General features: G+C 43.2%; 3 protein-coding genes across 10 annotated transcripts; 1 reads left to right on the forward strand and 2 right to left on the reverse strand.

The window, feature by feature from the left end:
- The first annotated feature begins 25,982 nt into the window (after positions 1–25,982).
- LOC112260736 (multimerin-2) lies at positions 25,983–56,896 on the forward strand. 4 transcript variants are annotated; one of them, XM_042323345.1, is made up of 8 exons: positions 25,983–26,437; positions 39,239–39,361; positions 46,849–46,955; positions 47,236–47,316; positions 48,126–48,335; positions 51,778–52,214; positions 52,372–53,875; positions 54,289–56,896. In XM_042323345.1, exons 1-8 carry the CDS (start codon positions 26,070–26,072, stop codon positions 54,699–54,701), a joined length of 3,243 nt encoding a protein of 1,080 aa, XP_042179279.1. In that variant the 5' UTR covers positions 25,983–26,069; the 3' UTR covers positions 54,702–56,896. The 4 variants fall into 4 exon arrangements, with proteins under 4 accessions (XP_042179279.1, XP_042179277.1, XP_042179280.1 ...); XM_042323343.1 differs by having other exon boundaries at positions 25,984–26,437; positions 47,233–47,316; XM_042323346.1 differs by lacking the exon at positions 48,126–48,335 and having other exon boundaries at positions 25,984–26,437; positions 47,233–47,316.
- On the reverse strand, positions 56,745–118,711 carry LOC112253704 (bone morphogenetic protein receptor type-1A). 5 transcript variants are annotated; one of them, XM_024425685.2, is made up of 13 exons: positions 118,461–118,711; positions 105,964–106,101; positions 81,721–82,066; positions 66,194–66,353; positions 63,479–63,581; positions 62,476–62,575; positions 62,250–62,346; positions 61,864–62,002; positions 61,358–61,550; positions 60,834–61,131; positions 60,408–60,583; positions 59,220–59,350; positions 56,745–58,943 (listed from the first exon to the last, which is right to left on the reverse strand). In XM_024425685.2, the coding sequence occupies exons 3-13, from the start codon at positions 81,785–81,787 to the stop codon at positions 58,818–58,820; spliced, it is 1,590 nt and encodes a 529-aa protein (XP_024281453.1). In that variant the 5' UTR covers positions 81,788–82,066; positions 105,964–106,101; positions 118,461–118,711; the 3' UTR covers positions 56,745–58,817. The 5 variants fall into 5 exon arrangements, with proteins under 5 accessions (XP_024281453.1, XP_024281430.1, XP_024281438.1 ...); XM_024425662.2 differs by having other exon boundaries at positions 81,712–82,066; XM_024425670.2 differs by lacking the exon at positions 118,461–118,711 and adding an exon at positions 117,794–118,381 and having other exon boundaries at positions 81,712–82,066.
- Positions 118,712–119,140: 429 nt separating this feature from the next.
- On the reverse strand, positions 119,141–191,025 carry LOC112260745 (LIM domain-binding protein 3). The gene is made up of 18 exons (XM_042328177.1): positions 190,716–191,025; positions 171,147–171,298; positions 146,562–146,634; positions 144,106–144,128; positions 142,753–142,953; positions 139,910–140,076; positions 139,639–139,675; positions 138,929–139,036; positions 130,963–131,076; positions 130,028–130,156; positions 128,968–129,099; positions 126,543–126,602; positions 125,499–125,866; positions 125,042–125,399; positions 124,361–124,541; positions 124,130–124,250; positions 123,784–123,899; positions 119,141–123,660 (listed from the first exon to the last, which is right to left on the reverse strand). The coding sequence occupies exons 1-18, from the start codon at positions 190,809–190,811 to the stop codon at positions 123,571–123,573; spliced, it is 2,526 nt and encodes an 841-aa protein (XP_042184111.1). The 5' UTR covers positions 190,812–191,025; the 3' UTR covers positions 119,141–123,570.
- Positions 191,026–213,459: the final 22,434 nt, after the last annotated feature.

Genomic DNA, 213,459 nt, shown 5'->3' on the forward strand with positions numbered 1-213,459 from the left:
CTGGTGTGGCCACCAGCTGCATTAAGTACTGCAGTGCATCTCTTCCTCATGGACTGCATCAGATTTGCCAGTTCTTGCTGTAAGATGTTACCCCACTCTTCCACCAAGACACCTGCAAGTTCCCGGACATTTCTGTGGGGAATGGCCCGATCCAACAGGTCCCAGACGTGCTCAATGGAATTGAGATCCCGGGCTCTTCGCTGGCCATGGCAGAACATTGACATTCCTGTCTTGCAGGAAATCACAGACAGAATGAGCAGTATGGCTGGTGGCATTGTCATGCTGGAGGGTCATGTCAGGATGAGCCTGCAGGAAGGTCACCACATGAGGGAGGAGGATGTCTTCCCTGTAACGCACAGTGTTGAAATTGCCTGCAATGACAACAAGCCCAGTCCGATGATGCTGTGACACACAGCCCCAGCCATGACGGACCCTCTAAATCAATCCCGCTCCAGAGTACAGGCCTCGGTGTAACGCTCATTCCTTTCGAAATGTAAACGTGGATCTGACCATCACCCCGGTGAGACAAAACCACGACTCGTTACTGAAGAGCACTTTTTGCCAGTCCTGTCTGGTCCAGCGATGGTGGGTTTGTGCCCATAGGTGACGATGTTGCCGGTGATGTCTGGTGAGGACCTGCCTTACAACAGGCCTACAAGCCCTCAGTCCAGCCTTCCTCAGCCTATTGCGGACAGTCTGAGCACTGATGGAGGAATTGTGCGTTCCTGGTGTAACTCGGGCAGTTGTTGTTGCCATCCTGTGCAGGTGCTGTTACAAGTGGTCTGCCACTGCGAGGACGATCAGCTGTCCATCCTGTCTCCCTGTAGCTCTGTCTTAGGCGTCTCACAGTAGGGACATTGGAATTTATTGGCCTGGCCACATCTGCAGTCCTCGTCTCTCCTTGCTGCATGCCTAAGGCATATTCACGCAGATGAGCAGGGACCCTGGACATCTTTCTTTTTGTGTTTTTCAGACTCAGTAGAAAGGCCTCTTTAGTGTCCTAAGTTTTCATAACTGTGACATTAACTGCCTACTATCTGTAAGCTGTTAGTGTCTTAACGACCGTTCCACAGGTGCATGTTCATAAATAGTTTATGGTTCATTGACCAAGCATGGGAAACAGTGTTTTAAACCCTTTACAATGAAGATCTGTGAAGTTATTTGGATTTTTACGAATTATCTTTGAAAGACAGTTTCTTTTTTTGCTAAGTTTATAAGCTGGAAGTAGAAGCCTTATTGTTGTTGTCAATTAGTTTACTCCAATTAGGGGAGGGGTGGTAGGGTTGGTTGAAAATAATAAAGAACAAAAATAACAAACAAAAGCAGCACAAAAAAAAATGTATATGTTGTATGTACGTCCCACTATACACATTATATAATGCATAGCCCGTATACACACCACACTTACTTGTACATTGACAGGCAGGTTTTCCCCTAATAGAAATCGAGATGCCACTGCGATATTTCCCATTAATAATACAGAAAACCATAGAGGCACTAATGAGATTTAAGTGGCCGCTCTAATCCAGCTCGCTGTATTTGATCTCATTGGCAGCAGGAGGACAGGGAGGGGGAATGGATCATGAAGCCCAGAGCTATAATTAGCGCATGTGAAGTTAGTTACATATGGCTCCTCTCTACATCAAAGTGAATGGCAAAGAGAGCCCCTTTAGAGTGCTTTACCTGGAAAAGCTATCCATAATCATGGCACATACTAAAAGGTGGTGCAGATATAGTATCACATTTTTTTAAATGATGTAGAGATAAATTGTATATAAATACGGTTTCGTATATATTTGTGCTTCAGTTTAATACAGCTCCGGATGTTCTACAAGGAGAGTGCTGTGGTGTCGTTGAGGGAAAGACCGGAAAGTTTAATACAGCTCCGGATGTTCTACAAGGAGAGTGCTGTGGTGTCGTTGAGGGAAAGACCGGAAAGTTTAATACAGCTCCGGATGTTCTACAAGGAGAGTGCTGTGGTGTCGTTGAGGGAAAGACCGGAAAGTTTAATACAGCTCCGGATGTTCTACAAGGAGAGTGCTGTGGTGTCGTTGAGGGAAAGACCGGAAAGTTTAATACAGCTCCGGATGTTCTACAAGACACAAGAGGCATGTGGCAGGGTCTACAGTCAATCACGGACTACAGGAAGAAACCCAGCCCAGTCACGGACCAGGATGTCTTGCTCCCAGGCAGACTAAATAACTTTTTTGCCCGCTTTGAGGACAATACAGTGCCACTGACACGGCCTGCAACGGAAACATGCGGTCTCTCCTTCACTGCAGCCGAAGTGAGTAAGACATTTAAACGTGTTAACCCTCGCAAGGCTGCAGGCCCAGACGGCATCCCCAGCCGCGCCCTCAGAGCATGCGCAGACCAGCTGGCCGGTGTGTTTACGGACATATTCAATCAATCCCTATACCAGTCTGCTGTTCCCACATGCTTCAAGAGGGCCACCATTGTTCCTGTTCCCAAGAAAGCTAAGGTAACTGAGCTAAACGACTACCGCCCCGTAGCACTCACATGCGTCATCATGAAGTGCTTTGAGAGACTAGTCAAGGACCATATCACCTCCACCCTACCTGACACCCTTGACCCACTCCAATTTGCTTACCGCCCAAATAGGTCCACAGACGATGCAATCTCAACCACACTGCACACTGCCCTAACCCATCTGGACAAGAGGAATACCTATGTGAGAATGCTGTTCATCGACTACAGCTCGGCATTCAACACCATAGTACCCTCCAAGCTCGTCATCAAGCTCGAGACCCTGGGTCTCGACCCCGCCCTGTGCAACTGGGTACTGGACTTCCTGACGGGCCGCCCCAGGTGGTGAGGGTAGGCAACAACATCTCCTCCCCGCTGATCCTCAACACTGGGGCCCCACAAGGGTGCGTTCTGAGCCCTCTCCTGTACTCCCTGTTCACCCACGACTGCGTGGCCATGCACGCCTCCAACTCAATCATCAAGTTTGCGGACGACACAACAGTGGTAGGCTTGATTACCAACAACGACGAGACGGCCTACAGGGAGGAGGTGAGGGCCCTCGGAGTGTGGTGTCAGGAAAATAACCTCACACTCAACGTCAACAAAACTAAGGAGATGATTGTGGACTTCAGGAAACAGCAGAGGGAACACCCCCCATCCACATCGATGGAACAGTAGTGGAGAGGGTAGCAAGTTTTAAGTTCCTCGGCATACACATCACAGACAAACTGAATTGGTCCACTCACACAGACAGCATCGTGAGGAAGGCGCAGCAGCGCCTCTTCAACCTCAGGAGGCTGAAGAAATTCGGCTTGTCACCAAAAGCACTCACAAACTTCTACAGATGCACAATCGAGAGCATCCTGGCGGGCTGTATCACCGCCTGGTATGGCAACTGCACCGCCCTCAACCGTAAGGCTCTCCAGAGGGTAGTGTGGTCTGCACAACGCATCACCGGGGGCAAACTACCTGCCCTCCAGGACACCTACACCACCCGATGCTACAGGTAGGCCATAAAGATCATCAAGGACATCAACCACCCGAGCCACTGCCTGTTCACCCCGCTGTCATCCAGAAGGCGAGGTCAGTACAGGTGCATCAAAGCTGGGACCGAGAGACTGAAAAACAGCTTCTATCTCAAGGCCATCAGACTGTTAAACAGCCACCACTAACATTGAGTGGCTACTGCCAACACACTGTCAATGACACTGACTCTACTCCAGCCACTTTAATCATGGGAATTGATGGGAAATGATGTAAATATATCACTAGCCACTTTAAACAATGCTACCTTATATAATGTTACTGTTCCTACATTGTTCATCTCATATGCATACGTTGATACTGTACTCTATATCATCGACTGCATCCTTATGTAATACATGTATCACTAGCCACTTTAACTATGCCACTTGGTTTACATACTTATCTCATATGTATATACTGTACTCGATATCATCTACTGTATCTTGCCTATGCTGCTCTGTACCATCACTCATTCATATATCCTTATGTACATATTCTTTATCCCCTTACACTGTGTATAAGACAGTAGTTTTTTTTGGAATTGTTAGTTAGATTACTTGCTCGTTATTACTGCATTGTCGGAACTAGAAGCACAAGCATTTCGCTACACTCGCATTAACATCTGCTAACCATGTGTATGTGACAAATAAAATTTGATTTGATTTGATTTGATTTGATTTACAAGGAGAGTGCTGTGGTGTCGTTGAGGGAAAGACCGGAAAGTTTAATACAGCTCCGGATGTTCTACAAGGAGAGTGCTGTGGTGTCGTTGAGGGAAAGACCGGAAAGCGTAGAAATCAAAATCAAAATCAAATCAAATGTATTGGTCACATACACGTGTTTAACAGATGTTATTGCGGGTTTAGCGTAATGCTTGTGCGTCTAGCTCCGGCAGTGAAGTAATATCTAACATGTAATATCTAACAGTTTCACAACATATACCCAAAATACACGTAAATCTAAGTAAGGGATAGATTAAGAATATATACATATTTGTTAGAGATACAGTGACATAATATAGAATACAGTATATACATATGAGATGGGTGATGCAATATTTACACACAATTAAATTGACTAAAATACCGTAGAACCGTATAGAGTACAGTTTATACATAAGAGATGAGTAATGCAAGATACGGAGACATTATTAAAGTGGCCAGTAATTCCTAATCTATGTCTATAGGCAGCCGCTTCTTACAGTTGAAGTCGGACGTTCACATACACCTACGCCAAATACATTTAAACTCAGTTTTTCACAATTCCTGACATTTAATCTTAGTAAAAAAATCCCTGTCGTAGATCAGTTAGGATCACCACTTTATTTTAAGAATTTAAAATGACAGAATAATAGTAGAGTGAAGGATTTATTTCAGCTTTTATTTCTTTCATCACATTCCCAGAGGGTCAGAAGTTTACATACATCCAATTAGTATCTGGTAGCATTGCCTTTAAAATGTTTAACTTGGCTCAAACACTTCGGGAACCCTTGCACAAGCTTCCCACAATAAGTTGGGTGAATTTTGGCCCATTCCTCCTGACAGAGCTCGTGTAACTGAGTTAGGCTTGTAGGCCTCCTTGCTCGCACATGCTTTTTCAGTTCTGCCCACAAATTTTCTATAGAATTGAGGTCAGTGCTTTGTGATGGCCACACATTCCTTGACTTTGTTGTCCTTAAGCCATTTTGCCACAACTTTGGAAGTATACTTGGGGTCATTGTCCATTTGCGACCAGGCTTCAACTTGCTTCAAGATGTTGCCTCAATATATTCACATAGTTTTCCTACCTCATGATGCCATCTATTTTGTGAAGTGCACCAGTTCCTCCTGCAGCAAAGCACCCCACAACATGATGCTGCCACCCAGTGCTTCACGGTTGGGATGGTGTTCTTCGGCTTGCAAGCCTCCCCCTTTTTCCTCCAAACATAATGATGGTCATTATGCCAACAGGTCTATTTTTGTTTCATCAGACCAGAGGACATTTCTCCAGAAAGTACGATCTTTGTATCCCATGTGCAGTTGCAAACCGTAGTCTGGCTTTTTTATGGTGGTTTTGGAGCAGTGGCTTCTTCCTTGCTGAGCGGCCTTTCAGGTTATGTCGATATAGGACTCGTTTTACTGTGGATATAGATACGTTTGTACCTGTTTCCTCCAGCATCTTCACAAGGTCCATTGCTGGTTGTTCTGGGATTGATTTGCACTTTTCGCACCAAAGTACGTTATTGCTCCCAAGGATGAACCAGACTAGTGGAGGTCTACAAATATTTTTCTGATGTCTTGGCTGATTTCTTTAGATTTTCCCATGATGTCAAGCAAAAAGGCACTGAGTTTGAAGGTAGGCCTTGAAATACATCCACAGGTACACCTCCAATTGACTCAAATGATGTCAATTAGCCTATCAGAAGCTTCTAAAGCCATGACATCGTTTTCTGGATTTTTCCAAGCTGTTTAAAGGCACAGTCAACTTAGTGTATGTAAACTACTGATCCACTGGAATTGTGATGCAGTAAATTATAAGTGAAATAATCTGTCTGTGAACAATTGTTGGAAAAATTACTTGTGTCATTGCACTTGCCAAACAAGACATTTGTGGAGTGGTTGAAAAACAAGCTTTAATGACTCCAATCTAAGTGTATGTAAACTTCCGACCTCAACTGTATGTGCTAGTGATGGCTGTTTAGCAGTCGGATGGCCTTGAGATAGAAGCTGCTTTTCAGTCTCTCGGTGCCAGCTTTGATGCACCTGTACTGACCTCACCTTCAGGATGATAGCTGGATGAACAGGCAGTGGCTTGGGTGGTTGATGTCTTTGATGAGCTTTTTCTTCCTGTGGCATCAGGTGGTGTAGGTCCAGAAGGGCGGGAAGTTTGCCCCTGGTAATGTGTTGGGCAGAACGCACCACCCTCTGGAGAGCTTTGCAGTTGTGGGCGGTGCAGTTGCCATACCAGGCGGTGATACAACCCGACAGGATGCTCTCAATTGTGCATCTGTAAAAGTTTGTGAGGGTTTTAGGTGTTAAGCCAAATGTCTTTAGCCTTATGATGTTGAAGAGGCGCTGTTTCGCCTTCTTCACCACACTGTCTGTGTGGGTGGACCATTTCAGTTTGTCAGTGATGTGTATGCCAAGGAAATTGAAGCTTTCCACCTTCTCCACTGCAGTCCCATCGATGTGGATAGGGGGGTGCTCACTCTGCTGTTTCCTGAAGTCCACAATCATCTCCGTAGTTTTGTTGATGTTGAGTGAGAGGTTATTTTCCTGGCACCACACTCCCAGAGCCTTCACCTCCTCCCTGTAGGCTGTCTCATCGTTGATGGTAATCAAGCCTACTACTGTTGTGTCATCTTCAAACTTTATGATTGAGTTGTAGGCATGCTTGGTGAATAGGGAGTACAGGAGGGGGCTGAGCATTCACCCTTGTGGGGCCCCAGTGTTGAGGATCAGCAAAGAGGAGGTGTTGTTTCCTACCTTTACAACCTGGGGGCGACCCGTCAATAAGTCCAGGACACAGTTGCACAGGGTACGGTTCAGACCCAGGGCCTCGAGCTTGATGATGAGCTTGGAGGGTACTATGGTGTTGAATGCTGAGCTATAGTCAACGAACAGCATTCCTACATAGGTATGCCTCTTGTCCAGATGGGACAAGGCAATGTGAATTGTGGTGGTGATTGTGGATCTTTTGGGGTAGTAAGCAAATTGATGTGGGTCTAGGGTGGAGGAGATATGATTCTTGACTAGTCTCTCAAAGCACTTCATGATGACAGAGGTGAGTGCTACAGGGCGATAGTCAATTAGTTCAATTACCTTTGCTTTCTTAAGTACAGAGACAATGGTGGCCATCTTGAAGCATGTGGGGACTACAGACTGGGATAGGGAGAGATTGAATATACTGTATCTGTAAACACACCAGCCAACTGGTCTGCGCTAGGCTAGGGATACTGCGGCTAGGGATACCATGGCTAGGGGCAGCAGGTAGCCTAGTGGTTAGAGTGTTGGGCCATTAACCGAAAGGTAGCTGGATTGAATCCCAGAGCTGACCAGGTAAAAAACAAGGCAGTTAACCCACTGTTCCCCGGGAGGCTGTCATTGTAAATAAGAATATATTCTTAACTGACTTTCCTAGTACATTTTTAAAATTAAAATACCATCTGGGCCGGCAGCCTTAGAGGGTTAACATGCTTAAATGTCTTACTAACGTCGGCCTCAGAGAAGGAGAGCCCACTGTCCTTGATAGCGGGCCGCGTCGGTGGCACACTATTATCCTCAAAGCTAGCAAAGGTGGTGTTCAGCCTGTCCGGAAGCAAGACGTGGCTGGTTTTCCTTTTATAATCGGTGATTGTCTGTAGACCCTGCCACATAAGTCTGGTGTCTGAGACATTGAACTGGGACTCAACTTTGTCCCTATACCGACGTTTAGCCAGCTTGATTGCTTTGCGGAGGGAATAACTACACTGTTTGTATTCTTCCACATTCCCAGTCTTCTTGCCCTGGTTAAATGCGGAGGTTTGCGCTTTCAGTTTTGCGCGAATGCTCCCATCTATCCATGGTTTCTGGTTGGGGTAGGTTTTAATAGTCACAGTGGGTACAACATATCCTATGCACTTCCTGATAAACTCATTAACGTTTCGGTATATCTGTCAATATTATTTTCTGAAGATACTCTGAACATATCCCAGTCCGCATGATCAAAACAATCTTGAAGAGTGGATTCTGATTGGTCAGACCAGAGGTGAATAGTCCTTACCACGGGTGCTTCCTGTTTGAGTTTCTGCCTATAGGAGGGGAGGAGCAGGATGGAATCGTAGTCCGATTTGCCGAATGGAGGGTGGGGGAGGGCCTTCTATGCATTCTGAAAGGTAGTATAACAATGGCCGAGAGTTTTAGCAGCGTGGACAATCATTATGTTGATCGAATTTCAGGAGCCTTTTCCTCAAATTTGCTTTGTTGAAATCCCAAGCAACAATAAATGCAGCCTCAGGATATGTGGTTTCCTGTTTGCATAAAGTCCAGTGAAGTGCTTTGAGGGCCATCGTGGTATAGGTTTTTGGGGGGATATAGACCGCTGTGGCTATTATTGACAAATATTCTCTCAGGAAATAGTACGGTCGGCAATTGATTGTGAGATATTCTAGGTTGGGTGAACAGAAGGACTTGAGTTCCTGTATGTTATCACAGTTACACCATATGTCATTAATCATAAAACATATACCTCCACCCTTCTGCTTCCCGGAGAGCTGTTTGTTCCTGTCGGTGCGATGTACTGAGAACCCAACAGCCTTTACAAATTCAGACAGTATATCTCGAGAGAGCCATGTTTCCGTGAAGCAGAATATGTTACAATCTCTGGTGTCTCTCTGAAAAGCAACTCTCCCCATGAGCTCATCAACTTTATTATCCAGAGATTGGACATTAGAGAGTTATACTCGGGAGCGGTGGGTGGTGTGCACGCTTCCTAAGTCGGACCAGAAGACCGCCTCGAGTACCTCTCCTTCGCTGGCGTTGTTTTGAGTCAGCCTCTGGAATAAGTTAATTGCTCTGGGGAGAACAAACAAAGGATCTGCTCCAGGGAAGTCGTAATCCTGGTCGTAATGCTGGAAGTTCTGGTGAGTTACCTCCTCTCTAATATCCAATAGTTCATCCCGGCTGTGTGTAATGACACAAAACAATTCCTGAGCTAATAACGTAAAAAAATAGCACCTAAACAAACAAAATACTGCATAGTTTCCTAAAAGCTAGTCATGATGCTGCCATCTCCGTCAGCGCCATCTTCACAGACGGCAGGCAGGGTGGGGTGATAGGTCACGGCAGGAAGAAGAACTATGCGTTGCACATTATGTGTATGTGCAGCTGTTAGATAAGAAGGTCATGTAAGACATTTGAATATGGTGTGTTAAAGTAAGGAAAAATGTGTAAACCTGTTTGCATGTGTACCCAAGAAGTCTGGCTCAGGGACCCAGAGTTAGGCCTTTACCTGTAACATTCAGGACGGGGTTTAGGGTCATCATGACTCATCTCAACTCAACGTTATCAAGCAACAAACAGAGTTCCGTGACACTCCCCTCTGTGTCAGCAAGGAAGTAGGATGGGGATATTTTCTGCAGTGGTGTTACCGTTGAAGCAGATTAATGTCTGATTGTCTGTACTATGCGTGTGACGTGAATGTACGAATGAAACAGACATTGAATGAGAAAGAGAATTAAGGGGGAAAGGAGGGGCTGAGACAGACATTGCTGAGAGATGTTGAGGTAAGGTGTATGGGAGATTGGGGACTTGAAGTCGGCTAGGTTCGGGGTTATTGGGATAAGAGGGAATCGGAGACCCAGGGTTCTAGTCCCAGGGGTGTGGGTGTTAGAGGGTAAAGAGGCACCATCCTCAGGAGTAATGAATTGGTTCTATGGACACATTCAGACAACCAATGATCTTGTCTATTAATGACAACCAGAGGATTGCCTCCACTGTGATGATGGGTTTTACTGTATTGCCTACTCAGCTCTGGCCTTTGATATACAGTGTTGGTACAGAAGGCGTGCCAGACATTATCCCCTAACCACATTTGACCTCATGTTATTTAAAGTTAAAAGTAAAAATGATAACATCGAAAATAAGTATCCACTAATATCAATGGAAAGAACTTTGAGTTTGAGAAAATATCTTTGGATCTTTTTATTCAGGGGAAGGTTGATCTTTGTGATCAGAAGAAGTGGCCAATTGAAAAGCGAATAAAGAGCTGCAAATGGAGAGTGATAATTGGATCATTTTGCACCATTATCAGTGCTGTTGTAAATCAGTTTGTTGGCTCTTCGGCTCCACTGCAGTCGTCCATTTAAACTCGAACAGGCTGAATAAAGCTGACGTTTCACCCTGTGATCGGGTTTGTTGGCCAGATGCCTTATAAAGTCCCAGTTTTGCAGCTGTCTCCCTCCCCTCGTGTCCTGACTCCTGGGCAGAAAACAGGGTGACTCAGCGAATAACCTCTAGCAGTCAGCCCCAATACCCGACCAGCCTCCTCCAGCCAGCCACCTCTTTCTCTCCTTCATGCAGCCTCCATCTCTCCTCGGATTGGCTAAGGGCCAGCGCAGGGCTATTTTTAGAGGAGCTAATTTCTCGCATAACAATGAGAGAATGTATAGTGACATGGGCCCCTATGGGTCTCTGGATAGCAGATCGCCCACCCTACATGAGGTCAGAGGAGCAGTGACCAATACAGATCATGAGGCTCTCTGCGGTGTGTTGCTGTGAAATATCCCTCTCTTTACCCCTCCCGTCTCTCTCACCAGCTGGGAGTGGCCACAGGAGCCAAGGCCTATTGACCAAGACAGGAGAAGGAGAGTGATGGATGTCCACAATCTCCCCATCCACCACAAGCTGAGAGGAGCTGGCGATCAAGCAGACATACCGTGATTACAAGTCCTTCATCAGGATCCAGTTCTCCCCACCCTGTGATCTAAGCCTTTTATGTAGCTCATATTCAGTAGAGCATTTCAGATACAGTACACGACCTCTGCGTAGAGAACCCCAGCATGTTCCCAGTCCAGTCAAGCCTGGTCATGAGCCAGTATACTGTAACCAAGATCAGTCAGCTTTAGTTTTGAATTCTTTCTTCACCCGATTTGCTTGGAGAAGAAACAAAATGTTCCCAGAATATTTATGCCAAAATGGGTCAGCAAGTCGCACTGAAAACTCAATACAATTGAAGACATTTGAACTATGTAGCACTTGCAACCTAAGTGAACTGTCATTGGTCAAGTGGATTCTTTAGAAAATGAGGGCCAGAGGGCTGTTTTGAGTATATTGACTTATTAATCAGTATACTCTGTTGATTACGAGGGCCTGATTGAGGAGATTGTCCTGGTCAATCTATATCGCGAAAGCGTATATTTAAAGGTAATTTCTGATTGAGCCGAGGTTGATTGCAGTCTCCGCTAACACAAGAAGGTTGCCTTTAAATTTCAATCAAGCTGTAACGCTGAACTTCCGCTATATGGATTGAAGAGAGCCCTAAGCAGTGTTGGAAAAAGTACCCAATTGTCATACTTGAGTAAAAGTCTAGATAACTTAATAGAAAGTTACTCAAGTACCAGAAAAAGTCGGCCAGTAAAATTCTACTTGAGTAAAAGTCTAAAAGTATTTGGTTGTAAATATACTGAAGTATCAGAAGTAAAAGTACAAATAATTCCAAGTTTCTTATATAAAGCAAACCAGATGGTACAATATTTTTTAAATCTTATTTACATTTAGCCAGGGGCACACTCCTACAATCAGACATAATTTACAAACATTGCATTTGTGTTTAGTGAGTCCCCCAGATAAGAGGCAGTAGAGATGACCAGGGATGTTCTCTTGATAAGTGTGTGAATTGGACCATTTTCCTGTATTGCTAAGCATTCAAAATGTAATAGGTACATTTGGGTGTCAGCAAAAATACGTTATTTTCTTTAGGAATGTAGTGAAGTAAAAGTAAAAGTAGTAAAAAAAATATAAATAGTAAAGCAAAGTACAGATACCCCAAAAAACGACTTAAATTTAAAGTATTTTTTACTTAAGTACATTACACCACTGTCCCGAACCCACTACACTATCACACTTTCATGCTTATGATATTCCAAAAGGTAGGCCTGCTATATGTAAAACCTCAGATTAAAAATGAATAATAATCATTTCACCTTTATTTAACCAGGTAGGCCAGTTGAGAACAAGTTCTCATTTACAACTGCACCCTGGCTAAGATAAAGCAAAGCAGTGCGACAAAAACAACAACACAGAGTTACACATAAACAAATGTACAACCAATAACACAATAAAAAAATCTATGTTACAGTGTGTGCAAATGTAGAAGAGTAGGGAGGTAAGGCAATAAATAAGCCATAGAGGCTAAATAATTACAATTTAGCATTAACACTCGAGTGTCACACTGATCTGTTTCACATGTCCTTGTTATTGTCTCCACCCCCTCCAGGCGTCACTTGTTTCCCCCAGTGTATTTATCCCTGTGTTTCCTGTCTCTCTGTGCCAGTGTATTCATCCCTTTGTTTCCTGTCTCTCTGTGCCAGTGTATTCATCCCTTTGTTTCCTGTCTCTCTGTGCCAGTGTATTCATCCCTGTGTTTCCTGTCTCTCTGTGCCAGTGTATTCATCCCTTTGTTTCCTGTCTCTCTGTGCCAGTGTATTCATCCCTTTGTTTCCTGTCTCTCTGTGCCAGTGTATTCATCCCTTTGTTTCCTGTCTCTCTGTGCCAGTGTATTCATCCCTTTGTTTCCTGTCTCTCTGTGCCAGTGTATTCATCCCTTTGTTTCCTGTCTCTCTGTGCCAGTTCGTCTTGTAAGTCAACCAGCAGTTTTTCCCGTTCTCCTGCCTTTGCTATTCTCCTTTTTCTAGTCCTCCTGGTTTTGACCTTTGCCTGTGTCTGGACTCTGTTCCCGCCTGCCTGACCAGTCTGTTTGCCTTGACCTCGAGCCTGTCTGCCACTCTGTACCTCCTGGACTCTGAACTGGTTTTGACCTTTTGCCTGTCCACGACTATTCTCTTGCCTACTCCTTTTTTGGATTATTAAACATCTTAAACTCCAACCATCTGCCTCCTGTGTCTGCATCTGGGTCTCGCCTTGTGCCATGATATGGAGTGATAGATGTGCAGATGATGACGTGCAAGTAGCGATACTGGAGTATAAATAACAATATGGGGATGAGGTAGTTGAGTGGGCTATTTACAGATTGTCTGTGTACAGGCACAGTGATTGGTAAGCTGCTCTGACAGCTGATGCTTAAAGTTACAGAGGGAGATATAAGACTCCAGCTTCAGTGATGTTTGCAATTTGTTCCAGTCAATGGCAGCAGAGAACTGGAAGGAAAGGCAGCCAAAGGAAGTGTTGGCTTTGGAGTTGACCAGTGAAATATACCTGTTGGAGCGCGTGCTACAAGTGTTGCTATGGTTACCAGTGAGCTGAGATAAGGCAGGGCTTTACCTAGCAAAGACTTATAGATGACCGGGAGCCAGTGGATTTGGCAACGAATATGTAGTGAGGGCCAGCCAACGAGAGCATGCAGGTCGTGGTGTTGGGTAGTATATGAGGCTTTGGTGACAAAACGGATGGCACTGTGATAGACTACATCCAGTTTGCTGAGTAGAGTGTTGGAGGCTATTTTGTAAATGACATTGCTGAAGTCAAGGATTGGTAGGATAGTCAATTTTACGAGTGTATGTTTGGCAGCATGAGTGAAGGAGGCTTTGTTGTGAAATAGGAAGCCGATTCTAGATTTAATTTTCGATTGGAGATGCTTAATGTGAGTCTTGAAGGAGAGTTTACAGTCTAACCAGACACCTAGGTATTTGTAAATGTCCACATATTCTAAGTCAGAACCGTTCAGAGTAGTGATGCTAGTCGGGCGGGAGGGTGCGGGAAGCAATCGGTTGAAGAGCCATGGAAGGAGTGTTGTATGGCATTGAAGCTTGTTTGGAGGTTTGTTAAAACAGTGTCCAAAGAAGGGCCAGATGTACACAGAATGGTGTCGTCTGCGTAGAGGTGGATCAGAGAATCACCAGCAGCAAGAGCGAGATCATTGATATATACAGAGAAAAGAGTCATTCTGAGAATTGAACACTGTGGCACCCCCAATAGAGACGACCAGAGGTCCGGACAACAGGCCCTCCGATTTGACACACTGAACTCTATCTGCGAAGTAGTTGGTGAACCAGGCGAGGCAGTCATTTGAGAATCCAAGGCTATTTAGTCTGCCGATAAGAATGCGGTGATTGACAGAGTCGAAAGCCTTAGCCAGGTCGATGAAGACGGCTGCACAGTACTGTCTTTTATCGATGGCGGTTATGATATCGTTTAGGACCTTGAGCGTGGCTGAGGTGCACCCATAACCAGCTCGGAAACCAGATTGCATAGTGGAGGGATTCAAAATGGTTGATGATCTGTTTGTTAACTTGGCTTTCAAAGATTTTAGAAAGGCAGGGCAGGATGGATATAGGTCTATAACAGTTTGGGTCTAGAGTGTTCCCCCCTTTGAAGAGGGGGATGACAGCTTTACAATCTTTGGGGATCTCAGACGATGCGAAGAGAGGTTGAACAGGCTAGTAATAGGGGTGGCAACAATTTCGGTGGATCATTTTTGAAAGAGTGGGTCCAGATTGTCTAGCCCGGCTGATTTGTAGGGATCCAGATTTTGCAGCTCTTGATTTGGGTGAAGGAGAAGCGGGGAAGCTTGGGCAAGTTGCTGCAGGGGGTGCTGAGCTGTTGGCCGGGGTTGGGGTAGCCAGGTGGAAAGCATGGCCAGCCATAGAAAAATGCTTATTGAAATTTTCGATTATCGTGGATTATCAGTGGTGACAGTGTTTCCTAGCCTCAGTGCAGTGGGCAGCTGGGAAGAGGTGCTCTTATTCTCCATGGACTTTACAGTGTCCCAAAACATTTGGGAATTAGTGCTACAGGATGCAAATTTCTGTTTGAAAAAGCTAGCCTTAGCTGTCCTAACTGACTGAGTGTATTGGTTCCTGATTTCCCTGAAAAGTTGCATATCGCGGGGGCTATTTGATGCTAATGCAGAACGCCACAGGATGTTTTTATGCTGGTCAAGGGCAGTCAAGTCTGGGGTGAACCAAGGGCTATATCGGTTCTTATTTCTACATTTTTTGAATGGGGCATGCTTATTTAAGATGGTGAGGAAAGCACTTTTAAAGAGCAACCAGGCATCCTCTACTGACGGGATGAGGTCAATATCCTTCCAGGATACCCGGGCCAGGTCGATTAGAAAGGCCTGATCGCTGAAGCGTTTTAGGGAGCATTTGACAGTGATGAGGGGTCGTCGTTTGGCCGCGGACCCATTACGCACAAAGGCAATGAGGCAGTGATCGCTGAGATCCTGGTTGAAGACAGCAGAGGTGTATTTAGAGGGCAAGTTGGTCAGGATGATATCTAAGAGGGTGCCCATGGTTACTGATTTCGGGTTGCACATGATAGGTTCCTTGATCATTTGTGTGAGATTAAGGCCTAGACTGGGCCTAGATACTAATAGAGCTACAATACAAATCTTGGTGTGTGACAACCACTGCTTATTTCCAACAATCTGAAGGTGATTGAGTGCTGGAGTGCAACCTGAAAAACGATTCCTTACTTTTCCATGATACGCAACAAAACATTTGCATCTACAATCTGCTGTGTAAAAGTGTTATTGTCAAGATGTAAATTGGGGGTTCAATCATGTGGTTAAAAAATCCTGTGAAAGTTTGTTGTCTGTCTTTGGGAGTTCAAATCAAATCAAATCAAATTTTATTTGTCACATACACATGGTTAGCAGATGTTAATGCGAGTGTAGCGAAATGCTTGTGCTTCTAGTTCCGACAATGCAGTAATAACGAGCAAGTAATCTAACTAACAATTCCAAAAAAAAACTACTGTCTTATACACAGTGTAAGGGGATAAAGAATATGTACATAAGGATATATGAATGAGTGATGGTACAGAGCAGCATAGGCAAGATACAGTAGATGATATCGAGTACAGTATATACATATGAGATAAGTATGTAAACCAAGTGGCATAGTTAAAGTGGCTAGTGATACATGTATTACATAAGGATGCAGTCGATGATATAGAGTACAGTATCAACGTATGCATATGAGATGAACAATGTAGGGTAAGTAACATTATATAAGGTAGCATTGTTTAAAGTGGCTAGTGATATATTTACATAATTTCCCATCAATTCCCATGATTAAAGTGGCTGGAGTAGAGTCAGTGTCATTGACAGTGTGTTGGCAGTAGCCACTCAATGTTAGTGGTGGCTGTTTAACAGTCTGATGGCCTTGAGATAGAAGCTGTTTTTCAGTCTCTCGGTCCCAGCTTTGATGCACCTGTACTGACCTCGCCTTCTGGATGACAGCGGGGTGAACAGGCAGTGGCTCGGGTGGTTGATGTCCTTGATGATCTTTATGGCCTTCCTGTAGCATCGGGTGGTGTAGGTGTCCTGGAGGGCAGGTAGTTTGCCCCCGGTGATGCGTTGTGCAGACCTCACTACCCTCTGGAGAGCCTTACGGTTGAGGGCGGTGCAGTTGCCATACCAGGCGGTGATACAGCCCGCCAGGATGCTCTCGATTGTGCATCTGTAGAAGTTTGTGAGTGCTTTTGGTGACAAGCCGAATTTCTTCAGCCTCCTGAGGTTGAAGAGGCGCTGCTGCGCCTTCCTCACGATGCTGTCTGTGTGAGTGGACCAATTCAGTTTGTCTGTGATGTGTATGCCGAGGAACTTAAAACTTGCTACCCTCTCCACTACTGTTCCATCGATGTGGATGGGGGTGTTCCCTCTGCTGTTTCCTGAAGTCCACAATCATCTCCTTAGTTTTGTTGACGTTGAGTGTGAGGTTATTTTCCTGACACCACACTCCGAGGGCCCTCACCTCCTCCCTGTAGGCCGTCTCGTCGTTGTTGGTAATCAAGCCTACCACTGTTGTGTCGTCCGCAAACTTGATGATTGAGTTGGAGGCGTGCATGGCCACGCAGTCGTGGGTGAACAGGGAGTACAGGAGGGGGCTCAGAACGCACCCTTGTGGGGCCCCAGTGTTGAGGATCAGCGGGGAGGAGATGTTGTTGCCTACCCTCACCACCTGGGGGCGGCCCGTCAGGAAGTCCAGTACCCAGTTGCACAGGGCGGGGTCGAGACCCAGGGTCTCGAGCTTGATGACGAGCTTGGAGGGTACTATGGTGTTGAATGCCGAGCTGTAGTCGATGAACAGCATTCTCACATAGGTATTCCTCTTGTCCAGATGGGTTAGGGCAGTGTGCAGTGTGGTTGAGATTGCATCGTCTGTGGACCTATTTGGGCGGTAAGCAAATTGGAGTGGGTCAAGGGTGTCAGGTAGGGTGGAGGTGATATGGTCCTTGACTAGTCTCTCAAAGCACTTCATGATGACGGATGTGAGTGCTACGGGCGGTAGTCGTTTAGCTCAGTTACCTTAGCTTTCTTGGGAACAGGAACAATGGTGGCCCTCTTGAAGCATGTGGGAACAGCAGACTGGTATAGGGATTGGTTGAATATGTCCGTAAACACACCGGCCAGCTGGTCTGCGCATGCTCTGAGGGCGCGGCTGGGGATGCCGTCTGGGCCTGCAGCCTTGCGAGGGTTAACACGTTTAAATGTCTTACTCACTTCGGCTGCAGTGAAGGAGAGACCGCATGATTCCGTTGCAGGCCGTGTCAGTGGCACTGTATTGTCCTCAAAGCGGGCAAAAAGTTATTTAGTCTGCCTGGGAGCAAGACATCCTGGTCTGAGACTGGGCTGGGTTTCTTCCTGTAGTCCGTGATTGACTGTAGACCCTGCCACATACCTCTTGTGTCTGAGCCGTTGAATTGAGATTCTACTTTGTCTCTGTACTGGCGCTTAGCTTGTTTGATAGCCTTGCGGAGGGAATAGCTGCACTGTTTGTATTCAGTCATGTCACCAGACACCTTGCCCTGATTAAAAGCAGTGGTTCGTGCCTTCAGTTTCACACGAATGCTGCCATCAATCCACGGTTTCTGGTTAGGGAATGTTTTAATCGTTGCTATGGGAACGACATCTTCAACGCACGTTCTAATGAACTCGCACACCGTATCAGCGTATTCGTCAATGTTGTTGTCTGACGCAATACGAAACATCTCCCAGTCCACGTGATGGAAGCAGTCTTGGAGTGTGGAGTCAGCTTGGTCGGACCAGCGTTGGACAGACCTCAGCGTGGGAGCTTCTTGTTTTAGTTTCTGTCTGTAGGCAGGGATCAACAAAATGGAGTCGTGGTCAGCTTTTCCGAAAGGGGGCGGGGCAGGGCCTTATATGCGTCGCGGAAGTTAGAATAACAATGATCCAGGGTCTTTCCACCCCTGGTTGCGCAATCAATATGCTGATAAAATTTAGGGAGTCTTGTTTTCAGATTAGCCTTGTTAAAATCCCCAGCTACAATGAATGCAGCCTCCGGATAAATCGTTTCCAGTTTGCAGAGAGTTAAATAAAGTTCGTTCAGAGCCATCGATGTGTCTGCTTGGGGGGATATATACGGCTGTGATTATAATCGAAGAGAATTCTCTTGGTAGATAATGCGGTCTACATTTGATTGTGAGGAATTCTAAATCAGGTGAACAGAAGGATTTGAGTTCCTGTATGTTTCCTTCATCACACCATGTCACGTTGGCCATAAGGCATACGCCCCCGCCCGTCTTCTTACCAGAGAGATGTTTGTTTCTGTCGGCGCGATGCGTGGAGAAACCCGCTGGCTGCACCGCTTCGGATTGCGTCTCTCCAGTGAGCCATGTTTCCGTGAAGCAGAGAACGTTACAGTCTCTGATGTCCCTCTGGAATGCTACCCTTGCTCGGATTTCATCAACCTTGTTGTCAAGAGACTGGACATTGGCAAGAAGAATGCTGGGGAGTGGTGCACGATGTGCCCGTCTCCGGAGTCTGACCAGAAGACCGCTTCGTTTCCCTCTTTTTCTGAGTCGTTTTTTTTTTTGGTCGCTGCATGTGATCCACTCGGTTACACTGGTTGTAAGGCAGAACTCAGGATCCGCATCGCGAAAAACATATTCTTGGTCGTACTGATGGTGAGTTGACGCTGATCTTATATTCAGTAGTTCTTGTCGGCTGTATGTAAAGAAACCTAAGATGACCTGGGGTACTAGTGTAAGAAATAACACGTAAAAAAAAAAAAAAACTGCATAGTTTCCTAGGAACGCGAAGCGAGGCGGCCATCTCTGTCGGCGCCGGAAGTTCTATCTCTGGGCTGGGTTGCATGGGTTGCATGGGTTGCATGGGTTGCATGGGTTAATATATTTTTTGGGTCACGTTGTTGTGAAAACCAAAAATAACAAAACAGTCACATGGGGCGGCAGGTAGGCTGGTGTTTAGAGCATTGGGCCAGTAACCGAAAGGTTGCTAGATCGAATCCCTGAGATGACAAGGTAAACATATGTTGTTCTGCCCCTGAAAAGGCAGTTAACCCACTGTTCCAAGGCTGTTATTGTAAATTATAAGTTGTTCCTAACTGACTTGCCTGGTTAAATAAAGGTTAAAAATAAAAACACGGAAGGGCATCAATATAGGACCCATGCATCTGACGTCCCCCTCATGAAATGGAGAGGGAGGACCCATTAGAAGGTGGGTGCTAAATTACACACAGTGGTGGGTTGTAGCATTCTGATGTCCTCACCCAGGGGTAACTACTCAGGCCTACACACTGTTACGGCCCAAGTTCACTGTACATGGATACTGATACAACAATCCAACCGACAGAGGCACTGTATCAGTTCCCTAAGTCCAACAAAACAATGGCTATCAATGAAAGAGTCATGAAAATATGTTAGTTAAGTTTTGATCTGGCAGCAGATAATAACAGCTGAGGCAGCAGGATGTCAATACCATTTGGACTAATCATACCACTTCACGACTGCCCAGGTTCCTAAACAGACCCGCTCACCATTTGCCCATGTTATATCAGCACTAATAGAGCCAACTATAGTCTCTGAACCTCAACTCCAGGAATCCATAGAGCTACATTATTGTGTTGGTAATAAGCTAAAGCCACTTCACAGCTATTACTCAAGTCTCCCCATATCATTCTCCACTTTCGACTCCACTTCAGGGAGTGGGAGAGAATAATGCAGTGCACTCTCACTGTAGTAGCTACTGTAAATTGGATAGTGCAGTTAGATCAACAAGAATTGAAGCTTTTTGCCAATATAAGATATGTCTATGTCCTGGGAAATGTTCTTGTTAATTACAACCTCTTTCTAATCGCATTAGCCTACGTTAGCGCAACCGTCCCGTGGAAGGGACACCGATCCCAAAGAAGATTTCTTTTAAAGAGAAGACACCTGTATCATGTCAGATGTAGAGTTGAAATGTATTACATTTTGAGTTTGCATCCCAATATTAAACTTTATATACATCACAGAAGACTGAAATAATACAAAACTGTTTGACATAGAAACACAGTTTTTTTTCCAATCATGTTTATTAATGATAAAATGATGAAAAATATGAATTACATTCCACCCATGAGGGCACGTAGTAATTTGACTGCAGGAAAGGGCTACAATGCACTGGAACCTGTCATCAAATGTACACAATTCCCTATACAGTCATTAACACAATTAGACTCACACAGAGACCCAGACTACCTCATTAAACGTATATTGCATTTAGGAATATATGAATGTACACTATGCAGTGAAATGAGTTTCCTTGAGAAATATGATGACAAGGGAAATAGGTCGCTTTCTCTATTGTGGGTCCCATGTGGGACGACCCCTTTGGGACTCCTGTGGGGACTCCTTCCTAAAGGATAACATCAGTAACCCGGTACAGGAGATGCTTGAAATACCCCAAGGTTGTGTGACTCTCCCAAAACTTTTCTAACATAGCTGGAGACAAGCTAAATGTCCAACTTTGATTCTTTGTAACAGGCTTCCTTTTGTTCCACACATAGCCCACCCATACTGACGGTGAGATTTCTGGGCCCCACATGAATTAGAGAAAAGCATCCTCTTGGTGCCTTCGCTGTTTGGATGAGGAGTCCATGTGAAGTACTGGACCATTATAATCTAAATACATGAAAGCCCTCTAAAAAAAAACTGTCCAATTATGCACATGAGCAGTTTTCAATTAGAACTGCAGTGTTAGTTCAGTATTTTATGGGAAATCATTTAATCGAAAAAGACAAGCAAAACAAATGGTTCAAAGAATCTCACACGAGAAGTTTGAGGGTAGCCTATATTAGATTATAGTTTCTCAGGGAGTGCTAAATAATAACATTTTCCAATAGCCATATCAATGTCACTGTCCATGTTGCTGCGTGGCGCAGTGGGACACCGCTAGCAGACCGTGCTGGTGTCATGGCTGGCTGCTCTGAAGTAATATCTGTTGCGTCTCACGTAAAACATTTTATGGCCTTGTCTGCCTTCCTCGCCCTGCTGTAGCCCTGCTTTGCCGCTGCTGTACGACTATACACAGGTGCATGATGGGAGGGACTGCAGCGATGCGCTGGACTGCAGGGTGTGGTGGCTGCAGCCTTGGCATGGTGGGTCTGTCTGGAACTAACTGGCAGCAGGCCCACTATTTGGGCCTTTATGGATCACTGCTCTGAATGCAGGAATTTGGTGGAACTGGGAATAGGGCGAGGATCATTTTCTTGCAACCATGGGGAACTCTTTCTAGAGATCAGTTTGTCTTATTTGTTCCATGAAATGTGTTTGAGTGGGTTGTTAGAGTGACACAGCACAGGGGCTGCTGGATCTCGCATATGTCTCAATACAGCTGCATCTACCACAAACACAAGCACACATTAACAGACATTAGGACACTTCTCAGATCGTTTAGACCTAGGTGAAAGAATACCATGCCATTGTTTGAGGAGTACCATTGTTTGAGGAGAGTGCACCATTTTGAACATGAAAAGTTATTAATAAACAAATTAGGCACATTTGGGCAGTCTTCAGAAAAAAATCTTGAACAGAAATGCAATGTTTTGTTTGATCAGTCTAAAACTTTGCACATACACTGCTGCCATCAAGTGACCAAAATCTAAACTGCACCTGGGCTGGAATAATATATTTTGGCCTTTCTCTTGCATTTCAAAGATGATGCACAAAAAAAATACAATATAACGGTTGTTTTTTTCTTTGTATTATCTTTTACCAGATCTATTGTGTTATATTATCCTACATTCCTTTCACATTTCCAAAAAATTCAAAGTGTTTCTTTTCAAATGGTACCAAGAATATGCATATTCTTGCTTCTGGGCCTGAGCTACAGGCGGTTAGATTTGGGTATGTCATTTTTGGCGAATATTTAAAAAAAGGGGCGGATCCTTAAGAGCCATGTGTGTGAGGTGTACACATTTGTTTCAAAGTAGGTTTGTTTAAGACTACCAAGAAATACTCTGTGTGACCCAGATGTAGCCCACTGCAGTAAAAGGTTAAAGGGATACTTCATCCAAATTACAAAATTACACATTGGTTTCCTTTCCCTGTAAGTAGTTGGGGGCAAGGTATGGCAGCAATCCACACTTTGGTTAAGTTTCCCTGGCACTGTTTCCAAATGCTAATGCTAACAATACCATGTAAGTCATTGTACTGATATTAGCCAAATCATCTTTAACTGAATTTGTTGAGCTACACAATCAATTTGGAAATAACGTGCAAAAAATGCTACAATAGGTACCATGAATTGCATAGGATTTGTGCCAAAAATTCTAAAATGTTAGCATTTGAAAACACTGTCATGGAAACTAAACCAAAGGATGGTTGCTGTCCAATATCCCTTTTTCATATCTACCATTGGAAACCCATTGTAACATTACAACCACTGTTGATGGACAGGACATGCACTTTACACTACAGTACTTCATATACAGTTATACAGCTCTAAAAACATAATAACACAGAGATCAGTAATGACCAGAGCTCTCCCTCCTGGCCTGTCCCGTCTGGGCGACCTCTCTGTTGGTGGCCTGTTGATCCCCAGCCCCAGCTAGCCAAAGCGGCTGTCACCTCTCCCCCCAGGGTGTTTGGCAAAACAAGGCCCCGTCAGCTCTCTGCGTGTAAAACTAGTGCCACCTGCTGATGATACAGTGAACACTCACTCTGTCTTCATTTCTCTCTCAGCTCATAATTTACCATGTGGTAAAGCTGCTTGGCTGCAGCCAAGAACACCAAATTAAGTCTTTGATCACATGGACACCCGGCAGGGAGTGGCCCCACTACTAGAGCTCCACCTGGATGCAGACAAGGACAGTAAAACGATGTTGCTATGGAGAAGAAGAAAAACGTTTCCTTTCTTTTCGTCTTCAACAGTAAGAACCTAGTGCAGAATAGCTTACAGTGTCGAAGCGTCTTACTGTATTGTTTATCTTACTGTACTGTTTATGATCATGGTGGTCTCTCTATTTTAACGGGCTACAGTCTCTCCTCATACATAAGGGTGGGATTTCAGGTCCTGCTGCTACTAAAGAGTTACAGGGCTATCCACGTTAAGCACCTTAAGGAGCACCGTAAATCCTACTATGGCGAACAAGTCTGTCCCAAACACCGGGAAAGATAGTAACAGCAGCAGCACACATTCCAATGTCAACTCTTAAAGTTAGTGGGACACTGACACCGTCACCTCTCCGAGATCGTCGTGAGTAAGGTCTTTAATCAGGTCAACACCCCGCAAGGCTGTGGTGCCCGACGGTATTCCAGGGCGCATTCTCGAGCATGCTCGGGACATCTGGCAGGCATATTCATATTTAAGCCTCACCTTGTCCCAATCCGTAATCCCCACGTGTTTTATGATGACCACCATCGTTCCTGTTCCCAAGAACTCTTAAGGCTTCATGCCACAATGACTACCGGCCTGTAGCACTCACGTCTGTAATCACGAAGAGCTGTGAGTTGTGGCATGAAACTCCATCATCCCAGACACCCTGGACCCACCCCAATTTGCATACCGCCCCAACAGAGCCATAGATGACGCAATGTCAAGTCCTCTCCACACTGCCCTCGCCCACCGAGATGAGATACTTAATACCTATGTGAGAATGCTGTTCATTGACTACAGCTCAGCGTTCAACACCATTGTCCCCTCCAAGCTCGTCACCAAGCTTAGGACCCTGGGACTGAACACCTCCCTCTGCAACTGGACCCCGGATCCTGCCACGCTGGCCCACAGGGCTGTGTGCTTAGTGCCCTCCTGTACTCCCTGTTCACCCAGGACTGCGTGGCCACCCACGAATCCAACAGCGGATTGCTGATGACACGACGGCGGTGGGCCTGATCACAGCTTGTCTCCCCAAGCCAGAAGACCACTAAATAGCTAACTAAAAATCCTACAATGTGATTTTCTGGATTTTTTTTCTCATTTTGTCTGTCATAGTTGAAGTGTACCTATGATGAAAATTACAGGCTTCTCTCATCTTTTTAAGTGGGAAAACTTGCACAATTGGTGGCTGACTAAATACTTTTTTGCCCCACTGTAGATAACAAAATGCCTACACGGACTATCTGAGTTGACCGTTGTATTTTATTGTTTGCAATGTCTCTATGCACATCACAAGACTCTACACACACACCCACCCACATACAATCATCATATACGCTGTTGCTACTCTTTTTATCATATATCCTGACGCCTAGTCACCTTACCCCTATACATATCGACTTCTATCACTCCAGTGGCTCTCAAGGTGTGCAGCGGTCTAAGGCACTGTATCTCAATGCTAGAGGTGTCACTACAGATCCTGGTTTGATTCCAGGCTGTATCACAACCGGCCGTGATTGGGAGTCCCATAGGGTGGCGCACAATTGGCCCAGCGTCATGCGGGTTAGGGTTGGCCGGGGTAGGCCATCAATGTAAATAAGAAGTTGTTCTTAACTGACTTGTCTAGTTAAATGTGCACATTGTATATATGGTACTGGAACTGACTGTCCCTGTATATAGCATACTTTCTTATTTCTTATTTTTATTTCTTGTGTGTTTTTGTTCTACCTTATGCTATTTATAGTATTACATTGTTATTGATTACTGCATTGTTGGGTTTAGAGCTTGAAAGAAAGGCATTTCACTGTACTTTTGCACCTGACATTAAAAACTTGAAACTTAACATGGGAGTTACATCACTCAAATATTGGAACATCCATCGCCATGGCAGCAGATGTATGATAAACCGAAAAACAATAGTTTCAACTCAAACACTAACTCATCTGTGACCTAAACAACAATGTATAGTCATAACTAGGGAACTTTCAATAAATTCTTTGGTTTAATTCAACCCCGGTTGGAGGATTCTCGGAATCAGGAGGGAATTAGCAGTAAATTTGGAATCCTCCAACCAGGGAATTTATTGAAGTTCGCGGAATGTTGCAACCCTAGTCATAACATCATTCATCTTCCCACTATCTATTTAAAAACGGATTACTCATATGGGTCAGTGTGGGGGTCTGTGTGTGATTCTGATGCATAGAGACAGAGATAACTAGAGGGAAAAGTCTCTCCTATGCAGATACATTTGACTGATTCCCCCTATCCTCTGGTCAACAACCCTTTACACTCCTTTAAAAGCCATCCAATCTCCTGCTCTCTCTCCGCCCTAACATCCCTTTCCTGCACTCCGCCAGTCAGAGGAAGAGAGACAGAGGTGAGGTGATAAGAACATAAGAAATGAGCCGCTTCCTCACCGGCCCGGCTGGAGTATGTGTGTGTATGCGCGCGTGTGTGTGTGTGGTGAAGGTGGTGGTGTCGGGGGGGGGTCCTAACGGCATCTCCAGCCTGCGGGCCTGAGGGAGGGAGGGGATGGGTCGGTAGGAGGCTCATTTCCGAGGATTGTTAGAGGGCTTTGAAAAGGGCTTTGGGTGACTGGGGTGTGAGTGCATGTGTGTGTGAGGGGAACAGTGGGAGGGGACTCCTAGCCTGAGGAGGAGGAGGGTGACTTTTGAACATGGGGGCGGGGTATTTCCAAAACGTAACTCTTTAAAAACAAATAGCAGTCCCGGAGAGGTCTCAGACACTTTTGGCAGCTAGCTAGTGTGGATAGATCAGGACCAGGCAGCATAGCAGACATGACAACTGTGGGGGAACTGATGCTGCTGGTGCTGGGGCTGCTGGTGACAGCTCATTGTGAGGTCAGGGCCAGAGATCCAGAGGTGGAGGAAGAGGACCCAGGCCTGCCTCTGGAGAAAGAAGGCTTAGGTACCCAGGGGATGGGGGTAGGAGTCCATCCTGAACCTGGGGGGATTGACATTCCCCACCTCAGGACAGGACCCCGTGGCCACGAACCTGATGTGCCTGGATCTGCCCACCACCCTCTGGGGCATGGACCACATGGAAAACCCCATCAGGTTGGTCCTGGAAAAAAAAACCTGGGTCTGCTGCCCGAGGAGAGTGCTCCCCCACCAGGAGAGGGAGGGAGCTACCCAGCCCGCACTGGGTAAGTGTTTATTCACAGTAGCTAGCCACCTCTCAGCTGACAGACAGCCTGTGCAGACACGTATTTATAGGAGAAGGAAAACACAGGAACAACCACCTGTGGATTGACAAACACACACATGCACTTCGCAGCATGCACATCAAACAGAATATTAAATGTTTGGTCTACCAGCATGTGTGTAATAACAGCTACCACCATATCTGTGTGAAGCAGGGGTGCTGAGGGTGCTGCAGCAACCCCTGAAAAAAAGAAAAAAATGTATGTTTTTCTTCATAAAAGTAGGCAACAACAACAAAAAATCCCAGCACCCCCAAACATCTTCCCGGTGGCTATGGCTACTACCCACGTTAAGAACGTGGAGCAGCTCACATATACAGTTGAAGTCTGAAGTTTACATATACCTAGCTAAACACATTTAAAATCAGTTTTTCACAATTCCTGTCATTTAAACCTGGTAAAAAATCCCTGTCTTAGGTCAGTTAAGATCACCACTTTATTTTAAGAATGTGAAATGTCAGTATAATATAAGGCAGCGCCTGCTGCCTTCCTTATACTATAGTATAGTACAATATATAATGCTTTTTCAGTTCTGCCCATATATTTTCTCTAGGATTGAGGTCAGGGCTTTGTGATGGCCACTCAAATACCTTGACTTTGTTGTCCTTAAGCCTTTTTGCCACAACTTTGGAAGTATGCTTGGGGTCATTGTCCATTTGGAAGACCCATTTGTGACCAACCTTTAACTTCCTGACTGATGTCTTGAGATGTTGCTTCAATATATCCACATAATTTTCCTGCCTCATGATGTCATCTATTTTGTGAAGTGCATCAGTCCATCCCGCAGCAAAACACCCCACAACATGATGCTGCCACCCCATCCTTCACGGTTGGGATGGTGTTCTTCGGCTTGCAAACATCCCCCTTTATCCTCCAAACACAACAATGGTCATTATGGCCAAACAGTTCTATTTTTGTTTCATCAGACCAGAGGACATTTCTCCAGAAAGTACGATCTTTGTCCCCATGTGCAGTTGCAAACCGTTTTCTGGCTTTTTTATGGCGGTTTTGGAGCAGTGGCTTCTTCCTTGCTGAGTGGCCTTTCAGGTTATGTTGATATAAGACTCGTTTTACTCTGGATATAGATACTTTTGTACCCGTTTCCTCCAGCATCTTCACAAGGTCCTTTGCTGTTGTTCTCGAATTGATATGCACCAAAGTACGTTCATCTCTAGGAGACAGAATGAGTCTCCTTCCTGAGGGGTATGACGGCTGCATGGTCCCATGGTGTTTATACTTGCGTACTATTGTTTGTACAGATGAACGTGGTACCTTCAGGCGTTTGAAAATTGCTCCCAAGGATGAACCAGACTAGTGGAGGTCCACATTTGTTTTCTGAGGTCTTTGCTCATTTATTTAGATTTTCCCATGATGTCAAGCAAAGAGGCACTGAGTTTGAAGGTAGGCCTTGAAATACATCCACAGGTACACCTCCAATGGACTCAAATTATGTCAATTAGCCTATCATTAGCTTCTAAAGTCATGACATCATTTTCTGGATTTTTCCAAGCTGTTTAAAGGCACAGTCAACTTAGTGAATGTAAACTTCTGACCCACTGGAATTGTGATACAGTGAATTATATGTGAAACAATCTGTCTGTAAACAATTGTTGGAAAAATTACTTGTGTCATTACTTGTGTCATATACTTGTGTCATTGAACTAACTAACCGACTTGTCAATACCAGAGGTGGGACCAAGTCATTGTTTTACAAGTAAATCTCAAGTCTTAGCACTCAAGTCCCAAGTCAAGTTACAAGTCAAGACAGGCAAGTCCAAGTCAAGTCTCTAGTCAAGATTGTCAAGTATCAAGTCCTAAACTTTGAGTTTTGAGTCCTAAACAAGTCATAATGTGCTCTTTACCAAATGTAATACCATTTCATATTTTTAACAAGAGTACGTTAGTATATTACATTTACGCAAATCATGAATGCTTTTAAAAATATCTATATATTTATTACTTTCCAAATAAACGTTATATTTCCATGGAAATACATGGGTAGCTATGAGAAAGACACCCTCCCCAATAGTGATCGACTATCGAGGATCGCTATGGGGAGCAATTCGGCAATGTAGACTTGTACACAATCGCCCAACACACACACACACTGTGTGGTTATAGTAGGCTGCTGTCCGGTCCTAACTGTAATCCGTTAAATGAAGAGTTGATGCGTTGCACACTTTTTTAATAGCATCGATTTTAATATTTGTGCTTGGGGAGGGGAGGGTATCAGGTCGAGTCAAAAGGCTCAAGTCCAAGTTAAGTCACGAGTCATTGGTGTTAAAGTCAAAGTCGAGTTGCAAGTCATCATATTTGTGACTCGAGTCTGACTCGAGTCCAAGTCATGTGACTCGAGTCCACACCTCTGGACAAAACTATAGTTTGTTAACAAGAAATTTGTGGAGTGGTTGAAAAACTAAGTTTTAATGACTCCAACCCCAAGTGTATGTAAACTTCAGACTTCAACTTTGTATGCAGTGCCCCAGAAATTTTTTTTTTTTTTTTGGGGGGGGGGGTCTTATCTCACCGCTACAATCAGCATGAAGCTTGAGCTGATGAGGTGAACTAAACCAAGGTAAAGTCTTTTAGTAAACTTTTACATGTGCCCTCCTCAGCAGAACTGCTGGGATTTCACTGCCTTGGTTTGGCTGGGCTTCTTGTTAATGTGCTCTCTCCAGTCCCACCTCACCAAAGTGTCGAAAGTAGGCACATGGTTTTCCTTACCCGAGCTTAATCAATCGCAATTCATCTTAATTGCATAGAAAGCCATAAGAGAGCAATAGGTTTCCTGCAGTTTGTGCTCAGAGCCCAGGCTGCCGGCGGAGCCTGATCTTTGCTCCAGAGCTGAGTTACTGGACATTTCATTATTCTAACCTGGATACATACATTAAATCAAATCAAATCAAATCAAATTTTATTTGTCACATACACATGGTTAGCAGATGTTAATGCGAGTGTAGCGAAATGCTTGTGCTTCTAGTTCCGACAATGCAGTAATAACGAGCAAGTAATCTAACTAACAATTCAAAAAAAAACTACTGTCATACACAGTGTAAGGGGATAAAGAATATGTACATAAGGATATATGAATGAGTGATGGTACAGAGCAGCATAGGCAAGATACAGTAGATGATATCGAGTACAGTATATACATATGAGATAAGTATGTAAACCAAGTGGCATAGTTAAAGTGGCTAGTGATACATGTATTACATAAGGATGCAGTCGATGATATAGAGTACAGTATCAACGTATGCATATGAGATGAACAATGTAGGGTAAGTAACATTATATAAGGTAGCATTGTTTAAAGTGGCTAGTGATATATTTACATCATTTCCCATCAATTCCCATGATTAAAGTGGCTGGAGTAGAGTCAGTGTCATTGACAGTGTGTTGGCAGTAGCCACTCAATGTTAGTGGTGGCTGTTTAACAGTCTGATGGCCTTGAGATAGAAGCTGTTTTTCAGTCTCTCGGTCCCAGCTTTGATGCACCTGTACTGGCCTCGCCTTCTGGATGGCAGCGGGGTGAACAGGCAGTGGCTCGGGTGGTTGATGTCCTTGATGATCTTTATGGCCTTCCTGTAGCATCGGGTGGTGTAGGTGTCCTGGAGGGCAGGTAGTTTGCCCCCGGTGATGCGTTGTGCAGACCTCACTACCCTCTGGAGAGCCTTACGGTTGAGGGCGGTGCAGTTGCCATACCAGGCGGTGATACAGCCCGCCAGGATGCTCTCGATTGTGCATCTGTAGAAGTTTGTGAGTGCTTTTGGTGACAAGCCAAATTTCTTCAGCCTCCTGAGGTTGAAGAGGCGCTGCTGCGCCTTCCTCACGATGCTGTCTGTGTGAGTGGACCAATTCAGTTTGTCTGTGATGTGTATGCCGAGGAACTTAAAACTTGCTACCCTCTCCACTACTGTTCCATCGATGTGGATGGGGGTGTTCCCTCTGCTGTTTCCTGAAGTCCACAATCATCTCCTTAGTTTTGTTGACGTTGAGTGTGAGGTTATTTTCCTGACACCACACTCCGAGGGCCCTCACCTCCTCCCTGTAGGCCGTCTCGTCGTTGTTGGTAATCAAGCCTACCACTGTTGTGTCGTCCGCAAACTTGATGATTGAGTTGGAGGCGTGCATGGCCACGCAGTCGTGGGTGAACAGGGAGTACAGGAGAGGGCTCAGAACGCACCCTTGTGGGGCCCCAGTGTTGAGGATCAGCGGGGAGGAGATGTTGTTGCCTACCCTCACCACCTGGGGGCGGCCCGTCAGGAAGTCCAGTACCCAGTTGCACAGGGCGGGGTCGAGACCCAGGGTCTCGAGCTTGATGACGAGCTTGGAGGGTACTATGGTGTTGAATGCCGAGCTGTAGTCGATGAACAGCATTCTCACATAGGTATTCCTCTTGTCCAGATGGGTTAGGGCAGTGTGCAGTGTGGTTGAGATTGCATCGTCTGTGGACCTATTTGGGCGGTAAGCAAATTGGAGTGGGTCAAGGGTGTCAGGTAGGGTGGAGGTGATATGGTCCTTGACTAGTCTCTCAAAGCACTTCATGATGACGGATGTGAGTGCTACGGGGCGGTAGTCGTTTAGCTCAGTTACCTTAGCTTTCTTGGGAACAGGAACAATGGTGGCCCTCTTGAAGCATGTGGGAACAGCAGACTGGTATAGGGATTGATTAAATATGTCCGTAAACACACCGGCCAGCTGGTCTGCGCATGCTCTGAGGGCGCGGCTGGGGACACCCTAAATTGCAGCGCAGCTAGCCTGATCCGCTGATAATGTGCTCCCTGAGGAGCTAGCTCAAACAGCTAGCGATTATCCCTCCTTAAGAACAGCCATTTAAACGTTTACTTAACGACATCGTTCAAAGAAGACCTTTTTCTTATGTGTCACCATCATTACTGTAATGGAGTTCAGGTTTGGGCCGGCCAGCGTGTAGCCTGTGATATCTCTGAGGGCCAGGTTTGATTGGATCCTCTTGTGCTGGAGGAGGTCAGTGAGAGGTTCACCCTGTGTGTGAAAAACTCTTACTCTGCAACAGAAAAAGTGAACTGTCTTTTGCAAACTCTCAACTCAACCAAGGTTCATGGTTCGACTGGATATGTGAGAGGTATGCATACAGTCCTTCCTCTTCAGTGTAAAAAGAATGAATCAATGTGCTTCGGCCTTGACGTCTGTAAACACATTGGTTGTTAACAAAAAGAAAATCGAGAAATTTCAATGACTGAATACCTCTGACATATGAAGAGCACTGACCGTGCAAAGGAAAAATTAAATTAACGATAAACGTGCAGTCCAACAAAGATGTATTAACAGATGAACAGAGTGGATATGTGAGAGGTATTCAGGCATTCAAGGATGACCAATACGGAAGGCTGTGAGGCCGAAACATTTCTTCTAAACCGTTAAAAAAATAAATTGTTTTTTTACAAACTTATATTTGTTCGCCAAGAGTGTGTGATACGTTTAGCATATGAATAACACTGATTTAAAGGTCAGATATCTCCATTTATTTTAGTGCTGAATGGTTTTCAGTTTAGTGTTATTGGCATGTTTTCATCCCCAGGGTGTAACAGCCCCTGTTGTTTTGGTGAGTGCTCAGGGTCTAGGTGATATATATACATATATATATATATGTGTGTGTGTGTGTGTGTGTGTGCATGGGCACGTATGTGTGTGTGTGTGCATGCGTGCGTGCGTACGTATGGGCAGGTATGTGTGTGCTACAGTGCTAGGATAATTCCCTCCTGTAGTGTAGACAGTGCGCTTCACTGCTGAGTCCGAGGCCGTTTCATTCTGCACACTTCTGGGCCCCCAAAATGCATGTGTTAGAACCCAGGTGGTGGGCGAGGAATGTGGATATACGAGGGGCGTTGGGATGGATGGTTCACGGCTGACGTGAGGCATTGGGTCTTTGGTACGCATGGGGAGCTCTGAAAGGCCACAGACAGCGAGGGAGTGAACTTGTAGACCTGTGTGGACTCCTACAATCTAGCTAGCAAAACAGAACAGAACTATGCAGAAGCAAAGAGGAGCAGAGCCAGACAACAGGCTAAACAACTCATTACAAGAACCCATAAAAACAGGAAGTATAAGGGAGGGGTAGTTTACTGCTTAAAGCTGTTTTCAACAATTCTGCTCAGATACGTAAATGCAACGCAGCTCATGCTAGTGTGGGATGTTACATCGGTGATGTCATCGCTAATGGCGAAGCTCCGTAGACATAATTAACAGTCGCTTAACGGCAATTATACTTTCTGCAAATGTCTTTCATCAAGCACTCTCATTAAAATCAACATAATAGTAAGAAAAGCTAAAGGAATGAAATCAAGACATGAAAGTGCAGCCCATGTCTAAAGCCTGGCCCTCCTGCTGGGGTCCATCGTGGGGCTCGGAGGTTGTACTGATGACCGTACGGATGACATGTACCAGCTCCAGCTTCAAGAGCGAAAACCTTCGCTCCCTTTCCATCCCTCAGTGGCCCTTCCCGGACCACTCGGAACGAGGTCATTCCCGACCCATCACCAACGCAGCCAATGGCTGTGTGTCCGGAATGGACTTGTGGAAAAGCCTGCTTGTTGCTGCTATGCTCTCACATCTCTCTAAAACATGTCCTAAAGGAATCAGCTTCGATTCCCAGTGTGCTCGGCCTCGCCGCTCAGCCACTGGCATTGGCACAAAGGCCTTTTGTGAACAGTCGGGTTTCAGAGTCCATGTCGACTCAATGGCTAACAGGACCCCCATACCCATCTGGTTATTTTCTCTTTTCGTTTCTGAATCAACATCATCTGCAGCAGTCATGGTCCTCTGCAGAATTGAAACACTTTGAACACTCTCCGACACAATGTGGCTTTTCTTGAAAGCAAAAAACAAAATCATAATAATGGCCACTTGTGCAGCATAAAGGGGATATTGTTATCCAGGCCAGCTGTACTGTATAAGAAACAAGCAAAGAAGAGTCCTGGCTTTGAAACCCAGCCAAAATAACATTGTAGATCTACTGTTAATATTAGTTCTTCATTTATCTTGCGAAAGGACTATCTGGTCTGGTGTTATTGGTACTATAAAACATCTATGAATTAGTTAAATGACATGACTCTTCAACAAGACTACAGAGCCTCTTAGCTTAGCTTAGTTAGCCCTTTTTGGAAACCTCAGCTCCTCCAACCCAGAGGCCTAATCAACCACCCAGGACACCATGATTAGACTGTGGGAGAGGGCAGTGTCCCTGTGGGAACACAGTCCTAGCATCATATCACCATAATAGAGAAACTCACCACCAAAGCTGTATGACAGAGCTGTATGAAGGTTTGTCCAGTGGATTTGCAGTGTGTGTATGTCTGTGGGTATACTGTGTGGTGGAGTGTCTCAGGATGGAGTAGGTTAGCGCTGCGTGAGAGCGTCAGATGCTTCCTTCCTGGTCGGAGCCAAAGAGGGGTGATGTTCTGGGAGTTGTAGGCCTACAGGAGGTATGACCACGGCTATTGTGCTCTCCCAGAGATGGCCCTTCAGGATTTCACAGCAGACCAGGAGGAAGCGAGACCGGGCAGCTCTGACTCAGATCTGCCAAGCTAGTAGCACAGTGGTGGGGTTGAGCATGGAAGGGACAGATATTGGACGTTGACAAATTGAAATTCACATTGACAAATTTGAATTTCCAATGAAAAAGTTCAACTTTGCAAGCAGTCGGTGGGAACCCTAATTCCTAGACTGTGAAAGCACATTGCCATTGGCTGGTAAGAATCCAGTATCCGCCTTCTTCTCAGCCAGAAAGGGAGTGCACATTTACCTTGGGAGGGCAGAAAGGGCAGACCTCAATGTTCTCACATTGTAAAAGTTTAATATTATTGTTCTACTGAACGAGGATGAACGAGGATGTTGCTCAAAATGTCCTTTGTTTTTGTATGGGAAGGGACACAGTCTTTCCTTGTATTTACTCTCTTATTTGCTTTCGAATGGCAATCGTCATGCACTGAAAACTTGTTAGACGAGCTTGTTTGCTGTGGCACTGTTTAGTCTGTGTAAGGGTGAACACCGTCGTAGAGCTGGAGGCTGTTAGGGGGTTCAGGAGACCTTGTTCTCTCAGTTTATGAAATATAAACTTAGTACTGGGTTGTGACACCCCTCCTCCCCACTCTTTATCCAGCAGGAGTTCCCCTCCTAAAGGGGGTTGTAGCTTACTGGGCCAAGAGAAAGACAGTTTTGGATCAGAGTGAGAAAAGGTGAAACATCTTGTAAAACGCCAACTGTCTCGTTTCTACACATTCTCTGTCTCTGCAGTGTAAAGTAAGTCTCAAAACGAACCGCAGTGGTATGTGTGTCTGTACAGTACATGAAGGACTTCGGCAACACTCTAATGTCAGGGCCACAACGATGCAGCCACTTGCTTGTTGCCTTGGAAACAGATGAAGTATTTTGGTTTAATCCTCTCCACTCCTCTGCAGCTGCACCCCTGGGATGTCAAGGCTCTTTGTTTGGTCTGGCCTGGACGCAGAAGTGGTGGAGTAGAGAGCCAATGACACAGACATGTTGAGAATTCCAATACAAGGTCCTGTGAGTCCCATGGGGGGGCTCTTAAGCTTGAATGGGTGTGCCAGAACAGATAAAGATTGTCCTTTTTCGGGAAACTCCTACTCAAGCACGCAGAGTTACTTAATTCAGCCTCCATACAATGCTACACACCACAGTGGAAGGGAGCGGTTTGGCAATCACTTTGGTAAGCCAGAAAAAACACCAAATCTGACATGTCACACTCTACCACGTCAGTTTGAGGGGCCCCAGGCCGACCTGTGTTTAGTAAACTCTGTCTCCTGATTGATGGGACAGAGGGGTGTGAGGTTTGTCTCAAACAGACTGGTCGAGACAGGGCCACCCAGGAGCAGTGAAATTCATCCCCCTCTGCACCTGTCTCACCTGGTGTCAGGGGCGAGATGACCCCTGCAGTGTTGTAGACTGACCCCTGGCTATCCTATACCTTCTCGAATGGGTTGCTTGGACAGTCTGGGTCTGAAGCATGTTAGCAAAGCTCAGTGCAGGTTTGTGCTGGTAAGGGAGGGTCAGAAGGGGAGAGCCGCTGTAGCAAATGAAGGTCAATGGGGGCCAAATGGAATAAGAAGGCATAATTAACCAGAAATGGAGATAAATAAATACCTGTGGAATTTGTTGAAATCAAATGGTATATTAAAGTGACTACAATTTCCCTGATTAGATATATGCAGACAGCAGTGTGAAGGTCCTGGCAAGAAAGACAGCCCATAGATGATGTCTTGGCCCAGTCAGTAGTTGCTATGTGCTGAGAAGGCCGAGTTGGAAGCAGGGGATGGTTCTTTCAGCACTACCCTGGAGAGAAGCCAGGCGGGTGACTCACCGTGCCAGGCCTGGGCACTGAAGCTGGCAGTAAAAGACCCATTATATAGTAATGAAGGGTAGATAGGGTCCAGGAGGGAGACTGTCAAACATAAAAAGCAATTCTAAAATAGAAAAGGGTTAAAAACGTCATAAGAAATGACGGCCACCGAAACAATACGTTCTTCAAGAGTCCGACAACACCCAAATAACGTTGCAACGACACCCAAATAAGGTTGGATGAAAAGGCAGATGCTGCTGAAATAGATTTTTATTTTTGGCACTGTTAAAAATAAATCAAAATGACTGTTAGATTATGGGAAGTCCAGTGGTCAGTGCCGGATGCTATGTTTGTAGCCTTGACCTGTAGAGACAGGAAGGAAAACCACAGAATTGCAAACAAGCAAACTGTGAGACAGCAGCAGTAGCAGCAGTCGTTGAGGGAGAGAGCGCCTATAATAGTATAGAAGAGAGAGAAACCTATAATAGTATAGAAGAACAACTCCAGGATGGAAGTTCTTCTTTGGCATCACCTTACATTTAAAGAGTGACATACACATACAATCTCACATGTAAAACAGTCAGTTCAGCATACTGCATACACGTAAAACAGTCAGTTCGGCATACTGCATACACGTAAAACAGTCCGTTCAGCATACTGCATACACGTAAAACAGTCAGTTCAGCATACTGCATACACGTAAAACAGTCAGTTCAGCATACTGCATACACGTAAAACAGTCAGTTCAGCATACACGTAAAACAGTCAGTTCAGCATACTGGTGTGGAACAGTCCGTTCAGCATACTGATGTTAAACAGTCAGTTCAGCATACTGCATTCTAAAACAGTCAGTTCAGCATACTAAAGAAAACAGTCAGTTCAGCATACACGTAAAACAGTCAGTTCAGCATACTGGTGTGGAGATGGCATCTATGCTGATGTTAATCCTTCGTTCCTCGCTGCTTCTGTCTCAGTAAAGACCTTTTTGCATACACGTAAAACAGTCAGTTCAGCATACTGCATACACGTAAAACAGTCAGTTCGGCATACTGCATACACGTAAAACAGTCAGTTCGGCATACTGCATACACGTAAAACAGTCAGTTCGGCATACTGCATACATGTAAAACAGTCAGTTCGGCATACACGTAAAATAGTCAGTTCGGCATACACGTAAAACAGTCAGTTCGGCATACACGTAAAACAGTCAGTTCGGCATACACGTAAAACAGTCAGTTCGGCATACACGTAAAACAGTCAGTTCGGCATACACGTAAAACAGTCAGTTCAGCATACACGTAAAACAGTCAGTTCAGCATACACGTAAAACAGTCAGTTCAGCATACTGCATACACGTAAAACAGTCAGTTCAGCATACTGCATACACGTAAAACAGTCAGTTCAGCATACTGCATACACGTAAAACAGTCAGTTCAGCATACAGCATACACGTAAAACAGTCAGTTCAGCATACACGTAAAACAGTCAGTTCAGCATACACGTAAAACAGTCAGTTCAGCATACACGTAAAACAGTCAGTTCAGCATACACGTAAAACAGTCAGTTCAGCATACACGTAAAACAGTCAGTTCAGCATACATGTAAAACAGTCAGTTCAGCATACACGTAAAACAGTCAGTTCAGCATACACGTAAAACAGTCAGTTCAGCATACACGTAAAACAGTCAGTTCAGCATACACGTAAAACAGTCAGTTCAGCATACACGTAAAACAGTCAGTTCAGCATACACGTAAAACAGTCAGTTCAGCATACAAGTAAAACAGTCAGTTCAGCATACTGCATTCACGTAAAACAGGACATGGATACATTCACTCACAACTGACAGCTGCCCCAATTGCACTGTTAAAATAGATCGACACGTACATATACCGATACAATTGACATTGCATTTAGTAGTCCATCACCTTCGTCTTGGCCATGGGCATGCTAAAGCACCAGCCAGAGGGAAGCCTTTTGAACTGAGGGTGTAGAAGGTGGGAGGAGGTCGCCAACGATGCCAAGAGTGTGCAAAGCTGTAATCAAGGCAAAGGGTGGCTACTTTGAAGAATCTCAAGTATAAAATATATTTTGATTTGTTTAACGCTTTTTTGGTTACTACATGATTCCATGTGTGTTATTTCATAGTTTTGATGTCTTCACTATTATTCTACAATGTATAAAATAGTACAAATAAAGAAAAACCCTGGAATGAGTAGGTGTGTCCAAACTTTTGACTGGTACTGTACCAGAATAATGGTAATCTGTCCAAACTCAGGTGGTAGATAGAATGGCCTGAATGATATGAGCATCTCATAGTCTCTGGTGAACACTTGTTCAATCACAATACACTGTGTGGCCCAAGTATTAACTACAAAGATACACAGCTGCCAGCTATTGATTTATGTGATGTTGTTTTGTCTCGATCTGCTCTGATTGCTGTGTATCCATTAATGTTCACATCAATATTGTCCTGCTTGAGCCACGTTTCTGTAAAGCAGATTGCTTGCTTTTCCCAAAGTCGTCTTCAAATTGAACCTTGGCCGCTAACTCATCCAGTTTATTATTCAGTGACCGTACATTTGTCATGGTGATCACTGGGAGCGGGTGACGGCTTCCCCACATTTGACATGGTGATCATTGGGAACGGGTGACGGCTTCCCCACATTTGACATGGTGATCACTGGGAGCGGGTGACGGCTTTCCCACATTTGACATGGTGATCACTGGGAGCGGGTGACGGCTTCCCCACATTTGACATGGTGATCACTGGGAGCGGGTGACGGCTTCCCCACATTTGACATGGTGATCACTGGGAGCGGGTGACGGCTTCCCCACATTTGACATGGTGATCACTGGGAGCGGGTGACGGCTTCCCCACATTTGACATGGTGATCACTGGGAGCGGGTGACGGCTTCCTCGCCTCCGTAGTCTGTTCCTGACACCACCGCTTGAGTCTCGCTTCCTCTTAGTTTCCGTTTTTGACTTTGTAGAACAACAATCAGGTAAGGCAAGGGTGTTTTCGAGGGTGCGAGCTTTATCTTGGAAAGAGAGCAGATTCTCACGGGTGTAACGTTAGGTGACGGTGGTTGTTTTACTCACTGGCTCCATACAATCTCCGTTTGTCATTGTAAAGCTTTTTGAATATTACAGCAATCAGGATGAACAGGGTCACACATGCCATGTACAATCCACTTTCAAACTTGCGACGCACTTGGGACTTAACAAAACAAAACAGAGCGATATAACTATAAACAAACGAACAGGGTCTGGCAGCAGCGCCGTGCCCCTAGAGGATGTAATATCTCTCCATAGATTCATCTCAACGGTCTCCCAGTTTCCGGTGTCATTACACACAGAGATTGCACAGTATCAAAGGAATGGCGCTGTCTCTTTCTCTTTCAGGAACTGGTGTGCATTCGTGCACCGCCGCATTGTCACCACGGCCGTCTCCTGTGGCACGGAGGAATACACCATCAAGTCTCAGAGCCCCTGTCCCAACGGCACACCTGACTGCCAGCTTGTCATGTGAGTTCATCCCAATGTGCATTCAAACGTCAGCTCAAACCACATACTAACAGTACAATGCATTATATTACAGATTGCATGATGCACACTCAGATTCTCCAATCTCCCACACACATCTTGTGTATTTTTGTATGTTTTATTTCAACTTTATTTCGTCAAGGAGTCAATACTGAGAGCAAGGCCTCTTTTACAGATGAGCCCTGACTGACAGAAAATACGCATCAAAATGTCAATACAAAATACAAAACACGCTCATAACAGACACACACATTCATTCATAATAAGGTCCTCAATCAGCTTTCTGAATTGCAATAGAGGCACCAGAACATCACATTTAAGAACATTTTGAAACTTGTTCCACATTTAAGATACATGAAAACTAAAAGCTCATTTACCTACAGGTGCATTCGGAAAGTATTCAGACCCCTTCCCCTTTTCCACATTTTGTTACGTTACAGCCTTATTCTAAAATGGATTAAATAATGTATTTTTCTCATCAATCAACAAACAATACCCCATAATGTCAAAGCGAAAACAGGTTTTTATACATTTTTGCGAATGTATAAAAAATATAAACAGCAATACCATTGTTTACATAAGTATTCAGACTCCAAATTGAGCTCCGGTGCGTCCCTCTCCATTCACAGCAAGCACATTAAGTGTGTGCCCTCAGGCCACTACTTTACTACCACATACTGTATCTACAACACAAAATGTATGTGTATGTGTGTGTGTGTGTGTGTGTCTCTTCACAGTCCACGCTGTTCCATAAGGTGCATTTTTATGTTTTTAAAATCTGATTTTACTGCATACATCAGTTATTTGATGTGGAATAGACTTCATGTAGTCATGGCTCTATGTAGTACTGTGCACCTCGCATAGTCTGTTCTGGACTTGGGGACTGTGAAGAGACCTTTGGTGGCATGTCTTGTGGGGTTTGCATGGGTGTCCAAGCTGTGTGCCAGTAGTTCAAATAGACAGCTCAGTGCAATCAACATGTCAATACCTCTCACATGTTATGATGAAGTCAATCTCTCCTCCACTTTGAGCCAGGAGAGATTGCCATGCATATTTTTAATGTTAGCTCTCTGTGTACATCCAAGGTCCAGCTATAATGCCCTGTTCTGAGCCAATAGCACATTTCCAAAGTCCCTCTTTGTGGCACCTGACCACACGACTGAACAGTAGTCCAGGTGTGACAAAACTAGAGCCAATAGGACCTGTCCTGTTGATAATGCTGTTAAGAAGGCAGAGCAGTGCTTTATTACAGACAGACTTCTCCCCATTTTAGCTACTGTTGTATAAATAATGTTTTGACCATGACAGTTTACAATCCAGGGTTACTCCAAGCAGTTTAGTCACCTCAACTTGTTCAATGTCCACGTTCTTTATTACAAGATTTAGCTGAGGTTTAGGGTTTAGTGAATGATTTGTCCCAAATACAATGCTTTTAGTTTTAGAAATATGTAGGACTAACTAATTCCTTGCCACCCACTCTGAAACTAACTGCAGCTTTTTGTTAAGTGTTGCAGTCATTTCAGTCGCTTTAGTAGCTAACGTGTATAGTGTTGAGTCAACCGCATACATAGACACCCTGGCTTTGCTTAATGCCAGTGGCATGTCGCTAGTAAAGATTGAAAAAAGTAAGGGGCCTAGACAGCTGCCCTGGGGAATTCCTGATTCTACCTGGATTTTGTTGGAGAGGCCTCCATTAAAGAACACCATCTGTGTCCTGTTAGACAGGTAACTCTTTATCCACAATAGGGGGTGTAAAGCCAGAACACATACGTTTTCCCAGCAGAAGACTATGATCGATAATGTCAAAAGCTGCATTGAAGTCTAACAAAACAGCCCCGCGGTATTTTTAGTGGCAGTCCTTTGTGTAAGTGCATGTTGAATGTCCTTCCCTTTAAGCACGCTGAAAGGGTGTTTCAATTTGTTCACTGTAAAATAGCATTGTATCTGATTGAACACAATTTTCCCCAAAAGTTTACTAAGGGTTGGTAACAGGCTGATTGGTTGGCTATTTGAACCAGTAAAGGGGGCTTTAATATTCTTGGGTAGCAGAATGACTTTGGCTTCCCTCTAGGCCTGAGGGCACGCACTTTCTAGAAGGTTTAAATTGAAGATATGGCCTCCCAAGTCCCTATGGTGAAGCATGGTGGTGGCAGCATCATGCTGTGGGGATGTTTTTCAGCGGCAGGGACTGGGAGACTAGTCAGGATCGAGGGAAAGGTGAACTGAGCAAAGTACAGAGAGATCCTTGATGAAAACATGCTCTAGAGCACTCAGGACCTTAGACTGGGGCGAAGGTTCACCTTCCAACAAGACAATGACCCTAAGCACACAGCCAAGACAACGCAGGAGTGGCTTCGGGACAAGTCTCTGAATGTCCTTGAGTGGCCCAGCCAGAGCCCGGACTTGCACCCGATCGAAAATCTCTGGAGACCTGAAAATAGCTATGCAGCAACGCTCCCCATCCAACCTGACAGAGCTTGAGAGGATCTGCAGAGAAGAATGGGAGAAACTCCCCAAATGCAGGTGTGCCAAGTTTGTAGCAGCATGCCCAAGAAGACTTGAGGCTGTAATTGCTGCCAATGGTGCTTCAACAGAGTACTGAGCAAAGGGTCTAAATACTTATGTAAATGTACAATTTAATTAAACAAAATATTTGAAATGTGCAAATAGACATATAAAAATGGCTAATCAACGAGGGCTATGGAAAATAGTGAAGGACATCACCTTCCATAGGCCTATTTATTTGGCAAGACAGCTGTGCATGGCTGCATCTCACTGTCGAAGACTATATGAAATGTTTTGGTTATTTGGCTCTTCTTTCACTTTTTTGTTTGTTGCGTTTGTCTACTGTTAATGTAACTAGCCTAAATATAGATTGTGTCATGACTTTATTGACCTGATATTTTGTGTACTTGGTACCACTGTTTTGTTCTGTTCACGTTCATTTGTACACATTCACAGTTATGTCAGTATTCAAAGCCAAACTGCTATTCAGTACTTTTGTTTGCAAGCATGAATAACTAGGCTACTACTTTCAGCATTTAGTTTGCATTATTTTGGTAAGACAGCTGTGTGTACGGCTGCATTCACATAGGCTGTTTGTAATAGGTGAATTACCCCATCTATCTGGTAGCGTATACTCATTACCAAAACGGCCTAGCTGTAGGGCGCTGTCCATTGTGCTGATACAGCGCGGCAAAGATTGGTGTGAAATCTGTAGTCTACCTGTCACTTCAAAAGCACTCAATGAACTCAATACAATTCCAACGCAAGAACCCCCAAAAATTGTGCCCCCTCGCCAGTTTCAACTGCCCCTTAGTCACTTTATCCTGGCCCTGGGTCTACTCCTGCGAGTACTGCCCATAACCGGCAGGTAAAATGAAATCAAACGCTGTGTGTGGTGCACCTCGGAAGGAACCACTTACTAGGGAGAATAGGGGGGCTTACTCTTTGCCTGGTCCAGTGAGTGTGCCCACTCCGCAAAATACCGCTGACAGATTTAAAAATAAAAAAATCTCAGGGGGCACTTGCCCTTGTGGCCATGAAGCCTCTGACTGTAACTAACACATATCATATGAAAACCCTATTACTACCACTGACATTACTACTGCCGCAAGTACCATTACTACTATTATTTCACAACCATCAATATTTCAAGACGAGCACGCACACCACATTTACTTCAGTAAATGGTATTTTTCTAGTTTTATTTTGTTCTTTTATTAGGATCCCCGTTATCTGTTGCTATTGCATCAGCTACTCTTCCTGGGGTCCACACAAAACATGACACAATACAGAATATTAATAGACAAGAACAGAGGTATGTGCATGTAAAATAAGAATAAGGTCCTGTACGGACATAAAGCTATAAAAACACAGAGACCTACACTCTTGGCCTAGATTCAGTAGCATCATCATACATACAGTACGTACAGGTAACTGCCAAAATAAAGGAAACGCCAACATAAAGTATCCTAGTAGGGCGATGGGCCACCACGAGCCAGAATAACTACAATGCGCCTTGGCGTAGATTCTACAACAATCTGGATCTCTATTGGAGGGATGCGACAACATGACAAGGTGAAAACTCTATCAATGTGCTCTTGAGCAAGGTACTTAACCCTAATTTGCTCCAGGGGCGGCATAGTGCCGTTCAATTGGATTAAATTGGATATTGATCATATTCCGACCTCTATTAGAAAAGGGGAGCGTCTTAAACAGCTAAACCAAAGGGACAGTTTTTGGATTTGCAAACTACAGGCCACTAAATACCCTGGTTTAAATAAAGATATGGATTTCTCACTTTTCCTGTCGGGTCGTGATGGGTCCTTTGCTGTCATCTAGTGGGCATATTGCTCTATTGCCCTCAGCTATGTTTAGACGGCTGTGGTCCATGTCTGATCTGGTGTGCTATAAAATAAATGGATCTCCTATTCTTACCACTTTGCCTAGTCATATTCAAGGTTAGCCCAACTTTTCTAGGGGTTATGATGCTTCTAGCCTTGATTTGCATTTTGATAACGTTTTACTTTTTAATGTGTAAAGTACTGCTTACTATGTGTTGGCCTTTTAACTCTAGAAGCATTGTCCTCTTCAAATCAGGGCTAATTGTACAACGCTGTTCAAAAGAGGACATTGTATTATCATATCTTTGTACTCCCTGGTGAAAGACATGCAGCGAAAACGCGTCAGTTATTAATCTTTGTTTCCATTTGACATGCCATAGAAATATTTGCTTAATTAACTTAGGAACCACACCTGTGTGGAAACACCTGCTTTCAATATACTTTGTAGCCCTCATTTACTTAAGCGTTTCCATTATTTGGGTTACCTTTGTGTCAGTTTACATCTACATACACCTTATTTAGGTCAGATAGGAGAGAGGCGTTGTGCAGTGAGTTGTTTTATTTGTTGATTTTTTTTAAAGCACATTTTACTGTTTGCTTGAGTAATTTGACGAGATGGAAGGGAGTTCCATGTAAACATGGCTCTGTATAACACTGTGCATTTCCTTAAATTAGTTTTTGGATTTGGGGACTACGAAGAGACCGCTGGTGTCATGTATGGTGGGGTTAAGCAGGTCTGTCCGAGCTGTATGTTATTTAATTATACAATATGGGATCTGTTACGGATGTGGTTCCTGCACAGGAACCAAATCAGCGGAAATTTCAGAGCGCCACCTATAGTACTCGATAAAACTCAAACTTTCATTAAAACACACACGCAAGATACTCATTTAAAGCTACACTCGTTGTGATTCTAGCCAACATGTCAGATTTGTAAAATGCTTTTCGGCGAAAGCATGAGAAGCTATTATCTGATCGCATGCACCCCCCGAAATACCTGAACAAGACCTAAACAAAAGATTTTGCAGTAGCCGGCGCTACACAAAACGCAGAAATAAAATATAAAACATTCATTACCTTTGACGAGCTTCTTTGTTGGCACTCCTATATGTCCCATAAACATCACAATTGGGTCTTTTTCCCGATTAAATCCGTCATTGTATCCCCAAAATGTCATTTTATGAAGACCGGTCTGATCCAGGAAAATTCACCTCTACAAGACGCAACGTCACTTTTTAAAATTAAAAAAGTTGACTATAAACTTTTACAAATCACTTCAAACTACTTTTGTAAACCAACTTTAGGCATTAATAAACGTTAATAATCGATCAAATTGATCACGGGGCGTTCTGTATTCGATAGCAGCAAGTCTTGAAATCATCGTCCATTTTTTCACTTTCATAACTTCCTCCGGTGCGCCCCAAGACAGGACGTGCCTATACGTCATCTCACCAAGGATAAACCAGCCATGATATGCCAGTACTGGTGACATCGTGTGGAAGCTGTAGGCATTGTAATCGGAACCTCATCTATTTTCTATCGCCTTAGACAATACATTGACTGGCGGATGAATATTTTTTTTGTGTTTTTGGTGAACAGTTTTCCCTGGGATTTTTACTCCTAAACACGTTCTGTTATAGCCACAGACACGATTTAACCAGTTTTAGAGACTTCAGAGTGTTTTCTATACACACATACTTATCATATGCATATACTATATTCCTGGCATGAGTAGCAGGACGTTGAAATGTTGCGCGATTTTTTACAAAAAGCTGCGAAAATTCGCATCATCCCTAACAGGTTTTAACACAGTCATTTTTCTCATATAAACAAGTAGTGATGCAGCACATTGTTCCTCTACTTTGAGCCAAGAGAGACCGGCATGCATCTTGTTGATATCGACCTTCTGTTTACAGTGAAGCGCAAGATGTGCTGCTCTGTTGTGGACCAGCAGCTGGTCTCCCGAGCTGCTTCTCTGCAGCTCCTGACCGTATAACTGGGCCGTAGATGTGGTAGAACCAGAGCCTGCAGGACTTGCTTGCTCGAACGTGGTGTTAAAGATGCACCATCACAGATAAAGCCCTCATCTTCACAAGAATAGAATCAAGATGCCTTGACCGTGATCATTTACAGTGTACGGTAACACCAATAAGTTTATTTGCCTCTGCTCAATATTCATTACCAGATTCAGCTGAGGTCTAGTAGTTAGGGAATAGTTTGTACCAAATACAATGCTTTCAGTCAGAATGTGAATTATGCCGTCCCATTCAGGGGTGTCTCAATTATTTTCAAGGGACCTCCTATGGTGCACACTTTATGTGCCCTAGTAAAGACCCCATGTAACAGTAATAATAGTTTAACATTTTTTTTAAGGTGGGTGGGTGGGGGGCATGAACACAACCAGATTGTCAAACAAATCACTTCAAAAAGTAGCCTGCCTGTCCGTCCACTCCAACAAAAAATATCCAGCATCCAAACCGTGCGCTGGTGCCATTTGATGAATGGAGAAAGAGATCTGTTACAAAGCACCAAAAAGTGTAATGACTTTTTCACTGACTGTCATTGGGTCTACACTCTTGTAGGCTGAATTAACTGATGTTTCTTGCTGACAAAATGACCTTTCTTGTAGAAATAAAACTTGGGACACCTGAAAAGGGGCTGAGATATGGGACTTTCCTGGGATGACAAGTGCAGCCTAATAACTGTGCAGCCATATGGAATATATATATTTTAAAACCATGACACAGAGGTGGGGGTGTACGTTTAATATGGAATAAGCTTTTATTTTAAAAATGTACCACTGTAGCAGTACAAATTGAATTTTAAACAAATAGGAGAATGATTAAATTTGCATTGTTTAGAATTCCCCCCCTCAAAAAAATTAAACTTTGTTGCATTTAGTGGGACTCATGTCTCATTAGGGGTTAAACAAAATTAGTTTGATAAGTTTACTGAGAACTGGCAGCAAGTTGATTGGTCGGATATTAGAGCTTAAGTAAGGGAGCTTTACCATTGTTGGGTAGTGGAATCACTTAAGCTTCTCTCCAGTACTCATATTAAAGTTATGGCAAATAGGAGTTGTAATCAGGTGTAAATCCAATGTTTTTTGGTTTGTGTGTTTAGGTACAAGCTCTCTACCCGGCCAGTGTACAGATTAAACCCGAAGATCTTCACCGCCTTGTTGTGGAGGTGCTGCACGGGACATGGAGGGGAGAACTGCGAGGAAACGGGTACTGATACAGAGCTACACACAACTGATGCACACATGGTATAAAAAGTAACCTTACAGTGCAATATGCCTCCACAGCCCTGCTCTAAATTGTCTCCTTTATCACTTGCAGAGTTTGGCTCTTGTTATCTCAAGTAGATTTCCTGTGTGTGAAATGGCCCTTAACTCTGCGAGAGGAACTGGCTGGAGAATTAACGTGTTTACGAAAACTGTGGAACCAATAAAAGTAACATCCTCCCTCTGTGCTCCTGCTCTCTTCCTCTATCTCCCTTCCCCAGTAGCTGATGGCCATATATCTGACTCTGCAGACCCCACAATGGCAGGACAACCACATCCAGGAGACACCGAGCCTCACCACACAGGTAGAGGTCTGCTCATCTGAGGGGGGAGTGACTGGGTAAGCTGCCCTTAATCAAATGCCCCGTGACGCCCTCTCTGACTCAAACTGAATAAACTGAGGAAATGCCAGTGGCCCAGGAGAGCAAGTGTTTGGGTAAATGCTATAGCAGGCTGTGTGGGATGTTCGTCACTTCCCGGGGGAGGGAGGAAAGGGTTTGTGAACCGTTCTCAGGACATCAAGCAAGGCCTTAAAAGGGGGTATCGACCCCATCCCAGCCTGCCCTAAGCCCTTCAACTATGTCTCTCATGTGTAGCTATGAGCCCAAACACACAGAGTCACCAGTACAAACACATTTGCAGGCATGAGAGAAAGAAAGACTGAAAACAGTCAGCAGCCTGAGACACTAGGGACCTAAAAAGAATCCTCTGCACTTTTGGGCCAGTTTTAGGTAACAAAGACGCAAAGTCCCTCGTTGTCGGCTGGTCCGCTCTCAGTCCCTCCGCGTCCCTTTTTGAGAGGGCTTCCTAAACCGTTGAGGGCTCACATATTGAATTCTTTACCACCACTGGAGTCAAATAGCTATTGTATTACACACACTAATCAAGCACACCCACAGGGTTGGCTGAAGTGGGGTGAGAAGTGGTGGCCAGAGAGCAAACCTAAGGCTATGTTTCTCAGGGTCGGGGGAGAGTCCAGTTCACATCAATAGATACAACAATGTGCCACTGGAGAAACAAGGATAAAATGTGGTTAAACATATTTACCTTGATAAAAGCCATGGTTGAAATCCCCCCTCCTAAAATTCTATCCATCTGTCTGTTATCTGTCTAGGCGCTCAGTCTAGACTCACCCACCAGCCTGAGTGGGAGCAGAATAACTTCCAGGTGTCTGAGAATCCTCTGTACGAAAGCCATCCCTCAGAGGCTGACAACAACGACACACACACAGATTCCCAAGAGCCCCCCTCATACCCTCACCATGGCGATGACCACCCCCACCACCCGCACCCCTACCACCGCCTGCAGGATTTCGATAATGGAGGTAAATTGGGACCCTAGAATCACCATGACTGTACTAAAATCATGATAATCACACTAGGCAAAAGTTAGGGAAAAGTTAGGAAGCCTGATGAAAATAAGTTATGTTAGGACCTCCAAGACCAGGATGGTGACTGTGCTTTAGGAGGTCGAATCTTTTCACCACTGCCAAAATCAGGGCCATGAAAAGGAGGCACGGTCATCATTGGCAACACCCCTAACACCATCTATCAACCTCTTTGGGACATGCAAAAACATGTTCACTCACTATCTCGTAGGCAATAACAAACCTGCAAGGAACGAGCCATTCAATGTCAATAGAAAACAACTTTGAAAATCAACAGAACTTTCAGACAGTAGCAAAATCATGTCTCTAAGCCCCCTGTTTGGCATGTTTACACTCCCAGCTCTTATTTATGCCCTACTGTCTGGTCAATTGCCTGTCTCATCCACATCCCCTGAGAGAATTGACTAGTGCAGTAAATAATCCAGTTGACCGGGGGGAGGCTTGACCGGGAGGGGTGGGGGGCAATTCCACGAACGCCTGCTTAGTGTCATCCCACCCCCTTCATTAGCTTCCTTCTCAGGAAATCCTCTTCCTTCTGGAAAAAATGCCCCCCCCATTCATTGTGTCCAGATGATGTAATCCACAATAGGATGGTGACTTAAGGGGCCTAATACACCATAGTGTGAGGTCTCGTATTCTAGCCACACATGGTGACATAGCCACAGGAAGTATGGGTGCTGGAGGGGCAGCAGCACCCCCTGGCAGTGAAATTGTAAAACTGCAAGGATTAAAAAAAAGATTTTTCATTGCATTGTTGATATAAATTATCATAAAACCTGAGATATTTACAGCCTATTTGGGCCCCATTCTACATGGAAAGCTCTCAGCTCTGTTTTGTAAGCAGTGCCCTCATGATATGCTATTATCTATTCAGTTGTGGGGGTTTGGAGTTTGATATGAGCTCTGCTGTACGGTGGACATTTAAGTTTGAGTCAGGTCTCTTTCGCCCCCTCTTCCATAAACAGCACATGAGTTTCAAGTTTGGGGAAGCAAATGTTAATCCTAAAAATGCCTGCAACCATCTAATCTAGGCATATAAAAAAGGGGAATCACAAATTATACAATAACCTGGAGAAAATGATTGTCCATGTGCCGATGACCCATAGCTGTGGGAAGTAGGGGTGCTGAGAGTGCTGCAGCATTCCCTGATAAATCAAAATCCCCCCCCCCAAATAGTGTGTGTGTGTATACACACATATATACACATACATACATACACCTATACACATACATACATACACACATATATACACACACACACTACTATATATACACACACTACTATATATATACACACTACTATATATATACACACTACTATACACATACATCCTACTATACACACATACACTACAAAAGTTTGGGGTTTACTTAGAAATGTCCTTGTTTTTGAAAGAAAAGTACATTTTTCTGTCCATTAAAATAACATCAAATTGATCAGAAATACAGTGTAGACATTGTTGATGTTGTAAATGACCATTGTAGCTGGAAATGGCAGATTTTCTTATGGAATATCAACATAGGCGTACAGAGGCCCATTATCAACATCCAATGGCACGTTGTGTTAGCTAATCCAAGTTTATAATTTTAAAAGGTTAATTGATCATTAGAAAATCCTTTTGCAATTATGTTAGCACAATAGCCTTCATTTCTCAGAACAAGAATAGACTGACGAGTTTCAGAAGAACGTTCTTTGTTTCTGGCCATTTTGAGCCTGTAATCGAACCCACAAATGCTGATAAATTGTTGTGCTGATTGAAGCAGCAGTAAAACTGTCCTTCTTTAGGCTAGTTGAGAATCTGGAGCATCAGTATTTGTGGGTTCGATTACAGGCTCAAAATAGCCAGAAGCAAAGAATTTTCTTCTGAGACTCATCAGTCTATTCTTGTTCTGAGAAATGAAGGCTATTCCATGCGAGAAATTGCCAAGAAACTGAAGATCTCGTACAGAGTGCTGTACTACTCCCATCACAGAACAGGGCAAACGGGCTCTAACCAGAATAGAAAGAGGAGTGGGAGGCCCTGGTGCACAACTGAGCAAGAGGACAAGTACATTAGTGTCTAGTTTAAGAAACATACGCCTCACAAGTCCTCAACTGGCAGCTTCATTAAATAGTACCCGCAAAACACCAGTCTCAACGTCAACAGTGAAGAGGCGACTCCGGGATGGATCCAGGGAGGGGGGCCTCTTCACTGTTCACGTTGAGACTGGTGTTTTGCGGGTACTATTTAAGAAGCTGAAACCGCGCTGACCAACTCCCTTCTCCCCTGATTGTTCAGTTTGACCAGGCGGCCAGCCCTAGGATGAGTCTTAGTGGTTCCAAACTTCTTCCATTTAAGAATGATGGAGGCCACTGATGCTGCAGACATTTTTTGATACCCTTCCCCAGATCTGTGCCTCGACACAATCCAATCGGAGCTCTATGGACAATTCCTTTGATCTCCTGGATGGGTTTTTGCTCTGACATGCACTGTCAACTGGGGGTCTGAATACTTTCCGAAGGCACTGTATATGTGGGTGGGGGAATTCAATGTCGCATATTCACTCACAGACGAGTATGCACGCACACATGCTTGTTTTACTATCGTTGTGGGGACCAAACCATTTATTCCTATTCAAAATCCTATTTTTCCTCAACTTAATTGTAAACCTAACCTCTAAGCCTAAAATAGCCCTTTTTCCATGTGAGGACTGGCAAAATGTTCCCACGTGTCTGAATTTTCGTTTACTATTCTTGAGAGGACTTCTGGTCAAGGATAGTAAAACCAAAAACGCACACACCCCCACACAATTTCTAGGAGGAATGTGAGAATCCCTGCAGCCTGTATCTTATAACTCTAAAAGGAACTGCTTCCATTAGGGCCGTCTCTGGGGTGCACTAACACTGCCACGAAACAAACCCATCCAACATTAAATCACTCTGCTTTCTTGTAAACAAAGAGGTCCAGTCAGGAAGAACAATACATTGGGGAAATTAAATTCCAAAATATTGGTCAGGAAATAGGAATAACACAGAGCATAGCTATATTTGGCAACTTGGCATTTTACTTTGGCTACATCAGCAAAAAAATAAATTATATTGTAGATTTCTTGGAACTAAAGCCTCTCATAACTGTTCCTGAGAACTAATGGCACAACTGATATGAATGAATAGCTTTTACAAGAGAATACATTCTAACAGGTTTTGAAAAGGAGCCTTGCTATGCTCCTATACACATTGGTTGGTGTACAGTTGTGGCGTCATCTCAGCCTTGTGCCCTGTTATGATTTACAAATGTAAAGTCGATATGTCTAAAACTGAAAATGAGTCTTGTTCTGAATCCTTCTACCGATTGACGTGAGTAAATATTATGCACTGACTTCCTGGTTTGTCTCTCAGATCCAATCATAGGTGAGGTGGAGGCTGTCGCTCTACTGCCCTATGCAGACTCCCTGTCTCCCCTCCCTCTGCCCCACATGATGGCCCTGCTGATGTCCCAGCTCCAGCCCATGTTGGATGGCTTCAACCGCACCTTGGAGCGTCTGACCTCGGAGGTCGGGGGTCTGTCCCAGGATGTGGCCCAGCTCCGGAGTGCTCAGTGGGAGGTAGAGGAGGAGGCCCTGCGGGGTGCAGGTGGCGGAGAGGGTCCCGAGGCCTTTGACGCTAAGCTGGAGCAGAGTTTCCAGGACATCAAGGAGGTGAGGAAGGAACTGGAGAGACAGAGAGCTGAGATGGCGGATCGGCTACACTCCCAGCATGCCATGCTGCACTATAACATCACCAACTTCAAGACAGACATCGACGCCAAGATCAAACACAACGACAAGATGTTACAGGTCAGTGAATCCCTCATGACGTGGTGATGAAACTATGTAATAATTCTTAACTTTGAGACTTAGTTTCTCACTTCGGTGTTAGTATCATACAACTTTAGACTTTTTATGGGCATTAAGTGAGAATGTTCTTCATGCCTTTCATATGTTTCCCGGGTAGGTTAATCTCGAGTCCCTGAATGCCACCCTGTCAGACATGAAGCTCGAGCAGGAGCATCTGAGTGAAGAGCTCCAGAGGGACCTGACCAGCCCAGGGGACAGGAGAGAACCCAACCAGGCCCAGCACCCTCCAGAGGACTCGGCAGTGTGGGAGTCTATCGCTCATCTGGACAGCAAGGTGGTCAACAACACAGGGAGGGTGAATGCCCTGGTTGAAGACTTGGAGATGTCCAGGACGTTGTCATTGGCTCTGAAGAGGGGCTTCCGAGGCCTCGAGGAGAACATTGCCCAAACGTGGAGGAACAGCCAGATTCAGTTCATGGAGACGGGCCTGGAGGTGGAGGCGGCTAAAGTAGCCGTGCTGAACCGCGTCAATGAGCTGGCCAGCAACCTAACCCTCCGCTGGGAGCAGCTGCAGGAGATGGAGACTGACATGGACTACCTGTACACACAGTTCTACAAGAACGTCAGCTCTGCCAGAGACTGTGACTGCAAGGCATTCACCGCCACCATCTCCCGCTTGGAGCAGGGACTGACCAACGTCACAGAGCTGGCCAACGACAACCGTCTGGCCCTGGATGGGAGTACCGATGCTGGGTCGGAGCGTTGGAGTCCCTCTGTGGAGGACATCTACCAGGGGTTGGATCACGTCAAGGCCTCCCTGGCCTTTGAGCAAGAGAAGAGCAGGACTCTCCACCACAATGTGACCCAGCTGCTGGCCTCCTTTCTGGGCATCCAGAGGGACATGCTCAGTCTGCGGGAGAGCGACGATTGGTTGGCGGGTGAGATGAGTCACCTCTCCAGCTCCTTCTTTTCTCTTTTGAACGATGCCATCCGCCACACCGACGTGCTGGAGATGCTCCTGGGAGAGGAGGTGATGGGGTTTATGGACTGGCCCCAAAGCAACCAGGAGGCCCACTCCATCCCTGCACTGCAGGAGAGGCTTCGCCACATGCAGGAACAGATCAGGGGCCAGAACCTCAGTCTCACCTCCCTGCTGGAGGCCGCCCGGGCAGAAGAGTTCCCGGCCTCAGACGAGCCCTCTGTGCTGGTAGACTTGGCCTCCCGCGGCCTGAAGAGGAGGAGTGGAGACCAGAGGAGTGACCACCTCGTGGTCTCAGCAGCCTCTGAGGACCGGCAAGACTATTCTGACAGTGACCTGTGGAGCCTTGAGAAAGCAGTGAAGGAGCTGGGGGAGAAGGTCCACAGGCTGGAGTACAGGCCTTGTACTGCCAGCTGCAACAACACCGAAGATGGCACCAAACTGCAGGCAGAGGTGGCCTGGCTGAGGAGGGGTTTAGAGAATCATTTGAGTCTCTTCAAGAACGTCTTCAGTAACTCAGAGGGATTGGCCGACTCAGAAAGCACCCTAGACTTGGACCAGCTGTGGGCCCTGATGAAGAGGAAGGAGGGGAAGAGACAGAGGAAGCGCAATAACAACAAAGAGGGAATCAAAGACCACATTGGAGAGAGAGAAAACCTTCGCAGCAGGAGGGATACATCAGGTAGGCCTCAATCTATGAAAGACAAAAACACTGTCATTATCTACCTCTCAATCAAGCTGGGCTACACTTCTTTCTAACATCCACGAAGACTGGAAGTTCACTTTAAACTCTGATCTATACATGTGAAACACCCTCAAGTCAGTGCTCGCAATGGGTTAAAACAGGGAGTCGCTTAGCATGACAGAGAATCAACCCAAGACTGCCCCCTGGTGAACCACAAATGTTTTAGTTCAGGCTTAAGTGGTCTAAGCAGAAGTATAGCGAGTGTCTATGGGTTAAACGCATTTTTCTACACCCGCAATAACATCTGCAAAATATGTGTATGCGACCAATATTTTTTTTTCCCCGATTTTTGATACCGCCCATGAAGTTAGCAGATAACAGCTGATAATTCCCTGTATGTTCTCTTTCAGTGCTATCTAAGCTGGGGGACAGTCCCCTTATGTTTCTGGCCAGAAGCATACAGCGCAGCAGACCAAGTGACAGCAGCCTCCTGGTGTTTGAGGACACATCGCTAAACCTGGGCCAGAGGTACTCAACTCACACTGGGATATTCCAAGCTCCTTTGGCAGGAATCTACCTCTTCACGCTGACGCTGAACTTTGAACCTGGCCCCTCGCTGTCTGGGCTGAGGAGAGAGAACAGGGAGCTGGCTGCCACTCTGCATCAGGACAAGATGGCATTGTTTGGCCCCGTCACCCGTGTGTGTCTCTTACAGCTGCAGCAGGGAGAGGAGCTCCGGGTTGAACTGTATGAGGGGACTCTGGTGACTGATGACCCCAAAGACAACGCCTTCGCTGGGCTTCTGCTCTATCAGACCACCTGAGGACGCCGGGGCTGCTCTGTATAGTCAGAGGAGAGATGTTGGCCTGAGAGCAATCAATCACTAGACTGACAGCTACTATGCCACCTGCGTTTCAATCTCTTACATTGATATTTGGGGGGGGGGAGTAGTATAAAACTTTGGCATATAGTATACCATTTAGAGTTATACTAGGTAGTTGTAAGGGAAACAGGAACATTTGAGCATTCTAGACCAAAAAACAATATTTATTGGAAACTCTTGACTTTCAGAATATAAAGGTGGGCTTCTTTAAGATATCACACTCCCTTCCATGCAACCACAATGCTGGCCTATCAAGCAACAAGGCAGTAACTGCTCATTTGGTCTGAAACGAGTTGGTCATTTTTGCTACAGAAAATACATGCTTAATCACGTGGACAAGTATCCTGCCTCTAGTTGTGTTTTGGAGAAAATGGGGGTCATGTTAGCAGTAACTGTATAAAGTTACTGTGAAACCAAGGTAAATAAAATTTTTAAAAATCTCAGTTCCGTGCTATGAGCAGTTCCTGCCTTTTTGCTTGGTAGGGCAGAATACAGGGCTTTCTGTGCTTTATGTCTTCAACATTTCTAATACAGAGCCGTGAAAAAGGATTTTCTCCCTTTCTAATTCTCTACTGTAGATATTTTAGATACTGAATGTTATCAGATCTTCAACCAAAACCTAATATTAGATAAAGGGAACCCGAGGGAACTAAATTATACATATTTTAATAAACAAAGTTATTCAACACCCAATTGCCCCTGTGTGAAAAAGTAATTGCCCCCTTACACTGAGTAACTGGTTGTGACACCTTTAGCTGCAATGACTGCAACCAAACGCTTCCTGTCGTTGCTGATCAGTCTCACGTCGCTGTGGAGGAATTTTGGCCCATTTTGCATTCAGAACTACTGTAACTCGCCGACATTTGTGGGTTTTCAAGCATGAACTGCTTGTTGCAAGTCCTGCCGCAACATCTCAAATGGGATTAGGTCTGGACTTTGACTAGGCCATTCCAAAACTTCAAATGTGTTGCTTTTTAGACATTCATGTAGACTTTAATTGTGTTTTGGATCATTGTTTTGCTGCACTTCAACTTCAGCTCACAGACAGATGGCTTGACATTCTCCTGTAGAATTCTGACACAATAGAAGGAACCATGAATTCTGCTTTAAGGCAAGTCGTCCAGGTCCTGAAGCAGAAAAGTATCCCCAAACCATCACGCTACCACCACCATGCATGACCGTTGGTATAAGGTTCTTACTGTAGAATGCAGTGTTTGGTTTTTGGCAGACATAATGGGACCCATGTCGTCCAAAAGAAGTTACACTTTTGAATCATCTGTCCATAGAACATTCTTCTAAGAGTCTTGATGATCATCTAGGAGCTTCCAGATGCCTTTTGGCAAACTTGAGTCAACTTTTTGGATGACATGGGTCCAGACCTAATCCCAAATAAGATGTTGTGGCAGGACTTGAAACGAGCAGTTCATGCTTGAAAACTCACAAATTCCGCTGAAATAAAAGCAGTTCTGAATGCAAAAGTGGGCCAAAATTCCTCCACAGCAACGTGAGACTGATCAGCAACGACAGGAAGCGTTTGGTTGCAGTCATTGCCGCTAAAGGTGTCACAACCAGTTACTCAGTGTAAGGGGGCAATTACTTTTTCTCACACAGGGGAATTGGGTTTTGCATAACTTTAATTAAATTAAATAAGTATATTTTGTTATTTGTAAACGCATGTTCCCTTTATCTATTATATTATGGTTTAAGATCTGATATAATTCAGTATCGAAAAGGGCAAATACCTTTTCATGGTACTGTACATGTATAAGGCCTCAGGTAGAGAAACAGACCCTTTTCTACATGACACCGGCTCCATACTGACGAGTTTTAAACTCTTATTACAGTACATCAATATGCCGTACCTTTCTCCTCCAGCAGATGGCAATGCTAGACACCTTTTCTGGTTTTAGGCTCGGTCTCCACAGTCAAACCAACAGTTAATTGGAAGGAAATGAAACAATAACCCAAGACCAGACCACAAAGTTGTGTACTAAAATAAGGTTATTTACTTTCAAATTGATACATTGGACAGGCTGTGTACAGAAACAGAATAGTTTTCTTTCCTTGGTAAAATCAAAAGGCACCTTTTAACCAGATGCTGTATAAAAACACATTAAAGATGTACATAGAGATTATTCTATATGGTTTTCTTGCATATTACAAAGAGGAAAACACTAGTTACTGCTCAGGTGAAATATTTCTTAAATATCTACCATTATGTACTGTTAGCTTAATTCACAAAGAAACTGTCCTGACACGCTAGGTTGCATGTGATTTCAGCGGACATGCACACTTAAACATGTGCGCAAAACCCACAAGCACTGCAAGATATTTTTTCAGAATTTGTATGGACACAAGGGAAGCAAAAGCAAACATTGGATAGATAAAGAGGCAGACACAATAGGAGCAGGGACTTGGAAGAAAAAGTTAAGAATACACTGGCCAAGACTTGGATCCTATGCAAGAGGGTTAAAGGGCACGATCTGCGTCTAGAGTTGAGGACAAGTGGTTCAGCCAAGGATATTATTTATGTATGTTTTCATTTCATACCTGTATGAAGTTCTAAATGTAGAAATGCAGTTCCTCTTGTGCTAAATGGTCATAAATGGGCTTGCACACAACCCCGAGGAAGCTTGATGGATCAACAAACGTCAATAGCATTACAGCTCTGGCTAACTAAATGTTTTTAGCACAAGTAAATATGCCATTTACCATAGCATTGAGTAAGCTATATAATTGTACATTAAGTTAGTAAAATATTGCATATTTTCTGAACTAATGTTGACTTGTGAGCCCTATGACAAACCTGACATGTAGGACCCCGGAAGACAAACCATTACTGCACAATGGTACAGTTCAACGGCTGAGCTCACATGATGTTTGGCAATATGAATGTTGGCCACTTATATATATATATATATTATCTGTAACTCAAAATAGAATGAAAAGCAAGAGAAGGGGGGAATTCATCTTAGATCTATGATTGTGGGCAAGAATCAGTGGGATGTGGGGACAGCAGAAATGTCAGATTAATCATTTTTAGAAAGGCCTAATTGATGTGTGCTCTCTAAGCTGCACACTTTTGCATAGGCTTCATGAGGGCCAAAATATGCCATTTTTGTGTTCTGAACTTTCCTCCCAGAAGACATACAGAATATAACACATATGAAGAAGAGGTAAGCATAGAGACATGATGGGACACAAACTCCCTATTCACAAATATCATTTGAATACAATTTTGCGTTAAATATGTTTCTTTTTAACCAGACGTCTTTTTTGACAAGTTACTGAGTTGAGGTTTGTTGTAGGAAGCACAGTGACAAGTTGATTTAAGGCAAGTCAGGTATCCCCTCTTACAACGTCCTTGGTTGACTGGATTGCTCATAGCTCTTGAAGCAGGTCCCGTTTGAAGCCCACTGGACGTGAATACCATTGCAGCATGTATTTTTTTTTTTGAGGCACGGCATCTATCGATACAATATATTTACATATTAAATTCACATAATTATAGTACCTTATTTCGTAATTACTCTACTTATGAGTCGAGATACATTTTAATATGGCAGGAGAAGACTGTCCTGAAGAGAAAAAATGTTGGCATAAAACGCTTACAGGCAAAAATCGAACATAATTGGCAGGTGGTGACGCTTGCGAGGGCAGTGTCTTGGTTTGAAGTGAGGCTCTAAGGTTCCTCCATCATATTCCTTTCTGCCCATCAACATGTGAGCAGGAAAATGCCATCCCCCTCCACACACAATGTCATGTTTTGACTTTCACAGAAAGCATTCAATGCAGCACGATAACCACAAACTCCTCTGGCCAGGGAGGGAATAAGGGAAAGAGCCTCTGGCAGCAGCATCTGTCCGTTGTGGTGATAGAGACTCATGGAGGCTAAGGCTCAATGCCCAAGGCCCAGTGACAACAGGGTCCTTTTTCTCCCATACCCTGTTCCTCCTCCCCTGCCAACTCAACAGAGGTGACACATTCAGCATTAGGACACACTGGGGAGTTCTGTCTCTAGGTCAGGCTGTGTTGAGTATGTAGGGGGGAAAAGGATCAAATCTTGATGTCCTGCGATTCTACCATTTTGGCCAAGGTCTTCTTGACTCGTAAGATGGTGAGGCGCGAGGCGGGGTTGTGGGCCCAGCACTCAGACATCAGCTTCAGCATGGCTCTCAGACACTGGAGAAAACACACACACACACACCCCGCTTTAGGAGTTTGGTCTAATTTAAATAACCTCTAAATACACAGTATTGCCTTGGCAGATTTGTACTTATTATAGTTTTTTTTTTTTAAGTACTAAATGCAAATGCTTTCATATGGGTTACAACTGGATAAAAGACAACCTTTGCCTTCTTTACTCATTTACATGTGTTTATGCATTGATCTTCAGGTTCTTTCTCAAGGGTCTCGTTACAGACAAAACCATATTTGCCCTGATAATTCAGGACTCACCTCGTCACCGTTCCACCTGTTGGACACGGTGGGCCGCAGCCCTTTCACACAAACCACCTCCAGCATGTCCTCAAAGGACGGCTCTGCCGGCACCATCTCATAGTAGGGCAGCTGGTGGTCCTCCACTATGCCTGAGAGAGGGAGATAGTGACACGTAAGCAAAGCGCAAAAGAACACCGGGTTCAACCATACCGTCAGTGTAGCGCTTTCCATAACCAGTTGAAATCTTAAGCCTATCTGGGTTTCTTTTTCTGTAGTGATTGGCAGGGCCTAAAAAAAACAGATTTTTGGCATTGGCGTGTAATAGGTTTGTTTTCACAAGCCATGTTGGCGGGTGGTCGGGGCTCCACAGCATTTCACTCACATTTGAGAATAAAAATAGAACTCTGCGCTCATTTATAGCTAAATAAATGCTTCAGAAGCTTTTCTCTAAGTGTTTCTGTCTTTTTGTTGCATAGCTAGTAGCTAATCATCACGCAAAGAACTACGAATCCTGTAGCATATGCCGCAGGACACACATCAACACTGCCTGGCTGGGAAGCAGCGCGCACTGTGATTGAAGAGCTGAAGATTACATTTTTAGATGCGCTGTGCACAGGCATAATAGTTGGTCTAATTTATTCGAAAGTCTACCTATGTGAGACTTTGTCCTTGTGTTTCTTGGCTTTTTACATTGTTTTGTTCACATGCTAGGTTGTTTTGAATTTTTGAGTTCGCTTCAGCGAAGACACATCGCGTTCTAGTCAGATTCTATCTGACAGGCACACGGTCACTGACAACTCCAGGGGCTATGTGCCATCATTGCCACGGTAACCTCCTGCCTTAAAGGGGCAGTTGAACAATATTCTCATTTGTAAAAATGTTGGTTAAAAGCCTAAGGGAACAAAAATGAAATAATATTTAGCAATTTAACACCCACCTTCTGACTAGTAATACATGTTGTTGTTCTTGGTTTTGTTATTTTGGCAGAAAATATATTTAGGCTGGTAAAGAATCTGAGTGGCTGGTAGATTTTTGGCTGGTTAAAAAAGAAGTTTGTTTCAGGTCCTGGTGACTGGTCTGGAATATCAGTATCAAATGCCTGTAGATTCGTGACTATAAGGAGTGTGTGCGTATACGCATCTATATCTGTGTGTATACACGTCTATGTCTGTGTGAGCATGCGCGCACGTGTCTATGTCCCCATACCTCCCGTTACACAGCGGCGGGCCATCTCCCAGATGATGAGGCTGTAGCTGTATATATCAGCCATGATGTAGGCCTGGAAGTGGTTCTTGTTCAGGGTCTCGCCCAACACCTCAGGGGCCATGTACCTCCGGGTCCCCACCCGCGTACTCAGAGGAACGTCCACCTCGTTGGTATCACTGACAAGAAAAGAACAGGAATTCACAGGGAAATGGTCAGTTGCTCCAGAAACAAAACTTCAGCACTGTTTAGAAGAGCGGCCATAAGTGAAAACATGGGTGCATTCATTAGCACACACCATAGCAAAACGTTTTGCATCACAAAATGATTGTTGCTTATTGGACAAGTTCATGTACTCCCTCCCTGCTCGTCAGTTTTCCTACGTTCAGTGCCTAATGAACACAACCTTGAGTAAAACATTCATTCTACCTGTTGAACTTGACAGCCAGACCCAGGTCAGCGATGCAGCAGGTTCCATTTTTCTTCATCAGGATGTTCTTGCTCTTGAGGTCTCGGTGGGCGATGGCCGGCTTGCCCTGGGTGCCGTAGATCTCCGTGTGGAGGTGGCACAGGGCACAGGCAGCGGAGTAGGCCAGTCGCAGCAGACTCTGGGTGTCCAGCGTGGTGAACTTCAGGTAGTCGTACAGGGAGCCGTTCTCATGGTAGTCTGTGATGAGGAGGAGCTGCGTGAAGGCCCCGGTACCCTTGATGTCTGCTGCTATGAACCCTGAGAGGGGTGAGAAGAGAGTTGAGGGGTGTTTAGTGCTATATTGAGATGTAGGCCTTGCCCTGAAACATGACTGTTGACCTCATGTATTAGGGCAAATGTAGGCCTAAAAGCACTCCAAGTCAATCAAGACTACATTAAAAACTTAGATTCAGACCATTTTAGATTTTAGAGGCAGAGACTGCAGTCTTCTTTACTACAAGCGAGTGGTAGGAACAAAGCTTACCCAGTATGTTCTCGTGCCTCATGAGGACAGTTTGGTAAATCTCAGTCTCTCTGAACCAGCTGGCCTCCTCCCGGGTGAAGAACACCTTGACGGCCACCTTCTCTCCCCGCCAGCGGCCCAGCCACACCTCGCCGTAGCGCCCCTTGCCGATCTGGCGTACCATCTGGATCTGCTTGGCAATGGTACGCTGCACCTACTCGACATACCAGGGAGAGGCATTGAGCATCAAGTGTGCCACAGATCATACCTACAACTTTGACCATTTGTTATTTTCTTAACGTGATATTCGCTGTTTCAAGCATAGATGTGTGCTAATGCTTTGTACGGCAGTGTTATAATTTTCAATTTTACTGAACCTACTATAAATCTAGTTATGACCAAAGACAAACACAAAAACAGCTGTTACACTTTCCTGGAAAGCAGAAAAGTCACATTCCATAGCCAAAGGCTTTCCATCCAGGCCACATGCTCCAATGCCCCTCCCTGTGTGGTGTGGGGGATCTTACCAGCAGGGGGAGCCCAGAGCCACTGCTAGAGGACTGGGACTGGTTAATGAGGTCTTTGAGAGACTCTCCCACAGGGATGAAGGCCTCGTCCTGCTCCAGGTCCCGGTGGTACCGCTGCCTCTCCATCTGCCACTTGTACCTGGCAGGAACACACACAGATCAGTACACAATGCTAAAGTTACAAAATGAACAAGAAGTGCTGTGAGGCAACAAGTAAATCATTATTAGAAAAGGGGTGAAACCGACTAATCTCAAAGAAATGCTTAAATGGCCCCAACAGTTCCCTTGTATTCTACCACCACGACTCAAGTCACTGTATATTAGAGACAGTACATTTGGGATCGCTCTCTTTCTGTTAACTAGTCCACTGTAATAGCCAGTCCTACCTGTAGTAACAGACTACCGTGATGCAGATGAGAGTGCAGCAGCACACAGTCATTGATATAAGGAAAGCCAGCCAATGGGCACTGCCAAAGTAGGTACCTGCAAAACAAAACAATTTGTGTTCCCAAATACAATTTCCGACCCAGAAAAACTAGTATAAGAATACCATAGTGGAGCCCATATACAGAGGTAAACAACAGTAGAGTAACAGTTGGCCCGGAGCCTCACCAGTGTCCATTGGGGGAGGTAATGTGGGCTGCAGGTCCCGATTACAGAAGTCTGTATCGCAGCATTCGATCGTTCGCCTTGTCTGAGCCCTGGGTGAATCCTGAAACAATGGTTTGTTGGCATATCAAGGGTTATTTAGAATGACTAAACAAGAACAAAATATGAATATTAGCTATAGACTCCGTGGCCAGTTTATGAGTTAACGTCTCTCCTACAGACAGTGAGTCAAGTGGCAGTGGCTTGCTATATAAAGCAAAGACGTCAAGGGATTCTGTTACTGCTTGATTGAATGTTAGAGCGTGGTATGATTGGCGGTGCCAGGCGCGCCGGATCTCAGTATCCCAGGAATGGCCACCATCCTGGGCTTTTCACGCACAACAGTGTCTAGGTTTGACCAAGAATGGTGCGACAATTTTTTTGAAATAAACATCCAGTCAGTGGCAGTCCTGTGCGCGAAAACAGCTCGTTGACGAGAGAGGTTGAAGTAGATTGGCAAGAATCGTGCAAGCTAACAGGCATGCCACAAACAGAAAAATGCAGTAGACAACCACACCGGGTTCCACTCCTATCAGTTAAAAATGAGAAGAAACTGCTCCAGTGGGAACGCAATCACCAACCCTGGACAATTTGCCTAGTGGAAAAACATTGCCTGGTCTGACGAATCCCGGTTCCTGTTACTTCATACTGATGGTAGAGTCAGGATTTGGCATAAGCAGCATGAGTCCATGGACCCATCCTGCCTGGTGTCAACGGTACAGGCTGATGGTGGTGGTGTGGAGAATATTCTCCTGGCACATGTTCAGTCCCTTGATACCAATTGAGCAGTGATTGGACGCTATGCCCCGAAGAATTCAGGCTGTTATGGATGCAGTGTCCAACCCGGTACTAAACTTGCTACTGAGTGTACATATGCATTCAATAATGACATTCATGTAACATGACATAATTGACATCCGTGTGTCCTTGTCTTGTCCTGCTCCCTCCATACAGACAACATGCTTACCTTGCATTGAAAATGTGAGCCTTCATACTTCATGCAGCCAGAGGTCAGAATAGCTTCTCCATTCTCGTCCTCCTCGATGATGGCAAAACACTGGCCATTCGTCCTACAATATACACATTCAATGACTACAGTTCCAAAACACACATAGGTTAGCGTTTTGACCAAACCTGCCATTCATCACAGACCCAAAAGTCAGAGTTGGAACAAACATCTAAATGAAAGATTCTGGTAATTTGGAATACTTTCAGCAAAAAGCTCAGAAAGTTGCTCTCACGAAGCAAAAGCGGTCCCCGAACATTGCGTACTACGTCACATATTTGCAGATATGTACGCCACGTCACATTCCTCTGTCTCTTGCTCTGCTGTGGGTGTATCATGTGCATCGTGCTAGCTGTCACTCATATGGCGAGGGGCTGAAGCTCATTTGTTGAACTAAAATTATTAGGGGCTGGCCCATGTGGGGGAAATGTAGGAAAATTGGCGCAGCACAGCTCCCAGAAAAACAGTCGCTATCAAACTAGTGATTGAGGTAAGACCGTAATTCTGCTCATACATTTTGCATGTATGAACGACACGTTGACACATCCAGCCCAAAGAGGGAGGTAGGGATGCACGATATGTCGGTGAACATATCGGAATCTGACGATATTAGTTAAAAATGCAAACATCGGATTCGGCCCGATGTCTAGTTTAAAGCCGATGTGAAAAACCGATGTCAAAGTTGACGTGCATACCTATATAACATAGGTACATGACGTAATGACGCCACGTAAAATGTTGCGCTACACGTGCAACACAGCATTCCTAACCTAGCCCACAATGTCTACTGTGTCGATTGAGCATTCAACAAGTCCAGCAGTCATTTGAAAGAATAAGAACATTTCAGCGAGACAACTCAAAGGTGATATCCATTAACGCCGGGAATTTGGAATCCATTGCCCTTGACAATCAACCGTTCTCTGTCGTGGGTGATGTTGGCTTTCGCGACTGGTCGAGCACTGGTACACACTAACATTACCAAGTGAGCTATTGTTCAGATGTTGCACAGTAACAGCGTCACTGCTATTAGCTTCACAACATACTATGGAACGCCAATTGGGTCTTTGCGTGTCAAAAAAGATAAAACATCAAATAACACTATTTGACGCTTAAAGCGTCAAGCTTTCAAAGTGTATAAGCTTTTAATTTGACACGTCAAATAACACAGTTCTATTATAGAATGTTGTGTGTTCTGAATTTGCATGTGCAAGCCAAGCGCCAGCACTACTATCAGTAGCACTGTCAATGCTGTACAAAAAAAGTCTGCAAACACCAGCCACAAACGATATGTTTACAATACCACGTTGATAATAAAGCATTATGTGTTCGACTGCAAATTTGGGGTAGCTAGCTCGCTTTAGCTTGGTACCTACCCAGCACCAACACAACCAGCCTGAAAACAAGGTTACAATTGGTCGAATCATGCCATATTTAGACTAGATGTTAAACAAGGTTGGAATGTGAAGCAATGGAATTGGGTATCAGTCTACTCAGTGACACCCACAGAACACAACTGTGAAGAGTTTACGCAAATATTAGCATTGTAGCTCTTATCACGGGACTGTGTCAGCTTATTGTGTGTATTGACATTCATATTCCACTGTATAGCTTTACCTAAAGATTGGGGATCAATGAAATGGGGTAACAGTCTACTCAATACCCAATATGTTTTTTCCCAACGTCCTCAGAGTTATCAGACTCCAAAACATCCACACAGTATTCATTTTCCTCTGGAATGGTGTTCAATACACATAGGTTGACAATAAATGTGTCTCAATTCACAGTTGTTTCAGAGTCCCGCAATAAGAGCTACGACGCTAATGTTCACTGGGTGTCACTGAGAAGACTGATACCTATGGATTGTGGATCAATGACATGGGGTAAGGCTGTACAGTGAAATAAGTATGCCCCAATGCAATTCTAAAGTATAATACATCCAGTGTGATTTCAACAGATTTGTTAAATTAACAAATTAGTGTCTTTTGTTGATTTTATATAACATTCCAACCTTCCGAATAGTGTTTTTTGACACGCAAAGACCCAAACGGCGTTCCATAGAAATCCTGGTTGAGAATGAAATGACTGAACAAACGAACAATGAAACAGCACAGCAAGTGAAAGAAAACGGTTTTGATGATGTTTTACTGGTAATGGAGACATACGTAAATGCCAACAAAACAACTTTTTGGTCAGTGTGGTGTGCGTGTAACCTTTATTTAACTAGGCAAGTCAGTTAAGAACAAATTATTATTTACAATGACGGCCTACCCCGGCCAAACAGGGACGACGCTGGGCCAATTGTGCGCCGCCCTATGGGACTCCCAATCACAGCCAGATGTGATACAGCCTGGATTCGAACCAGGGACTGTAGTGACGCCTCTTGCACTGAGATGCAGTGCCTTACACCACTGCGTCCATGTGTGTGTGTGATAACTATTTAACTGTCCTAGAATGCTTAAAAGGCCGCTAAAATTTTGAATATCGGTTATTGGCATCAGGTTTTTTGTCAAGGAAAATATTGGATATCGGTATCAGCCAAAAATATAATCATCGGTGCGTCACTAGCGGGAGGTTTTAAAAAGTATACTTAGTAGTTGCCAAAGTTACAGAGCATGTCTTTAAGGATTTGGCCTTTGGGAAAGTACAAAGTGTACAACGAGGTGGTTGGTCACTCACTCGCAGGTGTTATTTTTGTGGTCCTCTGGACAGTGGCCCGAGCAGTAGCAGCTCAGAAAGCGGGCGGCGTCCTCTGGGGCCACCGTGGGCCCGTCTCCAGGCTTCCTGGACTCGTGCTTGTGCCCGGTGCCATGGAGCATGTGGTCTGGATTCTGACCAGCTGGATGAGGAGAGACAGAAAGGGAGGAGAAGAGACAGGGCGAGAGAGAGAAAAACAGTTGTGTTTTATAATGACAGTAAAAATATCACAATCCATCATTCTTTCCTTCCATCTGTTTTAAGTGCACGCATCACCGTTGTCTGGCATACAGAACATATAAATACACTGTCACATTACTTATTCCACCACGTCTGGTTCGAAGAGTTACAGTAGTCAAATACTAGGCTGTGTAATCAGAGTAAACACAATAGCCTTACGGTTATTTTCAATCTGCTGTCCCACCCTCTATTGGTTTCTATCTGAGAGCGGTCTGCTCTGGTCCTGATTGGGTCCTCATCTGATGAACCTGATCCATATAAGGCCAGAGGGCTATTTATACACCATACTAGTGTCCAGCCAGGGCCATCAACATGGATGAGTGTAAGCAGAGCAGACCAGAGTATGAAAGGGCCAAGCCAACCACTGTTGTTCTCTCAGCACAACTTTAGCACCGTTGCCAATCTGATCGCAATTACATATGAAATTGAAAACAGTGTGGTTTTACTGGCGGAAAAATCGAATATTCATGCAGGCTATGATGTTGTGGTTCTTAATAATGGCAAGGTTTAGTACACAGCAAACGTTTACGGGTAAACTCAGTTTACGGTGGTTAAAGTAGCCGAGCGCTCACTGCCAGCGCTCTGTATTAACAGCGTCTAGAAAAGGGCATTGGCAACAAATCTAGACACATATTAAGGAGCCAGTCAGATCCATTAAGATTTGATACACGGCACCATGGGTACAAGGTCAGGAAAATAACATTTTAAAGAGCAACACGCTCATTTTAGGTCAAGTATCTTATGTTGTATTAAATGTGTACGAGCTCACAGTGTTAATCCTCCCATTAGTCTGACACTCCTGCCACCTCTCCTCATACCCTTTCTCCTGATCCCTTTTCCTCTCTCTCCCCTTTTATTTAACTAGGCAAGTCAGTTAAGAACAAATTCTTATTTAACAATGACGGCCTAGGAACAGTGGGCTAACTGCCTTGTTCAGGGGCAGAATGACAGTTTTTTACCTTGTCAGCTCGGGGATTCAAACTAGCAACCTTCCGGTTACTAGTCCAACACTAACCACTAGGCTACTTGCCGCCCCGATGCCCCCCTGCAATGCCGTGTCCCACTTTCCTTGTCATTTCACCTCTTGCCCTCTTTTTTTCCCAGTCCTACAACCTGTTGTTCTTCTCTTCCTTCTCTGTCCATATCCCGCTCTTCTTGACTTCCACCTCGTCCTAACACCCCCCCACCATTTCTCTGCCCCCTATTTATTTTCCTAGCCTCCTTGTCCTTTCACCTCTGCCTTCCCCCCAGTTCCCTTCCTCCCCCATGCTGCTCAGGAGAGTGAACCTGGGCTGTGGGCCTCATGAGCACAAAGAACAAAGTGATGTCTGTGTGTGGTGCTCGGCGCGGCTGCGGGCACTTCCTCTGGAGCATGACGCGACTCGAGCCTGCTCGAGTTCAGACATGTCTGCAGAGGGGCCAATCACCTGCAAAACCTACAATTTGAAACGTCTCGGCAGCAGGACAGCAACAGGGCAGACGTTTTTTTTCTCTCCCTGCTGCTGTTGTCTCCATCGCTGCATTCCTTTCCTAGACCCCATTAACTGGCTTCAGAGTTGTTGTTCTAGTCTTTCTCAGGGATATTTCCCTCGTTTTACAACCGAGTGTCCTGGAGGTTCTACATTCAGGCTGCATTCTCTGAGTAATTCCATTGGTAAATTACCATTAAAAAGGCAAGTGGAGTGATACAATAGCTTCTGCTGGGCTTCAGTTCCTTTTTACAGTTCATTTGTACACTGAACGCATACATAGAGACTCACTGGCATACTGATGTCAGCTAGCCTAACTGCAGAAATAGACTACCACAACTACAAATGCTTCACTTTAGGTACTGTACTTCAGCCAAGAGAATTTCCAAGAAATGTAATTGAAACCCCCAGAGGGTGGCAGGTAAAAAACCTGCCAGACATAACTTGGTTTTGGGATCCTAAACTAAAACGATTGCGAAACACTTCTACAAACACATAACAGCTGTATCGGGGGAAAAAAAGAAGCCTATTAGAACTCTATATTATTTCACTTCAACAACTAAAGCAAAGCTGATCACAACTTTCTTCACTAAGATGTTCTGTGCATAGAGAAGGGAGACTCACTAGAGTCCTCATTAATGTGTCAAGACGATATTTCACTAGGACATATTTATGAATCCCGAATGAGAAGGGAAATCAGTGTGGCAGAGGTTGTGAGCTCATAGCTGTATCATTAGAGCTGGAGTCCTAGGGCATAGAACAAACTATAATGTGTTGAACAAACAAAGGTGGCGGGGGCTACCGGTTACGGCAGCACCACCCTGAAAATAATTAAGTGCTAATGGAAACCTGAGCAGTCCTACAGTGAGATAGCAGAGCTGGCCTCGGGAAGCTGGGAACCAGGGGCTTTGAAGTCTGCCTTCTATCAGTGAAGGGGGAAAACGACACACAGATTACAGGACTCCAGAGTTCCGACATTCTCCTGGGTGGTGGGAATAGACTCACAGTCTCGCGGTTTCTTCGCTCTACATCCGTCAAACACTGTCTCTCTCACACATACACAAAGAAATAAAGCTCAGAAAAGGAGGCAGATAGTCTAGACCTCTTGCCATTGATATTACACACAGGAGATTTAAATCAAAATCATATCAGAAATTGTTCCGCTAATAAACTACGCTTAAGTGGTGGCATGGCCCAGGGCCCAGTTTGAGCTGGGCTGTCCCTTGCTGATGTCAGAGCTGTGTAGGGAGGCAGAGTGGAAACAAACACACAGCAGACTGGAACCGGATCAAATGGGCCAGGCCCCAAATAAAAACCAGAGCGCTATGGGTAGATGGCTCTTTCTCCCTTCCACACTCTCTCCTCCTGTCTCAGCTCCTTCGCTCTCCTTCTGGGAGCTGTGCCTGGTCTAGACTGGCTTAAGTCATGTTTGAGTGGGGGGGATTCAGGAGGCTCCCGACGCTTTGATGAGGTGATGAAAGCCTCTGGTAGTCCACATAAAACTGACACGTTTTTACTGCAGTCACTGGGGGCTGTGAGGACTTTTAAGGCCTCTCTCTCCATCTCATTGGAGTCAGAGAAAGCCATGTTGACAATACAAGATTTAAAGTTCAACATCAATCCCCAAAGAGCCTCAAAGCCCTTTTTGTTCCTATATGGCCTCGCTAGTGAAAACCCGGAGTACCTCTCTCCCCCCTCGACAAGGAGGCCTGTGATTGGCTGGGGAGCAGTGGCTGTCAGTGAGGCTGGAAATGGCTGCTGCTCTCTAACTCTGCCTCCACATGTGTGCTTAATTCTGCCGCCAGTCACGGCGGAGTCTGAGGTCTGGCAGAGCACGCCCAGTAATGAGCCTTTCCATCTCCAGTCAGCCACATGCTCTTAAGGGGCCAGCACACTCTGACGCTAACGAGCCACGCCATCTACAGGCAATGTAATGCATGGCTCTTAAAGGGCCAGCAGCAGAATTGTTTTTATTGTCAGATCCAGCCTTAAGAGTGCTGCGCCATGATCTAAACAGTGTTCCGAACTGGTTGTTCTACCAACAGGGGCCACTGTGGAGATGAGGCGAGTAATATGTCCTATACCTGCAATAGTGGTGCGCGGGTCAGCTGTTTGTTCACCTGCACCTGCCCGAAATTGCTAATAGACCATGCGCAAACAACTATGTGATCAAGTGAAAATCTGAGACACTGCAACCGACCCTAACCAGCTATTATAGAAACGCGCTGTAGGCTACAGTCAGGCACGGTGGAAAGGTTTTATGACAGGGGTTGCAGGATTTTCTTTGCCTGATGTAGATCTGTTTCTTCTTATAATTTCCGGCATTTTGGTAGGCTATTTGTAGTTAACTTGTCTATAATTAGATACATGTAGCTTCTCTTCTGTCATTGCCCTAGAAGACCAAATAAACCCTCGCTAGACCAGAATGTCAGAAAGCGATGGAATGAATGCTTCAATCTAGTTGACATCCATAAAGTTCTCGGTCATCTCTGCTTCTTTCACATTTCTGTTCGGCCTGGATGCATATTCACAGCGTGTGCGCGCGCACACATACACGGTTGAATTACTATAAGGTTTATTTCTAGGAAGGGACGCATAAAGGAATAATTCATATGTATTCACCCCGTTCAAGTCTAATTTTAGCCTACATTTGGTGTATAATTTCACTGAAAGAAATGCTTAATTCTGCAGGAGTTAATATTAAGACTATGGGAGTGGTTATAGACCTCAGTCAGTGTCCAGATATCAGTTTCCATTTAACTCATCTGAACAGTAGGGATAGTTTCCTTGACATGCCATAGGCCTATTTGAAGTTCCTGTCTTGTGACTGTCGAATTTGTACAGCGTTTCACAATCATCATAACCGACACTGCTATCAAGATCGAACCAACTGTCAAGTGTCTTCACTGACATTTTCAACCTCTACCTGACCGAGTCAGTAATACCTACATGTTTCAAGCAGACCACCATAGTCCCTGTGCTCAAGGAAGCGAAGGTAACCTGCCAAAATGATTACCACCGCGTAGCACTTACATCTGTAGCCATGAAGTGCTTTGGAAGGCTGGTCAAGGGTCACAACACCATCATCCCGGAAACCCTAGACCCGCCCCAATTTGCATACCATCCCAACAGATCCACAGATGACAATCTCAATCGCACTCCACACTGCCCTTTCCCACCTGGACAAAAGGAACATCTATGTGAGAATGCTGTTCATTGACTACAGCCCAGTGTTCAAAACCACATTGCCCACAAAGCTCATCACTAAGCTAAGGACCCTTGGGACTAAATACCTCCCTCTGCAACTGGATCCTGGACTTCCTGACGGGCCGCCCGCCTGGCGGTAAGGGTATGCAACATCTGCTGCGCTAAGCATCAACGCTGGGGCCCCCCAGGGGTGCGTGCTTAGTCCCCCTGTACTCCCTGTTCACCCACGACTTCATGGCCAAGCTCGACTCCAACACCATCATTGAACTTGCTGACGACACAACAGTGGTAGGAAGGCCTGATCACTGACAACAATGAGACAGCCTATAGGGAGGTCAGAGACCTGGCAGTGTGGTGCCAGGACAACAACCTCTCCCCCAACGTGAGCAAGACAAAGGAGATGATCGTGGATGACAGGAAAAGGAGGGCCAAATACGTCCCCCATTCATGTCGACAGGGCTATAGTGGTGCTACAGAGGGTAGTGCGTATGGCCCAGTACATGGGCGGCCAAGTTCTAGCCATCCAGGACCAATAAACTAGGCGGTGTCAGAGAAAGGCCCCAAAAAATTGTCAAAGACTCCAGTCACCCATGCCATAACCAAGTCTATGTCCAAAGGGTTCCTTAAGAACTTCAACCCCAAGCCATAAGACTGCAGAATAATAAATAAAAAGGCAACCTAGACAATTTGCATTGACCCCCCTCCCTCCCCCCATGTTTTTATACTCCTGCTACTTGCTGTTTATCATCTATGCATAGTCACTTTACCCCTACCTACATGTACAAATGACCGACTAACCTGTACCCCGCACATGGACTCCCCAATACCCCCTGTATATAGTCTGTTATTTTGTGTCGACATTTTTTTAACCAGTTTAATTTGTAAATATTTTCTTAACACTGCATCGTTGGTTAAGGGCTTGTAAGTAAGCATTTCACTGTATTCAGACCATGTGACACACAAATTTATCATCCTCTTTTACCACTTCCCCAAATCTTTCCCAATCACACATTATTTGGCCATTCATTCTCTCTTTTTCCCCCTCTCCATTTCATACCTTTTCTCTTATTGAATTAAACTTTTTTCCTCCGTATCAGCGTGAACGGTTCCTGCTCTTCCCAAAAGCATTTGGTGTATAGGCTATTCGGCACACATACAGGTAGGCTCTAAAGCCCAAGGCTTACACACTAATGCCAGACAGCCTCAAAAAATAAAAGCCTATAGCTTTAAATTGCACATTTTTAAAAAGGCATCGTTTTCTCTTTATTCATCCTGCCCGACACCCACCACCCTTCTTCCACACAATATTTCATGACCTTAAACCAGCCCCACAGATATAACCCCGCAGGACTGTGGGTTATGAGTCAACCTGCACATCACTAATCTGCATAAACACAGTAACTAAAACATGCCCTCCACTAAAATCTCAGGCAGGAGAAAATGTGTGCGCGCATGTGTGAGAGACAAATAGATGAGAGAAAAATTATACATCAGTTCACAGCAACTAACCCCAGAGACTATCAATGTCAGGTGGGTGATTCGGCAAGAAATAGTATGGAGGTATTAGCTGACAATTATATAAGTCATACAACAAGTGAGACACCCAATTTGAAGGCTCCCCTTTCAGCTCCATCATCACTTTCACAGTAGCAAAGGACACAGATATGTATACCGCTCACATTGTTCCTCAGGTTTGTGATGCAGACAATAGAAAAATGACAGGTGTTACCGTAACCTCTTGACCACAGTACATTTCAACACCACAAATCGAATACATTTTCTTCATATTAATCACTACAAGGCTTTTGTCCAAAACGTGGCAGGGGGGAGACCCACCTTTCCTTCCATCTGTTTTTGAGTGCTGTTGGAGAACTTCCTGAGAAGTTTATTCAACAACCCTTGTTACCCAGCAACAGTTGAGTACCTTGAAAAATATTTAACAAGTTGCTACAACCTCACACATGGAAAACAGAAAATAAAACTAGACCTATAAAACATGCATCTTTCCCCCTTGGTGAGACAACAGTGGAATTTTAATTGGTTTGTTGACACCTTTGGAACAAAAAAAAGTGAGTCTGAAAAGAGCATTCATAAGTTGGCACAGCAGGCCCCTTATACAGCCACCCTATTGCCCAGCATGCACCTCTGTCCCTGCCCCCTCTCTCCGTAACGCTTGGCATATGCCAGACCCCACACTCTCTCTCGCGTATCAGCTAGTGTGGTGCATTTTTTTTTAGAAAAGCGGTAGAGAGAAAGAAAAAAAAAAACTCTTGTAGGATTGAATTATTTCCGGAGAACAATGAATGTTTGGAGTGGTTTCTGCCCTGTAACGACTGGCAGTACAATAGAGGAAACGGTTAATGTGCAAAAAGGAACCCAGAGCGCCGACAATCAGTTCAACAGCTTCCTGTAGTGGGGGGTTTCTCCGACAAGTCACTACTGTCGATGACTAAGCTGCAAAGGAGGAAGGAAGGAGAGAGGCTAACCTGGCCCAGTGGGTACAGAGGCACTGTTTCACTGTACAGTATGCCTGGGACAAGGGCGACAGAGTCAACAGAGACTAATTAACAAAATGGCTCTGTGATAACAAAACACGGTCATAAATTCACAACTGATTCAGAGCTACGCTCTCTGAGACTAATCATCATACCTAACACTTGGACCAGCCTCGCCTTCCTCTTATCAGCTCGCTTGTGTGTGTTTGTGTGTGTGTGTACGCTCGCTCAAAGGCTCTGCTTTCAGAGTAATCAACTCCTGATACTTGCCTTAACATCTCATTGGCTGGTTAAAAGGTGACCTTTTACGAGCCTGAGAGCTGCATCTTTATGGTCATGGTTGGCTTTATGGCTGCCGGGTGAGTCACCGTGGAGGCCCAGCTGGGAAGGCAGTATGAGAGCAACAGTAGGAGCAGCTAGGGGAGCAGAGAGAGGCCCTTTTATGAGGCCCCGGCACATTAAGATAGCGCCATATCCTTCCGACATCAAACACGGCAGTACAAAACCAGCGTGATGCTAGAGTCTTCCGTGACTAAATTGTTTTTGTGATCGGAGCATATTCAGTGTCTTTTGGACACACATGTAGGCCTAATATTCCAATTTAAGGGCAAAATAAGGCAGAAAGCAAGCCTAGTGCTGTGATGATCTATCCACTGTATCCTGGGAACACCACATGACATTCAACATGTTCTAATCTCATTGAGAACAGGGCATTTTCCAAGTGGCGGGTACCATTCACTCCTCATGGGTGTTTCTGCACGTCATGGTAAACTTGGTATTGAGAGAAGGGACTGTGAGTTGCGCCTATGGTGTTTGGTCCCATTGGTTAGGTCCCCTAATTAGAATATAAAACAGTTCGAACCACCTGGGGGGTTACGGTAATATTCTTTAACTAGGTAGCTTAGGCCATGCATTTCTAAAGGCCCTGCATTTGCCGCTAATTCACTCTAATCACGGCCATTACAACAGCTTAAGATACTGATCTCTCCATAGTGAGGGGTGGGGGACCATGGATGACATGAAGGGGTAGCTTAAAGGCTGAAAAACCAAACTATTCATGCTAATTTAGTTTAACAATGTTTATCAAGCCCCTCCATATGTAATTGACAGATGAGTGTTTTAACAGTACTATTGCCTTCTGAAGTTAGTCTGGTCTTGGATTCATAAGGGAGATCAAATTAGAAATTGCAGGACAGATTGGGTTAAATTGTTACTAGCTATTCAGTATTAATCATACGAGAACAATGGGCAAATTGGACAACTGTTTATAATAAATATAAAATATTTGCCCTTTTAAAAACAGAGATTACGTTATAAATTCTCAAAGAGGACTGCCAGGTCATTGAACCTTGCACAGAAACAAGTCAACTTTCCACCAAAACAGCATATTAGAGCAGGGCTATTCAACTGGCGGCATGTGGACCAGATCCGTCCCGTTTATTAATTTATAATGGCCCTTTGATAAATGATGAACATTAAAAGATGCACTATGCAGAAACAAAACAAGCAAATATGATTTAGAGAATCATTGTACCATCTAAACAGTGAAATATATTTTCCGTAACCGAAACTGTTGTATTTTCAGCTGGTGTACAAAACCGAAAGTAAAACAGAAATATCGCTCATAGAACAGATCTACTGATTCTTAGACTTGCTTTCAATGACTGACAGATCTATAACTCACATTTCTATGTGAATTTGGTCAGGTCACCCAAAACCTTACATATTGCAGCTTTAAATGAAATAGCTGTAAAAAATGTTTTGTTCAGTTCAGTGCCAAAATGACAAGCACCATTGTGCCTAGCAGTTTTTAGCGTTTTTTTAGCACCTATGTGGCATGTCGATAATTTTTCTCATCATTTCAATTTGGCACTAGTGTTTGAACGGTTTAAACTACAAAAGATTATGACCCAACACGTACGTACGTCCCTTCTGTTTTCCTCTCTGAGGAAGGACTGGTTAGAAGAAAGTGGGACAAAAAAATGAATTGAATTCAAAAGCATACTTCCTTCAGACTGGAATTTGGCATTACCTGATTTGACATATCTTTGCATTATTTATTTAGATGATTAGTTTTCAGATGAATTTAAAATGACAAATTACTTTTAACCTCTGCGCACGGAACCCGTTAGCGGGCTGAAATTCCACAACATACGGTGGTCGCTACATAAATAGTCATATTAAACATTCATGCAAATACAAGTGTCTCACCTGTATCAAAAGCCTAGAATCTTGCTAATCCAACTGCGTTGTCAGATTAAAAAAAGGATTTACTGCGAAAGAATACGATGCGATTATCTGAGCATAGAGCCCCATAAAAAATAGCTTATTCAACCAGCACAGGCGCAACAAAATCACAAACGGCAATAAAATAAATCGTTTACCTTTGACGATGTTCGTCTGTTTGCAATTCCAATGTTCATTGTTAAACAATGAATGATCTTTTGTTTGATAAAATCAGTTTTTATAGCCTAACACGAAACATTTTGTGAACTGCTTGTGTAGTGAATTCCGTCTAATTCCATTTTCGACGACACATTCCAGGTAAATCACCCACACAGAACGTGACTTCTCCAGTCATGTTTGGTTTCATTGCAATCAACTGGTTTGTTTGTAACACAATCAAACTTGATGGGCAATTTCACGGGACGTATTGACTGAAAGAAACCGATTTGAAGACAACAAGTAATGGCATCATTGTGCACCAATGATTTGCCCGCTGTTCTCGTTGATTGACTGTCTTTTAACCCAATGACCACTAATCGTCTTGAAATCTAGCTGGGTAGATAGGCAATGAGCTGAGCTAAATGGCAATACGCCATGTTTATGTGTTGCAAGACCAACCCATGTAGTAAGCTTCAGCATAAAGAGAGTCATGCGCCATTGCATTTTCATACCGGAAGGAGAAACACATTACGCATTGCATTGTTTGGTGAACGCGCAGATTCAGCTGTTTATATATCAATCATTATGGCGACTAAGTCAAGTCTAGATATACAGATGTACACACAACTTTAGAATAAATTGATTGGGAAGGTGAGACAGATTGTTTTAGGACGCTTCATTTAGCGATTGTGGAGGAATATTTTTTGAACGGGAGAGGACATCGTTTTGGACTGGTAAGTTCTTATCATGCTAATGCCCTTGTTTGACATTAATAATAACATATTTTGTGATTTTTTTATTTTAGAAGCAATATATAAATATTTAAATGTCATGAAACGTGAGATGCGTGTCTGCCGCCCCACCCCAACCCACATGAAATAGCCTCAGGACCTGAGCCCTAGGACCATGCGTCAGGACTACCTGGCATGATGACTCCTTGCTGTCCCCAGTCCACCTGGCCTTGCCGCTGTTCCAGTTACAACTGTTCTACCTGTGGCTATGGAACCCTAAACTGTTCATTTTTACTCTTGAGGTGCTGTCCTGTTGCACCCTCTACAACCACTGTGATCTCCACCCGGCACAGCCAGAAGAGGACTGGCCACCCCTCATAGCCTGGTTCCTCTCTAGGTTTCTTCCTAGGTTTTTGCCTCTCTAGGGAGTTTTTCCTAGCCACCGTGCTTCTACACCTGCATTGCTTGCTCTTTGGGGTTTTAGGCTGGGGCTATATGAATAGATTTGATAGAGGACTGAGGGTCTTCCAAATATTTAAAGTGTGTAAATAGTTACATGTTATTTTGTATATATATATATATATAATACATATATATTTTTTTATCAATAATTATTATTTTTTCAAATTATTATTTTTTTTTCAAATTTTTTTTTTCCAAAATCAAATCAAATTTTATTTGTCACATACACATGGTTAGCAGATGTTAATGCGAGTGTAGCGAAATGCTTGTGCTTCTAGTTCCGACAATGCAGTAATAACGAACAAGTAATCTAACTAACAATTCCCCCCCCAAAAAACTACTTTCTTATACACAGTGTAAGGGGATAAAGAATATGTACATAAGGATATATGAATGAGTGATGGTACAGAGCAGCATAGGCAAGATACAGTAGATGATATCGAGTACAGTATATACATATGAGATGAGTATGTAAACCAAGTGGCATAGTTAAAGTGGCTAGTGATACATGTATTACATAAGGATGCAGTCGATGATATAGAGTACAGTATCTACGTATGCATATGAGATGAATAATGTAGGGTAAGTAACATTATATAAGGTAGCATTGTTTAAAGTGGCTAGTGATATATTTACATCATTTCCCATCAATTCCCATGATTAAAGTGGCTGGAGTAGAGTCAGTGTCATTGACAGTGTGTTGGCAGTAGCCACTCAATGTTAGTGGTGGCTGTTTAACAGTCTGATGGCCTTGAGATAGAAGCTGTTTTTCAGTCTCTCGGTCCCGGCTTTGATGCACCTGTACTGACCTCGCCTTCTGGATGACAGCGGGGTGAACAGGCAGTGGCTCGGGTGGTTGATGTCCTTGATGATCTTTATGGCCTTCCTGTAGCATCGGGTGGTGTAGGTGTCCTGGAGGGCAGGTAGTTTGCCCCCGGTGATGCGTTGTGCAGACCTCACTACCCTCTGGAGAGCCTTACGGTTGAGGGCGGTGCAGTTGCCATACCAGGCGGTGATACAGCCCGCCAGGATGCTCTCGATTGTGCATCTGTAGAAGTTTGTGAGTGCTTTTGGTGACAAGCCGAATTTCTTCAGCCTCCTGAGGTTGAAGAGGCGCTGCTGCGCCTTCCTCACGATGCTGTCTGTGTGAGTGGACCAATTCAGTTTGTCTGTGATGTGTATGCCGAGGAACTTAAAACTTGCTACCCTCTCCACTACTGTTCCATCGATGTGGATGGGGGTGTTCCCTCTGCTGTTTCCTGAAGTCCACAATCATCTCCTTAGTTTTGTTGACGTTGAGTGTGAGGTTATTTTCCTGACACCCCACTCCGAGGGCCCTCACCTCCTCCCTGTAGGCCGTCTCGTCGTTGTTGGTAATCAAGCCTACCACTGTTGTGTCGTCCGCAAACTTGATGATTGAGATGGAGGCGTGCGTGGCCACGCAGTCGTGGGTGAACAGGGAGTACAGGAGAGGGCTCAGAACGCACCCTTGTGGGGCCCCAGTGTTGAGGATCAGCGGGGAGGAGATGTTGTTGCCTACCCTCACCACCTGGGGGCAGCCCGTCAGGAAGTCCAGTACCCAGTTGCACAGGGCGGGGTCGAGACCCAGGGTCTCGAGCTTGATGACGAGCTTGGAGGGTACTATGGTGTTGAATGCCGAGCTGTAGTCGATGAACAGCATTCTCACATAGGTATTCCTCTTGTCCAGATGGGTTAGAGCAGTGTGCAGTGTGGTTGAGATTGCATCGTCTGTGGACCTATTTGGGCGGTAAGCAAATTGGAGTGGGTCAAGGGTGTCAGGTAGGGTGGAGGTGATATGGTCCTTGACTAGTCTCTCAAAGCACTTCATGATGACGGATGTGAGTGCTACGGGGCGGTAGTCGTTTAGCTCAGTTACCTTAGCTTTCTTGGGAACAGGAACAATGGTGGCCCTCTTGAAGCATGTGGGAACAGCAGACTGGTATAGGGATTGGTTGAATATGTCCGTAAACACACCGGCCAGCTGGTCTGCGCATGCTCTGAGGGCGCGGCTGGGGATGCCGTCTGGGCCTGCAGCCTTGCGAGGGTTAACACGTTTAAATGTCTTACTCACTTCGGCTGCAGTGAAGGAGAGACCGCATGTTTTCGTTGCAGGCCGTGTCAGTGGCACTGTTTTGTCCTCAAAGCGGGCAAAAAAGTTATTTAGTCTGCCTGGGAGCAAGACATCCTGGTCCGTGACTGTGCTGGGTTTCTTCCTGTAGTCCGTGATTGACTGTAGACCCTGCCACATGCCTCTTGTGTCTGAGCCGTTGAATTGAGATTCTACTTTGTCTCTGTACTGGCGCTTAGCTTGTTTGATAGCCTTGCGGAGGGAATAGCTGCACTGTTTGTATTCAGTCATGTTACCAGACACCTTGCCCTGATTAAAAGCAGTGGTTCGCGCCTTCAGTTCCACACGAATGCTGCCATCAATCCACGGTTTCTGGTTAGGGAATGTTTTAATCGTTGCTATGGGAACGACATCTTCAACGCACGTTCTAATGAACTCGCACACCGAATCAGCGTATTCGTCAATGTTGTTGTCTGACGCAATACGAAACATCTCCCAGTCCACGTGATGGAAGCAGTCTTGGAGTGTGGAGTCAGCTTGGTCGGACCAGCGTTGGACAGACCTCAGCGTGGGAGCTTCTTGTTTTAGTTTCTGTCTGTAGGCAGGGATCAACAAAATGGAGTCGTGGTCAGCTTTTCCGAAAGGGGGGGGGGCAGGGCCTTATATGCGTCGCAGAAGTTAGAGTAACAATGATCCAGGGTCTTTCCACCCCTGGATGCGCAATCGATATGCTGATAAAATTTAGGGAGTCTTGTTTTCAGATTAGCCTTGTTAAAATCCCCAGCTACAATGAATGCAGCCTCCGGATAAATCATTTCCAGTTTGCAGAGAGTTAAATAAAGTTCGTTCAGAGCCATCGATGTGTCTGCTTGGGGGGGATATATACGGCTGTGATTATAATCGAAGAGAATTCTCTTGGTAGATAATGCGGTCTACATTTGATTGTGAGGAATTCTAAATCAGGTGAACAGAAGGATTTGAGTTCCTGTATGTTTCTTTCATCACACCATGTCACGTTGGCCATAAGGCATACGCCCCCGCCCCTCTTCTTACCAGAAAGATGTTCGTTTCTGTCGGCGCGATGCGTGGAGAAACCCGCTGGCTGCACCGCTTCGGATTGCGTCTCTCCAGTTAGCCATGTTTCCGTGAAGCAGAGAACGTTACAGTCTCTGATGTCCCTCTGGAATGCTACCCTTGCTCGGATTTCATCAACCTTGTTGTCAAGAGACTGGACATTGGCAAGAAGAATGCTAGGGAGTGGTGCACGATGTGCCCGTCTCTGGAGTCTGACCAGAAGACCGCTTCGTTTCCCTCTTTTTCTGAGTCGTTTTTTTGGGTCGCTGCATGGGAACCATTCCGTGGCACTGGTTGTAAGGCAGAACACAGGATCCGCATCGCGAAAAACATATTCTTGGTCGTACTGATGGTGAGTTGACGCTGATCTTATATTCAGTAGTTCTTCTCGGCTGTATGTAATGAAACCTAAGATGACCTGGGGTACCAGTGTAAGAAATAACACGTAAAAAACAAAAAACTGCATAGTTTCCTAGGAACGCGAAGCGAGGCGGCCATCTCTGTCGGCGCCGGAAGTTCATTTTTTGGGGGGGTGTTAGAATACCATTATGGTATTTTATATATAATATATAATTTGGATGACTTGTGTGGGACACCTGGGTGACTTCATGATAAATGTCATGTAGCACACTCATTTTGGAAGTTATCATTCTGAAACTTTGCACAAGTACTGTTGCCCTCTTATATTTTTCAATGAAATTGTCCCCATTATCCTATCTGAATGTTTGTATTATCTTGTTAAATTTGAAAGATACAAAAGTAAAATAAAAAACGTATATTTTTTTCCATTGTTTTATCTAAACCAGATCTAGTGTGTGCTATTCTCCTACATTCAATTCACATTTACACAAAATTCATAGTGTTTTCTTTCAAATGGTACCAAGAATATGCATATCCTTGGTTCTGTGCTTGAGCTACAGGCTGTTAGATTTGGGTGTCTTCAGGCAGAAATTGCACAAAGTAGGGGGGGGGAGCTGCAAGAGGTTTTGAAATTAATAGTCTCACATATTTGGGTTGTACCTCGACTCACGTTGGTTGAGCGCCCTCCAATTCTTTCCTAATTCATTTTTGCAACATTTCATTTTAAGAAAAGCGCTTTACTGGTGTGTGCTCGTTGCCTTTTTTTATACAGTTCTACTGAAGAATAATCACATGTAGAAAATGTCTGGCACCTATGCAATTCACTATTTACATGTTTTTTTTTATTTTTTTTTTTACACCCTTTAAGAATATAGTTAAATCGCTCTGTATTAGAGTGTCCATCCAACTAAAGAGAATGGGAGGCACAGTGTGAGTTTGGGTGCAGTGGGATAACAGAGGACTATAATAACAGAGGAGCCAGTCTTACTTTGAATACCTTCAGCTCTGATCACCAGTAGGATGCAGAATCCCACCGTGGAAATGTAAGAGGGCATCCCTGTCATCCTGGCACAGTGACTTGTGGAGACTTGACTGGGCTGGACTGCTCTCTATGGGAGCTTGTTGGTCACCTCTGTAGGCTGATGGTGGGCCTAGTCCTGTCCCTTCCTGGTTCAGCACAGGTCGAAGAGGTGCAGAGTAGTTTTCCCCCGTTAGGGGGGAGTGGAGGTACGGGTGAATATGTATGGGGCAGGGAGAGAGGAGGGAGTGAGGGAGGATGGGTAAGATGGCAACAACAAAAAAAATCAAATCTTCTTTTTCACAAGCTCCCTCGGTCCAAAACCCTGGAAAATCAGAGAGAAAAGGAAAATATTGTTATAGAAGTACAGTGTAATCACACTTGATCATTTTATAGGCTGGTTTTCCTCACGCGTGTCACTGCAGAGAGTGGCATGCCCTCACAGCAATGTCATGATCAAGTTTAGAGAGGGCAGCGGGTTTGACACCGACAACAGACCCCTATTTGTCTTTGTGAGCCCTCGGCTGCAAGTTATCAGATTTGCTGAGCAATTTAGCACAACTCGGGAGGAAACATACAGGACTGTGGTGGATAGAGAATAATGCTCCTCTCAAACCGCACTGAGAAGAGCGACAGCATCAAAAGAGGGTAACATTACTCCCAACCAACAAATGGATTTCCACTGGAGACTTTCATGCCTCCAATCCTCCCAGTCAAGTAAAAGCAGAGTTTAAAAAGGACAAAATGGCAGACTAATCAAATAAGGTAGATACAGAGCACATCTTATTTAATCTAAAGACGGGTTACCGTGCCAGAACAGAATTATGCAGCAGCGACTTCCCAACCGATTACATATCAGCTCCTTTGCCCACAAACAGAACAGACAGAAAAACCACATATTTTATGCAAATAATAGCTATTGCGGAAGAAGTACCCAGCTGTCCTCTCTTTTAACTAAGCAGATTGCTTCCGATGTGATTCAAATCATGGCATCGTATGTCTGATGCAGAGGGTGCTGGGGAGGGGTAAATGGTGAGAAGGGTCTGAGGCTGATGTGTGACCCTGCTGACTCCTGACCGTACGCTTGGTTGATCAGAGGAGGACAATGCCAATGGGGCAAGGCAGGGCTCTCGGTCGCTCTAACCTCTAACGAACATGTGGGGTGACAACCAGCCTTGGACGATAACCCTCAAGAACCTAAAACTGCACTCGTTCATCCATTCTCCCCTTTTTGTTTTCCTTCCATTAGTGTGTGTGCTGTCCATCTTTGCCCTCTTGTTTTTTGCAGGCTTGACCTCGCAAATCCCGGTCAGGCTGGCGCTACTCTTGAATGGCTAAACATTCCCAAATTATTTGTTGAAGGATGTTCCGCAATTACCCGTGTTGGCCTCGCCCAGCGTTAATAACGAGATGTGTCTGTTCCCTTGTAGGCATGTGCGTCTCGCTGCAATTAGCGGCGCTGAGAAGGGGCCGTTCGAAGGGGGGGACAAATTAGCGGCGGAGCGGGCCGGTGTCTGTCACTTTTGATTTGCCCGAGGGGGACAAAGAGCCCCGACCTGTGCTCCACTTTTCACACATCCCTGACTGGGTAATGAGGGAACAAAGAAGGGCTCCTCGAGGCTGGGGGACAAGAGAGCCAACCAAGGTGTGTGCTCTCTGTGTGTGCGCGCATTACGTGAGGGATCGAGCGGGATAGATCAAATGGAAAAAAGGGAGAAGGAACAACTGTTAAGGGATGATGGTCAGGATGACAACTGTAGCAAGCAGTTCGTATCTCTTCGAGTGACTAAGCGTTTTACAATTCTTTCAATAACCGGTGTGCAGGTCCAATACTGAGAGAAATCAAGGGTAGAACTTTAAAGAGATTGCCTAATAAAATGTATAAGCAAACACATTGCATTAGCCCAAACGACAAAACACTGCAATGCAGTTATAAAACAAACAATCTCAGGCCTGGGAGAGGAGTTGCTACCCCTATCAGGTGGAGGCAAGATGAGGCATGCAGGGGAAAGGCCTGTTGTGAGCCCCCAAGCCAGGAAGCTGTCCCCATCACCCTTGACACGTACACTTCCCTTCCCAAACAAGAGATGAACAGGGCACACACACACACACACACAACAGCTGGGGCTGCTGATTGACATGGAGACGCACTATCAGTTACCCATTCAAAAACAGCAGCTAGAAACTAGAGTAGCTGGCAGCTTTTCTCTAAGATTAACACAAGCAACAAACAATGGAAAACAGACTAGTAAATCAACAAGGGCATAGACTACAGTTAAATAAGATACTTTTGTATGAATATGGCATTTTATAGAATGGTCCAGACACCTTTTTTGTCAGTTCACATGTTTGAGAAACTTACCCAAAACAGCAAATCAATTCCTCGTCCTCAGTGTGTAGTACGGGGGCACTGAAAAACCTGAACAAAGGCACCAAAACACCCAAATGCGTCCTTTCAGAAACAGCAACGCTCTCAGTATAGTGACACAGGTGTTTAGATGTTGCACACATGAAATTGTCATTCCGAACTTCAGCTGCAATGTTATATTCCCTATTGCGCGACTTGAGACGTTTCCCCTATCCAGCTATTCCATTATTCTTGTAGCCTGCTGCTACATATAACTGCCAAAATAAAGGCAACACCAACATAAAGCATCTTAATAGGGCGTTGGGCCACCACGAGCCGCCAGAACAGCTTCAATTTGCCTTGGCATAGATTCTACGTGTCTGGAAGTTCCTGTGGAAGCACCCCATGCTTTCAATGTACTTTGTATCCCTTGTTTACTCAATTATTTACTTTAAATTTGGCAGTTAAAAATAAAATGGACAGAGAGGTATCACTCGAGTCGCAACAAAATTGAATATAACATTGCGGATAAAGTTCAGAATGACTATTTAATGTGTCGCCATATTTGGGTGTTTTTGGAGCCTTTGTTCGTGTTTTCAGGGTCCCCATACTACACAATGAGAACGAAAAAGTGATTTTCTGCTTGGGGTAATTTTCAAAAAACATTTGAAATCACAAAAAAGGTGCCTGGACCCTTCTATAACATGCCGTTTCCATCAAAAATAGAGATTTGGTTGTAAAAAAAAAAAAAAGAAAGTCTAAGACAGGCAACAAGTACAAAAATAAATAAATAAATATTTAAAAAAGCATCTACAATCAAAGGAGAATGAGTTTAACATTGAGGTACTAAAAGAGTGGGCTTGGGAGGCTGAAGAGTTTGTTGTCCTGTAGTCTCGGACGATGCTGTCAGGTAACTTTCCCTGCAGAGTACAGACGTCCTAAGCAAGCACCACCTGTACTCTTATACATGGCTCAGGACTCAGCAAGGTCTTGTTGTGACTTGTCAGAGGCAGAGCTAGCAGACTATCAGTACAAAACAAATCCCCTTTTGTCTGGGTGAGAGCACTCGAGTCTGGGTTGATGTGGTGAATCATAATCAACACAGCATATGTTTGCCTGGTATTACTTATGACCCTCACACCTCAATTGTGGCCATCCAGGTAAAGCATCTTCCCCTAAAGAAACACTACTACCAAGAGCTACTGAAACGTGCAGACCTATAGGTAGTTGGAAGATTGCGTCACCACAGTCTTCTACCTTTTTGGGAGAGCTAGCCCTGTGCTCACTCCATTCCCACAGATGATGAAAGGGGGCATTGTCATGTGATGGTGGTGCCACCTGCATAGAATAATAACCCTTACACCAAACCCATGATGGTCAACTCCTTGGGAAAGGAATTCTGGGTCGCACAACTCAATGAATGCCAGGAAATCCAACGGCTGGAAATCCAAGGAGCGGCTACAGGCTGGACAACATTTTGAAAACACTCCTAATAGGTCTTTAAATCCCTTCTGGAGACTGACGTGAACTGATAAGGATCACTCCATTAGGTCAGAGACAACAATGGCCCTATTCCAACAATGAGAGATGAAGGCCAGTCTGAGGAACCGGGGCAAAAGAGATTTTTTACTTTCCAATTCACACTACATCCTTGCCTTACCATTCATTGAGGCTGGTAACGCAACATTCTTGGTCAGCAGCTAAAATTTACCATAAATATCATGTTAGCCACTAAGCACCTTTTCCTCTAAAACACATTAAAACACATTACAATATTGAATAATGAAACAAACCACAAGTAATTTTTCCAACAATTGTTTACAGATTATTTCACTGTATCACAATTCCACTGGGTCAGAAGTTTACATACACTACGCTACACATTACTGTCCCTTTTTCTTATGGCCGGGGGGCAGTATTGATTAGCTTGGATGAATATGGTGTCCAGAGTAAACTGGCTGCTACTCATGCCCAGAAGCTAAGATATGCATATTATTAGTAGATTTCGATAAAACACACTCTGAAGTTTCTAAAACTGTTTGAATGATGTCTGTGAGTATAACAGAACTCATATGGCAGGCAAAAACCTGAGAAAAGTCTTTGCCTATCCAATATACAGTGGAACATTTGGTCCGAGCTTCCACCAGATGTCAACAGTCTTTAGAACCTTGTTTCAAGCTTCTACTGTGGAGGGGGAGAGAATAAGAGCTGTTCCAATCAGGTGTCTGGCTGAAGGCCATGAGCTCTGTCTCACGCGCGCCCGTGAGAGTTAGCTGTGTTCCTTTTCCTTTCTAAAGACAAAGGAATTGTCCGGTTGGAACATTATTGAAGATTTATGATAAAAACATCCTAAAGATTGATTCTATACATCGTTTGACATGTTTCTACGAACTGTAATGGAAAGGTCCTCTGAACTAAGTGCCTGCCTCTTGTGAATTGTGAACTAAACTCGCAAACAAAACTGAGGTAAATTGACTTTATCGAACAACAAACATTTATTGTGGAACTGGGATTCCAGTGAGTGCATTCTGATGAAGATCAAAGGTAAGTTAATTTTTATAATGCTATTTCTGACTTCTGTTGACTCATGGCGGGTATCTGTATGGCTTGTTTTGGTCTCTGCGTGCTGTACTGAGATTATTGCATGGTGTGCTTTTTCCGTAAAGCTTTTTTGAAATCTGACACAGCGGTTGCATTAAGGAGAAGTATATCTTTAATTCCGTGTATAACACTTGTATTTTCATCAACATTTATGATGAGTATTTCTGTAAATTGATGTGGCTCTCTGCAAAATCACCGGATGTTTTGGAAGCATTACTGAACATGATGCGCCAATATAAACTGAGATTTTTGGATATAAATATGAACTTTTTCAAACACATACATGTATTGTGTAAGGGTTTTGACTGTTGTCAAATCGATCCCGTTAACGGGATTTCAGCCTTAAGTTAAAAAGCTTGAAAATTCCAGAAAATGTCTTTAGAAGCTTCTGATAGGCTAATTGACATCATTTAAGTCAAATGGAGGTGGACCTGTGGATGTATTTCAAGGCCTACCTTTGCTTGACATCATGGGAAAATCAAAAGAAATCAGCCAAGACCTCAGAAAAATAATTGTAGACCTCCACAAGTCTGGTTCATCCTTGGGAGCAATTTCCAAATGCCTGAAGGTACCACGTTCATCTGTACAAACAATAGTACGCAAGTATAAACACCATGGGACAACGCAGCCGTCATACCGCTAAGAAAGGAGACGCGTTCTGTCTCCTAGAGATAAGCGTACTTTGGTACGAAAAAATGTCAATCAATCCCAGAACAGCAGCAAAGGACCGTGTGAAGATGCTGGAGGAAACAGGTACAAAATTATCTATATCCAGAGTAAAACGAGTCCTATATCGACATAACCCGAAAGGCCACTCAGCAAGGAAGAAGCCACTGCTTCAAAACCGCCATAAAAATCCAGACTTCAGCTTGCAATTGCACATGGGGACAAAGATCATACTTCTGGCTGTTGAAATAAAAATAGAACTGTTTGGCCATAATGACCATTGTTATGTTTGGAGAAAAAGGGGGAGGCTTGCAAGCCGATGAACACCATCCCAACCATGAAGCACAGGGGTGGCAGCATCATGTTGTGGGGGTGCTTTGCTGCAGGAGGGACTGGTGCACTTCACAAAATAGACGGCATCATTAGGGGGAAAAATTACATGGATATATTGAAGCAACATCTCAAGACATCAGTCAGGAAGTTAAAGCTTGGTCGCAAATGGGTCTTCCAAATGGACAATGACCCCAAGCATACTTCCAAAGTTGCGGCAAAATGGCTGAAGGACAACAAAGTCAAGGTATTGGAGTGGCCATCACAAAGACCTGACCTCAATCCCATAGAAAAATGGTGGGCAAAACTGAAAAGGCTGTGCAAGCAAGGAGGCCTACAAACCTGACTCAGTTACACCAGCTCTGACAGGAGGAATGGGCCAAAATTCACACAACTTATTGTGGGAAGCTTGTGGAAGGCTACCCGAAACATTTGACCGAAGTTAAACAATTTAAAAGCAATGCTACCAGATACTAATTTAGTATATGTAAACTTCTGACCTACTGGGAATGTGATGAAAGAAATAAAAGCTGAAATAAATATTTCTCTGCTATTATTCTGACATTTCACAATCTTAAAATAAAGTTGTGATCCTAACTGACCTAAAACAGGGAATTTTTACTCAAATTAAATGTCAGGAATTGTGGAAAACTGAGTTTAAATGTATTTGGTTAAGGTGTATGTAAACTTCCGACTTCAACTGTATATACTGTATTCAATTCTATCTATTGCATCTTAGCCTATGCTGCTCTGAATTGCTCATCCCATATATTCTAATTCCTTTCCTTAGATTTGTGTGTATTAGGTCTTTTTTATGAAAATTGTTAGATATTACTTGTTAGATATTACTGCACTTTCGGAACTAGAAGCACAAGTATTTCGCTACACTCGCTATAACATCTGCTAAACACATGTATGTGACCAATAAAATGTGATAATACACAGCTTACTCCTGCTAGCTAAGTAACATGCTTCATGATCAAGTAATGTTAGCATATCAATATTGAGTAATGTTAGCATATCAATATTGAGCGTTAACCCCTCCCAAACAAATATAACATGTACAGTAACATTATCATACAGTGTCATTCATATAATATAGGCTACACAGTTAGATAAGGTTAGCAAGCGAGCTAGCTAGCTCAACAAAATACTTTGTCATGTTTAGCTATACCATTGCTAGATAGGCGCTATTAGGCTTTCCGTAAAATTTCAAATAAACACCTCGGAAATTAATTGATTAAATCACTGAACACAACAGGTGCTTAAATAAGCTAATATTATCTCTAATATTAGAGACAGGCTTCTATGAGCCAGGCGTCCATTTCGTCCATTGTTTAATTCCAGCATTTTAGTAAGATTCTTAATTTCCTGCACTGTGTTATCATTTTTACACCAGGTCACATTTATTTTGTCTTGGTATGGCTCTATTTCAACAAAAAACGTTTCCTTGACAATAATTATTCTCCTCTGACTGTGCATTTTCATCAGTTCTTTGACCATTTCTAGCGGTCTCGAAGTTGACTGTTTTTGTGTTTGTCCGTTACATAGCAGTTCTCAGCTGTTAGCAGCCAATGGCTAGCAGTTTCTTTCTGGCAATAAAAACAGATGATTGCCATTACTGAATTTCTTTATTTAACAAATCAAACATGAAACCTCAAAACAAAATCATGATAACCTCAAACAACTACTTTAGACCCACCGTTTATTTGAAATAGGTGTTTATTTTCTGAAATGTGTGCAATTGCATGGCTATTAAGAGGGACTGGCGCATATTTGAGGCTGAATAATTGAAGTTTTATGCTACACTAGCTACAGTATTAAAGTTACCTTAGAATAAACCAGGCTTAACTTTATCAATATCATGGAAGTCATGAGGTAAAAGCAAATTGTGACTTAAAACATTGATAATTCAATGGGGAATTGATTCTTGCCTGGATCTCGGTGGCAGCTCAGTGCAGTCAAGCAAACAAAAAAAAAAAACTGTTGAGATTTAAAGCTACGATGACAATTTCAGAACGTAACTGGCTGTTACAACAATTTCAGGTAAAAACTCAATAAAACAGGTTATAAAAAAGAGGAAAATGTCTGTACATTTCAGTCGTTTCAAAAACATTGCTATGCTATTACAATTTTTACTGTAAGAGTGTTGGCTCAACAAGACATTTCTGTTTACACTGCCTTGTTTAGATGGGAGCAACTGTCAAGTGAGTGTCCTGCGCTCCGGAGGTTGCGGTCGAGATGTTACAAGTACGCTAGTTTACATTCCATTATGTAGCCGAGAGTATTTTTGCGAAAAGTCTAGTAAATGTGGAAATCCTGTGATGGAAATGATAAAGAAATTCAACACCGCACAGTGCTTATTCTCAGGACAAGAACTAGCACATCTAGAAACTGTCTAACATGAGGTGAATTTGTAGTGATAGTGCACTCCCAAAGTATGAAACTCACTGACACATTTTGATTTTCCGACTGAACAATCCCTTAAAGCTGAACATGGCCGTATGGTAGGGCCAGAGTCGGGAATGATCTTGTCCAACCCTTGCCAAATGTATACAATTTTACAAACAACAATCTCAGGATTCTCTTTCATGTCAGCATATGAATGAATCCACTCGAACTGAGACCTGGTATAGAAACAACAGATGCTGCACCCCCACTCCCTCATATAGTAATAGCTCTGTAAAATGAGCCTGCAGCTGCATGCCTCCTTTGTGCTTGGGGGGGGGGTCGCAGACATCAATAATCCAACTCTAATGCCTCTCCGCTTCCTCCTCTGGAAAGCTGTAGGGGAGACCAGACATCAATAACCAACCTTAATGCATCTGCACTTCCCGTTCTGGAAGACAGCAATCTAACTGAAAACAAGGCGGCCTGATTGACTTCAATGCTTACTTTCCATCTCCTAAGCTCGAAAAATAAATGGACTAATATTGGGCGATTTAGTGGAGGGTAATAAGGTAGACTTGAGCAATATGGGCCTGGTGAATGGACAACAGAGACAAGGGGGTGTAAATGAGAAACACAACTAAACACTCTTGCTACATCCCTCTCACAGCCTTGGAAAGAGCTCTTCACTACAGCCCTGCTGCCATGTCATTTGTCCCCCCCCCATGCTCCTGCTCTTCCACTCTCTCTAGTTCGCACTACCTTGGCCCAGATCCCTGGCCTCTCCTGGGGCCCCTCCATGCAGGCAGCCTTCTCCCAGTGTCAGCGCCCTGCCCACATGCCTTTCAAGGCCTGCTAGACTGCAGGGCAGACTTTCTGGCTCCACTGCCATTGTTTGCTTGGCTGCTTTGCAACTCATCCAGGGAGTGGATTAGCATAAGAATACCCATCCACACTGAGCTGCCGCCTTTCCCTCCTTATCCATGACGTACTCTTCATCCTCTTCCTCATTTTCCTTCTCCACACTCTCCAGCATCTCTCCCTTCCTCATTGACAAATTTCAGAAGACAGTGCGTGAGTCCCTATTGGTAGGGAGATTTACTTCTGTGAGTAGGAGAAACAAAAGTTCATTTGCAGGGCAAAGTAACACCTGCCACTGCTCAAATACACCTAAAACCACACAGTGTATAGAAGTATAAGATTAATATTTGCCTAGCACTTTTGAACCTGTTTACACCTTTAACCTGATATAGCTAAAAAGATAGTTCAAACATCTCTACCGATGTTGCTCAAACAGAGTGTGTGAGGTAGGGTAAGTGTTTTATCATGACAGTATCACCAAGGAAACACTTTGCCTAACCTATGTGTCATAAACCATACATTGCTACCATAAACATGACAAATTATAACATCAATTAGGTTAGGGAGGACCACTAGAGGTACACAATGTCATAAGAATTGAGAAATAAGAGCGTGTGTGTCTAAAGTACACTACAAGATAGAGGCCTCAACTGTGATCTGACGCGTCACACCTGCCATTCCCATTTCACACAGTCAGTGTGACCAGGGCAGAACCTATGAAAAGGAGCTTGCAGAGGCTTTTTAACTCTAAAGATAGGCTAGGCAAATGTTGAAACAAAAACTTAACACTAAAATTTAAATCAGAAACCACGATGTTGTAGTCCACAGACAAATCCATTTGTTTAGAACTGTTGACCAAACTGAACTCAATGTGTGTTTTGCTTTAAAGCTTGTGAGGGAGATAAGTCTCCAGCTTTAGTGATTTTTTGTTGTTGTTGTTGTTTGTTTGCAGTTCATTCCTGTCATTGGCAGCAGATAACTGGAATGAGGCAACCAAAGGAAGAATTGGCTTTGGGGGTAACCAGTGAAATATACCTGCTGGAACGTGTGCCACGGGTGGGTGCTGCTATGATGACCAGTGAGCTGAGATAAGACGGTGCTATACCTAGCAGAGTCTTGTAGATGACCTGGAGCCAGTGGGTTTGGTGACGAGTATGAAGCGAGGGCCAGCCAACGAGAGCATACAGGTCGCAGTGGTGGGTAGTATATGGGGCTTTGGTGACAAAACGGATGGCACTGTGATGGACTGCATCCAATTTGTTGGGTAGAGTGTTGGAGCCTATTTTGCAAATGGCATCGCTGAAGTCGAGGATCGGTAGGATAGTCAGTTTTACGAGGGTATGTTTGGCAGTATGAGAAAAGGGTGCTTTTTTGCGAAATAGGAAGACAAAGAAATTATCAGTCTAACTTTAATGGTAGGTTTATTTGAACAGTGAGAGACAGAATAACAACAACAAAATCCAGAAAATGCATGTCAAAAATGTTATAAATTGATTTGCATTTTAATGAGGGTAATAAGTATTTGACCCCCTCTGCAAAACATGACTTAGTACTTGGTGGCAAAACCCTGGTTGGCAATCAGAGGTCAGACGTTTCTTGTAGTTGGCCACTAGGTTGGCACACATCTCAGGAGGGATTTTGTCCCACTCCTCTTTGCAGATCTTCTCCAAGTCATAAAGGTTTCGAGGTTGACGTTTGGCAAATTTAACCTTCAGCTCCCTATACATACTTTCTATGGGATTAATGTCTGGAGACTGGCTAGGCCACTCCAGGACCTTAATATGCTTCTTCTTGAGCCACTCCTTTGTTGCCTTGTTCGTGTGTTTTGGGTCATTGTCATGCTGGAATACCCATCCACGACCCATTTTCAATGCCCTGGCTGAGGGAAGGAGGTTCTCACCCAAGATTTGACGGTACATGGCCCCGTCCATCATCCCTTTGATGCGGTGAAGTTGTCCTGTCCCCTTAGCAGAAAAACACCCCCAAAGCATAATGTTTCCATCTCCATGTTTGACGGTGGGATGGTGTTCTTGGGGTCATAGGCAGCATTCCTCCTCCTCCAAACACGGCGAGTTGAGTTGATGCCAAAGAGCTTCAATTTGGTCTCATCTGACCACAACACTTTCACCCAGTTGTCCTCTGAATTGTTCAGATGTTCATTGGCAAACTTCAGAATAGAGGTCGACCGATTAATCGGAATGGCCGATTAATTAGGGCCGATTTCTATTTTTCATAACAATCGGGAATTAATATTTAAAAAAAAAAAATTCTACCTTTTATTTAACTTGGCAAGTCAGTTCACTTCGACGCAACCCATCCCTTAAGCGGGATAATTGTCATCAGCAACCGCTGAATAGCATAGCGCCTCAGTCAAATAATATTACTAAAAATATTCATGAAATCACAAGTGCAATATTGCAAAACACAGCTTGGCCTTTTGTTAATCCGCCTGTCGTCTCAGATTTTGAAATTATGCTTTACAGCGAAAGCAATCCAAGAGTTTGTAAGTTTATCGATTGCATGACAAAACATTAAGTACACTTAGCATCAGGTAGCTTGGTCACGAAAGTCAGAGAAGCCTTTGATCTTCGGATGTTTTCACTCACGAGACTCCCAGTTACACAACAAATGTTCCTTTTGTTCCATAAAGATTATTTTTACATCCAAAATACCTCTGTTTGTTTGGTGCATTATGTTCAGAAATCACTACAACGCAGACAAATTCCAAATAATATCCCGAATGTCCACAAAAACATTTCAAATGTTTTTTTATAATCAATCCTCAGGTTGTTTTTAAAATATATATTCGGTAATACATCAACCGAGTGTGTAGCTTTTTCCATAACACCGCGAGGAACAATGGCCGGTTTACTCAATTGTGCACCAACTCACTCTGAGAGCCCCCACCTCTCCACTTACGCAATGTGATCCTTCACGCTAATTTTTCAAAATAAAAGCATGAAACTATTTCTAAAGACTAATTCTAGCATCTGGTCATGAGAAATAGGCCATTTACTTTGGGAATGTTATTTTTCCAAAAATAAAAATAGTGCCCCCTAGCTTCAAGAGGTTAACTTCTTTGGGCTAGGGGGCAGTATTCGGAAGTTTAGATGAATGAGGTGCCCAAAGGTGCCTAAACTGCCTGTTACTCAGGCCCAGAAGCTAGGATATGCATATAAATTGGTAGTATTGGATAGAAAACTCCAAAGTCTCCAAAACTGTTAAAATAATGTCTGTGAGTATAACAGAAACCCAAGGACAATCCATCCAGATCTTTTTTTTCAGCTCACCCTTTGATTACTATGGCGGTCAATGGGACTATAAAAGGAATACCTCCCAGATTGCTGCTCCTAGGGCTTCCACTAGATGTCAACAGTCTTTAGAAAGATTTTCAGGCTTGTTTTTGAAAAATGTGCTAGAATTTATAGTTTTAGTAAGTGGCTCCCATTTTGGCTGTAGTGTTTGTTGCGTGTTCCGGTGAGTGTGCGTACTTGGTTATATATATCCGGTAATGGTCTCCGGTATTCTCCGTCTTAGATTATATTGTTTACTTTTTTGGGATATAAAGAAGGACTTTATCGAACAAAAGGGCAATTTGTTATGTAGCGGGGATTCTTGTGATTGCAACCAGATGAAGATCTTCAAAAGTAAGTCATTTATTTTATCGCTATTTCTAACTTTCGTGATGCCTCTGCTTGGTTGGAAAATGTATGTAATGCTTGTGTGTGGGGCGCTGTCCTCAGATAATCACATGGTGTGCTTTCACCTTTTTGAAATCTGACAATGCAGCTGGATTAACAAGAAGTTAAGCTTTGAAATGATGACATGATATTTTCATGAATGTTTAATATTACGATTTCTGTAATTTGAATTTCGCGCTCTGTAATTTCATCGGATGTTGTCGAGGTGCGACGCTAGCGTCCCAATGATCTGTAAGAAGTTAAGCACCAGCTGTCAGAGTAGCTCACAGATCACTGCACAGGTACATAGCCCATCTGTAAATAGCCCATCTGTAAATAGCCCATCCAACTACCTCATCCCCATACTGTATTCATTTATTTTTCTTGCTCCTTTGCACCCCAGTAACTCTACTTGCACATTCATCTTCTGCACATTCCACCATTCCAGTGTTGATTGCTATATTGTAATTACTTCACCACCATGGCCTATTTATTGCCTTACCTCCCTTATCCTACCTCATTTGCACATGCTGTATATGGACTTTTTCTACTGTATTATTGATTGTATGTTTGTTAGGTCCATGTGTAAGTCTGTGCTGTTGTATGTGTCAAACTGCTTTGCTTTATCTTGGCCAGGTCGCAGTTGCAAATGAGAACTTCTCAACTTGCCTACCTGGTTAAATAAAGGTGAAATAAAAAAATGAAGTGAGCCAGTGTTGTTCTCTCTGTGACCAGGCCTCCCAGGATCTGAGGTTATCCTTCACAGTCGCAGTCAATTACTGCAACCACAGCCAAAGCATAAGGCATGCTTACACACACACACACAGTGAACACACACACAGTGAACACACACACAGTGAACACACACACAGTGAACACACACACAGTGAACACACACACCACGGCTCACACGCATATGACACCCATGGACGAGTAGGCTACCCTATGATTAAACCACTCTACAGGGTAATTGACGTTTTACATCATGGTTTCAAATTGATATTAGGGTTGCCTGTGATCTTGATATTACCTCCTGAAATCTACTGAACACCCTCTGAACAAAACAGTGTTGACAACCTTGTTAAAATAGAGGCCCCCTTTAAGAAAGCAGAACATTTTAGAAAATACACAAGCATGCCAACTCAAAACCACTGTTGTTTAAATATTGTTTTTACTTTGACTAAGGCTTGGCTCCGGCAAGGTGCCCACTATTACTCCACCAACTCCCAGGAGCTGAGATATTCTGCCTGTTTATTTTCCATTACCTGCTCACACATTCCACTGGCAAGGGAGGGGAGAGGGGGAGTGGCAAGGTGCTGGGGAGAGGGGGAGTGACAAGGTGCTGATAAGAGCTGGAACCAGGCGGCGCTCCAGCACAGCAATCCTCCTGTGAGAAACCATCCACCCTGAGAGAGACAGATCCTCCCTACCAGAGCATGATCTGAACTAAGGCTTGTCAGGACAACAGGATCTGCTAGTACTCTGTCAGGAAAGCATCTCTCCCGCGGTCAATAGACTGACCTTGGAGATGGGAGGATGTGGGGCAAGTGATGCGTTTCATTACAACACACACTGGATCGTCATCAGGAATATACTGGGTATAGGCCTAGCAGTTCAGTGGTTTGAACTGACCACACCACATAGGCTAATCTGGAAACGCGTTAGGGGTTTAAGCTAAGCAAAGAGATGTATTCCATCCACCAACACTAGGCATGTGCATTTAACCTGCTCTATTTTTAGGATTTTGATATCGAACCATATTTAGAGGTATGGCTAGAGCCCTGCCTGAGTTTTGGCAGGGCACTGAATGCTAACGCTGCCACCGGGAGGCACCTTGCCTCATCTGGACCTGAACGGTTTGTCACAACTTTGTCTGAGACCAGGACAAATCAAAATCAAATTTACTTATATAGCCCTTCTTACATCATCTGATATATCAAAGTGCTGTACAGAAACCCAGCCTAAAACCCCAAACAGCAAGCAATGCAGGTGTAGAAGCACGGTGGCTAGGAAAAACTCCCTAGAAAGGCCAAAACCTAGGGAGATACCTAGACAACAATATCAATGCAATAAATTGCATACAATTAGTTTGTTGGCAATTATAATACTTACATTTTAGAGTATTTTTTTTGATTGATGATTCTGTGAAATTAACTTTGATAACAAGCCTAGTAGACAGTAAGCTAAAACAAGTTAGCTAGCTATCTATAGCTAGAGGACTCATGATATATCTCCAGGAGTGATAAGTAACATTTTTGTCTTCATATTTTGTTGTCTGGTATTTTTGCTAGCTAGGGCCATCTACTAGAGCCACCCATCTTCCCAGTAGCCTACATAGTAGGTGAACTGCTGACTGCTCATAACTCGCAGATGATTGTTGACACGTCCAGGATTAAGGGGCAGCGCAATTTGTGACTTGTTTTTGTTAAATCAGTGGCTGTATTGGAGGGGGAGTTGTTTCTTCTCTCCTAGGCAATCAGCAATTAGTACAGGGAGGTGTGCTCTTAACCTCTGCCAGGCAATTAGTGTTAGTACTTCAGCCTCCCCTGGTTTCTCAGCGACAGCTGTAAGCGGGGGTCATGTCAGTCTCGTTGGCAAAAGTGAGAACGTCGCAGAAACTAAGACAGTTCTGCCAAGGTGTTCAGTGGAATGCTCCACACCACTCTCACTTGAGTATTTTACCTAGTTTTTTTTATCTCATTTTCCAGCTTTGGCAACTATGCATGTTTTTTTCTATACCTGTTCGCTCTTCTCCCTGTAGGCGTTACAGATGCTCCCCACCCCTTGGCAATCCTAATTTAGTGTACCCTGCGCAACCTATGTGGAATTCTGAGTCTGTCAGCGTTCGGGAAACTGCTGATCTGCAGTCAAGAAAGTGGAGTTCATCTCAGCATATGCTGACCTTCAGTCCCTTGACTTTTTGACCCTTTCGGAGACATGGATTACCACAGAGAACACTGCTCCTCCAGCTGCTCTCTCTTCATCTACGTTGTCTCTCATAGTCCAAGAGCATTTGGTCATTGCAGTGGTGGCACCGGGCTTTTTTCTTTTCTCCCTCTCTCACCTGTCCATCTCCTCATTTGAGTTCCATGTGGTCACTATTACTTGTTCACTCAAGCTGAATAATGTTGTCATCTATTGCCCACCAGGTGCTCTTGGAGAGTTCCTCGATGAGCTTGACAAGCTAATTTCCCGACGATGGCTCACCGCTCTTCGTACTTGGACTTCAACCTTTCAACGTCTGCCTTCAAATAATTTATTTCCAAAGCTCTTTCCTCTCCTTGCCTTTTTAGCTCACCCTTCGCCAATCCCCCCCAACTCACAACGCAGGCAATTAGCTTGACTCATATTTACTAGAGGCTCTTCGCCTACTAATCTCACTGCAGCTCCCCCTTCCAGGTCTCTGATCCCTACTTTGTTTTCGTTGTCTCCCTTTCCAACCCTGGCCACTCAGCCCCTACCCAGATAATCATGCGCTGTCACAATTGCTCCCTCTCCTCTTCTATAGTATCATCTTTCCCTTCTGTTAAATCCTACTCCCTCCAGTCTCCCGATTCTGCCTCTCTAACCCTACTCTCCTCCCTTTCCGCATCCTATGACTCGCACTGTCCACTTTCAGGGCTGCGATTAGCTGAGCAAAAATTGAAAACTACATTTCCGGAGGACCTATCATCCTTTCACTCCCTCCGCTCTACCTTCTCTTCCACTGTATCCGGTCCTAAAGCCACTTTCTGTCATTATAAATTCACGTTTCTACCTCTAACCCTAGGGAACTACGTTCCACCTTATCCTCTAACTTCTCTAGGATAGGAGGCAGCATTCGGAATTTTGGATGAAAAGCATGCCCAAATGCTACTCATCCCCAGAAGATAAGATATGCATATAATTAGTAGATTTTGATAGAAAACACTGAAGTTTCTACAACTGTTCCAATCAGTATAACAGAACTTATTTGGTAGGCGAAACCCCAAGGACAAACCATTCAGATTTTTTTGAGGTCACTCGTTTCAATGGGTTTTCATTGGGAATCCAGATTTCTAAGGGACCTTCTTGCAGTTGCGGTTTTTCCTTTGTGTAATAAAGTAGTAAATGTTCAGAACGAGGCTAGAGTGAAGAGGACTCTTTGTTTGAAGCGTTTGACCTGAAAGCTAGCTACAGTTTGTTTCCTCCTGTATTGAACACAGATCAACCAGTCTTCAATTTTATTGATTATTTACATTAAAAAATACCTAAAGTTGTATTACAAAAGTAGTTTGAAATGTTTTGGCAAAGTTTACAGGTAACTTTTGAGATATTTTGTAGTCACGTTGCGCAAGTTGAAACCGGTGTTTTTCTGGATCAAACGGGCCAAATAAATGGATATGTCGACGGAATTAATCGAACAAAAGAACCATTTGTGATGTTTATGGGACATATTGGAGAGCCAACAAAAGAAGCTCGTCAAAGGCATGAATTATCTTTATTTCTGCATTTTGTGTCACGCCTGGAGGGTTGAAATGTGTGTGTCAGTTTACTATGGTGCCATCCTCAGATAATAGCATTGTTTGCTTTCGCCGAAAAGCCTTTTTGAAATCTGACATGTTGACTGGATTCACAACAAGTGTAGCTTTAATTTGGTATCTTGCATGTGTGATTTCATGAAAGTTAGATTGTTATAGTAAATTATTTGAATTTGGTGCTCTGCATCAGCCTATTAATTAGGAAAATAAAAAATGCCATTTTACTGGGCTATTCAAAATCATTGTAAGCTAACTCTTTAAGCTGCCCTGCACATTCAATGAACCAACAACATCACCTAGGCCTATGAGTTATTTCGGCAGACTCATGAATAGAACGTTTGGAGTGTAGCATAAGGTAACCATTACATCCAGTATGCATAATAACAGTCCACACAAAGGCAATTACTAGAAACAGTTCCATTTTGAAGTATAGGCTACATCAATTATGTACCAAAGACACCTTCATCTGTAATTTTTTCCTGACATGCGTAATATGTGGCAGGCTATATATTGTATAACGGCACAATCCTTATTTTAAGTCGGGTTGGGGGGGCTTGGGATGTAGGCTTATTCATATGCATATGCTCTGTGGGTGTTTTAAATTAATCACCACCTTAGAAAGCACTGTCCATTTCGTTGTGTTGGGCTTTGAAGCAACATCCACAATGACAATTTTTTCCACTCAGTTTCAACCTGATGAACTTTCTTCAAATTGATCAATCACAGTGAGGGGAGTTTTAAAAGCACACTACTGTTTTGATGCGATTTCCGATTGCATTTGCATTGATGTCAGAGTGGTTAGAGGGAAAATAGTAAACTGAGTACCATCAGCGAGTATACCAACCCATGTACAACTATTTGTTGAAATGTGCTTGGTCTCAAATGTTTAAAAAAATAATCTTGAAGATAACATTAATTTGCTTTGACTATAGTGTTCCATGTGCATGTGGGGCACAACAAAATAGAAACCAAACAAAGCATGTTCTCCATGACTCCCTTTCCCCCTCAGTGTCTCACTCACTCAATTGTCTTCTGACTGCTCCCTCTACACACGTGTGCTGAGTGTGCACACAAGCTCCCATTAGGCCTACAGAAATGCCTATAAAAACAGTGGGTATAAAAAAAGATCCTCTAACTGATAAGATACACATGCTACATTTTCTTGCCAAATGATGACAGTTTTATCACAAATTCAAAATGGACTGGTTGATTGAAGTAGGAAAATGTGTTCCAACAACTAGCTGCAGATTTGGAATAATTGTATCCCACCCATTGTCTGCGTATATTAAGTTACTTTGTGAACTGCTAGCGTCAATTAGAATGGGTTAGCCTAGGCCATAGCCCACTAAACATGCAGGTTCCACACTGAAAATATACAAAAACAGTTTGATAAGGACATAGGGTATTTTCATTAGAATTATTAAAGCTACAATGTCACTTTTTGGGTGACCAGCCCAAATTCACATAGAAACGCAAGTTATAGATCTGTCATTCTCATTGAAAGAAAGTCTAAGAAGCGGTAGATCTGTTATGTGCACTATTTCTATGCTTCCCTTGCTTAAGTTTAGTTTTTGCCTCTTACTTTCAGTTTTGTACACCAGCTTCAAAACAGCTGAAAACACACTATTTTGGGTTATGGAAAATATATTTCACTGTGGTTTAATTGGTACAATGAGTCTCTAGCAAACTGAAATTAGGTACACTTTTTGAATTTTAACAACCAAGTAAAGGGGGGGGTATCTGCATAGTGCATCTTTAAAGAAAAGCTCCACCTAAAACTATTTTGATATTTGTTACATTAGGCCATTGTGGATATGGTCCCACAATGTTTTCAAGATATGCAACTTTCAAAACACAGAAATATGGCCCGTATGATGCATCATATGATGCTGCGTTTTGCAAGAAAGTGCAATCCAACATTGTTTTATGATTATTTAAGTTAACAGTCAGCCGGAGAGCTGAACTAACCCAGCTTCCAGACAGATAATAAAAGTTCACAGTGAAGCGTTTTAGTGCAGATGGGTTTAATATACGATGCAGATAAGCAAGTATCTGATAATGGAACATCCCATAGAATTCTAGAAAAATACCACCTCTCACTAAAAAGGCTGTAACTCATTCACAGTAAAAAGTATTATTCTAATTTCAGATGTTAATGGCAGTTTGGGGGGGGAAAGGGTGTTATTTTTGTACAGGATACACATTTTCACAGGTCTTTTTTCTTGACTGATTACCATTTGATTTATGATATATATTGTATATCAAATAATTGTTTCAGGGCTGTTTCTCAGCTTTCAAAATATGCCTAATGTTTTAATGTAAAGTGCCTTCAGAAAGTATTCACACCACTTGACTTTCTTCCCATTTTGTTGTGCTAGTCAGAATTTGTTTGTTTTTTTGCTACTGGCCAACAAAGAAAGCCCCATAATGTCAAGGTGGAATAATGTATATACAGTACCAGTCAAAAGTTTGGACACACCTACTCATTCAAGGGTTTATTTTTACTATTTTCTACATTGTAGAATAATAGTGAAGACATCATAACCATGAAATAACACTGAATCATGTAACCAAATCAAAATATATTTTATATTTGAGATTCTTCAAATAGCCACCCTTTGCTCTGATAACAGCTTTGCACACTCTTGGCATTCTCTCAACCAGCTTAACCTGGAATGCTTTTCCAACAGTCTTGAGGGAGTTCCCACATATGCTGAGCACTTGTTAGCTGCTTTTCCTTCACTCTGTGATCCAACTCAACCCAAACCATCTCAATTGGGTTGTGGTCGGGTGATTGTGGAGGCTAGGTCATCTGATGCAGCCCTCCATCACTCTCCTTCTTGGTCAAATAGTCCTTACAACCCTGGAGGTGTGTTGGGTCATTATCCTGTTGAAAAACAAATTATAGTACGGCTATCACTAAGCACAAACCGGATGGGATGGTGTATCGCTGCAGAATGGGGTGGCAGGTAGCCTAGTGATTAGAGCATTGGTCCAGTAACTGAAAGGCTGCTAGATCAAATCCCTGAGGTGCCAAAGTAAAAATCTGTCATCCTGCCCCTGAATAAGGCAGGTAACCCACTGTATCCAGGCCGTCATTGTAAATACGAATTTATTCTTAATTGACTTGCCTAGTTAAAGGTTAATTATAAATAAATAAAACATGCTGTGGTAGCCTTGAATTCTAAATAAATCACTGACAGTGTCACCAGAAAGGCACACCCACACCATCACACCACCTCATCCATGCTTCATGGTGGGAACAACACATGCAGAGATCACCCATTCACCTACTCTGCATCTCAAAATACACAGCGGTTGGAACCAAAAAGGACAGATTTCCACCAGTCTCGTCCAAGCAGGTCTCTTCTTATTAGTGTCCTTTAGTTGTGATTTCTTTGCAGCAATTCGACCATGGGGGCTTGATTTGTAGTCTCCTTTGAACAGTTGATGCTGAGATGTGTCTGTTACTTGAACCCTGTGAAGCATTTATTTGAGCTGCAATCTGAGGTGCAGTTAACTCTAATGAAATGATCCTCTGCAGCGCAGGTAAATCTGGGTCTTCCTTTCCTGTGGCGGTCCTCATGATAACCAGTTTCATCTTAGGACTTGGTTTTTGCAACTGCACTTGAAGAAACTTTCAAAGTTCTTGAAATTTTGCAGATTGACTGACCTTTATGCCTTAAAGTAATGAACTGTTGTTTCTCTTTGCTTATTTAAGCTGTTCTTGCCATAATATGGACATGGTCTTTTACCAAATAGGGCTATCATCCCAGACATCCTGAACCCACACCAATTCCACATACCATAGGGCTGTGTGGAAAACCGTATTTTACAATACACTGGTATTGATGCACGGACCGGTTTGGGTTTTTACTTTACATTCTATAAATGGTATTTGAATGTTTGGTTTGTTACATGTGATACGCTGTGTGTACCTTACATTTTTATAGTTTACTTTGCTACTTGAGTCATCCCTCTCCATGCCGTTTTCCTCACAGACCTAGCCCTGCCCCATCACTCAAGGAACACATTTGTTCCTCCTCCATGGTCAATGTAGCCCATGCAACAATGTTGATGACAACAATGCTGTTTTCACTTTGCTTCTTAATATAAACCCACTAGTATTCTATAATTACACTATTATTTTGTTTATTACATCTGCAAACAGCTACTTTCTTTTCTTAGCAAGATGCACCTAAATACTTGTTAGCCGTAAATGCTAATCGCTAGTTATTACATTTCTTAGCTAACTAGCTAGCAAAATGAGTCAGAGCAAACATAATTAGCTATACAGAAATTGATGAAAATGCTGAAAAGTATTTTTAGTTGAATTGAACAGTATAAAACAAATCAGAATGGAGAAAGACCCATTGAAATCACTTAGAAATGTACTACTACATGTAGAACTTGTATTATTCAAAAACATAAAATAACGTCAAATACAGGCATACTATACCATTTACATTTTTGTTTTGTTTTTTGTTTTAATACTGTGATATATTTTGGCCATATCACCCAGCCCAAACTAGCATACCACCTCAACAGATCCACAGATGATGCAATCTCTATTGCACTCCACACTGCTCTCACCCACCGGGACAAAAGGAACACCTGTCAGAATGATGTTCATTGACTACAGCTCAGCAGTCAACACCATAATAACCAAGTTCAGGACCCTGGGACTGAACACCTCCAGCTGTAACTGGATCCGGAACCTCCTGACGTGCCGCCCCCAGGCGGTGAGGGTTGGCAACAACACATCTGTCAACACAGGAGCCCCTCAGGGGTGTGTGCTTAGTCGCCTCCTGTACTCCATGTTCACCCACAACTGCGTGGCCACGCACGACTCAAACCCCATCATCAAGTTTGCTGACGACACGATGTTGATAGGACTGATCACCGAAGATGAGGCAGCCTCTAGGTATGTCATCAGAGACCTGGCAGTGTGTGGTGCCAGGTCAACAACCTCAATGTCAGCGAGACAAAGGAGATGATTGTGGACTACAGGAACGGAGGGTTGAACACACCGCCATCCACATCGATGGGGCTGTAGTGAAGCGAGCCGAGAGCTTCAAGTTCCTTGGTGTCCACATCACTAAGGAATTAACATGTTCCACACACATCGACTACTGCGCAGAGCGAAGGTGGGCTAATCTAATCTATCCGGATAACTGCTAGCTTCTTCTGTCAACAAGTCAGAAGTCAGTGACTTCTAGAATTCACATATTTTTGGGAGCCTTCCAAAAAACAAGTACTGCATCCCCGTCAACAGGACCAATTTCTTTTTAGAACCAAACCAAGATTGGCTGTGGTTTGTCTTTCAAATGGGTAAAACAATGTGTCATAGCGGACAGAACAAGCAAAGTGGTGGACAGAGATGAGCACGAGCTAGAGAGATCCTATTGGCATGTTCTATCATTCATTTGCATATTTCTGTTAGTGAACACTGTGAGAGATACCTCAATATGCCTGCCTTCGCACTCCTAAACAAATACCTTTTTTTTTTTTTTACTTTGGCAAAGGGTAAAGTCTACAAAACTTAGTTCACTCTGTTCGTAACAGATTGTAGTTTTGGGAACAGAAAACTGTATTGAGAACAAATGTTTCATCGATGAGAAAATGTGCAGCGTCGGCCAAAATCCATTATGTTCCATCTTCTCCCACTGCCGGCCACTGGGCTACCTCTCACTACCATATTTGGTAGCGAGTGGAAACACCAAGCGGGTGCTTCACATTTATACATCTAGTGAAATATCTCTCATGGAGGAACACCCCCCCGACTCGACTAGCGTTGTCCCCTAAAACATTACCTCGGTTTCCTCACCTATCAACAAGGAGAGAAGATCCCACCCCTTCCTTTAGATCACACCATGCCTTAGAGCAGGTATCTGCAAATTGACCGCAAGAAGCTCAAATAGATATGACTAAAACATAAAACAGATTTCCAAAATTAAAATCGCTTGGAGCCGGCAATTGCTGGTGTTTTCAGTCTTACGTCCAACAGTTGAGGACACCTGCTTTAGAGTCCATGAGTGACTGGAGGCACAAATCCGGAAACTCACCCGCTCGCCTTAGTGTTGTTTAAAAACGAGGAGGTGAAAAACATTGGGTTCAACGTTCTCTGTGAACATATGGTAGTAATTTGCTTGAGTAGACTCCCTGACTCTGAAAGTTTGCCGGTGGAGTGCGTAAGCTCAGTCTTTTCTCTCTCTCAAACAAAAACAAAATAAAAGAACACATGTGCAACCGATCAGTTTATTATCTAATCTTTTATACATTTTTAACTTGAAATAAGACTAGGTGTCTTAATGTCAACAATACTTAGACCAAAACAAATAAATGCATACGAAATACTCCAGAAATTCCATTCTAGATCTCTTATGGCGGGTGTCACTCTACCCAAAGCAAACTTACAGATGTCTAGCCTAAACCTCCAGAAGCATGTGCAATCAGGTCCTTTCCTTCTCTTATTCCTCCAGTTATTAATCACATCAGTAGACAGCTCCAATAACCCAATCTGTGCCTGCAATTATGATGCAGGAAACCACCTGATTGGCCAGCTCTGCTGGGAGAGGTCAGGGGTTAATCTCCTTAGAGGGGTATAATCAGCTTTTGGAGGAATCACCGGTGCCCTCCAGAGAGAAATTAACATTTGTTTGTTAGGTAAGATAAAAAAAGGCTGAGATGGAATCCAAATAGAGATGCATTCACCAACCAAGCATGTGACCACAACACATCTTGCACAAATTACACACTGTATGGGGCTGAACATGCATCATCACAAGCATAATCCAGAGCAGGAGTCATCTCTCTGATTCACTGTAACAGCCATAGAGAGCAGTCTTACCTCACTGGGGGATCCATGGTGCAGGAGCATGTTGAGGATGCTTGTAGAGACCAGTGTTGGTGCTGGGGGTCATACAGATCCATAGGGATAAAGAACATAGACGCTGGCGATAGAAATCCAGCATGGCACCATGGAGACCTGAGCAGGAGAGGGTAAGAAACTCAAATTAGTCAAATGGGACTTACTGCGCTTCAAAGTGTGTCAATGTCAACGGCAGATGGGAACCACAAAACATGTCAGGTCGGGAAGGCTATTGATTGCATATCACAAGCCTTGGGACGTCTGGTTGAAAATAAAAACTATGATTTAGCTAAATATTTATTTTGTTTCTGCCCTGAGATTGTGCGCAAAACCCCTTTGGGTTAAGGAGGCTGGGGGGGTTGCTGGGCAACCCGAACGGTGGAGAGGTATCATTGCACAGCGCTGCAGACATCCTGTCACCGGGCCAGGAGCCCAGGGACCCAGCCGCAGTACACTACGACCACCATTGAGGGAAAGGAATTACACATCACTGCAGCCTATAACTTAGTTCTCACAACTTTAGAAGTCATTAGCAGTGCCGGATCGGTGCGCATGTGGAATTACCACCACTTCAGCATCACCGCCAGAAGGACGCTGCCAGAGAGAGACCGAGGCAAATTCCAACAGGAAGAGATAGGCCTACAACAAAAGTAGAGGACTATAGTGTCTGAAAAATAAAATGTGGGCGACTCATACATTGACTCACTTGTGTGATTAGTCAAGTCAATAACCTCGAGACCCACAGTAACACTGGCACGTTTTGGACTTATAACCCCTTTTAAACAGTGTGTTTGAGCTACAGGGTTGTTGCAGTGGATTTGTCCATTTGTTCCATTAGTCTATGATTAACGGGAGTTAGAGTGGCATTTGTGAGACAAGGGCGGATTGCGAAGACCGTTCTTGTCACAAAACATCTAAAGTCTGAACGGTTGGAGTTAAACTATTATGACCCATCTATGAAAAGCGGATACTCTCACGACCACGTAACCGGTTTCGCTCTAAGACGCTACCAAGCCACACAAGAGCCGTTAGAAAGTACGAGGTTCTTCTCCATAGAAGATCATAGGAAATCCCAGAACAGTGTCTATAATACTGAAATAAGCTCACATAGTTGCTGTCAAACTTCAGTTGTCACTCACAATTTCTGTACTTACAGCATTCATATGAATACATTTATCAGGTTTTTGCTTAGCAGACATTTTTTTGGGGGAAAGGGATTACATAAAATGTATTTAAGATTAGCCTTTCAAAAACAGATTTAGGCCTAGCCTACATGAACCTGAAAACATACTGAGGGGAAAAATGTTGGTCAATAGCTGGTATGATACCAGGGAATCCTCATCTAGCTGACAGAAATATCAGCAAAGACATCCCAACAGCACATTGGGACACACAAACATCTGATTTTAGACCGGGGAGGTGTTATTCCAAGGGGTGGGGGGGAGGACAGGGTGTCCCCATAAAACCTCCAATGAGTGGGCCACTGCAGGCCAGAGAAGCCCCCTACTGTGGCTGGGAGATAAGTGGAGCAGCATGGTCTGGATATGGCCCAGCAGCCAAGAACAGCTCTCAGCACCAACACAGGGGCTATTCTTCCACCAGGGAGAGCTCCTTGAGACTCAAAGGGGCCTTTATTTAGCCAGGGATATCAAAGTGAGTTTACATTCAAAACAGACAGCACGCGACAAACTCTTGCAGGGAAAATAAATGCACTATATCAAATAGAAATCTTAAATTCCTGCAAGCAAGAAACTTTATTCGGTTAGCTTAAAAGGCATTTGAGGGCACCAGAGCAAAGTCTAAAACACCCTCGTAAAAGGAAATAGTGCATTGAATGCCTACTGCAGTTATCTACTTTTAGGCCAAATTACAAGAAACGTGCCATTTGAAAGTGCTAGAGTGCAAACGGAATACAAATTGAAGAGAAAAAAAATCCATGGACACAGTGAGCAAGTTCAGAGTGAAAGGCAGCAGGGGGAGATCAGCTGTGCTCATCTGTTTACAATACTGCCTCTGCCTCAAATGTCTCCTCAACATGCCAGGGTCACTTAAGGGTGCAGCCGATAATTGGCAACTAACCGCGCTGGCTATTTATAAAGTCCTGAGAGAATGCAGGAATATATTCTGAGGTTGGGAGGTCTGTCACAGTGCAGGGGCATGGCTCCGGGGAAAGTTATTTTGAGTAAAAGCAACAATGCAGAGAGAAATGCAGGAAGCATTAAAATAGAGAACGAAAGTACTAGCTAGACATCTTGTAGTTCTACTCAAGTTTAAGTGCTATCATTAAGTTGGAGAGTTGGTCTCACATCTGTTGTGAAGTGGGAAATGCTTCAAGCGCCTTGTCACGTCATATGCAAATTCCTCACAAGCACTAGGTGTCAGGTGTTAAACTTCACTGTCTGACAGGATAGTTGTGTAACCGTCTTTGTCCTTCCTTACATAACGGAACAGAACTGTCAGCCAGGAGAGGGAACACTGCTGCCCAAAAGTGTGAGGAATCCCGCGGCACAGAAAAAACTAAAGTCAACAAACAAAAATAAACTTTATTGGGCTGATGTGTGAGTTTGTGTGCGTGTGTGAGACAGAGGCTCGAAAAAGGAAGTCGAAGTGAAGCATTTGGAGATTCCATCGCTGCAGTTAATTCCGTCAGCTTTAGCAAAACCAACAGAGTGGCACGAGAGCAGAGGCAAATGTGTCGAAGCTCAGAGGAGCGACTAATGCCATCAAAGTGAACGATCAGCCATAGCTAATTGAAATTAAGGACCATACAGGGGGAAGGAGAGTGGCTCCGGTCCGTTCACAGGGTCATCTCTGTGTAGGGGGTGTGTATGGGCCTACGCCAGCTTTCCCCCCCTCCTCTCTCAGCAACTCACCTTAAATCAAGTCCGCTTCCTTACAGGAATAATCAGCCTCCTGTTAACTAGCTACTTTAACCAAAGTCCTAACCTACATCTAGCTCAGTGTTTTCAACAAGCATATATTCACTTATTTTTCTCATATTTTTAGACCGCAAATTGACTGCAAGCCTAAAGTGATATAATATTTGACTAATGTCAAACCTTGATTACATTTGGGAACATTGTCCTGCGTACGGTGCCGTCTTTCGACTGGGACGTCCCGACTGCATGTGGTCATTCAAAATCCTATGGCGCTTATTGTAAGAGTAGGGGTGTTCAACCCGGTGTCATGGCTGAATTCCCAACCTGGCCACATTCCATCATGGCCACTAAAGTATCCCCCTCATTCCTAATTGGAATATATCACTCCTCACCTCTCCAACTGATAGTTTATGTGTGGTGAGAGTTCTGGCACAAAAATGGTTGCCATACATCACAGAGGGGGGTGCTACACATTGACGGTGGATGAAGTGAGTTCCCCCTCTTTTTTGCTAAGAAAACTTGGGGACCGCAGGCCACTAGTTGGGGAACCCTGAAGAGCTGAGTGAAATATATATATATTTTTTAGAAGCACTACTCACAGGCATAGCAGGTCTAATTTACTTTAAATAAAGTCTTGGTGTTTGTCCTTGTGTTTCTTGGCTATTTACATTGTGAACAAAACAATGTTATATTTCAATATTTAAGTTTTAACTGCTAGGGAAGAGAAGACAACAGACTACTTACTAGTCAGACTCAATCTCAAAAGGCAAAAAAAGTGACTGGAGTCATGTTACAGAGGCAGGTGAACATGTGTCAACGTTGATATTTAGGTTAAAAGACTCAGGTGACAAAAAATTAAAACAAAACAATATGCCACATTAATTCTTACTAGTTGTACATTTAGTGTTTTAGAAACATTAGAAAGCATGCTCATCGTTTGTTTGGTTGGTGTAATTTCAGTGAAAAAAAATATTTGGGCTGGTAAAAAAAATCGGAGTGGCTGGTAGATTAAAATAAAATAAAAATGTATCGACCTGCCACACGGCTGATGGACCAAAGAGTTAATGTTAGGCCCTGCTCCTTTCTCTGTTTTTATCCAATTTCATGTGTCATATTTTAAGACAGACATTCTGGTTGGAGTGGAGATGGGTCTTCCCACTGCATGTACCATCCATTATTGCTCAGGGGAAGAAAACAGAATTTATGCAAAAAGAATACCCCTGCACTTATCTAATTGACATTCAATTATACTCACAGTTGTGAGCATACCAGCTGACATTTGGACTAGGATACCAGCTGGTCTTAAATCAGTGATCAAGTTGTATTAACATTAGGCAAAACCGTCCTTCATGAAGAGTATGGAAAATATATCACAGGTCAAACAGAAACAATGACAGACGACTGCAATTTGAAAATGAAGCTATGAAAATGCAGGGCTATAGTGAACTTACTCAGCAATGTTTTCGTGTGTTTATCCATTTTAAACACTTGCCCGCCTAAATCCCATAAACAAGGGCCTACTAGATTTGTACTGCAGTGGTTCCTGACATAGCAATTAAAAGACTTGTGCATTTAACCTCTCAAAGAGGTAGTACAGCAAAGAAACAATAATCAGTACTACTTGTCAACAATTTTGGGGCGGCAGGTAGCCTAGTGGTTAGAGCTTTGGGCCAGTAACCGAAAGGTTGCTGGATCGATTCCCCGAGCAGAATCTGTCGTTCTGCCCCTGAATTAGGCATTGTTCCCCAGTAGGCCGTCATTGTAAATAAGAACTTGTTCTTAACTGACTTGGCTAGTTAAATAAAGGTGAAATAAAAATATGAACTAGGGATGTTAAAGGTATTAACTATTAAATTATAGGTTAATTTGCTTAATTCGTGGAATTAAATTGCTGTGTGTGTATTTTCATTAGTCGTTATGCATGTTATATCACATGCACACAGAGTTTGAGGAGAGGAATAGATCTGCGAGAGCAGATCCTCAAAAAGCTGGTACAGGAGTGAAACGTACTTTTGTAAGCTCAGTCATTGCACAACAAATATAAATTCTAAATGCAATCGCATGTTAAAAACAGTTTTGATGGCCAGGATTAAAAAGAGCTAAAACAAATGTATCTCACTCAGAATTAAAGCGCACCTCCCATTCGCCATTCCAGTGCTTAGTCAACGGTGGGAAGGCCATCAGTTTGCAACCACCACTTTGTGAGCTTGAAGCAGGATAAAAATCAGGGCTTGACTAACTTCTTTAGCCACTTATCTTTCAGACAAGTAGTAGATTTTTTCAAATTAACTTGTCCAAAAGGCTTAAATCACTTACCCCCCCCAAAAAATAAAATTAAATGTAATGCTATTTTTCCCACTGTTGTATGATGCAAGGAACCACTTTACAAAATAAAATTCATATTTTTTTTAACCTTAGAGAATCAAACCGAAATCTAGGCTAAACTGCCTATTACCTTCTCTGCATATTCGAGCCAGTTTCAAAATACAACACTGTTCCTGGAGGATGGTTGGCCACCCTTGGCACCCTATAAAATATTGTAACACTACAATTAGAACCAGGGTTTTCAGAAATTAATTCCCTCCAGGGTTCGAAATTAAGGGCGTCCCATCATCCCTGGGAGGCTAAAAATCTGTATAATATGAAGATATCCCTCTAGTGGTGTGGGGGCTGTGCTTTGGCAAGTGGGTGGGGTTATATCCTGCCTGTTTGTCTCCTGACCCCCTCCTGTCTCAGCCTCCAGTATTTATGCTGCAGTAGTTTGTGTGTCGGGGGGCTAGGGTCAGTCTGTTATATCTGGAGTATATCTCCTGTCTTATCCGGTGTCCTGTGTGAATTTAAGTATGCTCTCTCCAATTCTCTCTCTTTCTTTCTTTCTCTCTCTCTGAGGACCTGAGCCCTAGGACCATGCCTCAGGACTACCTGACTCCTTCTTGTCCCCAGTCCACCTGGCCGTGCTGCTGCTCCAGTTTCAACTGTTCTGCCTGCGGCTATGAAACCCTGACCTGTTCACTGGGATTACTATTATTTGACCATGCAGGTCATTTAAAAACATTTGATAATCTTGGCCATGTTCTGTTATAAACTCCACCCGGCACAGCCAGAAGAGGACTGGCCACCCCTCATAGCCTGGTTCCTCTCTAGGGAGTTTTTCCTAGTCACCGTGCTTCTACACCTGCATTGCTTGCTGTTTGGGGTTTTAGGCTGGGTTTCTGTACAGCACTTTGATATATCAGCTGATGTAAGAAGGGCTATATAAATACATTTGATTATTATATGGTTCAAAACAGACTGAGGCAAATCTAGGATGATAGATCCAAAATTCATACAACCACTGCACATTAAAACATTTTAAAAAGCAATGACACTGATGCAACAGATCAGACCGTTCAGCTTAAAATGTTGATAAAGATGTATTTCTTCATATCATAAGGTCAACAATGCGCACATGGCTTTGGGCTACACAGGAATGTTCCTAAATGCGTTCTCAAAAGTGCACCGCACTTTGGTTTCATGTGACAGAGCAGAGATTAAAAATATCCCTTAGAAAGGAGGGGAGATTTAAAGATGCATCAACTAACATGGGATACAAATATGACTAGGATTACACCTTTGAATGCTTAACAATAAAATAAAGTTAATTTCATATTAAGTATTAATAAAATATTCCCTCAACATTTCTATGGTCATATTTTGGTTGGGCTACTTTGAAGGTAAGATCTGCTTCATTAAAGGTTTTAAACACTTAAGTTAATGGTTAAATAGTTTTAAAACGAAGTTGGAATAGCAGCCGCCTTAACAGTAATTTTTTTGTACATAATCTTTCAGACAGTTTCCTATGACCGAAAAAGAGCTTCTAGACATCAAAACTGCGATCACTAACCTCGATTTGGATGAGGATTTCTACTGTTGAAGGACATATAGGTGAAGGACATAATACTCATCCTGGACCAGGCCCAAATCCGCGACACCGGGAGGAAGTGGCAGTGTTAAAGAGGCCGGCATGCTGGACACCTGACGAGACCATGTTGGTGAGTGAATAAACGCCTCTACTCTCCATTTTAACAGCGAAAGTGCAATCACTGGAAAATAAACTGGACGGGCTCCGTTCGAGACTATCATATAAAAGTGATCTGAAGAACTGTAATATCCTGTGTTTCACAGAGACGTAGCTACACAAGGACAAGGGAAATATAAATCTAGCTGGTTTCTCTGTTCATCAGCAAGACGGTAGTGTCAGGAAAGCTCGGGGGGTGTCTCTTAGCAACAGCTGGTGCACAATCTCTAATATTAAAGAAGTCTCAAGGTTGAGATAGAATACCTTATGATAAACTCTTAGTAAATAGTATGGTCTACAGTTTCTATATTTTTCATAGCTGTCTCTTTACCATCACAAACCGATGCTGGCACTAAGACCGCACTCAACGAGCTGTAAAGGACCATAAGCAAACAAGAAAATTCTCAGAGGCGGCGCTCCTAGGGGCCAGTGATTTTAATGCAGGAAAACTAAAATCCGTCTTACCTCATTTCTACCAGCACGTCACCTGTGCAGCTAGAGGCAAAAACATAAACTGTAGATCACCGTTACTCCACACACAAGCTCCATTTGGCAAATCTGACCATAACTATATCCTCCTGATTTTCGCTTACAAGCAAAAACTCTGAACAGGAAGTACCAGTGACGCACACGCTCAATATGGAAGTGGTGTGATGAAGCAGATGCTAAGCTACAGGACTGTTTCGCTAGCACAGACTGGAATATGTTCATGGACTCATCCCATGGCATTGAAGAGATTACGTCAGTCACCAGCTTTACTAATATGTGCATTGATGACGTTGTCCCCACAATGGCCATATGCACATATTCCAAACCTATGGATTACATGAAACATCTGCACTGAACTAAAGGCTAGAGCTGCCACTTCTTTTTTTCACTAATCAGAAGTTCATATGAAATCCCCCTACGCCCTTTGACAAATCACCAAACAGGCAAAGCTTCAATACAGAACTAAGATCGAATCCTACTACACCGGCTCAGACCTCGTCGGATGTGGCTGGGCTTACAAACGAACAATGATTACAAAAGGGAACCCCAGCAGAGAGCTGCCCAGTGATGCAAGCCTACCAGATGAGCCAAATGCCTTCTACGCTCGCTTCGAGGCATGCAACACTGAACTATGCATGAGAGAACCAGCTGTTCCAGGACGACTGTGTGATCACGCTCACCGTAGCCGATGTGATTGTCAACCTGTTAAAAAGGTCTTACAAGGCCGCAGGATGCGTACTCAGAGCATGCGCTGACCAGCTGGCAAGTGTCTTCACTGACATTGGGCATAGTCCATGTGCCCAAGAACGCCAAGGTAACCTGTCTAAATGACTATCGCCACATAGCACCTTAGCCATGAAATGCTTTAAAAGGCTGGCGATGGCTCACAACACCATCATCCCAGACCCATTCCAATTCACATACCACCCCCAACAGCTCCACAGATAACGCAATCTCTACTGCACTCAACACTGCCCTTTCCCACCTGGACAAAAAGAACACCTACTGCTGCATTTAACCAACGAGTAATGTGCAAATAACATTCAAATCTTGACACAGGGCCCTACAGTTTGCTGTGCGAGCTGGAATTTTGATTTAGGAGTACTAGTGATCCTATCAAAATGTAGGATTCTAATTGTATTATCTCAAATATTTTTCATTGTGCTCCTACATTTTTCAACTTGGGCGCACATGTAGTCCTGGTAAAGAAAGGTCAGCATAGAGCCCTGCAACATTGCATCATATGACAGACCTTAGGCATATTACTGAGGTATATCAACTGTTTTTACAAAGACAAAAGACACTAAAAATCTTCTTACCCATCCTCGGTTTACTGAATCCTCCAGTATTTGAATTCTCCAGGAACGCCATCCTTTTAGCTGCCTTCCACACATTATTTCAGATGCTGATCAGCCTCCATCACACAATGCATGTTTTTATAAATCCCAAGGCCCAAAATAATCATATTTTCTTGGTTCACAAAAAGGGAAGGGATTTCCCCCAAATAAAACTAAGTAAACAAACTGACCATGTCCACTTTCTCCATTAAAAGACAAAAACCTTTAAATAACCATCAGAACAATCTGTCCCTTGCCCTATTCATATTAGCTCTTCTAAAATTGTCACTCCGGTGGCTTTGTGTATTTAAAAGAAAGATCAATACCATTAAAAAGGACAACTGCAGCCTGAATGTAAACATCAAGACCAGTCATCCAGCAACTGTATAGAATAGGGGTGTTGTCAAACATACAGCAAGCAGGTGGTTTCAGTCTGAAATAGGCAGGTCAACGAAAGGCTGTTTGAATCAAAATGAATGAAAAACATTTGCACGTCTAGGTGTTCCAAGAAAATCCCTCTTCAACAAGCGCATTGAAGATGTAAACATTTGAAGACTAAAATGGTCACCCGCATACTGTATACTGTATACTGGAAAAACAAATAGGCTATTCCTTTACAGGCAACATGTTAATTGTTATACTATCTTTAAGTTGCAAGTAAAAGTGTACAGAATGAAAATGGATAAAATGTCAAGAGTATGAAATGCCCCGCATTAAGCAGTATTTCCAAAAGCCAGCGGGAATTGGTGCAGGTTTATACAGCCTGTGGTAGCAGAGCACCCCTAAACCTCCACAGCTGTCTGAAACAGTTCTCTGTGTACAGTCTAACGGTGACAGGTTAGAGTTAGTCTTTATCTGCTCTTCTAAGTTGGAGTCGGAGGTGGATCTGAGCGGTAGATCTCAGCTCGCATTTTGACTCAGTTATCTTGACTCAGAAAAGGTTGGTGACCACTGCTCTATCCTGATTGCCTAGTCACTTTTGACCCCCACCTGCATGTACATATTACCTCAATTACCTCGTGCTGCCGTTACATTAAAAAAAATGTTCCTACTTTTTAACTCTGCATTGTTGGGAAAGGGCTAGTAAGTTTTCTTCCACAGCTCAGCCACCCTGTCTCCAGGCTTGGGGGGGGGTGTAGGAGTGGGGGTTGACTCAGGGAGGCACAGCAGACAGAGGAACCCATTGGGATGTGAAACTTGATCCGTGTGCTACCCCCTCACTTTATCTCCACCACCTCGCCTGAGAGCCTTGGAGACTCCCTGAGCAATCTGATCCCTCACTGCCTATGAGATTGGAAATGCTTTCAGAGGAGAAAGACGGATGCAGGACAACAGAAGCAAGGCAGGGGAAAGACGCTCTTAAACTTAAAGGGATGTTAGAAAAACAAGCATTGTACATTTAAAAGTGCTTGAGAATGTTTTGCTTCTCTCTTTCACCGCACTCAGAACACTTGAGGCAAGTTCTGGTTTACGTTACAGACTTCAGTACTGAAACAACTTCAATTCTAGGAAATAAGTATCAATATTACCCACACCACCTACAACACACTAAGCATGGACTTTAGGGAAACAATGTAGGTTAGCCTATTTAATGAAAGTACATTAAAAAACATCTGATTTCCAACATGTAGACTAAGCCTACTTAAAAGTTCAACTGCAGTGGCAGCCGTCAAGCAGAGGCATGGGAGATAAAACAAATGGCCCATCATGAGTGATAATCATTCCATTATAAAAGGAGATAATTCCAGCTAGCAACATCCTGACAATGAGCAGTCCTCTGATCTGTGCATCACGTGTGCATAAATCATATCTGAATTATGCACAATTTACTGAACCCCATCCACATTTCTGTCTAACCCTCCATTATGTTCTCTCCAGACTTCAGGCAGTTACAGAGCTCTGGCTAATTAATCACACTCAGCTCCCGAGCAGGGCTAGACTCCTGCTATAATCACTGTGTTAGCCCACTGATCAAGATACTGTGTACACAATCATTGCTAGAGAGACTAGGCATAGGTCTATATGAACTATGAAGACATTCAGCTACGTTTAAATAGGGACAATTTGTCATGTGCTTGATTAGTTTTAATAGCTGAAGAAATCCTCACGCTTAGTTTGTTAGCCATTCTTCCTGGCCTAGTCTCACTCCCCCAATATTGGCATGTTTTATGGAGTATCCCAGTACCCACAGAAGGTAAAGATGTCTGGCATATGTATAATGTTAGACTTCAGACGCAATAATTTCCCCTCCACCTTTAGAAATACGCTTATACCCCATGCCGCTTAAAGTGAACAGTTTCACAGTCAGGGCTTCCATCTGGTTTTTGACCTCCCTATTTTCCAGAGCCCATTCACTCCAGAGTTGCCTTCAGCATTGGAAGGTGGGGAGCACAACGCATCATCCTCTCACTCCAGGCCCAAATTAAAACCAGCTTTTTTCAGGCGAGAAAAGCATGGCCAAAAATGGCCCATTCGTATGCAACCGACACCATGAGACGAGACACTGGGGAGTTTTCCCTGTAAAAAAAACCCAGACCTCTTGCTACTGACGTAGTGTGTGTATGGGTGTTTGTGTGTGTATTGCCAGATTTTAAAGTGTCTCACTGCCTCCAATACTTTCACACCATCAGTGTGGACTATATCACACGACGATGATTGACCAATTTACGATGTGCAATGATAGTCAACATGGAATAAAAATCCATTAACCTTCATGGTAGCCCCCCAGACACCCCTTTATTCAAACTGTGTGTGTGGTTATTGGCAGAAACGTGAGAGCTGACGTGAAGTCTAATTAAAGAGCAGGATGAATGCTTATTTGGGTGATTTGTTTAATTAACTTAATCCTTGTTATCAGTACGTTGTCCTAAACACTTGTTACAAAACACACTTACATTACAAGGAGGCCTACCATGAGCCAATGTACAGTTGTAATCCGTGAACTACTAACGTTAACTTAGCTAGTTAACTATGTATAATAAATTAACTCTAGGCTAGCCTAATAAGCTTTCAAGTAGTACAATGCAAAGATATGATTTAGAACTTACTTTTCAGAGGGAAAGTGAAAAACGTTATCTTGTCATCTAATTTGATACAAATGATTCCAAACCTCATCGCACTCAATCACTCGGTAAAATATGTTACAATGTCTCTGGAAGCGACACTTAACGTTAGTTACATGATACCGCTCTGTGCTAGCTAACTAGCAACCCACTAGCTAACAACTTTCATTGCGTAATGAGTGAATTGATTTGTAAAACAATTTAAACTTAGCAACTAGCAAATAATACCTTGGCTAACTATATACTAACCCATTCGGTCAATATCAAAGTTCAGTGTCAGGTTTGCTAGTAGAAGTACTTGCAAACGAGTAAGCTAGCCAAACAAATATATCTCGATACTTAGCTAGCTCGCTAACTAGCAAGTGGCTACGCTAAAATTAGCTAGCGCTAACAATCTAGCGAGGTAGTTTTCGCTTTCAAAACAAACTCTCGGAAACAAGTGGTTGTATTTAAACCGAAGCTAAAATGTTTAGCTAACTAGTTAATAAAATATAAACGTAATACACTTCCAAAATGAAGCCAGTGGCTAATTTGTGTTTTTTAGGTTTATTTTCTAGACGCAAAAACAAAACTTTTTCCAAGACAACAGCCAAAGCGAGGGCAGAATTAACAGGAGTATGACTGAGCCTGGTTAGATTTCATTCCACCTCACCTTTTTCTTCAGCAGATGTGGCAATCCTTTTGGTTCCGGGCGAGCACTCCTCTGTATCTTTCTATTTCGTCTTGAAGTTGCAAAAATGTGGTGTACATTTCCCAAACATGCAGTTTAACGTCGGCCCTGCTCTACTCGCTCTGCTTTTTTTGCCTCTGCCTATGTCATTTGATGAAACACGTAGACAGACCAACATTTTTCAATCACTGCAGCGAATGCACAACCATTTGAGGGGGACCGAGTTGCGGTAGGAGTATTTCTATGGAGAATTCAAGTATGTTCCAATTACCTCAGTGACGCCCCCTGGTGTAAATGGACATACCTATTATTTTTCATTGCCCTAATCTACTACAGTATATTCGTATTTGTTTGACACATGCATACAATAGTCTACTCACAAATAGAAGAGCGTGGAGAGTAAAAAGTCGGGGAAGAAGCGAGGAGAGGAGATGAGGAGCTTGAGAGGTATATAGAGAGAAGCTGGAGAAGCTGGTGAAAATTGAGAAAGAGGTGGACATAAGAGGGATTGAAAAACATGGATAAAGGAGAGATGATATGGAGAATAAAAAGGTGGAGGAGATAGATGAAGAGGAGGATAGGATATGAAGAATAAAGGTGAGAAGGAAGTGGAAGAATAAGGGTGAGAAGGAAGTGGAATAATACATTAAGGTGAAAGACAATGTTGTGAAATAAAATGTTTATTGACACATTTCAAAGATTCAAACCATCCTAGGGTCATTCCACCAATTCAGTGCCTTTTGAGAAGTGTAATTTAACATTGTCAAGCGCACATGTTCAAATTCATAAAAAACATGTTCTCATCTCAAGAGGTTTTTTAAATAACAAAAATGACTATAGAAAGGGCCTATTAAAGTGCCAAATAAATCGAATCAAAATAAAGTAACGGGGTTGATGATTTCTTCTTAAATCAACCATAAATCCCCTTGTGACAAGGGGAATGGATGCTTCTGTGCATCAGGGAGTGGCAAGTGAATATCAGCTTCATGAAAAAAAAATACAGGCTAGAAATGATTTAGCTATCTATGGGTAACAGTGTTGACGTGTTATGTTCGACCCGCTCAGTTTCCCACCACAAAACATCAGAAAATGGCCAAAAATAGTCAAACCATATCACCTGCTTTTAAACTATGATTTGACAATTAATGTTCAAACTTTCCTTAAAAAAAAATAGTTTAAAAGAAATTTAAAAGTTTCACCATATTAAAACAAAAGTTCAGTTCACATAACAGGGATCACCAAAATGAGGGACAGGAGTAAATGAATCAATAATCATGTGAAATAAATCATCTTCAAATTACTTTGTAAAAGCAACTAAAATAACTAGGACATTGATGGTGACACTTGGAGAAATGTTTTGAGTAAGTGGGTTGAAATCTTCCTAGAAGTGACACGGTTGACGGAGGGGCTGAATTTTGGCACTTTGGCACACACAAAATGCTGAATTTTGGCACTTTAGGTAGCCTTTATTCACATAAAAAAAAATATTTATTGGATTCTCCAAATGCTCGGTATTAAAAGGGCACTTCATTTAATATAACAGGCTTTTAAAATGTAATATTGTTGCACAAGTTCTACTTAAATATCAAACGGATGCAAGAGGCACCCATTTTGTGGAACGACCCCCTAGAGATACCAGCAGCCTCTCAACATTGACTCTGGTAATACAGGCATACTTGTGGTTGTAAAACAAAAACATAATGGTGATTCGTAGTCTTTGCTGAACAATATAAATTAAGGTCATGGTATTTAATAGGCTACAGCATGCATAAATTAAGGCCCTTCAAACATTGCCCAATCCAGGAAGTTCTCAAGAGAGACGAAATCAAGCACATTTCCTTCCCAAGATAGATACACACACACACACACACACACACACACACACACACCGTTAGACTCCTGTTAAATTCTTCAATCGTCAAGGTATATCCTTTCTCCATGTAACTCTGTTCTGATAGCAGTCAGATGCATTTCACTAAATAAAGCAATGCATAAAAAATGTTCCTATTTCTAAGTATAGTTCGTGTTATGGTAGTCCAGGCAGGGTGAGTCATTTGAAATATGGGGTTACAATCCAAACACATCAACGTTCCACATAAAAAAAGACATCGTCTATATAGACGATAGGGTTCCAAGTACAAATGCAGCAAGAGATGAACCACTAATTCAGGTGTTATTAATAAATGTACAACAGAACAATGACAACAACTCCATTCCTCCAACGCAGTCCATGCCAAAGAAAAAAAACATTGACGCCCTACAACTACTCAAAGATCAAAGCCATATTTCAGTTGCTGCTTCAAAAACACGAGTAAATCAACGATCCGATTTAAGAGTGCGGTTGTTATCTCATGCCATGTATATATCATCTATTCTAAAACAAAAATACTACTTGAGGAAAAAAAAATCACTTTCCCCGATCAAAACACAGAACATGGAAGAAGAAGCAATCCCTTTTGCACATTGGATATAAACCTTGCAGCCTCACCAGTGTTTACTAAACAGCAGTACAAACAGAAATCATGTGTGAACCAACATCTAAAAGACCACTCAGCAGCCTGAAATTGAAAAGGATGGTCTTAATACAGTCTCATTGCAAAGTAACCTGTGTGCCATATGTTTAGTGAGAACTAGCCAGGAGGGAGGGACGTGTCAAGAGTGAAGAGAACGATGAAGGCTACTTAAGTCTCTCGTTACAGAGGACAGAGATGCACCAGAGACCTCTTACCTAAATGGAATGAATGCCTGACGGCAGAGAGAAGTTATAGTCACTTGGGAATGGACTGTGAAATTCTATAAAACTGTGTCCCCCTTAATTATGTCCTTAACTATTCTTTCATAGTGTTATTATTGCCAATGTTGACTAGAGGACACGTGTGAGCATTGGAACCAGCGATATTGACATTTTGGGCTGCTGACATGGTCCTTCAGATACCAGGTAACACAAAATACACTACATTTGATTGGCTAAGACTAGCCTCAATGGGATGCACAGCATTTCTATCATCATGTTGACGCAATAGTCTTTTTTTTTAAAGGGGAACCATCTAAATAACCCTAACAATTGTTTTCCCTATGCTGTCCACAATTTCTGATGATGGAGTTAGTGTAATGACATGGCTGGTTGATACATGGGGCCTGGAAAAAAGTTTGACATTGAACTGTTGGATACGAAGTCCACAGGGGTGACAAATGGCTTTGTAGTGTTTGCTGGAGTGGGGACAGAGGGAACATACAGTGAGTGTACTATGTAGTGACTAGTGTCTGAGGCATGCCAAGTAGCAGAATGGTGTCAACACTCTGTTGCACTCTAGTGGTTGGAAACTATACAACTAGTTTCAATACGCTGAACTTTCAGTAAACAACTATTTAGCAACAATTCAAGCCCGTCTTCATTTCCCTCCAATGGTACCGTGTAAGGTTTATTCTGACCTGGCACGGACTGTGCTTTTCTTACCAGTTGATCTACACACATACAGTATGCATATCAAAAGTACTCAGTGTTATGCAAAATCACAGTATGCTTTGCTACTCTAGTGGCACAGATACATAACTAATACCAGTGTTGCCTCAGTAGACATGCACTGACAATCATGTACAAACTCATGCATGCACACACACTTACACAAATACAGAACATACACAAAGATGTATAAAATAAACTCTGAAAGTATAAAGTCTGTACACAAGCACACTGTCTCAACTGACCTTTAAGGTGTGTGTGCTAGTGAGAGAGAAATGATTGTGTTTGGCTGTATTTTTTATTTATTTTGACCTTGACAGACATTTCCTATATATTCTTGTTTAAATGAAGCGCTTCATACAGGTGTATGGCATATCACCATGCATAGACATCTGTTGTGTAAAACGTATCTGTAAGACCCCAGGCCAGAGCTCGTCTCCCTTAAGCGCAATTCAGAGACACAATAGTCCGGCGGCCCACTGTGACATATCTTTCTGGCTCTTGTCCACCAATCTGTGCACCTCCCCAAAATTCCCATTACATACTACAAAAGACACAGAGTGGTTCCTTGATTTCCAGTCAGGAGCAAATCCCGTTTATGAGACACATTCCAAAAACCTGACTTCCCTACCTCCATAAAGTGTTCAAATATATCCAAAGATTCGTCTCATCTTCTACCTGGATCCCCAAAGTTGGTATAGTATTACTGTATCATAATGTAACAGAGCACCATCTTTGTATATCATAAATAAATAAATCCAGGATGAAAGAGTGAGTGACAGGTTCTTCATATGATACTATAAACCTCTGTATGATGCAACTGCATGCATAAAAAAACTAAATAATTCAGCAAAAGCCCAAATATAACGGTTTTGTTTTATCAGCAATATAAACATCCATGGATGTTATACTTCCGTTTTATTCTATGTAAATAAATAACACTTTGCCAAAGATGCAATAAATATCTCTTACTAAACTGCCACTTTAATAATACCTTTGTGAAATCAAACAGTGTTCGTAGGCCTGCATGTGTCATGCTACAGTGCACTGTATCGGTTCACGCTCTGTGCTCTGTTGGTCGGCGTGAGGCATCATCATGTTAAATCTACTGTTTGTGATACTAAAACGATCTTATGACATTCACTGCAAGCTAGTTGGGTTTTTACATTCAAAACAAAGCACACAGTGTTCCTGTGAAATAAGGCATCTTGTTGCCCTGCTACTCCACTCAGTCTGCATGTGTCTGTAGGCTGCTAAGGCTTTTGCTCCAGCCTCACTGGATTGAGGCCCTCCAGGATCTGAGTGGAGTAGCAAAGGATTTACATCAGAATTCTCTGACATACAATATAATTCATTTGTAAGTGATATTAATAAATACAAACGTAACACATGTTTGGGGGGGGTTACAGCATTTTAGGCAGTTTGTCTTGAATTTCAGTATCGATGAAAATACTTAATTTTGTCACGCCTGATTGATCGGTTTGCTGAACAGTCAATCTTGCTGCTATCATCTTCAGCTTTTTCATCATTTTGACTGGCATCAATGCCCTCTACTGGGCTCTTTGCCAAGGCTTGGGCATAGCTACGTAAGCACCTGCCCACCACCCTATAAAACTGCAGATGGAGCATCTACACGTTGATGGCGTGAGCGTGCTTCTTGCACAGTGGCTTGTCCTTCTTGGAGTAGAAGGGCTGGCCCTCCAGGTTCAAATTACACACCTGTGGGAGACGGACACAATTGTGAATCTCACAAACCAATATTTTTTTGGCACAGTCCAAGAGTAATAACCGTTTTATACAGCAGGGACATGGGTTATTGTACAGCGCTGTAGCCATTCTTACCGCACAGACAAAGCAGGTGTCGTGCCAAGTATGACCCAGTGCTTCAATGAACTTGTCTCCCGCTTCTACTGGGAAGTCACAGCCATGGCACTTGGTGCTGAAGAGTGAAACGTAGTCTGGAAGAGAAAGCATAGAGTGTGAAAACACTAGCAGAGTGCAAACGGTAGCAAAGTTACATGCGTAATTGTTTTTAAATAATTGTCTCTATGTGTATAATTCAAATGCTGTTCAGTTGCAGAAGAGGACATTATGACAAACATACAGGAGCTAGTTTGGGCTCTGAAGGAAACATTCAACACTTGAGGCGTTTCATTATGTGCCATGCTATTCCATTGATCTAAAGTACCTTTCTCGCAGTAGGGCTCCCCGTCCTCCATGTGGAAGAGGCTATTTCCAAAGGCCTTGCCACAGGCAGCACACACAAAGCAGGTGGTGTGCCATGTCTGCCGCAGAGCATGCATCACCTCCTGCACACCAAAAAGAACGCAGGCACAAAAAGTTATTGTGTGGGTGTATGCTACGCACAAAGTGACTTCGTGTGTGTTGTACTTGTCTGCGTTTGGGTCCGTCATCTTACCCCCATGATCTTGGTGTTGCAGCGGGCACAGGTGGGGGCAAAGAACTCTCCGTAGCAGTTCTCACAGTACACTGCGTTCTGCTCCTCCACAAAGCTGCAGTCTGCCAGCGATGTGTGGCAGTAGTGACAGTTGAACTCCTCTGGGTGCCAGGATCGACCCAGGGCCACCAGGAAGGGTCCCCTGTAACGACAGAAAGCAGGTGAAAGCTATGATCCCTTATTGATGTCACCTGTTAAATCCACTGAAGGGGAGGAGGCAGGTTAAAGAAGGATTTTTAAGCCTTGAGACAATTGAGACATGGATTGTGTATGTGTGCCATTCAGAGAGAGTGAAAAAGCAAGACAAGATTTGAGGGCCTATGAACGGGGTATGGTAGTAGGTGCCAGGCCCACCGGTTTATGTATTAAGAACTGCAACGCTGCTGGGTTTTTTACACTCAACAGCTTCCCGTTTGTCAACAAGGGTCCACCACCCAAAGGACATCCAGCCAACTTGACACAACTGTGGGAAGCATTGGAGTCAACATGGGCTAGCATCCCTGTGGAATGCTTTCGACCCCTTGTAGAGTCCATGCGCTGATGAATTGAGGCTGTTCTGAGGGCAAAAGGGGAGGGGGGTGTAACTCAATATTAGGAAGGTGTTCTTAATGTTTTGCACACTCAGTGTATCATTGTTGTTACCTGATCATGTTGTTGCAGGCTCCACAGAGGGGTGCTCTGTTGCTGTTGGCAGCGAAGCGCTCCGCCCTTTGGGCCACACCCCGGGCAACGGGATTGAAAGGGGCAGGGGTGGGGTTGTAGGGGGCAGGGCTTGGGTTATAGGCAGGACTTGGGGCAGAGTGAGGGGTGTGGGCAGAGCCAGGGTGTGGGATATAGGCCGGTGCTGGTGGGGCACTCTGAGGTAGAGCAGGCACTTTCATGCTGGTGCTGGTTGTCTTGCTGGGGTCAAACTTGTTCGCAAAAGAGTCGTCAGTGATCCAGGGGGGCCTGCTGGAGGGGGGTTCAGGGGCGGCGGCTTGGGGTGGAATAGGGGCAGGAGCTATGACCCAAAGAGACACCAGGTTAAGTAAACACTATCCATACTTACCGTATTGTTAACACATACAAATGGTCACACAGCGCCACCTGCTGTAACTACCTGGCACGATGCAGGCGGTGCTGACCACCTTGGGTTGGGGAGGGCCCACAGGGATCTGGATGGAGCTTTGCTGCATGTGAGGAGGCTGCTGCATGTGAGAAGGCTGCTGCATGTGAGGAGGCTGCTGCATGTGTGGAGGCTGCTGCATGTGAGGAGGCTGCTGCATATGCGGGGCCTGGTGCATGGGGGGCCCCTGGTACATGGGAGGTCCCTGCTGCATGGGAGGCCCTTGGTACATGGGAGGCCCCTGCTGCATGGATTGCCCCTGCTGCATGGATTGCCCCTGCTGCATGGATTGCCCCTGATACATGGATTGCCCCTGGTACATGGGAGGGGCTTGTTGCATGGGGGGAGCCTGGCCATATTGGCTGCAGAAGGACAAAAAAAGAAGCTGAGTGACATCATCACCACCAAGATGGAAACATATCTACTAGTCTGATCATCAGTCTAGCTGTTTTCTGAACGGTCATAGTTTAGACAATATAACAATCTAAACTGGGAAACTGTACTACAAGTATCAATTACTAATAAGGAGACTGTTAGCACTATGCCTCACGATTAAACCTAGTACGCTGAATGCTGGACAGCCACCTCTCTCCTTCCTGACTGAGTGTCCACATATGTTTCGAGACTTACCTGGAGCTCCTCCACTTCACCAGACACGTTTAACTCAAAGGTTAGTGGGAGTTTAATATAGCAGAGACCCACACAGAGAGAGAGAAAGACAGCCTGGTATCAGAGAAACAGTGTTAGAACAGAGAGCCTCAGTTATGGCAGTGAGAGATTCACAGAGTCACCAACAGATTTCATTTGAGCGGGGAGAGGAGCAGATTTTGACATATTTGTAAGAAAGGGGAGGTTAAAACGCAGGTTAAAACGAACACTGTCAAAGCACAATTTTCATCCTTCGAGCTAAAAACAGAGGGAGGGGAATAAGGGTGTGTTATTCCGGAAGTGAAGTTATGTTGACAAAAAGGGAAGGAAGCACACTATCCAGATGTTCTATGGACAGTGGCATCTGGATAAACTTCCCCACAGAAGTACCTGGAGACTGAGGATTTGTACTGGGAGCTGTAACCAGAGGCAGACTGTTGCAGGCTGTAGCTATAACGCATCAGAAACAAAAAAGGGATCAGGCGTCAAAAACAGGGGTCAAAAATAGCTCTTTGGATGAAGGCCATGTACACCTATACCTGTATGATGCCGTGCTGCCCAATGAGTTTGTTTCCGATAATGGCATCCGGTTTTTAAATATTGCATGTGCAGATGTAACTTTTCTCCACTGTTTACTGAAGGAAAGCAAGAGTCATCGGATTTCTCACATATTGTAACATTATCAGATCACAGCAGTTCCATTCTAACTGCTAGTCAGTCAGCCTAGTTTGACCACAGAGTCAGCTGTGTAGCGTTTGAAACAAAGGGCAGCACACAATCAGTCTCTTTGAAGTATAGGTGAACTTGGTTTCATAGCAATACCTTTGTGAGAGCACACATTCACACACACAAAGGAAAAAAAGATTTATCCTAGAGAGAAAATTAAACAGGTTCTGAAAATCCATGATCCTAACACTGCCAAACCAAATTGATACACACCTAAGCTCCTATATACCATATCTCTATTTATCCCCATCAATCAAGGAAACTAGATTGATACTGCACACACACACACACACACACACACACACACACACACACACACACACACACACACACAAACACACACACACACACCTGGCTCCACTGCACAGGCCAACACTCCTGGTAAAATCAGTTAACACATCCAATCCACATTGAAAAGAAAACAATGACACAATTATTAGGAAACGTTCAAGTGGGCCACAGGACCACGTCTCAAAAACACACTAACATGCTGGCGAGATGAATTCACTTCAAACCACCCTTCACTGCACATCATGAGTCGATATAGCCTTCACAGTCTCAAGCAACTGTGGTAACCACACTGGCTCCAGGAGATCTCTATAAAATACCACTATTGTATTAAAGGTTAGATTTGATTTCCTTCGTTATTTAAACACAGCTGTTGATACAAAACAAAAAAATGAACCCTCTACAATGGTTGGCTGAACCAAACAAACTTGGGGATCATTGAGTCATACGTACCATAAACCCCCTTGTTATGCAAAGCAAAACAATGAAGGTCATTTCATAACATCCCCACTAGACACTGACAAATCAGAGGGTATTCTACAAGCACAGAAAATAGTCATCTTTTGTGATAAGTGTCACATTTTGAAATTGTGTTCAATTTGTGTACCGAATTCTACAGCATTCTAGCGCACATAATATGACCCTTCCAGCTCCTGTACTATGAAGCATCACATCGATCAACAGCTGCTAATTGCCTGTAGCCACGAGTTAGCCATTCAGTAGTTGACTTGAATGGTGCATCACAGCCATAGATAACAATTTAGTACATCACTGATTTGCAGGATACAAATGATTGTGATCGACATCCAAGTGCTACACTCTTCTGCTGTTCTATGACAAACTACCCCCAGATGATAATTAGTCAAGCCAGTGTGTGAGCATGCAGTTGAGCAGTGACGTGCAGAGTGAGCATGGGAGAGCGTGGGATAGAGGAGCTACCGCCATCACACAAGGTGGTACAATCACTAACTGGACTACTATGTGCACTACCAAGTGAACTACTCTCATATCACTACTTATGTGGCCGTCGCAGGTTGAAGAGAGCCCATGAATACCAACTCTGAGAGTAGGCTGTTCCTTACTATGACATGCAAAGGTCCAGACTTGAACGGGCCTGTGGGGATTTTGTGCGTGTGTTAAATGGAAGAAACAGGGTGACCTGCAAATTCTAGATGAGAGATGGAATGTCAAAAAAAACTTCAGAGTGATGTTAGCCACATTCAGCATTAAAATGGGATTTTTTTTTATAATTGTGAAGGGAATATTGACATTGTGGAGAAAGAGGTGCAAATTAGTCAAACAAAAACTTTGCAAATGCTGCCAAACCCCCACATGAGCTTACATTCCTCCGCTTGTCCCTTGAGACAATCTGCAGTGTACCGTCTGCACATCAAGCCTCATGGACGTTTTCCTATCCATTCAGCTGTAATGGAGAGAGCTAATGCAAAGAGCTTTTGGAGAGAAGTTGGACCCGGTGCAGGCAAGCAAAAAAGTTGCACCGACCTATTGCAGTCCCATTAAATAGCATGTATCCAATTGGGTCTGTCGCAGTTCATTTTGCACCACTTTTCATGCTGCGACAGATGTAAATAATCTGATAGTCTTATGAAACACGGCCAATGCGAATGAAGTAACGCTGCAGTCATGGCCTTGCTCCTTTGATCCGGCTAGTGTCGTTTTTTTATTTTTTTTATTACCCTCCTGTCCCCTATCCCACGTACCGAAGCAACTCTGCACACCACCGTCTGTGACGTGGTCAGTCTCTCTGTCACTGTGTCAGTCTGTCCAGGTGTGTGTGTACCTCAGGTGCTTGGGTTTCCCAGAGGGCAGGGTGCGCTTTCGTTTGGGCAAAGTGCTGCTTCGGAACACTGGGGTGATTGACAGAGCCTCCAGCGCAGAGGTGGGCGGTGGCCCTTGCTTATAAACCTTGTTTCTTAACGAGAGCCAACAAGAGAGGTCTGAGAGACTCCAATTTCCTCCACATACACAATGAGAACTTAGAATTTCTTATGCCATCTAAAACCCTCTGAAATACCACACTGTAATGCAAAATAGAGGGTAACACTTTAGTTGGATAGTCCTAAGTAGATGTTTTATACATGTTCAACTAACTGTCAACAAATAGTCCTCTAGCAAAAACTATCCTATCTGCCCAATCTCAATACGTATGGCCATTCGTGGTACCCTGCAAGTAGATGGGACCCTATTTTTTTATGTGATTTTTGATCCTACTGACAAACCACCATTCATGGATACAATATGATATACTTTATTGCCCATTTACATGGAAATTCATTTCACCTGCTGTGATGGTCCAAAATAGTTTTCGGAGGGTCCAATAAAGTAGTATAGACACCATGCCTCTCGATGGTCCAAAATCCTAATCCAGAAGTCTAAGAAAAGGATCTCAGGCATCGCCATTGAAGGTCCAAGGTCCAATGGGGTGATCTGGGGTATTTCACCAAGATGCAATATCTGGCTCATGTAATTATGTCGAAGAGCGTTATACGCCAACCCTAGCAAACTGTAGCATATAAACTGACTTGTAATTGGTAGTTTGCTAATAGTTTGAGCATCTATAGATCATCTATTGTGGACAATCCAAATAAATCCCGTTTGACACCCTGTATACTCTTACATCCACTATTTCAGCATCAGAAAATAAAGCTCTCCCATCCCAATCCATATTCCTCACAAACCTCTTCTCTGGCCCCCCCATAAAATAGCAAATATGTACTAGCATCTGTACCTGCTTCTGCCCCTCCTATCTCAACCAAATCCACACAACACATTGGCCTAGCTCCTGACTGACATTAAAGGTAGAAACTGTGACAGGGGGAGTGATTGAGTGACAACTGTACCTAGACTGTGTAATCAAAGCAGACGAGATATGGGAGGCTGCATGCGTCAGGTGGCGAGGTGCCCCAGAGGGGACTGCAGGGGCCTCAGGGGCCACTGGCTGTGTCTGGGTGGCTGGGGGTGGCTGCTCGCTGCAGAGGACAGAGTAGAGTTAAAACAGCCAGGAAGGATCAAGAGAGGGAGGTCGTGCTCTGGGGGAACTAGGAAAGGGAATTTGGGGAATTCTTTGTGTGACATATTGACTGTGTTCACTCTGCAAACTCTCTCTAGATTTGACAGAACTGTCTGCTTCCTATGGGGAGGGGGGCAGCAGTGATGACCAACCATAAAAGCAACAGCTTGCGCAGCCCCAGGTCATTGTTGTATTGTATTAAGGCTGGTCTAATAAAAAAAAACAGGTTTAAGATGGATGGATCGTTATGACGATGAGGACGTTAAGGGTTAAAGGATGATGGGTTTGGCAGACATGCTCTGCATGACTACAGTACTCCACTGCCTTGAGGCTCTCTGTTCTCACACCGCTCACAGACATGGCAGGTCTTCCCGATGTCTCTCTCCTCACAGTTTCCACGCAGTCCAGATGATCACAGCATCATCAGACCGTTTGACTTACCTTGGACACTCTCCCCTGTGAATGTACTAAACCCAAAGCCATAAATGCATACTGCTCATAAAACCTTTCACCTAACCACTCATGTAGTACAATCAAGGTTTTCCAAGACTAATTGTAACATCAAAACAAAAACACACATTTCAATAAATGTTCAATCAATCACATTGAAAAAGAAAAAGTGAGACAACATCAGAACAATACAGTCACTCTCAATGAAAATGCACACACAGATATAGGTCCATACCAAAGACAAGGAAGAGCACTCAGTTGGCAGAGGACAATAAAACCACAACAGACAAAAACTTTCAACCCACACAGCATTACCTCTCAGGGGTGGGTTCAGGGACTACGGGGGCGGGCTCTGGAGACTGCGAAGCAGCAGGTGAAGCCACCTGATTGGGCAAAGCAGCGCTAGCGGGCAGAGCGACAGGTGCGGGGCTGATAGAGATTGGAGCATGCTCAAAAGGGCTACTGCATAAGAGGTCAGGTTGCATTGAGAGAAAACTGTCAGTAGTCTGAGGCCGAAAATCATATATACAAACAGCCCACGTAGGGCTAGGTGTATATGAATTAGTGAGTTAATGTCAGCACAAATAGACCTGTAAAGGTATATGGCCTCAATCACACGCAAAACCAAAAGCCTTGATATTGCTCAGCCCAACGCAAGGATGTCCATCCAGGAACAAATTGAAAAAGCGTAGAAAAATAAATCAATTACAATTATTTACGAGTCTTATCTTTCAATATAAGGAGTTGGAGCTCAAGGTGAGCAAAAACCCCTATGCAGGAAATAAAAACCACACAGAAAAAGAAAGCAATCTGCTCATAAGATAAAACGGACATTTGCACTATTGGTTTTGGGTGAGTCACTTGAGAACGTATAGAGACTGGCAGTGGGGGCGAGTGGGGAGATATCTGGTTGTATCATGGAAAGCTGCCTAGCTGCTACTGCACGAATCGATTGTGCATAACGGGGAATGATTAAATAACTGTGTCAAGACAAGAGAGCTTCATCAATCATGTCCGAGGCCAGAGAGAGAAGGTTACAGAGGGTACCATCTCACTGGGATGAAGCAGGCAATATTGCTTGATATGTACTTTGTCTTTACTTTACTAACACAGTGCATTAAACAGTGATTTGTAACGGTACAGAATATCATACTAATCTAATATAATCAGAGACGATCTAAGGTGTCGGGAGTGTTTCAGCCATAAACCCTGCTGGGGAAAGGATTAAACAGAGTATACAACAGCAAAAGCAACAAAAAAAAGGAGAGAAAAATATGAACACTCAGTCACTAATCAATGAGTGCACACACACTACAGAACATTTGTGAATTGACTTTTAAACCTAAGTAAAAACTAACAGATGTTGACATTTAAAACACAGCTGACTTGGACATGAGGCCAAAACATTGAGTAAATGACTGAGGGAGAAGGTGGCGCTGAGGTTGCCCCACTCCGGACTGGGGAGAACGGAATGAATGCAATGCCCAGGGGGAGCTGCCCAGGCTGGAGGACAGACAGAGGATGGCAGGCATCTAGCAGCAACAGGCCTGATGGTGGTAGACCGATGGCTGACCCCTACTCACTTCCAGCACCCTGACCTCTTCTCCTGGACATCTCTCTGACCCCACCCCCACCCCATTCTTCCTGTTGACATTTACAGGCAGGTATAGAAGGGATAGTTGGAATGTCATATGTCAGGGAGGTGATATGGCACAGAGAGAGGTCAGGTAAACAATGGTCTCAGGTGGTCATTTAACCCTTCATCACTTTCTTTGGTGAACCTGTGAGGTTAGCAAGTGCTCCTAGGTTGTGGTTGTAGTATGTCTTTCTATGGTGTGTCTCACGGCTAGATGTGTGGAGTACGGAGTGGAGTGTTGGTGTGTCGGCAGGGGAGATGGAGGCTGGGTACAAGGACAGGACAGGCCACAGTCACACAGGTACTAAAGACACTATTATTTCTGAATCCAACCAACCAAGTTTTCATCAACAAAGTTTTGTAGCGTTAACTGCTTTCATCTAGAGAGACCGCTACAAAGTCACTTTTTTCTGATGGGGGTGTAGGGCAGGGTTCCCCAATAGGGGTCTCGCGGGCCAAATTCGGCCCAGGGGTTATTATTGTTATTTGGCCCTACACTTTAGTTTTCTGAGCAAAAAACAAACAAAAAAGCATTTTTTTTAAAGGCCCATTGCAGTCAAAAAATGTGATTTATCTGGGTTTTAAATATAAATCCCACACTATGAGGTTGGAATAATACTGCCCTTTTAGTATAAGAGCAGTTTGAAAAGACCACCTGAAATTTCAGCCTGTTGTGGTGGGATGGAGTTTTGGCCTGCCTGGTGACATCATCAGGCATTAAATTAGTAAATAGACCAATAAAAAAGAACGTTCCAAAGCGCTCTGCCAATGACAGCTAGCTAGTTTTCCCCTCCCACTCAGACCACTCCCAGACAGTCCTAGCTAAATTCTTGCTTGAGAAATAGCTCTTTGCTAAGAAGCTATTTTTGTTTATTTTTGAACATTTTAATTGAAAACAATCCCAGTAAGGTTTTTTTTTCATTTTTACACAGAAATGATTTGATATTGAGATAAAAATGGCTGCAATGGACCTTTAATAAAATACTAAAATCACCAGTAATTGAGCTCAATGTGATTTTAATTTAGGAAATATGTTCCCCAAAATTGTAAAATCACCAAAAAATTAGCTCAAAGGGATTTTAATTTAGTAAATCTGTCCGAAGCATTCCCACACAAAAATAGAGAAACAAGGGGCCTCCGGGGTGGCGCAGTGGATCAGGGCGCTGTACTGCAGCGCCAGCTGTGCCACCAGAGACTCTGGGTTCGCGCCCAGTCTCTGTCGTAACCGGGAGGTCCGTGGGGCGATGCACAATTGGCATAGTGTCGTCCGGGTTAGGGAGGGCTTGGCCGGTAGGGAAATCCTTGTCTCATCGCGCACCAGCGACTCCTGTGGCGGGCCGGGCGCAGTGCGCGCTAACCAAGGTTGCCAGGTGCACGGTGTTTCCTCCAACACATTGGTGCGGCTGGCTTCCGGGTTGGATGCGCGCTGTGTTAAGAAGCAGTGCGGCTTGGTTGGGTTGTGTATCGGAGGACGCATGACTTTCAACTTTCGTAGCGATGAGACAAGATACTAACAATTGGATACCACGAAATGGGGGAGAAAAAAAGGGGGTAAAATTCGAATTCAAAATAAATTAATAAAAAAGAGAAGCATATGTCATCGTATCCCAATTTAATCAAGGTTGGAAATTATAATTTATTTTGTCAAATTTGGGATTCTTGCAGTCAATTTACAGTTTACAAATTATTTATATCTACTGATGTTCCATCAGCTCAAAATCAGCCCACGGCTGAATGTAATTGGGGTATAAGCCTATCTGGCATAGGTACAGACATCTAACTTCAATACTACTGGATCTCTATTTGAACTCAGACAGCCATGTACACAGACACACACATAGGCGCACAGACAGACTTCCCTCACAACAAGTGGTTTATATAAACAGACATTCTGTGCAGCTCACTTGGTACACACAGAGGACACTGGCCTTCAAAACACAATAATCCTCTCCATGCTGTATCAATAGATTGCATTGACAGAATTGCTGTGATGTATTTCCAGATGTATTGAGGGAATGAGTGTTCCAAGTTAGGGGGCATAGGAAGGATATTGTGCTTTGAAGGCTGAATTCAAAATCTGTTACCTCCGATTAACAACATAAGGGGAAGGGGGGAAAGAAGAGAGAAGAAGAAAGAGGCCACACCTGACGGAGAGATGTTAAAGATAGTTGATTGCATACATGCACCACTCTTTCATCTGCCAATTACCTATAAAACAGTTAGGAATTTGAACGACTTAATCTGTATACTAAAGCCATTTCTCACCCTCTTTCACTGTGGAAAGGAAAAACTTGAGGATCGTTTAGAAGTCTATGGCTGGTAACGTCTGCTTGGCACAACTGTCAACATAGGGACATTGTTACTGCTCTAAAGCAGCTGTGTTAGTTAGGCAACTCCATGGGCAGGCAACCTTCTCAACTACAACTCATTTCTGCCACCGAAAGACCACTCCGGGTTAGGCAGGTAAACACTGGCATGTGTTTGCATGATACCGGTGAAATGGGCAGGCAAGGGCAGGCGATTGAGAGACCAGTCCATGCTCTTACAGGCAATTTAGGAGGACGATAATTGAGATTACAGCTAGTCAAGGCAGGGGGAAATGGGTCTAGTACCACAAACAGGTATGTATATTACCACGTTCAGCTACTTCAAAGCAGCAGTGAGCTCTAACCATGGAGGTTTAGGATTTGCGAGTGGGGCTTGAGGTTGAGGGAGGGGGATGGCTTACTGCAGAGCTGTAGTAGATGAGGAAAACACTGACTAACAGGTGCTACAGGCAAGACTCTAAGACAAGGGAGCGCAATGAGTCAGACACACAACATGAAGACCGACACAAACACATACTGTAGCTGTCAACAAGTACCCCCTCACTTTCTGTACCCTTTACATGATTCTCGAATGGTACATAGGCCCGAATCAACTCTACCTTCTTGACGGACCGAACTGTGATTAGTCCCATGGATTAAACCTACAATACAACTTTGTATCGCCGACTGTCACAAGCTTATCTATAATATCGAGACAACCTCTACGGTCCTTGGCGCTTTCGAAAACAATACCATTTTCTAAACATGACGATAAGAAGATGGGAAGTCACATGGGCACTAGGCCCCTAAAATGGGCCCTAGAAGTCACCAACTGCAACAACAACAAAAAACACATGGGAACTGAGCACACACACCGAATGGCCTTCCACTAATTTGGCGGTGAGGGTGGGATGAGAGAGTAGGATAGCCATGTAGTGACGTGCCAAAATTTGATGTGAAGCAATGACGCCTGTCCTGATGTTTAGGAATGTTTGGTGTGTCAGTTCTCGAATCTGTGATGGAAATAAAGAGAGCTATTCAGGTACAGGAGGCCTAGAATACTCAGTGGAACTGAAGTGGAAAATTAGATTTTGTTTTGGGGACGGAGACTGAGGCCGGTGTATGATAGGAGGAGGATGAAGAGGAGGAGCGATGAAGGGCGAGAGGGGGTCAGCCACCCAGAGGCACTCCAGTGCAAACACACTGTCTCCCTGAGCATGCATTGCATGCAGGTGGAAATCTCTCTCAGGGGAGGTGAGGTGAAGTGAGGAGGAAGGGAAGAGGCAGTTAGCAGAGGTTTCCAACAGTTACAGACAGGCATTAAATAATCCATTCATCAGCCCACAGCAGAGCTAAGTAACAGCAGCTCCCCTATGTGACAACCAAACAAGCAGAGTTACCTTTCAAAGGGCTTTCAACGCCTTCAAACATGGCCTCGCCAAATCTCACTACTCACATATTTGACTTCCTGTTCTCCTCTCTTACGCGGGAGGACGGGACGACGCCCAACAGGGTGTTGTCTGACGGCTGTACTTCCCTCCTGATATGATAGTCCCTTCAGCCACATCTGACCTAACCTATAGTAGCAGCTAGAGACTCTTGCCTCGACAAGGCCTAAATGGACAGACCATTGACATAATACTGCTTTCTATGTAATAACAGGCAATCAACACAATATTGACCTCTGTTTAGGGAATCTCACAATTGATGGCATGATTATATGAGAGCGAATGATGGCTGAGCACAGTAATAACACAGTCATCGCTCCGTGTAACAGACTAAATGGCAGGTGTGGAGAAGATCAAAGCCTTGTTTTCTAAATGGTGTACCAATGAAGCAGATCAGTTCATCTTTCTGTGGGTAATATGAAAATTAGCTTGGTTTATTTCTACAGTCTTTCTAAAGAACTTTTCGGAATACAATCTCAAAGTGATTGAACGATGTCATTTGTCATAAATATCTTATCACACTACCAGCGGTGTAAAGTACTTAAGTAAAAATACTTTAAAGTACTACTTAAGTAGTTTTTTTTTTACTTCACTTACATTCCTAAAGAAAACAAAATGTACTTTTTACTCCATACATTTTCCCTAACACCCAAACACACTCATTACATTTTGACAGGAAAATAGTCACGTACTTATCAAGAGAACATCCCTGGTCATCCCTTTTGCCTCTGATCTGGCGGACTACCTAAACACATATGCTTCATTTGTAAATTCATGTCTGAGTATTGGTATGTGCCCCCCAAAAAACAACTTAAGAAGTACTTTAAAGTATTTTTCCTTAAGTACTACGTAAATAAAAAATATATAAACATTGTGCCATCTAGTTTGCATAATATAAGGAATTGGATACTTTTGATACTTATGTATATTTTAGCAATTCCATTTACTGTTGATACTTAAGAATATTTAAAACCAAATACTTTGACATTTACTCAAGAATAATTTTTACTGGGTGACTTTCACTTTTACTTGAATCATTTTATATTAGATATCTTTACTTTTCCATGTGTATACTTTTTCCACCACTGCACTCTGAGGCAATGTAGCTTGGTTATTAGATATTCCAAAGCCATTTACATTATGTAAAATAGCTCTGTTTTGTCTAGGTGTAACGGATGTGAAATAGCTAGCTAGTTAGCGGTGGTGCGCGCTAAATAGCGTTTCAATCGGTGACATCACTTGCTCTGAGACTTTTGTGGAGCGATGGGTAACGATGCTTCATGGGTGACTGTTGTTGATGTGTGCAGAGGGTCCCTGGTTCACGCCTGAGTATGGGCGAGGGGACGGTCTAAAGTTATACTGTTACATAGGTTGTGTGTGTGTGTGTATATATATATATATATATATATATATAAACATCTCAAAGGCCAAAGTACTTGAGGCACAAGGCCTTTGACCTTTGTTGGGGGCTTCTGTGAAAAGCAATCCTTGACCAACTTCAATTTACAAAAGTCCTGCTTGATTAGTGAAGTGCCTCTACCCTTGGTAGTTGAGAAAAAAATGACTATTCAAACCGTTCAATACCAATGATGAAATGTAACAGAAAATGGATGAACTTCTCTCATTGAAGTCAAAGGAAACTCATAGTCTACATATAATCCAATAATGTTCCCTCTGATTGAAGTCATACATAATCATGTGGCCATCTGGCCATGAGCCAGACTGGAGCCTATCCTTTAATCGTTTTAAAAAGTCAGTGCAATGCGCAATGCAGGCAGCACTCCTGATTATCACTGCAATAGTCCACTTTACTTTATGCCATTCACTCTCTCTGGGCAATTCTCTAATTCCTCACTTTATCATAGGCCGCAAGGGTTTGCTGCTCTCCACACATTCCAATGAGCCAGAGCCCGAGGACAAGGAAACAAACAAGCCATGTTTCATCTGTGAGTGATTCATATTAAGAATAATAACGACTTCGGTTGACATTGGGGAATTGTTGATCCTAAATTGGTCCCTTGAGATCGCTGTTATGTTCTATGTAAATGGTTCCTTGGGAGCGGCTTTGAAATTCGGCTTTGAAATTCTAAACAAACTGATTTTATTTTGATTTTGATTTTGATTGAGAGTTTTTGATGAATCATACAGATGTAGGATCTCAATTTGACCAGTATTGTCACAGCAAAATCATCCTGCATCAACAGGATTTGAACGGTTAGTCCACATATTGTTGCTTGATTGGTGGTTAGGTTATTAGTTGGTCAAAATTGAGCTACATGAAAAGTGCAATACTGTTAATAGAACTGTGTGTTAGAGTGTTTTCAGTTAATTTATTTAAATCATGAAGCATTTCCTGCAGTGCAGGAAAATTCTCAACAACAAAAGAGTGATCAAATTAAGATCCTAGACCTGTATCTATAATTGTTTATGGTCTCTAAGAGGGTGTTATGCTGCGATGCCTTAAAGGTAAGCAACTATTTCCTCTATAACTTCCATTTAAAGCTTATAAACTGCTACATCAAAACTGAATCTGATAAATATGATACGAAAGCAACCAAAGGAAAAATGTGTTTCGTTCACAGTGGTATCGTTTTTATTCATACTTATATCACAATGTCAAACTCAAATAGTGATAATTTAATGTTGAAATACAATCCAACTTTTTATACAGCTGCAATTAATTTTGAAAACTAGGATCAACTTTCATTGCCAGAAGAAGAGGGAAAGATGACATTGGGCTAAAATCTCCATTACAACATGTGATCAACAAGTATTGAACAAACCTCTTTCCACTAACTCACTTTCACAGTATCTTTAGCCTGACCTTCTCCTCACTCACCTGCTCTACCCTTCTCTGATTGCTACAGTTACATTCGGTCTGACGCTTCTTTTAAACCAGGGTTTTTTCTGGCACGTTAAGGATTTGAGCAGACAGGCCATTGTGCCAACTTTTCAATTTGGCAAAACGTGGGCCTTTAAATTCTGTGTCAAACTTTTCCCTGTGGCATGAGGAAAGACAAAAAGGAAAATGGGGGGAAGAAAGAGAGAGCGAGAAAAGGGGGGGATTAGAGATGGGTTAGGGACTGTGGCCTCCACTCCCCTGCCTGAGTCCTGTGAGGGTAAGAGTGCACTGGGGGCTCCCAAATTCTCCACAAACACAAATCAACCCAACTCCTGGGTGGGTCTATGATGTCCTGCGCTATACTGTATCAGGGTCCCTGATGAATTAGCTCAGGCATGAGAAATCACTAATGAGAAAACAAAACACGTTCTGTGTCATTTCAGCTGGAGGAGTCTAACAGACTGCTGGGAACTTGTGTGAGCTCATCATGAGGGCTATTTGTAATCCGTGTGAGGGGCACTATCGATACACTTCAGACTATTCTTACTGTTGGCTCAGAATGACATGAGTCACATGCTAACCTTCAAGTTCAGCACAGAGAGTGGTGTGGAGTTGGGGCCTGAAGCAGGGCTGAGTGACCCTGTGACCTTTGACCCCCTAGCTCACAGCAGGAACTCTGCTAAGGGCTCATATGGTCTGGAGCAATGTCTAAATACAGCTTTTCTGCTAGGCCACCGGTCGCTGCTGCTAGCTGCCTACCTTGATTTCCTCAGATGTTCCACGTCTGGGTCTTGCACTGCAGGAGACACAGAGAGAGAGTGAGAGAGACAGAGAGACAGAGAGATGGAGAGAGAGAGAGAGAGAGAGAGAGAGACAGAGAGAGACAGAGACACAGAGACACACAGAGAGAGAGACACACAGAGACAGAGAGACAGAGAGAGAGAAGACAGAAGAGGAACTATCAGTAACAGTGTTTGGCAGGGTTAGAAGGGTCGACTAAAACTAAATGAAACAGAACAGCGCTACTTACTGAACTCCGTTCCCGTGATGTGGGCGAGGAGGCGGAAGGACTTGGACTGCACCTGGGAGGAGCTGCGGGCCCAGTCGTTCAACTCCATGTCCCTGTCTGCAGTCTTGATGACAGCCTGATACACTGGGGAGGCACTGTCTACCTGAGCGTCTTTTACAGGGAGTGAACTGGAACCACAGAGAGAGGGCTGGCTCGTCACACTGGCACTAATTCCTACCCACCATCGCCATCAGGGCGTATAGGGATTGGGGTTTGTTATTCGGGTTTCTGATCACGGTGTTCAGAAACTGCAGCCCGGTGGTGATGATTTATTATTGGGGCATGTCTGAGGTTATACATATACTATAACTAACTTGTGTAGCCTGCTTGGATGACTAAGGAGCATTTAGGGGAATTGGCATTTAGGGGATATAACTATTTCATAGTGTGATGTAAAAACCAAAATTGGTCTTGCATAAGGGGAGCTGCATGAGAGGGGCTTAAAAACTGGACATTAAAAAGGAGCTTCCGCCAGCGTACGCTCACACAAACCAGTGATGGAATGCTAAAAAGATGTCTAATAGTTTCCTATTTTCAGAAGCTTGCATGTGAAGCATTATGGCTGCATAGCTACTAGCTAGCTTGGACCCTGTGGTATCTTTCCTCAACAGCATATTATAGAAATATAATTTCAAACAATAATTTTTAAAAATGGTTTACCTTCAGCAGGAGGAGGAAAGAGCTCAGAACATTCCGTTTAGTGTCGTTATTAAACCAGTATAACTCCTGGTACATGGCATAACTATAGCTGGTCAGCTGCGCATTCCCTGAGCACTGATAGTTCTGGCCACCTAGCTGAGGCCGGCACTTCAATGTGTCCCTCCTCCGTTCATTTCCTTTTTTATATCCATATAAATCATATAAATCATAAATCATGCAGTTTTTTTTTTTTTTTTTGCAATTCAAGAGAAAATGGACTTTTGATAACATCCCAGCAGACAATAAAACCTATGTGACAGAGAGCCTTGAAACATAAAGAATCCCTGTGTAGCCAGCGCCGGAGTGGACACCCTTCTAAGAAACGGTTTGCAACACCATGACCAGAACATTATGGAGAATGGAGGAATGAGCAGAGCGGGGAATGATTGATGGAGATGGCGAAACTGCCAAATAACACAACTATGATTCTGTGGTTGACCTTTAGGCAATATCGGTTTGCACCTCACTCTGTGCTTTTCTAAAAACTCTAATAATGTATGGCATGAAAACGTCTGAATCGATGGATGTTTTCGATACATTTCAAAACAGCACAATTTCAGCACAATTTTCCAACTGAATGAAAAATTGTTTGTTAGTAATCAGATAGTCGTTGATATAGAGCCACACACCATATAGTGATGTTCTCTATAAACAGCTGCTCTGCAATCAACTCCCATCAAACTATGACGTCATCATTGGATTAAGGGTGCAGAGGCAATATCCGGCAATTCTAGACGTCCTTCCATCAACCCACAAACTACGCCAATTGGTGGTTTGTGTCGAAAATTGCCATGGGTAGAAAAACCAGCCCCTCCATTCAGTGTGAGGACGTATTGGGTTAGCAGAGAGAAGGTTTGGGATGAGCGAGGTGAACAAGCAAAGAGTGGTAGGGAAACGGACATGGAGGAGGCGGCGGAGGGATATGAAGACAGCACACAGGCTGGGCTCCGTAGGTTGTCACAGAGCGGTCTACTTACGCCAAGGGGGAGCCGGCTGGGATTTCCTCTCTGTACAGGCAGGGATGGGGTGGGGCAGGGCAGGGCGGGTGGGGGGGAGCAGCATGAGGGAGGATTAGATATGATTAGATATGAATCCCATAGGGGATGTCAGAGTGAGAACCCAGAAAAAGGACACTTTTCTCCACATACGAGCAAAACAATTTGCCTGGAAGCATGTGTGTCTACATATTTACATACACTGATACAAATCAAGAGTTTACGGTCCCTTTCATGAAATGATAAATTATGCAACGGTAACTAGCTGAATATGATGTGTGTACTGAGATCTCCAAGTATTTGAAAGGTAATCATGGGTGAGGATATGTAAATGGGTCAGGGAAGGCTTGGTGACTAACCTGGTGGTTTTATGCTTGAAGGTGAGCACGGCACAAAGACGTTCAGAGAACGAATGGAAAGAATCTAACAAATATACTTGAATACCGCAACAGGTGACCTGCCTTTGTAACAAGGAATACGCCTTTATAAATATACTACATCTGTGCCTTGGCACACAAAACCAAACCCCTTCCAGCACCAGACAATTCAGTAGTCAGACAACCACAAAACTAACAGTCAAAACCTGAGCACTGCACCAACACACAACCAACAGCACCTTTGAACACACAGATCTCACTGCTACCTGTTACAAACCATCTGTGTTGCATGTATGCTCCTTCTTGACACATACAGAAGGCACTTAGGACATTCAGAACTGTACAACCATTTTTAAAAGGATGGTAACCATCCTAGATCATTAGACCCTGATAAGGCATCCAGATGAAGTCAGTCTGTGGTTTTAGTTTCTCCAGCACAGCACGGCTATACTATGCTGCAGTGCCAGACTAGTTCAACAGCCTGCAGAGGAGAGGAAAGGAGGGGTAATACCCTCTTAGAAAAAACGTTGTTTTTAACCTGGAACCAATAAGGGTTATTCAAATGGTTCTTCCTATGGGGGACAGGCGAAGAACCCTTTAAAGTTTGAGATAGCACCTTTTTTTCTAAGAGTGTATTAAAGTCATGCAGGCTGGGTAGGAATGCTACAAAGAGTGGGTGGGGGGAGGAGACAAGGAAAGGGAGTGAGGGAGTGCAGAGGAAGGAGGGTCTTACCCGCCCTCGTGGCCCTTGGACTGGGACTGTCCGGCGATGGCGTCCATGATGGCGTCCTGGGAGTACATGCTAATGGGGGTGTTGTACTGGGCATGGATGATGGTGGCCTTGCCCCCAGGACCCTTCACCTCGATGGGCTTGTGGGTGGACAGGGCAGTGTCCTTCAGTGCATTGGGGTTGAAGTTGGGGATGTACTCGTTGCTGTTGTGGAGAGCGGTGGAGGGTCCCGGAGGAAGGCGGCAGGGTTGTGACGGGGAGGGTGAAGAGGAGAAGGAGGGAAGAGACGGGGGGAAAAGAGGGGAAAGGGAAGGAGGAGGGTGGCAGGAGAAGTTGTGTGAGATGGAAAGTTCAACAGTGTCATAGCCTGCTAGCAGATCAGTTTGTGCTTCAGCCAACTCCTCTGTCGTGTGGAACATGATCATGCACGGCACAACAATGGGTGGCACAAACAAAAGAGTTGGCTAATGCACAAGAGATCAGCTGCGTGACTACTACAAGAGTGTGGGGCTTTGGAGAGAAAGGCAGATCAGTTGCCATCGAGGCGCTGTATGTCACACAGCAAACATGCTCTCTACAGTAAATCTCTCAGTAGAGCAGGCACAGCACAGCTCACATATCTGCGCACACACACACACACACACACACACACACACACCGGTTTCCCCTCAAGACACACAGGTCAACCCTCCCAGGTATGTGGCAGCATCAGCCTACAGGATGGTGTTATACAACTGGCCCACAAGTAAACTGATCAAGATAAAAGAGCAAATGGAGATGTTAATATAAGCATGCACTGTCGAGTTACAAAAATGTAAAGGCTCATTTATTGAACCATTGCATCGTGCAGAAATTCAAAACTGATCTGCAAATCCTCTACATCGTATTAGCCATCTTTCAAATGGGAAGCTTCACACTTCCACCTAAATGTCATATGTACATGGTTGATGGCTTATGGGGGAATTTAGCATTAAGTCAGAAAATGACTTTTATTCTCGAATAAAAAAAAAATATCCCAAAAACACTATTAATGAACAGGGATTTTGTCTGTGAGAGTTCGCAGGCAACAGGGTTTTTTCTCTTCTCTTCACGAGGCCGAGGTTAAGATTTATGAGACGTTCTCGGGCGGACGTTGACGACCTTTACATTGCAAACCGAAAAAGGTCATTATGAACGGCGACGCTAGAACTGCGCATCCATCCCAAAAGGCAGAATCACTACACAACAAGCCAAGACAATGCACATCCACTTCACACCAAAGAGACTGACACAAGAACAACATCACACCACACCACACAGCTAAACTGCACAATCGTTTGGACACACGCTACTACACCACAACCAGGAAGTACTAACTTGGCAGGAGTGTTGAAAATAACCTGAGGCAGAGGCAGTGGAGAAGAGAGAAAGAGACAGTGGGTCAACAACACAATTACACTCCACAATCCACCTACACAAGGCTGCTCGTGTGGCGTGAAAGGCAAGCCGCAACGCGTGTCAGAGATGAGCGAATAAGACAGGAGAAAATGGAGTGATAGATAAGAGGTGGGTGAAGACTGACCCGAGTTCACTGGGAATCACACAATGCAACAGTGAAAGCCATCAGTGACAAAGATGTTTTCACCTTTGTTGACGTTCATCCTCGACTATGATTACTGAGGCTTGTCCGCCACTGATATAAAGCCATGGCATTGCAGGCTCCTTAAATATAACACACACACACACACACACACACACACACACACACACACACATAAAACAGACTCTGCTTATGTCAGAGCAATGGTACGAAGTGGTAAAGAGATAAAGTGGGAGAGAGAGAGTGCCACAGGCGAGAGAGCGATATTTCCGTACTCCGTGTGTTTTAGATGAGGACAGAAAGCGAGATAAAGAAAGAGAGAAAGGGGGAGAGAGAGAGGCGAAGCGAGAGGGCCAGATGAGACAGGCAGATATATATTGGGGTAGTGTATGTTTAGCACAGCAGAAGAGAGAGAAACCTGAACCCAGCCATTACAAGGCCTGTTAAAGAGATGACAAGAACAGGTGCTTGCCCTGAACCATCGGCACGGTGACAGAGTAATCTTATCGCACTCCGCAAATTATTGTTAGAAGTCTCGTTAAGATTAGCACTAGAGGAACGCTAGTGCACCGTGTTCACCACAAAGGCTGATACAGCACTGCACTTAGCGATTCCCCTCGGACTTTCTCATATCCAAGTGGCGCTATTAGCATTTCATTGAAACATCAGACGCGTACTTAAAAAAACGAACCCCAACCTCACTGTGCAGTCACTTCAGCCACCCTGGCCACGTTTAAAGCAATGGTTTGGTTGATCTCTTCAGATACACCCGTACTGTAAGGTTCGTCTGGGACGTCGCGGCGTATATTTCGGCAGAGGGGACACCGAATCTCCTGTGGGCTCTTTGTATTACCTGGAGGAGGGCCACAGGCTTGAGCTAGGGGGCTTTACAAGGACTGTGCTGTGCCTCTCCTGCACATTCCAAGCTGGGGAAACCTGAATCACTAGGACCAACTGGGGTCAACAAGCTGTCTGGAGGCCAGCTCAGGATGAGAATACACAGCTAAATCTAAATGTTCTGAGACTCTTTCCATCCTTCTGTCCCACGAGGGCAGAGCAGCAGGGACTGGGTGGAGTAGGCTGGAACCCCTTAGAGTAGACTGAAGTTAGACATAGACACCGATCTATGGTTAGTTTTGTGTGTGTGTGTGTGTGTGTGTGTGTGTGTGTGTGTGGGGGGGGGGTTCCTCCAAATGTTGAAGGTTTTGGAGAGGGTTAGCTGATCCTACACCTGAGCCTACAGGCAACTTCTACCCAGAGCTTGTACCCCAACCCCCTCCTCTCCACTATGGGGTTAAACAGGCCTAGCCACCCCTGGCTGCTGCTACTACTACCAGGCTCCCTGGCCTGTTCCAGTTGGTTACATACCCCACTGAGAGGCCTGCTGCAGAGCCCTTTCCTCTGTGGCTCTCCTGGAGCTGAGCCATCTCTCGCAGGGTCTCAGCTGAGTACAGCCCAATAGGGGTGTTATACTGTGCCTTCTCTGTGGGGGTCGTCTTGCCCCCGGGGCTTGGCGTTTGCCTCTTGGTGGGCGACCCTGAGTAGGAGTTTGTCTCGCCAGACGCCTCTAGTGACACGGAGGAGGTGTTGCAGGCCGAGAGGCCGCCATTGATTTGGGTTGTTTGACCCTTCAGGAGGGGAGAGATGTGGGTGAGGTGGATAAGGGGGAAGACAGATAGAGGGGTGGTCAGAGAGAACAAATCCAAAGGTACTCTATCAAATTCAAAGTTGTATGAAGTTATACTTGGAAGGCAGGGGTGGGTGCTGCGTTATCACCAATATCACCAGTAGAGGGCAGTGAGAGACTTCACATAGGCACCATGCACATGGCTCCCCACAGAGAGAGTACCATTCTGAGAAGATCAGACCAGCAAGGTCCAGGGCTGTTCTCACAGACCCCAGAGCTGGATGTGCTGCCTCTGTTGCTCCTTAAACCCCTAATGGAGGAGCTTTGCATGGAGCTTTCTGGAGCTCTCTCCTCTGATGCCTCTGGCCTGAGAGGAGGTACTGGTTTCACTGAGAGTCCTCAAACCACTCGATCCCATATGAGTGTGACTGAAAAGTGTGTGTGTATGTGTGTATCTTTTCTTTATAAGTGCACGCTACTGAAATTCTACAACTAGGGAAGTATGAAAACTGAGCATTCGTTGTGCTGAATATTTTGGTAGAGTGAGACCGAACAGAGTGTTTCTGGCCGAGTGTGTGACGTCTCTGAAGGTGCTGTCATGCTTACCTTCTGGTGAGGGATCTGTTGCATGGGAGAGTCGATTCTTGGGATGGCACTTTGCAGAGCTGGGCGCTTTGACCTGCAGCAAAACAATGAAAATCAATGATCAATGAAAATATTACAATTATAGCAGTGTGACTTGGAATTCTACCACATGAATAACACATTAGTGTCTGTCAGAAAAGGTGTTCTGCACTGAAACAGCTTTCATTTCAACCAAGGTAGTCCCGCCAACGCCTGAAGTATAAACTTCGCCTTTCATTTTATTGGCATTCTATTGTTGTTACATCAAACTTGCTTTAATTGCATTTATTCTTTCCATTTAAGTTGATGTAGTTCTGTCCTTGAGGTGCTCTTGTCTATGTCACAGAAAAGCTTTGGCATTTAGCCTGATGGAACGCACACTGCCATTTTCTTATTACTAGAGATATTGGTTACGTAATTATTACCCCAGGATGTGTTATGCCAGAGGACAATTCGCACAGGATTCGTTATTCCAAACGCCTCCCTGTAATTCTTCATTCTTTTTTTCCCCCATACAATAGAGTCTTATAAAGGAAGCCTGGAAGGTTCTATTCTAGGTTTGAATTTATTTCAACATCATTTTTAGACGATTAAAGGCTACTCGCGCTTGGTTGCCCAATGTGTAGGTGTCCACATAATATAATATTAAGGAAGTGTGATCGTGATCATTATTTTAGCGATCTACAGTAGACGTCCCTCCTAAAGAAAATGCCCCCCTGCTGATGTGAGCTGCTGAACAACAGACTTGCACTTGACATGAGTTAATAGGTGAGAACGTGAACCATTTCCAAAAATGTAGCTCAGTGTGTGTGTGTGTGTGTGTGTGTGTGTGTGTGTGGGTGTGGGGGGGTCAATGCTTTTCTATCTAATTCCTACATCGACAGCTAGGCCAGGCAGGCCATTCATTAGCACAAAGCATATAGACCTACACAAAAAGGATTCACTGTTAAAAGTGATACTTGTAGGCTATTCATATGAAATATATGCTTTGTTTTCATCAACAAATTATCAAATCAGTAGCAATGTTCCCACATGTGGAACGGCAAATTCTGTAATGCCACTCTGTAAAAGGTTACTTAGCGTACCTGAGTTGAAATAGTTATTTCCTAATTCTGTGCCATTTACTCCATTATAATAGTAGTCCTCCATGGCGATGCATTGATTAGGGCTGTGGCGGTCACGAAATCTCCTCAGCCGGGGGAATGTCAAGCAAATAACTGCCGGTCTCACGGTAATTGACCGGTAATTAACATAAACACATGTAGCATCGCCTGGCTTCCACACACAGCCTACAAGCCACCGACGCAGACCTTTGGAACATCTACATTTGAAAAAGTCTAATAAAGCCGTGTAATATAATAGCCTACACCTTCACAATTAATCCATTCTTTATTTTAGACAGGTCTAAAGAAACATGATATGAAGAAAATGGAGACTATTAAATGAAGAACAGAATACTCCGAGTTGGTTGTCCTTATATTAGGTCCTAATGCGGCTATGCCATATGGCTGTGGGCTACACCAGTTCATTTAGCAGACAAGATTTGCTTAGAATTTCGTGGCATTATTTTATAATATGAAGAATACAATTGAACAAAGCTGAACAAAATAGAAAGGATATTTTCTCCAAACGATTTGAGTGCGCACATGCGGCTATTCTATGTTGAGCGGATCACAAAGAAATAGGTCCTCCTATATGCTCAATTTAGAGCTATTAATGTAACTTTAGTTGTTCGTTGGGCTGTACAGTGCCTTCGGAATGTATTCAGACTTGACTTTTCCCACATTTTGTTACGCTATATTCTAAAATATATATATAAATTAACATTACATCTACATAAGTATTCAGACCCTTTACTCAGTAATTTGTTGAAGCACCTTTGGCAGCGATTAAAAAAAACATCAAAAAACATCAATTATTTTTGGGTATGACACTACAAGCTTGGCACACCTGTATTTGGAGAGTTTTTCCCATTCTTCTCTGCAGATCCTCTCAAGCTCTGTCAGGTTGGATGGGGAGCGTTGCTGCACAGCTATTCTCTGGTCTCTCCAGAGACGTTCGATTGGGCTCTGGCTGGGCCACTCAAGGACATTCAGAGACTTGTCCCGAAGCCACACCTGCGTTGTCTTGGCTGTGTGCTTAGGGTCGTTGTCCTGTTGGAAAGTGAACCTTCACCCCAGTCTGAAGGCCTGAGAGCTCAGGAGCAGGTTTTAGTCAAGGATCTCTGTACTTTGCTCTGTTCATCTTTGCCTCGATCCTGAATAGTCTCCCAGTCCCTGCCGCGGAAAAACATCTCCACAGCATGATGCTGCCACCACCATGCTTCACCGTAGGGATGGTGCCAGGTTTCCTCCAGATGTGACGCTTGGCATTCAGGCCAAAGAGTTCAATCTTGGTTTCATCAGAACATAGAATCTTGTTTCTCATGGTCTGTGAGTCTTTAGGTGACTCCAAGCATGCTGTCATGGGTCTTTTACTGAGGAGTGGCTTCCGTCTGGCCACTCTACCATAAAAGCCTGATTGGTGGAGTGCTGCAGAGATGGTGACCTTCTGGAAGGTTCTCCCATCTCCACAGAGGAACTCTGGAGCGCTGTCAGAGAGACCATGAGGTTCTTGGTCACCTCCCTGACCAAGGTCCTTCTCTCCTGATTGCTCAGTTTGGCTGGGCAGTCAACTCTAGGAAGAGTATTGGTGGTTCCAAGGGGACCTTCTTGGGGACCTTCAATGCTGCAGAAGGTACCCTTTCCCAGTAGCCTTTTTTGGTACCCTTCCCCAGATCTGTGCCTCGACATAATGTTGTCTCGGAGCTCTACAGACAATTCCTTCGACCTCATGGAGTGGTGTTTGCTGTAACATGCACTGTCAACTTTGGGAACTTATATAGACAGTTGTGTGCCTTTCCAAATCATGTCCAATCAATTGAATTTACCACAGGTGGACTCCAATCAAGTTGTACAAACACAAGGATGATCAATGGAAACAGGATGCACCTGAACTCAATTTCAAATCTCATAACAAAGGGTCTGAATACTTATGCAAATAAAGTATTCCTGTTTGTTATTTTTTATAAAATTCGCAAAAATGTATAAAAACACATTTTTGCTTTGTCAATGTAGGGTATTGTGTGTAGATTGTTGAGGATTTTTTATTTAATCCATTTTAGAATAAGGCTGTAACGTAACATTGTAAGGCTGCATGATCATCTATTGATGATTTGAAAGAACTTGCATTAAAAAGGCATGAACTCTGCTTTTTTGCACAGGCTGTACACACTTCATCAGTCTCTTATTCAAAATTTGACACGCACATGATAATGCCTCAAATATTTCGGCGGCATCCCCTTTGTGTGGCCATAATGCCCCCTAAAAAAATCTGTGCCTTTTGCGGCCAGTGTCCGTTGTGCCCTTGGGTTGAATATAATAATTATAATTATCTTCTCCCTGAGTGCTGTGTGCTCCGAAGCACCTCTCACTCACATGGCTCTCCATCATTTGATTTAGAATGCACCATTATCATGCACCTGTCTCTAAACAGGGGCAGCGGAAAAAATAATAAATAAATAGAATGTCATCTATGCACTTAAATAGCGAACAAAGGACGCTTTTCCTGTGGTTAATTTTCATACCAGCCAATACTCCTGTTGTAAAGAGAAGCAATATATGTAATATTAGGAAAGTTGACAAATAAATATAGTAGCCCTAGCCTATAGAAAGTTGATGGGATTCTCCTCTTTTTAAATGGAGGCCACCACTCTTGTTCTCACACAATTGCATAGCCTACAGAAATGTTGCGCAACATGAGCTCATGGGCTCTCATGAAGCGCTTAATTTGATTTTTGATTACATTTGCATTGAGGTCAGAGTGATTAGAGGGAAAATAGAGTGCCGAGTAGCAGGCAGTTAGCATGTTTGGTGGGCTACTAATGACCATCAGCAGCATCAGAGCATGGAGAAGCCTAATTACCGTGACTAAACGGTCAAGTGGAATTTGACTGCCTTCGTGACTTGTGACCATCGGTTTGGCAGTAATAGGGTCACCGCAACAGCCCTATTATTGATACACATGTATACAGTGCCGGCAGAAAGTATTCATACAAGTATTCATACCCCTTGAATTATTGCACATTTTGTTGTGTTACAGCCTGAATTCAAAATGGATTAATTATACCCATTTACACACACAATCCCACAATGACAGTGAAAACATGTTTTTAGAAATGTTTGCTAATTTATAGAAAACTAAATACAGTTGAGGTCGGAAGTTTACATACACCTTAGCCAAATACATTTAAACTCAGTTTTTCACAATTCCTGACATTTAACCTTAGTAAATATTCCCTGTCTTAGGTCAGTTAGGATCACCCCTTTATTTTAAGAATGTGAACTGTCAGAATGATAGTAGAGAGAATTATTTATTTCAGCTTTTATTTCTTTCATCACATTCCCAGGAGGTTAGAAGTTTACATAAATTAAATGAGTATTTGGTAGCATTGCTTTTAAATTGTTTGTTTAACTTGGGTCAAACGTTTCGGGTAGCCTTCCACAAGCTTCCCTCAATAAGTTGGGTAAATTCTGGCCCATTCCTCCTGACAGAGCTGGTGTAACCGAGTCAGGTTTGTAGGCCTCCAAAAAGTACGAACTTTGTCCCCATGTGCAGTTGCAAACCGTAGTCTGGCTTTTTTTTATGGCGGTTTTGGAGCAGTGACTTCTTCCTTGCTGAGCGGCCTTTCAGGTTATGTCAATATGGGACTCATTTTACTGTGGATATAGATACTTTTGTACAATGTTCCTCCAGCATCTTCACAAGGTCCTTTGCTGTGTTCTGGGATTGATTTGCACTTTTCACACCAAAGTCCGTTCATCTCTAGGAGACAGAACGTGTCTCCTTCCTGAGCAGTATGATGGCTGCGTGGTCACATGGTGGTTATACTTGCGTACTATTGTTTGCACAGATGAACGTGGTACCTTCAAGTGTTTGGAAATTGCTCCCAAGGATGAACCAGACTTGTGGAGGTTTACAATTGTTTTTCTGTCTTTGTGGTTGAATCTTATCTTACAGATAATTGTATGTGTGGGATACAGAGAGGAGGTAGTCATTCAAATATCATGTTAAACACTATTATTGCTCAGAGTCCATGCATCTTATTGTGTGACTTGTTAAACCAATTTGTAATCCTGAACTTATATTGGCTTGCCATAACAAAGGGGTTGAATACTTATTGACTCAAGACATTTCAACTTTTATTTTTAATTAATTTGTCAACATGACTAAAAACATAATTCTACTTTGACATTAAAACTTCTTCAGGTTCGGTGGATCCCCTGCGGGAAAGTTGAGCTAACGTAGGCTAATGAGATTAGCATGAGGTTGTAAGTAACAAGGACATTTCCCAGTACATATACATATTTGATATGGTCCGAAAGCTTAAATTATTGTTAATCTAACTGCATTGTCCAATTTACAGTGGCTATTACTGTGAAAGAATACCATGCTATTGTTTGAGGAGAGTGCACTGTTTTGAACATGAAAAGTTATAATAAACAAATTAGGCACATTTGGGCAGTCATGATAGAACATTTTGAACAGAAATGCAATGGTCATTGAATCATTCTAAAACGTTGCACAAACACTGCTGCCATCTAGTGGCCAAAACCTACATTGCGCCTGGGCTGGAATAATACATTATTGCATTTCAAAGATGGTACACATTTTTTAAAATTGTTGTGTTTTTCTTTGTATTTTCTTTTATCGAATGCGTTATATTCTCCTACATTAATTTCACATTTCCACAAACTTCAAATTGTTTCCTTTCAAATGGTATCAATAATATGCATATCCTTGCTTCAATGCCTGAGCTACAGGCAGTTAGATCTGGGTGTCATTTTAGGCGAAAATTGAAGGGGAAAAAAGTGTCCGATCCTTAAGAGGTGGTGGTTATTAAACGTTTTCAATGCTACAGGAGCTGTGTTAATTTTGTTTTAATTCAGGACAATTTGGACCGTCCAGACTTTCAATGTAGCAACTGTTTGCTTGCAGAGGACTACAGGGGTGAAGTGGCTACTCTCAAACAAGTAGCTGCGGAATCCACACCCGCCTACTTTTTCTCTCTCTTCTACCCTTCTACCCTATTTGCTCCAGTAGCCGTATGCCGCTCTGGCCTGGTGGAAGTGTCGCTGCGGTGTTGGCTCTCCAAAGCCAACTGGCCAGCACTCTGCAGAGATCCCCCTCCCCTGGAGAATGGAGCTATTAGGTTGCTCCTGGATGACTTGGGGATGTTCCTGTTCTCGACCCTACCAACCAGCCATGGAGATATGTCACTCGCCATGGAAGTCGAAAACAGCGTCCTCTGGCAACGGGAGCCTCCGTGGAGATGTTAAGCCCGGACCGGACACAGACCAGAAACAGTTGACGCTCTGGATCCAGAGGTTCTGGCGCCTTCTTCACTGGGGGCTTCTGATTCGAGATCAGATCCGGAGGTACCTGCGCCTTCATACTCTGTTCGGTCTCCCTCTCTGGTGGCTGTCTGAGACTCTGGCCCATTCATTATCCATGATGGATACTACAGCTGGCTTGGGTCCTTCAGGTCCCACCGCCCTTCGGTCATCGAGGGGGTTGCGAAACCACGAGGGGAAAGAACGGCCAGACCTCCTCAACCATTGCACCAGCTGTCGTCATCAGCAGTTCTACTGTAAGAAACATCTTGGTTCCAGGGGGAAAAACCCTGTGCTATCCTGGAGAACGAGTACAAGGCTGCTTCCGACCATTCTACGACAGATGCCTGAAGGTGACGCTGTCGTAGTCCATCTGGGGTCAAACGACATCAGGAGGGCAAGCTCGGAACTTCTGAAAACAGATTTTAAAGAACTGATTCTAGCACTCAAAGATTCCAAAAAGCAGACAATTGATTCAGGTCTGGTACCATAGTTGGGCCATAGTACTACTTAAGTAGTTTTTTTGGGGTATCTGTACTTTACTATTTTTATTTTTGACATCTTTTACTTCACTACATTCCAAAAGAAAATAATGTACTTTTTGCTCCATACATTTTCCCTGACACCCAAATGTACTCGTTACATTTTGAATGCTTAGCAGGAAAGGAAAATGGTCCAATTCACACACTAATCAAGAGAACATCCCTGGTGATCCCTTATAGCTGATCTGGCAGACTCACTCATATTTAAAACCAAATACTTTTAGACTATTACTCAAGTAGTATTTTACGGGGTGACTTTCACTTTTGAGTCATTTTCTATTAACATATCTTTACTTTCCCTACCACTGGCCACGAGTGTGAAACATTCAGCAGGCTACTGGCATTACACACCTGACTAAAATATTACTGCAGCTCTGTTTGAACCATTTTTATAGAGAACTTCGACACCTTCTGGAAACAGAAGATGCTCTACAGGAATGACGGAGTCCATCCAAATAATCTTGGCTCCTGGACTCTGGCCACGCATTTCAAGGCTGCATTGAGACAATGACTTATCAATGACCTAAGACCAACTCAGTTAATCCCTACCATTATGTCGCTGACTTGTCAAAATGCTGCATTAAAATGTACATTATCCCAGGTGCTTTGGAAGGGACAATGTAAGTAACTTAATTTATGTCTCCCGAACTACCCTGAAAGCCTCTGTTGATCCTACAGCTATTGTATTCAGTAATCATGTGCCTATGAACCAGAGCACTGAGGCCCTAGTAGGAAGTCCACTGTGTGCCGCTTACCATTCACTATCAGCTCAAATATTAATAACATGAGCATGTCTACTGCTGATAAGCTTCTCAGTAAAGCAATAAAAACAATAAAGCATCCAAGAAAGTGCTAAAAAATAGCCCACATTAACATATGTAGCTAAAGAAACAACTTGCTAGCAACAGATGTCAAGGTGACTAGTACGGCGGCTGACTGGGCTCATTCACAACACAGATGACATTCATATTCTGACCATCTCTCACTTAGATAATACCTTTGATGATACAGTGGTAGGAATTAGAGGTCGATAGATTATGATTTTTCAACGCCGATACCGATTATTGGAGGACCAAAAAAGCTGATACCTATTAAACGGCCAATTTCTTTTGTTTTTAATGTATTTGTAATAATGACAATTACAACAATACTGAATGAACACTTATTTTAACTAAATATAATACATCAATAAAATCAATTTAGCCTCAAGTAAATAATGAAACATGTTCAATTTGGTTTAAATAATGCAAAAACAAAGTGTTGGAGAAGAAAGTAAAAGTGCAATATGTGCTTTGTAAGAAAGCTAACGTTTCAGTTCCTGGCTCAGAACATGAGAACATATGAAAGCTGGTGGTTCCTTTTAACATGAGTCTTCAATATTCCCAGGTAAGAAGTTTTAGGTTGTAGTTATTATAGGACTATTTCCCCCTATACCATTTGTATTTAATTAACCGTTGACTATTGGATGTTCTTATAATCACTTTAGTATTGCCAGTGTAACAGTATAGCTTCCGTCCCTCTCCTCACTCCTCCCTGGGCTCGAACCAGCAACACAACGACAACAGCCACCACATCGAAGCAGGGTTACCCAACCACCAAGGCTCAGAGCGAGTGAAGTTTGAAGCACTATTAGCGCGCGCTAACTAGCCAGCCAATTCACTTCAGTTACACCAGCCTCATCTCGGGAGTTGATAGGCTTGAAGTCATAAACAGTGCAATGCTTGAAGCACAACGAAGAGCTGCTGGCAAAACGCACGAGAGTGCTGTTTATATGAATGTTTACGTGCCTGCTTCTGCCTACCACCGCTCAGTCAGATACTTGTATGCTCAGTCAGATTATATGCAATGCAGGACACGCTAGATAATATCTAGTAATATCATCAACCATGTGTAGTAGTTATTATGATAGTGATTATGATTGATTGTTTTTTATAAGATAGGTTTAATGCTAGCTAGCAACTTACCTTGGCTTACTGCATTTGTGTAACAGGCAGTCTCCTTGTGGAGTGCAACGAGAGAGAGGCAGGTCGTTATTGCGTTGGACTAGTTAACTGTAAGGCTGCAAGATTGGGTCCCCCGAGCTGACAAGGTGAAAATCTGTCGTTCTGCCCCTGAACGAGTCAGTTAACCCACCGTCTCTAGGCAGTCATTGAAAATAAGAATGTGTTCTTATCTGACATGCCAAGTTAAATAAAGATTAAATAAAGTGTGTAAAAAATAAAATAATAATACAATTTTTACAAATTGGCACCCAAAAATACCGATTTCCGATTGTTATGAAAACTTGAAATCGGCCCTAATTAATCGTCCATTCCGATTAATTGGTCGACCTCTAGTAGCAATACATGGTTATAACATCTACAGAAAATACAAAAATGCCAATTGGGGCGGTGTTGCAGTCTATACTCAGAACCACATTCCTGTAAAGCTTTGAGAGAATTGAAAGTTCAAATACTGTTGAAATAATATGGTTACAGATTCATCTGCCTCACCTAAAACTGCTCTAGTCCACCAAGTACTAACAGTCAGTATCTGGATAATGTGTTTGAAATGCTTGAGAAAGTATGTGATATGAACAGAGAGGTATGTTTTCTGGGTGATTTCAATATACTGACTGGCTTTCATGAAGCTGCCCACTCAAGAAAAAGCTTCAAAAACTGTAACCAGTGCCTGCATCCTGGATCAGGTTATCAGTCAAGCTACCAAGGTAGTTACAAACAGCACAGGATTGAAATCAACATGTATTGATCACATCTTTACTAATGCTGCAGAAATTTGCTTTAAAGCAGTGTCCAAATCCATTCGACGTTGTGAGCACAATATACAGTTGAAGTCAGAAGTGTACATACACTTAGGTTGGAGTCATTAAAACTTGTTTTTCAACCACTCCACAAATGTCTTTTTAACAAACTATAGTTTTGGCAAGTAGGACATCTACTTTGTGCATGACACAAGTTTTCCAACAATTGTTTACTGACAATTCCAGTGGTCAGAAGTTTACATACACTATGTTGACTTGCCTTTAAACAGCTTGGAAAATTCTAGAAAATGTCATGGCTTTAGAAGTTCTGATTGACTCAAATGATGTCAATTAGCCTATTGGAGGTTAACACCATGGGACCACGCAGCCATCATACCACTCAGGAAGGAGACGCGTTCTGTCTCCTAGAGATTAACGTTTGGTGCGAGAAGTGCAAATCAATCCCAGAACAACAGCAAAGGACCTTGTGAAGATGCTGGAGGAAACAGGTACAAAAGTATCTATATCCACAGTAAATCGAGTCCTATATTGACATAACCTGAAAGGCCGTTCAGCAAGGAAGAAGCCACTGCTCCAAAACCACCATAAAAAAGCCAGACTACAGTTTGCAACTGCACATGGATACAAAGATCGTACGTTTTGGAGAAATGTCCTCTGGTCTGATGAAACAAAAAAAATAACTGTTTGGCCATAATGACCATCGTTATGTTTGGAGGAAAAAGTGGGAGACTTGCAAGCCGAAGAACACCATCCCAACCGTGAAGTATGGGGGTGGCAGCATCATGTTTGTGGGGGTGCTTTGCTGCAGGAGGGACTGGTGCACTTCACAAAATAGATGGCATCATGAAGAAAACAAATTATGTGGACATATTGAAGCAACATCTCAAGACATGAGTCATGAAGTTAAAGCTTGGTCGCAAATGGGTCTTCCAAATGGACAATGACCCAAAGCATACTTCCGAAAGTTGTGGCAAAATGGCTTAAGGAAAACAAAGTCAAGGTATTGGAGTGGCCATCACAAAGCCCTGACCTCAATCCTATAGAACATTTGTGCAGAACTGAAAAGGCGTGTGCGAGCAAGGAGGCCTTCAAACCTGACACAGTTACACCAGCTATGTCAGGAGGAATGGGCCAAAATTCACACAACCTATTGTGGGAAGCTTGTGGAAGGCTACCCGAAATGTTTGACCCAAGTTAAACAATTTAAAGGCAACGCTACCAAATACTAATTGAGTGTATGTAAACTTCTGACCCACGGGGAATGTGACGAAAGAAATAAAGGCTGAAATAAATCACTCTGCTATTATTCTGACATTTCACATTCTTAAAATAAAGTGGTGATCCTAACTGAAGACAGGGAATATTTACTAGGATTAAATGTCAGGAATTGTGAAAAACTGAGTTTAAATGTATTTGGCTAAGGTGTATGTAAACTTCCGACTTCAACTGTAGTAGCCATATCTAGGAAAACCAACATTTCCAAAGGCTGGGGTAATTACAGTAAATTTTAAAAAAGAGGTCATACAATACGTTTTGTAGTAATTCTTATGTTGATGAAAAATAATATAAAAATAATAATATTTGCTGGTCTGTGGTGTGTAATGAGGAGCAACCAGACACTGCACTTTACACTTTTATGAAATTGCTTATTCCAGTTACTAATAAGCATGCACCCATGAAGAAAAGTATTGTAAAAACAATTTAATCCCCTTGGATTGATGAGGAATTTGAAAATGGTATGGTTGAGAGGGCTGAGGGAAAAGGCATGGCAAATAAGTCTGTCAGCACAACCGATTGGCAAACGTATTGCAAATTTAGAAATCATGTGACTATACTGAATAAAAAGAATTAGAAACTACAATATGAAACAAAAAACAAGCATTGTAATTTTGAATTCCGTAAACTAAGTGTGGAAGAGTGAAACAATTATTGTTGTCTATCAACAATGACAAGCCACCGGGGTCTGACAACTTGGATGAAAAATGACAGAATAATAGTGGAAAATATTGCCACTCCTATTTTCAATGTAAGCCTACTAGAAGGTGTCTTCCCTCAGGCCTGGAGGAAAGCAAAAGTAATTCTGATACCTAAGAATAATGAAACCCCCTTTACTGGCTCAAATAGCTGACCAATCAGCTTGTTACCGAACCCTTAGTAAACCTTGGGAAAAAATTGTGTTTGACCAGATACAATGCTATTTTACAGTAAACAAATTGACAGACTTCAGCATGCTTATAGGGATGGACATTCAACAAGCACAGCACTTACACAAATTACTGATGATTGGCTGAGAGAAATTGATTATAAAAAATATTCTGGGGGCTGTTTTGTTAGACTTCATTGCGGCTTTTGACATTATTGATCATAGTCTGTTTCTGGAAAGACGTATGTGTTATGGCTTTACACCCCAGCTTTATTGTGGATAAAGAGTTACCTGTCGAACACAACAGAGGGTGTTATTTAATGGAAGCCTCTCCAACATACTCCAAGTAGAATCAAGAATTCCCCAGGGCAGCTGCCTAGGCCCCTTCCCTTTTTCAATCTTTACTAACGACATGCCACTGGCTTTAATAATATTTGACTCAACAATATACACATCAGCTACTACAGCAACTGAAATAACTGCAACAATTAAAAAATAGCTGCAGTTAGTTTCAGAATGGGTGGCAAGGTATAAGTTAGTCCTTAATATTTAAAAAACTAAAAGCATTGTATTCGGTGACAAATAATTTACTAAACCCTAAATCAACTAAATATTGTAATGAATAATGTGGAAATTTAGCAAGTTGAGGTGACTAAACTGCTTGGAGTAACCATGGATTGCAAACTGTTATGGTCAAAACATCTTGATACAACAGTAGCTAAGATGGGGAGAAGTCTGTCCATAATAAAGCGCTGCTCTGCCTTCTTAACAACACTATCAACAAGGAAGGTCCTACTGGCCCTAGTTTTGTTGCACCTGGACTACTGTTCAGTCGTGTGGTCAGGTGCCACAAAGAGGGACTCAGGAAATGTTTAATTCAGTCAGAACAGGGCACCACGGCTGGCCCTTAAATGTACATAGAGAGCTAACATTAATGATATGCATGCCAATCTCTCAGGGCTCAAATTGGAGGAGAGATTGACTTGATCACTACTTGTCTTTGTAAGAAGTGTTGACAAGCTGAATGAACCGAGCTGTCTGTTTAAACTACTGGCACATAGCTCGGATACCCATGCATACGCCACAAGACATGCCACCAGTGGTCTCGTCACAGTCCAGAACAGACTATGAGAGGCACACAGTACTACATAGAGCCATGGCTACATGGAACTCTATTCCACATCAGGTAACTGATGAAGAAGTAGAATCAGATTTAAAACACAGATAGAAATACACCTTATGGAACAGCGGGACTGTGAAGAGATACACACAAATGCTAGCACACACACTCTACACACACATTGTAATATTGTTGTATGGTGGTGTTATACATTTTGTATTGTTGATATGTAGTGGTGTAATAATGTTATATGATGTACTGTTTTATATTTTGTTTCATGTAATGTAAGTGTCTTAATGTGTTTGGACCCCAGGAAGATGGAGATCCCAAATAAATACAAATAACTAGCTGCCAAGAATCCATTTCAGGCTATTAAATACGTTAGAATAGCTTGCTTGTCTAACTGACATGCCTGCTGTCAAGGTTGGTAGGCTTTAGAAATGCAAGCAATAACTAAATATACTGAATAAGGGTGTGTTCGTAAATTCATTCTGGAGTGCCAGAGTGCACTCGGGGGTTCGTAAATTCAGAGCTTAGTCAGACTGTCCTTTCGTAAATTCAGAGCGTTTTGCTCTCTGCGCGTGCAGAGCGCACACTTGATGCTCTGGCTGAGGAGTAGGGTTGATCCGAGCGTTCGGACCTCACAACAGCATTCAAGCACCCAAGCTAGTGCTACTTCTAGGCACAATGAGAGAACACTTCACGGTCATATTCAAAGGGTGTTTGAGAGTTCATAAATCATCAGTTATTCTGCACTCTGCCATACTCAGGCGAGAGTGCTCTGAAAATAGAGTAAATAGCCAGAGTGAACTAAGACTCACATTCCTTTCAAATTGTTTACTCAGATTTTTGTTGGAGATGCAGAGAACAAGTTTTTGTTTCTTAATAAAACCAGACTCAAGATGTATGCTTATATATGCAGCTGTTTTTTAACACTTACAAGGCTGCCGGGCCAGAGAAAACATCAGGGCGCATTCTCAAAGCATGGGCACACCAGCTGGCAAGTGTCTTCATGAACATGTTCAATCTCTCCTTGTCCCAGTCTGTAATCTCAACGAGTTTCAAGATGACCACCATTGTCCCTGTTCCCAAGAACTCCAAGTTAACCTGACTAAATGACTATCGCCCTGTAGCACTCACATCTGTAATTAAGTGCTTTGAAAGGCTGGTCATGACACACATCAACACCATCATCCCAGACACCCTGGACCCACTCCAATTCGCATACAGCCCCGACATCCTGACACGACGGCCCCAGGTGGTGAGGGTAGGCAACAACCCCTCCGACATGCTGACCCTCAACATTGGGGCCCTTAATGGTGGGTGCTTAGTCCCCTCCTGTACTCCATTCACCCACGACTGCGAGGCCTCGCACAACTCCAACACCCTAATCAAGTTTGCTGACGACACAACAGTGGTAGGCCTGATCACTGACTGCGATGAGACAGCTTACAAGGAAGAGGTCAGAGACTTAGAAATGTGGTGCCATGACAACTACCTCTCCTTCAACATCAGTTAGACCAAGGAGTTGATCGTGGACTCCAGGAGAAAATGGGATGGCACGTCCCCATCTACATCGATGGGGCTGTAGTGGAGATGGTTGAGAGCTTCAAGTTCCTTGGCGTCCACATCACTAAGGACTTAACATGTTCCACACACACCCGCAGTCATGAAGAGGGCACAACAGTGCCTCTTCAAAAGATTTGGCACGGGACCCTGGGATCCTCAAAAAGTTCTATAGCTGCACCACTACAGCTCCAGCGCTTAGTATGGAAAATGCACCACCTTCAACCGCAAAACACTAGAGGGTGGTGCGGAGAACCCAGTACATCACTGGGGTCGAGATCCCTTCCACCCAGGACCTCTATATCAGGCAGTGTCAGAGGAAGGCCCAAAGAATTGCCAAAGCCTCCAGCCAACCAAGCCATAGACTGTTCACTCTGCTGCATCGGCCCTCAGAACAACAGGCTCAGAGACAGTTTCTACCCTCAAGCCTGCTAAATAGTTCATTAATGATTACCCAGACTATCTGCACAGACCCCATCGTGCACTGACTCTACAGTGTGCACACTGAACACTATATAGTGAGCTCCAAAGTATTGGGACATTGACACAATTTATGTTGTTTTGGCTCTGTACTAAAGCCCTTTGAAATTATACAATGACTATGAAGTGCAGACTCTCAGCTTCAATGAGGGTATTTTCAACCATATTGAGTGAACCGTTTAGAAACAACTGGACATTGTCCCCCCATTTTAGGAGACCAAAAGTATTCGGTCAAATTCGCTTATATATGTGTATTAAAATAGTCAAAAGTTGAGTATTTGGTCTCATATTCCTAGAATGCAATGATTACATCAAGCGTGTGACTCTACAAACGTGTTGGATGCATTTTCTGTTTGTTTAGCTTGTGTTTCAGATTCATTTGTGCCCAATATAAATGAATGGTAAATAATGTATTGTGTCATTTTGGAGTCACTTTATTGTAAATAAGAATAGAATGTTTCCACACACTTCTGCATTAATGTGGATGAAACCATGATTACGGATAATCCTACATGAATCGTGAATAATGATGAGTGAGAAAGTTAGACACAAAGATCATACCCCAAAAAAGCATGTCTTGGGGGTATGATATTTCTGGGTCTGTAACTTTCTTACTCATCCTTATTTAGAAACATTCTATTCTTATTCACAATAAATGTGTCTCATTTCAAATCCAAAGTTCTGGAGAACAGAGACAAAACAACAACAAAAATGTGCCACAGTCCCAATACATTTTACACACTATATACAAACACACGCGCTACACTGACACTCTCCCATAAAACCCTGCCACATTCACACACACACACACTACAGGCATAACGACAAAATGCACACTTTTATACTCATCATATGCCGCTGCTACTCTGCTCTTTATTTGACTTGTATTATTCTCTACGTGATGCCTAGCCACTTCACACTGCCTTCATGTACATAGGTACCTGAAATACCTCATACCCCTGCACATTGATGTGGTACTCCCTGTATATAGCTCAATTCTTGTGTATTTTATTTGTTGTGTTTTTATGTATTCCATTTTTTACACTGCATCATTGGGAAGAGCTCCTAAGCAAGCATTTCACGGTTACAGTAAGTCTACACCTGTTGTATTTGGCGCAGGTGACAAATAAAATGTATTTATTCAAATAGACGGCGACCCATATCGGCCAGTTTTTCATGTGTAGTTTAAATTTGACCTGTGAAACCATATTTTCAGATGTATAAAATGTAGAGTTCACATGTTAACACCACCTTTTCAAATGTGATTAAAAAAAACATGTTTTCGCCTCACATATGAATTACAGTTGCACATGTAAAATTTGCAGTTTCACATGTTAAAAAGTTAACATGAAAATTGAATGTGCAAAAACTTGTGAAAATCTCACATTAGCATGTGGAATTGCAGTTCACATTTTTAACCTTTATTTAACGAGGCAAGTCAGTTAAGAACAAATTCTTATTTACAATGATGGTTTACCCCGGCCAAACCCTAACGACATGCGCCAATTGTGTGCCACCGCATGGGACTCTCAATCACGGCCGGTTGTGAAACAGCATGGAATCGAACCAGGGTCTGTAGTGACGCTGTGATGGAGTGCCCCTGTGCCACTCAGGAGCCCACATGTGGTAGTGAAATAGTGTTATTCTCCACATATGTGAAAAAAGTGGTGTTAAAGGAGAAGTACAATTTTTTACAAGTAAATCTCTTTTTTTTTTTTTTAATGGAAATGCCATGTTATAGAAGGGTCCAGACACCATTTTTTTGGTGATTTCACAAATCCCTTCCTTTGTGTCGTATGGGGCCATGAAAATATATTAACAAGGACTCCAAAAACACCTAAATACATTATTTTAGAAACTGCAAAGTTCTCAGTATAGTGATGCAGGTCTTTAGATGTTGTACACATGAAATTGTGTCATTCTGAACTCCATCTGCAATGTTATATTCCCTTTTGCGCAACTCAAGCTCTTTTCCCTATCCAGCTGTTCCATTTTGCTGTAGCCTGCTGCTACATATAACTCAAAATAAAAGAAACATCAACATAAAATAGGGTGCTGGGACACCACGAGCCGCCATATCAGCTTCAATGTGCCTTGGTATAGATTCTACAAGTGTCTGGAACTTCCTGTGTGGAAGCACCCCATGCTTTCAATATACTTTGTATCCGTCATTTCCTCAATTATTTATTTTATTTTGGCAGTTACATGTATAAGAATGGAGGAAGAGGTATTGCTTGAGTCTCAACAAAATGGAATATAACGTTGCGGATAAAGTTCGGAATGACTTTTTCATGTGTACAACATCTAAAGGCCTGCATCACTATATACTGAGAGCCTTGCAGTTTCTAAAATGACGCATTTGGGTGTTTTTGGCTTTGTTCATGTTTTTCCATTCCAGGTGACTACCTCATGAAGCTGCTTGAGAGAATGCCAAAAGTGTGCAAAGCTGTCAAGGCTAAGGTTGGCTAATTTGAAGAATCTCAAATATAAAATATATTTTGATTTGTTTTTACACTTTTTTGGTTACTACATGATGCCATATGTGTTATTGCATAGTTTTGATGTCTTCCCTATTATTCTACAATGTAGAAAATAGTAAAAATAACAAAACTCTGGAATGAGTAGGTGTGTCCTAGCTTTTGACTTATACAATCTGTAAATATTTTCTTACCTGTGAAATATGACTTTTTTTGTTGCAATTGTGCCAGCATGAGCACGTGAGGCTCATGCTTATCCTGGCAAGAAAGTAGTAAAAATGGGACTGTTTGAAAGGGGGTCGTATAAACATTTCACAACTTAAAAAATATATTAAAAAATCTTTACACACAACATACTGTAAATCTTGTGTGAGAAGTGTATGATTGGTGAAAAAACCCATTGAAAAAATGCTTTGAGAATAGAAACAATGCAAAATACTTCTTTAGAACATTCATTGATTTTTACTGGTTCCTCTGACACTTAGTGCACATCTTTTATAGATGCTTCATGACTGCATGGCTCCAGACCCCTTCACACTCTTTTCACTCTTCTCTTAGTCTCCGCTGCCACTGGTTTTTAGTTTAGTTTATTAATTCGACCATTTAAAAAAAAAAACAAGCACACATAAAACTTAAGCCATACATGTCCATGAATAAAATCGTAGAGGATAACACACAATAAAGTCTGGGACTTATTTCCATTGTGGTCCTCTTGAGACAAGATGGCTAGACAAGATCGAACACAGTACAGCAGTGAAATAATAAAACAAAAACAGAGAAGAAGAACTATCTCATCATTCCAGTTACATCATAGGGGTTATTCATATGGGCACAGAAGACAAACATATTTTTACTTAATTTTTTTAAGCTGCCCAGAGAGGACATTGTTTTTATAGGCAGAGGCAACTCATTCCATTCTGAGGCTCCAGTACACAAGAAAGTTCCTTTCCCAGCATTACTCCTGAACCTGTATAAGCACACATCAGCAACACCTGATCTGGTGCTGTGATTGTGTGCATCCCTAACACGAGGAAAGTAAATCACTTCGATATCTGGGCGCAGGACCATAAATACTCCTGTAAACCAAAACTAGTCTAATCTGGGACACCCTAGCCTCAACAGGCAGCCAGTTTAGTTCCTGAAAGCAGCTCCAGCCTATGTGAGTACGTGGACTCACCTTCAATACTACCCTGATCAACTTATTCTGGGCTATTTTGAGCTTCCCCTTCATAAGTTTAGATAATCCACCAAACCAGGAAGTACTAGCATAGTCAAAATGGCATTGAATAAAGGCAGTAGCTAGCACTTTCATGGAGTCCTTATCAAGCAGCTTGGACTTTCTAGCCAAAAACTTAGTTCTGGCATTAACCTTCCCTAGCACCATATTGGCCATGCTCACACCTCCCAAGCTTCCATCAAGGATACATCCCAAGTAGCTAACAGAGGTTTTAGTAGTCAGCACCTCCCACCCCTAACTCCACTCTGATTTCAGATGTAGTTTTACTTTTGTGAGACACCAGAAGTGTAGAGTCATGCGCATAAAGAAAAAGATTGCAAGAACAAGCATCTTTCATATCATTAATATACAATAAAAACAGCAGAGGCCCAAGCACGCTCCCCTGCGGAGCGCCACAACTCATTGGTTTAGCCTGAGACAGTGAACTATTTACCTCTACTACTTGCTCCCTTCCTGATAAATAGGACCTTACCCAGCCTAGAGGGATACTGCTTAACCCCAGTGCCTCCAGTTTGGAGATTATGAGACAGTGGTTAACTGTATCAAAGGCCTTCTGTAGGTCAAGCAGTACCATTCCACACAGATTTCCCTCATCAATCTCTTTCCTGATGAAGTCAGTCAAGTAAAGTAGACATGATTCAGTGGAGTATGTTTTTCTAAAACCCGACTGAAAATCATAAATTAGACCCTGCTTGTTAACATATTCATACATTTGCTCATGTACAATTCTCTCCAGGATCTTTGATGTTACACAGAGGATAGACACAGGCCTATAATTCCCAGGGTCAGACTTTATTCCCTTCTTATACAGAGGTATAACTTTAGCTTGTTTCATGTCCCTGGAAAAGATGCCTTGTTCAAGAGAGAGATTAACAATATGGGTAATACAAGGGACAATTTGCTCAGCAGAATCCATTAGTGGCTTTGAAGCATTTAAGATCTGCCAGCATTCTGACTATTTTGGTCCGTTGCTACCTTTGTAAAAGAAAAAGAGTTTGGCTGAACCCCTAACTCTACACAATACTTCTTGACTTGGTTGCTTCCATACAGACCAGAACTGGTGGGCAGCTTGCTAACCAGCTTGCTGGCAACAGAAGTTTAAAAAATTAAAAAAATAAAATGTAAAGAGTTGAATTCATTGGCAACCTCTGCTTTTTTATATACCATCTCACTTTTGATGTTCAGTCCAATACTGTTTTGTTTGTTTTTGGTAGTACTACTACAGCCTAGTTTCTTAAATGATTTTCAAAGCTTTTTAGGGTCATTTTTGTTTTCAATTATTTTCTCAGCAAAGTAACCCCTCTTAACTTCATCCATCCTGCTCTGTGCTTCATTTCTGTGACGTTTATATAGGACAAAATCATGCTGCTCTTGAGAGTTCTTAAAGGCCTTATTCCTTGCTTGGATAGATTCTAGAATCTCATTATTAAACCAAGGGCAAGATCTCTGCTTTACCCTGACCTGTCTAATGGGAGCCATCACATTCACCACATCAAGGAATCTACATTTAAAGGCTTCTCAGGCACTGTCTACCCATACACTATCTAGCACAGGTGACCAGTCAATTTTACCCACTTCCTCCCTAAACTTTTCTACACAGCATTTTTTGAGTCCTCAGATTCTAACGGTTTTGTGACACTTAAAAATATCTTTAAAAATCCTCCTTGTGCAAAATGGAATAAAATGACCACCGATTCCATAGACTATTACTCCACCCTGCGATATTTTAGATTAATCAGACACCAATATTATGTCAATTGTACTTTGCACTGTTTCACATACCCTGGTGGGATCTTTTATCATTTGGGTCAGAGCAAGTCATCTACAAAAGTGCATAAATACATTGTGGGTTGGGCTTTTCTTTTTGCAGACATCAGTATTGAAATCCCCTAACAAAATTATTTCCTTCAACAGTGAATCATTACAGTTTGACAACACAATTTCAAGACCTTCATAGAATGCATTCTGCTTGGGCGGCCTTTAACACACCCCCAACAAAATCGGCTTGGTTTTGGGAAGGCAGATATCCAGCCAGACAATCTCCAGATCAGAGTTTAAATCCGATCTGACGTTAAAAGCTATGTCTGATCTTACAAACGCACATATTCCCCCACTGTTCCGATTCCGATCATTCCTGACAACAGAGTAATTACCCATCTCAATTTCTCAAAGTCACAAACCGATGAATCCAACCATGTCTCAGTAAAACATAAAGACACCCATCTCTGATTTGCAACCCAACAGGAGTATCTCATCGATCTTCGGTAGTAGGCTTCGGACGTTTAAGTGCATAAAATGTAAGCCCTTCTTCCCAAAGGCCTCATTGAATTCCCGATCCACTTGTAACTCGCCTCCCACTGCTCGCCTCTGGTTGCTTCCGCTCCGCTGTGGACCCCCCTCCTCTGGTGCACTCTCCACCCTCGGTAAGTCCTCTGGTCCCACTCCACCTTCAATGCTCACACACCCAACGGGTACAGCACGCAGATGTTACACTACTCTCACATCTCCACACATTATACAAGCAGAGGTCATTTCCAACTCCATCCACTACACCCTCTTATCCCAGCAGTCTTCTTCCCTGTTTTCTGGTGAGTGTTGTTTTCAACCCATTTTTTAAAACATGGTCTCTGTAATGGGGGGGGGGATTCGGCAAAAGAAAAACAAATTAAGAGTACATGTGTTTCTTGGGAAAACAGAGAAGAAAGGAAGAGGAGAGGTGATAGAGACAATGACATGCTCTGCAAAGGCACGGCAGGAGGGCCTCCTCTCGTATCAATCACTCAGTGGGAGGACAGGCACGTCATCGATCCAGCCTACTCCCCGTTTTATAACAAACAGACGGCTGATGAAAAACAGCATGTGGAAACACACAGGAGATGAGCGGAGGGAGGTTGGGGTGGTTGTGATGGGGTGGTGGTGGTGGGGGGCAGCTGAGGCTGTTCTGAGGGCGGGGGGGTGCAACTCAATATTAGGAACGTGTCAAAAACTGCTACAGAGAGCAGCCTGATTCTGACACCAGCCACAGTACACAGACGGCTGGGAGTGTGACCCTTAAATGACTCACTAGTTTTTCCTTTTCCTGTCCACTGCATATGCCATTTGAAGTAAAATTTCACATACAAAGCATAGTGCAGGCCATTTGTTTTTGTGGCTACCCCGAGTGTCAGAATGGAACATAAACTGACAGGCAATGACTGGGATCTGAGGTGAACAAACAAACAAAAAAAATCTCCCAAAATAGAGAGGTAGAAAGTCAGTAGGGACTAAGAAGTGAGACCTGACATGCTTTCGCCACTGACCTGAGTGATGCAATGCGGTACAAACAGGTAACAAAGAGACTTGGATCAGCAAACATGCTGAGTTCTAACATTGCAAATGTACTAAAAATGTTATGGGATTTCAGTCCTGGTCCACAACAGGTAACCCTCATTCACTCTTGTTTTAACTCTCGTTCCCGTTAGAGGCATAGGCTAATGGTACAGTTCTGGGAAATCTTAAGTAGGTACAGTCCTACTGTATCTACTTAACATTAAATGGTTGTTTTAGAGATTCCGTCTGATCTGAAATCCCGCAGCTACAGCCTGGCTGACTCATGTAAGTGCAAGAAGTTCGATTTCAAAAATTATTTTTATTTGTAACTCTGGCTTCTCAAACCAAAGTGGACATATTTCGGATTATTACTGAATCTTGGTTCAAGTCTATGCCGAATTCTGATGTGTCTCTGACTTGTTATAATGTACACGTTATGCACAAAACAAAGTTAGGATCAGCTTAAAGAAAAGTACACAAAACAGCAGAAATGTTCAGAAGTACATTTTTTTTTATTTCACCTTTATTTAAGCAGGTAGGCAAGTTGAGAAAGTTTTCTATAGGATTGAGGTCAGGGCTTTGTGATGGCCACTCCAATACCTAGACTTTGTTGTCCTTAAGCCATTTTGCCACAACTTTGGAAGTATGCTTGGGGTCATTGTCCATTTGGAAGAGCCATTTGTGACCAACCTTTAACTTGTCTGATGTCTTGAGATGTTGCTTCAATATATGCACATAATTTTCCTTCCCTCATGATGCCATATATTTTGTGAAGTGCACCAGTCCCTCCTGCAGCAAAGCAACCCCACAACATGATGCTGCCACCCCCGTGCTTCACGGTTGAGGTGAGGTTCTTCGGCTTGCAAGCCTCCCCCTTTTTCCTCCAAACATAACAATGGTCATTATGGCCAAACAGTTCTATTTTTGTTTCACCAGAAACAGAGGATATTTCTCCAAAAAGTATGATCTTTGTCCCCATGGGCAGTTGCAAACCGTAGTCTGGCTTTTTTGTGGCGGTTTTGGAGCAGTGGTTTCTTCCATGCTGAGAAGCCTTTCAGGTTATGTTGATATAGGACTTGTTTTACTGTGGATATAGATACTTTTGTACCCGTTTCCTCCAGCATCTTCACAAGGTCCTTTGCTGTGTTCTTTTGCACTTTTTGCACCAAAGTACATTCATCTCTAGGAGACAGAACGCGTCTCCTTCCTGAGCGGTATGACGGCTGAATGGTCCCATGGTGTTTATACTTGCATACTATTGTTTGTACAGATGAACGTGGTACCTTCAGGCGTTTGGAAATTGCTCCCAAGAATGAACCAGACTTGTGGAGGTCTACAATTCTTTTTCTGAGGTCTTGGCTGATTTCTTTTGATTTTCCCATGATGTCAAGCAAAGAGGCACTGAGTTTGAAGGTAGGCCTTGAAATACATCCACATGTACACCTTCAATTGACTCAAATGACTCAAATGATGTCAATTAGCCTATCAGAAGCTTCGAAATCCATGACATCATTTTTCTGAAATTTTCCAAGCTGTATTTAATCATTTGCTAATCATTTGATATAGGAAGCGTTCATATCACACATGAACTATTGAGATGCTTTTTTTCCCCATGATCACTTTATCTAGTCTCTGAAACCTTGGGAGTCGAGATTGTGTGTGAAGGCGTGCGTGTGTGAGTAATTGAAGGCATCCCCTGTGTTTGCTGTAGATCAATGGCTGGGGATGATTCAGCAGGAGTCATGCCTTGCAGCAAAGCAGATTAAAATTAATGAAAATACGACATGAGCCAATGTGAAGGACGACGAGAGCTGTCAACTGCTCTAACTCTCCTGTTTGTGTGTGACAGAGTAAACACAGAATTTGCAGACAGATTAGGGTTCGTGATTCGTCTTGCCTTAGGTTTGGTCATGAGATATGGGTCTGTACATAAGCATTTATTCCAAACTAATAAATTCAAGCATGGTCCAGAGACATATGCTGCTTGCTTATAATATTGTTACACCGATTAGCTTTTCATATAGTAACATTGATAAACATTCACTGAGTGCACTTCTGGTTATTTGTATGGACAAAATACCGTACAAATAAAATACAATACAGAGCAAGAAAAGTGACATCGTATTTGTGCTTGTCCTGTGATAAAAGTATACGAAAGCTATCTTTGGTTCTCTAGTTTTAGCCAGGACAGGTGTGAAAATATCATCATTTATGTTCCCTCCCTCCATCCATTCCCTCGCTCCTCAGTCCTCAGATGACAGTGAAGCCACATCTCTACCTCTAAAATAGGCTCCAGGTCTGTCCATCCAGACAGGGATAAGAGGCAGCCCACTCCGTCACTGTCCCTTGTTCCTTTCTAAAAAATGACACCTAATCTGTCTAATCTTCAATTAGACCACTATTAAAGAGTTGGCCCTCACAGAAAGGTGGAGAGGGGCACAGAGAGACTCTTTATTCTGTGCGTGTGCATGCGAGTGTGTGTGCTTGTGCGTGGTACGTACTTCTGCATGGTCAGGGCCAGGTTAAAGCTGGCACACTTGATCTTGTTCTGGGCCTCCAGGTGGGTCATGCCCTCAGTGCTGACGCCATCGATGGCCACAATGATGTCACCCTGGACCAGGTTGCCCTGCTGTGCCTTGCTCCCAGGGGTGATCTGTGGATGGTCAGCACACACACACACACACACACACACAATGGTCAACAATCATAATTCCCTTCAACAATGGACACTCAATGGTCAACATCAAATCATAGGGTGCGTTCGTAAATTGCCCCCAGTGTGTCAAAGTGCGCTCAGAGCGTTGTCAGATTGCCCGTTTGTAAATTATGAGCATTTCGCTCTTGGAGCATTCAGAGTGCACACTGACGAGGAGTAGGGTTGATCTGAGAGTTCGGAACATTCAGAGCGCACACTGACGAGGAGTAGGGTTGATCTGAGAGTTTGGAGCATTCAGAGCGCACACTGACGAGGAGTAGGGTTGATCTGAGAGTTCGGAGCATTCAGAGCGCACACTGACGAGGAGTAGGGTTGATCTGAGTTCGGAGCATTCAGAGCACACACTGACGAGGAGTAGGGTTGATCTGAGAGTTCTGACCTCACGACGGCAGTCAAGCACCCAAGCTAACTGGCTAAAGTTGGCTAGCTACTTCCAGACGCAAATGAGAGAACACCTCACTCTGAACATTTTACTCGCCCTAGCAGAGCTGGTTTGGCTGTTTACATGTTATCTAGAGGGTTAATGACTAACTGTGTTACTGGCAACAATTTACACAGAACAAAAATAAACGCAATCTGCAACAATTTCAAAGATTGTACAGGTCATACAAGAAAATCAGTCAAATTAAATAAATTCATTAGGTCCTAATGTATGGATTTCACATGATTGGGAAGCAGATACACATCTGTTGGTCACAGATAAAAAAAGGTAGAGGCTTGGATCAGAAAACCAGTCAGTATCTGGTGTGACCACCATTTGACTCATGCAGCACGACACATCTCCTTCACATAGAGTTGATCAGGCTGTTGAATGTGGAATGTTGTCCCACTCATCTTCAATGACTGTGCAAAGTTGCTGGATATTAGCAGGAACTGGAACATGCTGTTGTACACGTTGACCCAGAGCATCCCAAACACGCTTAATGGGTGACATGTCTGGTGAGTATGCAGGCCATGGAAGACCTGGGACATTTTCAGATTCCAGGAATTGTAGACAGATCCTTGCGACATGGGGCTGTGCATTATCATGCTGACACATGAGGTGATGGCGGCAGAAGAATGGCACGACAATCTCAGGATTTCGTCATGGTATCTCTGTGCATTCAAAAAAATGCATTGATAAAATGCAATTGTGTTTGTTGTCCGTAGCTTATGCCTGCCCATGAGCTTGTGCAGAAATTATTCAGCTGTGCAAACCCACATTTTAATCAGCTGTCCGGGGGGCTGGTCTCAGACAATCCTGCAGGTGAAGAAGCCAGATGTGGAGGTCCTGGGCTAGTGTGGTTACACGTGGTCTGTGGTTATAATGGCCGGTTGGATGCACTGCCAAATTCTCTAAAACGACGTTGGAGGCGGCTTATGGTAGATTAAACTAACATTAAATTCTCTCCCTCAAAACTTGAGACATCTGTAGCATTGTGATGTGTGGCAAAACTGCACATTTTAAGAGTGTTTAATCAGCTTCTTGATAATCCAACCACCTGACAGGTGTGGCATATCTTGGCAAAGGACAAATGCTCCCTAACAGGGTGAGAAATAAGCTTTTTGTGCATTTGGAACATTTCTGTGATCTTTTATTTCAGCTCATGAAACATGAGAAAATATATAACCTACCACCAGGAACATTCTGTCATTTTCTCAATTGTAGCACAGTATGTTATAGGTGTGGAAGACTGAAAGTGGACGATCCGTTCATCAGTAGACACCAATATGCGTGAAGCGATTCATGTCTCCGTCGCCCAAAATATCCCCCATGCTAAAAACCCTTAGCTCAGCGCAGTCTTTTACCCTGGTCTTTCACTCCCAAGAGTAGTATATAGTAATAAGCTGCTTCCTGTTCAAACTGGATGGCATTTCTTATTTACTTTCATCTTTCCTCAATCATTTCTGCGATTCAGGAAGAGAGGAAAGAGAAAGAGAGAGAGTTCATAAAATAAAATCGAACTGACTACATTAAATCCCCTGAGAGGATATTGAAAGTCAGTGTGGCTTATTCATTATTACTGTTAATAAAGGGAGTCTGCGAGATTCTGGTACTTTACTACTTGCCCAGAGTCAAATTAATCAAATGTATTTATTAAGCCCTTTTTACATCAGCCGATGTCACAAAGTACTATACAGAAACCCAGCCTAAAACCCCAATCAGCAAGCAATGCAGATGTAGAAGCACGGTGGCTAGAAAAATGAATTTAGGGATACCATTTTTCAATATCGACATGCAGTATGAAGGACGTTGAAGGTAGTTTCATGAGCCAATGCTAACTAGCATTAGCACAATGACTAAGTCTACAGGTACAATAGCATACGCCACGTAATGACATCTCAACAATAGGGTCCGCATGCACTTTAATCATAGTAGCCTAATGGGGGATTTTCACAATCCGCGATAATTCGGATAGCCATACTAGCTTCACCCTTATGTGGGTGCTAGAAGAGAAGGGGCGAAGATATAGGATCTTAATTTGACCCTGCTTCTCACAGCAGGAAAATATTCCTGCAGCAACATAAAATGTGAATTATAATTAATACACATTTTTGTAGGGATTGATCAAAATGTTCCTTAGGGCACATCAAGTCTGACATTTTAATGTGGAAATTACGAACTTTAGAAGCCTTTTTACTTTTAATACACCACAATTTGCATTTCCCAGTGAGCCGGAAAATTTTCAGCAACAAAAGCGTGATCAAATTAAGATCCTACATCTGTATATGCCCTCTCATTGGCTATACCGGTCCTACCTGATCTCGCCTCCTACTGCCTTCCTTCCATCTTTGAGGACATGCATTTCCATTGTTAGAGCGATCACTCGACTATCTTGTCAATATAATGGAAGATCTGGTGCTAGGTACATACGTAGGATCTTCATTTGAGCCAGTTTGCTACAGAAAAAAATTATCCTGCAGCAACAGGAAATGCTAATTATAATGTGGATTAGAATTAATGGGGTCGATACATTTTTTGTAAGGGAAAATCAAGTCTGTAATTTCCACTTTGAAATTTCAAACTTCAGAACCCTTTCGAAACCTGAAATACACTACACCCAACAGTCCCCTGGCCACTTCGCTTCTCCTCCACTGAAAATGAATGGCTTTCCGTAGTATCATCGCCCACATCATCTTCAGTTAACATGCACCATAAGTGAAGAGAGTGAGTCGGCTGTAGACAGAGACACCCTTCATTAATTTAGGCCTAAGTGATAATTAGAATGAGATGAATGGGAACTGACTTCACAGAGAAGTGCGAGACACTGAAGATTTCAAAAGCTAAGCAAACTTTAGCATTAAAAGGGTTTAGCATCTGTGATTGCTACATGTACAACCATTTATGGACTGTTAAATGAATGATATACACTGAGTGTGCAAAACATTAAGAACACCTACTCTTTCCATGACAGACTGACCAGGTGAAAGCTATGATCCCTTATTGATGTCACATGTTAAATCCACCTTCAATCAGTGTGGATGAAGGGGAGGAGACGGGTTAAAGAAGGATTTTTAAGCCTTCGAGACAATTGAGACATGGATTGCGTATGTGTGCCATTCAGAGGGTGAATGGGCAAGATTTAAGTGCCTTTGAACGGGGTATGGTAGTAGGTGCCAGGCGCACCGGTTTGTGTCGAGAACTGCAACGCTGCTGGGTTTTTCACGCTCAACACTTTCCCGTGTGTATCAAGAATGGTCCACCACCCAAAGGACACAGCCAGCCAACTTGATACAAATGTGGGAAACATTGGCGTCAACACGAGCCAGCATCCCTGTGGAACGCTTTCAACACAATGTAGAGTCTGTGCCCCGACAAACTGAGGCTGTTCTGAGGGCAAAAGAGGGGGATGCGACTAAATATTAGAACGATGCTCCTAATGTTTCATATACTCAGTGTATAGCCATTGATTCCAAAATAAATGACTTAGGAAATGCCTCATGAGCTCAGTACAACTGCCGTACCCCCATCAGAACCCAACATATAAGCTTGTTTTTTGTGATTGCTACAAAGAAACGCTGTGTAGCGTCAAAGCATGGCTAAAAATGTCATTTTCGATTGTCAGTCTTTGCATCCATAGCTTTGTCTATGAATTTGAGAGAGGTTACATTTCTCTAACCCCATCCCTCAAGCTGTTTGTTATTTCTCAAACTGTAGATTGCCTGTTCAACTCAGTCAAGTCATTGACAAAGAACTGTTCTGACAGAGATGGAACATCAAAACCATTAAAAAAAAATTGCTTTGGCTTTATTTTTGAAGTTATTCTATAACGATCACCTTAAGAAGTCAAATTGAGTGATCATGCATTGTTGCAAACCTGTGAGTGTGTTGTTGACATTTCTCCACTAAATCAGTTAAATGCAGGTGGGCTTTTCAGCTGTGCGTTTTGAGAAATAACCAGGCCACCAGCGTCCAGTCTGGAGTGTAAAGTCACAAGCTCTGCTGGTCGGCTACTGCGTAGCAACCTAGCGGTGCGGAAAGATGGCCGTTTTGGCCTCTAAAATGTGTTTATTATGATCAAGTTCGATCCCCACTGTGAATTATTTCAAAGTTCGCTACAAAATCGAAATATTTAATTAAACAGTGATCCATTTCCGACTACTACATTTGTCGTCATACAGGACCACGTGCTGACACAGACCAATCGCGAGGCGGCAGGCTGCGAGGCGGCAGGCTGCGAGCCGGCAGGCTGCGAGGCGGCAGGCTGCGAGGCGGCAGGCTGCGAGGCGGCAGGCTGCGAGGCGGCTCCTGGTTGACCCTCTCTCAGGCAGGAAGAAAAGGACTACATCGACCATGATCCTGTAACAGCCACTTTCACCATGATCCTGTAACAGCCACTTTCACCATGATCCTGTAACAGTTTTTTTTGTTTAGTGCCATTCAGCCCGATTCAGTAATATGGCACACTTCAAATTCAAATACTTCTGGGCGCCATCGTTTTAAAAAAACTATCTACTGGTTTTAATGTCAACAACCCAACAACCCCCCGGGGCACTGCCGCACCCAAGAAATGAACAACAAAACTTTGGCAAAAGCGACAGAAGTTTAAGATTTAATATTGCAAGTTGCTTCTCTTTTAAGGAAATAATCCCTCTTGATAAGAAAATGTTTAAGCTTACTAACTTTGTTGCTTTTAACAAACGTTTTCCTTTTGTTTAAACTTTCTCTAGCATATCCTTCTTCTATACTTAAAAAGAGTGAAATATCATAACTTAATCCGCTGCTCAGCTTTGTGCATGAAAGAAATGCATTCAATGTCACATTGAAATGGAACTGCAACAAACTGTTTTATTGAAAAAGATTATCTGGATTTTAAATTGTCTACAGTGATGTTATCGGCCAAATCTGCTTCCTCGTGTATCTCACATCTCTTCCCCCTGTTCCCTCCCTCTCTCCACTCCCTGTTCCCTCCCTCTCTCCACTCCCTGTTCCCTCCCTCTCTCTCCCCCCCTCCCTGTTCCACCCCTCCCTCTCCCCCCTCCCTGTTCCCTCCCTCTCTCCCCCTCCCTGTTCCCTCCCTCTCGCCCCCTCCTGTTCCCTCCCTCTCTCCCTGTTCCCTCCCTCCCTGTTCCCTCCCTGTTCCCTCCCTCTCTCCCCCTCCCTGTTCCCTCCCTCTCTCCCCCTCCCCCTCCCTGTTCCCTCCCTCTCCCCCCCCTCCCTCTCCCCCCCCCTCCCTCCCTGTTCCCTCCCTCTTCCCTCCTTGTTCCCTCCCTCCTTGTTCCCTCCCTCTCTCCCCCCTCCCTGTTCCCTCCCTCCCTGTTCCCTCCCTCTCCCCCTCCCTCCTTGTTCCTCCCTCCTTGTTCCCTCCCTCCTGGTTCCCCCTCCCTCCTGGTTCCCTCCCTCCTGGTTCCCTCCCTCCTGGTTCCCTCCCTCCTGGTTCCCTCCCTCTTTCCCTCCCTCCTTGTTCCCTCCCTCTTCCCTCCCTCCTTGTTCCCTCCCTCTCTCCTGCTCCCTGTTCCCTCCCTCTCTCCTGCTCCCTGTTCCCTCCCTCTCCCTGCTCCCTGTTCCCTCCACGTTCCCTCCCCCTGTTCCTTCCCTCTCCCCCTCTCTCCCCCCTTCCTTGTTTCCTCTCCCTCCCTCCCCCCTTCCTTGTTTCCTCCCTCCCTCCCTCCCTCCCCCCCTCCCTGTTTCTCCTCTCTCCCTCCCTCCCCCTTCCTTGTTTCTCCTCTCTCCCTCCCTCCCCCTTCCTTGTTTCCTCTCCCTCCCTCCCTCCCCCTTCCTTGTTTCTCCTCCCTCACTCCCTCCCTCCTAATCCACTGCTTCTCTGCCACTGTGTGGTCTGTGTAAGGCCCAGACAGCAGTGTTACATAATATCAACTCCTTTCATACAGTGGTATCTGGTGTCTGGCATCTTGCACCAGGTTGCCTATCAGCTTCCGATTTATGGCCCTGCTTCTGTATTTAGCGGGGAGTCCTGAGTATCGCAAAGGAAACTGACCATTGAGACAGGAACCGATGACAATCTTCTGTGTGCGAACGGAAGTAATAATGACATTCCTGGTGTACAGTATGTTGGACAGATGTGTCACTGATACAACAACATTCTAAAAGGCCCCTTCAAAGGCTTTCAATAGCCATTCATGTCACATTAATTGACTCGCAAAATCAAAATCCATTTAGTAAAACTGACTTTCTATTCTACTGCCAAACACCACTGCTGAATCAGGGTGGTTTATAACACAGTGTGTTTAAGAGTTGTTCCTGGGCCATTCATAGTGTATGACTGGAGCTCCTAGACATTGTGTCCATGTGGCTTGTCACATTAATATTGAGGGGAAAATAATGATAGCAGTCATCATTAATGACAGGATCCAGGATGATTGTCAGGGGCTTATTAATTTAATTTACCCTTTGCTATATAAAAGGCCATGATTAAAATAATAATTAGAAACAGAGACTAAAAAGCCTCAGTGTTTTAGTGCAACTACAATAGTTTCCTTTCAAAGTGTTTTTCTGATCAAACCCCTCAAAATGTTTTGTGATAAATCAAACAGTATTCAGTGCTTGTGCGGACATTAGTCTGAGGGAATAAATCCCACAACTGTGGTGCATTGTGGCAGCAGGGTCTCTCAGACACACAGAAAGCGCGGGAGAGAGAGAGAGAGAGCGCGAGCGAGAGAGAGAGAGCGCGAGGGAGAGAGAGCGCGAGAGAGAGAGCGCGAGAGAGAGCGCGAGAGAGAGAGCGCGAGAGAGAGAGCGCGAGAGAGAGAGAGCGCGAGAGAGAGAGAGCGCGCGAGAGAGAGAGCGAGAGAGAGAGAGCGCGCGAGAGAGAGCGCGAGAGAGAGAGCGCGAGAGAGAGAGAGAGAGAGCGAGAGAGAGAGAGAGAGCGCGCGAGAGAGAGCGAGGGGGCGTGAGAGAGAGCGAGGGGAGAGAGAGAGAGAGAGAGGGAGGGGAGAGAGAGAGAGCGAGCGAGCGAGAGCGAGGGAGAGAGAGAGCGAGGGAGAGAGAGAGAGAGAGAGAGAGGAGAGAGAGAGCGAGGGAGAGAGAGAGAGCGAGGGAGAGAGAGAGAGCGAGGGAGAGAGAGAGAGCGAGGGAGAGAGAGGAGAGAGAGGGAGAGAGAGAGCGAGGGGAGAGAGAGAGCGAGGGAGAGAGAGAGAGCGAGGAGAGAGAGAGCGAGCGCGAGAGAGAGGGAGAGGAGAGAGAGAGAGCGAGGGGAGAGAGGGAGAGAGAGAGAGAGAGCGAGGGAGAGAGAGAGCGAGGGAGAGAGAGAGAGCGAGGGAGAGAGAGAGCGAGGGAGAGAGAGAGCGAGGGAGAGAGAGAGTGAGGGAGAGAGAGAGTGAGGGAGAGAGAGAGGGAGAGAGAGAGAGAGAGAGAGAGAGAGCGCGAGGGAGAGATGGGCAGGATCAAAGCAAACTGACACCCTCCCTGCCACTTATTTTGGTCCATTGTGACCCGGGCTGTCTGAGTCATTGGATGGGTGTAAGATCTCCCACTGGAGACGGGGCCTGGCTGGGTCCTATAGCTGGGCTCTCCGCCCACACTGTTAATGAGACTACTCAAGTTCTACCAGCACCACTCATTAACTTTCTGTGGGTACCCCTTGAGACTGAGGTTAGATTAGGTAGGCACTGGCCATTCATCAGGAAAACACAGGCTAAAATTTGTTCTCAATGACTTACATGGAGAGTTAAAATCAAGAAAGTCAGAAATAAACCAAATTGGAGTAAGGCAAAGTAACAACGTACTTTATATCAAACATAAATAAAATTGAAGTGTTGATATTTTGTGCTCGAGGGGTCGAGGGTGTGGCCTGTGTTGGCCAGCTCTTCTGTAAAAGACAGCTGCACTGTGTCTCTCTCTCCCTCCCCATGTTCTCTCTGGCTGGCGGGGCCTGGCATTGGCAATGGCCCTTCCTCCACAAATGCCAGCTCTAATTGGCAGACGAGGCTGTTGCAGAGTGTCTTGACATACAGTATAAGCAAAGGTTGCCGTGACGATGATGCCACTGCCACTGGGGCCAGCTGCGTGGTTGATGACTCAGATCAGCCGCCTTGCTTCACAGGAAGGGCCCAGGGCCACCTTTGACCTCTCGCCTCAGAGCTTAGCTGTAGATTAGGCGCTCTCCTTGGCTAGAGGTTCACCTGAGGTGGCCTGGTAACATTCACAAGCCTCAGCTGTTCCAAACCTATTTCTGCCATGACCAGCTTTCAAACCCATTATTCTCTATTTGTCAAAACAACTTTAGCTAGGGTGAAACAATGAGGAGACATTAGACGCCACATGCATTTTGACTGTGGACCCTAAGGGATTTCGTCAAGTCAACTCTATTACAATTGGCATAGAGCCGGGATGGGCAACTTTGATGGGGGTTGAGCCCCCCCCCCCTAATAATGGCACACAGGAAATGAGATAGCAACACAGTGATTACATTGCTACTGGAGTCAGTGGAGTAAAACATGCAACACGTATTGCTCCGATTTGTTTTATTTACTTCATTGTGGACTACAATAAGACACTCTCTCCATCAATCATGAGTAGCATTTCCCCCTGCTGACTAAATAAGCCAAGTCTAGCTACAAAATCCAAGTTCATCGAAATGTTTGTTTTTCACTGGACCCACAAAGCAAATAGCAGGAAATGGAGGGGCACCAGGAAAAAACAAAAGGGCATTGAGGGTGAGGAGTGGATTACCAACTGGCTCACAAAACCTATATTAACCCTCCACCCTGACTCGGGTCCATTGATGTCTGGGTGAATGGCTGGCTGATATGCCAGCTCAAATCTCCTGTGCACTCACATCACACAGAAGGGCCCGTTCTACGGGCCAGGCAAAAACCACAGGGAAAAGTGGGGCACAGAGAGAGAGAGAGAGAGCCTGTGATAAAGAAAAAGAGGGAGCGAGAGGAAGAGAAAGAAAGAAAAAAAAGTCAGAGTTGAAGGGAGAGAGAGAGAGAAAGTCAGAATTAGAGGAGCTGCAGCAGAAAGAGAGTCAGAAATACAGTAGCCAACTAAAGAAAGAGTGACTGCCAGCCGAGAGTAATATATACTGTTGACTGAAAGGAGGCCCAACACTTGTATCACAGCCTCACTGGCCAGCTGCGGACAAGATGGAATCTCTTCATCAGATCATGGGACAAACCCATGATGAACAAAATCTTCATCAAACCATGATCTGATGAAGAGATTCCATCTTGTCCGCAGCAGGCCAGCGAGGCTGTGATACAAGTGTTGGGCCTCCTTTCAGTATGACACTTTCATGACACTTTCTACAGATGTAGGATCTTAATTTGATCACCCTGTTGCAGAACTTTCCTGCAATGCAGTACATTTAAAACTTGATTTTCCCTTATGAAAAATGTCTCAACCCCTACAAAAATGTCCATTAATTATAATCCACATAATAATTCAAATTTCCCGTTGCTGCAGGATTATTTTCCTCTGTAACAAACGGGCTCAAATTAAGATCCTACATCTGTGTACAGAACTTCTGATTTGATTCATCCATATTTTCCCCAACAAAATACTTTTAACATTCTAAATGCTTTTTCACAAGATCATTCTGAAGTTTCAACAGTACACCCAATACGTTTACATACATTAACAACAGGTTTGGGAAGCTCTTTTTAAAAACGCACCTACCGTTTCCAGTAGAATTTATTTAGGTGTCTAACTACCAACATCCAGAAGGTCTCTTGCCAGAATGGTCTTCGTTCAGTGGAAAATAGGGTCTACACCGAATTTACACAGAGGAAGTGTTTGTGTAATTTCAAAAGCCACATACTTGAAGAAACCCTATGGGTTAGAAACTTCAATTAATAGCCCGGGCATTTATTTGCTTAAATCCTTGAACACAACAGGTGCTTATTAGAGACAGGCTTCTATTAGAGCCAGACATCTATTTCCTTAAAGCAACTTTTGCTCATTTGAATAGTTAATTGTTTCATTTCAGCATTCATTTTCAATATTTTAATACATTTCTTACTTTCCTTCATTTACACACTGTCACATTTATTTTGTCTTAGTATGACTCTATAAAATAAAAAATCGAATAATTCCTTGACAGAATAATTATTCTCCCCTTTATTAACTGTGCATTTGTCAGTTCTAACTTTTGCCACTAGAGGGCAATCTCCCGATCTAGGGGTCTGTACTCACACCGTTTTTGTGCTTGACAATTAGCTAGCAGTTCTCAGCTGTTGGCAGCTTACTGGTGATAACTTACGATTTACATCATTTTTTTGATGAATTACTGAATGATTTAATGTAACAAATCAAACATGAAACCTGGTAAATAATTCAGGGTAATTCATGGGAACTTCATAAACAATTCATTCAGACCCGGCATCTATTTGAAACAGACGTTTATTTACTGAAATGTGTGCTGTTGCACACAAAAAGGGACAGGCAACCATTTCAGACTCAACGTTTAAAATATGAGTTTTACGGTAGTTTCTGCTAACAAGCGCGAAAATAACTCTGACACCCCATATTGAACACAGCAGTCCTAGAGTCTGCCCTGGGAATGCCTGACTGCTCATGCAAAAGGTTAACAGTCCAGATCACCTCTCAGTGACATCAATAAAATACCATGAGAATAAGAACATAATAGGCTACTGGAGACATTAACCCACTGCTGACACCAATGGGCAGCTAAAATAAGCTGAGTTACAGGGAACCCCAGGCTCTAAATCCCAACCCGGTCCCCGGTCCCCTGCAGTGGGTCCATGGAAGTAGAGACGGAGAATTAGAGGGGGGCACTTCTGGTATCTATAGCCCTCACAATTTCCCCCAGTGGCACTGACCTTCTGCGGCCTGCTAAAAACAGCCTTGCCTGTCAGCAGCGCCAGCCGTTGGCTCTCATACCACAGGCCTGGAGTGGAATGCCGAGGCCTGTAAGACCAGGGATAACATAAGAGACACTTTATCAGACTGAGTCGGCAGCCTACGACTGTTCAGGACCTCAATCTTACAGTCTGCTACTGTAACTCAAAGGGATATGGAGGGTGGGGGGGTTAAGGGGCTGGCATCAGGCCGAGTGGACGCCAAGATTTCCTACAGCATGGCATCATGTACTAATGGTAGTGAGAGAGGCCCTTGCTGAGAGTTACATGTGGTTTTGAGTCAGGGGTGAAAGTAAGGCGGTATGGTCCATACGGCAAAATAAATAGTGGGGGTAGGTCGTACCGGTAAAACGTGAGCATACAACATGCCCAAAAAAACGATAGGCTATTACACCATTATTTAACCTTACGGTCAAATTAGCGAATTGACTGGAAACTGGGTGGTATACGCTCCAAAATGCATTGTGGTTTGAGGAGAAAAGTTACATTTTGGGAAGGTAAAATGAGTGGCCGAGACCGAGGCGCGCATGGATTACAGTGGATGCATCAATTCAGGCTACAAGTGTAGGCCCAATGACAATCGCAGAATGTTATTACAATACACGTAGGTGCTTTGTAACTCTCTTTCCATTCATCAAATTGCTGGTGCACTGTTGGTTTGGATGCTGAAATTATTTTGTGAGTGGATGAATGTGTACGTAGTCTACAGGAAGGCCTTTGTTAAGTGATTGTTTGATAGATGAAACACAATGACTGGTTGTGTTTTTGCCACATTCTAAAAGGCATAGGGGCATGTCCATAAGGCTAGGGGAAGATAAGCTTTCCCTAAAATAAATTGAATTAAAACTTCCAAAATGACCATAGGCCTAGCCTAATTAGCGGTCTATACAAAAATAAATCAAATCCTTCTAAAGAGGCTACTACACCAGAAAGCATGATTAGGCCGCAAACGATTCACTAGCTTCTTAAATAAAAATTGGTTTTAAAATCGCATAGCCTAGAGTCAGAAAGGCCCGCAATTTGGGTAGTGCGCACTGCAAATACCAAATAGATTATTGTTGAGTTGCGACTGTCAGTGAAAAGAAGAGACCCATCCATGCCTATCGCAATACTTAAAAATACAAATCGCAGAAAAACTGTTTGGAAAGCAAATGGCTCTTGCGGTAAAGCTCCAGAGTGTCCCAGCGGTCTAAGGCACTGCATCTCCGTGCTTGAGGAGTCACTACAGACACCCTGGTTTTATTCCAGGCTGTATCACAACTGGCCGTGATTGGGAGTCCCATAGGGCGGCGCACAATTGGCCCAGCGTCGCCCGGATTTGCCTGGTGTAGGCCGTCATTGTAAATAAGAAGAAAAAATTAAATAAGAAGAAAAAAATAAAAAAATTCCGGGTGGATTGTCCTTGGGTTTTCACCTGCCATATCAGTTCTGAATACACACAGACATTATTTTAACAGTTTTAGAAACTTCAGTGTTTTCTATCCAATACTACCAATTATATGCTCTGGGCCTGAGTAACAGGCAGTTAACTTCGGGCATGTCAGGCATCCGAACTTCCGAATACTGCCCCCTATCCCTAAGAAGTTTAACTGACTTGCCTAGTTAAATAAAGGTTAAATTACTTATAAAAATAAAATAAAAATGTTTTTCTAAAGAGATGACAAGACTCCAATCTGTCTGTAAATTATCAAAATTCTTAACTTAATTGAGCGAACAGTAGCCCATCTTATTGGCACCAGTGGAGAACATCAGCCAAAATCCCCGGAATGATTGTATATTCACTGTCTTTATCATTGGGTCAGTGCCACTTTTGTTTGTTTTTGGACGATAATCTCCTCCTCCATGTTAGATGGAGATCATATTGTATTTGTGTCTGCCCTTTTCGTAGGCCAATTATGTCAACCAGACAACATTGTTTTTATTGATCTGTTTGTCAGTGTCAGCGGAGTAGGCTACACTGTAATTTTTGTAGTATTTTTTTTTGAAGTGTGTCCCCCCCCCGTACTGGTAAGAAATTAAATCTACTTTCACCCCTGTTTGAGTTGCATCGGTTACATGTGGTTTAGAGTCGGAGGGTTTAACTGAGGACGATACGGCCCATAAAACTATACTTAAACCCCTTATTTCCGTATAGATTGGGTCAGGTGAATTCAGACCACACAGTACATTGAAAGGGTAGAAACTGCATCATACAGACCTTGTTACATCCCAGGGCCCAGGGGAGAAGATTGACATTCATCGAAGATACACCAAATGGGTTTCGAAGGTGTCTCTCGCTTGCTGGTTCTAAGACAGCTACAGTTTATACTGTAAGTCTGTAGTGCATGACACCGATTTATGTCAAATCTACAAGGTCTAGGTTGACAACTCAGCTGTCCAAGGGTAAAACAGACCGGTAATATCCATTGCAATCCCATGAAAAACAAGCTGTACTTCACCTCCACAGAAGGTTACATTTAGCCAACTTCATGATAATTAGATGTGTTTAGTGGTGGGTGATGTACTGCATTTCCTGATCATCTTGAATCATTCAAATGAGTGAATCAGCTCTTGTCAAATCCATCTTGTCACAAACAGGGTCACATACCCAACATGAGGACCAGTGTATGAGAGGCAATGACTCGAAAGTTCGGACTCAAGGCCCCATTTGCCGTCGGTCTTGGGTCTCGGCCTGACGCAGAAAGTTCTTTCAAAACAGAAAGAACACAACCACCCATATCCACTCAAGGGGATGTGTTCATCTGTCAATATCAATTTCACAGCCAGACCAAAGACTGAAAGGAATGACCACTTTAACACAACATACAGTTTTCAAAGTCGCGGTCGCGCGGGAAATGCAGTTGGTTCGCCAAAGTTAAAACCACTTTTTTTTGTGGTACAGTATACAAATATTTTTGAGAAAGATAATTAGAAAAATAAAATGTTATTGAGTATGTTATTGAGTAAATGTATTTAATGGTTTCTTTTCACTTTGATAAGAGATGAAAATGTGATGAATTGAACGTTATTTGTCGATGTAAAAATTGAAATGTATTGATTTTAAGGTTGTCATCATCATATTTGGGTTGTGGTCGTGAAAATGTAAAAAAATTATAATAAATTCAGGTGGTCCCCACTGTTTGAATACCACTGTACTTGAGCCAAGGAGGTGTTGACTAAAACGGTCACCAGAGCTTTCCTGTCTACTGTCCAGGCGAGGAGAGGACACGCATTTTAATAACAGCATAACACTGCGGAGGGCACAAACTACTAACAGAATTTCAAAAACGATTATTACAGATCAGATTAAACGCAGTAGTGAAACTTGATCTTCTGGGGCTATATTGGAGGGCAGTTCAAGAAGCTCAAATAAATGCCAAAAGAATGAGGTTGCTTTCATGAATCCAAACAAGCTTCCTGATAACATGAATTGTTGCGAGCCAAGGTGTCCTAACAGGCAACACAAAATGGAAAGTACCATATCACAACCAGCTGTTATGCATGTGGCACTCTAATACAGTGCTATTATCCATACTGGACTCCAGAGGTTTGCTAGGGACACATATCGTATTCCGAGTTGGTGGATCTCCGTGCTGACATTTCCCTCAGACATCTTATAAAAAGGCCAAATTAGTTTTTAATGGCAGTCCAGTCTTTACGGAAATGTCATAATGCTCCCTCCTAAATATGGGGGATTTATAAACCAATAAATGTTGACTCGCACATCCGTGTGTGAGACAGTGGCTGATTTCTCTCACAAAAGAAGCCAAGTTACACATAAGCCAGGCCAAGACAATCTTTTGAATGTGGACAAATTAAGTGCCTCACTTGAAAATGGAGGAAAGACATTTTGTTTTGTTGAAAGGCCAAAGAGGTTTATTTTTATCCCAACCTCACAGTGAGGTATTTAGAAATAGGGTCTGCTGCTTGCCATTATAGCAGGGTTTCAGGTCCATGCCTTCCATACGCCATCTTTCTGTCTTTATTTCTGATTTCACCTCCACATAACTCTCAATTTGATCAACCAGCCAGACAAGTTATCCAATGTAGCCAGCCGCAATTTCAGGAGGTACAAATGTATTTTGTCATTGGAACCACCACAGTAGTCATGTAGTATTTGTGTACGGGGCTGAAGTTGTGCAGTCCAGGCCATCAGGTGAGTGACACGAGCAGCAGCTTGGTCGTCAGCAATTTAACAACCCAATCCCCAGCCTCTAACCTCCCTTTCGATCATGCAGTGCCCACACAGTATGTAGGCTACACCACACACACGTCACACCTGGCGCTATTTAAAAAAAAGAAAAGGGCAGCAGTCATGAACCACCCAAACCATCAGCATTGTCCACCGGTGGGAAAGAAAGTATTTTTAGATGGGAGCGATAGAGCAGCAGCCCAAGGCAGGCAGAAGTTACTCCCCACCTGTCAGAGTGCTGAGTGACTGAGCCTTGTGCTCCTGGGCTGCAGACTGAAGGCCCCAGTTCACAGGCCTTCTCTATATAAAAGACTGCATACAGTCAAAGGGGATTCAATGACCAGTTGTAAAGGTTCACTGAAATAAAGAAAAGTGCAGGCTATGCACTTATCCCTACACACTTCCTGTAGATCTGAAAGGACTGTAATTACCAGTTGTGATAGCTAAACCCTTTTGCCTTTTGAAATGCTACAATAGGTGGAATTTTTACTGTGTGGCTTATACTCATCCTATCATTTCAGATCAAGTAAGGAAAAGGGGCTATAGGTTGATTTCTTGGTCAAATAGCCTTTACAAAGACTGGAGGTGTGTTTTGGGTCATTGTCCTGTTGAAAAACAAATGATAGTCCCACTAACCTGCTGGGATGTTGTGTCGCTGCAGAATGCTGTGGTAGCCACGCTGGTTAAGTGTCCCTTGAATTCTAAATCAAAATCACTGACAGTGTCACCAGCAAAGCACCCCCACACCATCACACCTCCTCCTCCATGCTTCACTGTGGGAACCACACATGTGGAGATCATCAGTTCACCTACTCTTCGTCTCACAAAGACACAGCAGTTGGAACCAAAAATCTCAAAATTGGTCTCATCAGACCAAAGGACAGATTTCCACCAGTCTAATGTCCATTGCTCATGTTTATTGGCCCAAGCAAGTCACTTCTTCTTATTGGTGTCCTTTAGTAGTTGTTTTCTTTGCAGTAATTTGACCATGAAGGCCTGATTCACGTAGTCTCCGCTGAACAGTCGATGTTGAGATGTGTCTGTTACTTGAACTCTGTGAAGCATTTATTTGGGCTGCAATCTGAGGTGCAGTTAACTCTAATGAACTTATCCTCTTCAGCAGAGGTAACTCTGGGTGTTCCTGTCCTGTGGACCATGCCGCTTGATGCTTTTTGAAACTGACCTTCAATGTCTTAAAGTAATGATGCTTTGCTTATTTGAGCTGTTCTTGCCATAATATGGACTTGGTCATTTACCAAATAGAGCCACCTTCTGTATACCACTACTACCTTGTCACAACACAATTGATTGGCTCAAATGCATTAAGGAGGAAAGAAATTCCTCAAATGAACTTTTATCAAGGCACACCTGTTAATTAAAATGCATTCCAGGTGACTACCTCATGAAGCTGGTTGTGAGAAAATGCCTAAAGTGTGCAAAGCTGTCATCAAGGCAAATGGTGGCTACTTTGAAGAATGCCAAATATAAAATACATTTTGATTTGTTTAACACTTTTTTGGTTACTATATAATTCCATGTGTTATTTTATAGTTTGATGTCTTCACTATTATTCTACAATGTAGAAAATAATAAAAAACAAAGAAAAACCCTGGAATGAGTAGGTGTGTCCAAACTTTTGAATGGTACACACACACACAAATCCTTACATACTGTAAAGGTTGTCTACAAGTGAGTTACGCACGTATATCCAAAGATGCACTCGTTATGAACACATAGGCTTCAGGCACACATACACACCAGGGCACACACACCAGACTCATAATATTATTATTCCAGCCAGCTTCCTTTCTTTTCTTCTAATAAATATCTATTCTACAAGTATCTCTTCTAAGAACATCAACAGATTGAGGTTCTTGGGAGAGATGTTCATAGAATATACTGTTCTTACCAGAAAATAACTTGTGATATTCAGGCAACAACACCTCTCTCACTTTCAGTACTAAAATAATGTGGAGAAATACACCTCGACACCTTAAAATACAGGGTGAGAAATCCAAATATCTATTTTCAGTCTCGGGGAGGAAAGGAAAGGGGCAATGAACTTGCATATTAGGTCATCACAGCACAAACGCAGCACACAAAAGGCATAATCACACCTGAATTAGCGACTGAAGTAACTACAGGTACTGTAACTGCCAAAATAATGGAAACACTTGAGTAAATGAGGGATACAAAGTATATTGAAAGCAGGTGCTTCCACACAGGTGTGGTTCTTGAGATAATTAAACAATTAACATCCCATCATGCTTAGGGTTATGTATAAAAATGCTGGGCAGGCCAATATTTTGGCTACCATGGCTATTTAAAACAATGGCTATTTAGAACAAATTCTTATTTTCAATGAAGGCCTAGGAACAGTGGGTTAACTGCCTGTTCAGGGGCAGAACGACAGATTTGTGCCTTGTCAGCTCGGGGGTTTGAACTTGCAACCTTCCGGTTACTAGCCCAACACTCTAACCACTAGGCTACCCTGAATGACAATGCCCCTATCCACAGAGCATGAGCGGTCACTAAATGGTTTGACGAGCATGAAAACAATGTAAACCATATGCCAGGGTCACCCAACTGGTGGCCTGTGGGCCAGATTTGGCCCATGGGTGATTTTGTTTGTCCCCGGGGTATTTTATTTGTCCACCCAAGTTTTCAGAGCAAAAATTAAAATGTTGTTTGAATTTTTATTGTTGGACATAAAAGACTGTAAAAAACATCAACAAATCAGCGCCAAGTGATTTTCATTTTGGACATCTGTTCCAAAGTATTCCCACACATAATAGACAGATATATGTGATCATATACACATTTTAGCAAGGTTTAAAATGACTATGTTTTAGTCAAATTTGATATCTGTTTGGGCTTCTTGAGGCCATAGCCGTCTCAGTCACCAAATCTCCACCCAAGAGATCAGTTATGGGAGATTACTGGAGCGGTGCCTGAGACAGAGCTTTCCGCCACCATATAAAAAAAATACCAAATGATGGAATTTCTCGCGGAAGAATGATGTCGCATCCCTCCAATAGAGTTCCAGAAACGTGTGGAATCTATGCCAAGGAGCATTGAAGCCGTTCTGGCTAGTGGTGGCCCCAACGGCATATTAAGACACTTTAATGTTGGTGTTCCCTTCATTTGGGCAGTTAACTGTATATTTACACTATAGATTTGGCAGGTGACAGCATGCCATGATTCCAGTCTGAAAATACATACGTAGGCCTACATTCTCACCATCAACTGTGGTGTAACAATTTTAACATCGCCTACCCCCTAACTCACAGCTCCTACCACCATAAACCAACCCAGTCTTTAGGCCTTTACAATGTGTGAGGTGAACATACCACTACAGGATAAGGTGAACACAACATATTCTCAGACTTTTTTTTTAGCAAAGGCCAAGATTAAAATCACTGAATTTTCCAAAACCACACAATGGATACCAACCAGCGAGAAAACCTATTGAAACTACTGTAATAAAACTGCATCCCAAACAATCTAATATATCAACCAAACATCCCAAAATGACCACCATGTTTAACAACAACACACCTACAAGTACTGTGCTAGTAATTCAATATTTGATGTCCTATAATGGTTGGCTGACGGTTAGTGCTAGGTGAAATCCTTGGGACTTCCCTACCCTAAACCCTAACCTTAACCACTACCCTTTACCTTTGTCTTTTTTAATTTAAACTTCAATGGGATGACGTCAGAGTTGGGCCGTCCCAAGTATCCCGTTTCAAGCACGGAACATTAAACAAACCCCAACATCTAGATTCAAGCTTAATGCAAGAAAAAGGATGATCTCATTGGTCAAAAGACACATCGGATATGGGATGTGGAAATCTCTGTGTGATTGTTTGTACAAAGTATGGATGTATGTAGACTGAACTGGATGAATTGATCTCTTACCCTGGAGATGGTCAGGGGCATGTTGAAATCTTTCCCTCCCTGCAATCGGAAGCCCCATGGGGCCGACCCACTCAGAGAAATGCTGTAGGTACTCATTCTTCCAAAGGCTTTGATTGCTTGTTTGGTTGAATCTTCTTCAAAAAAAAGGAGGTAGAGGGGGGTGGGGCAGGAGCCAAGTAGCTTCTGAAAGCAGAAAAAAAATGGTCAAAAAAAAGTACACTTGAGAACTAAACGAAATGTCAAATGAGACTGAAAGCACAGCAAACAAAAACCTAACCCACTACAGCCACAGACAAATATGTAATTCACGACCCACCCCCTTTTAAATAAGGAGAGAAAGACAGACAGAAAAGAGTAGAGAACCAGAGGAAGAGAGGTCTTGCCTGCTCAGATGAGCTGAAGTGACAGCCTAAGAATAGCCACTCCTCTGCAGAAAGTGATACCACAGTAGCATTGTGGGGGGTGGGGGGTCCCCTTATATGGCATGTAAGGGGACACCCGGTATGTCAGTCCTGCCATGATTCACAGGGTTAATATAGCCCCTTCCTAGGCCAACTGATTTTTTTCAATACCCCCCCCCCCCTAACTCCTAGGGTCTTCCTGAAACCGTGTCTCCTCACACCTCATACTGGGGTTGGCTTGAGGAAACATCTAATTAACATCACGGTAGCTGTATGCAGTTGACGACAGAGAGTTGATTCTCTCAGATTTCTCCATGTGTTCCACTTCTGCAAAAATCTACCCCAGTTTAGTTGCTTAACAGTTGGGTAACAGGATAAAACTGCCCAGAACCAGAGCATTTTAGCCAGCAGACACTTTTTGGTCCGTCATATTTGGAATCAGGTCAGGTTATCAGACCTGCGAGGTTAATGTCCTGTAAAATGTACCCGGAGGTCAATAAGACCTGTTGCATCATAAAGCCAGGACATAGAGTAACAGTCATTTCACTACAGGCCTCGTATACATGATTGACAGGTAGGGTGTAATTTGGTACTGTATATAGAGGGGTGACCTGTCGGACGAGTAAGAGGCATTGTTTGTGTGTATACATGCTTGCATGTTTACACGTAGCTCACGGTTGTCCTCAGCCGCTGAGTCAACCACAGTGTGACGGGGTTACGATATCAATTTGGTGGGGCGTGTCTAGAAGTCCTCTGAATAGCCATGACATAATGTAGGACCTAAAACGAGGTGAGATTCCAGCTACGTAAACTAAACCTGAGATGCAGCTTTATCCACTCCGGCAAAACCTATCTTGACCTTCCAGAAAACATGTTTCCCACTACCAAGGAACCTCAAGACCTCTTTGAGAAGCACATCAGCACAACACAAAAGGGGACAAGCTGAGAGATGGAACCCCAATATCTGGCTCATTATTCAGGTATGCTATCAATGCACAATCATGCAGCCTAGCCTATGGCTATGATGCTGCACTCAGCATAAGACAATGATGAGGATAACCCTCATGTTTCGGTACAAGGAACAAGATTACTATTATTGGCTATGGTCCAGGACATTTAAATATGGATAACACCAGGCCAATTAAGGAACAATATTTATTTGACCTTTATTTAACTAGGCAAGTCAGTTAAGAACAAATTCTTACTTACAAAACCCTCCCCTAACCCGGACGACGCTGGGCTAATTGTGCACCGCCCTATGGGACTCCCAATCACGGCCGGTTGTGATACAGCCCGGGATCGAACCAGGGTCTGTAGTGGCGCCTAGAGAACTGATATGCCTTGGGGCTTCAGAGTGGCGCAGCGGTCTGAGTGCATTCAGTATATTCGGAAAGTATTCAGACCCCTCGACTTTCCCACATTTTGTTAAGTTACAGCCTTATTCTAAAATGGATTAAATAGTTTTTTCCCCTCATCAATCTACACACAATACCCCATAATGACAAAGTAAAAAAAGCTGATGCTACAAGCTTGGCACACCTGTAGTTGGGATGTTTCTCCCATTCTTCTCTGCAGATCCTCTCGAGCTCTGTCAAATAGGATGGGGACTGTCCCTGCTTAGCTAATGTCAGGTCTCTCCAGAGATGTTCGATCGGGTTCAAGTCCGGGCTCTGGCTGGGCCACTCAAGGACATTCAGAGACTTGTCCCGAAGCCACTCCTGCATAGTCTTGACTGTGTGCTTAAGGTCATTGTCCTGATGGAAGGTGTACCTTCACCCCAGTCTGAGGTCCTGAGTGCTCTGGAGCAGGTTTTCATCAAGGATATCTCTGTACTTTGCTCCATTCACCTTGCCCTCAATCCTGACTAATCTCCCAGTCCCTGCCACGGAAAAACATCCACACAGCATGATGCTGCCACCACCATGCTTCACCGTAGGGATTGTGCCAGGTTTCCTCCAGACGTGACGCTTGGCATTCAGGCCAAAGAGTTCAATATTGGTTTCCTCAGACCAGAGAATCTTGTTTCTCATGGTCTGAGAGTCTTTAGGTGCCTTTTGGCAAACTCCAAGCGGACGATCATGTACCTTTTACCGTTTTGGCCCTCTACCATAAAGGCCTGATTGGTGGAGTTATGCAGAGATGGGATAACCTTCCAGAAAGACAACCATCTCCACAGAGGAACTCTGGAGCGCTGTCAGAGTGACCATCGGGTCTTGGTCATCTACCTGACAAAGGCTTTTCTCCCTACGATTGCTCAGTTTAGCTGGGCGGCCAGCTCTAGGAAGAGTCTTGATGGTTCCAAACTTCTTCCATTTAGGAATAATGGAGGCCACTGTGTTCTTGGGGACCTTCAATGTTGCAGACAGTTTTTGGTACCGTTCCCCAGAGCTGTGCCTCGACACAATCTTGTCTCGGAGCTCTATGGAAATTTCTTTGGCCTCGTGGTTTTGTTTTTGCTCTGACATGCACTGTCAACTGTGGGATCTTATGTAGACAGGTGAATGCCTTTCAAAAACATTCCATTGATTGGACATGCACCACAGGTGAACTCCAACCAAGTTGTTGAATCACCTCAAGGATGATTCATGGAAACAGGATGCACCGGAGCTCAATTTCGAGTCTCATAGCAAAGGGTCTGAATACTTATGTAAAAACTTTTTTTTTTTTTACATTTGCAAAAATGTATTTTGGGGTATTGTGTGTGTAGATTGATGAGGGAAATATGTATTTAATACATTTTAGAATAAGGCTTCAACATAACAAAATGTGGAAATGGATCTTGGATCTTACAGCTATCCTATTTTGTTTTACCGTTTAGGCATTAAGGCTTGCATATCTGTCACATCTTATTTTTGTTTTCATTCTCATAATATTGTCTTCATTACACACCCTTACTCATAAAGTGTTCTAACTTAATTGTTAAGGTCTGAATTGATTACTTATTTTGTTTCACTTTATTATAACACTAATTGTTTTACACCTAAAGACCAAAAATATGCTGCTTAAGAGATTTCATATTTAAGTCTGCCACTAGCCATTATGCTATAACCCTGTAATTATAGTGCAGGGCGGGGAGAACCGAGGGAGGGTTGGGGGTTAGGGAGGAAGGGGGCTGGGGAAGGGGGACAGGGAAGAGGGAACGATTTATAGAAAGGGTATTTCCTGTTGGAGAGTGACCAATGGGTGGGTTTCGCTGTGGGTCCTGCTTCTTTTTTTTAAAATCTATGGGCTTATCAACACCAAAGATAACAATTTCATTTTACAAAAACAACAGCAACGCTATATATTCTCTTGTGGAATTTGAAAGGCCTTAATACACCTATCAAGCGTTCCAGCTGTCTTGATATACTAGCCAGAAACCACATTGATATACTAGCCAGAAACCACATTGATATACTAGCCAGAAACCACATTGATATACTAGCCAGAAACCACATTGATATACTAGCCAGAAACCACATTGATATACTAGCCAGAAACCACATTGATATAGCAATGATCCAAGAAACACATTCGCTCCAAAAGGACACAAATAGAATAGAGAACCATTTGTACAAACTGGCTGCCTTATCATCAGCCCCAAAATAAAATGTGTAATCATTATGATACATAAGAAACTCAAATCACCATCCTTGGTAAAGGCAACGACCAAGAAGGCAGAATCCCTTTCCTTAAATGTATCCATAATAGAAAGAACATTACCTTCGTTAATATGTATTCTCCAAATTCATATGATCCTACGTTTTTTGATTGTCTGAACAGCATATTATAAGAATTAACTTCATTCCAACTGGTTATTGGGAGAGACATGATCATCATGCTACTTACTGCCTGATACAAATGTCATAATCTCCGAAAAAAAAGTCACAAAATGGAGCTTTAATTATTCTTTACTACAAAATCCTAATTTCTGTTAAGAAATTGAATGAATATATTAACAAAAATTCATGGGGCGGCATTAAAGGTTTTATTAAAAATAATGCAACTGCATTTGCATCTGGGCTGAATAAATTACAATTAAAGAAGATATCAGTACTTGAAAAGTTGTTAACAACGTTACAGCGTTCTCAACAAACACTTTTTTTTAGACAAGGTAGCGACTACTCTCTTAAAAGTCAACACTAATCTAAATAGAGTGATAAGACAGTAGAATTTGACATCCATCGAGTTAGACTCAACCATTGCTTCCAGGGTAATTGACCCAGTCGTCTACTGGCAAGCAAGCTTCGCAGTAATGACCAATTTACAGATATTGCAACTATTGAATCTGAATCAGGTGAATTACTATCAGAACCCAAATTAAATCAACCAAAGATTCTCCTTTTATTTTATATTTTCCCCCCAATTTCATTATATCCAATTACGATCTTGTCTCATCGCTGCAACTCCCCAATGGGCTCGGAAGAAGCGAAGATCGAGTCATGCGTCCTCCGAAACCCGTCAAACCCCGCTCCTTAACACCCACCTGCTTAACCCGGAAGTCAGCCTGCATGGGCTTTACTTGGCAGAGCATGGGCTTTACTTGGCTTATCATGCTCTAGCGATTTCCATGTGACAGGCCAGGTGCCTGCAGGCTGACTTCCGGGTTAAGCAGGTGGGTGTTAACGTGAATAAAGGAAATAAATAATTTTTTTACCAATTAGGTCCACTGTTTACTTGAAATTATTCACAAAGGTTCATTTGGAAGGGATGTAAATATACCACTAATTCCGATTTTTTTTTAAGTATGCCACCCAGTGCTCTCATTATTGCCCTCCATCTTTGATAAACACAGATATTTAACTCTTTTTTCTAAATCTGTCATGTCGTCTAAAATCTTACTTAACCAAATTGGTACATCTATCCTCAGATAACCGCTGTCTATTACATATCTTTCATGCTTCATCAGAAAACAATGCTTCTTCGGCAGTTCTCTCTCAATGCAGAAAAAGCTTTTGATGGACTAGAATCGTCATATATTTGGTTGGTTTTGGAACATATGGGACTTGGCTGCAATTTCATTAATATTATTAAAATACTATATTCCAATCCCACAGCCATAGTAATAACAGGCAATACCTGCTCTGTTCCGTTCAGAATAACTAAAAGTAGCAAGCAAGGTGATCCTATCTCACCTCTGCTATTTTTATTGTGTATAAGAGGCCCTAGCCCCGGAAATTCGACAATCTAAAGAAATTTCACAAATATCTCTGAATTCTACAGATTACTTCATCTCATTATACGCCAACAATATCTTACTTTATCTAGAGAACGCATCTTAATCCTTCCCAAAAGATCCTAGACAAATCCAGCTCCATCTCAAGTTATTAAAAAAATCTGCCCAACTGCCTATCAAGACCCCGTTGGAAGACTCCATCTCCACTTATGGAATCCCAATCATTTCCCATTTGAAATATTTAGCAATAGATATAATTAATACCTTCCTTGGAAAAACCATTGCCAGAAACGTTTACAACTTTTACAAATCAATTAAATCAGACCTCAGTAGATGGACGGACATCCCAGTTGCTTTAACCAGCAGAATACCTATTGTCAAAATGAATATATTGCGACAGCTGAATTTCTGTAGTTCAATGCTTCCCTCGTCTCCCCTTTTGGCTATTGGGATAAATTAACAAACTTGCAAAGAGGGAAAGATGTAAGAGGACTACCCGTACCAAACTTTAAATTCTATTTCCAGACACTGGGATTTCGTACCATCCTAAATAGGTTTAGCCAGGATTCGATTCTTCTGCCCCCTGTCGGAGTATAAAAGAGAAACATGGTGTGTTATTGCCCTGGAAGAGGTGGTCCTCACTGCCATATCCCTTAAACAATGTAAACTAAACTCTTCACTGTGTCCCCTGAATCAAGTAGGCACATTCCTCCATATGATGTGGGAGTGCCCTGTAGGTAAATGCTTATGGGGCAAAGTTACAAAATGTATTTCGAAGTGCAAGAATGTAAATATTCAATGCTTTGCATCTATTCATTTATTTACTTAACTAGGCTTGTCAGTTAAGAACAAATTCTTATTTACAATGACAGCCTAGGAACAGTGTGTTAACTGCCTTGTTCAGGGGCAGAACGACAGATTTATTTTTACCTTGTCAGGTCGGGGATTCAATCAAACAACCTTTCGGTTACTGGCCCAACGCTCTAACCACTAGGCTACCTGCCGCCCGAGGCAGGAATTATGTTACTTAATGATAGCTCCTTGAATCTCTCAATATATCAGAGACTGTTACTGCTGGCACGCAGCACTGCCGCAAAAAAAACATGTTGCTCTTAGATGGCAATTATCTCACGCTCTCCCAATTCACCAGTGGATACAGTTCCTATTAGAAGTTATGACATCAGAATGATCAAACAGCGAGAATGAAATGGTGCTAGTCAAGGAACAATTGACGCCTGGAGAAATATACTAATCTCAGCCAAAGCCCAACACATACGTGCAAACAATATATTAACCCATTCTTTATTTTTCTCTGCTTTCAGGCCCACGGGGAATGGTGAGGGTTTTTTCTGGTCGCCAGGAATGGAGCCGGGGGATGGGGGGGGGGTAGTGGGTGACTGACAAGCAACCCTAGTTGCTAAGAGGGGTGGGAAACATGGTTTCCGGGGTGGAGTTGGATGAAGACATGTTGGCAGGGTGGGGTTGGAGGAATGGGATGGAAGTTTGGGGATGGAGGCCGCCACCTTTTTTGTTCTATTTTCCTGTTTATATTTAAATTATTATCACTTAAACTCTATGTATTTTTATTATTTTATTTTGAGTGGCAGCCTTTAGAAATGTATACTTTAAAATGGATAATGTACCTGTAAGCCCCCAAACAAAAAATAACAAAACAAATAAAAATGGTCAAAAACAAAAGCTTTTAAAAGGAAGGGTCCGCCTGAGTTTCCATATACCATTGTGTATTTAAACCCTATGTATCTCCCCAGGATCCCTATCCACACACACAAAATCAGACTACTGACCACCTGCTCTGATTCGCCGAACCTTAGCACACATGCACTCACGCACACACCCACAAATAAGCATTTCGTTAGATGGTGTGTACCATGTGTATCCCTGTACATACGACTAATAAAACTTTAAAACACCCTTCCGGGCTGGCCCACCATCCAGGACAAACACAAAAGGGAGGAGGGCTCCTAAGGGGATACAGTGTGCCCTCCCTGGATCTCACTCTCTTAAGAAACCCAGTGCAGAGCTAGTACCAGTGGTCCTATTCCTGACATTTCAAACAAGCTCAGAGCTATAGTCTCTCAATCGGCTGTGTCTCTGAGACTCTCTGAACGATAGGCCACCTGCTGTTTAGGCAAAGGTAATTGTGTCTGACAGACACGTCAACCATAACACACACCATAAAAAAAACTGAAGCTTGCTATTTCAGGTATTCCTTTCTGGAAGTATTTTAAGAGCAAACCAAAATGCCTTTTTATGTGACGTATCCCTCACGTGAGTACTATATCTGTGACTTAAGTAGAATGTGATCATAAAACAAAATATACAAACTGGGTTGGTGCACTTAGCTAAGCTAATAATAGAGACATCCTCAGCATCAGAATTATCTTGTTAGCTGGACTGGAAAATATCTCTGTTACTTAGACTGAGGCACATGATATGATAGTTGATTAGGTGGATATAGTATTCGATGACATAACACTCGCTGAGTATGAGCACAGCTATTGGCTCATTTATGCAGAACATGAAGTTGTTTGCGAGCGCAGCAAATCTTCTAGCAACTCGTCCTCTCCTGTTATAGCAACCCTCTGGTCAGGCGAGCAGCGATGGGCGTGTGACAGCCTGTGAGGTCATCCACAATGAGGTGACTTTATCAGACAGTTGAAGGCATGAAGGCATGCGATGGTAGACGGGTGGGGGGGCGAAGGGGTGATGCTCAGTCTCTCTGGACTGCTAACTCCTGAGAGAGAGCCAGGAGCAGATTCTTTCATGTGGGAGTGGGAAAGCACTGGCACTGGTCTATCTACTTGACTGCCTCTTTTTGACTAGAATTCAATAGCTCCCTCCACATTGCACAATCATCTATCACTATATTCATGTTCCATTTCTGTCTGCAACGACAGGCAGACTTGTCACTCAGAACCTCTCTGCCTATAGTTACAAACATCATGTAAATCAATGGTCACCAACGTTTTCTGAGTTAAGATCACTTTCTGAGTCAAAAGGGAAGACAAGATCTACCGCTCTGATTTTTTTTTAACATTACTTAAAAAACATAAGACTATAAGACATTAACCAATTAAAACCAGTTCTGTGGTAATGAGGTTTGTGCAGTAGGATATAGGCCCAATACATTATCACTGCATATTGGCTATGCTTGAATTGCCCTGCCAATGTTGTTCTTCTCAGACCAATTTGAATTTATACTTGGAAAATGTACTGTATATGATCACACTGGTAATAGAAAATATATGCATTACTTGTGAGGCACAGATGAGTGAGCATAATAATTATTTTTGGTCAGTCTGAGTGGGAGGGAGCAGCAGTCAGGCTGTTCCTCAGCTCTCCCTCCGCTGAGAAAAGGGGACACAATCTTCCAGCTGATGGCAAAACTGAAGTCGCATTGCATTATTTCTGCCTCATGCACCAATTCATGTCGTTACTTCTATAAGTAAAATATTCTTCGATATTAAAAAAGACACAAGCCACTAACAATAACAACGCAAGCTTATCGGAACACTTTGCTATACTCACTCATTGCAGCTGCAGTGCTGGTTGTAGCGTAGGTGGAAGTAGGGAAAACGCACAGATTATGGCTTATAAAAAAGTGTTGACAGTGCTGAACAACAACTTAAACATGACCTTACTCATGAAAACAGCAGCTGTTTGCGGTATGCATTGAGTCTATCTCTAGTCAGGGTTTTAAAAGTTTTGAAATCTCACAGTATCAACTTAGCTGTGCGTTTGAGGCTTCTCTTTATTGCCTATGGCTCAAGGAAACTGTGTAGACAGTGCTCTAAGCTATCTGATTGAACAGCGGTAGGCCTGTAGGTGCACTTCATTTGCTCTCTGGGCCTGCCGAGTAGATAGAGTTCTACCTTCAGAGACATTAAATGGTTTAAAATGGGAACACTTCGCCTTCCCGGCGCCAGGGCTATTGCATCAAGTGCACCTACCACCAACAGCGGGGGGGAATAAAGAGGTACGTAAGGTTTTAACGTTTTTTTTTAGAGAAATGTTTGGTGATCGACAAGGAATCATTAATGAAGAATAACGTATGATTTTGTTATTCTTGGGGACAGGTTGAATAACATACGACGAACAAAAGGTGACTGGCAATAATATGACAATACAATACCTACAGTGCATTCGGACGGTATTTAGACCCCTGGACTTTTTCCACATTTTGTTATGTTACAGCCAATTTTAAAATTGATTAAATTAATTTTTCCCTCAATCTAGACACAATACTCTATAATGACAAAACAAAAACAGGTTTAGACATTATAGTAAATGTATTAAATATAAAAAAACAGAAATACCTTATTTACATAAGTATTCATACCTTTTGCTACGAGACTCGAAATTGAGCTCAGGTGCATCCTGTTCCCATTGATCATCCTTGAGAACTTGTCTGGAATCCAACAGTGGTAAATTCAATTGTTTGGACATGATTTGGAAAGGCACACACCTGTCTATATACGTTCTCACTGTTTACAGTGCAGGTCAGAGCAAAAACCAAGCCATGAGGTCGAAACGTACGTAGAGCTCTGAAACAGGATTGTATCGAGGCACAGATCTGTGGAAGGGTAAAAAATGTCTGCAACATTGAAGGTCCCCAAGAACACAATGGCTTCCATCATTCTTAAATGGAAGAATTTTGAAACCACCAACAAAGTACTGAGTAAAGGGTCTGAATACTTATGTAAATGTTTTTTTATATTTTTTATAAATTAGCAAAAGAAATCTAAAAACCTGTTATTGCTTTGTCATTATGGAGTATTGTATGTAGATAGATGACGGGGGAAAAAACGATTGAATCAATTTCAGAACAAGGCTGTAACGTAACTAAATGTGTAAAAAGTCAAGCGGGCTGAATACTTTCCGAAGTATTCAGAAGCCATAAATAACAGGCAACATCCGCACTGAGCTAAAGGTTAAAGCGTCCGCTTTCAAGGAGCAGGACAAAAATCTGGACCCTTTCAGGAAATTCCATTTAGACCCCTGACGAGCCATCAAACAGGCAAAGCTTCAATAAGACTAAAATGGAATCCTACCACACCAGCTCTGACACTTGTCGGATGTGGCAGGGCTTGCAAACGAACACTGATTACAAAGGGAAAGAGCAGAGAGCTGCCCATTGACAGTGACACGAGCCTACCAGACAAGCTAAATGCCTTCTATGCTCGCTTCGAGGCAAGCAGCAATGAACCATGCATGAGAGCACCAGCTGTTCCTGACAACTGTGTGATCTTGCTCTCTTTAGCCGATGTCAGTAAGACCATTAAACAGGTTAACATTTGCAAGGCCATGGGGCCAGACAGGAATATCAGGACGCGTACTTAGAGCATGCGCTGAACAGCTGACAAGTGTCTTCAATTACATTTTCAATCTATCCCTGACCCGGTCTGTAATACCAACTTGTTTCAAGCAGACCACCACTGTCCCCGTGCCCAAGAATGCTAGCGTAACCTGCCTAAATGACTATCGCCCTGTATCACTCACATCTATAGCCATGAAAAGCTTTGAACGGCTCACATCAGCACCATCATCCCAGTCACCCTGGACCCAAATTTGCATACCAACCCAACAGATCCGCAATCGCTATTTCACTCCACGCTGCCCTCACCCGTCTGGACAAAAGGAATACTTATGTAAGAATGCTGTTCATGGACTACAGCTCAGCATTCAATACCATAGTCCCCTCCAAACTCATCACTAAGCTCAAGACCCTGGGACTGAACACTTCCTTCTGCAACTGTGTCCTGGACTTCCTGACGGGCCGGCCCAAGGTGGAGAGGGTAGGCAACAACACATCCACCACGCTGACCATCAACATGGGGGCCCCTCAGGGGTGGGTGCTTAGTCACCTCCTGTACTCCCTGTTCATCCATGACTGCATGGCCATGCACGACTTCAACACCATCACATTTGCTGACAACACGATGGTGATAGGACTGATTACTGACCGATGGTGAGGCAGTCTATAGGGAGGATGTCAGACTGCCAGGACAACAACCTCTCCCTCAACGTCAGCAACACAAAGGAGCTGTTAATGGACTACAGAAAATGGAGGTGCGAGCACGCCCACATCCACAGGGCTGTAGTGGAGCGAGTCGGGAGCCTCAAGATCCTCAGTGTCCACATCACTAAGGAATTAACATGGTCCACACACACAGTTGTGAAGAGGGCCCGCCTGCTCCTCTTCCCCCTCAGGAGTCTGAAAGGATTGCTCCCTGGCCAAAATATTTAAAGACTCATGCCAACCAAGCCACAGACTGCTCTCTCTGCTTTTTTAAAGTAATTATTTTGCACTGACTATATGCACACACTGCACATACTTACACCGACACCCCAACACAAACACATAACATGTGCACGCATGCATAATGACACGCACTTTCACACTCCACATATGCTGCTGCTCCAGCTCAGCCTATTATCTACCCTGTTGCCCATACCTATATGTACATAGCTACTACCTCAATTACCTCGTACCCCTGCACATCGACTCAGACTCAGAAATAACATGCATATAGCCAAGTTATTTCTATTGTATTTCACTGTGTATTTATTCCTCGTGTTACGATTTTGATGTTCTATTTTTCATCTCTGTTTTTAACTCTGCATTGTAGGAAAAGGACACATAAATAAGCATTTCACTGTTCGTCTACACCTGTTGTCTATAAAGCATGTGGCAAATTACATTTGATTTGCAGTGCACACATGGAAATCGGTTCAACCCCGCTCAAGAAGTGCCCACCCCACCGTAAACACAATTATTCCATACTGAAGGAGAATGCACAGTAATGCACATTACATGCTGACCACATGGCATGCAACACAGTGCGAGAGCATGACAAAATAAATGTACATATACATGTTATTCAATCATTGCATCTAAACTGCCAACGCCCTCTGCGCAGCCAGGTGCTAAAATAGAGATGGGTTCTATTTCTGAGGCGCTGCAAGTCCCACCTCTGCCATTGAAAGATGAACTGAGGTGCACACTCCAGTCCAGTTGGTGGTGGTAACGCACCTTATTAAAGTTGTTTGCCAACCGTCATAGAAAGTCTTAGAAACTAAATAGGTTCCCCTGTTTACCTGTGGCTCAATTGTTGAGTAGGGACCACACGATATTGTGTTGACTCAAAATTCTACAAAGATCCAGTAAAAAAGGACATTGTGCATTTCAGGTAAAATAACAAGCCAATGTTTATATCCCAGGACGAATTAGTTAGCAACAACATGCTAGCTAGCTAAATGTCCATGAACGTTTCATGTGCTTCATGTGCACTTCTCAAAATGAATATAGTTGGTTCAGAGATCGTTTTGATATTTCAACCTGCATGGCTTGATCGCATCTGGTGTGGATTAACAAAATCAACATGCGTGCCCGGTCTAGTCAACATGTAATACTGTTATGTACACCGCCATAAAACCCCAACGAAGAAGAATATTACACACTGAAAGTTACAGGTGGCACGTGCACCATCCCACAGTTGGTGACGCCAAAGAATTCCTAGATGAGATGCAGATGATATGAATAATTTAATGGGATTTTCAGTTCAAACTCTTGCATGTAAAACAGGAGAAAGTGAAGGTTTGTGGCTGTTGTGAGAAACAAACATGAGGTCCGGTGCATTGAGCCTGTTGCATACGAGACAGATTATTGTAAAGAGCTACAACTGCTTCAAATTCCATTCAATTCATGGCTCACAGTAAACGCTCTAAACACGCTGACGGCTTTTACTACCTGCCGTTGTTATTTGCGGTTCTCCTCTCCGTCCCCTCTTGTGTCGCAGCTATGTCACTCCGGACAGCCTCATCCGATCCCCGGGACCACGGGCTACGTGAACTCCTGGTAAAGGGGAGGGGGATTAACTGGGGATTTTGATTAAAGTGGAATTATTAAAGCGACAGTCGTCCTTTATCTACGGGCCAAATCAGAGACACATGTTGAATGAAGCACCAAAACATACATGCAAAAAGACGCACACTGTTGATATAGATAGAAATCAGACAATTTCACACCTATCAAATGACCAATCAGATTTAGGACTAAATTGCTAATCCCAATAACCACGCTTCAGATTCACTTTATACATAATCTCGGTTACCCAGAAGTAAAATTCTCTCGTGAAAATTAGTCATTTACTGGTTTCATCTATCCACGAGAATCTGTTAAGAGAGATTACAGTATGCAGGTTTGGTGTTAATGTTGTCCAATTAACAGTAGGCACTAGGCAGGTAAATTCAGTAGAGGTATAGATTCAAGTATTTATTCATCTCATTGCAGGGGAGATGACTGTCAGCTTGATGAAAATGGTATGTCAAGAAAATGCTGAATATTTTCTAATCTAGGTGTGATAATGACATAAAATAATGCCGGAATTTCTTCACGCATTGATTCTGTATAGCTCACCTCCTCATAAATGCCAGCAGAACCCAGAAGTGTCAGTCACAGCAGACCTGGGATCAATGAGGAATGAAAGTGCACAGGGGTCTGATCTCCTCCATGTCAACCCTGGATGCATCACCTGCCTCGCAGGCACTGAGGTCTGAGCTCCTCTCTGTGGGGGGAATCCAAACAGAGAAGGAAAGGCATGATTCTTCATGTATTTCTCCTGCTTCATAGAGAGTGAGGGTGTACACACTAGAGCTGGGCGATGTGGACCAATATCCATATCACAATAAACTGACTGAATTATCACGACAACGATAAATTGAACGCAAAGTTTATAACGGTGTGCACCACAGTTATTTTTTATATTACCCTTAAAACTACTAGCTATCAATTGTCCCATTAACAATCACCCATATTAACAAAGTTATTTAATTTCAAACTTCATATTTCTCTAGCAGGGCCCTATAGGTTATTTATCGTAATGAATGATATCAGCAAAATGTCTACGATAAGTGGTCGGTTTGTTCGGTGTCAAAAATGTTCACTTTATCGTCCCAGCTCTAGTACAGTAAATGCAGTGGTATGCTATACATATAACCATTGTAAAGGTACACCAATGCAAACATACCCCCATCAAATGAGGCATGTTACTCTCATGTTACTCTCAGCCTCTGTCCAACCTTTTATATTGACCTTGTTCTGGGTTTGCATGAATAGCTCTGGAACACTGTACAATTCACAAATGGACCCTGAATCTACAAAAACAAACACAAAATATGTGTGATAATGTGTCACAATATGATAAATGCCCTTGGATGAGAGTGGGGCTAGATAGCCAACAACAACAGAGGCAATTTGCACTGCAGAAAGAGCCATATCACACATATTTATCAATTGTCCTGAGTCCATTGCTATCATTAAACTGTAAATAATAACTGCATTAAATAACAGACCAGGGGGTGACTTCAGTGTATCACAGATACATATGTCATTTTGTTTGTCTGGAGGATACTGTCTAATTTTTCAAAACACCTAAAAATGCTGAAAAAGGTGTATGAAATAACAAGAGGCCTCACAGACAGGCAAGAACAATCTGTCTGTTCAGTGAATAAGAGCCTCTATTTACATTACATCATTTAGCAGATGCTCTTATCCAGCAACTTACAGTAGTGAATGCATACATTTTCATACTGGTCCCCCATTGGAATCGAACCCACAACCCTGGCATTGCAAGTGCCATGCTCTACCAACTGTGCTAGATGGGAAGCTGTCTAAGATGAGCTTATTTTCTGTAGTCAAAGATAGCGCATAGAGATTTCAGCTGAAATTGCAAAACCATTGTGTTACTTGACACACAGAAAAGTAGTGTACCGAGGATGTGCAGTTTGTCAGTCGAGGCATGGACTTCAACGCCTTTGGACTCTGTAATGTTCTTGTTGATCATTCTTCATGTGTAATAGTACGAGTTGAAGGTATCCTGGAGTAGCTGTAATGTTCTTGTTCTTCTAGGCCTATGGGCATAACCACTTATTACTGAGCATACCATTTTGAATGTGGAAATAATTACTTTTAAAAAGAACATCCCATCGTAGTCGATATACAGTGGGGGGAAAAAGTATTTAGTCAGCCACCAATTGTGCAAGTTCTCCCACTTAAAAAGATGAGAGAGGCCTGTAATTTTCATCATAGGTACACTTCAACTATGACAGACAAAATTAGAAAAGAAAATCCAGAAAATCACATTGTAGGATTTTTAATGAATTTATTTGCAAATTATGGTGGAAAATAAATATTTGGTCACCTACAAACAAGCAAGATTTCTGGCTCTCACGGACCTGTAACTTCTTCTTTAAGAGGCTCCTCTGTCCTCCACTCGTTACCTGTATTAATGGCACCTGTTTGAACTTGTTATCAGTATAAAAGACACATGTCCACAACCTCAAACAGTCACACTCCAAACTCCACTATGGCCAAGACCAAAGAGCTGTCAAAGGACACCAGAAACAAAATTGTAGGCTGGGAAGACTGAATCTGCAATAGGTAAGCAGCTTGGTTTGAAGAAATCAACTGTGGGAGCAATTATTAGGAAATGGAAGACATACAAGACCACTGATAATCTCCCTCGATCTGGGGCTCCACGCAAGATCTCACCCCGTGGGGTCAAAATGATCACAAGAACGGTGAGAAAAAATCCCAGAACCACACGGGGGGACCTAGTGAATGACCTGCAGAGAGCTGGGACCAAAGTAACAAAGCCTACCATCAGTAACACACTACGCCGCCAGGGACTCAAATCCTGCAGTGCCAGACGTGTCCCCCTGCTTAAGCCAGTACATGTCCAGGCCCGTCTGAAGTTTGCTAGAGAGCATTTGGATGATCCAGAAGAAGATTGGGAGAATGTCATATGGTCAGATGAAACCAAAATATAACTTTTTGGTAAAAACTCAACTCGTTGTATTTGGAGGACAAAGAATGCTGAGTTGCATCCAAAGAACACCATACCTACTGTGAAGCATGGGGGTGGAAACATCATGCTTTGGGGCTGTTTTTCTGCAAAGGGACCAGGACGACTGATCCGTGTAAAGGAAAGAATGAATGGGGCCATGTATCGTGAGATTTTGAGAGAAAACCTCCTTCCATCAGCAAGGGCATTGAATATGAAACGTGGCTGGGTCTTTCAGCATGACAATGATCCCAAACACACCGCCTGGGCAATGAAGGAGTGGCTTCGTAAGAAGCATTTCAAGGTCCTGGAGTGGCCTAGCCAGTCTCCAGATCTCAACCCCATAGAAAATCTTTGGAGGGAGTTGAAAGTCCGTGTTGCCCAGCAACAGCCCCAAAACATCACTGCTCTAGAGGAGATCTGCATGGAGGAATGGGCCAAAATACCAGCAACAGTGTGTGAAAACCTTGTGAAGACTTACAGAAAACGTTTGACCTCTGTCATTGCCAACAAAGGGTATATAACAAAGTATTGAGATACACTTTTGTTATTGACCAAATACTTATTTTCCACCATAATTTGCAAATAAATTCATTAAAAATCCTACAATGTGATTTTCTGGAATTTTTTTTCTCATTTTGTCTGTCATAGTTGAAGTGTACCTATGATGAAAATTACGGGCCAGTGGGAGAACTTGCACAATTGGTGGCTGACTAAATACTTTTTTTGCCCCACTGTACATATGTTATTTGTCAAAGGAAGTGTTCAGTATATCTTGTATGCAGGGCCGTAGCCAGTGTCTGAACTTAATTCGCCTCAGTCAATCTACAAACACCTATTAGCTGTACAATTAGCCGTTATACATTAACTCAGCACCGGGATAGAAAAAAACTATAATTTAAATCATACTAAGGGATCCGGGAGCAAAACAATTATTTTATTAACAAAAGATCAACAAATTAGTTTGCTTTAAAGAACTATTTAAATTGCAATTTTAAAGATAATTTTCCTCAGTTCTACACTTTTTGCCATGATTTTTGATGAGATAATATGATATGGTAGTGAGAGTGACTGCCAAAATCAATGGGGGGATAGCTAGCTAGACTAATTTGCCAATCTAAAAATGTTTAGCTGACATTGGCTAATTGAGTGATTGCCTGTGAGGAAAACTGCTGCAACCAAGTTTCGAAATTGCACCTTGTGTATTTTACTATTCTAACTCTCAACACTAAGATCTTAAGATGAGACCAATGTTCTCTGTCATTTTTTTCCGTCACTTAGCAAATTTCAGGTCTGCTGAGCGCAAACATGAAAGTTGTGAAAATTTTGTGCAACTTCCAGCATGCGCTTACTGTGAACACTGAGGCTGTACGCGCTTTAAGTTACAGTTTTAAGAGTGGCCAAGTAGCCTACTGTGGCTATTTGATCATAATGTAGGCTTACCAGAGTGGCCTACCATCAAAAACAATGGAGAAAATGCATCCCATAATATTTTAACATGGAAATAGCTGTTCTATCATTCAGCCTACAGTAGCAGTCAATGTGTAGTGTTCAATGTAGGCCTAAATTCCATGAGTCTTTTGGAAAAAAACATGCAGGGCTTGACATTAACTGTTTATCTACTTGTCCTTCAGACAATGAGGTGACTGAAAATGCTGTGTTGTTTGATGCAAAAAAACACTACAAAACAAAATCCATTATTATTCCCATATCATTATTACAGAGAATCAGACAAATTATGCTACCCTCTGCCTATTGGCTAATTATCTTATTCAAGCCTGTCTCAATATACAACACTGCCTCTTTAAGACAAAAATAACTCTTTACCTGACCTGCTTTTCAAAGATGTCTAGAAATGTACACGTTTCATGCTCTTGTAAGAAGCAATCCCTCCCCTATTGCTGACTACAAATGATCTATAACTGGGATAATAACTCACTAACTAGCAAAGGATATGAAAAAAATGTGCACATGTGGCTACATGCAGCTTTTGCTTTGAACTCAAAACAAGCCCATCTACTCACCACCACAGCTGTAAACACAGTCCAGTTCCAAGTAAGTGGCACAGATCCATCTATGGCAATGGTCTATTTGCATATAGACCGACTCCAGTTCTGATTGGTTATGTCACACCGGTTTGTGTATAGTATGGGCTGAGTTGTGTGCAATGGAATCCTACTCTGATGCGTTCTACCTACAACACAATCTCTTGCATAGTTTGTTTTGTTTTTGGTTTGTTGCATTGAAGGTGGCTAATATTGTGTTGATTCGATCACAACTGCCACAGTAAAGGGAAAAGTTGATAGTGTTAAAACTAAAAGGAAAAACTTTAGAAAGTTGAGTGATGTTCAGTCCCGTGCTTCTCTGTTGGCGGATATTTCTTCTGCACTCTGCCTCGGGCAGTCTCTGGGCTACTGCACACCCCCCCCCGCACAGACGCACAGCTTAGGAGGGAACATTGGTTGAGATCCCAACTGATTTCTGAAATATGAGGACCCTCTGTGTCCTTGTGTCCGTCCATTCTTACATATAAATGGACAGTTGATTGGCAGGTTCAGCCCTTAGGCAATCTCTCTCATTTTCCCATCCCATGTTCTGTAATCTGTAACTGATAGTGTGAATCCATTATCAGGGACATGACTAGCAAGCAGCAAGCAAGCAATACCAGAGCCCCAATGTACATGTGCAGACGTGTTGAAAGAAATAATTTTGCATATTCAGTAGAATTAGAATGTTACAGACTCGCCAAGGCAGATCTGATGAAATTAGTGGTTTGTAAAAACCGATGTATCCAGATAGTTTTATTGCAATATTGTTGAGAAGTCATGACTGCATGTCATGGGAGGCAGCAAGTAGTCTAGTGGTTAGAGTGTTGGGCCATTAACCAAAAAGTTGTTAGATCATATCCCCGAGCTAACAAGGTAAAAATATGTCGTTCTGCCCCTGAACAAGGCAGTTAACCCACTGTTCCTAGACCATCATTGTAATTAAGAATTTGTTCTTAACTGATGTGCCTAGTTAAATAAATCTTCATAGTTGGATCAAGCTATGCTTTATTTTATAGATTTTTTTAATGATGTCGGTGAAAACTGTTGTTGGTGAAATATCAGTCAATCACATTCAATCAAATGTATTTATGAAGCCCTTTTTACAGCGGTTGTCACAAAGTGCTGTACAGAAATCCAGTCTAAAACCCCAGTGGCTATGAAAAACTCCCTTAGAAAGATCAGAACCTAATAAGAAACCTAGAAAGGAACCAGGCTCTGAGGTGTGGCCAGTCCTCTTCTGGCTGTGCCGGGTGGAGATTATAACAGAACATGGCCAAGATGTTCAAACGTTCATAGATGACCAGCAGGGTCAGATAATAATAATCACAGTGGTTATAGAGGGTGCAAAAGGTCAGCACCTCAAGAGTAAATGTCAGTTGGCTTTTCATAGCCGATCATTCAGAGTTAGAGACAGCAGGTGCGGTAGAGAGAGAGTCCAAAACAGCAGGTTTTGGCCATTGGCCACATACTTTGGGCTCAGAGGGTATTTAATGAGAACAAAGAAGATAACAAAGCCATCCATAATTCTTCACCCCTAGGTCCGGGACAAGGTAGCACGTCCAGTGAACAAGTCAGGGTTCCATAGCTGCAGGCAAAATAGTTGAAACTGGAGCAGCAGCATGACTAGGTGGACTGGGGTCAGCAAGGAGTCATCAGGCCAGGTAGTCCTGAGGCATGGTCATTGGGCTCAGGTCTTCCAAGAGAAAGAGAGAGAGTTAGAGGGATCCTACTTAAATTCACACAGGACACCGGATAAGACAAGAGAAATACTCCAGATGTAACAGACTGACCCTAGCCCCCCGACACAAACTATTGCAACATTATTACTGGAGGCTGAGACAGGAGGGGTCAGGAGACAAATCAAATCAAATCAAATTTTATTTGTCACACTGTGGCCCTGTCCGACAATACCCCCGGGCAGGGCCAAACAGGCAGGATATAACCCCACCCACTTTGCCAAAGCACAGCCCCCACACCACTAGAGGGATATCTTCATCCACCATCTTCAAATACCTTCCATTATTTGTCAGGAGACCGTATCCGACATCAACACATTCCTTCTTTGGTCAATGTTCAATTAGTAACATGAAAAGGTTTAGGATGCCAATGTCAAGTGCAATGGAAACTCATTTTATCATACACATTGAAAAACGCACACGTTTATCAGTTCACACACTTAAGGGTGTACAGGTCCACTGCTTTTGTCATCTGAGATTTCCTGTCACTTATCTACGGAGGGAATGCTTTAAAAAGAACCTGCATAACTCTCTTTCCCTGTCTCCCTCTCACCCTATGTCCTTCTTTCGCTCCCTGTCTCCCTCTCACCCTCTGTCCTTCTTTCGCTCCCTCTCATCCTGTCCTATTCCCTCACGCATTTGTAGTCACACACATATATACACGCAAAGACTATTTTTCATCAACTGTATGGCTCTAAGTATTGATCAAATAGGTGTTTTGCAGTTCAACCTCCTACCAAAGAAGATTAGGTCAGTTCTGCAAGTGGCCAATGGCCACATACTTTGGGCTCAGAGTGTATTTAATGAGAACAACGAGGATAACAAAGCCATACATGATTCTTCATCCCTAAATTCACTACTTGGGGCCATAAATCTGCTGTTTCACAAGGCCCAGTCATCCAGAAGCGTCCCTCACCCGGCTCAGGAGATCAGAGGTTTTAAGGGAATACCTCTGTGTTTGTGTGTGCGTGCCAGTGCATGTGTGTGTGTGTGTGCATGTCTTCACACAGCAGCCTCTTGATAACAGAGTTCCACACCAGACCTCCAGGGAGTGAAGTCAATGAGATAATGACTGCTGACAGGGAGCGGGGAACGGGGGAAAAAGAGACTGGAGAAACCTCTAATGGTGAGGAAGTTGCAACAACCACATACTGTGCAGAGTGGTGTAATTGCAATTTTACATTTGAAATCATAGTAATTATGAGATATATGTGGACCTAAGCTGTAAAAACTTCTCACATTGAATATTTTATTATCTTTTATTTACCTTTTGTATTTGTACAATACTTCAAAAATACTGATGCATCACAAGGTGAAGGATACATTGAGTAAAATGTATTTATTTAGAAAAATAAATTAGAACAACACTGATTGGACATACTATAGGCAAAGTAACACATCTACAATAAATTATTTTTCATATTTCTAAACATATCTTCCTTTTCCTGTAAGATAGATGCTTGTCAATAATGCAAACACACAAACAAATGTAGAATTAAAACGGGATTTAAGCTCAACACCATTATACTACAGAACAACAAAATAGATTGCAACTTGTCATTTGATAAGACTGTATAACATTTATTTGGAAAACATACTGCAATTAAATCTATTTTAGAAACACTTTCACCTCTGAGATACTGAGAGCAGGGTGTGAAAATGAGTTTTCACCGTTAGGATTGCTTTTGAATCAACCTTTCAATCCTTTTCCATCTGGAATGAAGCTGAACTCCCAAGTCTCTCTGCCTACTTTTCTGGCCATGCGAAGTCGTGAATCACTAACCACGTTTCCATCCAGTTTTTATGCGAGTAAAGTCATACAATATAAAATAAATCACTAACAGTTGTGAGCCTGTTATGTAATTAGGAAGTTTTGGTAAAATTGTATAAATGTTGACAGATCATTTGTTTGTTCGACATGGTGGGATCGTTTTGTGTCGGGAAAAGTAATTATGCTAGAAATGGCGGAGAAAACGCCTTTACACGAACATATTGATATAATTACCATCATATCGGAGTAAACTTGGAGTCATGCCATATGGTGTATGGTCCTCCCACTTCGACTCGGGAAACCATGCAGTTTTATTAGGCTACAGATTAAATCAATTCTGATTAACTTCAAACGCCTTTCCAATAAATTAAGAGGGTCTTATTCGGGTGATATGATGATCGATGCTTGACTGCCGTTTGACAAATAAAAAGTATCCATATTCATCTCATGTAAAAAAAAAAAATTAAAGAGTTTAAAATGCGATGGAAACACATTGAACTTTGGATTTTGATTCGGTAAATGAAAACGTAAGCAAAAAAGTACTTTTTTGTGCACTACCTCATCACATGCTGATTTTTTAAAATCAGCAACAAGTCCCTTTGCTAGAAACACTCCACTGATGAAAAAAAGAAATGCAAATTCTTTATGTGGATTTTTTTATATTTGCATGAACATCTGTTACCAATTAGATGGAAACCTGGCCACTGGGAACACTATTTCCACCTCACTGTGGTGCTTAATCATATTAGCTAGCATGTAGTAAGTGAA

This window comes from Oncorhynchus tshawytscha, linkage group LG01, assembly GCF_018296145.1.
Source record: "Oncorhynchus tshawytscha isolate Ot180627B linkage group LG01, Otsh_v2.0, whole genome shotgun sequence".
NCBI lineage: Eukaryota > Metazoa > Chordata > Actinopteri > Salmoniformes > Salmonidae > Oncorhynchus > Oncorhynchus tshawytscha.

Bases quoted from the DNA above. Each gene is read 5' to 3' on its own strand.
- LOC112260736 (XM_042323343.1), top strand. From the start codon at position 26,070: ATGACAACTGTGGGGGAACTGATGCTGCTGGTGCTGGGGCTGCTGGTG. The intron at 39,362-46,848 runs GTGAGTTCATCC...TTGTGTGTTTAG, and splicing joins CCTGACTGCCAGCTTGTCAT to GTACAAGCTCTCTACCCGGC. The intron at 48,336-51,777 runs GTAAATTGGGAC...TTTGTCTCTCAG, and splicing joins GCAGGATTTCGATAATGGAG to ATCCAATCATAGGTGAGGTG.
- LOC112253704 (XM_024425662.2), bottom strand. From the start codon at position 81,787: ATGACAGGGATGCCCTCTTACATTTCCACGGTGGGATTCTGCATCCTA. The intron at 62,003-62,249 runs GTAGGACTGGCT...TGTTCCTGCCAG, and splicing joins ACGGTAGTCTGTTACTACAG to GTACAAGTGGCAGATGGAGA. The intron at 59,351-60,407 runs GTATGGGGACAT...TCCCTCTCTCAG, and splicing joins CCGCCGCTGTGTAACGGGAG to GCATAGTGGAGGACCACCAG.
- LOC112260745 (XM_042328177.1), bottom strand. From the start codon at position 190,811: ATGAGTACCTACAGCATTTCTCTGAGTGGGTCGGCCCCATGGGGCTTC. The intron at 126,603-128,967 runs GTACACACACAC...GATGCGTTATAG, and splicing joins GGGAAACCCAAGCACCTGAG to CTACAGCCTGCAACAGTCTG. The intron at 124,542-125,041 runs GTAACAACAATG...CTGTCGTTACAG, and splicing joins GCCTGCAACAACATGATCAG to GGGACCCTTCCTGGTGGCCC.